This window comes from Manis pentadactyla, chromosome 9, assembly GCF_030020395.1.
Source record: "Manis pentadactyla isolate mManPen7 chromosome 9, mManPen7.hap1, whole genome shotgun sequence".
Classification (NCBI taxonomy): Eukaryota; Metazoa; Chordata; class Mammalia; order Pholidota; family Manidae; genus Manis; species Manis pentadactyla.
This window is the reverse complement of record NC_080027.1, coordinates 78,366,317-78,654,674: the sequence shown is the minus strand read 5'-3', so window position 1 is coordinate 78,654,674 and position 288,358 is coordinate 78,366,317.

The window sequence follows — 288,358 nt, the reverse complement described above, 5'->3', positions numbered from 1 at the left end:
ATGTTATTTTTTAACATTTTATTTTAAAATAATTGTAAGTTTACAGAAAGTTGCAAAGATCATACCAAGAAGTTCCAAGTATTCTTTACCTAGTTACCTTCAATGCTCACAACTTATATTTACAAATACAAACAATATAAAAATCAGAAAATTGACACTTGTAAATGGGTGTTTATAGTTCTATTTTATCACATGTGCAGATCTGTGTGACCACCATCACAATCAAATACACCATTATGTCATCACCAGTCATCTCCCCATGTTATCCCTTCTCATACACATCTACGCCATTCTCCTACCACATCCTCAGGCTGCTGCTATGAATCCTCTTTCAAACTTCCATTTTATTTTTATTAAGGTACCATTTGCAATAACACCAATGGAACTAGAGGGCATTATGCTTAGTGAAATAAGCCAGGTGGAGAAAGACAAATACCAAATGATTTCCCTTATTTGTGGAGTATAACAATGAAGCAAAACTGAAGGAACAAAATAGCAGTAAACTCACAGACTCCAAGAAGGGACTAGTGGTTAACAAAGGGGTGGGGTGGAGAAGGGAGGGTCAGGAGGGAAGGAGAAGAGGATTGAGAGGTATTACGTTTAGTACACATGTTGTGGGGGTTTCACGGTGAAAACAGTGTAGCACAGAGAAGGCAAATAGTGAATCTGTGGCATCTTACTACACTGATGGACAGTGACAGCAAAGGGGGTTAGGGGGGTACTGAACAATAAGGGTGAATGTAGTAACCACATTGTTTTTCTTGTGAAATCTTCATAAGACCTCTACCATTATTATCTCAGATGGATGCCTGAAGAGTAGATATGTATGAGAGGAAGAAAAATGAATCTCTCCAAAACTTTTCTGAGATTTTGAAATTATCCCATAAATTCATCTTATAACCATCTCTAAGCATCTGAAATTTCATTTGTATATTTATTTTATTCCATCTCTTATTAAACTATTTTATATAGGTTCTGAAATCAGCTGGTGGGGATCAAGCTACGTCCTCGCTATGAGATTTGGGGCAAATAACAAACTCTTATTCCATTATTTCTCTCATATAAAACCATGCACATGGTTACCAGTTACAATGTTTATGAAGATTTAGGGAGCGTATCTATGTTAAGCACTTAGAAATGTGTCTATCACATAGTAAGCATTCAGTATACCTAACTATTTTGGTTGATATTATTTTAGTTATTATTTCACATAGAATGACTAATATAAAGTTTTAATAATTTAAGTATTATACAAAATACTATGTTTATTACATATTATACCATTTAAGAGAAATTAATGTACCAAAATTGTCCAGGTACAAATGTGTAAATGATGTAATATGCACTGGAAATTCTGCAGTAATGCCAAAAATGCTTGGACATAACCAATTTAACTGCTTGAATTTTGATATCCTCCTATGCTTCCATATTGAGGGGAATAAATCCTTTAACTTTGAGACACTGGATCTCTTCGATTTATAAAGAAAACCAATACAGCTTTTCAAATATTGTGAAGATTCAGCTTTTCAAATATCGTGAAGATAATGCCATGGGTCATTTTCAAAATGAGGTTTTAAGATCTTGGGTTAGGACCTATGCTTCAGGCTGTACTTCTGAAGTAATTTCAAATCTTTGGACTTTCTGAAATGGAAATAAGGCTTCTGTCCACATACAAGTCTACCTTTAGGTTTACAATCTTACAGGTAGTTTGATTCTGTGCTCAGTAGAACTGTTTGTATTCTAAACCCCAGCAGCTACAGGATCAGAGCCAAATTGTCATTGTGGAGAGTTAATCTAAGTGGAAAAAAAACCCTACCCTTCACATTACACTAAGTGAAATAAAACTACTCAAGTTACCAGAAAATAAGTAAGGACACGGAGGCACTCAACAACACAGTAGAACAGATGGACCTAATAGACACTTATAGAATTCTACATCCAAAAGTAACAGGATATACATTCTTCTCAAGTGCACATGGAACATTCTCCAGAATAGACAAGATACTAGCTCACAAAAAAGAGCCTCAGTGAATTCCAAAATATTGAAATTCTACCAAAAAACTTTTCAGACCACAAAGGTATAAAACTAGAAATATATTCTACAAAGAAAACAAAAAGGCTCACAAACACATGGAGGCTTAACGACATGCTCCTAAATAATCAATGGATCAAGGAACAAATAAAAATAGAGATCAAGGAATATATGGAAACAAATGACAACAACAACACAAAGCCCCAACATCTGTGGGACGCAGCAAAAGCAGTCTTAAGAGGAAAGTATATAACGATCCAGGCACATTTGAAGAAGGAAGAAAAATCCCAAATGAATGGTCTAACATCACAATTATCAAAATTGGAAAAATAAGAACAAATGAGGCTTAAGTCAGCAGAAGGAGGGATATAATAAAGACCAGCGAAGAAATAAACAAAATTGAGAAGAATAAAACAATAGCAAAAATCAATGAAACCAAGAGCTGGTTCTTTGAGAAAATACAAAATAGATGAGCCTCTAGCCAAACTTATTAAGAGAAAAAGAGAATCAACACACATCAACACAATCAGAAATGAGAAAGGAAACAACATGACAGACTCCACAGAAATACAAAGAATTATTAAAGACTACTATGAAAACCTATATGCCAACATGCTGTAAAACCTAGAAGAAATGGGCAACTTCTTATAAAAATACAACCTTCCAAGGCTGACCAAGGAAAAAACACAAAAGTTAAGCAAACTAATTACGAGCAAAGAAATTGAAACGGTAATCAAAAAACTACCCAAGAACGAAACCCACGGGATGGATGGTTTTACATTGGACTTTCATCAAACAAACAGAGAAGACATAACACCCATTCTCCTTAAAGTTTTCCAAAAAATAGAAGAGGAGGGAATACTCACAAACTCATTTTATGAAGCAAACATCACCCTAATACCAAAAACAGGCAAAGACCCCACCAAAAACGAAAATTACAGACCAATATCCCTGATGAATGAAGATGCAAAAATACTCAATAAAATATTAGCAAACCGAATTCGAAAATATATCAAAAGGATCATATACTGTAACCAAGTGGGATTCATCCCAGGGATGCAAGGATGGTACAACATTTGAAAATTCATCAACATCATCCACCACATCAACAAAAAGAAAGACAAAAACCACATGATCATCTCCATAGATGATGAAAAAGCATTTGACAAAATTAAACATCCATTCACGATAAAAACTCTAAGCAAAATGGGAATAGATGGCAAGTACCTCAACATAATAAAGGCCATCTATGATAAACCCACAGCCAAAATTATACTGAACAGCGAGAAGCTGAAAGCTTTTCCTCTGAGATCAGGAACAAGACAGGGATGCCAACTCTCCCCACTGTTATTTAACATAGTACTGGAGGTTATAGCCACAGCAATCAGACAAAAAAAGAAACACGAGGAATCCAGACTGTTAAAGAAGAAGTCAAACTGTCACTATTTGCAGATGACATGATATTGTACGTAAAAAACCCTAAAGACCCCACTCCAAAATTACTAGAACTGATATCGGAATACAGCAAAGTTGCAGGATACAAAATTAACACACAGAAATCTGTGGCTTTCCTGTACACTAACAGTAAACCAATAGAAAGAGAAATCAGGAAAACAAGTCCATTCACAATTGCATCAAAAAGAATAAAATACTAGGAATAAACCTAACCGAAGAAGTGAAAGACCTATACCCTGAATAATACAAGTCACTCTTAAGAGAAATTAAACGGGACACTAACAAATGGAAACTCATCCCATGCTCGTGGCTAGGAAGAATTAATATTGTCAAAATGGCCAACCTGCCCAAAGCAATATACAGATTTGATGCACTCCCTATCAAATTACCAGCAACATTCTTCAACCAACTGAAAAAAATAGTTCAAAAATTCATATGGAAACACCAAGGACCCCAAATAGCCAAAGCAATCCTGAGAAAGAAGAATAAAGTAGGGGGGATCTCACTCCCCAACTTCAAGATCTACTACAAAGCCATAGTAAACAAGATAATTTGGTACTGGCACAAGAACAGAGCCACAGACCAGTGGAATAGATTAGAGACTACAGACATTAACCCAAACATATATGGTCAATTAATATTTGATAAAGGTGCCATGGACATACAATGGCAAAATGACATTCTCTTCAACAGATGGTGCTGGCAAAATTGGACAGCTACATGTAGGAGAATGAAACAGGACCATTGTCTAACCCCATACACAAAAGTAAGTTCAAAATGAATCAAAGACCTGAATGTAAGTCATGAAACCATAAAACTCTTAGGAAAAAACATAGGCAAATACCTCTTAGACATAAACATGAGTGACCTCTTCTTGAACATATCTCCCTAGGCAAGGAAAACAACAGCAAAAGTGAACAAGTGGGACTATATTAAGCTGAAAAGCTTCTGTACAGCAAAAGACAACATCAATAGAACAAAAAGGAACCCTACAGTATGGGAGAATATATTTGTAAATGACAGATCCGATAAAGGCTGGACGTCCAAAATATATAAGAGCTCACATGCCTCAACAAACAAAACACAAATAATCCAATTAAAAAATGGGCAGAGGAACTGAACAGTTCTCAAAAAAAAATACAGATGGCCAACAGACACATGAAAAGATGCTCCACATCACTAATTATCAGAGAAATGAAAATTAAAACCACAATAAGGTATCATCTCACACCAGTAAGGATGGCTGCCATCCAAAAGACAAAGAACAGCAAATGTTGGTGAGGTTGTGGAGAAAGGTGAACCCTCCTACACTGCTGGTGGGAATGTAAATTAGTTCAACCATTGTGGAAAGCAGTATGGAGATTCCTTAGAATGCTCAAAATAGACTTACCATTTGACCCAGGAATTCCACTCCTTGGAATTTATCCTAAGAATGCAGCATTTAAGTTTGAAAAAGACAGATGCACCCCTATGTTTATCGCAGTACTATTTACAATAGCCAGCAATTGGAAGCAACCTAAGTGTCCATTAGTAGATGAATGGATAAAGAAGAGGTGGTACATATACACAATGGAATATTATTCAGCCATAAGAAGAAAACAAATCCTAATATTTGCAACAACATGGATGGAGCTAGAGGGTATTATACTCAGTGAAATAATCCAAGCAGATAAAGAGAAGTAACAAATGATTTCACTCATCTGTGGAGTATAAGAACAAAGGAAAAACTAAAGGAACAAAACAGCAGCAGAATCACAGAACCCAAGAATGGACTAATAGGTACCAAAGGGAAAGGGACTGGGAAGGGTGGGTGGGTAGGGAGGGATAAGGGGGTAGAAGAAGAAAGGAGGTATTATGACCAGCATGCATAATGTGGGGGGGTGGGAGAAAGGGGAGGGCTGTACAACACAGAGAAGACAAGTAGTAATTCTACAACATTTTGCTATGCTGATGGACAGTGACTGTAAAGGGGTTTGTGGGGGGGACCTGGTATAAGGGAGAGCCTAGTAAACATTATATTATTCATGTAATTGTAGATTAATGATAACAACAAAAAAAGAATTACTCCCTGATAGGATAAAACTAACTGCAAATCACCAATTAATGCATGCTTTAAATATCCTTAATTTTGGTCATTTAAAGGGTGTCAGATTATCAGCTATGTAAGTACATTTTTCTGATAATATTCCTTTCTCTTTAAAAAAAAAATCAGTTCCTGTGTGGTGATCTCCAATAAGTTCTTCACAAAGGTATAAAGGGCATATCGAAGGGTCGGCAAAGGGTTTGTTTATGTTTATACAGAGGATCAAAACCTAATTTGGCTACCCAGAAAACGAATTAAGATACTATATGAAGAAGAACGTCCAACGTCAACATTCTCTAGAAGAGTCATTCCAGAAGATGATCATCAAAAAAGTTCAACAAAGATCCTGGCACTGTTGCAGTTGTAGCTGCATTCATCCCACCGGTTCCTGGACTTGCCATTGGAATGAAGAAGGATATATCTAAGCTAGTCTGTGCATACAGTAAAATAACAAATTTGACTGGATCTATACTGTTGGAACTCAACCAAGAATTAGGAGAAGTGCAAGTTGCAGCGCTCCAAAATCTTGAGACTACAGACTATCTACTGTTAATAGAACATATGGGTTGTGAACAGTTCCCAGGAATGTGTTGTTTTAATATGTCTGATTTTTCTCAAACTATTCAAATTCAGTTAGACAAGATCCATCATATCGATTGATAAGTTTTCACAAATGCCTAGGGTGCCTAACTGATTTTCTTGGTTTCACTGGATATGGCTGTAATTGTAGGTCTGCTTTGGTTATGTAGCTATATTCCTATTATGTTAATGTGTGTGCACAATTTAATTAGTAGTTTAAAACCTATACATGCTTATGTTACACTACAAGAAGATATGTCAAAGAAATAATCTTCTCATGTTTTCTTCCGTCTGCTACTTCTATAGCTTTCTTCTTCCTTCCTAATTACAACCCTTTAGTAGAATTCATGCCTCATATTGAGAATTACCTAGTATCATAATTCTTCCAAGTGGTAAAGATACCTCAGGACAAATGCCAGGCATAGAAGCCACAGGGCATAAATCTGCAAAGAAGTAGAAAGCTAACCTTTTCAAATAATATTGCTTCTCTCTCACTTACCAACTTTATATTTCCCTGTATGGCCCCGGAAGATGACTGGTTAGCCAGAGACGGGTAAGATTCCTCAAGGGAGGAATAACCTAAGACAGGCACAGTCGCAGAGGGGCCATCAGGTAAGAAATTGGGGATCAACAGAGGTGAAGCTTAGAACCTCACCCCCTCTGTTTTGAGATAAATCTTCTGCATCTGTGGATGTTTTGTTGCCCTTGTCTAGCTTGGATCAATACTTAGTCTATAGGCACACACCTGATCATCTACATTAGCCCTCTTACAGCACTAAACTATGTTTTCTACCTTTATCTTGCATCTACTTACCACTTCAACATTTTATTTAAAAATAATAATAATAACAATAATAATAATATGGGAGAAAAATGGGATTCACATATAAATCAAGTATAAAAATCAAATGAATAATCATATTTGACCTGATTGTTTATAGTTCATGATGTGTGATCAAAACCAAAAGTTTCTGTGATGACTGCCCTTGCACTGTTCACCATGTAAGAACTTATTCACTATGTAATAACTTGTTCATCATGTAAGAACTTATTCATTATGCTTCAGAAGAACGGAGACTGTTGAGAATTAGGCTTGGGTTGATTAATGATTGTGCATTGAGTCCCCTATACAGAATTTTATTGTTGTTAACAACCATATGATCAATAAATATGAGAGATGCCCTCTCAAAAAAAAAACGACAAAAAAAACTACCCAAGTTAACATGAAGAATACATTATTAGTATTTCTGATGGTTCTAGTTGTGTTCCACTCATGAAGGGCAATGTCTTGATCAATTTCATTTATTAAATTACATCTTTAATCTGCATAGTAATTATTTGTTTCTCTATGTTTCTTCTCATCAATTAAATGTCTAACTTTAGAATAGAACTTTTTCAAAGAGTGGGGTTGTTAAAGGGCTAAATCCCTACCAGAGAGGCACAACACCATGCATAAATTATCCAGGTCCCAGGAAAAAGGCAATGTTCATGTAGGTGTTAATTGATTTTGGTTAAAGATGATATGATTTTTGAGTACAACAAGCACTGACTGGGGAGAAAAGTGCCTTGCCATGGCTCAGGAAGCAGAATGGTCAGGAAAGCAAGGAGTTCTGGGAAAGGTACATGAATAATGCAAACCACCCATTTTTACTTTCCAGGAGAGATGTGAATCAGTTTTTCAATTTTAATCTCAGGTAGGCTTGAAAATTCCAAGAGTAAATGCTTAGAGGATTTTCTCGCAAAGCTGGGAAATACTTGACTAAGACCCAACAGCCAGGTGAGTCACAAGTGCAAGATAATTTCTTTCATTATCTGAGTCCTATACAGGTAGATATGTCCACATCCTACTATGTAATTGCACAAAGTTATTAGTCCCTCTACCAAACTTCATGTTATTTCAAATGGCATGTTAACAAAAGTGTCTCAGTACATCAAAGTGTTTGCATTGACAAAATTTTTGCTTTGCTTTCATCAAAATTTGCTACCAATGGAGAGAAAAGATGGCAGCATGAGAGGTGAAACAGAGGCCTCATCCCCAAACCACATTTAATACGAAAACATCATTAATACAACTAATCATAAAAGAGCAACAGGAAAGATGGCTGTGCCAGACTGCATACACGTGGAGGAAAGAACAGACCTCACAGAACAGGGTAATGTACCAAGGCATGACCTGGCAGGACCCAAGCCCTTCCTCCACCCCAACTAACTGATGGGAGAAAGAGAAATGCAGCAGGGAGAGAGTGGGTGCATGGGACTGCTGAACAACCAACCCTGGAGATGTGCTCTGGGAGCATGAATCTACATTGCATGGTGCTCTGGAGATTAGTGTGGTTGAAAAGCACAGGCAGAATACTTAAAGAGACTAAGATTCTAGGCGCTTATGGAGAACAGGAATCCACATCCAGCTGCTTTGGGACAAAAGAAATGTAGGTAGTCTGAAAGACTTCCTAACAGCGAGAGGGCTGCAAAAGATGATAGGACTGCAGAGAGCTTGCTGCTCAGGAGAAAGGACAGGTAGAAACAATAGTCCAGGTACACTCTTTCCAGCAGGTTGGGAACTATCAAGAGCTTAGACACTCCATCCCCTGACTGGCTACATATCTCCGAGGCCACCCACTGTGATAGGCAGCCTGCAGTGCCTTCCTCCCACCTGGCACAGGATTGCAAACTGGCAGCTCCTGCCATAGTGTTAGGCCATCCAAAGTGAGTACCCACCTATGGTAGCTACAAACTCAAAGCCTCTGTGCTCAGCCAACTGGTTTAGGCAATGGAAACAGGCACAGAAGCCAGAAAACAGGAAACAGTTCTTTCATCCCTCCAGACACCAGCACTGCTACCTTGTGACCTGGGACATCACCCCAGAGGCTGAGCAACTCCAGAGAGTAGAGCTTCTGGGCACTAGAGGGAGCCACACACAAACACAAAATGTCAAAGGAAGCTGGTTCTAACCAAAATCCCACAACTACCAGGAAAAGAGCCAAGTGAAACTGAACTCATCAATATTCCTGAAAGTGATTTCAAAAAAAATCATACACATGCTCATGGAGGTACAGAAAAATATTCAAAAACTCAGGGTAGAATTCAGAACAGATATTCAATCAGTAAGGAACACAGTATCTGAAATGAAACATACAATGGAGGGATTTAAAAGCAGATTAAATGTAGTAGGAGAGAAGGTAAATGGAATAGAAATTAGAGAAGAGAAATACAAAGAAGTTGAGGCAGAGAGAGAAAAAAGGATGTCTAAGAATGAAAGAATATTGAGAGAATTGTGTGACCTATCCAAATGGAACAATATTCACATTATAGGAATACCGAAAGAAGAAGAGAGAGAAAGAGAGACAGAAAGTGCCTTTGACGATGTAATTGCTGAAAAATTCCCAAATCTTGGGAAGGAGATAGTCTCTTAGGCCATGGAGGTACACAGATCTCCCAATACAAGGGAACCAAGGAAGACAACACCTAGATATATAATATTTAAAATGGCAAAGATCAGAGACAAGGACAGAATATTAAAGGCATCCAGAGAGAGAAGAAAGATTGCATACAAAGGAAAACCCATCAGGCTATCATCAGACTTCTCAAAAGAAACCTTACAGGCCAGAAGTGTGTGGGATAATATACTAAATGCATTGAAGCAGAAGGGTCACAAACCAAGAATACTATACCTGTCAAGATTATCATTTAAATTTGAAGGAGGGATTAAACAATTTTCTAATAAGCAAAAGTTGAGAAAATTACCTCCCACAAACCACCTCTACAGTACATTTTGAAAGGACTGCTACAGATGGAAGTGTTCCTAAGTCTAAATAGCTGTCACCAGGGGAAATAAAACCACAGTAAAGACAGTAGAACAATTAATTACTAAGCAGATGTAAAATCAAATCAACTACTCCCAAACTCAATCAAAGTATAGACAAAGAGTACAGAACATGATACCTAATATATAAAGAATGGATAAGGAAGAAAAAGGAGGAAAAAAAAAAGAAACTTTAGGTAGTGTTTGTAAAAGCAGATTGAGTGAGTTAAGTGAGTTAAATTAGATTGTTAAATAGTAAGGGAATTACCCTTGAACCTTTGGCAACCACAAATCTAAAGCCTGCAGTGAAAATAAGTGCATGCTTTTCAATAATCACCCTAAATGTAAATGGTCTGAATGCACCACTCAAAATACATAAAGTCCATGAATGGATAAAAAACAAGATCTGTCTATATGCTGCCTACAAGAGATTCACTTCAAACCCAAAGACATGCCCAAATTGAAAGTGAAGGGATGGAAAAAGATATTTCATGCAACTAATAGGGAGAGAAAAACAGGCATTGCGGTACTTGTATCACACAAAATAGACTTCACAACAAAGAAAGTAACAAGAGACAAAGAAGGATATTACATAATGAAAAAGGGGTGAGTCCAATAAGATGATATAACCATTATAAATATCTATGCATTCAACACAGAAGCACCTACATATGTGAAGCAAATACTAACAGAATTAAAGTCTGAAATAGAATGCAATGTATTCATTTTAGGAGACTTCAACACACCACTCACTCCATAGGACAGATAAACCAGACAGAAAATAAGTAAGGAGACAAGACACTGAACAATGCATTAGAAAAGATGGACCTAACAGACATCTACAGAAGACTGCACCCAAACGCAGAAGGATAAACTTTTTTCTCAAGTGCACATGGAACATTTTCAGGAATAGATCAAATATTAGGCCACAACAAGAGTCTCAGTAAATTAAAAAGATTGAAATTGTACCAACTAGCTTCTCAGACCACAAAGGTATGAAACTAAAAATAAATTACACAAAGTCCATAAACACATGGAGTCTTAACCACATACTCCTAAATAACCAATGGATCAATGACCAAATAAAAGCAGAGATCAAGCAGTATATGGAGACAAATGACAACAATAATTCAACACCACAAAATCTGTGGGATGCAGCAAAGGCCATGCTGATAACAAAGTATATTGCAATACAGGCCTACCTCAGGAAAGAATAACAATCCCATATGAAAAGTCTAAACTCACAATTAATGAAACTAGAAAAGGAAGGACAAATAAAGCCCAAAGTCAGTTGAAGGAGGGACATAATAAAGATTAGAGCACAAATAAATAAAATCGAGAAAAATAAAACAATAAAAGAATCAATGAAAGCAGGAGCTGGTTTTTCGAGAAAACAAACAAAATAGATAAATCCCTAGCCTGACTTATCAAGAAAAAAAGAGTCTACACACAAAAGAATCAGAAATGAGAAAGGAAGAATCACTATGGGCACAGTAGAAATACAAATAATTATTAGAGACTACTATAAAAAATTATATGCAAAAAAGCTGGATGACCTAGAAAAAATAGACAAATTTCGACAAAAATACAATCTTCCAAGACTGACTTAGGATGAAACAGCAAATCTGAACAGACCAATTACCATCAATGAAATTGAACTGGTAATCAAAAAACTACCTTAGAACAAAAGCCCTGGACCAAATGGCTTCACTGCTGAATTTTATCAAACATTTAGTGAAGACCTAATACCCACACACCTTAAAGATTTCCAAAAAGTAAAAGAATACTTCCAAGCCAGGATCACTCTAATCTCAAAACCAGGCAAAGATACTACAAAAAAATTGCAGACCAATATCCCTGCTGAACATAGATAGGAAAATATTCAACAAAATATTAGCAAAATGAATTCAAACATACATCAAAAAGATCATCCACCATGATCAAATAGGATTTATTCCTGGAATTCAAGGATGGTGCAATATTTAAAAATCCATCAACATCATATACCACATCACCAAAAGAAGGACAAAAACCACATGATCATCTTCATAGATGCTGAAAAAGCATTTGACAAAATTCATCATACACTCATGATAAAAACTCTCAACAAAATAGGTATAGAGGACAAGTACCTCGACATAATAAAGGCCACATATAACAAACCCACAGCCAACATTATACTTAAAAGTGAGAAACTGAAAGCTTTTCTGTTAAGGTTAAGAACAAGACAAGGATGCCCACTCTCCCCACTTTTATTCAACATAGTCTTGGAGGTCCTAGACATGGCAATCAGGCAACACAAAGAAATAAATGGCATCCTGATTGGTAAGAAAGAAGTTGAACTCTCACTGTGTGCATATTACATGATATTGTACATAAAAAATCTGAAGAATCCACTCCAAATCTACCAGACCTAATATCTGAATTCAATAAAGTTGCAGGATACAAATTAATAACAGAAATCTGTTGCATTCCTATACACTAATGATGAACTAGCAGAAGGAGATATCATAAAAACAATTCCATTCGCAATTGCATCAGAAAGAATAAAATACCTAGGAATAAATCTAACAAAGGAAGTGAAAGATCTATACCCTGAAAACTACAAGACACTCATGAGAGAAGTTAAAGAAAATACCAATAAATGGAAAAATATCCTGTGCTCATGGATAGGAAGAATTAATATTGTCAAAATGGCCATCCTGCCTAAACCAATCTACAGATTCAGTGCAATCCCTATCAAAATACCAACAGCATTCTTCAACAAGCTAGAACAAATAGTCCTACAATTCATATGGAACCACAAAAGACCCTGAATAGCCAAAGCAATCCTGAGAAGGAAGAATAAAGTGGAGGGTATTATGCTCACTGACTTCAAGCTGTACTACAAAGCCACAGTAATCAAGACAGTTTGGTACTGGCACAAGAACAGACCCATAGATGAATGGAACAGACTAGAGAGCCCAGATATAAACCCAATAAACATGGTCAATTAATATACGATAAAGGAGCCATGGGGAAATGACACAATGGGGAAATGACAGCCTCTTCAACAGCTGGTGTTGGCAAAACTGGACAGCTACATACAAGAGAATGAAACTGGATTATTTTCTAGCTCCATACACAAAAGTAAACTCAAAATGGATCAAAGACCTGAATGTAAGTCATGAAATATAAACTCTTAGAAGAAAACATAGATAAAATTTCTTGAATATAAACATGAGCAACTATTTCCTTTCTCCTTGGGCTAGGGAAACAAAATAAAAAATGAACAAGTGAGACTACATCAAGCTAAAATGCCTCTGTACAGCAAAGGACACCATCAATCAAACAAAAAGGCATCTTACAGTATGGGAGAATATATTTGTAAATGACTTATCTGACAAGGGGTTAACATCAAAAATACATAAAGAACTCACATGCCTCAATGCCCAAAAAGCAAATAACCCTATTAAAATATTGGCCAAAGATAAGAACAGACATGTCTCCAAAGAAGAAATTCAGATGTCCAACAGACACATGAAAAGATGTTACACATCGCTCATTGTCAGGGAAATGCAAATTAAAACCACAATGATATATCACCTCACACCAGTTAGGATGGTCACACCATTTAGGATGGCCACATTGAAAAGACTAGGAACAACCAATTCTAGCATGGGTGTAGAGAAAAGGGGACCCTTTTATACTTCTGGTGGGAATGTAATTTAGTTCAACCATTGTGGAAAGCAATATGGAGATTCCTGAAAAGACTAAAAATGGAAATACCATTTGACCTTTGCATTCCACTCCTAGGAATTTACTCAAAGAAAGCAAGATCTCAGATTCAAAAATATGTATGCACCCCTATGCTTATTGCAGCACTATTTACAATAGCAAGATATGGAAGCAACCTAATTGTCCATCTATAAATGAATAGATAAAGAAGAGGTGGTCCATATACACAATGGAATACTATTCAGTCATAGGAAAGAAACAAATCTTACTATTTGCAACAACATGCATGGAGCTAGAGGGTATTATATTCAGTGAAATAAGTCAGGCAGAGAAAGATGAATTCCAAATGATTTCCCTCATTTGTGGAGTATAACAATGAAGCAAAGCTGAAGGAACAAAATAACAGCAGACTCACTGACTCCAAGAAGGGACTAGCAGTTACCAAAGGGGAGGGACAGGGAAGGGAATGTGGGGAGGGAGGGAGAAGGGGATTGAGGGACATTATGATTAGCTCACTTGGTGTGTGTGTGTGGGCATAATGGGGAAGACAGTGTAGCATAGAGAAGATGAGTAGTGACTGTGTGGCATCTTACTACACTGATTGACAGTGACTGCAATGGGATTTGGGGGGGGAATTAAATAATATGGGTGAATGAGTAACCACATTGTTTTTCTTGTGAAACCTTCATAGGAATGTATATCTTAATAAAAAAAAATTTGCTGTCAATGTAAACCAGTATTCATTTTTATGGGCTCCCTAGCAACAATGAGTTTGTCAGTAATGTCTACTGAATTTGCCATTCAAAATGTTTGGGATTTAGGTAATGATGATCAGTTAAAAGGCTAAATTGCATACCATGAAAATCCGTTTATGACTAGTGTTCTCCTCTCTCAGCTTCTGGAGGAGTATTTGCTCAAACATAAGGCCCTCTTCAGGAATTTTCCTTAAAGGAAAGAAACTGTGTCACCCAATATTATGTGCCATCCCTGAGATCAACCCACATATAACAGTGGTTTTATGAAAGGATAAAAATCCTGCCCCCTCATCTTACTACACTGATGGACAGTGACTGCAATGGGATATAGGGGAGGTCTCAATAATAAGCGTGAATGTAGTAACCACACTGTTTTTCCTGTGAAACTTTCATAAGAGTGTACATCAGTGGAACCAAGATGGCAGCATGAGTAGGACAGTGGGAATCTCCTCCCAAAAGCATATATATTTTTGAAAATACAACAAGTACAACTAATCCTAAAAGGGAGACCAGAAGACACAGGAAAACAGCCAGACTACATCCACACCTGTGAGAACCCAGTGCCTGGTGAAAGGGGTAAGATACAAGCTGCAGCCCGGCAGGACCCGAGCGCCCCTACCCCCAGCTCCCAGTGGGAGGAGAGGAGTCAGAGCGGGGAGGGAGAGGGAGCCCAGGACTGCTAAACACCCAGCCCTAGCCATCCACACGAGAGTGCAGACACAGTGCATGTGTTGGGTGCCGGAAACTAGGGAAGGAGGACAGTAAGAACTGTGAGTGGGTCCCACAGACGGCACCCCTGGGACAAAGAAAAGCGAGTGCTTTCTGAAAATCTTAAAGGGACAGGGACCCCACAGGTGGACTGAAGCATCCCAGGTCACAGTCCAGCAGCTGGAAATTCCAGGGAACTCTGGGCACACTAACCCCCTGGGCAAGAGCTCTGAGACCTCTCACGGAGGTAAACAGCCAAACAGCCCCCCATCCATTTCCCCTCCATGGCCCCGCCATAGTAGAGCAGTGGCTGGAGGCTGGCCACGCCCTCAGCAAGGGAGCTTCCTCCATACCAGTCGGGCAAGATACAAAGACCCAGTCTACATGCAATTGCCCAGTACAAGCCACTAGGGTTCACAGTTGTCCCAGTAAAGAAAGGCCAGGAGCCAAGTGGAAAGAGGCTTGAATCTCCCAGCTGATAGATGCATCAATAGCGCTCCACTGCACCTATCAACATGAAAAGGCAAAAAAATTTGATCCAGACAAGACTAACTCAGACAGCTTTGACATCGTCTACATCTTCCCTTGAGAAGGAACCTGGGGAGATAGATTTAACCAGTCTTCCTGAAAAAGAATTCAAAACAAAAATCATAACCATGCTGATGGACTTGCAGAGAAATATGCCAGAACTAAGGAGGGAGAATACAGAAATAAAATAATCTCTGACAGGACTTCAAAACAGAATGGACGAGATGCAAGAGACCATTAATGGACTGGAAAACAGAGAACAGGAACTCAGAGAAGCTGATGCAGAGAGAGATAAAAGGATCTCCAGGAATGAAAGAATTTTAAGAGAACTGTGTGACCAATCAAAATGGAACAATATCCACATTATAGGAGTACCAGAAGAAGAAGAGAGATAAAAAGGGATAGAAAGTGCTTGGAAGAAATAATTGCTGAAAACTTCCCCAAACTAGGGAAGGAAATGGCCTCTCAGAACACAGAGTTACTCAGAACTCCCATGACAAGGGATCCAAGGAGGGCAACACCAAGACACATAATAATTGAAATGGCAAAGATCAAAGACAAGGTCAATGTATTGAAGGCAGCCAGAGAGAAAAAAAAGGACACCAACAAAGGAAAATCATCAGGCTATCATCAGACTTTTCAACAGAAACCCTACAAGCCAGAAGAAAATGGCACAATATACTTAATGCAATGAAACAGAAGGGCCTCGAACCAAGAATACTGTATCTAGCACAATTATCATTTAAATATGAAGGAGGGATTAAACAATTCACAAACAAGCAAAAATTGAGGGAATTTGCCTCCCACAAACCACCTCTACAGGGCATCTTACAGGGACTGCTCTAGATGGGAGCACTCCTAAAAAGAGCACAGAACAAAACAAACAACATATGAAGAAGGGAGGTGGAGGAATAAAGAAGGGAGAGAAATAAAGAATCATCAGACCGTGTTTATAATAGCTCAACAAGCGAGTTAAGTTAGACAGTAAGATAGTAAACAAGCTAATCTTGAACCTTTGGTAACCAAAAATTTAAAGCCTGCAATGGCAATAAGTACATATCTCTCAATAGTCACCCTAAATGTAAATGGACTGAATGCACCAATCAAAAGACACAGACTAATAGAATGGATAAAAAAGCAAGACACATCCATATGCTGCTTACAAGAGACTCACCTCAATCCCAAAGACATGCACAGACAAAAGAAAACGGATGGAAAAAGATATATCATGCAAACAAAAGAGAGAAAAAAGCAGGTGTTGCAATACTAGTATCAGACAAAATGACTTCAAAATAAAGTAACAAAAGATAAAAAAGGACATTATATAATGATAAAGGGCTCAGTCCAACAAGAGAATATAACCAATATAAATATATATGCATCCAATACAGGAGCACCAACATACCTGAAACAAATACTAACAATTAACGGAGGAAATAGAGTGCAATGCATTTATTCTGGGAGGATTCAACACACCGCTCACTCCAAAGGACAGATCCACCAGACAGAAAAGAAGTAAGAACACAGAGGCACTGAACAACACACTAGAACAGATGGACCTAATAGACATCTACGGAACTCTACATCCAAAAGCAACAGGATACATATTCTTCTCAAGTGCACATAGAATATTCTCCAGAATAGACCACATACTAGGCCACAAAACGAGCCTCAGTAAACTCCAAAAGATTGAAATCCTACCAACCAACTTTTCAGACCACAAAGGCATAAAACTAGAAATAAAATGTACAAAGAAAGCAAAAAGGCTCACAAACACATGGAGACTTAACAACACGCTACTAAATATCAATGGATCAATGACCAAATCAAAATGGAGATTCAGCAATATATGGAAACAAACAACAACAACAACAACACAAAGCCCCAACTACTGTGGGACGCAGCAAAAGCAGTCTTAAGAGGAAAGTATATAGCTATACAGGCATATTTAAGAAGGAAGAACAATCCCAAATAAATGGTCTGATGTCACAATTATCAAAATTAGAAAAAGAACAAATAAGGCCTAAGGTAAGCAGAAGGAGGGACATAATAAAGATCAGAGAAGAAATAAATAAAATTGAGAAGAATAAAACAATAGCCAAAATCAATGAAACCAAGAGCTGGTTCTTCGAGAAAAAAAACAAAATAGATAAGCCTCTTGCCAGACTTATTAAGAGGAAAAGAAATTCAAAACAAATCAACAGAATCAGAAACGAGAATGGAAAATTCACGACGGACCCCACAGAAATACAAAGAATTATTAGAGAGTACTATGAAAACCTATATGCTAACAAGCTGGGAAACCTAGGAGAAATGGACAACTTCCTAGAAAAATACAACCTTCCAAGACTGACCCAGAAAGAAACAGAAAATCGAAACAGACCAATTACCAGCAACAAAATTGAAGCGGTAATCAAAAAACTACCAAAGAACAAAACCCCCGGGCCAGATGGATTTACCTCAGAATTTTATCAGACATACAGGGAAGACATAATACCTATTCTCCTTAAAATTTTCCAAAAATTAGAAGAGAAGGGAATACTCCCAAACTCATTCTATGAAGCCAACATCACCCTAATACCCAAACTAGGCAAAGACCCCACCAAAAAAGAAAACTACAGACCAATATCCCTGATGAACATAGATGCAAAAATACTCAACAAAATATTAGCAAACCGAATTCAAATTACATAAAAAGGATCATACACCATGGCCAAGTCAAATTCATCCCAGGGATGCAAGGATGGTGCAAAATTCGAAAATCCATCAACATGACCCACCACATCAAAAAAAAGAAAGACAAAAACCACATTATCATCTCCATAGATGCAGAAAAAGCATTCGATATAATTCAACATCTACTGATGATTAAAACTCTCAACAAAATGGGTATAGAGGGCAAGTACCTCAACATAATAAAGGCCATATATGACAAACCCACATCCAACATCATACTGAACAGTGAGTAGCTGAAAGCTTTTCCTCTGCGATTGGGAACAAGACAGGAATGCCACTATCCCCACTGTTATTCAACATAGTACTGGAGGTCCTAGCCACGGAAATTAAACAAAACAAAGAAATACAAGGAATCCATACTGATAAAGAGGAAGTTAAACTGTCACTATTTGGAGATGACATGATATTGTACATAAAAAACCCTAAAGACTCCACTCTGAAACTACTAGAGCTAATATCGGAATTCAGCAAAGTTCCAGGATACAAAATTAAAACACAGAAATCTGTGGCTTTCCTATACACTAACAATAAACTAATAGAAAGGGAAATCAGGAAGACAATTCCATTCACAATAGCATGAAAAAAGAATAAAATACCTAGGAATAAACCTAACCAAGGTAGTGAAAGACCTATACCCTGAAAACTATAAGACAATCTTAAGAGAAATTAAAGAGGTCACTAACAAATGGAAACTCATCCCATGCTCGTGGCTAGGAAGAATTAATATCGTCTTAATGGCCATCCTGCCCAAAGCAATACACTGGTTCAATGCAATCCCTATCAAACTACCAACAGCATTCTTCAAAGAACTGGAATAAATAGTTCAAAAATTCATATGGAAACACCAAAGACCCCGAATATCCAAAGCAATCCTGAGAAGGAAGAATAAAGTGGGGGGATCTCACTCCCCAACTTCAAGCTCTACTACAAAGCCACAGTAATCAAAACAATTTGGTACTGGCACAAGAACAGAGCCACAGACCAATGGAACAGAATAGAGACTCCAAACATTAATCCATACATACATTTTCAACTGATATTCGATAAAGGGGCCATGGACATACAATAGGGAAATGACAGTCTCTTCAACAGGTGGTGCTGGCAATACTGGACAGCTACATGTAAGAGAATGAAACTGGATCCCTGTCTAACCCCATACACAAAAGTAAATTCAAAATGGATCAAAGACTTGAATGTAAGTCATGAAACCATAAAACTCTTAGAAAAGAAACAAAGGCAAAAATCTCTTAGACATAAACATGAGTGACTTCTTCTTGAACATATCTCCCTAGGCAAGGGAAACAAAAGCAAAAATGAACAAATGGGACTATAACAAGCTGAAAAGCTTCTGTAAAGCAAAGGACACCATCAATAGAACAAAAAGGTATCCTACAGTATGGGAGAACATATTCGTAAATGACAGATCCAATAAAGTGTTGACATCCAAAATATATAAAGAGCCCACACACCTCAACAAACAAAAAGCAAATAACCCAATTAAAAAATGGGCAGAGGAGGAGGCGGAGCCAACATGGCGGCGTGAGTAGGACAGTGGGAATCTCCTCCCAAAAACATATATACTTTTGAAAATACAACAAACACAACTAGCCCTAAAAGAGAGACCAGAAGACGCAGGACAGTGGCCAGACTGCAGCTACACCAGCGAGAACACAGCGACTGGTGAAAGGGGTAAGATACAAGCCCCGGCCCGGTGGGACCCGAGCGCCCCTCTCCCCAGCTCCCGGCGGGAGAAGAATAGGCAGAGTGGGAGGGAGACGGAGCACAGGACTGCTGAACACCCAGCCCCAGCCATCCAGGCCAGAGCGCAGACACAGTACGTGCCCAGGGGGCCCTGGATACTGGGGGAACAGGGAGTAAGACCTCTGAACGGGTGCCGAAGCTGATGCCCCTGTGACAAAGAAAAGCGGAGGCTTTTTGAAAGTCTTAAAGGGACAGGGACTTAACAACTTGACGGAAACAACCCAGGTCACAGTACAGCAGCTGGAAATTACAGGGAAAACCGGGTGCACTAACCTCCTGGGCAACAGCTCTGAGACCCCTCACGGAGGTAAACAGTCAAGCAGCCCCCCCCATCCATTACCCCAACGGGCGCTGTGAAAGCAGAGAAGCAGCTTGAGACAAATTCCGCCCACAGAAAGGGAAATTTCTCCCTTCTGGCGAGGCAAGACACAAAGACCCAGTCTACACGCAATTACCCAACACAAGCCACTAGGGGTCGCAATTGTCCCAGTAAAGAAAGGCAAGAAGCAAATGAAATATTGGCCCTCCCAGCTGACAGTCAATAGCACCTGTCAACATGAAAAGGCAAAAAAATATGATCCAGACAAGACTAACCCAGAGAGCTTCGGCATCTGCTACATCTTCCCGTGAGAAGGAATCTGGGGAGATAGATTTAGCCAGTCTTCCTGAAAACGAATTCAAAACAAAAGTCATAACCATGCTGATGGACTTGCAGAGAAATATGCAAGAACTAAGGAAGGAGAATTCAGAAATAAAAAAACGCTCTGGAAGGACTTCAAAACAGAATGGACGAGATGCAAGAGACCATTAATGGACTAGAAAACAGAGAACAGGAACACAGAGATGCTGATGCAGAGAAAGATAAAGGAACTCCAGGAATCAAAGAATTTTAAGAGAGCTGAGTGACCAATCGAAAAGGAACAATATAAGAATCATAGGTATTCCAGAAGAAGTAGAGAGAGAAAAGGGGATAGAAAATGTCTTTGAAGAAATAATTGCTGAAAATTTCCCCAAGCTAGGGGAAGAAATGGCCTCTCAGACCACAGAGGTACATAGAACTCCCATGACAAGGGATCCAAGGAGGGCAACACCAAGACACATAATAATTAAAATGGCAAAGATCAAAGACAAGGACAAAGTATTACAGGCAGCCAGAGAGAAAAAAAAAGGTTACCTACAAAGGAAAACCCATCAGGCTATCATCAGACTTCTCAACAGAAACCCTACAGGCCAGAAGAGAATGGCATGATATACTTAATGCAATGAAACAGAAGGGCCTCGAACCAAGACTACTGTATCCAGCACGAATATCATTTAAATATGAAGGAGGGATTAAACAATTCCCAGACAAGCAAAAGTTGAGGGAATTTGCCTCCCACAAACCACCTCTACAGGGCATCCTACAGGGACTGCTCTAGATGGGAGCACTCCTAAAAAGAGCACACAACAAAACACCCAACATGTGAAGAAGGGAGGAGGAGGAATAAGAAGGGAGAGAAATAAAGAATCATCAGACTGTGTTTATAATAGCTCAACAAGCGAGTTAAGTTAGACAGTAAGATAGTAAAGAAGCTAACCCTAAACCTTTGGTAACCACAAACTTAAAGCCTGCAATGGCAATAAATTCATACCTTTCAATATTCACCCTAAATGTAAATGGACTGAATGCACCAATCAAAAGACACAGAGTAATAGAGTGGATAAAAATGCAAGATCCATCCATATGCTGCTTACAAGAGATTCACCTCAAACCCAAAGACACGCACAGACTTAAAGTCAAGGGATGGAAAAAGATATTTCAAGCAAACAACAGAGAGAAGAAAGCAGGTGTTGCAATTCTGGTATCAGACAAAACAGACTTCAAAATAAAGAAAGTAACAAAAGACAAAGAAGGACATTACATAATGATAAAGGGCTCAGTCCATCAAGAGGATATAACCATTATAAATATATATGCACCCAATACAGGAGCACCAACATACCTGAAACAAATATTAATAGAACTAAAGGAGGAAATAGAATGCAATGCATTCATTCTAGGAGACTTCAACACACCACTCACTCCAAAGGACAGATCCACCAGACAGAAAAGAAGTAAGGACACAGAGGCACTGAACAACACATTAGAACAGATGGACCTAATAGACATCTACAGAACTCTACATCCAAAAGCAACAGGATACACATTCTTCTCAAGGGCACATGGAACATTCTCCAGAATAGACCACATACTAGGACACAAAAAGAGCCTCAGTAAATTCCAAAAGATTGAAACCCTACCAACCAACTTTTCAGACCACAAAGGCATTAAACTAGAAATAAACTGTTCAAAGAAAGCAAAAAGGCTCACAAACACATGGAGGCTAAACAACACGCTCCTAAATAATCATGGATCAATGACCAACTCAAAATGGAGATCCAGCAATATATGGAAACAAATGACAACAACAACACTAAGCCCCAACTTCTGTGGGACACAGCAAAAGCAGTCTTAAGAGGAAAGTATATAGCAATCCAAGCATATTTAAAAAAAGGAAGAGCAATCCCAAATGAACGGTCTAATGTCACAACTATCGAAATTGGAAAAAGAAGAACAAATGAGGCCTAAGGTCAGCAGAAGGAGGGACATAATAAAGATCAGAATAGAAATAAATAAAATTGAGAAGAATAAAACAATAGCAAAAATCAATGAAACCAAGAGCTGGTTCTTTGAGAAAATAAACAAAATAGATAAGCCTCTAGCCAGACTTATTAAGAGGAAAAGAGAGTCAACACAAATCAACAGTATCAGAAATGAGAAAGGAAAAATCACGATGGACCCCGCAGAAGTACAAAGAATTATTAGAGACTACTATGAAAACCTATATGCTAATAAGCTGGGAAACCTAGGAGAAATGGACAACTTCCTAGAAAAATACAACCTTCTAAGACTGACCCAAAAAGAAACAGAAAATCTAAACAGACCAATTACCAGCAATGAAATTGAAGCGGTAATCAAAAAACTACCCAAGAACAAAACCCCCGGGCCAGATGGATTTACCTCAGAATTTTATCAGACATACAGGGAAGACATAATACCCATTCTCCTTAAAGTTTTCCAAGAAATAGAAGAGGAGGGGATACTCCCAAACTCATTCTATGAAGCTAACATCACCCTAATACCAAAACCAGGCAAAGACACCACCAAAAAAGAAAACTACAGACCAATATCCCTGATGAACGTAGACGCAAAAATACTCAACAAAATTTTAGCAAACCGAATTCAAAAATACATCAAAACCATCGTACACCATGACCAAGTGGGATTCATCCCAGGGATGCAAGGATGGCACAACATTCGAAAGTCCATCAATATCATCCACCACATCAACAAAAACAAAGACAAAAACCACATGATCATCTCCATAGATGCTGAAAAAGCATTTGACAAAGTTTAACATCCATTCATGATAAAAACTCTCAGCAAAATGGGAATAGAGGGCAAGTACCTCAACATAATAAAGGCCATCTATGAAAAACCCACAGCCAACATTATATTGAAAAGCGAGAAGTTGAAAGCATTTCCGCTGAGATCGGGAACTAGACAGGGATGCCCACTCTCCCTACTGTTATTTAACATAGTACTGGAGGTCCTAGCCACGGCAATCAGACAAAACAAAGAAATACAAGGAATCCAGATTGGCAAAGAAGAAGTTAAACTGTCACTATTTGCAGATGACATGATACTGTACATAAAAACCCTAAAGACTCCACCCCAGAACTACTAGAATGGATATCGGAATACAGCAAAGTTGCAGGATACAAAATCAACACACAGAAATCTGTGGCTTTCCTATATACCAACAATGAACCAACAGAAAGAGAAATCAGGAAAACAACTCCATTCACAATTGCTTCAAAAAAAATAAAATACCTAGGAATAAACCTAACCAAAGATGTGAAAGACTTATATTCTGAAAACTACAAGTCACTCTTAAAAGAAATTAAAGGGGACACTAACAGATGGAAACGCATCCCATGCTCATGTCTAGGAAGAATTAATATCGTCAAAATGGCCATCCTGCCCTAAGCAATATACAGATTTGATGCAATCCCTATGAAACTACCAGCAACATTCTTCAATGAACTGGAACAAATAATTCAAAAATTCATATGGAACCATCAAAGACCCCGAATAGCCAAAGCAATCCTGAGAAAGAAGAATAAAGTAGGGGGGATCTCACTACCCAACTTCAAGCTCTATTATAAAGCCATAGTAATATAAGACAATTTGGTTATGGCACAAGAACAGAGCCACAGACCAATGGAACAGACTAGACAATCCAGACATTAACCCAGATATATACGGTCAATTAATATTTGATAAAGGAGCCATGGACATACAATGGCGAAATGACAGTCTCTTCAACAGATGGTGCTGACAAAACTGGACAGCTACATGTAGGAGAATGAAACTGGACCATTGTCTTACCCCATATACAAAAGTAAACTCAAAATGGATCAAAGATCTGAATGTAAGTCACGAAACCATTAAACTCTTGGAAGAAAACTTAGGCACAAACCTCTTAGACATAAACATGAGTGACCTCTTCTTGATCATATCTCCCCCGGCAAGGAAAACAACAGCAAAAATGAACAAGTGGGACTATATTAGGCTGAAAAGCTTCTGTACAGCAAAAGACACCATCAATAGAACAAAAAGGAACCTTACAGTATGAGAGAATATCTTTGAAAATGACACATCCGATTAAGGCTTGACGTCCAGAATATATAAAGAGCTCACACACCTCAACAAACAATAAACAAATAACCCAATTAAAAAATGGGCAAAGGAACTGAACAGACGGTTCTCCAAAAAAGAAATACAGATTGCCAACAGACACATGAAAAGATGCTCCACATCACTAATTATCTGAGAAATGCAAATTAAAACTACAATGAGGTATCACCTCACACCAGTAAGGATGGCTGCCATCCAAAAGACAAACAACAACAAATGATGGCGAGGCTGTGGAGAAAGGGGAACCCTCCTACACTGCTGGTGGGAATGTAAACTTGTTCAACCATTGTGGAAAGCAGTATGGAGGTACATCAAAACGCTCAAAACAGACATACCATTTGACCCAGGAATTGCACTCCTAGGAATTTACCCTAAGAATGCAGCAATCAAGTTTGAGAAAGACCAATGTACCCCTATGTTTATCGCAGCACTATTTACAATAGCCAAGAATTGGAAGCAACCTAAATGTCTATCGATAGATGAATGGATAAAGAAGGTGTGGTACATATACACAATGGAATACTACTCAGCCATAAGAAAAGGGCAAATCCAACCATTTGCAGCAACATGGATGGAGCTGGAGGGTATTATGCTCAGTGAAACAAGCCAAGCAGAGAAAGAGAAATACCAAATGATTTCACTCATCTGTGGAATATAAGAACAAAGGAAAAACTGAAGGAACAAAACAGCAACAGAATCACAGAACTCAAGAATGGACTAACAGGTACCAAAGGGAAAGGGACTGGGGAGGATGGGTGGGTAGGGAGGGATAAGGGGGTCAGAAAAAAAGGGGTATTAAGATTAGCATCCATAGTGGGGTGGGAGAAAGGGAGGGCTCTACAACACAGAGAAGACAAGTAGTGATTCTACAACAGTTTGCTACGATGATGGACAGTGACTGTAAAGGAGTGTATAGGGGGGACCTGGTATAGGGGAGAGCCTAGTAAACAAAGTAATTGTCATGTAAGTGTAGATTTATGATAAAAAAAAAAAGCTGTTCCTATGTGGTGACCTCTAATGAGTTCTACACAATGATATAAAGGGCATATAAAAGTGTAGGCAAAGAGTCTGTTTGTGTTTATACAGAGGATCAAAGCCTAATTTGGCTACCCCGAAAATGAACTACGATACGATATGAAAAAGAACTTCCAACATCAGCACTCTCGGGAAGACTCATGACAGAAGATGATAAGCAAAAAAAAAAAAAAAAAACTCCAACAAAGTTCCACGCACTGTCACAGGTGTAGATGCACTCATCCCACCAGTTCCTGGACTTGCCATGGGAATGATGAAGGAGATATCTAAGCTGGCCTGTGCATACAGTAAAACAAAAATTGGACTGGATCTATACTGTTGGAACTCAACCAAGAATTAGGAGAAGTGCAAATTGTAGCACTCCAAAATCTTACAACCACAGACTATTTATCGTTAAAAGAACATATTGGATATGAACAGTCCCCAGGAATGGGTTGTTCTAGTTCATCTGAATTCTCTCAGACTCTTTAAGTTCAGTCGGACAATATCCACCATATCATAGATAAGTTTTCACAAATGCCTAAGGTGCCTAACTGGTTTTCTTGGTTTCACTGGAGATGGCTGGTAATTACAGGTATGCTTTGGTTAGGTAACTATATTCCTATTATGTTAATGTGTGTGCACAATTTAATTAGTAGTTTAAAACCTATCCATGCTGAAGTTACTCTACAAGAAGATATGTCAAAGAAATAATCAATCTTCCCAGGTTTTCTTCCGCCTGCTACTTCTATAGCTTTTCTTCTTCCTACCTAATCACAACCTTTAAATAGAACTCGTGCCACATGTCGAATTTACCGAGTATCATAATTCTTCCAAGTGGTAAAGACACCTCAAGACAAATGCTGGGCCTAGAAGCCACAGGGCATAAATATGCAAAGAAGTAAAAAGCTAACGTTTTCAAACAATAAGGCTTCTCTCTCACTTACCAACTTAGCATTTCCCTGTATGGCCCCGGAAGATGACTGGTTAGCCAGAGACGGGTAAGATTCCTCAAGGGAGGAATAACCTAAGACAGGCACAGTCGCAGGGGGCCATCTGGTGAGAAAATGGGGAGCAGCAGAGGTGAGGCTTAGAACCTCCCCCCTCATGTTCTGAGAGAAATCTTCTGCATACATGGATGTTTATTGCCCTCGTCTAGCTCGGATTAACACATAGTCTACAGGCACACACCTGATCATCTACATTTGCTCTCTTATAACACTAAACTCTGTTTTCTACCTTTATCTCGTATCTACCTACCACTTCAGCATTTTACTAAAAATAATAATAATAGAGAAATGTGGTATCCACATATAAATCAATTTTAAAAATCAAATGAATATTCATATTTGAACTGACTGTGTATAGTTCATAATGCATGAACAAAACCGAAAGCTTCTGTGATGACTGCCCTTGCACTGTTCACCATGTAACTTATTCACTATGTAAGAATTTGTACTCCATGTCAGAATTTGTTCGTTATGCATCAGAAGATTGGAGACTGATGAAAATTAGGCTTGGGGTGGATTAATGATTGTTCATTGAGTATTGACCCCCCTATACAGAAATTTATTGTGGTTAACAACTATTTGATCAATAAATATGAGAGATGCCCTCACAAAATATATATATATATATATAAACACACTTCCAATTTTAAAATAAATAAGTAACCGGGATGTAATGTATAGCATAAGGAATATAGTCAAAATATTGGTATGGTGATACCTGGTACCTAGAATTATCATGTATATAAATGTTGAATCACTGTGTTGTACACCTGAAACTAATGTAATGCAATACTGTTGTCAACTACCCTTCAATAAAAAAAAAAAAAAAAAAAAATGGGCAGAGGAGCTGAATAGACAGTTCTCTAAAGAAGAAATTTAGATGGCCAACAGACACATGAAAAGATGCTCCACATCGCTTGTCATCAGAGAAATGAAAATTAAAACCACAATGAGATATCATTTCACACCAGTAAGGATAGTTACTATCCAAAAAACAAACAACAACAAATGTTGGCGAGGTTGTGGAGAAAGGGGAACCCTCCTACACTGCTGGTGGGAATGTAAATTAGTTCAGCCATTGTGGAAAGCAGTATGGAGGTTCCTCAAAATGCTCCAAATAGAAATACCATTTGACCCAGGAATTCCACTTCTAGGAATTTACCCCAAGAATGCAGCACTCCAGTTTGAAAAAGACAGATGCACCCGTATGTTTATCCCTGCATTATTTACAATAGCCAAGATATGGAAGCAACCTAAATGTCCGTCAGTAGATGAATGGATAAAGAAGATGTGGTACATATACACAATGGAATATTACTCAGCCATATGAAAAAAACAGATCCTACCATTTGCAGCAACATGGATGGAGCTAGAGGCTATTTGCTCAGTGAAATAAGCCAGGCAAAGAAAGGCAAGTACCAAATGATTTCACTCATATGTGGAGTATAAGAACAAAAGAAAACTGAAGGAACAAAACAGCAGCAGAAGCGTAGAACCCAAGAACGGACTAATAGTTACCAAACGGAAAGGGACGGGGGAGGACGGGTTGGAAGGGAGGGATGAGGGTGAAAAAAAAAAGAAAGGGATCATTATGATTAGCATGTATAGTGTGTGGGGGGCATGGGGAGGGCTGTGCAACACAGAGAAAACAAGTAGTGATTTTACAGCATCTTACTATGTTGAAGGACAGTGACTGTGAACGGGGATGTGGGGGGACTTGGTGAAGGGGGAAGCCTAGTAAACATAATGTCCTTCATGTAATTGTAGATTAATGATACCAAAATAAAATTTTAAAAGAATAAATAAATAAAAATAAATAACTACGTTTTTAATCTTAAAACCAGTAACCATAGGATGAATATATTGTTTTTACAGTTACTTCTATACCTTAATATGTTAAGGAATTGAGTGTTATCTTTAAATTGAAATTTGAAAAACAAAAAAAAAGAGTGTATATCGATGATACCTTAAGTAAAAAAAAAAGAAAAGAAACCCTACCCCCTTATGTCATTGAGGTATTCTGCTCCTGTGTTGCAACTGTACCTCAGATCAACCTATTTTTCTTCACTGCTCACAGATCTGTTTCTCAAATCAATCAGTAGTAAAAGTCTTGAATAAGATTCCAGAGGCTCAAAGTCCTTTTACTAGGGATCCTGCTCAATCACAGGTATTCCTAGGAGAAATCCTAGAAGACTGGTTCTAAACTGAGATTTCTGAGATGGATACCTAACTTCTAGATGGAAATGAAGACCTCATCACTTGTAGTAAGTGGATAATTGATGAGTTTTGGCATGTAATTTCAGGGCATTTGTTGAAAACTTTCACTGATGATAAATCAAGATGGGTACTGGTGGAAAAGAATGCACAGGTAGGTATGATATTGCAGGAGAAGTTTCAAGAGAAAATTGTAGTAACAATGAGGGCTATGCATTTGGATAGTTCTTTCTAAGGACTATTGATAAAGAGCAGAGAAAAAAATGAGACCTGAGGGTGATTAATATAAAGTATATTGGGAAAGCTCAAAGGCCTCTCAACAGCATATGAAGAATTAGGGGACAGAAAGAGAATAAGAATCTGGATTAGAACTTATTACAAAAGAAGGTATCTCTTTAAAAAGTTGTATTGTCAACCTTAGCAATTCTCCTGTACCAAGATAAGGAACCTGATTAAGAAAGGGTAGACACCTGAAGTGTAGAATGAAGCATTTGGACTGATGAGCATGAACATTTTAAAATCTGTTTCCCTTGAATCTTCAGGGACTGTAAAGATGCCCAGTCCTCTTACTTGAAGATAAAGTAAAAGTTTATGACTCACAGAACACATTTCATTCAGGATCTATCTCCATCTCCCCTCCAGGTCAATAGACAAAAAACTATAGAGTCAATTCATATTGTAACTCAGCAGAGGAAGTACTGGGCCTGCTAAGGAAAGAAAAACATTGTGTATCAAAATGCTGCAAGAACTAGCCAATAACATATTGACAGGACCTGGGATGTCTGGCAGTCCATAGAATACCACATTGAACATCTCTATCAATAACCTCATGTTATCAAAATGCATGAATAACAAGTAGAATATGTATCTATGGCCTTGGCGAAATGTATGTGCTCAGAAAGTGTACAACCTAAAAAGTTTACAAAGCTTTTTAGGCTTCAATGAAATTTCAGGTTTCCAGTGTTCTGAGGCATACTAAAATATTCCATGCAAAACAAAAGAAAAATTATTGTGTCCTCTATCTCATCAGTAAAAAGAAAGCACTGTATCTGGTAGGCCTCTCTTGGCTCTGGAAGTGGCATATGTCACAGTGGTAATGCTACTCTTTACAAGGAAGCCTGCCAGCTTTGATTTGGACCACATCAGGAAAATGTTCTTCAGCAGATCTGGCCTCACAGATTTAGATACTTCAGGCAATTAAATCCTTGCATTATCACATAATTAATAACGTCAGTGTTATTACATTCCTCTTACACATGAGAAATTGAGTGACACTGTCTAGTTACCAGTCTATGACACCTTCATATATATTAGAACTAGGATTTAAACCTGTGGCCTTTCTAATGGGAAACACAAGTGTCATATAAACTTTAAATTGTTGGTAGTGTGAGATATGATCCTACCAAGTTCATGGAAAAATAGAACTTTGGTTGGGACTTGAGTATATTGAATAATGAAGACAATGTCACAGAATATTCTAGAACACAGGCTGGAAAATTATGGTTCCTAGGCAAATTCAGAGGGCTGCTAATTTTTTATTTTTATTTTATTTTGGTATCATTAATCTACAATTACATGAAGGACATTATGTTTACTAGGCTCCCCCCTTCACCAAGTCCCCCCCACATCCCCGTTCACAGTCAGAGGGCTGCTTATTTTTGCAAAATAAATTTTATTAACACACAGCCACATTCATTCATTTACATGTCATATATATCTGTTTTCATTATACAGTGACAGAGTTGAGTAGTTGTGATCCATATTAATGGCCTACAAAGACAAATACATTTACTATCTGGCCCTTTACAGTAAGTTCACCAGCCTCTGTTCTAGATACAGTCACGGGATAATGATGAACCAGTTGAGTGCGAGGAAAATTCTGTATATTCTTAGCTCTGTTTGTTCACAGTTACTTTCACACACTTAGCACAATGCTTAGCACTTAGTACATATTACAAATACTTGTTGAAACAATGCTGGATAAAGATAATAGAACTCTGTAGAGTGTTTTGAATACAGTAATGGAATAATGAAAGAATTATTTAAGGACAATTATTCTAAAAATATTTCCTCACGTAAGTTGGAGGAGAATGATTTTGGAGATATGAAATGTTTGGAAAATCTTATAATAGTTCAGCTAAGAAGTAATACATTAGTTAGTTTGGCACCAACATGAAATTAAAAAAATGAATTAATAAAAACAACAGTCTGGAGGAAAAAAAGGCCACTTTCAATTGATTGGATGTGGATGTTTTTTTCTACCTTTACCACTAAACCTTTGTAATAAACACTGTGTTTTTTAGATGGTATGACCCTATGTTAGAATTTCATAGAAACCGTCTGTTAGTGAAGACTCCTATTGTCTTTCTTAACTGTGGGATAATGCCTTAGAAGTCATTCAGTTCACAGACCAATATTAGCATCAGTGCAAAATTGTTTTTCATTGGTGACATACAAATTGAATGTGTTTCTTGCTCGTTTAGTCAGAGACTCCATTGATTAAGTTGTCTTTTTGTTTAAAACCCCACAATACGCTGTTTCTTTCTGCCTTTTTTTTTCAATTTCAACTTCTATTATTTTTCTAAGATGATCCCCTGAACTTAGACTTGATTGAATTCCTGTGTCTGAAACCAGATCTTGCAGAGGATATATCACAGTTCATTCTTTTTAAAGACAAAGCAAAAATCACAGTCAAATAGCAGACAAAAATCTTAGTACTGAATGTGTGACTTGTTGTCTATCTTTGTGAATTACCTCACTGCAGGAAAGATAGAACACCATAAACAAAATAATAAAAAGACTTCAATTATTTTGAAGATTAGGCAGACTTTTTATGTTCCTTAATATAGATATGCTCTTCTGTAGATGGATTGCACATAGATATTTGCCATGACAAATACTTTTTATGATTATTGGAATGTTATTTTTAAGAGAAAAATACTGAGTCTTATTTTTCACATGATTGCTAAGATACTGAATTTCCAGCTGTGTGCACCATCTCAATGATTTTATTCAAAGTTTATCAATTATTTTGTTCATGAAATATTTATTGAGGGTAACTCCAGGCACATGTAATATGTGAAATGTAGCATGTGATCTAATTTTAAGTTTTAAATCCAAGAAGAAATATTCAGAAACAATAGAACAACTTGAAGGTTTGCTAAGTATATAAACTTTCCAAGAGCAAGGACCTCAATAAATTGCAAAGCATCATGGGAAAAGGTAGACAAGGATCATGAGGAACCAGGTGAGAGATAAAACATGTATGAAAGGTCTCAGTGAGGTTGGTAGTTGGAGAACTTGTACACAAGAACTAGAATGAGAGGAAAGGCATGTCTGAGTGTAAAAACACTTAATTGAAATATCAGAAGTGGTTTAATGATAATAAAATTGAGGTTGTGGCTGCAGAAGTCAGTGTCTGAGAGGAAGTCAATGGAGGGTTGGTCAGCAAGATGGTGGACTAGGAAACTCCAGGCCCTCATGGCCCCATGGAAAAATTAAGTGAACAACTACAGACTGACAAAAATAGCTTTATGAGAGCTCTGGAAGCCAGTCAAGAATCTGTAGCAATAAATGTCAAATCCGGGAAAAGCTACATTCGAAATGATAGAAAATTTCGTGGTGTTTTGCTCACTTTTGTCCCATTCTCTCTCTCTGGTGTGGTGCACTGAGGTCAGGAAAAAGAAACCCTATTCCCAATTCCCTCCCTTGGGAAAATAGTAGAACATGTTTGCAGTGTTCTGACCTGTCCTTGGGCTGCCCAGGGAATGGTTCCCAAACTGCCTGACTCAGAACTCCTACTGGGTTGGCGGTATGGTTTGAATCTAAGGCTAGAAGCTGCAGAATACATGGGCAGTTGCTTTACATGAACGCTCATGAAAATTTCAGACTCACAGATTCCTGGGCGTAGTCAGAGAAATACAATAGAATATCTAAGGGCTGAGATGAAACAATAGGGAGACATGTAGGAAAATTAAGATACTTAAATGTAGCCATGTATAAAGAAGAATTGGGCCACACTCACACACACACACACACACATACACACCCAGAAAAGTCCTGAGAGGGTCCTACACTTTTAAAATGGGCTGATTAGTGAAAGTTTTCTCCAGTAAAGAGTTAGTCTATGAAAACTGGGAAAAGTGGCTATTTTCAAATGCTCAGTTTTTCAAAAAAGTTCACAAAATAGACCAGGAACAGAGAACCATGGACCATTCAAAGGAATAAAATAAATATTTAGAAACTGGCCCTGAAGAAACACAGGCTTAATTTACTTCATATACAAAAATCAACTCAAAATTGATCAAAGACCTGAACAAGAGCTAAAATCAAAAAACTCTCAGAAGAAAATCAGGGACATGGATTTGGATATGGAAATAATTTCTTGGATATGATACCAAAAGCACTGGCAACAAAATAAAAAAGAGATATATTGGATAATATGAAAATTTAAAACATTTGTGCATCAAAGGACCCCACCAACAGAGTGAAAAGACAATACACAGAATGGGAGAAAGTATTTGCACGTCATGTATCTGATTAGGGGTCAATATCCAGAATATAAAGACTCTTACAACTCAGCAACAACAACAAAAAAACAATTTAAAAATTAGCAAAGGACTGGAATAGACATTTCTCTAAAGATGATGAAGGGATGCCCAATAAGCATATGAAAAGATGCTCAACTTCATTGATTATTAGGGAAACAAAAATCAAAACCACAATAAAATAGTACCTCATACTTAATGGTTACTATAAAAAAAAGAAAATAACATGTATTGGAGAATACATGGAGAAATTGGAACCCTTGTGAACTGTTGGTGGGAAATGTAAAATGCTGCAGATAATATGGGAAACATTATGGCAATTCCTAAAAAAGCTAAAAATAGATTTACCATATAATCTAGAATTATAGTTCTGGATATATATCCAAAATAATTGAAAGCAGTGACTGTTAGAGATATTTGTAAACCCATGTTTATAGCACATTATTCACAATAACCAAAAGCTGGAAGTAACACACAAGTGTCTGTAAACAAATGAATGGATGAACAAGATGTGATAATATTACATCTTGAAAACATGCTAAATGAAATACCAGTCATAAAAGGACAAATACTGTGTGATTCCACTTATATAAGGTACCTAGGATAGTCCAATTCATAGAGACATAAAGTAGTATGGCAGCTGCTAGGATTTGGACTGGGGGGAATAGGGAGTTGCTGCTTAAGAGAGACAGAGTTTCAGCTTAGAAATACAAAACAGTTCTGGAGATGGATGATGATAGTGGTTGCACAATAAAGTGAATATACTTAATTACACTGAACTCACCGGTATGGCAGATAGGAGAAAAGAAAAATGTAAGTGTGACAAATGGTCTTGAATAAAAAAGATACTGTGACCAGGAAGCTAATATATGTCTAGAAGAAGATGTGATTCTCAAATGGAGAAGAGTAACGATCTGGAATTGGCAATATAGCTGAAAGAGGGTACCAATCCAACTTCCTGAACTGAAGATATACAACATATAAAAGAAAAAGAAGTTGCTTTTGGGAGGACTATAGGGTATACCATCCAATAATAGGTGGGCTTATCTAATAATACATAAATTCCAAGTTGCAATGACACAAAAACAGAATCAGGCTGTTTTTCTCATTTGCCTTCACAAGAGTTGGATTTCATCTCCAGTGAGCCCACATATTAATGAAGAGGCACTGGAGCTACAGCCATTACATTCATATTTTTGGCAAAATGAAGAAAGAAAAGTAGAAAAACTCAAACATGCTTTCCAGATGAGTCACTACTCAAAAGTTTCAGTGAAGTCCAGCCAATAATCACTGCTAGTATCCATTCACTGGCAATTTCTAGATACAAGGGATGGTTGGAAATACAGTCTTTAGTTGAGCACATTGCTGGCCCAGATAATACTGGGCTTCTGTTAACAAAGAAGACAGAATAATGGACATTGGGTAAGCTAAAATTCTCTGTCACCTCTGAGAGATTGATACATCTGGGGGGCAATTCAGTTTCAGTTAAGGGAAGAAAATGATAAGTCCTAAAGGAAAGAACCAGATTTGGCTCATAAAGGAGAAGTTGATTAAGGAATGGGACATGCTTATAATCACTAATGACCATGCCATCCAGTCAAGTATTTCTATCAGCTTATAACTAATTGAAAATTCAAAACTGAATGCCTTGCTGAACAAACAATATTGTGCTTATCACATAGAATATACTTAGTGACACTGAACTCACTGGGATGGCAGATAGGAGAAAAGAATAATGTAAATACCACATATACAATACTGAACAAAATGAACATAGTATTATGGAAACACTACATATATAATACTGAACAAAATGAACGTGATCAAGGTCCTTATGGCACTTATGTTTTAGTGGTGACAAAGACATTAAACTATCATACAAATAAATATTAATTTAAGCAGCAGGCAAGTACCATGTATAGAAAATCCATGTTGCTGTAAAAAAGGGTTGAAATTTTTTTTTCTCTGAAAAGACAAGAAAGTAAATATTTTAGGCTTTGTGACCAAATTGTCTGTATTGCAACTATTTAACTCTACTGCTGCAGTGAATATAGCCTAGACAGTATATAAGAAATGGGTACAGTTGTGTGCCAATGAAAATTTTATTTACTAAAACAGGTGGTGGACTGGATGTGGCCCACAGTCTGTAGTGTGTTGATCCCTGCTATAAGATAAATGTTTTAAATTTATAATAATAAAAGAGGATTGGGTGAAAATAATTTAAACAGAATGAACCAACTAGTGTCTACTAAAATATGTAGTAATGTGCACAGTGAATTATAATTAATGTCCAACTACTGGTGATTTTAATGCTTATTATCAATCTTCTTCTCTGTGGCATTGTTAAAATGTTAGCCTTCAGTTAATGGCTAATGTGTTCATGCTCTTTTATTCTGAATTATTTTCTTTTCCTTTCTCAATTTTTAGCACTCTTTAAATTGTTGATTTTTAACAATCAACAAAAATTACATGTAAGATTGATCACTTCTTTTGGCCAGAGTTAATGAATTCATTTCAGAAAATTTATAACTTCAATCTGAAACCACTGCAGTATATAACATGGAAAATGAATGACTTGACTTCATCTTTAGATATTTCTTCCATTCTTTGGTCAAAGTCCCACCCTATGCCCCTCTCTGGGTATGCCAATTGGTAGTTGTATTACTTTGCTGAAGCTGCCATAGCATCATGTCACACTAGCTTAAATGACTGATAATTATTTTCTCTCAGTTCTGGAGGTTGGAAGTCCAAGAGCAAGGTGTCAGCAGGTCTGGCTGCTCCTGAGGTCTCTTTCCTGGCGTGCAGGCAGCCGCCCTCTTACTGGGCCCTCACATGGCCTTTTCTCTGTGTGCACACACTCCTGGGGTTGCTTCCTATCCATATAAGAACACTGTTCTTATTGGGTTAGGATCCTGCTCTTATGACATCATTTAACCATAAATACCTCTTTAAGGGACTTATTAGTGAAAACAGTCATCTTAGTGGCCAAGAATTCAACATACAAATTTTTGGGGAACACAGTTCATAACAATGGTTAAAGTAAGTCTTCATGGAATAAAATGAAACATTGCTGAATTTGACTACTTTGTTACTTCTTGTTCCATATATAAGGGTTATATCTACCATTTTCTACTTTTATTTTGAAGCCCCAGTGCTTCCTTTCCAGCTCTTGGCCCTTCCCTACAGGTTCTCTATCATACACAAAAGAAACTCCCCTTCAGAGAAAGGAAAGGTAAAAATATTAGCAGCCTTAGTAAAAAGGACTGAATTAATATTTGTTGCTTATGGAGTATTACACTATTTTATAGGAACAAGTAAATCATTAATTGCCACTATTGCAAAATGTATTTTTAACAAATACATTAATTTAAAAAACAAGGATGATCAAATTGTTAATAATGAAAATTATACAATGATGATGATTGTTTTGTTTTGTTTTTTGTATTTTACCATTAAAAATGTAAAAAAAAAGCCCTCTTAATAATATTCTGATATGAAAAAAATGTGAACGAATACTTTATAAATCTAAATAACCTGAAAAAAAAACAAGGAAGCTAATTTTATATCTTTCCTTATACAGAGATGGAAATTATTTGTTATTGAAAATTATTTTATTTATATTATGGTAAATTATTTCAGTACATTAAACTAAATCCCATTAAAAAGCACTCCTAATGTGGACAGTTTACTTATCTGTTAAAGTAGTTCAGAGTAAACAAAATGCCAGTATTACATATATTGAGTTTGTTCGGAAATTACCTTCAAAATGTCAGTATTACATTTATTGAGTTTGTTTGGAAATTAACTTCACTCCCTGCCCTGCAATTGGAAGCTAATTAATGTAATTTATATGATGAATAAAACACCTTAACTAAAAGAAACCTACTTTCTTTGGCCAAAAATGTCATTCTTGAAAGTTTTTTTTTAAAGAAACTGTTATGCTTTCAAGGAAGTAAAATGCTTAGTTCATTATCTGTTATGGGTGTTTTGACCATTTCTCCACCACCATATACTATAATCTTCATTTCTATTTTTCAGGAAATTTTTGCTTAGAGCAATGTTAAGTTAAGAAATCCAGTAAAGGAGCATATTTAGTACATCCAAAGCAACTATAAATGTGTAGAAGCTGTGAAAGAAATTGCTTCTATCTGAGAACGTAACCTTTGCCTTAAAATTACAAAAATATTACATATTAGGTATAAATTCAGAGGGTAACCTTCTCTTTGCCTTGCCCATACCCAGCCACTTCCCTTACTATTTATTTAGCAATCAAAGTTGATTTACTCAGTTATATTATTATCTTGGAGTAGAAACACAACAAAGGATGGTTCAGGAGATGAGATACATTTAATTGACTTTGCTACATTAGAGGAGAAGCCAAGATAGGTTGTAGAATACAAGAGGAGATGCCTATGTCCTGGTGATGAGTAAGAACTTTTAGGCTCAGAGAATTATTTAAATCACATGCTAGAAATGCAAATGTTTTGATTTTTCTTCAAACTAAACATCAGTAACCAGAATTAACCAGAATAGTAGATTGCTTAGAAAATTACTTCAGAGGCAGTAATTTTATACCTGCCATTACAAATTGCATCATCACTAAATTCTTTAAATTTTAAAACTGATGTTGGCATTTTTTTCCTTAACTGAGGCTTGCATTCATTCTGGATTTGATCACAATGCAAATATGGAATGGAATGTTTTGAACTACTGTGACACAAACACATCTTGTTCTCCAACAGATTTTTTTTGATGACTTCCTTCTGTGTTTTTCTTTTCAGTCAGATTAAATTGGTCTCAAAGCCACTATAAAGACAAAATGGAAAATGACATATAGTGGATACAACCACCACTCAGGAAACAATAGCATTCTTCCCTATTGGCAGACCTCTAAGGAGCTATAAATGTCACCTTGAGCAGAGACACTATTTAATACAATATAAAGTCAGAGCAAAGACTCCCCAAAAGAAGCTTTATTTTTTTCAATTGACACATGCAGCCGCCTCTTTTCTATGCACACAAAATTCTCTCAGTCCCTCCCCCGCAGCATTCTCCACAGAATCACAGCAGTGACTTCATAGACTCGCCACCGCTATTTCGAAAGTCAAAAATATTGTCAAGCTCTTTGAACTGAAACTGATCTATCTGAAAGTCATGTTGACATTTATACACCCTTGCCAGTTAAAGAGACACTCACACTTTTATTGTTTCAAAGTTACATTTATCTTTTATGCTCTCATGTTTCTATTTGATTCCTTTGCAGGCAAGGAGAATCCTCATTCACAGTAAAACAAAACCATTACATAATTATAAAGAGGATATATCTAATACTGTTTGTTTCATATATATTTGGAGAATAACTTCCAGAAATTTCAACTAATATGGCATTTCTATTTTATATAATTGTATAACCTAGTTCTTGCACAGTAATAAAATGTGAAATTATAGATAGATGTGTGTGTGTCTATATAAAAATAAATATCAAACCAAATTGGAAGATGAGCAGTGGATAGAAAGATTGATATTGGGTGAAAATATTTACTTTAAGATTGAGTATATGAAAGCTCCTGTAAAATATTGTATGCTAAAAATTCCAGAAATGCCTTTTAGTGGATATTATCCAAAGCTTTCACAAGATTGGTACAGGCTTTTGAAATAATTCCCATTTACAATGTTTTTGGCAGAACACTCTGGTTTATAGCCAATAGCATTTCCCCAAATCCTTCTCCTGTGCTCCCTTGCAGAATAAAAGCAAGAAAAAACAAAACTTGCTGTCTCATTTTTCCTAACACTTAAACTATTCATGGCATACTTAAGGCCAATGAGATGTAAAGTAAAACCTTCTGTGAAATACATTCATTCTTCCTGAAAAGACACGTGAAGAAATCATACTCCCTTTCCCCCTTTTTCTCTCTCTCTCTCCTTCCCCCTCTTCTCTGAGTTTCTCACTTCATGCCTTTGTATACAGTTACATAAGTATGGGTGGTTTCTATACTGCCTGTAGCCAACAGACAAATATTAGATCAAAGTTGAAATATTTATAGAGGATTGACCTAGTGATCTGATATTTCTGCTTTCTTGTTAGAGTTTAATTAGATTTGATAATGAATTGCCTGTCCTGATAAATAATTGTTCTTTAGATATTTTGTTAATTACAGCTGAATCTTCCCTAATCTGTACAGGATTAAGCTAACATTTTTGTTTTTTAATGAACAGTATCCTTCTACTTCAATATCTTTAGGATGAGATGTTACATTCAGAGATCCTAGAAAATTAGGAATTCACTGTATCCATATCTATATATATGTACCAAAGAAATGGCATTTGATTGAGAAGCTATTCTGTCCTATGAACTCAGCCTCTGTAAAAATAAGCAATCCTAAATAAAGTTCTCTCCAACTTAATTACTTTCAAGCAGGGACAGATTGTCATATTTTGCAGCTATTTCATATACTTCAAAAATTCCAGAGGAAAAAAAGTTTGAAAAACTATAGTAAATAGAAAGAAAACTTCACATTTTCATTATGCTCTTGCTAAAATATAAGCAATTATATGTATTATTAGAGTAGAAAACAGTAAAAAGTTCTAATGTATTGACTAAAGATATTAATCAAGTACGTATTTATTAATATTGATCTAAATCACTTAAAATCCTTCGATTTGTGACATTTGTAGGAGAATTTTTCTACAATCAAATTCCATCATCCTGCATTTTATTGTGTTATTCCAAAAGAATAACCTGAAAATTATTTATTTTGTGAAAGTTTGGATTTTTGAATTCTGATACTGGCTGACTATCAAAAGTTTATAAGAAGAAAAGAAACAGAAATTTTTTAAAAAAACATTTTTTTTCTCTTATCCCACTCAAATCTTAGTGCTGTTAATGGAATTTTGCTGTGGTCCTTAGAGCAGTATTAGCTGACATACTCAAATTACATGCAGGTAACTTCTGGTAAAAGTGCTTGGTTTAAGGGAGCTAATTCTTAGTATCTTAATGAATACATACCCACTATTCCACCCAAGGAAGCTTCCAGTACATAAGCCATTGACATCTATAAAATATCTCTCTCCTGAGGTTGTAAAGGAATACTACTTTGAAAACATAAAATGATAAAGAGATCCCATACGGATTTTTATTATTTGATCACAGATTTCATGCAAAAAGGATAATATAATATCAAGTGGATATGAAAAAGTCTGAGTGGAAAAAAAAAAAGCCTAGCTGTATATATGCAGACTCCAATTTCAACAGCCAGATGCTCATTTTGTAATGCAATTAGGTTTGAGCAAAGAAAGATATGAGAAGCCTCACATATTCTCCTTTCAGTGTACCATGTTTTTATATTAGAAAACAGAAAAATTTTATACTACGATATCCCCTAGGTTTCAGGAAACCAGAAACTTACTTAAGGCTTTATGTCTGTACTTGTCCTATTTATTTTATAGCTCCCACTTGTCTTGGGGAAACATGATCGAAACATAAATAGAATTCTGAAATGATTCCATTTCTTTGTATCTTGCAGGTCTAGGAAATGTTAGCTTAATGTTTTCAGTAAGTATACCAAACCAATATATTACTCAAAATCAGGATGCAAGCAGATTTTATAGATTCTCCACACATTTTATGTGAACAGTTCAATCACTAATTGACATAAATGCAATCAGTGAGCAAGGCTCTGTGGAAAATCCAAAGAAAAGAAGGTGATATGTTTTATAATCTATTTGGGGTGACACCATAACATAAAATAGAATAAAATCTTATCATTGGAAGTAGAAATGGACTCAAGAAATCTCAAGGACAGTTTTCTGTTCCAGGTTTCTCACAAACCATCTGTGTGAGATTATACAGGTAAATTGACCTCTTCAAACCTCATTTTCCTCTGTTGTTCTAATGAGACTGGAAAAGAGCCTTCTATCTCCAGGAATGAGTCAGTAACATAAACTGCAATGATAGGCTATGAAAAACAGCTTGTGGGAAATGTTAGGCATATCCCTAAACTATTCAGCAGGAGAGTAGTCTGGTGGACATTGAGGTGATCATCATAGTTTCAGGGAAAAGGGAGAACTGACCTGTTCCAAAAATAGTCTGTAGAGCAGAGTAAGGAATCAGGCTAAAACAATCAGGAGGTAGTGGTATCAGGTAAGTCTGGATATCAGAGACGGAGTGAGGAAGGAGCAGGCTATGTGAGGAAAGGATAAAGGTCCAAGTACAAAATACCTATTTATTGATCAATAAACAACATTTTAGAGGAAAAAAAGCTTTATCAGGGAAAGTGGGAGATGTAAGATGGACAGGTAGGTGGGAGGAGGTAGTTTTTAGGATACCTTAAAACCCATGATAAAGTCAGTATTTTGAGAAAATTTATTTCATGTTTTCTTGCTTCCAATTTGTAATAGAGATATATAATGCATCTTTGCAGGACAAGGTATTCTGAAGAATATTAAGTGTGTCTCTAAAAGCTGTTTAAAGCAATATGGTCCTTTATCCTTACAAGGAGGAACATCTGGGAGAAATACTGATTCTATGATGATTGTAGGGAAGGTCCCTTCCACCACCACTTTCCCTATTGTTTTATGAGGACATCTGTCCACTGCTTCACCTCAAATATCAAATAAGTCTGGCCTTGTTATGGAGCCAGATATGTCTGGCCTTAAGAAACTTGAAAACTCAGTGTATTGTACCCATGAGAAAGGAGCTAGATAAGGGCCTTGAAGGCCAGACACATGCACGTCTTCAATACTTGTGTAACCATGAATTAGCAGTATAGCAGTATAAGAAATACAGCTTTGTGCAGAATAAAGTAGCCTCTTCTGAGAACCCTCCACGACAACTCCCACTGTCTTCTTTGCTCTTCTCATTGTCCTAAAACCTCAACGGCAACCCCCAGACCCTGACACTTGATGCTATGAGCAGGACGAGGTAGGTGGTTGTGAGAGCAACAGTCCTTTGGCTTTCCTAGACATAGAGGGGTGAGTGGAGGAGATGTGGTCCCCAGCTTCTATTTGATACCTGGTGGCAATGTTCTTGACTGCTTGAATGGTGCCGGAGGATTGGGAGTCCGTACAGATGACCCCAGAGGCTATATGGATAGTGTTGGAGATGCTAGAGCCCCCAGTTTCTCTAGACCACCAGAATCAGCTGAGAAAGTGGCGTGGATGTTCCTGATGGTCGTCTGCTAGGCTGTTCATGAAACTGCAGAGTTGCAGCAGCAAATGCAGAGTCTCCATTGGAAGGAGGAAGACTTGGATCAATGGCTGGTGGCCATCGAACATATGTTATGGGGACTGGTGAGTAGTGCCCTGCCATCATGGGCCAAAAGCCCTGAGTGCAGCACAGCACTGTTGGTTTTGCATGCCTGTCCTGCCCTGTGGCAACACATGGAAGTACAAGAACCTATAGCCACAGGGGGAGCAGCTGGGTGGCCCCCTGTTGGCTACCCAGCAAACAACATACACGACAAATATGGCCATGGAATTGCGGAATTTGGCCAAACAGTATAAGCATCATTTGGGGGAATCTGTGCCAGCCTGGCTGTTGTGACTGTGAAATGAAAGCACTGATAATACAAAGCAGTGTCCACGTTAGCTTTCTTGGGAGATGTAGAAGTAGAGCGACCAAAGTGAGAACCGCCACAGTGACGCCGCACAAGGAAAAAAAAATAAAGCGGCCACGGCAAAAACAGCGCCAGAGACAGCCACAGTAGGGCCGCTGAAAGTGAGCCGCAGACAGCTTTGGGTTGACCTTTTGGCTTCTGGTTTGGCCTTGATGGACAGCCCTTAGAGGTCTTGAAGGGGCTATGGAAACAGTTGCCTCCAGACTAATGCTTTCGCCCACTGACCCCAAAGCAGGTGCAGGCGAGGGCTGTGATGGACCAGGAATTTGTGCCTTATGCTCCTGACTAGCAGTGGGGCCTAGGTACCTGGTAGACTGGGACATCGGAGCACTGGAGTCCCATTTGTTGGGACATTTGTTGAACTTGCCATTCACTGCCCCCCTCACAATGTACATAGGGTGTTGGTGCTGGTGGATACAGTCGCTGACTCCACCCTCCTTCATGGCAACGCGGATAGGTTTCCGGGCCCCTCTGCAGGCATAGAGGGGTATGGTGAGTGACTCTGACGTTGGGATTTGGACGCTTGCCTCAACATCAGTGTGTGGTTTATGTATCTCTGATAGCAGACTACATTCTAGGGGTGGATGTGCTGCACATCTAACAATGCAAATGACTCTGGGAGAGTTTTGGTTGCATGTGCGTGTTGTGGAAACAGTGCGGCAAGGTCATCCCCACCACATACCTTTGGTGTTGCCACAAGTCACCCACACAGTGAACATTAAACAATTCTGGCTGCCCGGTGGACAGGAGGAAATCAACCAAACTATTTTGTGGTTGGAGGAAGCACATGTCATCTCTCTGTCACCCAGCTCTTTTAACTCGCCCATGTGGCCTGTGAAGAAGTCAGAGGGAACCTGAAGAATGACAGTGGAATAACAGGAACTAAACAAAGTGACTCCCCTGCTGCATGCTGCCGTACCGAACATTACTGACCTGATGGATAAACTGACTGTGACTTTGGGACTTATCACTTTGTACTGGACTTGGCTAATGCCTTCTTTTCCATTGACATTACACCAGAAAGCCAGGATCAATTCACCTTCTCGTGGGAGGGCCACCAATGGACATTTGTGGTCCTCCCACAAGGATATTTGCACAGTCCTACTTCGTGTCACATCTTGGTGGCTAGTGACCTGGCTACTTGGTTCCATCCACCCTCGGTTCAAGCATTCCATTATATAAGTGATATGATGTTAACATCTGATTCTCTTCCAGATCTAGAAGCTGTGGCTCACAGTTTGCACCAGGCTCTCCAAGGGTGAGGATGGGCCATCAAAGACAAAGTGCAGGAACCTGGTTATTCTGTCAAGGTCTTGGGTGTTGTCTGGTCAGGTAAGACAAAAGTGTTATCTGAAGTGGTGATTGAACAGAGTGGTGAAAATACAACAGTACCCCTGCCCAGAAACCGTTAAGCAGTTACAAACATATGTGGGCTTGTTGGGGTGTTGGAGAACATTTATCCCTCACTTAGCCATACTATTTAAAGCTGCTGCATCACCTTATGAAGTGAGGGGAAGTGTGTGACTAGATGCCAGAGGTAGAAAAGGCTTTTACTGAGACAGAAAGAGCAGTGGCTCAGGCCCAGATGCTGCAAGCCACTGACCCCTCCATACTGTTCCTGTTAACTCTGTCTGCCAGCAGGATGGGCATGGGTGGGGATTATGGCAGAAGTATGGGGCCGGCAAAATCCCAATAGGATTTTGGTCTCAGTTGTGAAAGAGAGCTGCAATTTGCTATTCACTGTTGGAAAAACAGCTGGCAGCAGTGTATCCTGCCTTACTGACTACTGAAGGGATCATGGGAATGCAAACAGTGCAGGTCATTACTGTCCTCCTGAGGGGCGGATGTGAACCTGGGCTACAGCTCCCCAGACCGGGGTTGCCCAGATACCCACCCTGATCAAGTGGGAAGCCTATTTAGAACAACAAGCTAGATTCTCCAAAATCCCTCTCTCACAGGAATTGCAGCAAGTCCTGGGACCATTAACATTTGCAGTTGAACCCACACCCACCTTAACAAGTGTGGAAGTGCCAACGGTAAGCCCCTATGAGGAGGAGACAGGTAGGCCACCAGCAGAGTCCTGGTATACAGATGGATCCACAAAGGGCCATCCACCAACATGGGTGGCCATCACCATTCAGCCCTTACAGTAAGAGTTCTGGTATGAGCCTGGAGTAGGGCAAACCAGTCAATGGTCTGAAGTATAGACAGTATGGCTTGTTTTGACTAGGGCATCAGGTCAGATAACCATCTGTACTGAGAGTTGGGCTGTGTTTCATGGCCTCACTGTCTGGTTTGCCTCAGTGGGCAGTGCACAACTGGGAAATCAGCCATCGCCCACTGTGGGGACAACTGATGTGGACTCGTGGGTTAAAGGAAGGTGCCCTGATATATCACATCTCAGGACATCACCCAGCATTAAGCTCTGGGAATGACATGGCTGACACCTTGGCCAGGGCTCATATGCTCCAGGAACTGCCTCCTATGGACATGGGGGCCATGGTTGCATAAGAAATTAGGGCAGGTAGGCCCTAGAGCCATGCGTAAAGTTGCCCAGAGATGGCACATTCCACTGACGTTTGCTGGTGCCAAACAAGTGGTGCAAATGTTTTGCTCAATGTGCTCAGTACAGGTCATTACTGTCCTCCTGATTGAGGGGTGGATGTGAGCCTGGGCTACAGAGCTCAATGTGCTCACTTTTACCTGCATCATCATCAGGTACCCATGCAAGAGGGACAGCTTCCCCACCCACCAGAACCCTTACAGGTGTGGCACATAGATTACATAGGGCCCTTGTCCAGTAATCGGGGATGTAAATATGTGTTCACAACAGTGAACATGGCTACAGAATTGGGGTTTGCTCATCCCGTAGCCTAGACTACCCAACAAACTACTAAATGGAGCATTTATGTGCCAGTTATGGGCATCTGGTAATGGTCAACAGTGACTAAGGGAGACATTTTACAGGACAGGAGATACAAGAATGGGCCCAACAACAGGACACTGTATGGCAATCACATGTGCCATATCACCCCGCAAGCGGCTGGAATGATAGAAAGGTACAATGGGTGGGGATGGGTGTCTAGTATACATGTAACCTTGCAAACCATAGCTCTGGTGTGCATTGAACAGCAAGTTTCCATACCCAAGTGCATGGTTGGCTGGTTACCCAGAGAGCTGTGTGCCAATGTCAGTGTTAATTACACCTCTAAGCTCTGGTGGGATGGTCACATCCATATGGGCACTGTGCTGACCAACCCCTTGCTGGGAGAAAACATTTGGATATGTAGGGAATGGGGCTGGTCCTATCTCCCTGAAAATTGGACAGGCCATTGTACTTGGGGCCGCTCATACTTATCAGGGTAGATACTACAAACCTTGCTGTGGCCCACACATAATTGGGATGCTGTATATTCCCGTTGGCATTGTCCCAAATGGATAGCATGGTGGTTTTATCCCCTGGTTATCTTCCTTCCAGGAGCCAGCACTATAGATGTAGAATTACAAATAGAAGCCGTGGTAAAACATGTTGACTGTGCCTTGAATGTAACAAGGTCCTCACTAGCCCTACTGCTAAATAAAGTCACCCAAATGTGGAAGGTGACTTGACAAGACAGAATGACTCTGGATATACTCACAGCTGCACAAGGGGACACCTGTGCTTTACTGCACGTTGACTGCTGTGTTTATATCCCAGACCACCAGCAGCAAATACAAGCCAGGCTCCAGGAAATAGATGATGAAGTGTCTCAGATAAAAGCCTTATCCCAAGACCCCCTGTCTACTTGGTGGTCACAGCTTGGTCCCACTTGGCGGTGGTTCCTAACCAAAGTGGCCACTGGGGCATGTGGCCTCCTTGTCTGTTGTTGCTCTTTATATTGTTTCTGTGGGCTCTGAGCACAGAGATATGCTTTATGTGCAAGGAAGAAGCAGACAGCTGCTGGCCTATTAGAAAGGGGTGGGATGTAGAGAAGCCCCCACACACACTTTCCCTACTGTTCTATGAGGACAGCTGCATGCTGCTTCTCCCCAGATATGTCTGTCCTTGAGAAACCTGAAAACACAGTGTGTTGTACCCACTGGAAAGGAGCTAGATAAGGGCCTTGAAGACCAGGCACCTGGCCATGAAGGCCACACGTATGTACATCTTCAATACTTATGTAACTATATATTAGCACTGTAGTGGTATAAGAAGTACAGCTTTATGCAGAATCAAGTGGCCTCTTTGAGCACCCACCATGATGATTCCCGCTGCCTTCTTTGCTCTTCACATTGCTCCAAAACCTCAAAGGCAAACCCCGGCCCCAACAATGACCACAACCACAATTGAACTGGACATAGGATTATTTGTATTATTTAAATGACCCTCTGAAAAGAAATAGTCTAATATTTAAATGAATCTGTTCCAATAACAATATTTATCAATACCCATGTCTTTATTAGAACAATATCTCTAAGCCTCTCTGTTCAAGGAATTTGACCTCAGTGACATTATTAAAGTCAGAAAATGTGATGTGATAATAGATATCACAGATCTCAAATTAATTTTCTCTTATAGACTCCCAGGTCTAATTTTTCTAGATTACAAGTATGCAAACTATTTTTCAATCCTGTGGATGTTAAAAACCTCATTTTGGAATCTGGAAACAAAATAAAGGATAAACCATGAGATTTTAACCTCCTGCTATTTGTTAAAAAATTAGAAAAACTGGAAGTTAGCTGAAAGTTTAAGTGGTGTGGAAGTCAGGCTAGAATTCTCCTCAGCTCACTCTAGAAGTTTTAAGCCTATAGTGACAACAAGAATATTTGTTGTGGAAAGAAGCAGAAGAGATGGAGAAACACAGAGGCAACAAATAAGATGGATTACAAGGTGACATCTTACACGTGATGTTAATTTTATTTCTTTATTAGCACTTTAAATGATACAATTAGAATTTTTAGTGGTATAATAGGAAAGGATGCTGATATAAATATAATATTATATTTTATCTTTTTTTATAGATTATATATATATGATAACTTACAATTAATGCTAATGAATGAGAGTAAAGAAATAGGCTCTCAGCTGACATATGGATATTCCATTACTCAGTGATCAAAAGGCATAGGGGACAGGCAGTCCACGTTAGGGAGGTCTAAAATGACAGGTGGGACAGAGCTGTGAAAATCTAGATTGTGGAAGAATATTGAAAACAAGCCATGTAAAGATGTTAGGTTGAATTTGCCTATTTATTGTGGACCCTCAGGAAGCTAAAGAGTTTGGGTGAAACTGCAGGTGACATTTCAATAGAATGTGCATGATATGAGGATCCCAGGGTAAGATTAAATAAAATAGTAGGGTCTGGGCAGAATTTCCTCTTCCATAGTAGACAGTAGAACAGAGCGGGGAGACCTGGCTGGAGTCCAGTTTTTTACAAAATACCAGTTCAACAAGGAGATTGTAGAAACATCCTGAGATTTGGTGCACGTGTGAGAACAGGGACCTTGATCCTGGCATACTGGACACTAGGGGTTAAAAACAAGGCCAATGTAAGGACAAGGGATGTGTCCATACATTCTCAGACTATCTCTGAAATGGTGCAGAATCTTGAAACAGCTCAGTGTATCTCGGAAAGATACCAATGAATCCACATGAAAAGAATTAAGTGAAAATATCTCTCATACAACAAATTTTAGTAAGTTAAACATCCTTTATTCCATCAATTTAAAATATATTCCACATTAGTCATTATTACTTTTATTTCTTTTTAGGGTTCACAAACACATACAAAAAATACATGATATTTTTTACCATTTTATTTATGCTTTCTAGGGAAGACCTTCTAATTTTGCCTCCTGGCTCCCCCGTGGAAAGAAAATAGACTTAGAGACAAATTTAGGCTTTGATTTGTAGGCTTGGTACTCACTATGTGAGACCTTTAGGGAAGTTTAAAACATACCCAATGTTTATTGGAAACTAATACTCTGGTACTGTCTTGGGTAGTTTATATAAACTAAATTCACCCCAACAACATGAGAAGCTATTATCTCTGAGAAAACTTAGTCACAGAAAAACATTAAGTAAATTGCACAAAGTTGCATTATAGAAAGTGACAGAGCTGTGATGTAACCCAGGCTACCTAAATAGAGAGAATCCTTTGTTATCTTTCTACTTATTGCTTTAGTCTTAAATAATCTATGTCTCAGGTCCTTGTATATGAAATGAAGGCAATGATGATTACCTTGTCAAAATGTTATATGGACTAAATAAGATAATGTGCCTAGCAACTAGTTGTGTGTGAAAGACATTCAAAATAATTCCTTCCTTAAGTCTTTCTCCAATGATAAAATCTTTAGACATAAATGCAACATTCATTAAGCAATCTGTATTCAAAGGTACCCTTCAGTATCTTTAAGAAACATTCCTTTTGTGAAGAAGAATTTGCTAGTTTAGCATTTATAAGTTTGGAATATTGTATAATCTGAGAGTTGGGATAAAGTTACCATTCAAACCCTGAGGGTTTTCTTTTAAAAAAAGCTTTCAGAACAACATGGAATTTCACTGAAACTATCCATACTATCTGTGTCTTGTTGGAAATTACAGACTTGGGAACATTTTTTTATGTATCCTAGTTTCTACTCTAAGGAAATGTTATTTTTCATCTTCTCATTTGGCAAAGACTATTGAAATAATTATATCACTTATGCTGTAATTACAAAACTGCTCCTTTTATGTTTTTCTTAAAATTTGGTATTGTTATTGATAGAGGGTGCTCCACTGTGAATTTAAAATGCACTTGAAATATCATTTTATGAAGATATGTAATTATTTTACCTTTCTGCTTCTAGCTATCTGACAGCTTCTATTGCTTCTGATGATGGCAGGTTTCAAGGCATATCTTATATTTATTTTGCAACCTGTTACATTAATAGCTCTGTGCCTTTTGTCCCTAGTTGGAATGATTTCCTGTGTGCCCACTTTATATTGAATTTGAATGTTTTTGACATTGAAATTTATTTTGTTTACTTTTGACCATATCTCTAATCTCTCTGTAGGTCAGAAGATTCACCTTTCCTCCTGTCAAGTATACACATCTCTTCAAAGTCACTCTTAACCAGGAATAGTAATAAATATAACTTTTCCAACTTCTGAGCCCCAGTTTTTGAATCATTCATGAAATGCCATTTCTGAATCCTGGTCAATTTGATGCTTAGGTGCAAAAATTTGTAGGGAATCTACAAAACAATCCAGCAGAAGATTTTCCCATTTACAATTCAGCCTTCTGTGCCATAATTTCTAATTTTACAAAGTCTCAAGCATGTAGGCAATGAATTAAAATGTTTCAGTCTCCATGAGGCTTCCTGACATGATAAATTCCTTTAGATCATTATAAAATAAAATATTTAAGGCCCTCTGCTGTATAGACATTTTGTGGAAGTATAGTTTCCAGAAAGTGTTTCTATAGGAATGCATAACCTTCTCTAATGGCTTCAGACCATTTGTTTAGCTTCTCTTTGGTAAGTGACAGTCTCTTTTGTCCTTAGAACAAGTCGTCATCCATGTTCTTCTAACAGGTGCATTAGTGCTGGAAGATTGTCAGGTGGGTGATGAGAATTCAGTGACTTGAGAAGGCATGTCATATTTCTGAAAATGATGGAAAGTCATTTCCCACCTCTTTCCCAGGGTGGGTGTCTTATTTTCCTGCCAATCTCCTAGGATCACATTAGTCACACATTGCTTGATCTGGTCAGATTCACCAAATAAATGATTTTTATCAATTATGTGACAGTTTATATTGTCCAAACTTGTCATAAGCCCCACTGATTTTTCAGTGTCTTTCCACAGATACATCTAATGCCCTCAATCCACCACAGCAATTCAGTGAGAGGAGCAGGAGTTCTGATGGAGACACTGATGCCTAGAAAAACTTGCTCTCACTTTGTTCCATTAGAACACCTGCTGTTCATTCTTTAGACTTTAACAGAGGGATCAGTCTGCTAAAGCACTCTGTTCACACACCAATCATAGCACTTCACACAGTTTGAGAACTTGTCTGCCTCCCAAACTGAACTGCAAACTCAGGGAGAAGCTTTAATTCCACATGTAAAGAAGAAAATCATCAGAGGCTGAAAGGAGTGACAAAGTTCCAGTTTTATTTTATTAGAAAGGGGGCTTCTTCACATCCATACTTTTGGTTTCTGGGGGTGTCTGCATGCAGTGATACACCACAAAGTTACTTAATACATGGTCCAAGGAAGATGCTCATCAATAACTTAATATTTATCATTTAGTGTTTTTCTTTGTCTTCTGGTATAATTTACCTAATGTAAATTACTTCCATTCAGTGCTTCATATTTATCTTACATGAGCTCATTCATATCCTTTGATTATTTCTTTTAATATAACATTATGTTCTCACTTTGTATGTGCCATACCTTTTATTATATCTCTGAAATGAACCCAGAGACTAGAGCCAGAGAACTGAGTTTTGTGAGGAACAACGTGAATTAAATACAATAAATAGGAAGCAATCTATTCAATCATACAATCAACTATATTGGGATTTTTCCAGATTTATTGGAGAGTTTATGGATAAATTGCTGATGGGACCAAAAAAAAGCTAAGTATAACAAATAACAAAAGATAGATATTAAATAAATAGAGACTGATAAAGGAAGTGACATAATCATGCTATTAAATTCACTTATAAATCACTAATTAAGTAAATATTTAAAAATACTTAATAAATATTATAATTTAACAAATTTAAGAAAATACTGATATTCAGTTTACCAGAATATGTAAAATAATTGTATAGGAAGGACTGAGAGAAGAGACTGGAATATGGGAGTGGAAATAAAAGAGCTAAATTCTAAAACATTAGAGATGAAATCTAAAACTTAAAAAAAAATCAGTAAAGTAAATACACATAAGCACCATATTTAGAAATGAAATTGTTGGTACCAGAAAAAAAACACTTAAAATACTTAAAGTTTTTTTAAGTATTCAGAGAGGGTGCCTGGAGTGTGTGAGTCAGAGCACTGAATGCAATGAAAAGGGAAAGGAGGTTTGTCAAAGGCTTGTAAAATGTATGAGTATGAAAATGACTAATTTCTATTATTTTTATACAGTTGAATTGTAATTAAAATAGGCATCTATTGTTTATAACTTAAAAGATTTTAAGTTTTAGTTCAAAACATTTATTTTGTAGTATCAGAGCAACCTAAGATATTTGGGAGGCATATTAGACTTATAAATCTCATTTCTGAAAACAACTGTGTGTATATATGTATTATATGCCATGCAAACAAGAAACTAGAAGATAACAAATGAAACTTTCCTTCAGAGCTCCATGGACTCTCACATCTGTTAGGCGTGTGTGTGTGTATGGTGAATGTACTTTGTGTTAGTGGAAGAGAATAAGCATGTAAAGATCTAACCAAATTAAAAGTTGAAAGAAATGAATAATTCAGAGGACAACAATGTCATAAATCCACAGAAAAAAAAATATCCAAAAATATCCTGTAATGTGTCCATTATAGCAAAAATATTTTTATTATTCTTCTCTTGTGCTCAGTACTATTAAAACATGTTTTTCTGTTACCTTTTCTGTATATTTTGTAATAAGTCACATGTCTCCCCTTGAGACTTTATTTTTTCCCTGCACTCACTATGACTCTTCATGTGAAGCAGACAAGTAATTGAACCAACTTCTACCTTTGCATGATTTTTGCAAAGAAATCAATGTATTTTATGCCATTCAATTTTCTCTGTCATTTGTCTATGGCAAGTTGAAAAGTGTGGTATTTGCAGCTTCAGGAAGTGGTTCTTGTTCAAAGGCACTTCTTATAAGTAATGCACATATTTATTAGGAGGAGGAGAAGAAGAAGGAAGTGGAGAAAAAGGAGAAGAAAAGGAGGGGAAGAAATACAGGGAAAAAACAAAACAAAAACTAAGGCAACAGTTTAGATACAAATTATATTAAGAGAAAAAGTGCCTTAACTACACTGCATTCTCAAAAGTGAGGTTAATGCTGTATTTGAAAGTCATTGGTTGTTTGTTTACATATTTGTTTTGCTTTGGGGTATGTAAGCTTCCCCAATATCTCATCTCCCTTTGCTCTCTTTAGCTCTGCTCTCCATGCTCTGCGAGCTCCCCTTATTTCTTCTCTCATTGTCTTCCTTTATGTTTTCTTCTCCCAGTATTTTTCTCATTTTCTCCTTGTTTACCTCTCCCCTTCTCCTTCCTTTGCACCTCCCCCAACACTCCCACTGGACAATGATGCTTTTGAACATTGGGACACCAGACGTCTTTCCAGCCTGCTAAACTGCAACTCTGTGATAGAGTTTCTCCCCAGAGAGCTACTGGGAGACAAGGTTTCTAAATGTGACAAACACGCTCCTCAGACTAAGGGAAGATAATCCTTCATATGACAGCCTGGTGTTGAGTATTCCCAGGTCCGAGATGCAACCCCGACTCTGACTAACCTAATTAAGTCTGTTATACATGACTCTTCTTTTTCCTCTTCCTTTGATCAAGTTGTCACTATCTATTTGGATATTCATCATTTTTCCTGTTATCTACCAGCCAGAATGTGCCCCAGATAGGTAGAAACAACACAAGGCATCTACTTAGATGTTGCTGTAATCTCTTCCAGGGTGTGCCACTTGTTTTATTTACATGTCAAAAGCAACAGCATCGTTGACAAGTTTGAGATATGAGTATAATCATGATTTGCTAGTGTCTAAAAATCATCTGTGCAGAGCATGTGGAGATTCATGGTGTTCAAACAGCCAGGATTAAGAAGAGCATACTCTGCCTGATAAAATAGAAATATTCTTTATTCTCATGGGAAGTCCCTGCCACGCTGTGGTGGAATGCTTCATGAAAGAGGAAGCGCAAACTCCAAGTCTTGCAGCATTCGTGCTTTTTCAAAGATTAGTTACAGGACCTTAGTAACCAGACTCTTACTGATGTTCAACCCGCAGGTCATTTAAAGGTCACTTTAAATATTTCAATAATGAAGAGCAGAGAATATAATAGAAAGATTAGATTTTGACTTTTGCTTTCACAGGAGCCGAACCTTGGTATTCACCACAGGCTTGTTTTGTTTTTTGCTTTCTTGTGTTTTCAAAAAAGGATCATGTACATAGAATTCAATTAATTATCCAGGGATCATAACTCACTCTCTCATAATTAAATCACACACATACCTTTTAAAATGTATGTGTATATTTATTCAAACAGTTATGTTTACATATTTAAATATATGTATATATCACATAACTAACTTAAATAATGCAATGAATATTGGTGAAATTATTATGCCTAAAGCTAAAACATTATCAGTAACTTGTACCTAGATCTCTACACTCCCTTTTCTTACCTACATGCCGCCACCAAGTGGTAACATGTGTCCTGAGTTTGCTTAACATTTGCCTGCTTTTTAATGTATTTTTATCACACACATACATCTCTTGACTTTGCTTTCTTTAAAAAAATGTAGTTCTTAGGTGACTTGCTCTTTTTATATTGCATTATGACATTAAAATTCATTCGTGTTTTCATGGAACAGTAATTCAATAATATTCATTGTTGTGAAATATTCTATTGTAAATATATTGCAATTTGTTGATTATTTCTCCTGTCAATAGATATCTGTACTATTTCCATATTTATTGTTATTATGATTAATGGTGCTGTGGGTATTTTTATATACATTTCATAGTACACAAATACTGAAGTTTCTTTGGGTATATACTTAGAAGCAGAATAACAGGGTCAAAGCATATTTGAATATTATAAAAATATATACTTATATCTCTGTTTATATACAGCCAATTAATTATATATATCATAACTGTCTTCTCCATTTATGGTTCATCTTTACATTTTCTTTAAAATACATTTGATAAGCAGAAGTTTTAACTATTTTTTTAAATATATGAACACTTTCTTTTTGTGATTAGCTTTTTGCATATTAAGAAATTCTATTTATAGTAATAAATTCTTAAAAATTGTATTCTTAAAAAACCTATTACTTGGTTTTCATCAAGATTAATTAAACAATCCATTGGCGAAAGGTAGTCCTTTCAACCAACAGTGCTAAGACAATGTCATATAAAAAAAAAACTATCTTACATTATAGCATTGAATTATTTTGAGATACTTCATAGACTTAAACATAAAAGCTGAAGTTACATGGCTTCTTGAAGAAAAAAGGTTAATATCTCCACAATTTGGGGGTAAGTAAAAATCTTTTAGTGAGAACATAGAAAACACTAATTATAGAAAAATAACATTAATGATAATGACTAAAAAATGATAGCAAAAAAATTAAGTAAAGACACATAAAGAATGGTGTTTCTAATTTTGCAGTTTGTAGTTTTCCAAGTGGCAAACCAAACAACTAAGCAATTGGCAGTAGCCCAAGAGTCAGTAAAACTATAACAAGGTTCATAAGGGGAGTACTGGCCAGATATATGACCTTGAGTTCTGCCCACTGAGCAGAGCGACCATGTCCATTTTCAGTTCTGCATAGCTGGTGCTGAGTTTGAACAGGTGCAAGATCCCAGTGGATTGCATTGTGTTTCAGTTTAGATGAACCATTCAGTTTAGGTGAAACATCAGGCATTTAGGAGAACCTCTGTGAGTCTAGGGCCCCAGCAGATTTGCTTCAGGCAGTAAAAAGAAGGACAAGGTTTCCCCAGAAGGAATATCTGCTACTTTTTCATGTAAAGCCAGGATGCTGAAAGGTCCAGAACTATGCTCATGAACAGACCATTTCTCTTTTGCAAGTGAGTTTGGGTGGGCCTTTCACACTTTGACAGTCATTAAAGCTGGGTTCACTAAAATGAAACTATCAAGTCAAAGAGTCATGAGGCCTCCTGATTCAGTATTCATTTCAAAAGCACAGGAGCTATCTAATAGCTGTTTTCTAAAACATGTACCTTATAGAGCGGTGAGGTCAGTGAGTTGATGAGTTAAAAGCCCAAAGGATGTGCAGGGTGGAGGCTGATACCCTTTGTGAGAAGTTCCACTGGGAAAAGTCATTTGTCACAGAAACATATTGCTCAACGTGGTCATGACAGTTGTGAGGCTTCCAATGTAAACAGCTGACCACAGCCTGCTGAACAGATTCCAATGGAGCCTTAGTCTTGTCTCAACTCAAAGGATGCTGATTTGTGGTTAGCCAATGTAAGAGACCAAGTAGAATGCCCAAGGGAGATACACTCTCTCCAAAACCTAAAAGTCCAATGAAGTGTTGGGTTTCCTGTAGTTGGATTAATAGAAAACAATTTTGCCTGGATGCCAGAGGACCTGAGACTTGTGAACCCACCCACACAGTGTCAAGAAACTTTACTTGGTAAGTGGCCCCTGAATCTTGTCAGAGTTTATCAACCACTCCTGCTAATAAAAGTCTATGATAACACTGCAGCCAGAAGCTTTGGGAATGAGGGTTTTGACTTACCAACCAGTAGGGCATCATTTCTACAGTGAACTTTGCACTACAGAATGTAGGGCTGGTCACACCAAATCCTGACCCAGCTGCAGGTGGGAAATAGCAGGGGTTTAGGTATCCCTGGGGAGTATTGCAAATGTATATTAACAGGCCTTACCACATAAATGCAAATGAGTTCTTAAGTGCCTCTGGGAAATGGCAATGTCTAGGACAACATACCAAGTGCCATTAGTTCATGCAACAGATTCAGTAACAGTCATAATATCTTTACAGTCACAATATGTGCAACAACTGGGACTATGGGAACAAGAATGGAATTCATTGATTATCTTCCATAAGACTCCAGCTCCTGTTAGCTTTACAACTGACCATATATGGTTTGTATTGAAATGCTGTGTCTCTTACTACCTGTCATACATTAAGTTCTGATTTCCTGTTCTGTTCCTTGGATACTATATTGTTTCCACTGCACCATCTACATGAGGGCAAGAAGGCAGGTTGAGGAGTGACATATTTCTCACTGGCAGTCCTCTACATGCCATAGTCCATGAACAAACAAATCTCTTTTCAACTTTGTAAGCATTCATGGCACAAGCATGTAAAACATAAATAGAAAGAGTATATGAGCAGTGGAACCAAAATAACAATAAATTGGTCCATATGCCAACAAGTCATTTTTGCAGTGTGATTAAATCCAGTGTAGGACCATATAAGCGTTCATACTTGTCAATGCATCATTTACGGTTTCCCAAAATTTGTTTTGTTTGTTTTTCCTGCCTTAGAGAAATCTCTCAAGATGGTCAAAGCTTTGCTATAGCGGCCAGGATCCACATCAAAAACAAAGCAATAAAATCTCTGAGACTTTTCAGTTTCACATCTGAGTGGACCCACATTTGGCATGGTAGACTTTAGAAGACGCTCAGCTGTCATCATTCTTAACAAGCAGCACATGCCTCCATCCCCTCAGCTTCCAAGGAACCAGCCAAAGATTGAATAATTGGCTGGGGTTATGCCCATAGCAGTGTGACTAACCCTCCCTTCACTCTCAGTGTAGAGGTGAGTCTTTGTAAATGTGGCCTAACATGGGGGCGAAGCAGGTCACCTAACACATTTGACATCTAATACAAATGTGAGTACCAACTGTCCTAATGGCTGAACTTGAAAATGACTTCCAGATTATGGGGGGAGTCACCCTATCTGGAGGAGGGTGAGCAGCAATCTAGGCACTATTTAGGCAGCTGTCTTTAGCTGAATTTCTGGTACTTAGCCTGCAAACATCTCACCAATTTCTCATTGTAAATCCATTTGATAACCACACAATTTGATCAACACATTTGCTGCTGATTCCAACATATTTTCCTCAAGTCTCATAAAACACCCTTCATGTTTCCTTTGCTAGCAATCCATGTCTTGTCAACATCTAATCCTTTTAACCAAATTACCAATAATTGTGAAGTGTTTGAGATTTTACTCTACTTGCAAAATAACAATTAAGTCTGCTATGCAGTTTCATGGATGCTAGAAGAAAGTGCAAGACTCCTGAGTCAGAGATAAAGGGTAGTTGAATATTCACAGCCATGACAGGAGCCAGAGTCCAGCACTTGTGCCAGTTCTCTGAGCCCCAATTCCCATGGTGACGGAAAGAGTCGGGAGACTCTTGCACTTGCAGTGGGGTAAGTCAGAGGGAAAAATCCCTTAGCTTTGGGAATCTGAATTTTAAATAATGGACAGTAAGTTGTTTGCCCTGGAGGGACATGTTTTCTTTATTATTCTGAACAGTAAGCAAACCTTCCCATCGCTCCAAAGGTAGACACTATCTCTATTTTTCAAAGCTTTTCTCTATGCAACATTAACACAATAGGTAAGAATAAAGGCAGTCTGTACCTCTGCTCCCAAAACAACCCAAACGTGAGAGGTCTGTGGAAAACTGTCCCCTAATACTTGATAAAACTGTTTGGCCTTATTCAAAAAACTAAATAAACATCCCTAAAACCCAGCAATTCTACTACTAGGTATTTATCTGAAGGAAATGAAAATGAATGTCTAAAATGGCTTATTCCAAGATAGCTACAACAGCTTTATTCATTATCAACCAGAATATCTCAAGTAGACTTCTACAAGAGAATGAATAAACAGACTAGTATGTCCATCCAATGGAGCACTACTTCCAAATGGATTCACCTTAAAAATATTCTGCAGAGTCAAAGAAGCAAGAATGAGTACAGGTAATTCCATTTACATGTACTTCTAAAACATACAAAACTAATCTCTGGTAACAGAAGAAAAGTCTTTGGTTGCTAGGAGGTTGAGTCTGGGAAGAGGAATGAATGAACTTTCTGGGGTGATAGTGTTGGCCAAATTCATCTTACCAGACATTTAAGATCTGCACATTTACTGTGGGTAAATTATGCCAAATTAAATAAAACAAATTAGCTTATGACATTTAATTGCTTAATCTCTCTGAAACTGGTACTTTTGCATGACATATTGGGTAAGATGCATAAAAACCATGTTATATAGGCTTGTGTCAGACACTATTGTAATGTTTTATAAATACTAAATAATTTAACTTTCACAACAATATTATTATTGTTTTCCTCTTTAACAAGTGAGGAAGCTAAAGTAAGTGGCTACTTACTTGTAAGATCACACAGCTAGTAAGTGGCATAGTAGAGATTTTAACCACAAAGGCTAATCATTGCCCCACACTGATTTCCAACACTGTCTTATCTTTTCAGTTAGTGAAATTGTTGCAGCACACTTGAAGGGTTGATATACACAAATCAACACTCAGTCAATAATTATTTTTCCTAAGTTGCTGTTTGGGAAGATAATTTTATTATCCTGAATATGGTCTCATATCATCAAAACAAATTACTTAATTACTCAGACCTGTGCTGCCCAATAACCAATAACTACCAGCCTCACATGGCTATTTAAATTTAGATTAAAATAAATTAAATTAAAATTCAGTTTTTCAGTTACATTGGACACTTCTCAAAAGCTTAATAGTCATACACACAAGTGGCTATCATATTGGACAAATACAGAACAGTGCCATCATCACAGAGAGTGTGACTGGACAGCACTAAGCTAGAGTCTTCCTACTCAAAGTGTTTTCTGAGGCCAACAATTTGGCCATTACCTAGGTGGGTGTTTGCTAAACATGTAGACTCTAGATCTACTGAAAAAGAATCTGTGTGTTAACAAGACTCCTGAATTATTAAAATGCATATCAATACTTTTGATTTGATGTGAAATTTGGTGTAGCAATTACATGTGATATATGAGTGTAATGTCTGTCTGAGTTTGTATTCAACCCCTACTACTGAATTTTTGCTAGCTTTCCTAGTTCTTTCAATAAATTGCTTCCTATGCTCCAACACACTGAATAATCTGTTACATAATGATGGTGGTACATGTAACAAAACTAAATTTTCCAGTTTTATCACAAATAGATGATTTCCATTAAGAATTTATGAACTCTGTGCTATGTTTCTCTATCTAAGAGTAACTGTTGACTTCACATAACTGCCACTCCCTTGCTTCTATGAGGAGTAGGATTCAGGATAATGGAACCTAGACAAGAGTTTCATCTTACATGTGAGAAAACAAAGAAATCAGACATAGTTATAGAAGGAATAGAATCTGACCTCAGACTTCAGAATCCAAGTTCATAATCTTATTCTATATTCCCCAATAATAGCTGTATATGTGTCATTATTCACACTGTCAAAAGCTAGAACTTAACATCATCATGATCTTTCTTTAAAGTGTCATATTTATCTGTGATTGGTGATACAAAAGCAATAAGTAGGGAAATAGTTCTAATAACTTTGATTTGTTTAACATGATATTGAATTTAGACATTTTGTCTATGTTAACCATTTTATCATCTGGTATATTAGAAAGAGGCTTCACCTTTAACAATCTGAAAACTTTTTCTTATACTTTATGAAAAGTACTATATTGATAGAACTGCTATTTTATTTTATGGTCAAAGTTCTGCATGAGTTCTCCCAAAAAATAACCTAGAGTTCAATCTATTGCTAGTCACATTTAGAGACATTATATACAGTGTTGCATCATAAAAGCTGTGATTAATTGCCATCCATTATCTTGTTAAATCTTCTCAAGAATGATTTGAAGTTGGTACTATTATCCCTAATTTTCAAATAAAGTCAGAATACTCAAAAGAATAATATAAAATGCTAGGTAGGATTTTATCACAATTCTTTCATTGTAAGGCCATTCTCTTTTTTCCTGTATTTACTGTATTTCGTAATTTGTCCCAATCCCCATTTTTCCATGTAGTGGGAATATGAATATATGTTTCCTTTCTAGAGAACGAAAACATTTCAGAAACCTCACATAGTCACAGGGTATATCCCAGGCTAAATTAAACATGTCCACATCCATGATTGCATGTGCCTACAGGTTTGTCTTAAATGCTGAGGTCGTATCATGATTTGATTAAAATAACCATTGGCGTATAGAATAGACAAAGGGTTGCTACGTTTAAGACCGTGATTATTTACTGAACACTTACCATTTGTTCATTTGTTAAGTTTCTCTAACCTTAACCAATCTAATATGCATCAAAAACCTATTTAATATTGTATATTATGCACAGTAATCTAGACATTTTATCTCAGAATTTTCATGCCAATTTATATGAAGTGTATTTTATAATCTCATTCTATAGATGCTTTTTATGTGCTTCACAGAGTTTGAGTGATCTCCTCAAGTTTATATAGCTAGTAAGTCAAAGGCTATCAGGCAATGTAACCCACTTTACAACTAGCAACAAAGCACAGAGTACATTTTAGCAAGGTCACGGAAAGTGTGTTGCTTCCATGGGATCAGCAACTTTCTTTTAGCTGATTATCAGCAACTGACCTGAACTTTTATCTTACTTTTATGAACTAGAGTCCTGTTCATTCTAGCATCTGCTTCCTCTTAGGCATCTCACAGATATCAGCAATGCAGTGGCTGGACAACAGAATGGGAGAACCTGAGGAACAACTTACTGTTCTGCCACCTGTCAACTTTGTGAAGGAAAAATCAGTATAAGTAGGATACTTGACACAGTTTTGTAAATATCCTATCCTTAAGCATCTCTTTAACTGCTTAAGGAGTATATGTATTTGGATCTGATATTTTATTTACTGAGAATGATTGCTTAGTATATTAACAGATAAATAGTGACAGATGTTTCAGGAAGATAATGAGAAAAGGCATCTAGAATTGTAGCAATTTCATGTTAAGTCATAAAGTCATTTTCATATTCACTCTTAACTACTCTATAGAGATAGAAGTGAAAGCAAGATATATTTTTTATCCATATAAATACTTTCTTTATTTCTATATAATTACTCTCCTTAAAAATTACTGCCTGAAGGAAAAAAGAGAGACATTTTCCTAAAAATCACTAATAAAAGCTTTGCAGCGCTTTAAATAATTCCAAGTGAAAATTCCTCAAATGTCAGTTTCAGGACAATTTTGCAATAACTTTGAAAGTAATGCATTTTCATTATAGAACAATTGGAAAATGAATAAATACAAAAAGATGGATAAAAATAACTATAGTTCTATAACTATAAAACTATAACTACAGTCCTACAACTATTACCCAAGATCAATGTATATATGCTACTGTATTTACTGTTTCCTTTTTTTCTTAAGGCAGATAAGGGTTTTTCTTAAAAAATAAAAATGGTAATTACTCAATATGTAGAATTAATAACCTCTACATTTTATAAAAATCATAAATTCAATATACATTAAATTTGAATGCTTTAATATTTTTCAGTATTCTTATACAGCATGGCTCTGTTTTCAGATTTCATTATAATATTGAGATAAGTACATTTTTATCACTAAGAAATTTATTACTTACAAATGCATGTTTATTCTCAATGTCTACATTCTCAGACTATTTGCATATACATTCCAAATTACAGTATACTTGAATCAAGAGAGGAAAAAATACTTCTGATTTCTCCAAAAGTACTGGAGAGACAGATTCACTTACACTTGTTCCCTGAGATTCTAAAAAGGGGTAATACTAGTTTTAGTGTGAGCTGATGCCAAGGAAAGTAAGGCTAAAACAACTTCATCAAGTACCTGAAATTGGTCGGTAATGGGCTGTGTAATTTTTCCCTGTGCAGTGCTGCCAGCACAATCTGAAGCTGCCTACTGGCAATGTTCATTTCACTTAAGGGAAGTCCAGAGTGGCACACCAAGGTATTCCTGGTGCCAGAAGTCTGCTCTCATGGACAGCAGTGCTCTTCCCTGGCCCAGATTTGATCCCCAAAGTGAAATATATGACCTGAGTGTGAAATTGAGTTGTCTACAAAATTCTTTGGAATGAATGGGTTTAACAGCATTCCAGATGCAGTGCTTATAGATTCAGTCATCCATTCAACACGTATCTATTGAGCATCTCTATGAATATGCCTCTCAAGATGTACAGATGAACAAGAAAAACATACCCCATTGTTGCCATATTGAGACCGAATGAAATGGATATGATAGGATGCTGTGGGAGGAGGACATACCTCCTGGGATCCAATCTGTGTTGTTGTTTTAGTGGGGACCTTCAAACACGGGACACCTATCTGGCTCAGACACTGACAAGACTGACAGACTGATGGTTTTTTTTTTATTCCATGGGTGGTAGTGGATGACAATTCTTAGTGGAGGGCCACAGTTTTTCCTTCCCATCTCCCTAATGAGAGAGGTGCAAAAAAGCCCTTTCTTTAGAATCACCTCTGCAATTTTCATTAGAAGAGTAAATTGCTCTTGACTTTCCTTTGAAGTAGCCACTGGATTGGGTTTATCTGGAGGCAAAGAAGGTGTTTTCCCTTAGAAAGATGGTTAAGTAGCCCCATATTCCAGTAAAGGAAATGAAGTCAGACTCTTTGTATTTTGAGAGTTTAGGAAGAAATGCAGTCACTTTGGAGGATTCCTAGAGAAGGAGAGGTTTCCCTTGTTTTGGATCTGTGACAAAACCCCAACTAACTTTGCAGTTCAAAGGATGCTTCCAGGAGGAAGTAATGATGAAACTTCTAACAGGGTAATATTAAGCTCATTGTGAAAGCAGAAGTTTTTGTAAAGGCCTGGAATTTACAGAGAAAACAAGGCAGTTTCAAGTAACAAAATGTATTTTTTTGTGTCTTCAACCCTAAAATGTGACAAAGGCAGTGGTGACAGTTAAATGGCTAGAATCATGGAGGGCATTGTGAGCAATGTTAAAGGATTTGGAAAATATCCTGAGATGAGAGTCACTGGAGCAAGAAAGTATACAATCAGTTTTACAAAACTGCTAGCAAGGATACATCCATCACAATGGGCATTTAACTTGATGCTCGTTGGAAGAATGTCAATATATGTTCCTTTTATCCAAATTATTATAGTGATAATGAAGAAAACCTAGTAAAAAAAATAATCTGCACATTGTGAAGTCAACTATTTTTGTTTTTTTTAACCCTATTTCTTTCTATTTGTTATTTTGGCTGAAGCATTTAGTGGTCAGGTTTTTGTTTTGTTTGTTGGAATTTGCAGAGCAGATCTTCCTAGATACTTAGGTTGTTCCCAGTCCTTATTTTAGTAGCCTTATCAGCATGACTAGTTACTCACTACCTCTGTCTGATATTCTTTCTTGTCTCAGCAGGCAGGTCAGCATTCTTTAATTTTCCTCCTTCCTCCTGACTGTCTTACTGTCAGTATCCTTTGAGGGTTCCTCCATTTCTTTCTAATACATTAAATTATAACCCCAAATTTAGTGTCTGCTGTCTTGCCCATCTACTCATTCTTCTGTTGACATAATTCATTATCACATATTAAAATATCATCAGCGTGCTGAAAAATTCTTAAGTACATATCTCGGCATCCTCCTAAACTTCAAAGTCATATATCAAACTGTCCACTTGATTTTTCCACTGAGATACCTAACAGGCATTTCAAAATTAACTCACTTAAAATTTAATTCTTGATTTTTTTTTCCTTTTCAAAACTTGCTCTAACCTTACTCTTCACAATTTCTCCAATGGCAAATTCACTTTATATTTGTTCCCATCAAAAACCGTGGGATGGTCTTTCTCTTTCATCTCACATATAACATATGATAAACTCTTGTTGGTTCTTCCTTAAAAAAAAAATTTATTTTGACCTTTTATCACTAGCTTCTTAGCTAGTTTCACAGCTCTCACCATTACCACTCAAACTCTCACACACGCATCATGCAGAGTGACTTTTTAAAATTGTAAGTCAAGTCATCAATTCACTTGTCTCATCATTGCAATAGCTCCTCTTTCAAAGTTAAAATCAGAGGCAGAGCCAACATGGCGGCATGAGTAGGACAGTGGGAATCTCCTCCCAAAAACATATATACTTTTGAAAATACAACAAACACAACTAGCCCTAAAAGAGAGACCAGAAGACGCAGGACAGTGGCCAGACTGCAGCTACACCAGCGAGAACACAGCAACTGGTGAAAGGGGTAAGATACAAGCCCCGGCCCGGCGGGACCCGAGCGCCCCTCCCCCCAGCTCCCTGCGGGAGAACAATAGGCAGAGCGGGAGGGAGACGGAGCCCAGGACTGCTGAACACCCAGCCCCAGCCATCCAGGCCAGAGCGCAGACACAGTACGTGGGCGGGGGCCATGGATACTGGGGAAACAGGGCAACAAGACCTCTGAGCAGGTGCCGAAGCTGATGCCCCTGTGACAAAGAAAAGCGGGGGCTCTACTTGAAAGTCTTAAAGGGACAGGGACTTAACAGCTTGACGGAAACAGCACAGGTCATAGTCCAGCAGCTGGAAATTACAGGGAAAACCGGGTGCACTAACCCCCTGGGCAACAGCTCTGAGACCCCTCACGGAGGCAAACAGTCAAGCAGCCCCCCCATCCATTACCCCACCGGGCGCTGCGAAAGCAGAGAAGCAGCCTGAGACAAATTCCGCCCACAGAAAGGGAAATTTCTCCCTTCCGGCCAGGCAAGACACAAAGACCCAGTCTACACGCAATTACCCAACACAAGCCACTAGGGGTCGCAGTTGTCCCAGTAAAGAAAGGCCAGTAGTAAGTGAAAATTTTGGCCCTCCCAGCTGACAGTCAATAGCACCTGTCAACATGAAAAGGCAAAAAAATATGATCCAGACAAGACTAACCCAGACAGCTTCGGTATCTGCTACATCTTCCCCTGAGAAGGAACCTGGGGAGATAGATTTAGCCAGTTTTCCTGAAAAAGAATTCAAAACAAAAGTCATAACCATGCTGATGGACTTGCAGAGAAATATGCAAGAACTAAGGAAGGAGAATACAGAAATAAAACAAGATCTGGAAGGACTTCAAAACAGAATGGACGAGATGCAGAGACCATTAATGGACTAGAAAACAGAGAACAGGAATGCAGAGAGGCTGATGCAGAGAGAGATAAAAGGATCTCCAGGAATGAAAGAATTCTAAGAGAGCTGAGTGACCAATCGAAAAGGAACAATATAAGAATTATAGGTATACCAGAAGAAGTAGAGAGAGAAAAAGGGATAGAAAATGTCTTTGAAGAAATAATTGCCGAAAACTTCCCCAAACTAGGGGAAGAAATGGCCTCTCACACCACAGAGGTACACAGAACTCCCATGACAAGGGATCCAAGGAGGGCAACACCAAGATACATAATAATTAAAATGGCAAAGATCAAAGACAAGGACAAAGTATTACAGGCAGCCAGAGAGAAAAAAAAGGTTACCTACAAAGGAAAACCCATCAGGCTATCATCAGACTTCTCAACAGAAAAACAACAGGCCAGAAGAGAATGGCATGCTATACTTAATGCAATGAAACAGAAGGGCCTCGAACCAAGACTACTGTATCCAGCACGAATATCACTTAAATATTAAGGAGGGATTAAACAATTCCCAGACGAGCAAAAGTTGAGGGAATTTGCCTCCCACAAACCACCTCTACAGGGCATCCTACAGGGACTGCTCTAGATGGGAGCACTCCTTAAAAGAGCACACAACAAAACACCCAACATATGAAGAAGGGAGGAGGAGGAATAAGAAGGGAGAGAAATAAAGAATCATCAGACCGTGTCTATAATAGCTCAATAAGCAAGTTAAGTTAAACAGTAAGATAGTAAAGAAGCTGACACTAAACCTTTGGTAACCACAAACATAAAGCCTACAAAAGGCAATAAGTACATATCTTCCAATAATCACCCTAAATGTAAATGGACTGAATGCACCAATCAAAAGACACAGAGTAATAGAATGGATAAAAAAGCAAGATCCTTCCATATGCTGCTTACAAGAGACGCACCTCAAACCCAAAGACATACAAAGACTTAAAGTCAAGGGACAGAAAAAGATATTGCATGCAAACAACAGAGAGAAAAAAGCAGGTGTTGCAATACTAGTATCAGACAAAATAGACGTCAAAATAAAGAAGGTAACAAAAGATAAAGAAGGACATTTCATAATGATAAAGGGCTCAGTCCAACAAGAGGATATAACCATTATAAATATATATGCACCCAATACAGGAGCACCAACATACCTGAAAGAAATACTAACAGAACTAAAGGAGGAAATAGAATGCAATGCATTCATTCTAGGAGACTTCAACACACCACTCACTCCAAAGGACAGATCCACCAGACAGAAAATAAGTAAGGACACAGAGACACTGAACAACACACTAGAACAGATGGACCTAATAGACATCTACAGAACTCTACATCGAAAAGCAACAGGATACACATTCTTCTCAAGTGCACATGGAACATTCTCCAGAATAGACCACATACTAGGACACAAAAAGAGCCTCAGTAAATTCCAAAAGATTGAAATCCTACCAACCAACGTTCCAGACCACAAAGGCATTAAAATGGAAATAAACTGTTCAAAGAAAGCAAAAAGGCTCACAAACACATGGAGGCTAAACAACACGCTCCTAAATAATCAATGGATCAATGACCAAATCAAAATGGAGATCCAGCAATATATGGAAGCAAATGACAACAACAACACTAAGCCCCAACTTCTGTGGAACACAGCAAAAGCAGTCTTAAGAGGAAAGTATATAGCAATCCAAGCATATTTTAAAAAGGAAGAAAAAGCCCAAATGAAAGGTCTAATGTCACAATTATTGAAATTGGAAAAAGAAGAACAAATGAGGCCTAAGGTCAGAAAAAGGAGGGACATAATAAAGATCAGAGAAGAAATAAATAAAATTGACAAGAATAAAAAAATAGCAAAAATCAATGAAACCAAGAGCTGGTTCTTTGAGAAAATAAACAAAATAGATAAGCCTCTAGCCAGACTTATTAAGAGGAAAAGAGAGTCAACACAAATCAACAGTATCAGAAACGAGAAACAAAAAATCATGACGGACCCCGCAGAAATACAAAGAATTATTAGAGACTACTATGAAAACCTATATGCTAACAAGCTGGGAAACCTAGGAGAAATGGACAACTTCCTAGAAAAATACAGCCTTCCAAGACCCAAAAAGAAACAGAAAATATAAACAGACCAATTACCAGCAACGAAATTGAAGCGGTAATCAAAAAATTATCGAAGAACCAAAACCCCGGGCCAGACGGATTTACCTCAGAATTTTATCAGACATATAGTGAAGACATAACACCCATTCTCCTTAAAGTTTTCCAAAAAATAGAAGAGGAGTGGATACTCCCAAACTCATTCTATGAAGCTAACATCAACCTAATATCAAAACCAGGCAAAGACACCACCAAAAAAGAAAACTACAGACCAATATCCCTGATGAAGGTAGACGCAAAAATACTCAACAAAATTTTAGCAAACGGAATTCAAAAATACATCAAAAGGATCGTACACCATGACCAAGTGGGATTTATCCCAGGGATGCAAGGATGGCACAACATTCGAAAGTCCATCAACATCATCCACCACATCAACAAAAAGAAAGACAAAAACCACATGATCATCTCCATAGATGCTGAAAAAGCATTTGACAAAGTTCAACATCCATTCATGATAAAATCTCTCAGCAAAATGGGAATAGAGGGCAAGTACCTCAACATAATAAAGGCCATCTATGATAAACCCGCAGTCAACATTATATTGAACAGCGAGAAGCTGAAAGCATTTCCACTGAGATTGGGAACTAGACAGGGATGCCCACTCTCCCCACTGTTACTTAACATAGTACTGGATGTCCTAGCCACGGCAATCAGACAAAACAAAAAAATACAAGGAGTCCAGATTGGTAAAGAAGAAGTTAAACTGTCACTATTTGCAGATGACATGATACTATACCTAAAAAACCCTAAAGTCTCCACCCCAGAACTACTAGAACTGATATTGGAATACAGCAAAGTTGCAGGATACAAAATCAACACACAGAAATCTGTGGCTTTCCTATACACCAACAATGAACCAAAAGAAAGAATTCAGGAAAACAACTCCATTCACAATTGCATCAAAAAAATAAAATACCTAGGAATAAACCTAACCAAAGAAGTGAAAGACTTATACTCTGAAAACTACAAGTCACTCTTAAAAGAAATTAAAGGGGACACTAACAGATGGAAATGCATCCCATGCTCATGGCTAGGAAGAATTAACATCATCAAAATGGCCATCCTGCCCAAAGCAATATACAGATTTGATGCAATCCCTATGAAACAACCAGCAACATTCTTCAATGAACTGGAACAAATAATTCAAAAATTCATATGGAAACACCAAAGACCCCGAATAGCCAAAGCAATCCTGAGAAAGAAGAATAAAGTAGGGGGGATCTCACTCCCCAACTTCAAGCTCTTATTATAAAGCCATAGTGATCAAGACAATTTGGTACTGGCACAAGAACAGAGCCACAGACCAATGGAACAGACTAGACAAGCCAGACATTAACCCAGACATATATGGTCAATTAATATTTGATAAAGGAGCCATGGACATACAATGGCGAAATGACAGTCTCTTCAACAGATGGTGCTGGCAAAACTGGACAGCTACATGTAGGAGAATGAAACTGGACCATTGTCTAACCCCATATACAAAAGTAAACTCAAAATGTATCAAAGACCTGAATGTAAGTCACAAAACCATTAAACTCTTGGAAGAAAACATAGGCAAAAACCTCTTAGACATAAACATGAGTGACCTCTTCTTGAACATATCTCCCCGGGCAAGGAAAACAACAGCAAAAATGAACAAGTGGGACTATATTAAGCTGAAAAGCTTCTGTACAGCAAAAGACACCATCAGTAGAACAAAAAGGATCCCTACAGTATGGGAGAATATATTTGAAAATGACACATCCGATAAAGGCTTGACGTCCAGAATATATAAAGAGCTCACATGCCTCAACAAACAAAAAAAAATAACCCAATTAAAAAATGGGCAGAGGAACTGAACAGATGGTTCTCCAAAAAAGAAATACAGATGGCCAACAGACACAAGAAAAGATGCTCCACATCGCTAATTATCAGAGAAATGCAAATTAAAACTACAATGAGGTATCACCTCACACCAGTAAGGATGGCTGCCATTCAAAAGACAAACAACAACAAATGTTGGCAAGGCTGTGGAGAAAGGGAAACCCTCCTACACTGCAGGTGGGAATGTAAATTAGTTCAACCATTGTGGAAAGCAGTATGAAGGTACATCAAAATGCTCAAAACAGACATACCATTTGACCCAGGAATTGCACTCCTAGGAATTTACCCTAAGAATGCAGCAATCAAGTCTGAGAAAGACCAATGTACCCCTATGTTTATCGGAGCACTATTTAAAATAGCCAAGAATTGGAAGCAACCTAAATGTCCATCGGTAGATGAATGGATAAAAAACAGGTGGTACATATACACAATGGAATACTACTCAGCCATAAGAAAAGGGCAAATCCTACCATTTGCAGCAACATGGATGGAGCTGGAGGGTATTATTCTCAGTGAAACAAGCCAAGCAGAGAAAGAGAAATACCAAATGATTTCACTCATCTGTGGAGTATAAGAACAAAGGAAAAACTGAAGGAGCAAAACAGCAGCAGAATAACAGAACTCAAGAATGGACTAACAGGTACCAAAGGGAAAGGGACTGGGGAGGATGGGTGAGTAGGGAGGGATAAGGGGGGGGAGAAAAAGTGGGTTATTAAGATTAGCATACATAGGGGGGTGGGAGAAAGGGGAGGGCTGTACAACACAGCGAAGACAAGTAGTGATTCTACAACATTTTGCTATGCTGATAGACAGTGACTGTAAAGGAGTTTATAGGGGGGACCTGGTATAGGGGAGAGCCTAGTAAACAAAGTATTCGTCATTTAAGTTTAGATTAATGATTAAAAAAAAAAAAAGCAGTTCCTGTGTGGTGACCTCCAATGAGTTCTACACAATGATATAAAGGGCATATAAATTGTAGGCAAAGGATCTGTTTGTGTTTATACAGAGGATCAAAGCCTAATTTGGCTACCCCGAAAATGAACTAAGATACGATATGAAAAAGAGCTTCCAACATCAGCATTCTTGGGAAGACTCATGACAGAAGATGATCAGCAAAAAAAAAATCCCCAACAAAGATCCACGCACTGCCACAGGTGTAGATGCACTCATCCCACCAGTTCCTGGACTTGCCATGGGAATGATAAAGGAGATATCTAAGCTGGCCTGTGCATATAGTAAAACAACAAATTTGACTGGATCTATACTGTTGGAACTCAACCAAGAATTAGGAGAAGTGCAAATTGTAGCATTCCAAAATCTTACAACCACAGACTATTTACTGTTAAAAGAACATATGGGATGTGAACAGTCCCCAGGAATGGGTTGTTTTAATTTATCTGAATTCTCTCAGACTGTTCAAGTTCAATTGGACAATATCCACCATATCATAGATAAGTTTTCACAAATGCCTAAGGTGCCTAACTGGTTTTCTTGGTTTCACTGGAGATGGCTGGTAATTACAGGTATGCTTTGGTTACATAACTGTACTCCTATTATGTTAATGTGTGCACACAATTTAATTAGTAGTTTAAAACCTATCCATGCTGAAGTTACTCTACAAGAAGATATGTCAAAGAAATAATCTTCCCAGGTTTTCTTCCACCTGCTACTTCTATAGCTTTTCGTCTTCCTACCTAATTACAACCCTTAAATAGAATTCGTGCCACATGTCGAATTTACCGAGTATCATAATTCTTCCAAGTGGTAAAGACACCTCAAGACAAATGCTGGGCATAGAAGCCACAGGGCATAAATATGAAAAGAAGTAAAAAGCTAACCTTTTCAAACAATAAGGCTTCTCTCTCACTTACCAACTTAACATTTCCCTGTGTGGCCCCAGAAGATGACTGGTTAGCCAGAGACGGGTAAGATTCCTCAAGGGAGGAACAACCTAAGACAGGCACAGTCACAGGGGGCCACAGGTGAGAAAATGGGGATCAGCAGAGGTGAGGCTTAGAACCTCCCCCCTCATGTTCTGAGAGAAATCTTCTGCATACATGGATGTTTATTGCCCTCATCTAGCTCGGATTAACACATAGTCTACAGGCACACACCTGATCATCTACATTTGCTCTCTTACAACACTAAACTCTGTTTTCTACCTTTATCTCGTATCTACCTACCACTTCAGCATTTTATTGAAAACAATAATAATAGAGAAATGTGGTATCCACATATAAATCAAGTATAAAAATCAAATGAATATTCATATTTGAACTGACTTTTTATAGTTCATAATGCATGAACAAAACCAAAAACTTCTGTGATGACTGCCCTTGTAATGTTCACCATGTAACTTATTCACTATGTAAGAATTTGTACTCCATGTAAGAACTTGTTCGTTATGCATCAGAAGATTGGAGACTGAGGAAAATTAGGCTTGGGGTGGATTAATGATTGTGCATTGAGTATTGACCCCCCTATACAGAATTTTATTGTTGTTAACTACCATTTGATCAATAAATATGAGAGATGCCCTCACAAAAAAAAAAAATTTATATATATAAACACACTTCCAATTGTAAAATAAATAAGTAACCGGGATGTAATGTATAGCATAAGGAATATAGTCAAAATATTGTAACAACTTGGTATGGTGATAACTGGTAGCTAGAATTATCATGTATATAAATGTTGAATCACTATGTTGTACACCTGAAACTAATGTAATACTGTGTGTCAACTACCCTTCAATAAAAAATAATTATCGAGGAAAAAAAAAAAAAAACAAAGTTAAAATCAAAATTATCAAAGAACAAATGCAGGGAGTATGCAGAGACAGGGGAACCCTCCTACTGCTGGTGAGAATGTAAATTGATTTAATTATTGTGGAAAGCAATATGGAGGTTCCTGAAAAAAATAAAAATAGAAATACCATTTGACCCAGGAATTCCACTCCTAGGATTTACCTAAAGAAAACAAGATCTCTGATTCAAAAAGACAAATGCACCACTATGTTTATTGCAGCACTATTTACAATACCCAGGAAAGGAAAGTAAACCTAATTGTCCATCAGGAGTTGAATGGATAAAGAAGAGGTGGTACATATGCACAATGGAATATTATTCAGCCATAAAAAGAAAACAAATCTTAACAATTGCTGCAAAATGTTTGAAGCTAGGGGGTATTATGCTCAGTGAAATAAACCAGGCAGAGAAAGATAAGTACCAAATGACTTCACTCATTCGTGGAGTATAAAAACAGAACAAAAGAGCAGCAGACCCACAGACTCTGAGAAGGCACTAGTGGTTACCAAAGGGAAGGGGTTGAATAGGGTGGATGGGGAGGGAGGGAGGAGGGGATTAAGGAGCATTATAATTAGTACCCACAGTATAGGGAGGTCATGGGGAAGGCAGTACAGCATGGAGAAGACAAGTAATGACATTATAGCATCTTACTACACTGATGGACACAGACTGCAATGGGGCGGGGGTAAGGGGTGTGAGGACTTGATAATATGGGTGAATGTTGAAACCACAATGTTGTTCATGTGAAATCTTCATAAGATTGTATATCAATAATACTTTAATAAAGAAAAGAGCAGAGGAAAAGAATCAAAATTATTGTAATGGCCGGACAGCTCAGTATCATCTGCGTTGTACTGTTTTCTCTCCTCCTCTTCTGCTCTATTCTATTGCAACTTTTTTATCTTGAAATATCATAACCTCTTTTTTATCTTGAAGCTGAATACCAGCAACACTACCCACTTTGATGTTCCATGAATACAGTATGTCTTATTTGGGTATTTTGTGTAGGTTGTCCCTCTACCTGTAACAATTTCTATTTCCCAGTTAGTTTCATAGTACTCTCCCACATATTTCAAGTCTTTATTCAAATACTTCCTTGCAAATGAAGACTTACTTTCTAGCCCCCTATTCCCACCCACAAACCAATACAGATATACATACTCCTAATACTATTTTTCCAATGGTGGTTTTCCCCTACCAATATCTGATATAGTTTATTTATTACACTTATCTTCAGTCTCTGTATGCTCTGTAAGTTCTAGTATGATCACTGTTGCTTGTTTTGTTGTTAACATATGGTGGTGCCCTAGATCACTGGCATAGAGATGTTCAAAAACATCTGTTGCACAGATGAAAGTAGTATGTAATAGTTTTATGAGTTAGGGTCCAGAATCATAACAGATCACACTTTGATATTTTCTTTTCCTAAATATCAAAAGGCATTCATGAATATATACAGCACATTTTTGTTTGTGTTTGTATCTGGAAAGAAAGAAGGGTATATACTAAGGGAGAGTGATAAAAAAGGGTGGTATGTCTTTTATACTGGTTTAGGGTGGGAAAAAGTCATGGTATTGCCACTCATTACTTCCATAAAAATAATTTCTTTCTTTTGAAAGCTATGATTTTTTTCACATTCATTCCTACCCAAGCTTCTTGTGGGTCAGCCGTTGCCGTTGCCAGGGCTTATCAAAAGCATATCTTTGACTTTTATATTTAACAGTGAGGAAATTGGTGATGTGAATAGAAATTTGCTTTACAGAAAGTTAGGAGTACCATCCAGTTCTAGTTAATAAGGAATATCTTTACTTACAACATAGGTTGTTCCCCAACCATAGCTCTTTGTCAGAGCTCCAAAGAGTTTAACCTCGTACTGTTCTCTTTCTCTCAAATTGGAAAGGGATAATGATAATAAGTATGCTCTCCCACCCAGGGTGTTCTGAGGTGCCTTAAAATTACTCAGAATAGGCTAAGAGGAAAAATAAATTCACTACATAAAACCATCTGTGTTCTTAAGCAGCCTCTCTGTGCCTCAAGGGACATGGCTCAGCAAAGTCATGTGGTACATTGGTATGTTCAGGTCCACACCTAATGGCTTTGGGTTTCTGCTCTCACTTGGTATGTGCGTAATACACCCCAGTTTACCAACCGATGAGTGACTTAATAGAAAAAGGGAGAACAAGTGCCAACTTAACAAATTCAAGGAGCTACCCACAGAGAAAAGAAACACTTTTCTTTTTAAGCCTAATTTGGGTTCTATATAAAAAAATCAAGTGAGAGTCTTTTCTCACTGCTCTCAGTTCAAAAAGGAAATAAATGCCAAGTAGTAACAATTCTCCTTAATTTTTTCCTTTCTTTACATTGAATGGGTGAAAATTACCCAATTTGTACATCTATTACAAGTTGCTCTAGTGATTCCCAGAGAAGTAAGATATATTCCTCTTTTCCTACTCTGCTGAACAATATTTCAAGGCTGTACAGATGGACCAACTGAAGATCTTTGATGGAAGCAAAGATCCGAGAATTTATGGAGGTATAGGGCTGAGAGTTTATAGAGATAGCTTTAAGCTGCTTAGATGTTTCCGTATGAAAGGACCTTTAACACACTAATTAGAGCTGTTTGGCTAAATAAAAAGTAGTATTTCACATTATAGGGGGAAAAAAGTAACTTCTTTGTCCAACCCATAATTTTACAGAGAAGAAAACTTATCTATAGATAGCACAATATAAATGCAGTAAAGAGTATCAGAGCTTTGTAGATATACGTAAATAGCATATTTCTACCCCTTTCCTGACATCGAAGGAGACAGTGTAGCACAATAAAGGAACATGAACTTTAGGATCAGAATGAGAAAGATTTATGTTATTATTCTCCAACTTATTCTCAGTGAGGCATTGGTAAGTTCCAAATTAAAACATAAATTCCTATTTCTTATGATAGGGCACATAACTACAATAAAAATAATAACAATGATAATAACTAAAAAATTTCATAGTATAGGCATTTTAAGTGTTTTACATATATGAATGTCCCAACAACTCTATAACATAGTGCTATTACTATTCTCATTTTATAGAGGATAAGCTAATCATGGAATTAATCCTTGTAAAGCACTTCTGAAGTTCCTGATATATATTGTATAACAGTTTAAATTATCATTTTATTACCACCATCATTATCCTCATTTTCCTAATTATTATTCAAATTTTATTCATGTTATTTTAATTATTATATCCTAGATATTTTCTTCCATTTACACACTCTCATAACCATATCTAACCATGGGCCCTAGAGCAGAAACTTGGGGGTTTGGAGAGGAATTCTCCATTTACATCAAAGATTCTAGTGCAACATTTACAAAGCCAATTTGCTATTAAATAAATCTTGGTTTTAAGTTAGACAGTCCTGTGAAGGATGTTTTAACCTGTAGGATTTTTTCTATAAAATATTTCCTGATGCTTGATTTTAGACACACACATTTGCTTTCCATTTCAAATTAAAGTTGTTTCTTCTAAAGTAAGGATCATTAATGATGGTGCACAATCAGATGGCTCATGTAGATTTACTCCAATTCTCTTGGGTTACACATGTTCTCAATGAACATAGGGCTGTGCTGAATGCTATGTTTTAGGGGTTGTTTTCTAGGTCTCCTCTTCCCTGTCAACCTTCTATAATTGATCATATACTGCAGATCTGATGGTGGAGAAGAGGAAAAAGAAATTCTTTATCTAGCCATTTTCATTCATTAATTTGGTAGACCATAAAATAGAGTACATGAAAAATAGTCTTACTTTCATTCTTCATCTCCTTAGAATGAAAGACTTTTTATTAGGATTGATACTTTTCATTGTCTATTGAAATGGAAAGGGTGATCACGACAATATGGACTGATGACTTCTAAGTGACATATCTGTCTAAGCTGCGAATAAAGCTGTATTTCTCACTTGATTTTAAATTTGCTGTTGTTAACCTACATTTCAGTTATACCTCATTTTCCTAAAAGGATATATTTGGCTTATTAGTCCCAGACTCAGCTGTTGGAGACAGCATTTTAATTAAAACCTTTGTCTTAACACATTTTATAAGGCAAGAAGAGGGATTGTAGAGAGTAATCTACCCAATTCTCTTTAAGAAATGGGAAATTTAAGTAACTCTGGACACTGTTGGATCCTGTTAGAGACCCATGTTATTAGGCCAAAATAACCCTAGTTATTAGATTAAAAAAAAAGGAAAATATAAAGCAATAATACTACATTTTGACAACTTAAAGTGGAATAAAAGCTTAATTTTCCTAAAGAGAAAATTAAATTTGTCTCTAAAAAAAGAAGATATTAAAACTGAAAAGGGATTTAAGAGATTAAACCTACTCATATACAGGGGAGTAAATTGGAAAGTCTCTTTGTGTCTGTATGGGTGGGATCTTCTTGGTTCTATAGAAATGCTAAACTAAGAGAGAAAATAGGAGGTAGAGGAATTAGCCTACATTTTAGCTCTGACATTTCACAATTCTGTTAACTTAGGTTTTGTTCTAGATCTGTTCACTCATCTATTAATTGGAAAAGTAGCACACACTTTATATATATTTATGAAGCTTAAAATAATATATATGGTATATTTACTGGAGTCTCTCTCCAAAATAAACCACACATTGTTGCTGATGTGGTTATCACTTCTATTATCACAGTAACTATTATAATGATAATATTCTCCTAAACTGAATTTCTTTGTATGTTTCCTTTGTTACCAAACCAACAACACCATTTTTTTTTTCCTTCCCTGTCTAAGGATCTGGAATAGTATTATAGCTCTTTTCAAGTAGAAATGGAAAAAAGTAAAAGCATTTCAAATAATGTTTAAAATGTTATGGCTAATCACACCCCCCCACACACACACACATAAATCTTAAAAATTTTAGAGTCAAAATAATAGAAAGAGAAGTCCATAATCACCTGGGAAATATCTTTTGCTCATACATGTATTTAAACATACAAAGTGAAACCATAAAAACATTTTGAGTAAGAAACTCCATGTATAATATAGTACATTTATCATTTTATCTATGTAAATTTTTGAAACTAGCATATGGTCTTACATTTCAGGGAAATGATTGCCCTAAGTACTGTTTTAACTAGAAGGAAGCATGAGACAGGTTATGGGGTATGGAAAACACTGTTTTTCTTGCTATGTATAGTGCTCTATGTGAAAATTCAGAGAGTTGTATTGTTATAATACAGGCATTTTTCCAATTGACTTCAGCAAAAGAGTAACATACATTTATATGAGGGAAATCAATAAAAGTGAGGCCCAAGCAAGTTATCAAACAAATGACCTTCTTTGAAACAGTTACTAGAATATCAACTAAAGCAGAAAAAAACAGTTCAGGAGAGAGATGTGAGAAGTTAGAAGACGGTGAGGAAAACATATTGAAAATGTAATAGGAAGGAAATGTTTAGTCCATACTGAAAACTACTTTACAAGCAAAGGCTTTGTGTCTGCATTACAATGTGAGAGGACAGTTTTTAGTTTAATTTTTGAATTATGTAAAACATGATTCGACTTCGTCAAAGAAACTATGTGTTTAATGAAGTAGTGGATGCTAAAAATATATTATTTTTGCAATAGATCAGTGGCCGTTTAATTTAAGGGAACAGTAATCAATCATCTATCTGGCTCTTTGGAAAATTTCATATTTCTCTGGCTTTTGTGAGAGTCAAGTCCTTATTCCAATATAACATATAATGTTTATTGTCAGGAAGAGGAAATCCTGGCATAAAATAAACAGGTTATAACTTATTAGTCCTTTTCAGCGTTTTGTTGGTGTTTGTTGGGCCAATAGTGGGCTTGCAAATCACCCCAATGCATGTGACTGGGATATCCCTCAAAGCTTTTACTACAGCCTAGGTTTTGTTTACATTAATTTAATGCATTTGTCTTGAACTGAGAAGACATAAAAAGTTAAAGCCCACTGTCTTTCTTAAGCCACAAGATAACATTCAAGATCGTTTGATTCTGTGTGTTTTCTATATAATCTGTTCTTAAATTCCTATTTCCCTCAAGCTATCTGTAACAAAATTTGCCAGCTTTTTAATAGTAACTTGTACAGCTTTCTCTACTCATTTATTGGAATCCTGGTAGTAGAATTCTATAGACCCTATGAAATCCAAATTGCTGTTTTTGAGGCCTGGTAAGTCTTTCTTTGTGCTATAATGAAGTTCGTTAGGTAAATCTAAACAGGACAGATGAAGTCCTAAGAAAATCTTCAGTTCATTTCTTTAGCTAAATATCTTAAATCATCACCAATAAGATAAATGCATTGTTCTGTAACGGCATTTATATAACATTTTAAAATTTTTATTATTTTAAGATAATTATTTAGAATGATTAAATATTATTAGACCTCCATAAAAAAAGGAAAGGTATAATAATGCTTTGGGTTTATGCTTACATAAATAATTTACTGTTCATTAGCCTGTGGATGGCCTTGATTAGCCTGTGGATGGCCTTGATGATGGAAATGGATGAACTTCCAACATTAAGAAAACTGATAAACAACATATTCACCATAGAAGAAAAATAAAAATAGGAAGCTGCTGCAGAGATCAACACTCATAATTATTTCCCTACAGACAATTTTGGATTTCATGCTGCCGAATAGGTTAAAGAAAGAACTTAGGTGAAAGAATTTTGAAATATTATCCATCACAGTCTGCAGCTAAACATCTAGGCTGTGAATTCATGTTTGGATTCAACTAAACAAGACTAAAATACCTGAATGGAACCTTCAAAGTCCCTCCTCTTGCAATGGTGAGATTCCATGTTTTTCCTTTCTCTACTTCAGGCATCAACTACTATCTGAAAATTTGAATTTGGTCTGTTAAAGAAAATAAATACAGTGAAATAAAATTAAGAGTCCAGGCTTAATTATAGAAGTGTGTTTATGAAAACACAAAGCTTGTTGCCTTCAAAAGGAGCAATAGTAAGTAATTAAATATTGGGGCTTTCCTACAATACCTTTTTCAATTCTGATCTCAAAGCATATCCTTTTATTAGATATTCAATAAATTATTATTGTACCAAATAGCTAGCTTTTGATGTTTTCAGAAGTTTCAAATTTCAAATTTGATTTCTGGCAATTGGTTAAATCTTGAAATCTTTCAGGAGAGATATTAAATGGCAAAGCTTTTTATATCTTTATGACATTTATGATATAAATGTTTTAGCGATTTCAATATGATAAAATGGAATATCAAATTCTAAGCTTTTAAAATATGTGTGGGTACAATTGTAATATTTCTAGAATCTCTCAACTGGCCGTAGAGCACTCTGTATCAATAGGTGCTTACCAGGGGCAGGGGAAGGGGTAAGCAAGCTCTGGGACAACAGAGGTATTTGGTATTTCCCAGCCAGGTCAGGGAGAAACACAAGCGAGCGGGAGTAGGCGAACAGAGCCAGGATTCTTGTAAGTGATACATGGATTTCTCCCATTTTATTTTTCTCTTTGACTGATTTCAGCTTCAAAGGTTTATTTTTCCTGGGTTAAAAATGCATTTTCCTCCTGGAGTTACAATATTTTTTCCCCATAATTCATTTTATGAAGTATTACTATTTGATTTTATTTCCCATTTTTCAGTTGACTTTCTTATTTCCCATTTTCTCCATGATTATAAAACTAGATACAAAAATGTCCTATGTATTGGTGAAGCTAAAGAAAGTAGAAGATAAAAGAAGAGGGAGTTTATATTTCCCTTGCCACCATAGCTGAAGACCAAAATCAGTTGCATTTATTTTTACTTAATTATCATGATAGCTCATAATACATGAATTTTATTCTCATTTTTACATGTTAAACTGGGACGAATGACAGGGCAAGGGTAGTGAAGTAACTTGTTTATTATGAGAAAGCTATGAAGTACAGAACCATAGAATCAAGACTCAGTTTGATAGCAAAGTTCTTGCACATTTCATGACACCATACTCTGTATATTTTCTGAAATAAATTTTAATAGATGTTTGTTTACCATGAAACAAAAAAAAAATCAAGTGAAATATCCTGTTACATTTTTGAAAAATAAGTGTTATGTTTTCCTTTTGGTAATATAACAAAGAAGAATAAATTCCTGCTTAATTTTATTGTGGCCCATGGAAAGAAAGAATATTAGAGAGAATTTGACAAGAAGTTAATTATTTTAGGATTTATTGGGGTTAAAGGCAATGCAACCATATAATCTTTTGCATTTGAAGTTAAAAATCAAAGGGCTGCATGTCCATACTTAGAGTCACGAATGATGAAAGTATGAGGAACAAAGATCCAGCTATGTTGGAGAAGATGATTAGGAAACAGAAATAAACACTGTTAGAAGCTAGTTTAGGAAATTTCTGGTGGTATTTGTAATAGCTAAGATGCTGGGGGTGGTTTTGTCTATGACATACTATTCCAGGGAATCACTGAAGATTCTTCAAGTATCCAAGCACAGTGGTAGGATGCCAGAATTATAGAGGATGACTAAACTAATCAAATATTTACAGATTAAGTAGGGAAATTAAGAAATAATACGTGCCTAGGAAACACAAAGTAGATTTTAAACTGATGGTGCAATCACAAAGCTGCTGTCCTCAAAGTAAGATGCTATTTTTTTTTAATATTCAACAACACAAAAACAATTTGAAGAAAAAATAGTCAGGGAAGGATGGTGTTTTCAGAAGAGGTTTTGAGAAATACTTCTGGGCAAAGAGAAGTGAATAGGAGAGGAAAAGAGGCCATATATATCTGCAACTTGAATGCCTATATCACTGCCTGGAAAAAAAAAGTGATTTGCCATCATCCACATTGTCAACTTAGAACCTGAAATTAACTCTCGATGACCATTATAAAAATGTTATCACAAATCATATCACTTATGATATGTTAGAGATAACTAGCATCTCTAACAAAAATTATATGACATTGTCTTCTAAAAAGTCTACTACAATTGCCTACACATCAGTGCAGAAAAAAGAGTTAACATAGTAGACCTGAGATCTCTAGCCTTAGAAAGGACTCCTTTCAAGATTGGCTCTTTACTGGGAACATGAATGGTAAATTGTTCTCTACACTGACAGAAAGTTCACTAAATAGTAAGAGCGGCTCACTGTCCCCAGATTAGACAAACAATGTGGTCTGTGATGAACAATTTTCCTTCTGGAATCTGAAGACTGGTGCATGCTAGGCTGAGGGTGCCTATATGACAAGGCCCCCCACAAAATCTGTGCACTGAGTTTCTAATGAACTTCTATAATATAGTGAGTCATAAGAAATATGTATTTGGTCATATGAACGACCAAGTATATTTCCCAGATATATTGGTCTTCATCCACAGTTCCTAAAGGCACTGCAGTTTTAAAGGTGAAATGGCTTATTGTCATGTTAATGAAAGACTTTTGACCGCCACTCAAGGACAGGGGTTGGAGGCTGAATTAGCCAATAGCCAATAATTTAGTCAGTCATGACTATGCAATGAAGCCCTCAACAAAAACCCCTCAGAAGAGCTTGCTGCTCTCTGGGATCCTGCTTTCTGTGGGATAAAGTTTCTATGCTTGGAGAACCAGAATGTCTCTACATGTCACCTAACCAGGCCCCAAGCTCCACAAGGATAGGAACTCCTTTATTTGGGATGTTGCCCTACATATCTCATCTGGCTGTTAACTTGTATACTTTACAGTATCCTTTATTTAACTGGTAAACTTAAGTGTTTTCCTGAGTTCTGTGAGCTGCTCTAGCAAATTAGTGGAACCTAAGGGGAAGGTCATGGGAACCTCCAATGTGTAGCCTGTTGGTCTGAAGCACAGGTAACTGCCTGGGGCTTGCAACTGGGATTTGTAGTGGGAGATGGAGGGCAGTCTTATAGGATGCAGCCTGTGAGTAAAACTGTAACATTTCCAGAATATTTCACATGTATTTAGTATATCTGCATATCAATATGCATTCAGAGGTGGAAAGAAGTATGGCTTTAGTGCATTTGCATCATTCCTCAGGGGTGGAGAGAAGTTCATCTCCATATCAATGGGTAATTATCTGGGCAACCGAGGGCTTATTTGTACCTGAGAGGTGAGGGGTGGTGACGGTTTTGCTTCTGCCAGAGCAGGAAAGAGAGAAGGATCGGGACTGCAATTTGTAAGCAATAAATGAATTTTAAACTTTATTTTTCCCTTTGACTGATTGCAGTTTTTAGAGGTATTTTGCCCTGGGATTTCCTCTCCCTGGACTTACAAGCCCTTAACCTGGGGAATCTGGTGCTCTTGGGCAGATAGCATTAGAATTGAGTTGAGTTCTCGGACACCCTGCTAGTGTTTGAGAATTGCTTGGTGTTGTGTGTGTGGAAAGACATCCCTTCCCTGTCACACACATTGGAATCAGGTCCTGGAACCCAAAAGTCGTTAAGGACATCATTGCAGCTTCCCTGTTAGGCAACGTTTCACAAATATTTTCACGATTTGATGTCAGAAGAATTAAGTGTATTTGATGTGACTCTACAGGAGAAGACTCTTTGAAAATTTCACTTGGTTTATTCTGGAGTTTCTCTGCTTTTTCCCTTAGTTGATTTTGCTTGGCATCTTTTGCTCATATAAATCATAGCAAAGAATATAACAATGTGCTGAATCTTACAAGTATTCCTAATGAAGTGTCAAACATGAGGATAGTCTTAGAGACTCCCCACGCAATGCCAAGAAAAATAATAAAGAAAAAAATCAACAATTAAATATTTCAAGGTAAAAAAAATGATGGGAATGGGTCATAATCAAGGATTATGATTAGTTCAATTATTTGCAGCTAAGGAAACAAAAAAGTTGAAGAATAATATCACAGGAAATGATCTAGGGCTTATAAAATGATATAGGGTTTCCACATAATGTGTCTAGGCACATGATCATATTAGTAGTTTCCTACTTCCAGGCTGACTTATCCCTATTCCTAACAATGTAATGCCCCATCATCCTTCCCTATATATTAAAAAGAAAGATAATTAAAATTCTGGACACTTTAAGCATATGAATCCATAGTTATTGGTGAAATCTAGAGGTTGTAGAGAATGGATTTTGGAATCCATGTTATTGTAATCATTCTGCAGAGAAAAATGGAGACAAGTGACAAGAAAATCCTAACAGTGTTCAAGTTTCAGGTTGATTACTAGGAGGAGAAATAGGATAAGCAAGAAAAGGGGAAGTTTAGATGAGTAGATTGAGGAGATGCAGAATAATTAGGGTACAATTACAGGTTTCATCAGTTTACAACATTGAACAAGACAAACATACAATGAGAGAATAGTGCCTGAACAAATTAGTTGAAACTGGAATTCACTTTCAAAGGATGATTTTTTAGCAGAGAGTACAAAGTTACTTTAGGAATAGGAGTGTAATGGAGGGTGATGTTTGGAGAGGCTTTCCTCTATAATTTCTTATTTTCATATAGGAGTAGATAAATGACATTTACATTAAAAGTATGTCAAAATGGCATTTAGCCCTAGGATAAGAAAATAGTAATTTCTCCTCTGGCAAAGAAGCCAAAATTGACAAGAAATGGCATTTCACAGATACCAAGTGCAGCCTAGTGACAGGTTGGGCAGATTAAGTGAACAAAAATGGGACTTTTATAATAAAGTAGTATATTAGACACAGACAATTTCATTCAAATGGTTTAAATCCCTTGCCTATGCTTGAAACAGTGATAGATTAAACAAAAGAAAAAACAATTCTAAACTTTAATTCTTAAATATTTCACACATGACATCCCTGGAGAAACTCATTGCAAGGAGATCATACTGAGAGCAGGAGAGCTCACAGCCTCCCCTGCCCCCATTCTTAGACTGTTTCCCCTCAATAGTGTAAAATAATAGGGATATTTCAGCATGAAATGGATAAGAAGGCAGTAAATCTCTTTCTTCATATGTAATGATTATGTGTGTGTGTATTTTTCTTTGAAAAACCTTAATTTCAAGAGTAACGTGGGGATATTTGCATTCCATTCCATAGTTCTCTTAATAACCTGATGTAAACAAACATATGAAATAGATATATTTTTTTAATTTCTTGATTTCATTTATTTAAAAAAATACACCACTAGAAAATACTACAGATTGGAATCCATGCAAGCAGAATGACACTAATGTTGCTGCTGTAGATGTGAACCCTTTTCCACTCATTGCTCTTGGAACTTTCTTGTCTTCTAGGACACATGATGTGAGATACAGAATAATTTATTAATTACCAAAGCAGCGCTCTATTACCAATATGATTATGTTGGATTGAAAAATCAAAGTATTTTATACTGTCTTTAATGCAATTTGAAGTAGAATACAGTGGTTAATTTAAGATCTGGCCTGGGCTACTGTCTGACAGCTAGTGTAGTGAGAAGCAAAAGACAAAGCATCCTATCTGAGATTTGCCAATGTGGAGAAAGAAAAGAAAAATCTAGTTAATTTTTTTATCATGAATCTGGATTGAAAGACAATTTATTGTGGGGATAATAATCAATAGTAAAGCAGCATTCATTAAACTATATGATTTCTCAAGGGGCAAAGAAGAAGAAAGGTTAATAAAGGTTAAACGTGGGCATCTTTAGCTCGCCTATCCAGTAATTTTAATGATCCCTTGGGCAGTATATCAGTGATATTAACAATGATCCCTCTGCAAGAATAATTGAAACATTCAAAAGAGAAAAATGTTCTACCAATTTCTTGCTCTGGCATCTGAGATGGCCTCTTTCACATACTGCATATGTCATTGATAGTAAGAATCTCTCTATAGAGTTCTCTCCTGGATTCATTATAGCAGATTTGTCAAAATGTTGGCAGCCAGTGTTTGAAAATTCAAAAGATATGAACATATAAAGCTCCCTGTAAAAGAATTTTTAGAGCTCATTAGACTGGTGAGTTTGACTTCAATTGTAGGGAGAGATTACCAAAGCATTAATTTGAAAACCATTAGATAGGATACTAGAAATGCAAAGCTCATAAGGATTCATAAACACCCTAAGGTATACATTTTGTAAAATCAATCTTATTTTCTTCACTAAGAGACAAAACAATTTTGCAGGGAATGAGTAGCAAGTATTGTAACATTCTATGCAGGTGTCATTGTGCATAAAGCAAACAAAGTATGAGGGGAATTATGTCCAAGAACTATTAGAAAGTTAGGTACTGATTCATAATTATTATTATTAGCAGTTACTATTAACATAACCCTTCATATGCATCAAATACATTTTAAAATATAGTTTAGAAGGAATAAAATTCTTGTCTAAGTTCATATATCTAACAAGTGACAAAAAAAATGTATCAAAAAAAATTTTTTTTTAATTCCTACTAATTGACATCATCCTGAATTTCTGGGCATGGGATTCAAGTTCTTTCTAGTCTCTTCCTAGAATTCAATATAACTTAACAGAATATAGACAATATATACATAAAGTTCTATGAGATGTGGTATGCATTTGATAATAAAGATGTATAAAGAACAGAGACATTTTAGGGATTTACACTTTCAGTAAGACTGAGTTTAATAGATATAAATGTGAGAATGTTTGTTGCAAACTCTTAAAAATAAATTAATTTATTCCAGGTATGCAAGGTTTGTTCAATAATTGCCAAATTGATGAATGTTATCCAGCATATCAACAAGCTAAATAGAAAAATCATATGATTACATCAATTGATGTGGAAAATTCATTTGACAAAATACAACTCCAATGCAAGATAAAACAAAGTAGGAATAAGAGGAACTTGTTCAACTTGATAAAAATATCTATGAGAGACTAATAGCTAACATAATACTTAATGGTGAGAGATTATCTAAACTCCAAGGATATCTTCTCTTACGACTTTTATTCAACATTGTGTTGGAAGCCCTGTTAGGTCAATGATAACAATAAAAGAAAAGAAAAGAAAATATATGCATATGGTAATATGAGACAAATAATAAATGTTTTTCTTCATAGATGGCATAATTTTCTATGTAAAAATTTTATTTGTCCAAAAAGCAATTTATAATTATAATAACAAAAAATGAAGATATAAATCAAACAAAATATGTGTAAGATCTGTATACAAGTAACTATAGAACATGTATGTAAATCATTAAAGGTCTAAATAAAGGACAGATATCCTGTGTTCATAGATTGGAAGACTCAATATTGTTAAAATGCCAATGCTTCCCAACTTGTTCTACAGATTCAACACAATCCAAATGAAAATACTAGCAGCTATTTTGTTGATATTGATAAATTGATACCAAATTTTACATGGAAAGACAAAGAACCTAAAGTATCCAACTCAATAGTGAAGAAGGTTGGAGGACTCACATTACCAATTTTAACACTTATAAAGTATGATAACCAAGACAGTGTTATACTAAAAGAAGCATAAATCAAAGGAACAGAATTGAGAATCCAGAAATTGACTTGCACAATGTAATCAGCTAATTAATAACAGAGCTATTAATACCATAAAACAGGGAAAGAATAGTAATTTGGAAATGGTTCTAGAATTTGATTTTTTTTGGATGTTTTTTCTCAAAATTTTGTTTTTATTTATTTTGTTATCATTAATCTACAATTACATGAAGAACAATATGTTTACTAGACTCTGCCCCTCACCAAGTTCCCCCCACAAACCCCATTTCAGTCACTGTTCCAACAGCGTAGTAAGATGCTGTAGAATCACTACTGGTCTTCTGTGTGTTGCACAGCCCTCCCCGTGCCCCCACCCCCACATTATACATGCTAATTGTAAGGACCCTTTCTTTTTCCCTGCCCTTATCCCTCCCTTCCCACCCATCCTCACCAGTCCCTTTCCCTTTGGTAACTGTTAGTCCATTCTTGGGTTCTGTGATTCTGCTGCTATTTTGTTCCTTCAGTTTTTCTTTGTTCTTATACTCCACATATGAGTGAAATCATTTGGTACTTGTTTTTTCCGTGTGGCTTATTTCACTGAGGATAACACCCTCTAGCTCCATCCATGTTGTTGCAAATGGTAGGATTTGTTTTCTTCTTATGGCTGAATAATATTCCATTGTGTATATGTACCACATCTTCTTTATCTATTCATCTGCTGATAGACACTTAAGGTTGCTTCCATTTCTTAGCTATTGTAAATAGTGCTGAAATAAACATAGGGGTGCATTTGTCTTTTTCAAACTGGGCTGCTGCATTCTTAGGGTAAATTCCTAGAAGTGGAATTCCTTGGTCAAACGGTATTTCTATTTTGAGCTTTTTGAGGAACCTCCATATTGTTTTCCACAATAGTTGAACTAATTTACATTCCCATCAGCAGTGTAGGAGGGTTCCCCTTTCTCCACAACCTCACAAACACTTGTTGTGTGTCTTTTGGATGGTGTTCATCCTTACTGGTGTGATGTGATATCTCATTGTGGTTTTAATGTGCATTTCTCTGATGACAAATGATGTGGAGCATCTTTTCATGTGTCTGTTGGCCATCTGAACTTCTTTGGAGAACTGTCTCTTCAGCTCCTCTGCCCATTTTTTAATTGGATTATTGGCTTTATGTTTGTTGAGGTGCGTGAACTCTTTATATATTTTGGATGTCAACCCTTTATCGGATCTGTCATTTATGAATATATTCTCCCATACTGTAGGGTACCTTTTTGTTCTATTGATGGTGTCCTTTGCTATAAGGAAGCTTTTAAGCTTGATATAGTCCCACTTGTTCATTTTTACTTTTGTTTCCCTTGCCTAGGGAGATACATTAATGAAGAAGTCACTCATGTTTATGTCCAAGAGATTTCTGCCTATGTTTTTTTCTTAGAGTTTTATGGTTTCATGACTTACATTCAGGTCTTTGATCCATTTCGAATTTACTTTTGTGTATGGGGTTAGACAATGGTCCAGTTTCATTCTCTTACATGTAGCTATCCAGTTTTGCGAGCACCAACTGTTGAAGAGGCTGTCATTTCCCATTGTATGTCCATGACTCCTTTATCAAATATTAATTGACCATATATGTTTGGGTTACTGTCTGGAGTCTCTAATCTGTTCCACTGGTCTGTGGCTCTGTTCTTGTGCCAATACCAAACTGTCTTGATTACTTTGGCTTTGTAGTAGAGCTTGAAGTTGGAAAGCGAGATCCCCCCACTTTTTTCTTCCTTCTCAGGATTGCTTTGGCTATTCGGGGTCTTTGGTGTTTCCATATGAGTTTTTGAACTATTTGTTCCAGTTGGTTGAAGAATGTTGTTGGTAATTTGATAGGGATTACATCAAATCTGTATATTGCTTTGGACAGGATGGCCATTTTGACGATATTAATTCTTTCTCGCCAAGAGCATGGGATGAGTTCCCATTTGTTAGTGTCCACTTTAATTTCTCTTAAGAGTGTCTTATAGTTTTCAGGATATACATTTTCACTTCCTTGGTTAGGTTTATTCCTAAGTATTTTATTCTTTTTGATGCAATTGTGAATGGAATTATTTTCCTTATTTCTGTTTCTATTGGCTCATTGTTAGTGTATAGGAAAGCCACAGATTTCTGTGTGTTAATTTTGTATCCTGCAACTTTGCTCTATTCCGATATGAGTTCTAGTACTTTTGGAGTGGAATCTTTAGGGTTTTTATGTACGATATCATGTCATCTGCAAATAGTGACAGTTTAACTTCTTCTTTATCAATTTGGATTCCTTCTATTTCTTTTTTTTGTTTAATTGCCATGTCTAGGACCTCCAGTACTATGTTGAATAAAAGTGGGGAAAGTGGGCATCCCTGTCTAGTTCCTGATCTCAGAGGAGAAGCTTTGAGCTTCTCGCTGTTCAGTATGATGTTGGCTGTGGGTTTATCATATATGGCCTTTATTATGTTGAGGTACTTGCCCTCTATTCCCATTTTGCTGAGAGTTTTTATCATGAATGGATGTTGAACTTTGTCAAATGCTTTTTCAGCGTCTATGGAGATGATCATGTGGTTTTTGTTTTTCTTTTTGTTGATGTGGTGGATGATGTTGATGGACTTTCGAATGGTGTACCATCCTTGCATCCCTGGGATGAATCCCACTTGGTCATGGTGTATGATCCTTTTGATGTATTTTTGAATTCTCTTTGCTCATATTTTGTTGAGTATTTTTGCATCTACATTCATCAGGGACATTGGTCTGTAATTTTCATTTTTGGTGGTGTCTTTGCCTGGTTTTGGTATTAGGGTGATGTTGGCTTCATAGAATGAGTTTGGGAGTATTCCTTCCTCTTCTATTTTTTGGAAAACTTTAAGGAGAATGGGTATTATATCTTCTCTGTATGTTTGATAAAATTCCGAGGTAAATCCATCTGGCCTGTGGGTTTTGTTGTTGGGTAGTTTTTTGATTACCACTTAATTTCTTTGCTGGTAATTGGTTTGTTTAGAATTTGTGTTTCTTCCTTGGTCAGTCTTGGAAGGTTGTATTTTTCTAGGAAGTTGTCCATTTCTTCTAGGTTTTTCAGTTTGTTAGCATATAGATTTTCATAGTATTCTCTAAATAATTCTCTGCATTTCTGTGGGGTCTGTCGTGATATTTCCTTTCTCGTTTCTGATTCTGTTGATGTGTGTTGATTCTCTTTTTCTCTTAATTAGTCTGGCAGAGGCTTATCTATTTTGTTTATTTTGTTTATTTTCTCAAAGAACCAGTTCTTGGTTTCATTGATTTTTTTCTACTGTCTTCTTCTTCTCAATTGTATTTATTTCTTCTCTAATCTTTTTTATGTCCCTCCTTCTGCTGACTTTAGGCCTCATTTGTTCTTCTTTTTCCAGTTTTGATCATTGTGATGTTAGACTATTCATTTGGATTTGTTCTTTCTTCTTTAAATATGCCTGGATTGCTACATACTTTCCTCTTAAGACTGCTTTTGCTTCGTCCTAGAGAAGTTGTGGCTTTGTGTTGTTGTTTTCATTTGTTTTTGCTTTCTTTGTACAATTTAGTTCTTGTTTTATTCCTTTTTGTTCTCCAAAGTTGGTTGGTAGAATTTCAATCTTTTTGAATTTACTGTGGCTCTTTTTGTGGCTTAGTATGTTTTCTATTCTGGAGACTGCTTTATGTGCACTTGAGAAGAATGTGTATCCTGCTGCCTTTGGATATAGAGTTCTATAGATGTCTATTAGGTCCATCTGTTCTAGTGTGTTGTTCAGTGCCTCTGTGTCCTTACTTATTTTCTGTCTGGTGGATCTGTCCTTTGGAGTGAGCGCTGTGTTGAAGTCTCCTAAAATGAATGCATTGCATTCTATTTCCTACTTTAGTACTTTTAGTATTTGTTTCACATATGCTGGCACTCCTGTGTTGGGTGCATATATATTTATAATGGTTATATCCTCTTGTTTGAATGAGCCCTTTATCATTATATAATGTGCTTCTTTGTCTCTTGTTACTTTCTTTGTTTTGAAATCTATTTTATCTGATACTAGTACTGCAACACGTGCTTTTTTCTCCCTGTTGTTTGCGTGAAATATCTTTTTCCATCCCTTGACTTTTAGTCTGTGCATGTCTTTTGGTGTAAGGTGACTCTCTTGTAAGCAGCATATAGATGGGTCTTGTTTTTCTATCCATTCAGTGACTCTATGTCATTTTATTGGTGCTTTCAGTCCATTTACATTTAGGGTGATTATCGATAGTTATGTACTTATTGCCATTGCAGGCTTTAGATTCGTGGTTACCAAAGGTTCAAGGTTAATTTCCTTACTATCTAGGAGTCTAAGTTAACTCACTTAGTATGCTCTTACAAACACAATCTAAAGGTTCTTTTCTGTTTGTCCTCTTTTTTCTTCGTTCTCTATTCTTTATATATCAAGTATCATATTCCATACTTTTTGTCTATCCCTTGATTGACTTTGGGGATAGTTAATTTAATTTTGCATTTGCTTAGTAATTAGCTGTTCGACTTTCTTTACTGTGGTTTTATTTCCTCTGGCGACAGCTATTCAAGCTTAGGAACACTTCCATCTATAGCAGTCCCTCCAAAATAGACTGTAGAGATGGTTTGTGGGAGGTAAATTCTATCAGCTTTTGCTTATCTGGAAATTGTTTAATTCCTCCTTCAAATTTAAATGATAATCTTGCCAGATAAAGTAATCTTGGTTCCAGGCCCTTCTGCTTCATGGCATTAAATACATCATGCCACTCCCTTCTGGCCTGTAAGGTTTCTGCTGAGAAGTCTGATGTTAGCCTGATGGGCTTTCCTTTGTATGTGATCTTATTTCTGCCTCTGGCTGCTTTTAACAGTCTGTCCTTATCCTTGATCTTTCCCATTTTAATTACTATGTGTCTTGGTGTTGTCTTCCTTGGGTCCCTTGTGTAGGGGGATCTGTGGATCTCCATGGTCTGAGAGAGTATCTCCTTCCCCAGATTGGGGAAGTTTTCAGCAACTACCTCCTCAAAGACACTTTCTATCCCTTTCTCTCTCTCTCTTCTTTTTCTGCTATCCCTATAATTTGAATATTGTTCTGCTTGGATTGGTCACACTGTTCTCTCAATATTATTTCATTCTTAGAGATTCTTTTTTCTCTCTGTGCCTCAGCTTCTTTGTATTCCTCTTCTCTAGTTTTTATTTCATTTATCATCTCCTCCACCGTATCCAACCTGCTTTTAATACCCTCCATCGTGCTCTTCAATGATTGGAACTCTGACCTGAATTCATTCCTTAGTTCTTGGATGTCTTTCTGTACCTCCATTAGCATGTTGATGACTTTTATTTTGAACTCCCTTTCAGGAAGAGTTGCGAGGTCCATAACATTTAAATCTTTCTCAGGAGTTGTATTAACAATTTTACTCTGGACCAGGTTTCTTTGGCATTTCATATTTGTATATGGCGCCCTCTAGTGTCCAGAAGCTCTATTCTGGAGCTGCTCAGTCCCTGAAGCGATGTTGGGGGGCGGCAGGGGAGCGGTATTGGTGCCTGGAGGGAGGAAAGAGTCCTGCTTCCCGGCTGCTATGCCTGCCTCCACTGCCTGAACCAGTGGGCCAAGCACACAGATATAAGCTTTTTTCCCACAGCAGCTGGATATGGATCTTTGCTTTCCACAGGTGGCCGGAATCCCAGTCTCTCCAGGAACTCTGCCTTTCCCAGCTTTCCAACCCCTCTTCAGTGATGTTTGCTCTTTTCTCCTGGTGTGTGCAGTCTGGTGCCATCCTCTTTCCTGTAGCTCTCTCAGGATTAGTTGCGTCAACTGTATTTTCTTATTGTATCCAGTTTTAGGAGGAAGCCTCTGTCTTCTCACACCGCCATCTTTTAGAATTTGATATTGACGTGCAAAAAAACAACCTAGACACAGACACTACATATTTTTAAAAAATTAACTGAAAATGGACCATCACCTACATATAAAATGCAAAACTATATTTTCTTCAACAATGAGATATATACAAGTTTATTTAATTATCAGTAAAAAGACATACTCTGGCAGAGTGACACATACCTTCTCTCAGCAGAAAGTGAGCATTATATCTGAAAAGCCCTTACCTAAGATTTGGAACTGTGTAACATCTCAAACCCTTAAGAGCTGGGCTCTTGCTGTATAACAGTTCACCCTTCTTCTAGTGATACTCTCTGAGTGGCTGTGATCCCCACATACAGCAGCAGACAGAAAGCTGCACCTCATTTTATCTGGACAAGCTGCCCTTACAGATTGGCCCATTTTCTTTCCTATCCTTACAACTGTAGCATTCCTACAGGAGTTTTTGGGTCTTCTAGGCTACTGGAGAGTGTTTATCCTGCACTTGGCACAACTAACAAGATGTGGCCATTGCTCACAAGACTAAAACTAGAATTTCATATGACTTTACATTTCACAAAATATTCTTTGACTTCTCAACCACTGAAACAGGTAAAAACAGTATTCTAAACTCACAGGCTATACATAAACAGGAAGCAGGTCAGATTTGGCTGACAGGCTATAGTTTGCTAACCTCTGGCCTAAAGAAAATCCATCCTTAAGTGTTCCTCTCATCTACCAAGTTGTTTCCAAGTTTCTAGTCAGGGAACTAGACTAGACTTTAAAAAGGCAGCCAGTGCAGGAAAGGTGGGGTCTTTTCTCCACTTGATTTTAAGAAGGTCTAAGAAACTTCCAGGAAGGAAGGCCATGTGCAGATGAGACCAGTGGAAGGATGAGTGAAAATCACCAATACCAGGAAGATACTAAACATGGGGCCATTAGCCTATGCTTATACCTGGGAAGTACACTGTATCACAGATGACATGACTGTCTATGTAAAATTTTACTTAATTGTCCAGAAATACAATTTATAATAATAAAAAATGAAGTTATTGGGTATAAATAATGAAATATGTATAAGATTTGTATGCATATCATTATAAAATATGGATGTAAGTCATCAAAGATATAAATAATGGAGAGTTATTTGATGCTCCAGAATTCAGTAGGAGAGTCGTTGGCTTCTGGACCTGTACAGTGAGCCTATAACAACATGCCCTAGGAAATTAAGGTTAGAGGGATCTGCTCAAATATTCATTTAGTATATATATCACATAGATAGTAGTAATATAGGAGTTATTGTTAATGTATGTATGGAAGTATGCATTATATATATATATATAAACATGTATGCATTTTATATATGTATATATCTCAACATGTGTGTTATGTATATAATATCTATATATTATATAGAATGTTGATGTAAATGAGGCATCTGAAGATAGGCTCTACTATTGGGATGGGTGTAGGAGGACTGTAAAGACATTGTGCCATTTAAAATTTGAGGAGGGTTTCTATCTAGTTTGTTGAAAACAGTGGCACCATACTTAAAAGACATTTGTCCTGAGTGGAAAACAATAATGTCCCTATTGCAACATTCAATATATTCAATATGTTGAAATTGAGAAAAGCACCAAGGTTACCCATGAATAGGAAAAGTATAAGTAAGAGAAATGGAGATAAGAAATTCCATATTGTATTTATTCAAACATGAACCAAACACCTAATGGGCACTAGGTTTTGTTTTCATAGGCTTACTTAAGAATTACCTAATTACAACTTGAAATCAAAGGAAATGCCTTGCTTATAGATTCTATGGATACTTTCTTTGCAATACAACATATATCAATGATTTCTACCTAAGAAACTCAGGTCTGACTATGACTAAATTTAACATTTTTTCTAAATGTCTATAGTATTTTCCCATAGTATTTGAAATATCTTAAAGGATGTTTATTGTAATTCTTGAAAGCCAATTAAAAGCTCTCCTGTTGGTTCCCATAGAGACCTCCTATGTACCTCAAAAAAATTCATGGTTGAGGAACAGTTTAATGAGAAAAAAGCAGTGGGTTTCTAACTTGCTTAAAAGTGACAGGCACTGTGCAGGGAGGAAGGGTCATTTCTTGCAGGCATAAAGGAGAGAAGAGAATCTGTTTCATCTCTTGCATTTTAATATTTGTTTCATAGCACAGAATGGGGTTGAACAGATTGAGGAGAAAATAAAAACCACTTGAGTTTTTATAAAGCTACAAACTTAGAGTTTCAATCATTGGCACTATACCCTAGAGTTACATTAGTTATTTTAATCCATTTTATGATATCTCAAAATGTTAACCTGTAAACACTGTGTAATTTATTCTTTCTTGAAGACCCAAATTACATGTATATTATCACATTTGCAACTGTGAAGTCCTAGTCAAAGAAAGTTTATTTGCCTTTTTTAAACCAAATCCTCATACTTAAAACAAAAATAGCAACCCACTACACATTCTATAAAGGAAATTTATAGGGGCTTACATGATGATAAAAGGACAAGATCTGGTGACAGAATAGGAAGTGTTGACAGGAAGGTGGGTAGAGAGTGGAATCAAATAAGGTGTAAGAGATAGATTATGCAAGACTATTCTGATAACTGTCATTACATTTATCTTGAGGCAAAAGGCAAACGGAAGTTATTTAATATTTTTAAATGGAGGTAGGACTATCATACCAAATTGAACTATGAGAAGACTGTTCTGGCTAAAATACAGAAAACAGTTTAGGAGCTTGAGAGAAGACAGGGTGCCTAGTTAAGAAGGAAACCTTGGCATTGGCTGACGTGATTCAAAGTGAAAAAAGTGCAGAGAGAGAACATAGGAATGAGCATTGAAAATATAAATATGTAAAAATTAAAGAGAGAAGTATGAGAAAGTTAAAATGACTAAGAAAAGGTGGACATAATTGTAAAAAAATCAGGGGAGCATGGTTTCAATTAATCAAGTGGAAGAGAGTATTTTTATACTGTGAAGTTATTCTAAGGTAAAATAAGCTTTGGGGAAACGTTGACTTAATTATAGTCATAGCTCAAGACTTATTCCATATATGGAGCTCTTCCCAAAGCCCATTCCACACTTTGTCATTCATTTAGTATTCTTCTTTCCTATATTTTCAAGACTATATGATATATATTGAATCAATTCACAAATACTTGCTGGAAGCTAGGTAGCCATGTGACAAACACTATGCCAGGCAAACAATTGAGCTTCAGTCATGAGAGGAATGTATCTCCTAACTCCAAAGTGCCTACAGAGAACTGGGGGTTCAGACACATATTTAAATGTTTAGTTCTGCATTGATGCATTTAACCTTATTTTTTAGAGTAGTTTCACAACAAAATTGAGAAGACACAGAAATTTCACATATATCATCTGAACTCCCATGTATGTGCATGGCCTCCCCCATTATAAACCTTCCCCACCAGAGAGGTACATTTGTTACTACTGATGAAATCTACATAAAGTCACCATTATCACCCAATGTGCACAGTTTACATTAGGGTTCACTTTTGGTTTTGTACATTCTGGAGTTTGGAGAAATGGTATCAACCATTATTGTATCCTACAAAGTAGTTTCATGGCCCTAAAAATCTTCTGTGCCCTACCTATTGCTCCTACCCTCTACTTTAATCCCTGGTAACCACTGACTGCCTCCATACTTTTGACTTTTCTAGAATGTCAAATAGTTGGAATCACAGAGAATGTAGTCTTTAAGATTGGTTTCTATCACTTAATAATATACATTTAAGTTTCTTCCATGCCTTTTCATAGCTTGATAGCTCATTTATTTTTAATGCTGAATAATGTTTCATTGTCTGAATGACCTTGGTAATTTTACTTTGCTTAAAACTATAATCTTGCTCTAGCATATTAGTGGTTAACTTTAGTTAAACAAAAGATTGTTAAATTAAAGATTCTCTGGTTCGCTTCCAGAAACTCCTTTTCTTCACAGATCTTTTTTAGTATCTTGTCCCACAAATTTGAGAATACCAACTATCTCCTCTGTTCAATGATACCAATATTATCTGCTTAGGTTCCCTGGCACCCCAAGATATGGCCTAGAAAGTGTTTCAAGGTAGAATGTCAGAGTGATTATGGGGGCAGGATGCCCTTGCTTGTTTCCTTCCTTTCTGATATTATAGTCTTGCACATCTCGTTTATGTTTCTTGTTAGGGTATATCACACCTCCTTAAGGAAATTTAGCAATTTAGATGGAAGAAATCAGCTTTCTCACCTCTTCATTCTCAGAAAATTATTCCCACATAGCTCATTATGAATTATATAACATAACTGGAAATTCAATGTTGGTCATCTGGTCACAACTTTAGCACCATTACCTTACCTATGAAAAGGCAGTTGCTCTGGTTGATTCCTAAGAACAATTCCGTATTTACAATTCTACTATTCTGTGGGGAGCACACATCTGATTCTCTTTCAGACCTGGAAGGTGCAGCACCTAGACTGCTGCAATATCTACAGGAGAAATGATGGGCTGTGAACAATATCAAGGTACAGGGACCTGGTTTGTCTGTCAAATTCTTGGGGGTCGTCAGGTCAGATAAGACAAAAGTTATACCAGAAGCAGTTATAGATGAAGTCCAGGCCTTTCCTACCCTTACAACTGTAGCATTGCTACAGGAGTTTTTGGGTCTTCTAGGCTACTGGAGAGTGTTTATCCCGCACTTGGCACAAATTCTGAAGCCCTTATACCAGTTGGTATGAAAGGGCGTCATGTGGGACTGGGATGAGTCATGTGCATCTGCCTTTACTACAGCAAAACGGGCAGTCAAGGACATTCAGGCTCTGACTGTGGTAGACCCATCAAGGCCCTGTGAGCTGGATGTTCATGTGACTGAGGATGGTTATGGCTGGGGTCTCTGGCCAACCTGTTGGATTCTGGTCACAACTCTGGAAAGGAGCAGAGATACAATACACCTTGATAGAAAAACAACTGGTCACCATGTACCACACCTTGCTGGCTACAGAATCCATCATTGGAATGGCCCTGATAAAGGTAATAACCACCTCTCCCATTGGAAGATCGGTAAGAGACTGGACCCAAAAGCCAAGGAGTGGTGTGGCACAGACACCTACACTGGCCAAGTGGGGTGCTTACCTACAGCAGCGTAACACACTCTCTAGTAGCCCCATGAGTGAAGAACTCCACCAGTTATTGGAAAATTTACTTTAGAACCATTAGTAGCAGACAGTCCCTATTGAGAGGGAAGAGCACCTATACCTGAAGATGCATGGTACACAGATGGCTCCAGCCGTGGACAGCCCCGAAAATGGTAGGCCGTAGCTTTCCATCCTAAGACTAAGACAATATGGATGGAAGATGGTGGGGGGGAAGGCGGTCAATGGGCAGAGTTGTGGGCTGTGATCAGCCAGGAGCCCTTCCCTGTAGTTGTCTGCACTGACAGCTGGGCTGTCTATCAGGGCTTGACCCTGTGGCTACCGACATGGTACCATGTCAGCTTGCTGGCTTGTCACCAGCCCCTTTGGGGGCAAGAACTGAGACAAGACTTATGGGCCTGTGGTCAGATTAAAACAGTTAGAGTATATCATGTGACAGGTCATTTGCCACTGTCATCCCCAGGAACGATGAAGCAGATGAATTGGCCCAGGTATGTTGGATAGAAGGGAATTCTGCTTCTGATATGGCCCAAATGTTTATATCATCATTTGTTACATGTGGAGCAAAAGACAATATGAGCTATAGCCCGTTGATGGGGCTTGCCTTTGACCTTTGATATAGTCAGAGAGTCCAGCAGGAATGCACTGTATGCTGTAAAAGTGACTTATACCGAGTTCCACAGCAAAATGGGACAATAGCTAAGGGGCCTATACCACTCACCAGGTGGAAAATAGACTATAGTGGGCCTCTACCTGTGTCAGAAGGATATTGGTATGCCATGACTTGTGTGGACACAGCTACGGAACTTCTGGTTGCTTTTCCTACATGTTTTGCAGATGAGAAGATGACCAAAAGAGGCCTGAAAAGTCTCTTTGCTGCCTATGGCCAACCACAGGTAATTGAGAGTGATTAGGCCACCCATTTTACTGGACATGCACTGCAAGAATGGGTGCAATGGTTGGGAATCAAATGAAAGTTTCATGTGCCATATATCAGGGCAGGCATGATAGAGAGGCAGAATGATTTGTTAAAATATGAACTAAAGTCAGATAACAATAGTCTGCGGGGATGGTCAGTCCACTTATGGACCATGCTATGGCGTTTGAACGAGAGACCCCGAAAGGGACCCCTGAGCCCTGTAGACATGTTAACACATATGGCTGCCTTCCCTATACAACTGCAAGTACAAACCAAGGAAGAATCACTGAAGCCGAGGTTTGGCCACCAGAATAACATCTTGCTGCCAGCACCAACTGCACTGAACCCTGGAGACTCCTTTGAGTGGATGTGGCCTTAGATCTTTTGACACGTGGACCAATAATGGCTGGCTCTTCTGGCACCTTGGGGACAAGGCCTGGAAGCTGGTCTCCTGTGTATTCTTGGAATAATAGTAAAGTGGCCCCCAAAGATCACAGTAGTATATCCTGAACAGCCAGAAGGTAAGAGCATCTTAACAGGGAGTTTTGTTTTATCATTATGGCATGCACCGACAGTAGCACTATATATAGACCCTTCAATAACCCCCATGGTGAGAGGAGTAAAATTATGGTATACTAGACCTGGAAGGGGCCCCCTTCCTGCTACAGTCCTATCACAGGACCACTCTCTTGCATGCATCCTGCCTGATGGACAAGATTTGCCTATGTTGGTATCATTAAAACATGTGTCTTATCACACCTTAGTGGATTTTGAACACATTCTAGCAAAAAAACTGCTGCTTGTAGTTGTGCATAGAGCTCCCTATCAGTACCACAACTAAGTGTGAGTCATGAACTCATCTGAGTAGAACTGGTTTTGAAAATAGCTGAAAGAACCTCCTTGGGTTTAAGGATTACTATAATTTTTGTTACCTGTATAAAAATTTTGTTGTATCATAATTTTTGCTATTATCTCTATGTTGTTGTTATCCTCTGTTGCTCTTGTGGAATGTGGTTATGATGATTAACTTTCTCACACAGGGGCCAGAGCATGTACATTGTGAAGTAAAATCCTGGAGGGTTGGAGTGTGGGGAAAATTGAAGTTCCTATGGGCAGGATCCTCACCTGAACCTAAACTCTTTGATGATGTAACTGGTCTGCTGCTAGGCTACTGCTTCCATACCCATAGGCAATAAGCTATTATTGACTGAGTCACTATATAAAGGGCTCTACCCAGTGCTCTGGGTGGAGGCATAGCTGAAGGAGGATTACAGACCTGCAGACTGTTGCATGAAGTTGTAATTCTAGTGCTTGACCTATTGCTGGGAAAACAAGCTGGATAATAAACCCTTTTACCCCAAGAATGTTCTACTGTCATTTCTCATTCTCACTGTGTCCATAGTGAACTTGCCTGGGGCTGAAACCCATTGGAAAGATATGTTCTAAGCCCTTGACTCCATATATGATATTTAAGAGAAAACTGGAAATGACAGAATATGCTAGATTTCCTCATTCTAGCTTTGTTGAAATCAACTATCAGTATTATTCATCATTTTGTACTTCTTTTCATTCTCCCAACATATTTGGACACACAAATTATAGCAAAGTGATTAAGATCATGGATTTCTAAATTAGAATAAAATTAGATTAGGATAAAATTATATGTTTTATTAATTGTATGACCTTGAGAAATTATTTAACCTTTCTAAATAATAGTTTTCTCTGTATATTGATCATTAATCCTAACTCAGAATAATTGAGAAAATATAATTAGATTATGTATATATTATTTTTTGTTCATTTTCTCCTATGTAAAAACGTTTTAATAAATGATATCAAGACTCCCATCAAAAAAGATGGAGTAGGAAGGGAAGGTGAAAACCTCCCACATACACACCAAGGAAGCAACTACAGCAAAAACAACTAACCTTAAAAACAAACTGAAGACTGCAGAACACACCATCTACATCTGGTGAAGAAAAGAAGACCACACAGAGAAGGGTAAAGTGACAAAGCTATGATCTAGCTGGACCCAAGCCCTTCCCCTATCCCAGCCCACAAGTGGGAGAAAGAGGATCACAGTGGTGAAGGGATAAACGCTCAGTAGCTCTGCACATCTGGCCCTGGAGATCTGCTCTGGGGACATGAATACACATTGCACTGGGCTTTGGTGATTAACAGGGATGAACACCAGGAGGGTTGGGGCACTCTGGGAGGCTGAGATGCCTGCTGCTTGTGGAGGAAAGGCACACTACAGCAGTCCACTGAGACCGAACACAGAGGCACCAGTTTGAAAGACTTACCAGCAGTGGGAAGGGTACCAGAAGGGTGGGGTTGGACAGAATTCTCTCCACAGAAGAAAGGGCAGGTAGACAATGCCTCCCCAGCCCTCCTTAAGCACAAAAGGTTGGGTACCCAAGGAGGCAGCCAAAAATGCTCCATACCCTTTGCTGGTGGCTCAGGCCCAAGGCACATTACTCTGCATCCAGACTGTGCTGACAGGTAAGCAGAGGGAAGCTTTCCCAGCTTTCCTGGCCCTCTCTCAGCCCAACTAGGGAGAAAACTGTGAGAACCAGCTCCAAGCAGTCCTTCCTGCTCACTGTCTGCCTAACCAAGCACCATGCTCCCCTGCACACCCACTGTGCCTACCCCACTGTCCCAGCAGCACCACAATCACTACCAGGTAGACAAAAGATGTCTGTGTACACAATGATCCCAGAAGAAGCACCACTGCACAGCTCACAAAGGACCACCTGGGGTGAACCGCCAGCTGTGGTGGACTGAGATTGGCCACTGATGGACGAAGGGCAGAAAGGAGGCCCTGCCCACAGTGTTCCCAGTAAAAGTGCCCCTGCAAAAGGCCTTTGCTGATGGAGACTAACCACTGTCAGCAGACAGGATGAAAAGTGGACTTGCCCACAACCCACCAACAGAAACTACGGATCTGCTTCAAAGCACAGCTGGGCACAGGTGAACACAGAGCTTTGAGCTTCCGGACACTGCAAGACACTTTCTTCATAAAGCCATTACTCTTTAGACCAGGAGGCATTGCGGATTTGAGATGATAAACAAAATAGACAAACTACTAGCCAGAAAAAGAAAAAGGATACACATATAATCAGAAATGAAAAAATAATAGTTACAACAGAAATATGAAGAATTACTAAAGAATGCTATGGAAAATCATATGCCAATAAATTTGGACAACCCAGAAGAAATATATAAATTCCTAGAAAGGTATAACCTTCTAAGACTGACCTAGGAAGAAACAGAAAATCTTAACAGACTAATTACCACTAAAAAAATTGGTAATTAAAATCTCCCAACAAACAAAGTCCAGAACGAGATGGCTTCACATCTGAATTCTACCAAACATTTAAAGAAGAGCTAATACCCATCCTTATTAAAATTTTCCAAAAGTAGAAAAGGAGAGAACACTTCCAAATTCATTCTGTGAGGCCAATATCACTTTAATACCAGAAAAAGACAATACAAATAAGAAAATTATAGGCCAATATCCCTGGTGAACATAGACGCAAAAATCCTCAATAAAGTATTAGCAAGCTGAATTGAAAAATACATCAAAAGATCATCCACCATGATCAAGTGGGCCTTATTCCAGAGATGCAAGAATAGTACAATATTCATAAGTCAATCAATGTAATATACCATACCAGCAAAAAAAAAAGGATAAAAAAACATATGATCATCTTAATAGGTGCTGAAAAAGCATTTGACAGATTCAACATTCATTCATGATAAAAATCTCTCAACAAAATGGGTTCTTCCTTCTATGAAGGAATGTACCTCAAAATAAAGCACATAGGTGAAAAGGAAAAAATGGCAGAAAAATTCTCAATCATAATATTAGTTGATTACTGGGTGGTAGTACAGAATGGAGAATATTGCTAAGGATTCTATTACATCTTTCTATGTTGACAGATATAAACTGCAACTACAGATAGTTGAAGTGAGGATTTAACAATGTGGGTAACTAATGACCTGCTGTGTTGTATACTTGAAACTAATATAATACTTTATATCAACTGTACTTCAATAAAAAATAAATAATTAAATAATATCATTATGATTATTTATAGCCTTGAATTTAGCAGTTTATCTGAATTGAAATAATGGAGATAGGCTCCAATTCTTTATCAATATTTCAGCTTGTTTGAAAAAATGACAGTTAAAATGTCTTCATGTTATTAAATAGGATGTGAATAAACAAAATTATTTCAAAACCAGTCTTTTCCAGACATGGCAATGACTACTAGTGTGCACATACATAAAAAAAATTCCCTGTTCCTATATTTGCTAACAATTCAATAACTAGAGGTTGTTCGATAAAGCAAGCTTGTTATGCAGAGTAAAATATGGAGGTATTTGGGTAAAGGCCAGCTTGGTTCATTTGGTACTTTTGTATGAGCTGTCAAGTCATACAATAAGTCAGTAGGAAAACCAGACACCTAAAGAGGAATCAATAACTAATACCTCAAGTACTTGACTTCACTTATGTTATTGGAATATTTCCCATTGTAAAGACTATGAAACTGGAGATTTCATACAGTTTTCTTTTTGTAATCAAATATGATTTTCGGCTATTAACTGTCATTTCCACCATTCGGAGGAAGAGCAAACACGTATCAGACAGGAATTTGTATTCATGGAATTCTAGTGAATATGTTGTGAGGATGTTAGCGTAACATATTTGTTGGTATGAGCCTTCAAACCCTTTTCAATTAAGTGTTTTAAAATGAGATGCTGAAATTTGCCATGTTAAGTTTTTTTTAGCCCATCTCCCAATAATAATCCAATAAACATGGGAAAATCACTGGACACTGATAACACCACCTGTTGACCAGTTTAGGCTGCCTGTGCTAATGAGAGTTATTTTCAAACCTGCCTGACATCCTGCCAATTTGAAAGGGTGCTTCACTTTAAGCATACTGTACTGTTAAATTAATGGAAGTAGAAAAGTGAGGTACAGCTAATCATAACAGACTGCCAGAGTCCATCACCGCAAATATGAAAATGTTCTTCTGAGGAAGCACCCATTTCCAAATTAAAACCAAGAGAAACTTCATTTTCAAGGATTAGAGTTGTAGAGGACCATTTAACTTTACGTATATTTTTTATTTTTTAGCTGCAGTCAAAAATTTGAGAACTATATATGGGATCATATCTTTGGGGGAATCTTTATGAATATGTTTTATTTTTTAACTGCAATCAAAATTTGAGAACTTCATATGGAACTATATCCCTGGGAACATGTATTTTACATTAATTCTTGCTGATCTGAAAAGGTGTCATTTCTACTTTTCCAATGGGTTTAAGATTTGCTTCCAACCTCCTCTGTAGATAAAATTTGCACAAGTCAAATAGGATTAGATATACTTGAGTTATTCACTATCATTTGATGCACTCTAAAGATGTTAAATTGAATGTATTTTTCTGGTCCAGATGAAAACTGTAATTTTTAAGTGTATGCAGCTATATGAACTAGCTATGAAAATAAGCTTTATTATCGTTTTTGGAAAAATAGTAAACTTGGAAGTTTTATTTGCATTTATTTTAAAGCAAGTCTCTAAACAAATTGTACTGGGAAATTTATGTATTTTATTATTAAAATAATAAATGTAAACAAGAATTATTTTTAGTCAGATTACATCCATCAGTTTCAATGTTATTGCTCTGGCACAAAAAATTTGGAAAAATGTCTACTTTTGTTTGAAACACATTTTCAAGAACTTTGTTCATTTTCAAATAATACAAAACATTGGGGAAATAAGTTGTTTTAAACTGGTGTCCATTTATGACTAATGTTTGCAAAGGACTGAGTACTACTAAAATTATGACATGGTGTGGGTTTGGAGCAGAGGTTGCTTTATTGAATAGGTAAACTTGTAATAGCAATAAAATAAAATAATTTTAATAATTAACTTAAATTTAAACATAAATAAAATGATATAATATAAAATCAAACATGCAAAAACAGTACAACAGACTTTAGAAAGGATTCAAAATAAACCAAATTTCCTATTTTTTTCCTCTTTTCTAGTGTGTTATTTCCCCCCCACTGTATCCTTTTCCTCTTCATGAATTTTTTTAGGATTTCTCATGTAGCTTAAATTAGCTTCCTTAACTTTGAAGTGTAGGATAGTTTCTACAATTAAATGTCAACATTTTTTTATTGTCCCAGTTCTAATTCATGAAAAGAATCCATTTGGAACAATTTACCACTTGAGTTTTCTTCTAGATTAAGAAAACATAGTTTTATTACAGTCTATGGGTGAAATTATTTTCAATCAGATAAACTTATATTGGTATCATTCTGTACAGACTCAATGTATGGAGGTACACATTAAGAAAGACTACTAACTGAGGTAATTTCTCTAAGAAATAAATGTGGAGAATAAAGGGAATTCAATGTATATCTAGCACTATATTAAAATAAAAATAACAAAGGACAAAAAAACAAATTAATGGTTCAGTAATAAGAAATTGTTTAAAACAATTAATCTTTAAAATACCAATACACAATGAAAAATAGTATTTGTGTATTGGTATTTAAAGATCAATTAAAAATAATTCAAAAATTATTTATAAGTACTATGAAAGACAGAAAATTATTTGTGACTAGGATAATCTAATATCTCAGTCTGACTACAGTAGAGACCAAGAGGGCTTTAAAGTTTCTCTCAGCCTGACCAAATTTTAGACAGGCTTCCTTTTTCCTCTAGGTACCTGATTACCATTTCCTTAAAGCACTTGCTTTAGGAAACTTGTAATTACAAATTCTTTCTCTTTCATTTTGAGATGTAAATGTTTTAGAAAATCCTTTACCAGTTTTACAACCAGTACTGTCCTTCTCAAGGGCCTCAGAGCCATCCCTTTGAAATGTAATCATCAAAGAAGATAGCACCCCATTTCCCAATTCCTGTGGGAGCTGTGAACCTGATTTCAGTGGATACCCTGCTCCATGTTGCAGAACTACCTCCTTTTTGAAGAGATGATAAGAGGTTTATTTTTCCTTTAGGTAGAGAAAATGGCAAACAGCTTATGATTTCCCCACTCCCAACCTGGGCTCTTAAAACTAAAATTGTGATCTCTCTTTTTCTTTTTTTTAGTGTAATTGAGTTTAGAGTCAGTTCTGTTCTCTCACCCCTATTGCAATAGTTTTATAAGAAGTCTTCCTTATAAAGAATTCTCTAAATTTCTGTTTAATTCTAATCCAAAATCTGCTAATGCTCAAGCTCAAGTGTTCAAGAAACTTGAGTACAAAAAACTATAACTTTGAAGATTTAATTAAAGCAGATTCAAGTAGTACATCTTTAAAATTTATACTTACAAAGTTAAGTAGGAGGCAAAAACTTAAATTACAGAAATTCAAGTGATTGTGATTTTTATTTTGAAATTTTAAGTGTATCTATTTGTAGGGTATATTAGGATTCTCTAGAGACACAGAATTATATTATATATATGCATATTATATATGTATGCTATATTAGTTCTATATGTATCTCTGTATATATAACTATATAGACATATATACTATTAGATATATGGAAATAAATCCATATATATCTATGTATAAGAGATTTATTATCTCTTTTTATTTATATATTCTATTAGATATATATATACATATATACATACATATACATATATACATATTTATATATCCTATTAGATATATAGATATATATCCATATATAAGATTTATTATCTCTTATTATTTATATATCCTATTATACATATATATCCTATATATATCCATATATATAAGAGATTTATTACAGGATTTGGGTCACAAGGTTATGCAGCCTGAGAAATACTTCAATCTGTTTTTGTAAATTGGAGGGCCTGGGAAGCCAATGGTGTAACTTAATCTGAATTTTAATGGCCTGAGAACCAGAAGAGCCAATGGTATAAATTCCAGTCGGAGGCCAAAGGCCTGAGAGGTGGGGAGCTTTTGGTATTAGTCAATGAAAATATTTGGGCTAAATTATTTACACATTTCAACCTAAAAGAAAGTAAAATTGAATATACCTTCCATGAATATATCTTCCAGTTAGCAAAAGCTAATCTGTGTTTACAAAGTATCACACCAATAGCACAGACAATATTTTTCAATTTAGAATACTTTATGGCCTTAGTAATAATTTTTAGTAAGCCAAGAATACTGTGCCAAATAATTGGAAGAATAAAAAAAATTACAAAATGTTTATGTTTAAAGATATCAAAGATCTAAGGGATCAATGAGGATTAGATGAAATGAAATTCAGTTAAGGGAAATCATTTCAAGTTTGTATAATGATCTATAGGTTTTGCTTTTCCTTCAGCATATTTTGCAAATTACTGTGGCCTAAGAATTTAGTATTCTGGGGTAGAGAGCTTCTTCTAGGGAAAAATGAAATCAACATACTTTTTTTTGGAAAAGTTGAAAATCAGATAGGACTCAAACAAAATCCTGATGCCTCCAACTTTTGGTGAGTTCATTGGCTGATGGAGAAAATGGGGATAGGTTTAAAAACTTCTAAAAAACAGAGTTAAATCTCTCGTGGTTTCTCAATGCATGGAAAACAAGATAGAGCCAAAAAACAGATCCACATCAACCACACTATGGATATATATGAAAAATTTTTTCCAGATCTTTAAGCTATTTGTAATGATCTGTGTTGGAATCTCCTGAAGAGGCTTCTCACCATTTTTCAGGGCTGAGAAGTCTATGACTGACCTTACTCACAATCAAAATCCTAGAAGAATATCACTTCAGAACAAGGAAAAATTATGCATAGACTGACGTGTACTAAGCCTATGATTTAAAGGTGCTCCACTTCAATTTATGATCATATTAGGGTTTTTAAAACTCCTGATTTGTCTAAAGGAGAAGACATCAATTAGTGTTTTATAGTTCTTTTGTGCACAATGTCCAATTATACAATGAAAAACAATAGTCATGTAAAGAAGCAGAGAAACATGATTTGCAATCAACAGAGAAAGCTAAGAATGTATGTTTCAGATGTTGAGAAGAAAGACTTTAACACTGATGAACATGTTAAACACTATATAAGAACAGAGGAGAAAAGTCAATGAAAAGAGAATTTCACTAAAGATCTTAGTTTGTACAAATAATAAAATGAGCTTTCTGTAACTGAAAAAATGCAGTATTTGAAGTTAACATATTATAAGTGTTTAAGAACAGACTACATACAGAAAAACACTGAATTAATGAAACTAAACTCAAATTAATAGAAAATACATAAAATGAAACATGTATACATGACAGTAAGGATTAGAAATGTAATGAAAAGAATAGATCAGCATTTAAGAGACATGTGAGACACAGTTCTAGAAGAAAAGAGAAAATATCAATCCACAGATCCAATGAACATAGTCAACCATGAACAGGATAGATCTAAAGATAACATCTCTTGAACACATTATAGTATAAATGCTGAAAACCAAAAACAGGTGGAAAGAATCTAAATCTCTAGGAAAAACAAGACATACTGCTTTCAATAAAGCAAAAATAAGATTTGCAGCTGACATTTCAAAAGAAATGAAGACAGAAGGAAATGTAGTGACATTTTAAAATTGCTGAAAGAATATAACAGCCAACCTAAAATGGTATACCTAGAGAATATATCCTCCAAAAGGGAAGAAATAAAGATATATTTTTAGATAAACCAAGATTGAGGGAATTTGTTGCCAGTATCTCTGCAGTAAAAGATGGAAAATGATTTTAAATAGCAACAGGGCCATGTAAAGGGTAATAAAGAATATTATAAAAGGTAAATCTATTTATGTATATATAAAATACTGTCTGTATAGCACAATAATTATAATATCCTATGAAATTTAAATTATGTATATAAAATCAAAATGCATGGCAAAATGATGCAAAAGGTGGTGGTATATGAAATTTAAAGGCTCTAATATTTGAGCAGACTAGAAATGGTAAACTAAGTTATTTGTATCAGACAATAATAAATCCAGAATATATGTGCTAATCTGTAAGGTAACCATTTAAAGGGATAGTAAAAGGGATGTATAACAACCAATAAAAGGGAAGAAAAAGGGGAATCATAGAAATGTTTGATAATCTAAAAGAAGGCAAGAAAGCAAAACCGAAGAAATATAAAGCAGAGAATATATACAAAACAATAAAAATAATATGTTGTATACTATCCCAACTTGTCAGCAATTGCTGTAATTAAATTATAAGTAAATATGTAAATGGAACATGTGTATGTGGCTATAGATGTACATATAGATAGAATGAATTCATTTTTTGTTCACCCTCACTCCATCTTTTCTGGTTTAGAATAGTAATTTTACTTCATTTTATTTTGATCTTTCTTCATTTTTATGCTGCATCAAAGCATCCTCTCACATATTAATGGTTAGGGATTGGTGAGCATTTGATATTCACCCACTCCATTCCTTTGGTGATCATATTTCCTTTTAGTTTTCATCTGTAAAGACTTATAAATAATGAATTTTCTTTTTCAGTTTAATCTTGTAAAGTAAGTTTTGATTATTTCTTCAGTTGTTCACTGTATTTTCACCCCACTTAGACAAAAAGGAAAACACAGTCTTGTAACTTACAAACAGAACATACAGAAGTCTGGACACACATACACCATGTTTGTCAATAAAGAACATGTGCCATACAGCATTGGATGATTGCTTTTATCCACTGTGATACACATGACTCTTAGTTCCCTTTCATGAGTTATAACTAAAGTCAGAGGCTATTATTTTACAAATATAATTTAAAACCCTTCAAAGAAATTGAGGTTTGCATATCATACACTGAATTTTAGCTGCCATTCTTTTGTCTACTTTACCAGATAATGAGCTATTTTAGCCTTTTACCCTCTAACATCTCAGAATTTCACTATATTATTCTGAGGGTCCCAGGCATCTCATTAAGGAAAACAATCATTAGAAATATGATATATTAAGAAGAAAATACTATGTATGTACTACTGAAATTTTAAGGATAGTATACTATGTTGATTAATACATTGATTCAATTATAAATGCATGGATTATTAACCAAGATAACACATTTTCATGTGATTTCACCTTACCCATGTCATCTTAAAGAGGATAGCTTCATCCTATGCTTTTAAGTATGCAATGTTACATAACATTTAAGGTAGGATGATCCTAAATTTTATTAAATGGGAAAGAATATGAAGAAAATGCTATATGTTTATATGTTAATTAATTTATTCATTTAATACATATGTTGTTTTAGTCCAGCAACAACTCATGGTACATGGTAACATATATTCAATTACTTGTACTGGCCAACTGCTGATACAACATGAGCAAAAACTGTAGGTTGAACTGAGGGACCTGAAAGTAAAGAACTTCAGAAATCTCTGCCAGTGTGTGGCCTAGCATTGTAAACATGTCCTTAGTGTAGCATATGGCAGAGCTAATTAAAAATGGGTAGATAATATGTTTAGGCAGATGAGCTTGAAAATGGAGCTCATAGAAATCCTTATCCCAACAATGATCAGAAAGTAGTGGAATAATTTCTCATGTGTTGAATAAGTCTTGTGAAGCCCCATAAATAGCTTTACTGAGTTCCCAGTATGTAAATAAATCATTATTCGGTAACTCATACTCCTAAAAGAAAAGAGTTGATTATTTAAATACATTCTTTATCCTAAATGAGCAATTATTTATCACTGAAAATAAACACTGAAAGTCAGACTTCCTCTTCAATATTTTCTAGTTGTTAGACAAAATCTTAAGTGTACATTTAAAATGTTTGCCTTTTTTTCTTTGTAAGAATTTAATTATAGCATTTGTTTCTTTTAATTACTCTTTATTAAAGAATAAAACATAGATGCATGTTAAAAATATAGACATTTTTATAATATCATTGTGTGTTTGAGAAAAGAGCACACAAGATATGGGTCTAAAGGATTCTATTGACCAGCTAAGTGTCCTTAGATAGTTAACTAATCTCAGTCTACTTTTCTATTCACAAATGTTATTCAGTTCAGATGACATACACTGTCTTGATTAAGACAGCAGTCCCTGCCTCTGAAATTATTTAAAATCTGATTAATAGGATTAAGATTCCAATTAATTATGTGACCCTGCTTATGCCTCTTAGATAATGTGTACCTCGGTTTCCTCATTGAAAAATAGGAAAAATGATAGTACATATCAAATGCACATAGCATGTGTAGCCCTCTCATTAAATGGTGTTAATAAAATATTTATCCAAAAAGATGAACAAATTTGCCCAAGGTCACATAGCTTCTAACTAAATCCCAGAACCAGATTTCCAGTTGTTGACTTCCATTCCATTTCATTCCATGCCATTCCAGAGTGATTTACACAATGGTCTTTATGGTAATTTTTTTTGTCTCTAAAATTTGTTGGCATTTTTAAAATGAGTATTTTAAATGATGTAATAGACTTATCAGTGATCAAAAATCAAAAAAATGAACTAATCATTATAGATAGATTTGTTTTTCATTGCTTTTTAGGTAATTTAAAAATATCTGTTTAAATTCCTGATTAGCATTTATTTGGAAAGTATCTGGGACTCCTTGTTCCCAGATAGGATTTATTCTGATTCTTTTAGAATTGCCACATTTTAGAAGCTCAAGTCTTATCCACTCTGAGAAACAGAGAAGACTGACAAACCGATTCTTCAAATAGGTTCTCTAATACCTTTTGTTATAATCAATATAAAATGGGTTTATGACACAAAGTAAAACCAGAAATAAGCAATCATAAGCCAAATACCAAGTGGAAGAGAAATTCCCTGGGGGTATCACTATGGACACCAAAGAAGCTCAAGTTAGAAATACAAGAGGAAGGGCAAGTACTGAACAGAAACAGAGCCACATACAAATTAAACTAAACCCTGTGGTTGCAGATGAAGCAGTATTTATAATCCTTTACAAAGCATGCCTTTACTTCAAATTTCTTCTCCCAAGGTGGTGCTAGGCTCTGTAAACACCTCTGGTCAGAAAGACTAGGCATTCCAAATCAGAGTCACTACTTCATAACAAAACTTATTTCAAGCTACATTAGGCTTCCTGTACTGGGCTAAACATGACTGTAACATAATGTTTGTTTCTAAAAAATAAAAAAGGACCTTTCATTCAGTAGCCAGTGAGCTGAGACTACTGTCTCTTAAAATCTCCAGTGAACTTCATAGTTATAAATTAGGTTCTGGTCTTCAGAGTTATAAAGTAGACTCTCATTTTCCCTTTGCCCAAAGAGAATTCAGAAGAAAAGACTCCAATAATTTGAAGCAGTTTTAAAGAACACCCACACCTTGAGAAATGTTTTGAGAAAGAGTTAATATCCAAAGACACCATAAAGGGATAAATAATGATTTTGATTTTGATTGCTGGCCTTGAATATATGCAAGGTCATATTGGTTACATCTGTGCATCTTTGACAATATTTTCAGCAAAGTCTGTGTATTCTATATCCTAAAATCATGCATATTGAATGATTATTAGTCTCAAGCAGTAAGGAATGTTGGTACACATTGAATAGAAATAAATACTAAAGTAAACACAAAACTTTAGAATATGATAGCACACTCATATTTATTATTAGTCATAGCATACCCATATTTATTACTATTGATCAAGAATTACATCAGGACTATTTTTTGTCCCCCTACAAATATTTGCCTATAAAATTTCCATATTTCCTCCAAATTAGATTGGTTCTTTTTAGTTAATGTTTATCACTCATGTCTCTCATATTTGGTCTTTTATGAAATTAATACTTTCTACATGTGCTTCTGATATTACAGTATTAAACAACTTAGGACTTTCAAAAATGAGTCACTTGAGCTTCAGAAAGCTTTAGGTAATCAGAACATCAAGTTTTGCTTGCTAAGCACGTCATAAAGAACACTGCTCCCTAGAAAAACTTGGAGAGAAAATATCTTTGCTCCTCCTTGCCTGAAGAAAAGGGAGTGTCCTGTATCTATATAAATATTAACAGACTTCAACACACAGAAATAAAAGGCATCCAGATTGGCAAGGAAGAAGTTAAACTGTCCCGGTTTGCAGATGACATGATATTGTACATAAAAAACCCTAAAGACTCCACTCCAAAACTACCATATCTAATATCTCAAATCAGCAAAGTTGCAGGATACAAAATTAATACACAGAAATCTGTGGTATTCCTATACACTAATGATGAAGTAGCAGAAAGAGAAATCAGGAAAACAATTCCATTCACAATAGCATCAAAAAGAATAAAATACCCAGGAATAAACCTAACGAAGGAAGTGAAAGACCTGTACTCTGAAAACTACAAGACACTCATAAGAGAAACTAAAGAAGATACCAATAAATGGAAACACATCCCATGCTCATGGATAGGAATAATTCATATTGTCAAAATGGCCGTCCTTCCTAAATCAATCTACAGATTAAATGCAATCCGTATCAAAATACCAACAGCATTCTTCAATGAACTAGAGCAAATAGTTCTAAAATTCATATGGAACCACAAAAGACCCTGAATAGCCAAAAAAAATCCTTAGAAGGAAGATTAAAGCAGGGGGGATTATACTCCCTGACTTTAAACTCTACTACAAAGCCACAGTAATCAAGAAAATTTGCTAATTTGCTACTGGCACAGGAACAGATCCATAGACCAATGGAACAGACTAGAGAGCCCAGATATAAACCCAAACATATATGGTCAATTAATATATGATAAAGGAGCCACAGATATACAATAGGGAAATGACAGCCTCTTCAACAACTGGTGTTGATAAAACAGGACAGCTGCAAGCAAGAGAATGAAACTGGAGTATTGTTTAACCCAATACACAAAAGTAAACTCAAAATGGATCAAAGACTTGAAAGTTAGTCATGAAACCACAAAACTCTTAGAAGAAAATATAGGCAAAAAACTCTCAATATAAACATGAGCAACATTTTCCTGAACACATTTCCTCAGGCAAGGGAAATAAATTAAAAATGAACAAGTGGGACTACATCATGCTAAAAGCTTCTGTACAGGAAAGAACACTATCAGTAGAACAAAAAGGCATTCTACAGTATGGGAGAATATATTTGTAAATGACATATCCGACAAGGGATTAACATCCAAAATATATAAAGAACTCACATGCCTCAACACCCAAAAAGCAAATAACCTTATTAAAAAATGGGTGGAGGATCTGAAAAGACACTTCTCCAAAGAAGAATTTCAGATGTCCAACACGCACATGAGAAAATATTCCACATCGCTAATTATCAGGGAAATGCAAATTAAAACCACAATGAGGTATCACCTCCCATCAGTTAGCATGGCCAGAATAGAAAAGACTAGGAAAAACAAATGCTGGCAAGGATGGGGAGAAAGGGGAACCCTTCTACACTGCTGGTGGGAATGATAACTATTTCAACCATTGTGGAAAGCAATATGGAGGTTCCTCAAAAATCTCAAAATAGAAATACAATTTGACCCAGGAATTCCACTCCTAGGAATTTACCCTAAGAATGTAGGATCCCAATTTCAAAAGACATATGCCCCCCTATGTTTACCATATCATTATGTACAATAGCCAAGAAATGGAAGCAACCTAAGTGTCCATCAGTAGATGAATGGATAAAGAAGATGTGGTACATATGCACAACGGAATATTATTCAGCCATAAGAAGAAAACAAATCCTACCATTTGCAACAACATGAATGGAGCTAGAAGGTATTATGCTCTGTGAAATAAGCCAGGCAGAGAAAGACAAGTACCAAATGATTTCACTCCTCTGTGGAGCATAAGAACGAAGCAAAAACTGAAGGAACAAAACAGCAGCAGACTCACAGGACCCAAGAATGGATTAACAGTTGCCAAAGGGAAAGGGACTGGGGAGGGCGGGTGGGAAGGGAGGGAGAAGGGGAATAAAGAGCATTATGATTAGTACACATAATGTTGGGGGGCATGGGGAAGGCCGTATAGCACAGAGAAGACAAGTAGTGACTCTATAACATCTTATATGCTGATGGACAGTGACTGTAATGGGGTATATGGTGATGTGGTGGGGACTTGATAATGGGGAGATCTAGTAACCACAATGTTGCTCATGTGATTGTGTATTAATGATACAAAATAAAAATAATATGTATTAACAGGACTTTGCTTCTCAGGTTACCCTGGAATCTCTTAAGACCATAGATGATAGTCCGCTGTGCAGTATACTTGGTAAAGCCCTGAACGTGGATGGAGTAAGAATATCTGGGTTTTCAGCATTGTTTAGAAACTTAGAAGTTATGTGATATAAGGAACGATAGTATTGCTGTTTGGGGAAATCCCCTTCTTTTCTGTTTGTGCTGTGAACTGTCAAAGGATAAACTGAGGTGTATTAAAATTTTTTTAGTTTCTTTAAGCAAAATTCTGTTGGAATCAGGCAGCACTAAAATGGAAGTGGTTAGGTGCACCCTGCCTACACAAGGCAGGGGAAAGACTTAAACAGAGAAAGTGTGATGCAAAAAAAGGAAATTATTTTGTTGCTATAGCTTAAAGCCTAGTTAGCTGTTTTTTATTGGTTATCCTTCAGTGTTTTGATTTCATAACTTGAAGGCATTTAGATTTTGGTTTGGTTACACAAGCCACTATGGCATTAGAACTACCTCAGCCTAAAGGCCTCCTTGTTTAATTAACATTGCACTATATATTTATTGGAATTGGAAAATGAATATGATGGGGTTGCAGAGATTATTTATTCCAGGCATCTTATTATTCCACTGTAAAATGATTCTAAGATAAATGTGCAAGGTTTCTGAGTCATATTTTAGACTCCTCTCTGATAATATTGAGTTTCTGTAGCATCTTTTCTGGATGGACTACTGTTTTAGTACTTCGGGGAATTAAAAGGAAAACAAACAGTAACTTGGCAAAAACTGTAGGTGCAACACTTGCTGAAATTTATCCTTTGGTCTGTTTAAAGAGCCTTTATTACATTATAGATGTGCTATATCCAGATATGTATGGCTAGATAGCTATCATTTATGGAGGGATCATTTCTATGTGAAAAAATATGGGCAAAACAGGGACTTTTGTATGTAATGCTGAAGTACAATGTAATCTGGATGGTTGTGTATAAGTATGTAGCATATATAATGGCTGATTTTTTTTGTTTATTTTTTATCATTTTGCCTTAGAGATTACATACACAAAATATGTACTACACAATAGTATCAATTTCACAGAACATTCTCTGGGGCCTAACGTTGATATTTTAGCTCTCCACCTCAACCCCTTCACCTACCACCCATCTTGGGATCCTGGGCACAGTGAACTCCTTGTTCTGTTATAGACCACTCAGTCAGAACCCAATTTGAGAAAGTAATGAGATTTAAGAAATAATTCTGCATATGGGAACTTGTCAGGAGGAGGTATAGGTTGCAAGGTAAAATAAATAGTGTCACATTAAGGTAAGTATTATTGTTTACATTTTTCGCAGAACAGGAAATGTGTTCAAGAATTGTTCAGTACAGAGCTAATAAAGAATGGTGTGACAGTTTATGCCTACATATTCTGGTCCTAAGGACACTACCCTTTATTTTTTCAAAGAAAGAATCACTTAAATAATCTATTGCATAAGTCTCCTTGTACATTTTGAAACAGTACATAGCATTAAGATTGGATTTAAATCATGTCCTCAATTCCTAATTTTCTGTATATATGATTTTTCTCTATTGTTTCAGAATATTTCCTTCCACATGCAAACACATACCCACAAGTACATGAACATAGAAACACACATAAACAGCTGCACTGAAGAGAAAATTTGAAGCACTGATTTTAAGAGGTCACCTATTTTATTAAATTATGGCATAATATATATTTTTTCCTTAAACTGCTTTTTTAAAGAAAATGTTTATTTTAGAATACTTTTAGGTTTTCAGAAAAATTGCAAAGATATACAGAGCTTTCCATCTTTCTCTCTCCCAGTTTCCTTTATTAACCTCTTATACAACTGGGGTACATTTGTCATGGCTCACGACCCTCAAGAAATTCTCCGTTTCATCTAAGTTACAAAGGTGTGGCTATATATTTGTGGAAAAATTCCTTTATTATTGTTTTAATGTGTGTGAGATCATTAGTGATGCCCTGATTTCATTTCAGATAATCTGTGTTTGTCTCTCTCCCTCACTCTTCTGTGTTTCTGCTCTCTCCCTGTTTCTGCTCCTTTTCCCAACTGGTTAGCTTGAGTACAAATACATCAATTATACTGATCTTCTCCAAGAGCCAGTTTCAGATTTTGTTGATTTCCTCAATGACTGTCTTGTTTCCAATTTCACTGACTTCTCTAATTTTCACACTTAGTTTCTCCTACTTTCTGCTAAATTCTCCTTTTTGTTATCTAGTTTCCTATGATGGAAATATAGGTTACTGACTTACATATTTCTTGTTCATTTTCTTAAGTGTGCATTTAAAGGTATAGATTTCTTTCTAAGCAATGCTTTTGCTTCACTCCACAGATTTTGATAAGTTGTGTATTCATTTTTATTTAGTGCAAAATATTTTTAAAAATTTCTGTTGAGACATTGATCCTTGTGTTTCAGAAATGCATCAGTTAGTTTCCAGATACTTATGGATGTTCTGGCAATCTTTTATTTATTTCTACCTTAGTTCTGTTGTGGTCAGAGAACACACTTTGCATGATTTCTATTTCTATTTATTTTCAAGAGCCACCACAACAAAATGCCACACACTGAGTGGCTTAAAACAACAAAAATGTATTCACTCACAGCTTTAGAAGCTAGAAGTTCAAACTCAAGCCATGCTCCCTCTGAAGATTCAAAAGGAGGATTCTTCCTTGCTTCTTCCAACTTCTAGTAGCCCCAGGTTGTCCCTCGGCTTGTAACAGCCTAACTCTCAGCTCTGTCTGCATCGTATTGATTTAAGGCTCACCCTTGGCTGCAGCTGCAAATAAGGTCACTTTTTCCAATAAAGTCATTCACAGGCTCCAGTGGTTAGAGTTTCAACATATTTTTTCAACCCTTAACATTTTAAATTTGTTAAGGTGTGCTTTATGACACACTATGTGATTTATCTTGATGAATGCTCCCTATGAGTTTAAGAAGTATGTGTATTTTACCCTCATTGAAGGAAGTATTATATAAATGTCAATGAGATTGACTTAATTGATAATGCTGTTCAGGTCGTTCATATCTTTATTAGTTTTCTGACTACATGATATATGAATTACTAACATTGGTTTTAGTGTCTAACTATAATGGTAATTTATCTGTATTTCCCTTCAGGTCTGGCAGTTTTTGCCTTCTGTATTTTGATGCTTTCTTGTTAGGTACATACATATTGAAGATTATTGTGTTCTCCTGGAGAATTGACTACTTTAACATTATGCAATGCCACTTTTTATTGATATTCATTCTTGTTCTGAAGTCTGCTTTGTCAGAAACTAATAAGGGTGGTCCAAATTGTTTTTTGATAGCTATAGCGTGATATGTCTTTCTCCATCTCTTCACTTTTAACCTAGGTTAGTCTTTGTATTTAAAGAGGCTTTCTTGTAGACAAAATATAGTTAGGTGATGTTTTCTAAACCAATCTGATGGTTTCCTGTCTTTTAATTTGTGTATTTAGTGAGATCACATTTAAAGTGATTATTGATTTAGTTGTCATGTTTAAATGTTTTCTACTCATTGCTATCTTTTTTTACTTATTTTTTTCTGCCTTATCTGCTTGCAATTGAACATTTTATATGATTTCATTTTATCTGTCTGCTTAAAATATAAATTATGTTTCTTTTAAGAATAATTCTAATGATAATCCTATAGTATATATTACATATTTTTAACTACTTTAGGGCCACCTTCACATGCATTTCTTCAAATAGAGTGCAGGAACCTTATAATATTCCCCATTGTTCCTCCCCATCCTTTTTACAGTGCCATCATATATTACCCTCATGCAGATGCTATAATCACCCAGTACATTGTTACTATTAATATATCAAGCATAAAGTTATAGTTTGATCAATTAAGAATAAGAAAAATGGAAAATTTCATTTTACTCTCATTTATTCCTTCTCTGATTCTTCTTTCTTTAGATGGTTCCATTTTACTGACCTTTACTATTTTTCTACTGAGTAAAGAACTTCTTTTAACATTTCTTATAAGGCAAGAGTAGATGACATATAGCTGCAGGTTTTGTTTGCCTGAGTAAGTGTTTTTTCTCTTTCCTCTTGGAAGGGCAATTCCATGGACATGGAACTCTAGGCTGGCTTTTTCTCTCCACACATGTATCTCTCTCTGTCCTCCACTCCTTTCTATGACTGCAGCAGCATCAATCCTTTCTCTTGAAGTTCAAACGCCTGTTGAATATTCTTCCTTACCACATATGAGACAGGAAAACTAGTGCAGGAAAGTGTGGAAGAAATGCCATTTTCCAGCTAAGATAAGACCATGGTGAATTTCATAGTAAAGGTTTTGTTCCCCGAGCCTAAACTTTCCTTATGAAGAAGACTCTGGCATATTTCAGAATAACCAATTTTCCCTACACCTGTCAGAATGACATAGGGATCTTCCTTGGATCTTCAGTGTAAGAACATGGGGGGTTCCTAGAATTAAAGTTCATGAGAGTGTGGAATCCTTGGGAGTTTCTTAGTCTTCATGTTAATTCACACAGAACCTCTAGAAATTTATCAGAATTGACATTAAGTGTTCCTACCAGCAGATGCTACGTAAGAAGAGTTTGGTTGTGTCTTTTTGGATGAATCTGTGTTTCCAGATTTGAGGGTGGTAGTTTTTTCCCTACAACCTCAAATTTCTAATGGATCCATCAAAATGTGTTGTTTCCAGTGTATCCAGCTTTTTCTTGTTGTAAGGACAGGAGTGATGACTTCCAAGATTTTTGGAGCTGAACTGAGTCTCAGTATTATTTTTAAGCACAGCAATATACTTTGTAAATGTTTCTATGTTGACTGTGGTGATCACATAGTATAGATGTAAAAAAGTAATGTTTTTGCCATTTTATTAAATGGATGTTTAGGTGTTTCTCATTTATCTTTGTTGCTGTTGTGATTTATATTTCCTCTTGCAAAGAAAAATGTTGGAAAAACTATAGTGTACACGTTTTTAAGTTTTTTAAGGTATTTCCTAAGATATTTTTTCCTTCGCAATTCTCTATTTTCATCCTTGGTCAGACTCCAATTATACTTAGGTTACGCTGTTATGTCCCAAGTTCACTGACCCTCAATTTAATTATTTTCAGTCCTTTTTCTATATGTTCCATAGGCTGAATAATTTCCTTGTATTTGTCTTTCTTATCTACCGATCCTTTCTTAACTATTTTCCAATTAGATCTTAATCCCATTTTAGGAACTTTTCATTTCAGTTATTGTCCTTTTTCGTTCTCTAATTTTCATTTGATGCATTTTTCTATTTTATATAGTCATTATATCTTATTTCTTTGTGTTCTTGAATGTATTTATAATAACTAAATCTTTGCTAATTGCAACATCTGTGACATATTACATTTAATTTCCATTGAAAGCTTCTCTCCTTTCATTTTAAGTGTAAGTCTAATGTTTTCATTTGTTTCATATTGTTATTAAATGCTGGAGATTGTGGATGGCAAGTTAGAAGGATCCTAAAATATGTTATCTTCCCTAAGAAGTATTTAGTTTTGCTCTGGCAGACGTGTAATTTACTATATGGAGGTTTTTTCCCTTGACCTTGTCAAATTTAGCCTCACAGTGTGTTAGGTTAAATTTATTCTGATTTTGTCCTAACTCTAGGGTGAATCTTTACTTTGAAGTTATGATATTTCTGGATTATCAATTGAATACCCATGGATCACAGTGAGATCTTTAAACCTTTTTTTTCTCTTTTTTTTTAGGGTAAATAAGCAAAGTTCTCAAGCTTTAGTGATCTCTGAGATTTTGGAAAGTGCAAGTACGATGTATGTAAAAATTTCCTGTTACTATAGGATGTTTGGACATGAAAGAAGATTTTCTGAAAATTCCCCAACTGCACTTTTTGAAAATGTACAATTTGTCAGTTGTGAAAAATATGCCTCCAAGTAGTCTTTCTGGTGTTATTTCACTCCCTGTTATGCCTCCTCCTGCAATACAATAGATTCCTCTAAAGAAATTACACTCCTTTCTCATCTCCTTATACTTTTCTACTTTTATTCAGCCTTGAATATCACTCTCATCAACTTCTATAAAATTTTCACATCATTAAATCGTTTGTTTCAAATATGAACCTCAAAATTAAGTTCTCTCCAGTCTTTACTTCCCAAATCTTCCTTGACTTGGACTATCTCTGCCTTTATGTGCCCACTCAAAATTCTCAATTATTGAAAGTGACTTGATAGCAGGGAATCTGTCCTCTTTACCATCAATAACCATTCTAGCAATAAAACATACTCCTAAAATATTTTATACTAATTAACAAACTGTGGTATCTATGTTCTTTTTTACATATACTGAGGAATAGTTTATATACAATAACTTGTATCTTTTTAAAGTACATGATTCCATATGTTTTGACAGATTTACACACCCAAGTAATCACTGCTATATTTATGACACAGAACATTTCCAGAATATCAATTCTAATATTCTTGTACTCCTAAGGGCCCTCCCTATGCCCTTAATCTTTAAGTAACAGTGAATGTGTTTTATCTAATGATAGTTTAGTTTGAATTTTATATAAATGAAATTACTTATTTTTCTGATTGTATGTGTCTACTTTCTTCCATCACCTTGATGATTTTGAGTATCAAATATCATAGAGCATCTATCAACATTTTTTCCTTTTCATTGTCCAACACTATTTCATTATATGGATATATTATATTTTGTGTGAAACATCTACTGGTTAATAGGCATTCTCATTATTTCCAGTTTTTGGCTATCACAAATAAAACAGCTATGGACATACATATGAGTTCATATGTTTGTTAAATGGACAAACATTTTTGTAAAACGGTTGTTCTGTTTTTCATTCCCACCCATAGTCTGTGCAAGTTCCATTTGCCCCCCATCTTTCCCAACATTCTATGTGGCCAATCTCTTAATTGTAGCCATTGTAATGGGCATGCATTAGTATCTCATTTTGTTTTAAATTTACATTTCCTAATGACCAATGATGTGTAATTTTTTGTATATATTTTTATTTAAAATATTTGAATTTTTCTTAGTTACCTTACAGATACCTGGTTAAGTATCATACACGTTAAGCAATAAATCTAGGTTTTTCTCACACACACATATATATATATATAAATAAACATACATTATAAAACCATTACTGAAATTCTTTTTAAAAGCATATTATGTTAGATAGTCATAATCCTTTACTAACAACATGAAGTTAAGGACTATAGGTACCTATCTTAGTGAAGTTATTTTATCTTGCATGAATTTAATCAACTCAAATCCTAAATTAGTTATACAATACAGATCATAAGTCATGCAGTCTACTAAGAATATGTTACTAAACATAATGTTTTAGACAATGTTTATGTTCCCCACAAGTTCATATGTTGAAACTTAATCCTCAATGTAATGGTATTGGGGGTGAGGTCTTTGGGAGATAATTAGGTCTGAGGATGGAACCCTCATAAATGAGATTAGTGCCCTTATAAAAGCAACCACAAAGAGCTTCCTCTCCCTCTGCCATGTGAGGATTCAGTGAAAAAGACAGCTGTTTGGAACCAGGATGAAAGATCTTACTGGATACCAAATCTACTAACACCTTGATCATGTATTTCCCAGCCTCCACAACTGTGAGAAATAAATGTTTGTTGTTTACTATGGTGTTTATGGTGTTTTGTTATAGCAGCTCAAATTGACTAAGATGCATACGTAATTGATAATTCATCCTTCTGCTTAAGAATTTAAGGCAAATATCCAACTAAAGCCACTGAGAAAAGTTCAAGCTAAAACCCAGCCTTTCTGCATTTCCAATTTCATTTATTTTCCTGGTGGTGTAATCATATGACAAAAAAATATTATGATAGCATCAACCATTTCTACCCTTTCTTTGCTGTTATGCTGCTAATGAGTACTGTGTGGTCTTTAGGGTGACCCACTCAGATAGTGGAGACTCAAAGACCTCTCAAAACATCTGGCAAACTGTGGTTCATAAACTGAAAATGTTGTTTTATAGCAGAATGTATGGGCATAAAGGATAGACATATGCAAGGACAGCCCAAAGGACTGAGTAGCCAGTTAACTCAATGATTCTAGTGATGGGTGGGCAAACGACAGGATAATATGTGTAAAGAATGTGATTTAATCAGAGAACAACACAGACATAAATATAATAATGAATATATGGTCAGAAATGAATTGTCTGATTCCAGTTTCATTTAAACCCTAAATTTTGAGCATTCAGATTGAGTGGCTGAGATTATTTTAATGAGGTTGAATTTGATATAGGTTAGGTTTATGTCTACTGTTCTCTGACAATCCAGTTAAAATAATTTAAGTAGAGCTCTTTGGGCATACTAATAATATAGCTTAATAAAGGAAAGTTGTTTCATAAATCTTAGCAGCTTTGCCTTTGTTTTCATATTTTCTTACCCATTGTATGTCCCTTAATCTTGTCATTTTTAGGTTATGTTCAAAGGTTTCATCATTGAGCTACATATTGGGTTAAACTGCCTATCTGCTAGAAAAAGTAACTTGTTTAAAAAAATGTCCAGAAAAAAGGAAATAACATTCATTAAATTTTGTTGTTTAATTTTAAATTAATCTTATTCAGTGTTTAGCAGTGGTTCAAGTGGATTAAGATCTCAACATTAAAAGATAATGCATAAAAAAACCCTATAATATTTCAGCACGTTGATTATTTCATATGGAGGGGTTTCCACAATTGAGTATCATGTGTGATATTATAGTGAAACCAATAATTAATACTTAGTGAGTACTTCCTACATATTGGGAGATGACATGCATGGGTCACTTACATTTCTACATGTCTGTGATCAGAGGCACAGACAGACTTTTGTTCTGGACTATCTTTTGAAGTATGTTTGTATAGTAAACAGCCTTGGAAGATTAAGCAGTGTCTTTGTTTGGAATGTAGGTATACATTCTCCATCCAATGCAAACTTTGCCAGGTGGGCAGGTTTACGTGAAGCCCATTATAAAAGACTGTGGTTCCTAAACTTGGGTTTAGAAAGGCAGCCCATTTTGGAAACACTGGAATTCTTTGTTCCTTGAATGTTTATTAGTGCTCATTTGTTTAAGATTTATTATTTATGGATAATGCACACACATTAGGACAGTCATTTTTTCTGTAGGCAAATTGTATAGTTCCATTTCTTATGTGGACTGGTAAGCATAAATTATTTTATAGTATTGCTGTTTTATAAGCATTTTATACTTACAACCATTTTTATAAGGACTCAATAATAAGCAAAAATTATAAAAGAAGAAATTCCATTTACCTTTGAACTTACTTACTTCTGGTGAGATGTTAACATATTGTCATTTGGGGACTATCTATAGTTTCCACTTTAGCTTTAGTTAGTAAACAATTAATCTTTTTGAAATCACTTTGTCTTGCAAATATGTTAATCCCCGAGTTATGTAGCATTCAGTTAAAAGGATAATGACTTTATTTAGAATAAAATTGTATTGCCTCCAATATAATTCAGGGAACCCTAACAATCTCAATTACAAAAATGTAGAAAAGTAGCTGTGATTTATTATGTTAACTTTTTAACATTCAGCAACTGATTCTGTAGGGCAAATATGTTTAAGCAACTCACCCAATGGGCAACTGAAACTATTTCTCCAGCATCACAGGGGCAGTTACCAATTTCGTGGATCTAGCTATCTACTTTGCTGTTTTGCATGCAGAGCTAATCATCACTCCTCAAACTCACAAAATTAATCTGTGTGTCTATGTGTGTTTATATGTGATTTACATGCAGCTTCTATTTCTAAAGATATTACACACATATACTCTATCATTATTCTCCATTTACTTCAATATAATAATTATGTATTTGATAGTATATTCATACTGGAGAACTTTAAATATGTGATACAAATTATGTTCCTTTTTGAGGTACACACAGCAAATATGTGGAATATAATGCAACCTATGTTTTAGTTACAGTTATAATTTATATATTTTGTGTAATGTTGATAATACTGCCAAAGTTATTTTTCTAAAATACAAATTAGATTAGATATATTAAGAGAGTCATACTAGTAAAGGATGTTTGCATTCAATACAAATAACCATAGTTAACATATATTACTGAAAGTAAAAATGCAGTATGTCCAGAATCTCTTGCCTAGCCTTAGTACATCTCCATATCAATAGGTGCTTCTAAGGGATGAAGAGAAGTAGTCCACTTCCATATAAATAGGTAATTACAAGGGGGAGTGAAGGCATCTCTGGACCAGAGAGGTCAGGTGGGGTCCGGTTTTGCAGCTTGGTCGTGAGAGACACAGGGGAGCAGAAGTGGATTACTGCTTGCAAGCAATAAACAGGTTTTTCCCACTTTATTTCTCCCTTTGACTGATTTCGGTTTCAAAGGTAATTTGGCCCAGGTTGGCAGACAGATTTTCTCCCAGAGTTACAATTATGCTTTATGATTTACACTCTCTCTGCTTTTCCCTGGTCATCCCAGCTGTACCTGCTGAGAAAACCTCAAAACAATGATACTCTGGCAACAAAGAGCACAAACACCTAGATATTGGTTTCTAAATATCTTTCTCCCCCAAAGGAACAAAGGTTACACATGATAAAGGGTTTTAAATTAACAAGTATTAAATATTATCACTAATATTGGTATAAGAGTTCCAAAATGGCAAAAGTCGAGTGAAGCATGTGCAGATCAGTCTTAAGAACTCTAAAGATTTAAGGCTATGCATAACAGGATCAGTCACACACACACTCACACACACACACACACACACACACACACACACACACACATACACACACACCACACACAGACATTCTAAAAACTCCCAAAGGCCATTCTACAGCAGCCTGTCATAGTAATAAAGAGATACTTCTCTCAAGGAGAACTGTGAGGATGTATTTTCTCAAATATAGTAAATTATTATTTGATAAATAGAAATCCTATATATTAAGAGTCATACTAGCAAAGGACTATTAGCTTGGATAAAAAGAAACTTCTTAAATGTTAAAGATGCTGCTGGGTCCTTATATTTCTAGGAGTGCAAAGTAGACTGTTTGGGAAGACTGGGATGAACAATCATTTTACTTTTTCCATCTGTAATGTCCTGTCTCTGGCAATTATATCATTCTACCTAGAAATCACCTTACCAAGGTCCACAAGTATATTAAGTATATATCCTACCTTCAAAATTTCCTAAGGTAAGAATTTTAACAAATTTTTATACTGCCAATAGCCAATATTTTATCATTATTTCCCTACATGAAGAATGTCATTTTACTCTAGATGATTTCAAGATTTTATCATTTGTATAATCTTTGTATTTCAGTATTTTGACTATTATATATCTAGCTGTGGTTTTCTCTGTATTAATCCTATTGATGTTTGCAGAACATTTTGAATCTGTGGATTCAATGTTTTCATGAATGTACAAAATTATCAGAGCCATTATTTCTTTAATATAATTCACTGTCCTGGTCTTTCTTTGCTCTCCACCTAGTATTTCATTTAGACATATTTTAGGTGGCTTAGTATTGGCTTAGGATCATGAACAAGTTGTTGAATTTCTCAAAATTTACAATTTGTAATCTGTGAATCAATTTGGATACATTTTAAAGTTCTGCTCTTGAGTGTACAGACTTTTTATTCTTCATTTTTCAATCTCCTATTATGCCCATTCCACTGAAATTTTTGAGTATGCATTTTTCAGATTTAGAATTTTCATTTTATACATTTTTTTAGGTTTCCATTATTCTTCTGACATTTTCCTGCATGTGGAAACTCTGACCTCTCAGTCCTCAGCCCATTAAGTCTGCCCCTTTTTATTTGAGCTCTGTTCCTCATTAGCCTTCTGAACCGTGGAGTTCCTTCAAGGGAAAAATGAGATAAATGTAGATATAACACTGTAATTCCCTCTTGTCAAAAGTTGTTAACTTGTGGTTTCTGCCTGCTTTATTTGCTTTCCAGTACCTTCAAACAGTTGTTTATTTGTTTGATTATTTTCTGAAGTTTATATCTGTTATAGGCAGGACGGCCAATCTGTTGTAAAATACTTGGTGGAAATTAGAGACATATATTTAACCTTTCCCCAATTTTTGAATATTAATTTCTTGATTTTATTACTACAAATAAATCTAGGAAGGTGTTTGCCCAGTTATCTATATACAATCTTTTTTCATAGACTATAGTCCTAGAAGAAGAACTACAAGATTAAAGATATAAATACATAAAAGCTTATTGATGCATCTTGATACATTTTGCTAAATTGTTTTTTATAGAGTTCATGAATTTACATTCTCCAACAACAGCCTAATGACAGTCTCATCACATCTTCATTACATTCAATATTATATTTGTATTAATCTTTCTAAATATTACAAAAAAATTAAAATTGTTAATAAAAATTGGCTTCATAATAAATTCCAATTACTTTATTATTAATAAGATGAAGTTGCATTTGCCTTTTTTCTTCTGTGGATTTCCATTTGGCTAGTAGGTTTTCTAAGGTAGTAAGAACTGATTGACTAAATAAGATATTTCATTCACACATTCGCTTTGGGCAAGGCATGTTGCTTTTATCTTGTCAAAATTGAAAAATTTTCATAATTAACCCAGCTTACAGCCTGGTTTTCTAGGAAGGCATTTCATGGTAGGGAGCCATTCAGCAACTGTAACCTGACAGCTACCACTAGGTCAGATGATTGAAATAATAAAAGTGACAGAGTCAAAGAGCAAAGTCGAAGTTACTAAATAGCTATTCATATTTCCGCACCTGGTTATATACAGTAAAACACAAGCAATATTTTTGATAAGAGATGTGCAAAAAAAGAGGACACAATGTGACATTTTTTGCTATCATTAAGGTTGCCTCTTCAAAGGAAAATTATTTATCTCATGAATTATACTCCCTGTTTGGTAAACTACCAAACAGCCTGCTTTAAGCTGTATAACACAGGCCAGGGGTGTTGATCTAGACGAAAGAAGCTTAAATAATAGTAAAGCAACACTTTATCTTCACCAGCATTAAAATTAAATTATAGGCACACTAATTTAAGAGCCATATAGTGAACATTAACTATGTGTCAAGCTTTTTCGCTCCATGGGTTTCTGTATGATATCAGTTAATTATCACACTGAAGTGATTTTCAGGTTTTTACCAGTATTATTATTACCTAAATACAGGAAAGAAACTGAAATCCTAAATTGTTCAGTCACTAAAGTCACACAGATAATGTAATTTTAGGATTCCATCTTAGATTAGAAGCTTTTAAATTAGAACCTAATAGCAATTTTATTGTATGACACTTGAAAAAAGTATAAGTATATATAGAAATATAACTTTCCAGATATAGACTGAAGCTGTTCCTGTCCTTTATAAACAGTTGACCTTGAATTTTCCCACATGTATGTATATTAATTATATAATTGCACATGTATTAATTTTTAACTGAAATGCTTCTAGATCTACAAATCCAAAAATTTACACATATACAAATGAGATCACATTTGGAATCATATTTCAGTTTTGGATGACTTGGAGACCCTTATGTGTCTACTGCACAATTACAGGCCTCTCAAGGGGAAGTCTTTTTTGTCTTCAGAAATGACTGAGTCAGCCATGTGCTATTCTCCTGCCAACACCTATGAGCATCTTCAAACACCTGAGGGCACTTTACCATATCTGCTCTCTATGGTTCCTCTTTAGTATTACCTACCTCTTAAAGCTGACAATTCTTAAAGTAACATGCAATACTATATTTCTTCAATCCTTTCTATTTTACCAGAATTATTTAATTTTGCTCTTAATATAGAAAAATGTTCTCCTCTTTCTTTAGACAATTTACCATTAATACTTTCCCTACCATGTATCCAAATATAATTTCTTTCATGCTTTTTTCCTCCAAGTTCTCCCTCACTCAATTTTTCAAAATATTATTATTTAGCTTGGTACTATAAATAATGTATAAATATATTATTTATATTTGTACTTTTGTACCAGTTCAATATTCAAAATTTTTTCTAGGTTTTTTTTTTCATATTAAACTATCCTTTTATTTTCAATTATTAAAGATGGAACAGTTGGTAAGTTACTCTACTTCCCATCACCTCTCTCTCTACTCTGCTCATACCAATTTGTAAGCTATATCATTTCTCCATTGTAGACCATGTAACATTTGCATTCTATCCTGTCAAACTTATACTCACCTGTGTTAGTTTTTTGCCTAGATTTACATTTAAATATATACATTGTTTATTCTAGCACTTTTTAAAAAAGTGTCCCCTGTCATATTTAGTTTAGTTCAAACTGGTTCTCTAGTCATTTCTTTAACAATGACTCATGATAATGATACTCCCCAAGCTCTTCTATTTTAAAAATGATTTGTCAGTAGCCTTTTTACTTGGAGGTTAATTTTGTATGGTATAAAATCCATGGTTCACAGTCTTTTTTGTTCACCTTTCAGGTGTTTCAGTAGTGTTCAGGGAGTGTGATGCTAGGCTGATCTCTTATCTTAAAAAGTCAAGCAACACACATTCTGTTTTTATGCCTGGTATTCACCATAATTATTAATATTACTAAATTTTACTATAAAAATTTTCCAGTTAGATAATAAAAAATATCATCATGCTATTTATAAGTAATTAACTGATTTTGATAAAAGGATTTTTTTTTGCACCAGATAATATTTTTCTCAATTGTAGGGATAAATAATATTATAAGGTTATTTCTCACTGACTATTCTGCATCTTGTATAGTAAGGTTAGGCTAAATTATGCTACATTTTAAAGATTTACCCATGGAGCTTGTATGTTCATTACTCAACATAAGACATACAACAAAATTTTTTTATTGCAGATACTTTTTCCAATTCATTATATAACTGATTATATATTTTTTGTATAAACAAAAACATGTATTTTTTGTGTTATGTTTTTCTGCCTTACTGAATGTCTGTACTTTTTGTGTAACTAGTATCATTTATTCTCTTGAGCTTTGCAGATATACATACTTATGAGAAGCAAATAGAGGTGGTTTTATCAATTTTTCAATTATTACATCTCTTCCTCTTACATGATCATACTGGTTATACTATGCAATGAGATATTAAATTAAAGTGCCCTTAGAGGGATCCCTGCCTTGTTCATTTGCCCTAAAACAATAGAAAAAAAACATACTACATATCTGCTAGATACCTTTCAGTTGTAAATTAAAAGTTTTCAAACTCTATTTTAAAGCTAAGAAGTTTACTTTTGAGGCACATTTGATTTGGTATGGATTTCAAATGATATTTTAAATAAATGAGATGTTCAAAGGTGAAATCTATAGGTCAGTTGCAGGGTAGGCATCTATCCTGATGAGATCAGTTGGGGAACTTGTGTTTCCTAACATTTATATTTTACTTCTCTGTATTAAGTAAATTGATTCTCAATATGTAATGGTTGTTTCTTCAGCTGAAAAATAATTTGTGAACCATAATATAACTCCTTTTATTTTTAGCTAAATGATTCTATAAGAATTTTCTTATTAAAGACTGAAAGTGTTTCTCTATATTTACTGATGCTACAATATATTCTCCATTCTTTGAGAAAAAAAAAAGGCCTAAAAGATAGAGTGTGCATGTCCTAGAAGAATAACAATATCCTACTAAATAACATTTAAAGGTCTGTCAATTTTTTTTTTTTTGGTATCATTAATCTACAATTACATGAGCAACATTATGGTTACTAGACTCGTCCCATCATCAAGTCCCCACCACACCCCATTACAGTCACTGTCCATCAGTGTAGTAAGATGCTATAGAGTCACTACTTGTCTTCTCTGTGTTGTACAGCCCTCCCCGTGTCCCCCACTCCCTACATTATGTGTACTAATTGTGATGCCCCATTTTCCCCCTTAAGGTCTGTCAATCTTTTTATTCTTGGAAGTTTCTATATCATGACAAAATTGAGGTAAAAATATTTTTGTTTCTTAATCTACATGTTTGGTAATGAAACAACAGGGTTTAATGTGATGGGAGTGGTGTAGGAATCAAGTCGCCTGTATTCCAGTAGCCTTCTGTCTAGACCTTGTAGGTTGGTCTTGTGAATGTTGCCCAGACTCAGAAATTTTTTTCTTGTGTATAAAACTAAAAGTTACAAAAGTAACTAAAAGATGATATGGGATATTACTACATAGTTTTCAAATTGTTGTGTGTTGGTTCATGATTTCAAATTTTATTTATGGTATAAGTTGTTTTGGTTCACTTGTTTATGACTTAAAGTTAGGTTGTTTTGATCTAAGGGTGAATTTGTTTACATTGAGGAAGCTGTGTCAAAATGTTGCCTTCGCATCTGTTGTCAATGAGTACTCAGTAGCTAACCGCTTGAGAGGCAGCACTGAGGACTTATCCGTAAGAATTTACAGAAGGGTGGCTATGACATAACGGACATGTTCACTTTAAATGCTAAGAATTGATTAGGATGGGAGTGTTCGGTCTATGCAAGGTTACCCTTTGCTGGTCTAAAGAGCTCTCTGTAAACTGCGGGGCATTAGTTCCTGACACGGTGAGGTGACTCTGCTTGCAGTGGTGAAAACCTCACAGCACCCCCGTGAAGCAAATCATCTTGCCTGCCAACACTGGCGCCTTTGTTCCCCTGGCAACGTCCTCTAGCAACAAGGGATTTTTGCTTTCCACTGGCAGCTGGATGTTAGCCCTTGCTTGGCTAAACTGACTCTTCTGAGAACCAACCCATAGAAGGTACACAGTAACTAAATTTGGGCTTTATTTCTTTCATCTCCCCTTGCCTGAAAATAGTGTAATTGACCTATCATTGGTTTGGAATATGTTATTTCCTTGTTGGTTTTTTAAAAGACATTATCCTGTATGATGTTAGCTTGTGAAATATTTTTATAGTACATTATGATTACCACAGTGAACCTCTGTTGAATAAATCATTGGCAAAGACAATCTTCAGTCTTTGAGCATAATTTTCCTCAAATAAAACACGAATCCATGAAATTGGACTGCTCTCTGACTGCCTTTCTCACAGTTGAATCATTTAGTCTTCACTCAGGTTGGTTGGGGGCAGTTAATGTTTTCACACACAAGGAACCAAATGATTAGCAGTCCCAGGAGGACAGTCAACTGGGCCATTTGTCTCAGTAATTTCAGACTGATAAGAACTTCCACTGCAGATTAATCATGAAGAACTGGTGCTATATGCATTACCTTCTCTTTATAAAGGGATAGAATTAAGTGGAAATAATGCATTCGTCAGTGTGAAAAATCTGATACTGATTCATATGATGAGGTTGGAGAAGTCATACGATTTTTCTGAGTCATAATTTCCCATTCTGTGAAATCAGATGCTCAACAGGTAATTACCTGGGCGTGCCAGGGTTTACCTGGACCTGAGAGGTTGGGTGGAGCTTGCTGTTCTGCTGCAGCCTGGTCAAGAGAAAGACGGGATGACTGCTTGTAAGAAATAAACTGCTTGTAAGAAATAAACGGGTTTCTTAACTTTATTTCTCTCTTTGACTGATTTCGGTTTTAGAGTTATTTTGCCCCGGGTTTTTCCCCCCTGGAGTTACAATAAGTAAAAGAAAAAGATAGAAAAGTAAACATTTTAAAATGAAATGCTTATCTTGGGTTTCTTTTGACCCATTCTGGAATAGACAGCAATGAACCTACTAAAGCATGGAATGAGGGAAAGATAACTGCTCACCTTTCCTTTCTCCCAGTTTTTCACTACTTAGTAACATCTGCATAGTTTAAGCCAGGAATTAGTCTTTCCTGCTCTTCCTTTTGTTTGTTTTAATGTCAAGCAAAGTACGGATGAAATTGGATATTGGGAAAAAACAGGCCAAAATAATGTAATCTAATGTGAGTCAGACTTTAAACTTCCCCTTCCTGTGGAAGTTCAGCAATTTTCCTTTGCTTACATTTTTTGACTTGACAACTCTGGGAGGGGTAGGGAAGACAGTGATGTGACTGCAAAAGTGAAATCAAAAAAAGCATTTGTAGTTTCTGAAAGGCAATCTAAGAAATCTCTAACAATGACAGAATAAAAATGAATTTAGGAAATGCACATGGGCTTTCATGTTGAACTCACTTTCAAGAAAGCCATTAAATGTTGGCTTTGTCAAGGCAGAAAGATAACAAATATTTCATATCAGATACCTTCAATTCCCAAAGTCAAAGCCGTTATCACTTCATTGACTTATAACATAGACCAAGGAAAAGATAAGAGAAAGAGTCAGAAAAACTTTTTTGTTTTGTTTGTGTTTTTGTTGTTTTGACTTGGGTGTGCCTCTTTAATGGATCGTGTCTGAAAGCAAGAGCAATATTATAAATGTCCACCCGCTTGGCTCAGAAGCAAGAGAATGAAACTCATTTATTTCAGTTGCTTGATAAGCCGGAGATATTTTATGCAGAAGTTATAACTGATGGGATTTTTGTTTATCTGATGTGAATAATAAAAGGAAAATACTAGATGCCAGGTTTGCATACAGAAAGAAAAGTACATTCATCCATTGTTAAGATAGAGACTGGTGTGATGGTAGCTTTTTAAACAAAGATTTAAAGAAACATGACTCCTTTCTGTGAAATGAAATAAACACTGCTGTTGAAAGTAAATACTTTTTTAAGCCAGTGAGTTGATTTCTTTTTCATTGTGAGACAAGGGTAGATGAAATATTTAATTCAGGTGAGCTACAAGGATGTAGGTTTTGAATGGTTTGTTAGAGCTCAGAGAGAGAATATAAGATAATCTTATTGGTCCTTCAAATATCAAGTCCAATCATACCTCACTCCTGAGGTAACAATCTCCACTAAAGAGGATGTTCCTCTCAGGTGAGAAAGGACCATATTTGTTTAATGGTAAACAGATACTATCTTCTTTTAGAAACACTATGCCATTGATCTAGTTCTTTTTTTGTAAAAGAAGAGCCAGGGAAGTGACATTCTGCAAGATTTTCTATAAATAAATGGCACTGTGGTTAAATGATTTCAGAAAATATTGCATGCTATCCCTCCCATTTGGAGAATCACAAAGCTTATTGCTATATTGAATGCTCTAAGATGTCTTATAGAATATGTGTCTAATTAAGAGGTTGTGTAATAGTGTAATAAATCAGCCAAAAGAACATAGATTAAAAATGTTTTTCTTATGTTCTCTCCACAACACATTTTAAGCATAAGCCCCTCTTATCACGAAAAGTGTGATTAGATAGGACACAAAAGAATACCTAAATAAACCTTGAATGAATTTGAACATGAATGAAAAATCTTTATTTAAAGCTACAAGAGTGAGTCCAAAACTGACATGTGTATTATACCATGATAGAAGATAAGGAGATAAAATAAGGAACTGGGACAATGAAATAAATGTCTTACCAACACTTGGTATTTATCTTTCTTGTCATAAAGTCATGTTAGTGTTTTCTATTTCTTTAGGGGATCTTTTCATTATAGTAAAAAATGTGACTGTTTGGAATATAGTAATTTACCAGAAGGGTCATCCTTGTCTCTCTAAAGAGAGATCAGGATTAAATGTATAAGAAAAGTATTTCTAAAATGGAAGCAAAGAAAGAACAAAGCAAAAACTGAAGGAACAAAACAGCAGCAGACTCACAGAACCCAAGAGTGGACTAACAGTTGCCAAAGGGAAAGGGACTGGGGGCGTCGGGGTGGGCATGGGGGAGGGGAGAAGGAGGGGAGGGAGAAAGGGGAATAAGGGGCATTACGATTAGCACACATAATGGGGAGGGGGGCACGGGGAAGGCAGTATAGCACAGAGAAGACAAGTAGTGACTCTATAGCATCTTACTACTCTGATGGACAGTGACTGTAATGGGGTATGTGGTGGGGACTTGATAATAGGGTAATTCTAGTAACCACAATGCTGTTCATGTAATTGTATATTAATGATACCAAAATAAAAATTTTTTAAAAAAGGAAGTGAAATGGTTTTGTTGTGGGTTATAAAATGTGCTGGAGGGTTAAAGTGAATAAAATTTTTTATCTTTTAAGGGAATTAATTAAATTTACATTTATTTTGCAGTGTAAGGTTGCCAAACCTTTATAGTTGTAGAATAAGACATCAAAGAACAGAACAATCTTTTTAAAAATAGAGTTTACAGTTTTCGAAGAGGCACAGAAAATTTCAATAAGATAGATAAATAAAAAGTGTACAATGGATACATAACCACTCAGTGTGTTTTATGTTTGATTGATGATAGGTATTTGGAGCAAGAACTTTTGAAAGAAAATATTTCTTTAACAATTTAAGGTGCTTCCTAGTTGGAAATTATAGTCCATTAAACTTCAAGCTCTTTTTAAAATTGAACTTATTTTCTCATAAAGTTAACAGCATAGATTAAAATGCTAAAATTAAAAACTATATATGGCTTAGGATGAATTTTCATACTTATGCAGTATCCACAATTAGAAATTATTCTTGACTCTCTACATGAACTAAATTATCACAATAATATTTTATCTGATATATTGCAGATAGTATTTAAAATTTACAGCTAATGAATTTGAAATTAAAGAATTTATTAAGTTGATTAAATTTGCATAATATTATCAGTTAAATAGACTAAATTATGTTAAAGTAACTAACAGCCACAATGTGAGTGGCTTAAAACAACTGTGACAGTTTGAGATTGAGATTGTTCTTGGAGGTCCTTGTCCCCAACTCAACAAAGAGTTGAAAGGCAGAGACACAATAACAAAGCGGAGGGAAAATTCTATTTGAATACGCTTCAAGGGAGGAGCAGACCAGAGTCAAGGTAGACAAAGGCCTCCATCTGTTAGGCTGGAGGCTTATATATTGCATTCTGATTAGGAGATACCTTTTTGACTGACAAAGTAGGGTTATTTGATTTCTAGTCTTTCCATGCACTCCTCCCTCTCAGTGAGCATGTCCTTTCCCCACGCTGAGGTGCAATTTAGGTAGTTCTTGGTTCCGTTTGATTGTGATCTGGTTGAGGAGGAAGTTATCTCTCTGCAAACCCTTTTTTGTCTCCACATGGGATCCCTACCTGGGCAGAGTTTGGGTGACTTTTTCTTTGAACTTTATCTGAGTGGCTTCTTCTTTGACCCTTATCTTCCCCTTTTCCAGCTGCTCATGTCTATCTTTCTACCTAACATTCCTAACACAACTAAAGTTTTATTTCTTCTTTGAGTTATGAATTCACCTTGGCTTAGCTGTAGTACACTCCCTGTCATCTTTACTTGGGATCTCACCTGACAGAACAATTTCTATATTGAATGAGTTAGGGAATAAGGAGAAGGAAAAGGACATAACAAATATATGTTGTTCTTCAAGGTCCTATCCAGAGACAGCACATGGTACCTCGGCCTCCATTTCACTGGCCACATCAATCCCATGGCTGCCTTTGCCTCTCTAGGGTTCTTTATAACTTTCTCTCACACGGACACTTCAGAAAGGAACCAAAGTACATAATAAACAAAAATAAAATCTAGCCAATATTTAGTAGTAGAAATAGGGTGGAACCAAGGACATTTGACAATTAATTCAATTAATTCAGTGTTTTATTTCATTACACATCTATCTTAATATTTTAAGTATGTTATTGTATATTATTTGGTTTTAGTAGATATATTTGAGTGCCAAATTAATTAGTGTGCAAATAATTGCACAACAATTTCATCTTACTGATTGCTTGCATTTGAAATAAAATGGCGAGATTTCCATTTTCATCCATGAAAGGTTATCTGTAATCATTAAGTGCCTTTCTATTTTTACATACAGAAATATAAAACATCTGTTTTTAGACATTGGCTAACAGTTAGTGCAAGAAAACAATGCTTGAGGGAAAAGCAGCAAATGAGTAAACACTACAATTCCTCTCATTCACTGCCTAGAAGCATTTTCCAGCTTTATCACAGAATGGGTAAACCAACAGTGACCAACAGTTTCATTGAGATATGGGGACATGGCTAGGTCAGGAAGAACAAGACAAGTAGACTATTTCAGAGGAGAGTCTTTGATTAAAATCAATACACACATTTGTGTCAAAAAGTACAAACGCTCAATAAAAAAATAGTCAAGGAAATAGCAATTAATCAGACAAATAATTTCCAGAACTTATACAGGTCTGAGATCACTCAAATTTTCTCTAGCATTGTGAATTAGTAAATATGGACATTCAAATTATACTTATACAAACCTACTTTAAATATTCAAGGAAAATCTAAACACAATGAAGACCTAACTGGAATTGATTAAAACAGATGCAAACAGCATATCTAGAGGTGAAAATAAGTACTCAAAATAAATAATATGCCAACTGAGATTAACAACTGATTAGAAACAACACAAGGAAAGATTAAAGAACTTAAATAACTAGCAATAGAAATTATCTCAAATGAAATACAAAGGATGAAAAATTAAACTGAGTATCAGTGACCCATTGGCCAATATCAATGGGACTAAAATAAATGTAATTGGAGTCCCAGAAATGGGTAACAGAAAGAAAAGGAACTAATGAGAAAAACAAAACAAAACAAAACAAAACAAAAACTTTAGATAAAAGCAAATAAAGCATAAAACAAGTAAAAAGGAAGAAATAGAGTATATAGTATAAATATACTGGTTTAAAGTGGCAAACGTAGAAAGTTTGTTATGAAGTTTGATAACAAAGCACAATCTAAGTATATGCCATCTACAAGAAACATTAAATAAAAATACACATGCAGGATAAAACTAAAGTTAAGAAATACACCATGCAAACACTGATTGATAAACAAAGCTAGACTATATTAATATCGAAGTAGACTTCAGAATAAGGATCATTGCAAATGGTAAAGAAAAACACTTCCTAATGATAAAAAATGACATCAAATAACATCACAATTCTTAATGTATATGCATGTAATAATAGAGCTTCAAATACATGAAATAAAAATGATGAAACTGAAAGTAGAAGTGAGAAAATTCACTATAGTATTTTGCAATTTCAGACTCTGCTTTCATAATTGATACAACACACAAAGAATATGGAATGCTTGAATGCCACCAACCACTTAATGTCAAAATTTTAAAAATACATAAAATTTACACAAATTGGGAAAAAATAAATCTTTTTTATTTCTAGATTATGGAATTATTTATGCAGAAAATCTCAATAGAACCACAAAAATCAGAACTATCAGAACTAAAATATATACTTAACACTTAAGAATGTAAGGTCAATATCTTAAAAATCATTGTTACTTTTATATGCTAGCAATTGTTATGATGAAACATTATATATATATAAAAAAGATGATTTAATTTACAATAATATCAAATCAAATACCTCTTGCAATGGTATCAAAATCATAAAATATTCACCAGTAAGTTTAATGAAATACATGTAAGACTGTACACTGAAAACTGCATGTTATTTCTGGAAGATACTGTATAAAACCTAAATATGGAGGAATTAATGTATTACAACACCAAAATATTATAAGATGTCAATTCTATCAAAAGTGATCTGTGGATTCAACATATCTATTTATCAAAATCTATCTATCTATGAGAAAGTCAATTTATTTGTGACAGATATTTTAAGATAACTTAAAGGGAAACAATAATCTTTTCAAACAATGCTAAACAATATACTATCCATCTCACAGCAAATACAAAATTAACCTTACAAAGTTAAAACTTACAATCTCTAGAAGAAAACCTAATAGGACATCTTAGTAATTTAAAAAGCAACAAAAATTTAAACCAAAAAATGGGAAGGGGGTGAATTATCAGAACATAAATCTGATGAAGGACTGATCCTGAAATATATAGTGAATGCTTACATCTCAGTAAGAAGACAAACAACTAGATAAGAGCAGACAAAATGCTCGAATAGACACTACACCAAAGAAAGAGCAAATAAGTACGTGAAAGGATGTTCAACACCATTAATCATCAAATGAGTGCAAATTAAAGCCACAAAGCAATACCAGTAAGCACTCACTAGAAGAGCTAAAATTAAAAAGCATGATAAAACTGAGAGAGGATCTGGTACAATTGGTTCTTTTGCTTATTGCTTGTGGAAATAAAAAATGGTTCAATCATTTTTCAAAACAGTTTGACAGTTTCTTATAAAATTAGACATGCAATTATCAGCAATTTTATTCATAAGTACTTACCCAAGAGAAACAATAACATATGTCTACATGAAGACTTGTACACAAATGTTTACAGCAGTTTTATTCACGATAGCTAAGATCTAGAAACAAAGCTTTCAGTCATTAGCAAGAGAATGGATACAAAAATCATAATATAATCATACAAGAACATTCTATTCATGCAAAAAAATGGACTATGATATCTGCAACTACATGGATGGATCCCAATATTATTCTTTAGACTGAAAGAAGCCAGATACAAAATAGTAAAAACTGTACGCTTTCATTATTTGAAACTCCAAAAGTACAAATCAAATTCATAATGACCTAAAATAGTTCATCAGTATTTGTCCGGACAGGGTGCAATTTGGAGGGAAGGGGATGAACAGTGAGTGGGAAATTCAAAGATAAATTTAATGTAGAAGAAATGTTTTGTATCTTTGTGTGTAATGATTGCTACACAAATATATAAATTTGTCAACACAATCAAAATTTGATGTATTTTTTTTTCAAGTGTATCTGAATAAAGTTGAGTGAAATACTGATAACATGGAATCTAAAAAGAGAACATATCACTTAGGAATCCAACAGTTCATTTAAGGAATATTTTGGTTCTTTTTGCATGGGAGAATATACCTATGTTTTATAGCTTACATTATAGTATTTGCTTTTCTCTGCGGGTAATGCAATTTGATGTATTCCACCATTTAACTCATTAAGTCATGTTTAGTGAAGCCAAGTTTCTGCAGATGGAAAATTAAACCAGTCTTCCTTTCCCCCATCCCCATTATATTTGGCTAATAAAGATAATCAAGTAAGTTTAAATGAATTAAGTGTTCTTATTAATCTTTAAGAACAGGATTAACTTGTCCATTACAATAGTTCTTCAAGAACAATATAGTGCACCAGAACAGGATGGATAGAAATAAAAGCTAGATGATAAACTCACCTATTTGTGTTTCAGCTAAAATTATATCTCTTATAGTTATATATGTATACTTTATGTCTGTGAATTGTGTAGGGTATAGTCATCAAACTCTCACCTTATAATTTTGACTACCTTTCCCTTTAGCTTAAAACATACTGATTTTCCCTTTTAAATGTATCTATAGCCTCATGTTTAACTCATTTCTGGTATTTTATACTTCTAAGGTGTTCATATTCTTAAAACAGAAGGGTTGGAAAGTTGATCTATAGGCAAAAGGGGGAGGGAAAGTGCTGGGTAATGATTAAAATTTTAGTGGAAGAAATATAAAGAAAAACTGTATCATTATAGACTAATTCTTTTTTTTGTTTTTAATGGGCCTTTCCCAATGAAGAGGAAGCTGAGATTCCTTATTCCATGTAGGGTCTCCTTCTCTGTCTTCTCCATCTGCCTGAGGCCTTGATTGCTTTGAAAACAGGCATTATCACTACCCGTTACCAATCTTAAGTGTGAAGGTATCATACCGTCTGCAAGAGGTATGGGAGAGAACCCTGACTGTAGAGAACCAAGAACTGATCGTGAATCTGCTCTTTTACTGTCATCTTCTAGACATGTGGCCTTCCTTACACATCATTTATATGACATTCTCTTTATATCCCTCACTTATTGCACAGGGTTGACATAGAGTAGGTAGTCAATAAATGTGTTAAGAAAAAATATAAGTGAATACACTAAAACTACAAGTATTTGCTCAGTACTCCAAGGTTTGCATCATCCTTTTAAGGCTTGCAACAGTAAGAAGAGATGATATTCCCCTTACAGATGCAAGACTTCAGAGTTTAAAGAGAGAGATCAAGTGACTCACCCAAGGACGCTGTTATCATCGCTGCCTAATAAATTATGTTGTATCTAAAAACAGCAACCATTTTGTTTTGCCTGCAATTTTGTGGGTCTGAAATCTGTGAAGGGCTTGAACACGCAGTTCTTGCTTGGAGACTCTCACGTGATTACAGTCAACCACCAGGTGGGAGTCACCTGAAGGCTCAAGTGAGCTGGAGATCTAAAATGTCCCACTCACATGGCTGGCAGTCATTCTAGCAGCTGGCTAGGAACTCAGCTGTAGCTGTTGACTGATGTTTCTACTAGTGGCTTCTCCAACATGGTAATCTAAGCAGTCAGATTTCTTGGATGGTGACTGGCTTTTCTCCATGCAACCCTCCTAAGAGAACTAGGGGAAGTTGCATGCATGACCTTTGTGATGGAGCCTTGGAAGACACATAGCCTCATCTCTATCATTTTGTTTTGGTCAAAGTAGTAACAAGACCACCCAGATTCAAGGATAGGAAGCACCACCTCTCAAAGGGAGATGTGTCAGATAATTTGCAGGCTATGTTTGTAACCACATGTTATTATAGAATTAAAGAACTGAGAGTCAAATTCAGGTATCCTGATTCCAAATCCAAAAAATTTTTACTACTCTATGATGTGTGTGTATATGCTTATGTGTGTATATGTGTATATATTGAATTTTGAATACACAAAACAATTCAGAGCTACTGCAGTGTGTCTTTGAAGGCCTTAGTTCTCAATAAGCTAATGCTAATATCAATATTTTGATAGAGTTCACAACAAAACAGTGTCCATTTTAAGGCACATTCACTAATGGTCTATTGAAATAGGTGTGTCTACCCACTGTAAGTGTTTTACGCATGCATACTATTTTAATTTTTAACTTATATGTCTCCTTCCTCTGATGAAATCATTGATTGCTTTTGCTTTAGCTGACCCTGCATAAGCAGCTGATAAATAATATGACCTCAAAGAATATTTGCAGAATGAATGAATGAATGGACAACTAAACTTATTCACGTGAGAATCAGGGTACCTAACCAAGAATACAGGAATATATCTTCCAATTTAGAGGTGGTTTATGGAGGAAACATCAGATAAAACCTAATGCCCAACTTTCTGACTCTAGCTCTTTCCCATTTTGTACATTTAATTTATTTTTCAATCTGAGTGTCACGGAACACTAGCCTCTTGTGGGATCTTAGTGGGTGTTTTGTTAAGAAGCAATTATGATAAAATATAACTGGGATATTCAGATTAATAATAATAATAATAGTAATAAAAGTAATCAAGTTTCTTTGTAGGGCAAATTCTCCAACATTTTTTTAAGGTTATGCACATTGGAGATTTTTTCAAGTGGGAGATATACAGAGCAGTGTTTCTCAAACTTTAATTTGCATATGAATCAGTGGGCAAGTTTGCTAAAAATGTAGATTCTAACATTAACCTGTGGGAACTAGAATATATTGTCATCATTCCTGGTGGCCATGATATCTCTTGGAAGAAGGGAACATTCCTCAAGTCCCTGAGATGATAAAGATTAGATCATCAAATATTAAACCAGATATTGGATAGCTAAATTTAAACAAATGAGAAAGAAAACCATTCTGTCTCTCTTTCAATTATCTTTCTTGGTCTAGACTTTAAGGAAACTAAATATGTTTGTGAACACTCCAGCCTGCAATAAGAAATAGCATTTGATATATAGAGCAAGCCAGAAGCTAGGCAAAAAGCAAAGAATTTATATGCCCTGTATGTACCAACTCTGGGATTATTTCTCTATTTTTATCCCCAGCCCTCCAATTGATAAAATCTTTTGAAAGCATCCCATCAAGTTCTCAGATATATAATAAGGAATTAAATGATAAATTATTGTCCTTATTGAGATAATCCTATAAAGTATTTAGTAAGAGAATTGTAACTTCAGAAGGTGTTGGATTAGTAGTTAATGGAAGAGTTCCAATGGATGAGAAGTTTATGGGGCAGAAAGAAATTTGGTATATATAAGCCAGCTACCCTATCCCTAGTCTATATACTTAAAAAATTTTTTTTTTCTCTACTGAAAACACTGTAGATATGGGTGTGATTTATCAACATAGTAGTTTTCTGGAATATTCTAATCTTCTCTACCGATGGCCCCCAGTTTATGATGGTTTGACTTAGTATTTTTCAACTCTACGATGGTGTAAAAGCAATACATATTCAGTAGAAACTATACTTTGAATTTTGATCTTTTCCATGGCTAGCAATAAGAGGTACCATCCTTTCTCAAGATGCTTTTTAGTGGCATCAAGCTACAGCTCCCAGTCAGCCAGTGCAGCCATTCAATCATGAGGGTGAAACACAGAAATACACTATTCTATATTCATACTATTCTGTTTTTCATTTTCAGTACAGTATTCAATAAATTACATGAGGTATTCAACACTTCATTATAAATTAGGCTTTGGGTTGAATGATTTTGCTCAACTGTAGACTAGTGTAAGTGTTCTGAAATGGTTTAAGGTAGGCTAAGCCGTGAGCCATAGCGCCTTTATCATGTTTGGTAGGTTGGGTGTAATACATGCATTTTCAACTTACAGTGGGTTTATAAGTATGTAACTCCATTGTAAGTGGAAGAAGATAAGTATTCTGAATTTACATCCTCTTTTTTTCACCCTAGAGATTAAAACACTGTGGCAGACACACTGACAAACACACCGAATCTTTTACACTGGACACAGAGCTAGACCTAATTTTCTAGACTTCCTTGCAGTTATGAAGGTCCTAGTGACTGACCTTTTGTTACTGGAATGTGAATGGGGAGAGGAGTGTTCACCTCCAAACCAGGCATCTAAAATAATTCCTGATACCTTTTTTGTTTTCTATTTCCCACTGGCTGTCTGAATGCAGACTATCCAGCAGAGGACTCCAAACCCAAAGGGGATGATAGAGCTGGGAGGCAGGAACACACAGGATCTTGAATCACCACTTAAAAAGAGGTGCCCAAGAGGTCCAGTGGAATAGGCACATTATATTGTTTGATTGTATAAGTGAAAAAACACTTTCCCATTGTGTAAAAACACCAAAGTTTTGGTGCATCTGTTGCAGCTTTCTAGATAACTGATTAATAAAAACAACTTGAAGTTCAGCAATGTATTTTGCTCTGTTCTGGGTACACAGTGCCTTAGTGCTCTACATGGAACACTTTGTATGGATTGGCCTTCTTCGATGTTAAGGTGGATCCTTGTTTTGTTTTGTTTTGTTTTTTGTGACACTAGACAGTTAAACTGGCTTCTGCTCCTGATTGCATTTGCTTTATGATTTTTGGGGGAAACACTGCCTTCAGACTATTTTATAATTTTGCCTACCCATAAAGTAGCAACTTAATAGAAAACTGAGATCATATGCTACCATAACTTAGTTACCATAACCTGGGAAAAAACAAAGGATTTTTCTTTCTGAATAGTTCTACATGTTTATATTCACACATTTTCTAATAGACTGTTTGCTTAGGTGGTTTATATAGCCAAACTGCATGTCCAGTCACATTACAAGAAGAGAGATCAGAAAAAATATCTTTTCTTATTGATTAAATTTATTAACCCAACATATAATGCAATTTAACATAGACTAGAATTCATTATAAACAGATTCATTTCAAAAGCTTTCTATTTCCATGTAAGGTAACTATGGTTATTAGATCCAAATACAGCATTACAAGGCTCCAATGTAATTAGAAAATGAATCTGAGCTATATTTTGTATTTACATCTTGAGTGTAAACTATCAAGTGTCATGCTAGCCTATTAGTTTAAATTTAACTTTAAATTAAAGAAGTCATCACAAAATAACTATATTAAGTTAAAACAATATTGTAGAAACTGAAAATAAATTTATAAACATGATCTTGATTTTTTTTGGCCAAGAGGTTCCTTTTAAAAAAATTTTTGAAAGACTGATATGCTCTTGTTAATCATAATTTGATTCTTACACAGAATACAAATTTTCAGATACATGGTTGCAGCCATTTTTGCATTTAAAATTTTAATTATTTTCAATTTTTCTTTTGAACAAATATTTACTTGGTGTTTACTACCTATGGGTCATAGAAAATATTACATAGTTCAGATAAACTTAATAAACTGGAATCAAAGATCATACTCATATGCTAAATTATTAGTAATTGGTATCTCCTAGGGTCTTTGTCTTTTTTGCTTCTCTATTATTAGGTATAACATGGAGTATGATATGTATATCAGTATCTCTTACCCAATTTAAAGAATCGAATAATTTCATTGTTAGATATTCATATGTAATAAATATCCATTCTCATGTAAATCTCACATATAACAAGGAAAGAAGTCCTGTCTTTGAGTAATTCAAAGGAGGAATCTTTCCATACACTCTCCATAATTCATTGTTTATTAAAAATATTATTTAGTTTTAGAATTTTAGATTTGAAAATCTAAAACATTAGATTTTTCCTGAAATATGAACCTGCTCATCTTTCTCTAAATAGTCCCCATAGCAGAGGATGAAATAAATGTAATTTTTAAATTTTCAAATAATTTTAAGATATAATTTGAATAGTTCTTTTGAGTTAAATGCAAACATTCTTTTCATTTTTCTCATACTTAGAGGTCAGATAATTACTATTTAAGACTTAAAAGTTTTGTTTTATTTTGTTTTCTCTTTACATAGTTCTGAGAATTTATTCATTATTTGATCTACTAGCTAAAATAAATTACACTGATAAAATTTCATATTTTCAAATCTATTTTATTTCTTCATTACTACAATGATTCCATAAGTGTGCACCATTACTGGTTTATAGAATCAGCAAGTCAAGGTAAGGAAACTGCTTGATGACAAACGACTAGGTTGTCTAAGGGTCTACAGCAAACTGGCACTTTGCATCCAGCTTCTTAGATGAAAAGAACTGGGTGTCATATTATTATCATGAAGCTAAGGAAGAGCTTTCTTTAGCCTTAAAATACAAATATATACAGACAAAAATTCAGACCACCTCTGACTCTATGTATGCCTACGTCCTTGGTTCCAGCTGTTAAGTTCTCTTAATAGGGTTACTGCGGGGGTGTCCTCCCTGACCTCCCTGCTTCTCTTTGTGTCCCCCTTTGCTTTCTGCAAGACTTATCTACAGTGTAGACATCAAGATCACTTTAAAATGTAGATGAAAACATCTCACTCCTATGCTCAGAATCTTCTATTTTCTCTCATTTCACTCGAGGTGAAGTCAAATCCCTTACAGTGCCTCATCGAGCCCTGCCCATCATGTGCACCATCCAACACCTAACTTACTCCAGCTACTCAACTCGTTCTGTTTCTGCCACATTTTTTTCCTTGCTATTGGTGCAACATACCACCTATCCACCTGCCTCTGAGACATTCCACAGGTTTTTTTGTTTCTGGCTGGAAACCATATGCCCTATATATCTGCACTTTGATCACTTCCACTTAATCAAATATCTCCTCCTTAATGGGCCCCAACCTGAACACCTTGATGAAAATTAAGCCTGCACCTAGCCAACCCTCCAGATCACTGTTACCATATTACATTTCAATTTCTTTATTTTATAATTAACAAGTTTATTGAGATATAATTAAAAACCATAAAACTCATCTGCTTTAACTTTATAATTCAATGATTTTAGCATATTTAGAGATTTGTGCAACCATAGCCAAAAAATAAACTTAAAACATTTTTATAACCCCAAAAAGAAATCTTATATCCATTTACAGTCACTTCCTATTCCCAAACCCACTCCTAGGCAACTACAACCTCTTTCTATCTGTATAGATCTGTCTTTTTGGATATCTCATATAAGTGGAATTATAAAATACATGTTATTTTGTGGGAGGTTTCTTCTACATACATGATGTTTTTGTCTTTCTTCCACATTGTAGCATGTTACCAGTAATTATTTCCTTTTTTATTGCTGAGTAGCATTCCATTGAATGGATATACCAATTTTTTTTCCATTCACCAAATGATAGCATTTGGTTGTTTTCACTTATTGGCTATTTGAAAAATGATGTTATGAACATTCATGTGCAAATTTTTGTATGGAAATATATGTTCCTTTTTTCCCATACTCCAGTTTTGTAACATCCATTTCCTTCATATACAGCATAAATACAATATTTATTTTGTTAATTATTTGTTGACTTTCACCAATCACTAGAATATAAATTCAAGGATTTCTGTTGCTTTTGTTCAGAGTGTGTAGAACAGCTCTTGGTATACAGAAAGAACTTAAATGTTTATGGAGTGGTAAAGCAATACTTACAGGTTTTTAAAAAATATTTCAATATATTTCAATCACAGGTTTTTTTCAATGTATATTTCAAGTCTAGGTAAGACATATTTTTAAGCAGCATATTTCTTCATGCTTCTACTTCTCATCAACTATATATTTAACCTCTTCCATGCTGTGGGATATTAGGATTGTGTATAAAAATAGGTAGAATCAAACACTATGCTCAAAGAATTCACAACTGGATAATGGGCACACATATGGGTAAGGAAATAATCACCAATGAGAACAGGTAAATAATAAATGATATAAAGGAACGCTGGTAGGTAATATAGACCCCCAAAGATGTTCACACCCTAATCCCCAGAACTTGTGAATATGTTAAGTTACATGGTAAGGATGAATTAAGATTACAGAAGGAGTTAAGGTTGCTAATAAGGTGACCTTAAAATAAGGAGAGTATCTTGGATTATCCAGAAGACCTAATGTAATCACAGGCTTCCTGTATAAGGAGTGAGAAGAGTCTGAATGAGAGCAGGATATGGATGATGGAAACAGAGTATCAGAGTGACGGGATCTGAGAAAGACTCTATTTATCATTGATGGCTTTAAACATCAAAGAGTCAAGAAATATGAGCAACCTCTGCAAGGTGGTTAAGGAAAGAACATAGGTTCTCCCCTAGAGCCACCATGAAGGAATGCAGCCGTGCTGACACCTTCATCTTTGCCTAATGTGATCCAGACTTCTGGCCTCCAGAACTGTAAGATAACATATTTACATTGTACTAAGCCACTAAGTTTGTGACACAATAAAAGCAAAAAGCTAATAGAGGAATTGTATCTACCAGCTCTACAGGGGTAAGAAGAGGGGCCTGAATTTTCATTTTGTTTATCAAGTTCTTGTTCTTATGTGTACTATACTCAGCCGAAAATAAATTTTCAAAGAAGTAGGAGTCATGATCTTTGCTCTTGAGGAAAAAAAGTTTACAAACTAGTCAGATTTTCCAGTGGGAAAACAATAACATATGGCAGAGATGTTAGAAGCACCGAACTGTGCCAACAGGATAATCAACCATCGCTTATGCGGCCAGCCATCCTGGAGAACCGGCAACAAGGAGTATCACGGGAGCGGCTGGAGCCATGGCCCCAAATCCCATGACAGAGACCGAAAAAGAAACAAAACAAGCAAATAAAAACTCTATGAGATGTTGGACTTGCAAAACTGAGAGGCAGCATGGTGTAATCAAAGAGAGTATGGAACTACCTTAGACCAACTGTATACTGATTTCAGCTCTGCCCCACAACAGGCTTGTGACTTTGGGCAAATTATCTAATTATCACCTTTGCCCTTATCTCTAAAATGAAGTGAGATCCTTCCAGCTATTCTCTAGGAACTTGCTGAGATCACTTCCAAAATAAGACAAATATTCTTTCTTTATTCATTTTTTTAGATAAAAAAATATAATCAAGGATGATTTTAATATCAGGAAAAAAATGATGTGTATTACTTACTCAAAAATATTGAAAAAGTATTTATTGAATTTATGCAAGGCTGTTTTCTTTTTGTTTATTTTTTAATTTTATTTTGGTATCATTAATCTACAATTACATGAAGGACATTATGTTTACTAGGCTCCCCCTTCACCAAGTCCCCCCGACATTTCCGTTCACAGTCACTGTCCATCAACATAGTAAGATGCTGTAAAATCACTACTTGTCTTCTCTGTGTTGCACAGCCCTCCCAGTGCACCCCCACACACTATGCATGCTAATCATAATGCCCCCTTTCTTTTTTTCCCACCCTTATCCATCCCATCCCACCCATCCTCCCCAGTCCCTTTCCCTTTGGTATCTATTAGTCCATTCTTGGGTTCTGTGAGTCTGCTGCTGTTTTGTTCTTTCAGTTTTTGCTCTGTTCTTATACTCCACATATGAGGGAAATCATTTGGTACTTGTCTTTCTCCGCCTGGCTTATTTCACTGAGCGTAATACCCTCTAGCTCCATCCATGTTGTTGTGAATGGTAGGATCTGTTTTTTTCTTATGGCTGAGTAATATTCCATTGTGTATATGTACCACCTCTTCTTTATCCATTCATCTACTGATGGACATTTAGGTTGCGTCCATATCTAGGCTATTGTAAATACTGCAGCGATAAACATAGGGGTGCATCTGTCTTTTTCAAACTGGAGTGCAGCATTCTTGGGGTAAATTCCTAGAAGTGGAATTCCTGGGTCAAATGGTATTTCTATTTTGAACATTTTGAAGAACCTCCATACTGCTTTCCACAATGGTTGAACTAATTTACATTCCCACCAGCAGTGTAGGAGGGTTCCCCTTTCGTGACAACCTTGCCAACATTTGGTGTTGTTTGTCTTTTGGATGGTAGCCATCCTTACTGGTGTGAGATGAAATCTCATTTTAATTTGCATTTCTCTGATGACAAGCGATGTGGAGCATCTTTTCATGTGTCTGTTGGCCATCTAAATTTCTTCTTTAGAGAACTGTCTATTCAGCTCCTCTGCCCATTTTTTAATTGGATTATTTGTTTTTTGTTTGTTGAGGTGTGTGTGAGCTCTTTATATATTTTGGATATCAACCCTTTATTGGATCTGTCATTTATGAATATATTCTCCCATACTCTAGGATACCTTTTTCTTCTATTGATGGTGTCCTTTGCTGTACAGAAGCTTTTCAGCTTGATATAGTCCCATTTGTTCATTTTTGCATTTGTCTCCCTTGCCCGGGGAGATATGTTCAAGAAGAGTTCACTCATGTTTATGTCTAAGAGATTTTTGCCTATGTTTTTTTCCAAGAGTTTCATGGTTTCATGACTTATATTCAAGTCTTTGATCCATTTCGAATTTACTTTTGTGTATGGGGTAGGATAGTGATCCAGTTAAATTCGCTTACATGTAGCTGTCCAGTTTTACCAGCACCATCTGTTGAAGAGAATGTCATTTCCCCATTGTATGTCCATGGCCCCTTTATCGAATATTAGTTGACCATATATATTTGGGTTAATGTTTGGAGCCTCTATTCTGTTCCATTGGTCTGTGGCTCTCTTCTTGTGCAGTACCAAATTGTCTTGATTACTGTGGATTTGTAGTAGAGCTTGAAGTTCGGGAGTGAGATCCCTCCCACTTTATTCTTCCTTCTCAGGATGGCTTTAGCTATTCGGGTTCTTTGGTGTTTACATATAAATTTTTTAACTATTTGTTCCAGTTCTTTGAAGAATGCTGTTGGTAGTTTGATAGGGATTGCATCAAATCTGTATATTGCTTTGGGCAGGCTGGCCATTTTGACGATATTAATTCTTCCTAGCCAGGAGCATGGAATGAGTTTCCATTTGTTAGTGTTTGCTTTAATTTTTCTTAAGAGTGTCTTATAGATTTCAGGGTATAGGTTTTTCACTTACTTGGTTAGGTTTATTCCTAGGTATTTTATTCTTTTTGATGCAATTGTGAATGAAATTGTCTCCCTGATTTCTCTTTCTATTAGTTTATTGTTAGTGTATAGGAAAGCCACAGATTTCTGTGTGTTAATTTTGTATCCTGCAACTTTGCTGAATTGTGATATTATTTCTAGTAGTTTTGGAGTAGAGTCTTCAGGGTTTTTATGTAAAATATCATGTCATCTGCAAATAGTGACAGTTTAACTTCTTCTTTACCAATCTGGATTCCTTGTATTTCTTTGTTTTGTCTAATTGCCGTGGCTAGGACCTCCAGTACTATGATGAATAACAGTGGGGAGAGTGGGCATCCCTGTCTTGTTCCCGATCACAGAGGAAAAGCTTTCAGCTTCTTGCTGTTCAGTATGATATTGGCTGTGGGTTTATCATATATGGCCCTTATTATGTTGAGGTACTTGCCCTCTATACCCATTTTGCTGAGAGGTTTTATCATGAATGGATGTTGAATTTTGTCGAATGCTTTTACAACATCTATAAAGATGATCATGTGGTTTTTGCCTTTCTTTTTGTTGATGTGGTGGATGATGTTGATGGATTTTCGAATGTTGTACCATCCTTGCATCCCTGGGATGAATCCCACTTGGTCATGGTGTATGATCCTTTAATGTATTTTTTAGTTCGGTTTGCTAATATTTTGTTGAGTATTTTTGCATTTACGTTCATCAGGGATATTGGTCTGTAGTTTCTTTTTTGGTGGTGTCTTTGCCTGGTTTTGGTATTAGGGTGATGTTGGCTTCATAGAATGAGTTTGGGCATATTCCCTTCTCTACTATTTTTTGAAAACCTTTAAGGAGAATGGGTATTATGTCTTCTCTGTATGTCTGATAAAATTTTGATATAAATCCATCTGGCCCGGGGGTTTTGTTCTTTGGTAGTTTTTTGATTACCGCTTCAATTTTGTTGCTGGTAATTGGTCTGTTTAGATTTTCTGTTTCTTCCTGGGTCAGTCTTGGAAGGTTGTATTTTTCTAGGAAGTTGTCCATTTCTGCTAGGTTTCCAAGCTTGTTAGCATATAGGTTTTCATAGTACTCTCTAATAATTCTTTGTATTTCTGTGGGGTCCGTCGCGATTTTTCCTTTCTCGTTTCTGATTCTGTTGATGTGTGTTGACTCTCTTTTTCTCTTAATAAGTCTGGCTAGAGGCTTATCTATTTTGTTTATTTTCTCAAAGAACCAGCTCTTGGTTTCATTGATTTTGGCTATTGTTTTATTCTTCTCAATTTTATTTATTTCTTCTCTGATCTTTATTATGTCCCTCCTTCTGCTGACCTTAGGCCTCATTTGTTCTTCTTTTTCCATTTTCGATAATTGTGTCATTAGACCATTCATTTGGGATTTTTCTTCCTTCTTTAAATATGCCTGGATTGCTTTATACTTTCCTCTTAAGACTGCTTTTGCTGTATCCCACAGTGGTTGGGTCTTTGTGTTGTTGTTTTAGTTCGTTTCCATATATTGCTGGATCTCCATTTTGATTTGGTCATTGATCCACTGATTATTTAGGAGTGTGTTGTTAAGACTCCATGTGTTTGTGACTCTTTTTGCTTTCTTGGTACAATTTATTTCTAGTTTTATGCCTTTGTGGTCTGTAAAGTTGGTTGGTAGGATTTCAATCTTTTGGAATTTACTAAGGCTCTTTTTGTGGAATAGTATGTGGTCTATTCTGGAGAATGTTCCATGTGCACTTGAGAAGAATGTGTATCCTGTTGCTTTTGTATGTAGAGTTCTGTAGATGTCTATCAGGTCCATCTGTTCTAGTGTGTTTTTCAGTGCCTCTGTGTCCTTACTTATTTTCTGTCTGGTGGATCTGTCCTTTGGAGTGAGTGGTGTGTTGAAGTCTCCCAGAATGAATGCATTGCATTCTATCTCCTCTTTTAATTCTGTTAGTATTTGTTTCACATATATTGGTGCTCCTGTATTGGGTGCATATATATTTATAATGGTTATATCCTCTTGTTGGACTGAGCCCTTTATCATTATGTAATGTCCTTCTTTATCTTTTGTTACTTTATTTTGAAGTCTATTTTTTCTGATACTAGTATTGCAACCCCTGCTTTTTTCTCTCTGTTGTTTGCATGAAATATCTTTTTCCATTCCTTGACTTTAAGTCTGTCCATGTCTTTGGGTTTGTGGTGAGTCTCTTGTAAGCAGCATATGGATGGGTCTTGCTTTTTTATCCATTCTTTTACGCTGTGTCTTTTTATTGCTGCATTCAGTCCATTTACATTTAGGGTGATTTTTGAAAAGTGTGTGCTTATTGCCATTGCAGGCTTTAAGTTTGTGGTTACCAAAGGTTCAAGGTTAGCTTCTTTACTATCTTACTGTCTAACTTAACTTGCTTATTGAGCTATTATAATCACAGTCTGGTGATTCTTTATTTCTCTCCCTTCTTATTCCTCCTCCTCCCTTCTTCATATGTTGGGTGTTTTGTTCTGTGCTCTTTTTAGGAGTGCTCCCATCTAAAGCAGTCCCTCTAGGATGCCCTGTAGAGGTGGTTTGTGGGAGGAAAATTCCCTCTACTTTTGCTTTTCTGGTAATTGTTTAATCCCTCCTTCATATTTAAATGATAATCATGCTGGATACAGTATTCTTGATTCGAGGCCCTTATGTTTCATTGCATTAAGTATATCATGCCATTCTCTTCTGGCCTGTAGGGTTTCTGTTGAGAAGTCTGATGATAGCCTGATGGGTTTTCCTTTGTAGGTGACCTTTTTTTCCTCTCTGGCTGCCTTTAATACTTTATCCTTGTCTTTGATCTTTGCTATTTTAATTATTATGTGTCTTGGTGTTGCCCTCCTTGAATCCCTTTTCATGGGAGTTCTGTGTACCTCTGTCATCTGAGCGGCCATTTCCTCACCTAGTTTGGGGAAGTTTTCAGCAATTATTTCTTCAAAGACACTTTCTATCCCTTTTTCTCTCTCTTCTTCTTCTGGTTCCCCTATAATGCAGATATTGTTCCATTTCGAGTGGTCACGCAGTTCTCTTAAAATTCTTTCATTCCCAGAGATCTTTTATCTCTCTCTGCATCAGCTTCTCTGCGCTCCTGTTCTGTTTTCTAGTCCATTAATGGTCTCTTGCATCTTATCCATTCTGTTTTGAAGTCCTTCCAGAGCTTGTTTAATTTCTGTATTCTCCCTCCTTAGTTCTTGCATATTTCTGTGCAAGACCATCAGCATGGTTATGACTTTTGTTTGAATTCATTTTCAGGAAGACTGGTTAAATCTATCTCCCCAGGTTCCTTCTCAGGTGAAGATGTAGAAGCTGTCTGGGTTAGTTTTGTCTGGATCAATTTTTTTTTGCCTTTTCATGTTGTTAGGTGCTATGATGAACTATTGAGCCATCTGTCAGCTGGCAGAGCCAAGACTTTCCACTTGCTCCTGGCCTTTCTTTACTGGGACAACTGCGACCCCTAGTGGCTTGTTTTGGGTAATTGCATGTAGACTGGGTCTCTGTATCTTGCCCGGCCGGTATGGAGGAAGTTCCCTTTCTGTGGGCATGGCCAGCCTCAGGTGTGGATGGCTAGGGCTGGGTGTTTAGCAGTTCTGGGCTCCCTTTCCCTCCCCGCTCTAAGTCCTCTCCTCCCGCTAGGAGCTGGGGTGAGGGGCCTCGGGTCCCGCCGGGCTGCAGCTTGTATCTTACCCCTTTCACCAGGTGCTGGTTTCTCGTAGGTGTGGATGTAGTCTGGCTGTTGTCTTGTTTCTTCTGGTCTCTCTTTTAGGGATAGTAGTATTTGTTGTATTTTCAAAAATATATATGTTTTTGGGGGGAGATTCCCACTGTCCTACTCACTCCGCCATCTTGGCTCTGCCACTGCAAGGCTGTTTTATACCTTTAGAAATGCATTAATTAACACCTGCCTATATGTATATATATATGTATACACACACATATCTGGAGAATATATACACTGACATAGACAATATATATATCAAGAGAATATATTTAATAATGCACCATGAGAGTTTTATAAGTAAGCCAATGTAGTTTAGAGATTCTGAATACATAATTTGAAGAATAAAAGAAATTTTTGACAGGGCCATAGTATTAGGGTTCTCTGGAGAAACAGACTAATAAAAACAAAACTAAGGAATTATTTCAAGTAATTATGGAGGCTGAGATATCCCAAGATCTACAGTCAGGAAGCTGGACACCTAGGAAAGCCAATGGTGTATTTCCAGTCTGAGTCCAAAAGCCTGAGAACCAGGAGAGCCAATGGCATAAGTTCCAATCTGAAAACAGACAGTTTCAAGACCCAATAAGAGCTGATGTTTGTTTGAGTCCAAAGGCAGGAAAAGAACTGTGTCTCAGCTCAAGGAAGTCAGGCCGAAAAATTCTCTCTTACTTGAGAGTCCATTAGTGTCCCAAAGCTATTAATTTCACAGAACTCTCCAGTGGTCTCAGGAATACCCAGGAGAGAACTATTCATGCCATAACAATCCTCTTCCATTATTGACTCAAGCTCTGGTGGTCAATTATCCATAGTGCTGAAAAAAATTTTGCCTTGTCAGATAGACCAGAGAGTGGGATGGGAAAGAGCCAGCTAGGAGATATAGTACCTAAATAGTCCATGTCAAAATCACATGTAGCTTTAAAAATACCAAAGGATGTAAATTTTCTAAAGGAGAAAAAAGAAAATATTACCTAATGAACAACTGCAGGTCATCGAAAACTATAACAATATACATTTTGTAGAAAAGAAGCAACATTCTTTAAAATAAATAATAAGCATTTCTTGTAAGTTATCTTTAAAAATGGTATGCATAGAATGCACATCGTTAAGCAAAAAATGTGATTCCCTTATTTAAATATGAAAAAAGAAAAAGTATTATTCTAATGTGCAAAATCTGAAGAAAACCACAGTCAACAGAATATTAGAGTACAGAGAAACCAGGAGAATTTTTTAGTAGATTTAGAGTATTTTCAAGTACATGACAGGTTTCTCATTTAGGACATTTATCAAATGTCAATGAAATTTATGATTGAGAGCTTAAGATCCATTAAGGAGAAGAGCCCTGCAGGATACATCATATTGAGGGACCAAAAGAGCCTCTTTTCTGTGGTTTTATCTACCAATATTATCTGTATTTGAATTTTTTAATTAATAATTTATTTATTAAAATAATCAACTCATTTCTGTTTAATATAAATAACATTTATGAAAAATAGTTGTATTTTTCAGAACAAAAGTAGTGAGAAGAGATGCATTCATTTATTTCTTTTTTCTTTTTCACAAATCTCTTTAAGGACCTGTTTAATAGAAGACAGGTAGATTTTCTTATTTGCCTCTGCAATCTGTTGTCATGTGTTACTTTGGTTGAGGTATGTAATAAAAAGTCCAGCCTCAATTACTGTTATATATTTGGAAATGGGAGTACATGAAAATCATGTGAATATAATTTTGGTTCCCACTTTTCATGTCACAAGAAAACACATAAGAGATCATTTCTTAAAGTTAGTTTCATTGTGGAATCTGAGTCAATATCAATGAGCTTTTCCTACTAGATTGCATTCAATTCTATTGAATAGATCTTTTACTCTTGAAAGAATGCATCCAACATGAATTCATCAGTTGGAAAATTTTGGTTCACTGAATTATGTGGGACTTTAAAATGTTGAGCCAATTCATTAGATAAAAATTGGATTTATTTAAAATACTATGAAATCATCAGATATATCTTTAAAGTACTGAGAAGCTGTCAATCTTACATGGCAGACATAGATCTTTCAAATTTCTAATTCTCACTTGGAATACAAAATTGTACCACTGGTAACAAATTGTCTACTGTATTTCTTACAGTGATAAACTTACTCTTTTCCTTTTTGGGGAAAAGTCTACAAATGCCCCTCTTAATATGAATAATTCATCTGTCATACATTCTTTCAGGTCAAAATGGAGCTGCATGAAAAAAAGTTATTTTAGCACAACTCAAATGACCACATCAGCATTCTTCCTAGAGGCAACCATTTAGCATGGTTTGCAGCAGAAGAGCTACCCATTTGGTAACACAGAATACTAAATAAAAATGTATTAAAGGGTTGTGATTTAATGAAGTTAATATTCTCTATTTCATCAAGCACATTCTTTTGTATAACTGACATTGTTTTTATTGTGTATGGTTATGCAGAACACAGTGATTACCTAGTACATTCTGGTGTCACTGCCTTGATTCTTTCTATGGAAGTAACAGTTTTACTGTTTGCTTTTGTGACATCAATATAAATGTCAACTCAGTGAAAAAGAACATTAATATTTTAGTATTATTATAAAAGTAGGTTGACCTCATAGATACCCTGAAAGTATGTTAAACATGTCCAAAGCTTCACAGACCACACTTTGAGAATCACTGTAGTGAAGGGTAGTCACCATGTAAGTTCTCATAAATGCATAGTGTGTTATGAGCATGTTAGTTTCTTTTCTAGAAGAGTTCTTATTTTTCAACTAGTTGGTTTATTGGAATTTGATTAAAAAAGTCTCTGTTACATGAGAATACAGAAAAGCATATAATTTTCTTCTTAAGTGTGATTATTTCCAAATTTATTATTAATTCTTGCTAGCATTTATATAATATCATAAAGGCTATTATTGGCCCCACTTTATAGATTCTGAAATTGAGACTATATTAGGTGGAGACAATAGACTTTTGTTCATATGACTAGTCTTCTGCTTAAAAATGTTTTAGTCTCACAGGGGAATTGGAATCTAGGGAAACTGGTCTTAGGTATATTTTCACTAAGAAAGATAATATTTACATTTATAAGCTCATTATCTCTTCCTGATCAACACCAATGACAGTAAAATATCCAGGAGACCTCAGTTTAAACAAACAAGCAATTGTACTTAATTGAAGGAGGTCATTGTTAATCCTAGTCAAAGAAGGGGCCAATAGGTAATCCCTTGTTAAAGATACCAGTTCAAATTCAGTCTTTGAAATGGCATTTTCTCCTGAAAATCTTAAAGACCAAAGAAGAAACTGTTTCTGAAAACTATTTTCCTTTACTTTTAATCATAAAGTAACCAGTTCTGTTATTCAAAGTTTCTTTAATGCAGTTTCCTCCAGTACAATGCATTACTTCATTAATCTCATTGTTTGGTATTCTAAACCAATATTCTATTATTAGGTTTGTTTGTTTGCTCTGCTGCCTCCTCTAGGTAGAAAATTAGTTTTTGAACAAATTCAATATATATGGAAAAAAATTTAATGTCCTGAATTACCACTGAGATATTCTTGCAGAATTTTATTTTCTGCAGGTGAACTTTTTAATTGTCTATGTCTTGAACTTGTCAGGATGGCTGAATCACAGCCTCTTCATTTGGAAAGTGATAGTTCATAGAATTGTCAGCACTTCTTAATTAATTAGAATTTTGGCCTTTTGTTCTGTCTTATATTATATTCTGAGATACAAACATAGTATGGGAGTTTTAAAGTTTGGTTCTTAAAGAGAAAACATTTGCATTATGCTCATGATGTCTTAACTATTGCCCCGCAAAATCAGTCAAACAGACTATCCAAGTGTACTGTGAAAAAAACAGTCAGTCTGCTTATCTGAACTTCTCACTTCATGATTCTTGTCCTGGTGTAGCACAGAAAACAGAATTAAATCTCTGGGTTTAAAATTTAACACTCACATTAACTTGAAAATGAACTCAAGTGGCCCCTAAAACTTTGTACCCACTCACAGGCCACAGTTTCTCTTTGTTCTCCCCATTTTCTGAGTCTTAGAGTCAGAGACAATGCAGAAAGCTGATTTTGCAGAGCTTAAGCCATCCTGTCCCAGGGTCCTCAGGAGGAACCAATAAGAAAAATAAAAAGAAATTGAATCCGTGCAAGAATGTGTGTTTAGATCCTTGCAAGTTGCTACTTTATGTATCTATGAACACCACAACCTCTCTCCCAGTTTCCCCTTTCAAAGCCCTAACTACTTGGGCTTCAGAGGAACAATGGTTCTTAAGGCACAGACCTGCCATTCCTTCATTTGCTGGTAAATTAATAAAGTGTTCTTTATTTTCCTCAGAACCTCATCATTGTGTTTTGTGATGTGACTTTGATGACAAGGACTGGCTTTCAGTAACATTAGCAGTCACTGCAGTAACCCACATTTTTTATATGTGGAGTCACCCTTGAATCAAAGTGTAATCAGAACCCCAGCATTCATGTGAATATCAAGTTGTTCTAAATTCAAAATCTCCCCACAACTTTAGTTCAAACAAATTGTTCTGTAATGTACTAGTGTGGTATATCTTCAATTGTATAAATAACATTAGATGACTTAAAAAGTGCTTTCTGTTGATGATTCCCTTGAATGGCCATTGCCAACATCTTTCAAGTCCTGCCTAGGTTTTCCTTTTCTTCCCATTGCTTTCTACTTAACAGTAAGGTTTTTTTTTTTTTATTTTAATTGAAGTATTGTTGATATACAATGTGGGGTAAATGGTAGTTTTCACCCAGAAGTTCCAAAATTTCCCTCCTGGCCTTAGTCCATTTATGTATCAGTGGGTGTTTATGGCAGCAGAGCCTCCAGTCAATCTGGGGAAAGGGGTGCAGAGAAAATGGCCATTTTCTCCCCCCGACCCCTGCTCTGTTCCTGGTACCTAACTGGTGTGGTGTTTGCCAGTCACCACCCGTGGAGTTCCTACAGGAAGGGGTGGGCAGGGGGGAAGAGCACGTGCCGCAGCTGGCGGAGACGAGAGCAAGCTGTGAGAAATAAAACCCCTTAATCCAACCTGTCCTTCCCCTTGTCCTCCTTCAGTTTCACAGGATTCATAGGGAATCCACCCTGGGCTGGAAACACTTTGCCTCCCACCCCAGAACCCTCCACTACACAATTTTATACTGGAGCTACACAATTTTATATTGGTTTCAAATATACAACACAGTGGTTCAACAGTTACTCATATAATTAAATCCTCATCTCTTCTAGTGCAGTTACTATTTGTCAACATAGAAGGATGTTACAGAATCACTGTATTCTCCATGCTGTCCTACTGCCCCATGACTAACTTGTGTTGTGATTACAAATTATTGTGCCTCCTTATCCCTCTCCCCCTCTCCATGACCGGCCCCAACCCTTCCGCCTTGGTAGCCATTAGTCCCTTCTCAGTGTCTATGAATTACTGCTATTTTGTTCCTTCTGTTTTGCTTTGTTTTTATATTCCACAAATAAGTGAAATCATATGGCATTTGGCTTTCTCCACCTTTTTTTTTGTTTGTTTTTTAATATAATTTATTTCCCCCACTTTTTCTCTGCTTCTCTCTTTATGAACAACACAATTGTCTCCTTCACTGAAGCACTGGAAGCTGCACTACACTGCCTTAAAATCTCACCATGGACTCAGTGTAAATTCTGACCTATGAAGTGAGAGAGGCCATCACAAAGCAGCAGCCACTAATTACACCAGAGAAGTGGTGACTGGCCTGATTATGCATTGTGTGTTTTGTTAATGTGTGGCAACCACTGAGGATACATTGACCAGCCCCAAAGTAAAAATGATTTTATTGACAGAAGCTTGACTGCTATCAATTTCAGTACTTTTTATGTGCAATAACATCGCCATCAAAATTCAGTGGCAATGCTTAACATTTTAGTAGGAAATTAAATTGAAGACCAGGTGATTTGTTTGAAAAAATCAGAATGGTAACAGTGCTATCAATTTTTTGTCATTTTTCTTGCATTCATTCTGCTGTGTTATTTTGACTTTGTTCCTTTTAAAAATGGTTTCATTCACTTGTTTGTTACTTAAAAAATGTCTCAGATACTAAAATTTATGGATATAACAACTAATAAAATAAGACACCTGCTTTCAAAGAGTTTTAATCTAATCAAGTGATCCACAGACAGTGTAAGTGCTATATGAAAATGAAATTGTGCCAGTACCATATTTTTGATGATTTTTGTCAGATGTGACCCTTGGCACATTATGCCTACAAATTTACTTAATTAGGCTATGTAGGATGCAGAAAGTAAATGAAATTTTCTAAAGCATTATTGTCCATTATTTTCAATATATTCACAATAATGAATTAGCTCCTTTGAAGTGCTTTGGTTTTTAAAAACTTTCTGAAATGCACCCTTTAATAAGTCACTCAACCTCCCTAGCCCCATCTTTACCACCTGAAAAAATGTAAGCAACAAATTATCGAATAATCTCTTTGACAGTTCCGTGTATCTCTGTTGAATGGATGCTTCCAAGTCCCCATTGTTTGCCATCTCCACAGTCTCACTTAATGAAATGGCTAATTAGATTTCTGTAATCCTGTAGTCACTGTGTTTGAGGTGACATTTTGTCGACATTTCTCTTGTGGCTCCTTCGCTGTGATAGGGAACATTTTCCCTTAGCCAACTTGGCGTTTGTTATTTTGCTGGAATGGCAGTTCCCTCTGTTGGTGTAATGAAATCATTGCCCTTCCAAATACAGCTCTGCCATTCAGCATTTAAATAGAAGAGAATAGGAAAATGATCCTCTGATTAGTTAAACAGGCCCATGTTCAAAATCCATCCCCAAAATCAAATAATAGAACTGGATTGAGTTCACAGTGGAGGATGACTTAGGTTTTATTACATACTGTGGTACCTATTCATGGACCAGAAGAATGTGAAGGGATGCAAAGTTCTAAATTCTTAAAAAAATTAGGGACAGAGAAGTTATTTAAGGCACCTTTTTTAGTCTCTTAACAACTGTACTATAGCCAAGAAGTAAAAGATCAGGACCAAAGCCACAAGTACAAAAAGAAGATTATATAAAATACTGGAATGATAAGTGATATTACCATTTAGAATTTGATAATTAGAAATGTAAGAGTCATAGAGATTTTATGTACTTGAATTTTAATATGTTTATTTTCTAGAATTCTACTAATTTTTATTTTTGAGCCACCTTTCTATCAGAATGGCAGAAATTTGGTATTAACTGTTTTGAGTCATTCCCACATATTTCCAGGAGGCCGTGTCTAAATTGATAATTTTTAACTTGATTTGGATATAGCTCTCAAAGCCAGTGATCTACTCAAGCTTCCATTAATATATCTTCAGTCCATCCAGAACTCAGGCCTATGCCCACACAGGTCACACCTGAGATGCTCCTTCAGGTCCAAGCATGTTCTGTGCTACTTCTGTCTGTTCAGGTGCATAGAAGCCATTTACTTATCTTCAGACCAGACACAGGAAATATCTTTGATTCTAAAAAAAATACCTACCTAGATACTTAACAGAGAGCTTTCCCATCCCAGATGTTTCAATTCATCTAAATTGAAGATGGAACTGCTTTTTCATCTTAAACTCTTTTTTTTTTTTTTAAATAATTATTTTTTATTGAAGGGTAGTTGACACACAGTATTACATTACATGAGTTTCAAGTGTACAACACAGTGGTAGAACATTTATATACATAATTCTAGGTTCCAGCTATCACCCTACCAGGCTGTTACAATATCTTGACTATATTCCTTATGCTATACATTACATCCCGGTTACTAATTTATTTTACCATTGGAAGTCTGTCCTTTTTTTTTTTTTTTTTTGTGAGGGCATCTCTCATATTTATTGATCAAATGGTTGTTAATGACAATAAAATTCTGTATAGGGGAGTCAATGCTCAATGCACAATCATTAATCCACCCCAAGCCTAATTTTTGTCAGTCTCCAATCTTCTGAGGCATAACATGGATTAACACATAGTCTACAGGCACACACCTGATCATCTACATGTGCTCTCTTACAACACTAAACTATGTTTTCTACCTTTATCTTGTATCTACCTACCACTTCAGCATTTTATTAAAAATAATAATAATAAAGAGAGAAATGTGGTATCCACATATAAATCAAGTATAAAAACCAAATGAGTATTCATATTTGAACTGACTGTTTAGAGTTCATAATGCATGAGCAAAACCGAAAGTTTCTGTGATGACTGCCCTTGTACTGTTCACTATGTAACTTATTCACTATGTAAGAATTTGTTCTCCATGTAAAAACTTGTTTGTTAAACTCTTGTATTAGGTTAAGTTAGGCAAGCTCTTCAGGGCTCAACCCAACACTTTTTTTCCTGCAGTTAGCCTGCCTACACACTCATCACTTCCTCTTAGTTTTTATTTCCATCTCTACCCAAACAAATGATCTAATTCTATCCCAAAATTAGAGATAACGCACAGTAATAAAGCCTAGATCATACTCATGATACAGTCACTAATATTATTTGAGTCTTTTGTAATGTTTTTCATTCTCCACAGTCTAAGAATTTTAAAAGCCAGGAACAAAGTTTGTTCCTCTTACTTTCTGCTATGACGCATACATTCCTTGGTGCATTAAGTACAGAATAAAGGTCTGTGAAAAGGGGAAAATTAGAAAAAGGAAATAGATCAATGAGAAAAACAAAAGTCCCACTAATATATGAAAACACTGATTTTTCTTTTCCTCTGGTCACAGTGAACTTGTGTTATAACTTTGTGTTGGATCATCTTGCATAGATCAAATTTCTTTCCCCAGAATTCCCTTCCTAGTATGTTTCTAGGTAGAGTGAATTAGAAGAGATTGTCTCAGGAAAGTTGGAGGAAGGAAGGGAAGTTGATATTTTATATCATATGCACACCTTTCCCTCCTTATCCAATAAAACACTAATCTAGGTGTTGTTGTGAAGGGATTCTGGAGACATAGTTAAGATCCATAGTCAATTGACATTAAATTTGAGAGACTATCCTTGGTGGACATGACTTAATTAGTTAGAAGTTCTTAAAGAGGGGTCCCAAGCCTAAGTTTTATTTGTCTTTTCAATTCCTCACAGATTTATGTTTCTTTGTCTAGAATGTATAAAAGCTGCATTTCTTTGGGTCTCAGTTTTGTTATTGGGTCTCCATATGTTCATAATTAAACTTTTTTTCTCTCCTGTTAATCTGTCTCATGTAAATTTGATTATTAGACCAGACAGAAGAACCTTGAAAGGTAGGGGAAAATTCTTCCTCTCCAACACCAAGATGGCCACTTTGTTCATGAGCCCATTGAGCAATGACAGGAGTAGTTGAGAAAATAATGGTGTCCACAGAACAGGTCATCCTATCTACTTTATTATTAAAACTCTCCTCTGTTGAAGTTATCCTTTGGTGAGCATTGACATGGCATATAAATATCTTCATGTTTTTTGCCCATTTAGAGGGGTCTATCTACATATCTGTTCCCCAAATTTCATTATCACTGATTCTCCAATCAAATTCCTTCCAAGTCCCTGACCATCAGCCAAGCCATTGGCTAGAGTTTATGAATCAGTATATGATCACATTTATCTGGCGATGTCTCCTTCCAAGCAAAGTGAACCAGGTGTTGTTCCCACAGTTCTGTCTGCTGGAGAATTTGTTTTCATCACTGTTCTTTAAGGATGTCCAAGGGAGGGGCTGCTGAGCTGCAACTGCCCACTGCTGGCTGGCACCTGTATATCCTGCAGAATCATCTCTAAACTAAGCCTCTCTTCCTCTGTCATATGATCATAGGGAATTTCCCACAAGACCATGTGGCAGGTGCAGGCTGGGAGAGAAAAGTAGCAGTGGGGACAACGGGCATTTGGGTCCCTTCCTCATGTAACAAACTTGTGTCTTCAGAGTCTATGCATGCCCATTAATTGTGGAAGCCTACAATCTGCTATCTAGAAGGTAGAGAATCAGGAAAGCCAGTAGTGTAACTCATTCTGAGCCCAAAGTCCTGAGGACCAGGGGAGCCCACTGGTCCAGGGGAGGACCAGTGCAGTCCAGGTCCAAGGTAAAGGCCTAAGAACCAAGAGATCTGATGCCCTAGAGCAGGAAAAGACAGCTGTCCTAGCTCATGCAGAGAGCAAATATGCTCTTCTTCCACCTTTCTGTTCTAGTCAGTTTACCAATTCAAATGCAAATCTTCTCCAGGTACATGCTCACAGACATACCCAGAAACAAAGTTTTACCACCTATTGGGCATCACTAATTCTAGTCAAGTGGACATGTAAAATTAACCATAACAACACATAACCAGTTTATTTCAAAATCCCACCAGTTCTTATCACCTGCATTGGGTGGTCCAAGATAGCTCCATGTTGCCTGGATTAGATCCTACTTTAAGTCCATTATTGCCCACGAATATTCTATGTGTATATTTTACAACATTATTGATTCTTTAAATTTATCCATCTATTTTAAGACTTTAAAAAAATGTGTTGGAAAACAGTGTACATTTAATTAAGTGGATTCTCATAAAATGTTTGGTCATTATTGTTTCCTTATATAGCCACTCATATAAGTTTATTCTTGGATGAATTACATAGAAAATTGTAGAACCAAGGAATGAAGGAAATAATCCAAATGAAGGGAGGGACTTAGTAAAGGGCCTAAAACAAAGTAATTATCCAGTACATTATTATTATTATTATTATTATTATTGCTATTTTGCTTAATAAGAATGACTTTCATGAAGTATACTACTACACTCTGTACTATGACAGAGAAAATTCATTGAGATTTTTCCCCTTCACACTGACAAGATGGAAGTGGAAAAGAGAAGGAATAAGTGGGTTTTTTTCTTCTTTTTTTTAAAAAGCACCCACTTATTTTAAGAGGGTCATCAACTTGCTTTAAATTCCGAAGTGAATTTTCAACATTGGCAATGAAAGAAAACTATGCATTTACTTCAAAGGGGAGTAATCTAAGGTGGGAGACACTTGAGAAAATCACTTCAAGATACTGGCACACCATTTTACAATTACTTTTCAAAGTACAATTACACTTAAGGAGAATAAAATTTGAAGAAAGTAAAGGACTTCAATTAAGATTCATTAATATTCTATTCAAGTTAAGTAATCAACAATCACTTTTATTTTGATGTATTTAGCCCTTCATTCACTTGTATTTTTTCTGAATATGCTGAAATAAACCTGCAAACAGCACAAAAGAGAAGCTAATTTAGTATCTGCTGAAAGAAGAACATTTTTGAAAATGCCCAATTAAGTGATTACTAAATGTGTTAATTTTTCTACAATTATTATAGTCTCCAATTCACATAACATAGAGTGTGAATAATAAAGCCATTTCAACATTTGACATTCTTCTAACCATTAACACAATTTTTTCTGTTCAGATTACCCCCATCACATTGGGGAAAATGCTATTTGCAAATAAATAGCATGCCCTTTAAACCTCTATTGGTGTGCAATTTAGGATAATAAAATAAAGAACTTTATCTCAAAAAATATTAATGGGTCTCTACTAGATCTTATTTCAGATACATTCCCATAACTTGCAAAGAGTTTTCTGATTTATCACAGGATAGTTTTAAAAAAACATGATTATCTTCTTTTCTTAGTGACAGATTCATCTGTCAAGCAGTATCCCCAATGACAGCATGTACACTGAATACCTTAAAAATAAATCAGAAGTAAAAGCACATGCAATGCTTTTTTTAACTAACTTATGTTTCTCCTTTGATGCTATGCCTTTAAAGAGCTTTATAAAAGCAAATAATTGGCCTTGAACTTTTTTAGATTTAAGAGTATTAGTATCTTCTTTATTTAGGCTCATGCATAAGAATGGGGGTGGAGAACAATGCTGATGTGCAAATAAGTCAGGTTACTCACACAATTTTTTGCTTTAAATATGGAGCATTTATAGGTGTGGCCATTTTTGTGATTTAAATACTCAGTGTATGCATTAAAATTCTTAACCTTCTTTTGCATCAATCCAGACCTAGATAAAGAGTAAAAATATGAGAGCATAGAAGAGCACAAGAAAATAAGAGAGAAAGTGTTGGGGGGTTGAGTTTGTTCTCCTCAGTTCTTGACCCAGCCGCAACGAAGAATTGAAGGGCAGAGAAACAGTAGAAAGGCAGAGCAGAAGTTTTGTTTGAACATCCACGGGAGGAATGGGCCCGAGTCAAGGTAGACAAGCAGAGGAAGGGGAAGCTCATTGACGAGAACTTGCAAGCTCAAATAGAAGCTTTCAGTAGCCCCTCCCTACTTATCTGAAGTAGGACAGAGAGTGAAAAGTTGTGCTTAAGTCTGGAAAATAGAATGAAATAGCAAAATGACAAAGATACCACTAGAAGAGCACAGAGACAAACATAGTCAGTTGAACAGTGAAAAGGCTTCACACACCAAGAAAGAGGAGTGCAGACACTTCAGGGAGGAGGCACACTTACAGGCTTAGTATTCCATCTTTTAAAGCTTTTAAGAATGGGGCAAGAGGCAGGGGTGGGGTTATTGGGCAAGGCTTGACTTATGGTTTCATGATGTCACTCTCTAGTGAGAGACATTATATCATTATTCAGTCAGTCCTCTAGATAATTCTGCAAATTAAATTTAACAAGGAATTTATTCCTCTCCAAGATAGTGGTTTCCCTCAAGCACTGGGAACATGTCAGTTAAAACTGCTTGCCCTGCCTTAAGATAGGGTGGGGGCTATTGTCTGATTACCAAAGAATATGTTAGAAATCTAATTTCCCAACTCTCTTTTAAAATGGAATCTTAGCCTTAAAGTAAGTCTTTCTTGTTCTTACTATGCTATTCATATCTTGGCATTTTTCATCATAAACAGGAAAAGTTAGTCATGATGCTTGTCCCATGTCTCTGCCCCCGTCTCACCTGCATCACCTAGAGCAAATCTGAAGGTCAGACCAGACTCAGAGCATGTGGAATGAACTCACATTGCAAAGGGTGTTAACTCTGTGAGTCTTTTCTGGCTCTCTGGCTTTATCTGATTAACTTTCTGAGTTATTGGTGGGCCCACCCTCTCTTGTTCATATCTGCCGTTCTGTCTAACAAAAGGAAGGACCACTGCACTTGCTATTAAGCAATGTTGAACTCATCCTTGCCCCCTCCTTCCTTTGTGTACTCTACCCAAACTCTTTTGTGTGTGATATTTGGGTCAGTGGAAGGAGCAGAAGCTATGGAAAAACAGGGAGCTGAATTTCACATGGTTTGGCTAGATACTGAGCAGAATAATTATCTTTTAGAAACCTAAGTTGTCTCACCTACAAAATGAGTATAATAATGGCTGTCTTATATATTTGTATTAGCATTGCATGAAATAAGCATAAAATTCCTGGAAAAAGATTAATGGAACAGAACAAAGAGCTCAGGAATAGACTCACATAATATAGACAACTGATTGTTAACACATGAGTAAAAGCAACACAATGAAGAAAATGTTAGGAAAAAAGATAGACATGAGCAATTGGGGAAAGGGAAGATAAGGCTCAAGGAAAAACAAAACTGCCCAGATTCTGCCCAGATAGGGAGTCCCACCTGAAGACAGCAAAGCCTTTGAAGGGAGATAACTTATCGCCTATTGGGAGCAGGCAGACTGGCCCCAGCCAGGTTCCAATGCACATACAGTCTAACAAAACTAAGAACTACCCAAACCATACCTCATCATAATCTCATTAAAATAAAATTTACATTGCTGCTTTGCTTCCTCCCCACCTCCCACCATGGACTTTTCTGTGTACATTTTGGGAATAGACATGGAACGGGTGTAGAACTAGAGCAGTCAATCAGATGACCTAATTCTGTCATCAAAGAGGTGCCTCCCAGCTAAGACATGGTAAATAGACATCCTCAAAAAAATTTCAGGGCCTTTGTCTATTTTGATTCTGGCCTGCTCTTTCCTTGGAGTGTATTCAAGTAAAACTTCTATTCTGCTTCGCTGTTGTGTCTCTGCCTTTTAAGTCTTTGTTTCAGAGGGAACAAGAATCAAGGAGAACAAACTCAACCCATAACAAAAAGGCGGTCTTTTCGACAAATGGAAACAACTGGACATCCAGTTGTTTGGACATCTGGGTATATGGAATAACTGATAATAACTGTTTGGATATCTAGATATCATGGGACAACATCCACATGATAAAAAAAACATAGAAAGAAAAAAGAAAAGAATCTGGACATGGACTTTATACTTTTCAAAATGGATAAGAGACCTAAATGTAAAATATGAAACTATAAAATCCTAGAAGATAACACAGGCAAAAATACAGATGACCTCGGGTTTGGCAATGAATTTTTATATATCACACCAAAAGCACAGTTCGTGAAGTAAACAATGGATAAGCTGGGTTTCATTAAAATTATCAACTTCTAGTCTGCAAAAAGACACTCTTAAGAAAATGAGACGACAAGCCACAGACTCAGAGAAAATATTTGTAAGAGACATACCTATAAAAGACTGCTGTCCAAAATATGCAAATAACTCCTAAAAACAAGAAAACAACTCAATTTAAAAAATGAGCAAAATGTCTGAATAGATATTTCACCAAAGAAGTTAATACTGGTGAGAGATAGGAAAAGGTACTCCTATATAAAATGTTATTAAGGATTTTAAAATTTAAACAACATGATACAACTACACACCTCTTGTCAAGGCCAAAATGCAAAACAGTGACAACACCAAATACTAATGAGAATGTGAAGCAACGAGAACACTTATTCACTGCATTTGGAATACAAAATAGTATAGCCATTTTAGAAGATAGTTTGGTTACCAAATGACCCAGCAATCAGTCTCCTTGGTATTTAAACAAATGAACTGAAAACTTATGTACACACAGAAGCCTACACACAACAGTTTACAGCACCTTTATTCAGAATTATTTAAACTCAAAATCCACTAAGATGTCTTTTAGTGGTTGAATGGTTAAACTGCGGTACATTCAACCAATGGAATATTATTCAGTGGTAAAAAGCAATGATCTGTCAAGGGACGAAAAGACATGAGGAACTTTAAAGGCATATCACTAAGTGAAAAAGGGCAATCTGAAAAGGCTAGATACTGTTTGATTGCAACAACATGACATTCTAGAAGAGGCGAAACTATGAAGAAAGTAAAACGATCAGTGGTTGCCAGGAGCTGGTGGGGAGGGAGGGATGAATAGCCAGAGCACAGAGGATTTTTAGGGCAGCTATTCCGTGTGACATTACAAAGGTGAACACATGTTATTATACATTTGTCAAAACCCACAGAATGTACAACACCAAAAGTGAACTTTAATGTAAGCTATGGACTTGAGTGATAATGCAGGTTCATCAATTGCAATGAACTGATACAGGAAGGATATAGATAGTGGGGAAGTGGGTGTGGGGTGAAAGGGAGTATATAGAAACTCTCTGTATTCAACTTTACTCTGAACTTAAAACTGCTCTAAAAAGTAGTCTTTTTTTTTAAGATTTTGTATAAAAAGAACAACAAAACAAACAAACAAAAAACCCTCTAGTTGTAGCTAACTTGGTGAGATAAGAATGTTAAACTTTTAGAAAAAAATCATTCGATTCTTATTTGCTATATTAGGAAATTTCATTTGACTCACTTATTGGTAGGTAGGAAGAGATTTTGATTTTCTCTGAGAAAGACCATAGACATGGATCTTTTTTCTGACTTTAGGAAGCCTCTACAATGTCTGATCTCACAAAGGGGTTCTTTGCAGGAGGCAGACTCACACAGAATTTTCTGTTGATTAGTATTTGTAGTCTGTTTTTAATTGGCAATTGGCCTTTTGCTGATATGCTTCTACATGTTATGGTGATAAAAAATGTAAAAGAGTACAATAAATCTTTGGTATGAGAAATAATGTGGGTTAGAGGCCAGAGGAGAAAGATAGTTGGAGGGAACTAAAAGCAATGGTTTCTGAGCAAAAGGATTGCCCAAGCAGAAGATCTTTGCTTTGGTGGGGCTGAATAAAACTGCTGAAGTATTCCCACTATGATAATACTTAATAATCCCAAGAGGTAATAAAATCAAAGTTCTCACTAGCTCCCTGTCCAATATGTATACTGGGGGAATCCCACTGTACCCAGATCTCTCACCCAATTATCAGTTTACCAGGGAGTGAGCCTCATGTCACACAGATTTTACAACTGTTGCCAACTCCTGAGTGACAGTCTTCCTCAGCGTCCTCCTGGCAAATGTAAGACAAGGGAATCCATGAATGGTAAGTGTCAGGGCCCGTACCTTTTGGAGGGAGCTTATCTGAAAATACTCTACCACTTCCTACTATCAGTTATCAGTGTGAATACAGACAGATACCAGGCAAAGAAACAGCACGGGACCTAGATGAATGGTCACCAAACATAACCAACCTTGACTGGGGTAGAAACTTATGTAAAAACTGGTGATATAAATATGGGTAAGAAGCTGTGCTCTTTGGTAAAGGAGTTCTGTACATGGATTGGAATTCCAGCTCCAAAGGTTATTAATTGATGTCTCCATTTACTCACCCATTCAGAAAAGTATGTTCAATGTTCCAGCCATGGATATATAACTTTGGGCTAATATTAATAATCTTTCTAATCAATCCTCACTTTCATCATTTATAAGCAGGTGCTAATAATAATTGCCTGCTTAAATCAGTGTAGTTGAAAAAATTAAGTGATATAACATGATGTCACTGTTTGAAAAATACACACTATGAACTTAGTGGTTATTATTAAGTAATAATATCCAGCTCTTCTTTTATCATAATAAAAACACAATTCACATTGAATCTTTGTCCTTCTTAACTTGTGTAATACACATACAAGCCACATGGTTTCCTAGTCATGGAAACTCACACTCTTTTCTAAAATTACCTGGAGTTGAAAGTATCTTACTATGTTTTGATACTCAGAGTTTTGCAAAGGTTTTTTTAATTTTATGTGCTAGTGAGGTGATGTCAGGTGTTTATCTATGTCCAAGACCGCCAAATTCCATATTACAAATGCCACAGCTGGAAACAGAAAATCTCAAATCTAGACTATTCAGAAACACAAAAGGAAGTGAAATTAAGGATTAAGGGCTTCCTGCTACTCAACTGCAGAACTCTCCTTGTACTAGATGAGATGAAATGATTCAATTCATTTCCACTGCAGAATGACGTGAAAATGAAACCGATGGGACAGCAAATGGAAACAGCTGTGTTTTAGTGCAACACAGACAGTCTACACATTTTGCTGCTTATTTATAATGAAAACGGAAATTGTAAGTGACAGGCTGAGGGTAGTTTATAAAGCAAACATTTTGAAACCTTAAAGGTGCTATTCCTTTATGAACAGCAACCAGATAACACACCTTTTCCATTATGCATGGTCACTGAATTCTCTTGAAATGTTGCAGTCACAATGTATTTATATCAAAAGGAAAATTCATGGGTCTACAGTAAAACAAAGTTTCATAGAGCCCAAAATGTGTGCGAAGATTTTTCTGAATTCTAATCCAAAATAAGTTACTGATCAAAAGATATCTGGTTAGAGGCTTTGGGAACCAGACTCTTGGACAAAAAAAGTCTTCTGCCTACATCACTAGTCTAAAAATAGGCAGAGGAATGTTGATGCTGTGGTTTCGTGGTCTGGATAGTGACCTAGGATCTTTCTGTGTTTCCTTCATCCCATGTGGATATTCTCACACTCCTCCATTTGCTGCTGCCCTTCAAGCGTGTGTCCTATTAACAATCCTTAGATGAAGATGACTAGGGAGAAAGAGTTGGAGTTCTGTTGAGTGAGCAACCCCATGGAACCTAACTTGCTTTCCCTAAAAGTAAAAATCTCTTCTTCATCTCAGAGGTATTATCTATATGCTCACATAATGTTAGCATGTAAACATATTTGGGTATGATTGTGTGTCTTTATTTCAGGCTGGTAGCGGTATTTTTCGTTACCATAGTCCTCTTATTCCAAGAGTAGAGAGGCAATTGGCTTGGAGGTTGGTCAACTACAACCTTCCACTGCAGGTGCTAACCATTTCTCCAAACAGGCTTGTAGCTGAGTCTGGAGGTGTTCTTTTGACTTCTACTATTGGTCATGGCCCTTTGTTTTAAAGAACTTACAGCATAATCATGGCAGAAGCAGAGGGACACATAAAAAATGATTGCATAGCTTCCAAAGAGATAGCCCTATATTTTTAAAATATCCATATTTATCCTTTACTCAAAGATTTATTTTGTTTTGTTTTGTTTTTACCTCTCAAACATAAGCAACTGTGTGCATCTGCCATATTGCGGTCATTTTTCTTCCAACATATGGTATACTATTTAACAATTATCAGAATCATGAGGTAGAAGAATGCTTATGAGATTCTAGAATTTGTATCAGTTGCCACAATAGTGGGAAGTCTCTATATAACTAGTCTACTATTATGAAATCTATCTCAAATGTTAAACCATGTATCATACAGACAAATCGTTTCCACCATGTCTAGCAACACAAAACACACAGGAGTGAAAAGAAAGTGTAGGGGAGTTTAAGGTTTATAGTGTTTGTGGCAGAGAAGGGAGTATATTTCCAAACCAATTAAATGTGCATGGGTGAGTTAATCACTCTCAGAAACTAATTCTATAGTAAAATACAGAGCAATAACTATTTGAACAACAGGGGCTCAAGCTTTAAAACATTAAGAATATAAACCAGAAGTTCTCATTGGAGAGGTAATATAAAAATTACCTAGGCAATATTCATATTTTTAAAAATCATATGTCTTCATTTAACTCTGCTTAGAATTGTGATAAACCATGTTGGATTAGTTTATCATGAAGCTATCCCTATTTTGGATCTATGTCATTTTTATGTCTCTGTATCCAAACAGACAATTAACTGATAAAGCAATATAAAATTTTCATAATTATTATGTTTTACTTAAAGTATAGATTTTTGGATTTTTTTGTTGTTTTGCAGAGTGACTGAACTTTCTTTTATACTTACTTGGATTTATTATGACTTGTCTTTGCAATTCTGATACATTTTTCTTAGTGGAATGCTGTTAAAAAAATGACATTAAATATGTTATCAGGATCTGCTGAGGGAGTGGCTATTTTAGCACTGCAGTGAAAAGAAAAGAAGGAAAAAGTAAAGAAAGGAAAAGATAAATGAGATACACAATAGTAAGATATGTAGTAATTAGAAGGTCAAGTTTTGAAGTAGGATATGTGTAAGTTCTAAATCCCACTCCATCACTTATTACTACTATGGTTGAACTAGTTACTCAAACACTCTAAATTTTAATTTCCTCATCTACAAATGGAGATGATTCTATTATCCCATAAAATGTTTTGGGAAAGTTTAAATGATACACTGTGTATATTATTAATGAAGTTCATGTCCTCACAAGAGTGGTTATTGTAAATTGCCCTCCAATAAAGCAACCCCAGACTAATGGGAATTTGGATGTAATACAAATGGCATTTGGCTTTCATCCTCTGCAGTTACTCAACATGATCATTTCATCAACCTTGACAATGCACGGTGTGTGACTGAAGGTTGATACCTGAGCCACAGCATGTTGGCAGGGTTTCACTCCATGCCACGTCCATTACATATATGAAAAGAGCCTGCATAGTAGTTGAGAAAGCTAAATTCACTTAGCTCTATCCTAAGCAATGTATTTTTGGACAAAATATCTAAATTCTGATATCATTTCTTAATCTTCAAAAATGGGAATGATCACAATAAACCTAGATGGGCTATACAACAATAGATACAATTATTTTCCACCAATAACTCCACTTTAGAGCAAATGGACTGTGACTTTTCAGTATCACTTTTCACTGTGAAAAGACTTTCTGGGGTTCTTGCATTTACAACCTAACTAATTAGTCATTTTACACAGAGGAAGAGCTAACAGGTTCGAAGGACAGTGTCTGCACTGTACATCACTGAGCAGCTGGTATCCTGCTGTTCTACAAATATGTATATGTTTTAGCTTTGCCAGACTCTCCAGAGACTTTTTTAGACTCAGTTTGATTTAATTTTTGCTGAAGTTTCCTCTTCAAACAAGGAAAAGACAACTCATTCAAAGTATCTATTAAGGATAGCATTCCCAATTTCTGAAGCCGTCACATCAAAAATAACATAGGTAACATAAGGCTGAAACGACTTAATGGCAAAAAGCAACTGATTAGGAAGTTATTCAGTCTTTGAATAATATATATCTTTCTGTAACTTAAGGCTACACATATGCTTTGAGAACTTTTTAGCAGTGTACTATATATTCTTTGCATATTCCTTAAGTAATTAACATCTGCTATTATTTTTCCTTCCTGATCTAGGGTACTGATACCTTCCCCACCGTGGATATTCAGATTGATGAGAGCAGCCAGGGCAAACCACTGTCTATATCTTTCTCATTTTAAATTTACTGGTTCCACCAACTGCATTGTGTGATTTAGAAAAGAAAAATGCCCTATGATGGGTATAAGAGTGCTTAACAAACATCATTGCAATTCTGAAAATGCTTTACTGTTTTATATCAGTCTCTGCCAAGAATACCTCCAATGCAGGTTTAATACATTACAGTATTATCTTATACATTTACTGTATCTTGACACAGTGAGAGAGTCACGACAGCTTAATACTGAATGAAGCAATATTGGATTCTTTGTGTGTATTATGATGCACTTTTCCACTGACACATGCCTCATAAGTTTTGTTTCATTTTTGGCCTTTAACAAAAAAGGGGTTTTGATTGTTTTCCCCTGCAGAGGCAGATGCATTTTTACCTCTACTTTTCTAGCAAGTGATTCAAAATATTCCTCAAAGAAAGAAATGAAAAATTCAGGGAGAGGGTAATAATAACTGAGGTGAGGCACGTACACATACACACACAAAAAAAAACTTACATTTTTTTCTATTAACAACCCTACTTTTCAACAGCAGTAGGTATTGAATTTTCTACAGATGCATTCGTGGATTTAGAATCTTCACTGTTTATGCAAATTATGCTATTAAGAGTGCAATATTACTAGGACACAATATGAACATTACTGGTGGATTATATTATCATTGCATTTTCCTAAATTTCACCAAGACATATCTCTTCATTGTTTTACTTGTTTGTTTATTTAACATTTTAAAAATGTCTACCATGTGCTAGGTGCTATACAAGACCTGGACATAGGTAATAAGGAGTAATGGAAATATTCTTATTCTCCTGGGGTTTTATTCTTGTGTAAGATACACAAATATTAAATTAATAATCACAGCCATATGCATGGAAAATGCTATGAAGAAAGAATAGTCGGTTTCACAGGAGCATTTAACAAATGCTCAGGGCCTGAGAAAGTTTACCAAAGGAAAAGGAATGATATCAAAGGGTAGAAGTGGATGCCAGTCAAAGGGACAAGAAGAGTAATTCAATGCACTGAAGTCCTGTAGTTTTATATTTGTAAATGCTCTGTAGAAGGGTATTGTAGATTGGAAAGAATTAGAGATGGCTAGCATGAGGCTTGAGAAAGAGGCAGACTATGCATAATGTAATTTGAGAAGGTGGCATGAAGCCGGTCATGTAGGAACTTGCAGGCCATGGTAAGATGTTGTGTTTATCCTATAAGCAATGAGAAGATATCAGAAGGCTTGAATCAGAGGGTCCAGCTGAGATGATTTATATGTATGGATGTATATTTGTGAGTGTCTATAGTATTTGCTTTTGTAAAGAACATTTCTGTTTCAGTAGGAGGATGTAATTCTTCCTTTAAAATTCATGAATCATGCCTTTTTTGTTTATATTCAGATTTTCCTAAAAAAACACAGCAAGTTACTTTGAGGACATTAACAAACTGATTCTAAAATACATATGTAAAAGCAAAAGACTTAACCTAGCCAACACAATAATTAAGGATAAGAACAAGTTAGAGGACTGACATTAGTTGATTTCAAGACCTTCTAGAAAGCTACACTGATCAAGACAGTGCATTCGCTGAAAGAATAGACCAGTCAGTGGCATGGAACAGAGTCCATAAAAGGATCCCTACAAATACAAGTCCACTGATCTCTGACAAAGGAGAAAAAGAAGTTCAACACAGCAAGGATGTCTTCTCAATAAATGATGCTGAAGCAACTGGACATTCACATATCTAACAATGAATCTAGACACTGACCTCATGCTCTTCACAAAATTAACTCCAAAGGATCATAAATCAAAGGTAAAATGAAAAACTATAAAATTTCTAACTATAACAGGAGAAATTAAGGTGGCCTTGGGTTTAGCAATTGATTTTTAGGTGAAATACCAAAAGCTTGATCCATGAAAGAAAAAAAAGATAACTTGGACTTCACTGTAATTTGAAACTCCTACTTTGTGAAAATCACTGTTAAGAGAATGAAAAGACAAGCTACAGACTGGGAGAAAATATTTGTAAACATATATCTGATAAAAATGATATTTAAAACATATAAAATACTCTTAAAATTCAAAAATAAGACAAATAACCCAAAATTAAACAAAATATCTGAACAGACACCTCACCAATGAAGATATACAGATGGCAAATGAGCATATGAAAAGATGTTCAACATCATATGTCATTAGGGAATTGCAAATAAAAACAATAATGAGATAGCTTTACATGCCTACTACAATGGCTAAAATCCAAAATACTGACAACACTTATCCAATTGCTACTGGGAATGGAAAGTTGAACAGCCACTTTGGAAGACTGGCAGTTCCTTACAAAATGTTCTGGCTATTCACTCAAATGAATTGAAACCTGTCCATGAACACTGATAGCAAGTTTATTCATAATTATCCAATATTGGAAGCAACCAAGATTTCCTTCAATAAGTAACTGAAAAAGGAAAATTGCCATTATTCTTCCCCTAAAGAGCAAAGAGAAAAAACATCACTTGGATTTTGAAAGAGGAGCAGTATAAAAAAGTAATTAATGTTCAAATGATTTCTTGGAATATCAAAATCCAAACTTGAAATTAAATTGTTTATAGAGAATACCAATTTGTTTAAAACATAAAATCAATGTAATTTGTCAGATAAGCTTAAAGATTTTTCATTATATAAATATATAATGTCCTTTACATACTTCAATTTCTTGAGGAGACAATATACATACTTCCTAGAGTAACCTTAATGAGTAAATTGTATCAAAACAGTACTTGATAAGTCTTGATTCCTTTCACTGCTCCTATGTATATTCAACACACGTTCAGACACACGCATACCCAAATACAAGCCTGCGTCTCTTACAAGTAATTGGACTACAGCCTTACTGATCTTTCTTTAGTTTTTGAAGCACCCTAGGTTCTTTCGTGGCTCAGCAATTGATTATCTGATGTTACCTCTGCTTGGAAGGTTATTTTGTCCCCCCATTTGTCTGTTTTGCTCTTTCTTCTGTTCCAGCTTAAATGTTACCTTTAACAGACTGTAAGTGAGAACAGTCTCACTTCAGAACCCTGGTTTTAGTGAAAAAAGCACGGCCCTTTTCTGAAGTAGGGATCAGTTAAATATGAATGTACTGGTAGTTAGACTGAAAGCCCTCAGTTCTTGAATAAGCAGAAGGTTGTAAACCAGATACGCCTGAAATGTAAAACACCTCACAGTTCCATAGGAGGTACGAGCTTGGTGAAATTGGCTCCTGACATTCTTCTGTTCACCAAGGCTTTAAAGAACTGGAGGGTGAGTGCTGAAGATGACTGAAAGAAAGAGGCAGGGGTCTATTCACGGAGTGGTCACTTTCATTTCCCAGGAACAGTATAGAAGACTTTGCAATCTAGATAAGCCTCTTTTCATAGATTGAATCCTTTCCAAAGGGCATGTGAACTGTTGATAGCCATCAACTCCTCAAGCCAGTTTATTTTCTAAATCCTAGTGCCTTGTATGTCTAATGTCCACTTTCATTTTCTCCTCTTAGTGCAAATAATGTTGATATTGTTCTGCTGTCAGTAAAATTGTATAAATGGAAACTTATGAGGAAATTTGTTCTGATACTACAAACAGTAAACAACTTTAGTCTATTTACAATGATGAGGAAACTGATATGACTTCTTTGTCATTTCACTCTCCCTGCTGCTATTACTAGCATCTAATTTTGAAAGCACAGCTTGTGAAAAATGATAGTAGCTGCTGTTATGATCTATTAGAGGTCAGTCTTCCACATTACACATGGACACTAGGTTTGCAGACAGCTTGATGGTATTTCAAGGCACCATCTACCCTTCTGTCTTCTAGGATGTTAAATAACAGCCCTCTCACTTATAAATGCAATTATTTTATGTCACACTTCACCTGCTGCAGATCACTTTCTCACTGTCCCCTAGCCCCACATATTCAGGCAAAAATATTGCAGGAATTTCACTTTAGGATGGTTACTCTATATCCTTTGTGAGATCCACTAATTTACTCAACACTCAAAAAAAAATTTTTTTTTGCAACTACTACCAAATAGGCAATGGGTTTATCATAGAAGCTACTACAATGAATAAGATAGTTATAATCTCACCATATAAAGTTCCAGAGGCAAAAATAGATGATAAATGAGCAGATTACTGATGCAGTGATCATATATTTTATAAATGTCCTAAAGAAGACAACAAAGTGCTAGAGTAGACAATAATGGCATAGATTGGGCAAGATTTAATTCAAGTATGGGCTCACTTACAGTCTGTTAAAGGTAACATTTAAGCTGGAACAGAAGAAAGAGCAAAACAGACAAATGGGGGGACAAAATAACCTTCCAAGCAGAGGTAACATCAGATAATCAATTGCTGAGCCACGAAAGAACCTAGGGTGCTTCAAAAACTAAAGAAAGATCAGTAAGGCTGTAGTCCATGGATTAGGATGGAAATTACTTAGCATGAGGGTTATAAAAGAGTAGATCAGTGAGGAAGAGCCAGTCAACTTGAAGATTTGCGAATGAAGTTTCATGCTTATTTCTATTGCACGGGTCAACCATGGAACTGTTTAAACAGGAAGTAACAGGCTTACATTTAGATTTTTAAAAAGTAGTTATTGCTACCAAGTGATAAATGGAATAGAGTAAGATTTGCATAAGAATAGCTCAAGTGTGAGGAGATGTTGCTGTGGATTATAGTGGAGGTGCAGAGAGGAGGGCCTGTTCAAGACCTGCTTTCAAAGTTGAATTCATAAGATTTGCTGATGGATTGGATGTAAAAATGAGAAAAGTAACTGAAATTGAAAAATTTGAAAAAAATTCCAATATAGCACAATTTAAACACCAAATCAACAAACTGTATTTAGTATGAGTTTATTGTGCAAATAACAGTTTGTGAAGTGGGAATTTACCAATTTAAAACTGGTATGCAGCTCAGGGGCATGACATTAGAGGATAGCTTATTAAATGGAAATGAGGAGATTCAAGATGGCGGTGTGAGAGATGAGATGGAGAATTCCTCCCAAAACCACAAATATTGTGAAAATATAGTTAATTGCTACAACTAACCCTAAAACAGCAACAAGAAAGAAGGCTGAAACAGACTGCATACAGACCTCATGAACAGAGCAGACCTCACGAACACAGGGTAACTATGAAATCCTTAATCTGGTGGGACCCAAGCCCTTCCCCCACCCCAGCTCAATGGCGGGAGGAAGAGAAATGGAGCAGGGGAGTGGGTGGAAGCCTGGGACTGCTGAACACCAAGCCCTGGAGGTTTGCTTTGGGAGCAGAAACCTACACTGTGTGGTGCTCTGGACATTGGGGAGCTCAGAGAGATGGAGTGCTTGGGAGTCAGATTGCGGGCATTTGTGGAGGAGAGGATCCACACCCAGCCGCTCTGGGACAAAGGAAAGGCAGGCAGTTTGAGAGGCTTCCTAGCAGCAAGAGGTCTACTGAAGGAGTGGGGTTTTCATGGAGTTTCCTGCGCGGGGGAGGGGAGAGCTGGACAAGGTTGTCTGGGCACGCTCTGCCCAGCTGGTTGGGACTTTTGAGGAGCTTCAGGCACCCCATCCCCCTGGCTGCCTACTCAGCTCTGAGGCCCCCCACTGTGACATGCAGCCTGCAGCACCGGTACACAAACCGGCAATCACTGCACTGGCATCAGGCCATCGAGAAGGAGGCTCAGCCTGCAGCAGCTATAGATACAAAGCACAGAGGCTTACACCTGTGTGCTTGGCCCACTGGCTCTGACACTTGAGACAGGCACCGCAGACGGGAATGAGGAAACAGATCTTTCCTCCCCTAGGCAACAGCTCCATTCCCCTATTACCCCAAGCCTCACTTTAAGGGCTGAGCAACTCCAGGGACTGGAGCTTCTGGCCACTGGTGGGCACCACACAGAATTATGAAACATCAAAAGAACATGGTTCACACCAAAATCTTACAAACCCCAGAAAAAGGGCCTAATGAAACTGAACTGGCCAATCTGCTTGAAAGAGAGTTCAAAATAAAAATCATAAACATGCTGATGGAGGTACAGAAAAATATTCAAGAATTCAGGTACACATTTAAGTCAGAGATTCAATCATTAAGAAATTCCATATCTGAAATTAAACATACAATGGAGTGATTTAAAAGCATATTAGATGTAGTAGAAGGGACAGTAAATGGAATAGAAATTAGAGAAGAAGAATACAAAGAAGCTGAGGCACAAAGAGAAAAAAGAATCTCTAAGAATGAAAGAGGGATCACAGGAAGATGGAGACATGAGTAGTTCAGAGGAAATCTCCTCCCCAAAACATATGTATTTATGAAAATAGAATAAATACAACTATTCCTAAAAGAGACACCAGTGGATGCAGTACAACAGCCAGGATACATCTACATCTGCGAGAACTCAGTATCACACGAAGGGCGTAAGAAACAAGCCATGGCCAGGAGGGACCCGAACGCTCCCCCACCCCAAAACCCAGTGGGAAGAAAGGAGACAGAACAGGGAGGGACTGAAAGCCCAGGACTGCTAAACAACCAGCTCTAGAAATCCACACCTGGAACACAGACACAAGGTGCACTGGGTGCTGGATATTAGAGAAACGGAAAAGCAAAACCTGTGGGCAGGTCCCCGCAACCGGCACCCCTGAGAGAAAAGAAAAGCGAGTGCTTTCTGCAAGACTTAAAGAGACAGAGACCCCATAGCTGGACAAAGTTATCCTGGCAGCTGGGAATACCGGGGAAACTTAGGCGCCCTAAACCCTGTGGAGGCAGTGCATCTCTGAAACCCCTCATGGCACTAAGCAGACTGCCAGTCATTCCTCCAACTGGCACGGACCCTGAAACACTGGCCCAGTAGTGGGAGAGGGGCAGCACATGATGCAGACAGCAGCACTGGAAGGGACCAGGAGCAGATCCGTGCACTGCAGGAGGGGCTTATGTTAGTCCGTAGTGGCGTGATCAAACAGCCCGGGCATGGCTCGAGCGCACCAGCGGCAGTGAAGCCAGAGCCCAGTAGAAGCCTGCACGGAAGAGCCCTGCATGCACCTGCAGCAGAGCCAGAGGGAGCAGGAGTGATCCCAGAAGCCGACCGGAATCCCAGCCCAACTCAAAGCCACCCAGGCCAGACCCAAAGGCCGCTTCTGCCACACAGCTGCCAGCAGGGTCACCGCTAGCACGGAGGAGCACACCTGGCATGCCTGTCACTCCCCGCAGGGCTCTGCGCTGCTCTGACCGACACCCCAGCCACAGCAGCTTAGGGGACAAACTCAGTGGCTGCTCCAGGAGTGCAGGTAACCATCACAGGCAGCGGAGAAGAGCAGGGCATCCAGCAAGCAGGAAAGGACTTTCTTCCCCCAGCTGACACACCTGCAACCTGACTACAGCCACTGCTATCACCATGAAAAGATTTAAAAATCTGGTCCAGTCCAAGATAATTAAACCTGAGAAAGGATCTGCAGAGGCAGACCTAACCAGTCTCCCTGAAAAAAGAATTTAAAATAAAAATCATAAACATGCTGACAGAGCTGCGGAGAAATATGCAAGAGCAAAGGGATGAAGTCTGGAGAAAGATTACAGACATCCAGAGGGAGATTTCAGATGTCCGGAGGGAGATTACAGAAGTGAAACAAACTCTGGAAGGATTTATAAGCAGAATGGATAAGATGCAAGAGGCCTTTGATGGAATAGAAACCAGGGAACAGGAACACATAGAAGCTAATGCAGAGAGAGATAAAAGGATCTCCAGGAATGAAACAATATTAAGAGAACTGTGTGACCAATCCAAAAGGAACAATATCCGCATTAGAGGGGTACCAGCGGAAGAAGAGAGAGAAAAAGGGATAGAAAGTGTCTTTGAAGAAATAATTGCTGAGAAGTTCCCCAAACTGGATGAGGAAATAGTAGCTCAGACTACAGAGGCACACAGAACTCCCAAGAAACGGGATCCAAAGAGGACAACACCAAGACACATAATAATTAAAATGGCAAAGATCAAGGACAAGGACAGAGTATTAAAGGCAGCCAGAGAGAGTAAAAAGGTCAACTACAAAGGAAAATCCATCAGGATATCATCAGACTTCTCAAGAGAAACCTTACAGGCCAGAAGAGAATGGCATGCTATATTTAATGCAATGAAACAGAAGGGCCTTGAACCAAGGATACTGTATCCATCATGATTATCATTTAAATATGAAGGAGGGATTAAACAATTCCCAGAGAAGCAAATGTTGAGGGAATTTGCCTCCCACAAACCACCTCTACAGGTTATCTTAGAGGGACTGATCTAGATGGGAGCACTCCTAAAAAAAGCACAGAACAAAACACACAACATATGAAAAATGGAGGAGGAGGAAAAAGAAGGGAAAGAAATAATAATCAGACTGTGCTTATAACAGCTCAATAAGCAAGTGAGGTCAGACGGTTAGGTAGTAAACAAGCTAACGTAGAACTTATGGTAACCACAAATCTAAAGCCTGCAATGGCAATAAGTACATATCTTTCAATAATCACCCTAAATGTAAATGGACTGAATGCATCAATCAAAAGACACAGATGAATAGAATGGATAAAAAATCAAGAACCATCTATATGCTGCTTACAAGAGACTGACCTCAAACCCAAAGACATGCACAGATTAAAAGTCAAGGGATAGAGAAAGATATTTCATGCAAACAACAGAGAGAAAAATGCTGGTGTTGCAATACTAGTATCAGACAAAACAGACTTCAAAACAAAGAAAGTAACAAGAGATAAAGAAGGACATTACGTAATGATAAAGGGCTCAGTCCAACAAGAGGATATAACCATTATAAATATATATGCACCCAATACAGGAGTACCAATATATGTGAAACCAATACTAACAGAACTAAAGGAGGAAATAGAATGCAATGCATTCATTTTGGGAGACTTTAACACACCACTCACTCCAAAGGAGAGATCCACCAGACAGAAAATAAGAAAGGACACAGAAGCACTGAACAACACACTAGAACAGATGGACCTAATAGACATCTATACAACTCTACATCCAAAAGGAATAGGATACACATTCTTCTCAAGTGCATATGGAACAGTCTCCAGAATAGACCACATACTAGGCCACAAAAAGATCCTCAGTAAATTCAAAAAGATTGAAATCCTACCAGACAACTTTTCAGACCACAAAGGTATGAAACTAGAAATAAACTGTACAAACAAAGCAAAAAGGCTCACAAACACATGGAGGCTTAACAACATGCTCCTAAATAATCAATGGATCAATGACCAAATTAAAATGGAGGTCCAGCAATATATGGAAACAATGACAATAACAATACAAAGCCCCAACTACTGTTGGATGCAGCAGCAGTCTTAAGAGGAAAGTATAGAGCAATCCAGGCATATTTAAAGAAGGAAGACAAATCCTAAATGAACAGTCTAATGTCACAATTATCAAAATTGGAAAAAGAAGACCAAAGGAGGCCTAAGGTCAGCAGACGGAGGAACATAATAAAGATCAGAGAAGAAATAAATAAAATTGAGAAGAATTAAACAATAGAAAAAATCAATGAAACCAAGAGCTGCTTCTTCAAGAAAATAAACAAAATAGATAAGCCTCTAGCCAGACTTATTAAGAGAAAAAGAGCGTCAACACACATAAACAGAATCAGAAATGAGAAAGGAAAAATTATGACGGACCCCACAGAAATATAAAGAATTATTACAGAATACTATGAAAATCTATATGCTAACAAGCTGGAAAACCTAGGAGAAATGGACAACTTCCTAGAAAAATACAACCTTCCAGGTCTGAACCAGAAAGAAATAGAAAATCTAAACAGACCATTTACCATCAATGAAATTGAATCGGTTATCAAGAAACTACCAGAGAACAAAACCCCCAAGCCAGATGGATTTACCTCGGAATTTTATCAGATATACAGAGAGGACAGAATATCCACTTTCCTTAAAGTTTTCCAAAAAATAGAAGAGGAGGGAATACTCCCAAACTCATTCTATGAAACCAACATCACCATAATACCAAAACCAGGCAAAGACCCCACCAAAAAAGAAAACTACAGACCAATATCCCTGATGAATGTAGATGCAAAAATACTCAACAAAATATTAGCAAACCGAATTCAAAAATATATCAAAGGGATCATAAACCATGCTCAAGTGGGATTCATCCCAGGGATGCAAGGATGGTACAACATTCTAAAATCCATCAACATCATCCACCACATCAACAAAAAGAAAGACAAAAACCACATGATCATCTCCATAGATGCTGAAAATGCATTTGATAAAATTCAACATCCATTCATGATAAAAACTCTCAACAAAATGGGCATAGAGTGCAAGTACCTCAACATAATAAAGGCGATATATGATCAACCCACAGCTAACATCATACTGAACAGCGAGAGGCTGAAAGCTTTTCCTCTGCGATCGGGAACAAGACAGGGATGCCCACTCTCCCCACTGTTATTCAATGTGGTACTGGATGTTCTAGCCACAGCAATCAGACAAAACAAAGAAATACAAGGAATCCAGATTGGGAAAGAAGAAGTCAAACTGTCACTATTTGCCAATGACATGATATTGTACATAAAAAACCCTAAAGACTCCACTGCAAAACTACTAGAACTAATATCACAATTCAGCAAAGTTGCAGGATACAAAATTAACTCACAGAAATCTGTGGCTTTCCTATACACTAACAATGAACTAATAGAATGGGAAATCAGGAAAATAATTCCATTCACAATAGCATCCAAAAGAATAAAATACCTAAGAATAAACCTAACCAAGGAAGCGAAAGACCTATACCCTGAAAACTACAAGACACTCTTATGAGAAATTAAAGAGGTCACTAACGAATGGAAACTCATCCCATGCTCCTGGCTAGGAAGAATTAATATCGTCAAAATGGCCATCCTGCCCAAAGCAATATACAGATTTGATGCAATCCATATCAAATTACCAACAGCTTTCTTCAATGAACTGGAACAAACAGTTCAAAAATTCATATGGAACCGTCAAAGACCCAGAATAGTCAACACAATCCTGAGAAGGAAGAATAAAGTGGGGGGGGATCTCGCTCCCCAACTTCAAGCTCTACTACAAAGCCACAGTAATCAGGACAATTTGGTACTGGCACAAGAACAGAACCACCCACCAGTGGAACAGAATAGAGACTCCAGACATTAACCCAAACATATATGGCCAATTAATATACGATAAAGTAGCCATGGACAAACAATGGGGAAATGACAGTCTGTTCAACAGATGGTGCTGGCAAAAGTGGACAGCTACATGTAAGAGAATGAAACTGGATCACTGTCTAACCCCATACACAAAAGTAAACACCAAATAGATCAAAGACCTGAATGTAAGTCATGAAACCATAAAACTCTTAGAAAAAATCATAGGCAAAAATCTCATGGACATAAACATGAGTGACTTCTTCATGATCATACCTCCCTGGTCAAGGGAAACAAAGGCAAAAATGAACAAGTGGGAGTATATCAAGCTAAAAAGCTTCTGTACAGGAAAAGACACCATCAATAGAACAAAAACGTATCCTAGAGTATGGGAGAACATATTCATAAATGACAGATCTGATAAAGGATTGACATCCAAAATATATGAAGAGCTCACATGCCTCAACAAACAAAAAGCAAATAATCCTATTAAAAAATGGGCAGAGGAACTAAATAGACAGTTCTCTAAAGAAGAAATCCAGATGGCCAACAGGCACATGAAAAGATGCTACACATCGCTAATCATCAGAGAAATGCAAATTAAAACCACAATGAGATATCACCTCACACCAGTAAGGATCGCCATCATCGAAAAGACAAACAACAAAAAATGTTGGCAATGTTGTGGAGAAAGGGGAACCCTCCTACACTGCTGGTGGGAATGTAAACTAGTTCAACCATTGTGGAAAGCAGTATGGAGGTTCCTCAGAATGCTCAAAATAGAAATACCCTTTGACCCAGGAATTCCACTTCTAGGAATTACCCTAAGAATGCAGCACACCAGTTTGAAAAAGACAGATGCACCCCTATGTTTATCGCTGCACTGTTTACAATAGCCAAGATATGGAAGCAACCTAAATGTCTATCAGTAGATGAATGGATAAAGAAGGGGTGGTACATATACACAATGGAATATTATGCAGCCATAGGAAAAAACAGATCCTACCATTTGCAACAACATGGATGGAGCTAGAGGGTGTTATGCTTAGTGAAATAAGCCAGACAAAGAATGACAAGTACCAAATGATTTCACTCATATGTGGAGTATACAAAGGAAAACTGAAGGAACGAAACAGCAGCAGAATCAGAGAACCCAGGAATGGACTTATAGTTACCAAAGGGAAAAGGACTGGGGACGATGGTTGGGAAGTGAGGGATAAGGGCAGGGTAAAAGAAGGAGGGCATTACGATTAGCATGTATAGTGCGTGGGGGGCACGGGGAGGGCTGTGCAACACAGAGAAGACAAGTAGTGATTTTACAGCATCTTACTATGCAGATGGGCAGTGACTGTGAAGGGGTATGTGGGGGGGACTTAGTGAAGGGGGGAACCTAGTAAACATAATGTGCTTTCTGTAATTGTAGATTAGTGATACCAAAATAAAAATATTTTTTTAAAAAGAATGAAAGAATATTGGGAGAACTGTGTGATAAATCCAAACAGAACATTATTCCTATTATAAGGGTACTAAAAAACGAAGAGAGAGAAAAAGGGTAAAAAGTGCATTGAGGAGGTAATTGCTGAAAAATTCTCCAATGTGGGGAAGGAGTCTCTCAAGCCATGGAGGTGCACAGATCTCCCAACACAGGGGACCCAAGGAAGACAACAATAAGGCATATAATAATTCAAATGGCAAAGATCAAGAATAAGGATAAGACTTTTAAAAGCAGCTAGAGAGAGAAGAAAGATCACATACAAAGGAAAAACCATCAGACTATCATCAGAGTTTTCAACAGAAACCATACAGTCCAGAAATGAGTTTCATGATATAATTAATGCAATGAAGCAGAAGGGCCTTGAACCAAGAATACTATACCCGGCAAGGTTATCATTTAAATTTGAAGGAGTGATTAAACAATTTTCAGATAAGAAAAAGTTGAGAGAATTTACCTCCCACAAACCACATCTACAGTGCATTTTGGAGGGATTGCTGTACATGGAAGTATTCCTAAGGCTAAACAGATGTCACCCAAGAGATAGAAAAAGAGCACAAAATATGATTCATAACAAACAAAGAATGGAGCAGGAAGAAAAAGGACGAAAAAAATAAGAACCTTTAGGTTGTGTTTGTAATAGCACATGAAGTGAGTTAAATTAGACTGTTAGATAGTAAGGGAATTACCCTTGAAACTTTGGTAATTACGAATCTAAAGCCTGCAATGACAATAAGTACATGCCTGTCGATAACCACCCTAAAAGTAAATGATCTGAATGTACCAATCAAAAGACATAAAGTCACTGAATGCATTAAAGGACAAGACCTGTCTATATGCTGCCTACAATAGGATCACTTCAAACCCAAAGATATACACAGACTGAAAGTAAAGGGATGGAAAAAGGTATTTCATGCAACTAACAGGGAGAAAAAAGCAGGAATTGCAGTATTTGTATGAGACAAAATAGACTTCAAAACAAAGAAAATGGCAAGAGACAAAGAAGAACATTACATAATGATAAAGGGGTCAGTCCAACAAGAGGAGACAACTATTATAAATATCTATGCACCCAACACAGGATCACCTGTATATGTGAAACAAATACTAACAGAATTAAAAGGGGAAATGGAATGTATTCTATTCATTTTAGGAAACTTCAACACACCACTCATTCCAAAGGACAGATTAACCAGACAGAAAATAAGTAAAGAGACAGAGGCACTGAAAAATGTATTAGAAGAGATGGACCTAACGGATATCCACAGAACACTCCATCCAAAAGCAAGAGGATACACATTCTTCTCAAGTGCACATGGAACATTTTCAAGAATAGATCATATACTAGGCCACAAAAAGAGACACAGTAAATTCAAAAAGATTCACATCGTACCAACCAGCTTCTCAGATCACAAAAGTATGAAACTAGAAATAAATTACACAAAGAAAATGAAAAAGCCCACAAACACATGGAGGCTTAATAACATGCTCCTAAATAATCAATGGATCAATGATCAAGTAAAAGCTGAGATCAAGCAATATATGGAGACAAATTACAAAAATAATTCAACAACACAAAATCTCTGGGATGCAGCAAAGGCCATGCTAACAGGGAAATATATTCACTACAGGCATACCTCAGAAAAGAATAACAATCCCAAATGAACAGTCTAAACTCACAATTAATGAAACTAGAAAAGGAAGAAGAAATGACGCACAAGGTCAGTAGAAGGAGGGACATAATAACGCTTAAAGCAGAAATAAATAAAATTGAGAGAAATAAAACAAAAGCAAGAATCAATGAAATCAGGAGGTGGTTCTTTGAGAAAATAAGCAAAACAGATTAACCCCTAGCCAGACTAATCAAGAAAAAAAGATAGTCTACACACATAAACAGAATCAGAAATGAGAAAGGAAAAATCACTACGGACACCACAGAAATACAAAGAATTATGAAAGAATACTATGAAAAATTACATGGTAACAAACTGGATAACCTAGAAGAAATGGACAACTTTCTAGAAAAATACAACCTTCCAAAGCTGACCCAGGAAGAAAGAGAAAATTTGAATAGACCAATTACCAGCAAAGAAATTGGATTGGTAATCAAAAAAATACCCAAGAACAAAACCACTGGACCAGATAGTTTCACTGCTGAATTTTATCCAACATTTCATGGAGACATAATACCCATCCTCCTTAAAGTTTTGCATAAAGTAGAAGAGGAGGGATTATTCCCAAACTCATTCTGTGAGGCCAACATCACTCTAATGCCAAAACCAGGCAGAGACACCATAAAAAAAGAAAATTACAGAAGAATATCCCTGATGAACATAGATGCAAAAATATTCAACAAAATATTATCAAACCAAACTCAAAAATACATCAAAAAGATCGTCCATTATGATCAAGTGGAATTCATCCCAGGGATGCAAGGAAGGTACAACATCTGAAAATCCATCAATACCATCCACTACATCAACAAAAAGAAGGACAAAAACCACATGATCATCCCCATAGATGCTGAAAAAGCATTTGACAAAATTCAACATCCATCCATGATAAAAACTCTCAACAAATGGGTATAGAGGGCAAGTACCTCAACATAATAAAGGCCGTATATGACAAACCCACACTCAACATTATACTTAACAGTGAGAAGTTGAAAACTTTTCCTTTAAGATCTGGAACAAGACAATGATGCCCACTCTCCCCACTTTTATTCAACATAATTCTGGAGGTCCTAGCCACGGCTATCAGAAAACACAAAGAAATAAACGGCATCCAGATTGGGAAGGAAGAACTCAAACTGTCCCTGTTTGCAGCTGACATGATATTGTACATAAAAAACCCTAAAGAATCCACTCCAAAACTACTAGATCTAATATCTGAATTCAGCAAAGTTGCAGGATACAAATTTAATACACAGAAATCTATTGCATCTTTATACACTAACAATGAACTAGCAGAAAGAGAAATCAGGAAAACAATTCCATTCACAATTGCATCAAAAAGAATAAAATACCTAGGAATAAACCTAACCAAGGAAGTAAAAGACCTGTACCCTGAAAACTACAGGACACTCTTAAAAGAAATTAAAGAGGACACCAATAAATGAAAGTTCATCCCATGCTCTTGCCTAGGAAGAATTAATATTGTCAAAATGGCCATCCTGCCTAAACCAATCTACAGATTCAGTGCAATCCCTATCAAAATACTGACAGCAGTCCTCAATGAACTAGAGTAAATAGTCCTAAAATTCATATGGAACCACAAAAGACCCTGAATAGCCAAAGCAATCCTGAGAAGGAAGAATAAAGCAGGGGGAATTATGCTCCCTGACTTCAAGCTCTACTACAAAGCCACAGAAATCACGACAGTTTGGTACTAGCACAAGAACAGACCCATAGACCAGTGGAACAGACTAGAGGGTCCAGATATAAATCCAAGCATATATCATCAATTAATAAATGATAAGGGAGCCTTGGATATACAATGGGGAAATGACAGCCTCTTCAAGAGCTGGTGTTGGCAAAACTGGACAGCTACATGTAAGAAAATGAAACTGCATTATTGTCTAACCCCATACACAAAAGTAAACTCAAAATGTATCAAAGACTCAAAGACTTGAAAGTAAGTCATGAAACCATAAAACTCTTAGAAGAAAACATAGACAAAAATCTCTTGGACATAAACATGAGCAACTTCTTTATGAACGTATCTCCTTGGGCAAGGGAAACAAAAGTAAAAATGAACAAATGGGGCTGTATCAAACTAAAAAGCTTCTGTACAGCAAAGAATACCATCAGTAGAACAGAAAGACATTCTACAGTATGGGAGAATATATTCATAAATGACAGATCCAATAAAGGGTTGACATCCAAAATATATAAAGAGCTCATGCACCTCAACAAACAAAAAGCAAATAATCCAATAAAAAAATAGGCACAGTATCTGAACGGACACTTCTCCAAAGAAGAAATTCAGATGGCCAACAGACACATGAAAAGATGCTCCACATCGCTAATCATCAGGGAAATGCAAATTAAAACCACAATGAGATATTACCTCACACCAGTTAGGATCGCCACCATCCAAAAGACAAAGAACAACAAATGTTGGCAAGGATGTGGAGAAACAGGAACCCTCCTACACTGCTGGTGGGAATGTAAATTAGTTCAACCATTGTGGAAAGCAGTATGGAGTTTCCTCAAAAAACTAAAAATAGAAATACTGTTTGACCCAGGAATTCCACTCTTAGGAATTTACCCTAAGAATGCAGCAGCCCAGTTTGAAAAAGACATATGCACCCTTATGTTTATCACAGCAATATTTACAATAGCCAAGAAATGGACGCAACCTAAGTATCCATCAGTAGATGAATAGATAAAGAAGATGTGATACATTCATCCATAAGAAGAAAACAAATCCTACCATTTGCAACAACATGGATGGAGCTAGAAGGTATTATGCTCAGTGAAATAAGCCAGGCAGAGAAAGACAAGTAGCAAATGATTTCACTCATCTGTGGAGTCTAAGAAGAAAGTGAACACTGAAGGAACTAAACAGCAACAGACTCACAGAACCCAAGAATGGACTAACAGTTACCAAAGGGAAAGGGCCTGGGGAGGGTGGATGGGAAGGGAGGGATAAGGGGGAAAATGGGGCATTATGATAAGCACACATAATATACGGGGGTGGGGAAATGGGAAGGCAGTATATACAGAGATGACAAGTAATGATTCTATAGCATCGTACTACGCTGATGGACAGTGACTATAATGGGGTATGTGGGGGGGATACTTGACAATAGGGGGAGTCTAGTAACCATAATGTTGTTCAAGTAATTGTACATTAATGATATCAAAATAAAAAAAATGAAAATGAGGAAGATGTTTAACCTTTACTGTGACTGATTGTTGCAATGGGGGTTTCCTGATGGCAGGAAATTGGTTACAAATGATCATCTTATACCATTTTCAGGAGGGTGTCTTAAGTTTCTTTAATGATTATCAGAGGCATTTACAAGAAATAACCTAAGTTAAATTTCACTTATGCTCATGAAATAAGCTAGAGTTAGTTTTGATATATATCTTAAGTGGTTTTGTCTGCTCAGGGAATTCTCAAGTCCACTCTCCATTTTGCATTTAACTATAAAAATGTCTAGATTTCTGGCATGAGTAGTTGGGATATGGTGGTGCCATTTCCTAAGGTAGGAATGATTAAAGCAGAGGCAATAGGAATCAAAGTCGCCTTATAGTCAATTTAAGTTTGAAGTGTCTCAGAAACATCAATGAGAATAACCAGTAGAGTTGCATATCTTTGTGGCTCAGATATAAATTCAGTAACATAAACTAAATAAATTATTTATTCAGGAGTGTATGAGATACCTTTAAGAGGGAGCAGAAAAAGAGAGCACATGATGACACTCTAAGCAAATCAATGTTCAATGTTTAAAAATAGTTTAAATTCCATGCCTTCCTGATTCATCAAATTACATATGATAAGAGAATGCTTTGAATTTGTGTTTTTGATAAAGCATGCTTTAATTCAGCTTATATTTGCCTTTTATTGCTGTTGAAATGTGATAGATAGATACCTTTCTAAGTTTAAACCCATATTTCTTTAAGAAAACAAAAAAAACCCATGTATGAAATCATAGCACCATCCAGATTTTCCTATTTGACACTTGCATTGCTGCTGAATAATTGCACAACATTTAGTTTCCTTTGGCTAAATTTTCAAAATTTAAAATTTAAAAGCTAGGATACGAGGAAGAGAGGTGCTCTTTCTCCAGAAAAATATGCACAAACCTAATTTTGTTTTGCAGTTTCTATTTGCCTCTGCCAATGGCACATTCCTCAGGATTTATACTGTATATAAATCCCTTTGTAATGCTAGTGCTTGGTAAGGATGTTCTAGTCAGATAAATAGCATAAGTCACCCTTGTTAGGAGGTCAATGTGTTATAGCAGACTTCTGACTGAATATGATAGCTGTGTTTGGGGGAAAAAATAGCATCTGGGTTTTTTTTTTAAGATTAAATGAACTTTACAGTCCATCTAATTTCAATTTTATAGAAGAAGAAATTGAAGTTCCTAAAGGCTAAGCAGTTTTCTCAAGGTCATACAGCTATAGAGGCAGGTGTGGAACTTGAACTCAAGTCTCTAGACTGGAGCCCCGATAGTGTACAACCTGTTAGGATCCAGCATGCATATGTGTCTGATGAAGCTACCATTTTATAAATGAGCTGCTACTGAGCCTGCCTAACTTTTGGTGACACAGTTGCTTAAGTGGAGTTACACTATATTGTACTATATACAAGTACAAAGAGATATTTTGCTATACACAAAATATCTCTTAGGAGCTAAAAGAGGTCTCTTCAGAGTTGAAGAAATAGGATCATCTTTGGGGAAGGGGCAGATCTAAAAACACTTTTATTTTCTTCCACTTCACTAGTTGCCATTCCTTCCAGGTTTTGAGCAACTGCCTCTTTGACATTCCAACACTGAGCTCAAGAATATGAGGGGTTTTAGAAAGCACAAAAAATCAATCATCTCCACCTCACACATTGCTCATGATTCTCTCTTGTTACAAAGAGCTTTATAGAATTTGATTTTGTTCTTTCCATAAAAAAAAAACTAGAAATCTTAATTTCCTGAGCATGTAATTCCATCATTCATTCACTTCTTTCATTCAACAATACTGTTAAGCATCAACACCGTGACCAACAATATAAGAATACAGAGAATACATGAATATACAGGGGAATACACCAGGCCCCTGTGTTTATAGAACACAAAAGAGAAGTGTGCAATTATAAGTTCAAATTCACAAATTGTGACAGCTGGTGAGTAAGACCTAAGTGCTGTGAAGGGGAATTACCTTGGAAACTATATTTGGCTGGTAGAGTAGGGACAATCAGTGGACAAATGGGGTTTGGAACCAATGTAGCATGTATTCAAAAAATTGATTAAACAAAATATCTTGAAGAAAAAAAGGAACATTCATTATTAAAGGGAATCATATTGTATAATGTCATGAATAAATGTGGGTTTTATAATTTAGATAATTAAAATTTATTTTATAAACATACAAATCATGAATTACAAACTTCCTACACACTCATGTATACTGTTAATCTTTGTGATTTGCATGTTTAGCTAAAACATTAGAGAGTTGTCAGTTCCATAGTATAACACTGTTCACTGTTACAAGTAGTTATATATTCACTTAATTGCAGTTGTTAAAATTGGGAGGGTGTTTCCTGGAAAAGATTTTTTTCATTCACTCTTCATATTCTCTGCTTCTTGAGTCATGAATCCTAACTTTCTTAGATACATGGGCTGTTTAAGTAAAGAGAAACAAGTACAAAGCCTGCTTTAACTTTGAGTACTTATGGGATCTTTGCAGGATATTTAACCATTTTTTAGCCTAACCATCCTTACATTTAAATGGAAAAATCTGCATCCATTTTATAAGGCTGTTCATAAGATGATATAATGCACAAAACAAAGAACATGGAGACTAGCACATCATTAGTGCAAAATATATGTAGCTAATATCACATCACTTCTATTAATGAACTTATCACATTGCACTGTAATTGCTTACTTATTTTTCTCCTCATCTGGTCTAAGAACGACTTGAGGGTGGGAGCAACTTTTATAGTAGTTTGCTTTTGAATTAAATACCATAAATTTTAAAATTTTAACCAAAGTTGCTAAAATATATTAAGCATTTTCCTACTTTCTTATGTAAAGTATATTGAACTTAGTGAATCTCCATCACAATTTTTCCAGCCTTTTGTGAAAGTCTGTATTTTTTTTTTTAACATGTTGAATATCTCCATACTCGCTGGACTCTTTGATTCTTTTTGCCTGCTTTTTGTTTTACCCCATCTTTTCTCTCACTATATGCCCTTACTTCTCTCTGTTGTACTGAGATATCTGCATGTTTCAGTCTTTTCTCTTCATGACTGTTTATTTCTAATAAGCTCTCCATATACAAAGAAAATTATCAATCTTGAAAACATTGCCTATAATATATTATATAAATTATGAATTTAAATATGTGCTGTTTATATACGAAGAGCATGAGGTTTATAGAATAATCTTTTTCTTAATTTTGGTATCATTAATCTATAATTGCATGAGCAACATTATGGTTACTAGACTCCCCCCATCATCAAGTCCCCACCACATACCCCATTCCCTTGGTGTTGCTTTCTTTACTGTTGTCAGCTGACACAGACATTATCACTTAGTTTGGGAGGTTGGTACATTAAAGGTGAGATATTTATTACTTATGCCATAAGTATAATCAAATGGACATAGTTTTTACCCAAGCTATGGCATGTATTGACACTTGAAGATACCCCAAATATCATCTCATTTAACTTCCACATTTTAGACATGAAGTAATAGATAAGTTAATTGACTTGTTCAAAGTTACATAACTAGTTATGAACAAATACAAAAATTGAACTAATAGTTCTAACTAGTTCTGGGTTGATATTTGTGTTTCTGGAACGTTTTCCATCTTCTATTTGGTAATATTTTCTAGTGCCAGAAACTTTATTTATTAAATCTGTAATTGTAATATGATGGTGATTAAGTATATTCTTAAAATCCAAAGGGAAGAGAATTTGGCAGTAGTATATAACATTGATCTGCATATCTATCACAATAAATTTTAATGATAAGTTCTTCAAGCTTATTAATTTATTTATTTTGGATAATTTTAGTCAGGCCATTCATATTTTTCTGCAGCAAATTGGTCTTATTTCAAAGTCTATATAACATTCCAATGCCATGGTTGTTCCTGTGCAAAAAATCTACAGGAACTGGAAAATAAAGGGCACCAAAAGAATGCCCATTACATTTTGATCCATGGGGTTAGCTCTTCAGAGCCACAGTTCGTTAAGAACACTTAAACTATACCCTCTGTGGTGTGGCAGTTTTGACTTACAGAGTTTTCAGGTGGCTTCACTGTGCCTCCTATTTTCCCCAGATGTCTATAGATCATAATAAAGTCAGGATATGGAGATTCATTTCTTGATCCATTTTCTTCATAGTATCAAGCTGGGCTATTTCATTCTGTGGCATTTTTATATGATTTATAACGAGTAATGTGTAAAATTTTGACTTAACATTTATCAATAGACTACCTCCATGTAAGTTTTGACAGGTGGGGATATGAACTAGGCATGCAAACCTGCATTTGCAAACCAAATCATGGACTAACAAACCAAGTTTTCTATAAAGACAGCTAATCACTTCATTGGCAGAGGAGAGAATTTTTTGGAAGGCAAAGTGTGGCACATCATTATGAACCTTTCATAGGCGTTTGATTCAATGTTGGGTTTTAAAAATAATGGAAAAAGGTACTCAATATTCTGGGTCACTACCTTAAAGAAATTTTACAGAAACCAAAGATAACTAGAATCATTTGCAAATTATAGGGAATGTATTAGCATATATACAATAATTACTATCAAAAAGAAACCAAAGATAAGCACATATTATGAGTTGGTACCACATTATTCTGAGACAGAAAAACCTCAAAAATTAAATAGCATAGAATTAATGATTATGTTCAAGGAAAGGACAATCTGGACATCAATCACATAAGTAGCATGAAGGAACTTAGCAAGAGGTAGAAGTGTAATGACTTCCAGAAATGGCTGTCATCCATTAACATTTGCATAACTTCTAAAATTCTGTAGAGCATAGCTAGAATTTATAGCAGTTCTTACTTTCCAAATAAAAATCTACATTATCACATTTGACCCACACTGTGATGTTGTATTATCCATTGACAGCTTGGCAACCTCTTATCATCACCATTTCCAGATAAAGAATACCTATCTAGAGCAAGTTGATGACTGAGTTCAAAATTTTCCAAATAAAAGTACATTAGGTTAAAGGTAATTGTACTAAGATTTTTTTTTATTTTGGTATCATTAATATAAAATAACATGAACAACATTGTGGTTACTAGATTACCCCCATTATCAAGTCCCCACTACATACCCCATTACAGTCACTGCCCATCAACATAGTAAGATGCTATAGAGTCACTACTTGTCTTCTCTGTGCTATACTGCCTTCCCCGTGCCCCCTTCCCACGGTATGTGTGCTAATCGTAATGCCCCTTATTCCCCTTATCCCTCCCCAGTCCCTTTCCCTTTGTTAACTGTTAGTCCATTCTTGGGTTCTGTGAGTCTGCTGCTGTTTTGTTCCTTCAGTTTTCCTTTGTTATTATACTCCACATATGAGTGAAATCATTTGGTACTTGTCTTTCTCCGCCTGGCTTATTTCACTGAGCATAATACCCTCTAGCTCCATCCATGTTGTTGCGAATGGTAGGATTTGTTTTTTTCTTATGGCTGAGTAATATTCCATTGTGTATATGTACCACATCTTCTTTATCCATTCATCTACTGATGGACATTTAGGTTGCTTCCATATCTTGGCTATTGTAAATAGTGCAGCGATAAACATAGGGGTGTATCTGTCTTTTTCAAACTGGAGTGCTGCATTCTTAGGGTAAATTTCTAGGAGTGGAAGACCTGAGTCAAATGGTATTTCTATTTCTAGTTTTTTGAGGAACCTCCATACTGCTTTCCACAATGGTTCAACTTGCTTATATTCCCACCAGCAGGGTAGGAGGGTTTCCCTTTCTCCGCATCCTCTCCAGCATTTGTTGTTCCTAGTCTTTTCTATGTTGGTCGTCCTAATTGGTGTGAAGTGATATCTCATTGTGGTTTTAATTTGCATTTCCCTAATAATTAGTAAAGTGAAGCATCTTTTCATATGCCTGTTGGCCATCTGAATTTCTTCTTTGGAGAAGTGTTTGTTCATATATTCTGCCCATTTTTTAATAGGGTTACTTGCGTTTTTGGGTGTTGAGGCACGTGAGTCTTTATATATTTTGGATGTCAACCCCTTGACAGATATGTCATTTACAAATATATTCTCCCATACTTATGGTGTCTTTTGCTGTACTGAAGCTTTTTAACATGATGTAATCCCATTTGTTCATTTTTTATTTTTTTCCCTTGCCTGAGGAGATTCATTCAGGAAAAAGTTGCTCATGTTTATATCCCTGATTTCATTGGTTCTTTGTATTGTTTTATTCTCTTGATTTTATTTATTATGCTCTAATCTTTATTATGTCCCTCCTTCTACTGACTTTGGGCCTCATTTCTTCTTCTTTTTATAGTTTCATTAATTGTGAGTTTAGACTGCTCATTTGGATTGTTTTTCTTTCCTGAGGTAGGCTTGTATTGCAATATACTTCCCTTTTAGCATGGCCTTTGCTGCACCCCACAGATTTTGTGCTGTTGAATCATTGTTGTCACTTGTGTCCACATATTGCTTGATCTCTATTTTTATTTGGTCATTGATCCATTGATTTAGGAGCATGTTACTAGGTCTCCATGTGTTTGTGGGCTTTTTCATTTTCTTTGTGTAATTTATTTCTAGTTTCATACCTTTGTTGTCTAAGAAGTTGGTTGGTACAATTTGAATCTTTTTGAACTCACTGAGGCTCTTTTTGTGGCCTAGTATATGATCTATTCTTGAAAGTGTTCCATGTGCACTTGAGAAGAATGTGCATCCTGGTTGCTTTAGGATGAAGTGTTCTGTAGATGTCCAGTAGGTCTACCTGTTCTAATATGTTGTTTAGTTCCTCAGTCTCTTAATTTATTTTCTGTCTGGTTATCTGTCCTTTTGAGTGAGTGGTGTATTGAAGTGTCCTAAAATGAATGCACTGCATTCTATTTCCCCCTTTTATTTCTGTTATTATTTGTATCACATATGTAGGTGATCCTGTGTTGGCTGTGTAGATATAATAGTTATATCCTCTTGTTGGACTGACTCTTTATCATTATGTAATGTCCGTCTTTGTCTCTTGTTACTTTCTTTGTTTTGGAGTCTATTCTGTCCTATACAAATATTGCTTTTTTCTCCCTATTACTTGCATGAAATATTTTTTCCATCACTTTACTTTCAGTTTCTGTATGTTGTTGGGTTTTAAGTGAGTCTCTTGTAGGCAGCATATAGACAGGACTTGTTTTTTAATCCATTCAGTGACTCTGTGTCTTTTGATTTGTGCATTCAGACCATTTACATTTAGGGTGATTATCGAGAGGTATGTACTTATTGCCATTGCAGGCTTTAGATTTGTGGTTACCAAAGGTTCAAAGGTAATTCCCTTACTATATAACAGTCTAATTTAACTCACTAAGCATGCTATTACAAACACAACCTAAAGGTTTTTTATTCCCTTCTTTTTCTCCCTACTCCATTCTTTATATACTAGGTATCATATTCTGTAATGTTTGTTTATTTGGGGGTGGTTGACTTGTATTTTCATCTGCTTAGTAATTAATTGTTTTACTTTGCTGTGGTTTTATTTCCCCTGCTGACAGCTATTTAGCCTTAGGAATACTTCCGTGTACAGCAGTCTCTCCAAAATACACTGTAGAGATGGTTTGTGGGACATAAATTATGTCAGCTTTTGCTTATCTGAAAGTTGTTTTATCTCTCTTTCAGGTTTAAATGGTAACCTTGCTGGGTAGAGTATTCTTGGTTTGAGGCCCTTCTGGTTCATTGCATTAAATATATCATGCCACTCCCTTCTGGCCTGTAAGGTTTCTGTTGAGGAGTCTGATGATAGCCTGATGGATTTTCCTTTGTATGTGATCTTTTTTCTCTATCTAGCTGCTTTTAAAAGTCTGTCCTTATCCTTGATCTTTGCCATTTTAATTATTATATGTCTTGGTTTTGTCTTCTTTGGGTCCCTTGTGTTGGGAGATCTGTGTACCTCTATGGCCTGAGAGACTCCTTCCCCAGATTGGGAAATTTTTCAGCAATTACCTCCTCAAAGACACTTTTTATCCCTTTGCCTCTCTATTCTTCTGGTACCTCTATAATGTGAACATTTTTCCTTCTGGATTGGTTACACTCTTCTCTCAATATTCTTTCATTCTTAGAGAATCTTTTTTCTCTTTGTGCCTCAGCTTCTTTGTATTCCTATTCTCTAATTTCTACTCCATTTACCATCTCTTCTACTACATCTAATCTGCTTTTAAATCCCTCTATTGTATGTCTCATTTCAGATATGGAATTTCTTTTTTTTTTGTTTGTTGTTGTTGTCGCCTTTTATTTTCTTTTATTTTGTTTTTGTTTTTGTTTTTTTGTTTTTGAGAGGGCATCTCTCATATTTATTAATCAAATGGTTGTTAACAACAATAAAATTCTGTATAGGGGACTCAATGCACAATCATTAATCCACCCCAAGCCTAATTCTCATCTGTCTCTGATCTTCTGAAGCATAACGAATGAGTTCTTACATGTTGAACAAATTCTTACATAGTGAATAAATTCTTACATGGTGAACACTGCAAGGGCAGTCATCACAGAAACTTTCGGTTTTGATCACGCATTATGAACTATAAACAATCAGGTCAACTATGAATATTCGTTTGATTTTTATACTTGATTTTTATGTGAATTCCACATTTCTCCCTTATTATTATTATTATTATTATTTTTAATAAAATGCTGAAGTGGTAGGTAGATGCAAGATAAAGGTGGAAAACATAGTTTAGTGCTGTAAGAGGGCAAATGTAGATGATCAGGTGTGTGCCTATAGGCTAAGTATTAATCCAAGCTAGTCAAGGGCAACAAAACATCCACGGATGCAGAAGATTTCTCTCAAAACAGGGGGGGTGAGGTTCTAAGCCTCACCTCTGATGATCCCCAATTTCTCACCTGATGTCCCCCCTGCGACTGTTCCTGTCTCAGGTTGTTCCTCCCTTGAGGAACCTTTTTTTTTTGTAGATAATTATTTTTTATTGAAGGGTAGTTGACACACAGTATTACATTAGTTTCAGGTGTACAACACAGTGATTCAACATTTATATACATGATAATTCTAGGTACCAGCTATCACCATACCAAGTTGTTACAATATTTTGACTATATTCCTTATGCTATACATTACATCCCGGTTCCCAGTTACTTATTTATTTTACAATTGGAAGTGTGTACTTTTTTGTGTGTGTGTGTGAGGGCATTTCTCATATTTATTGATCAAATGGTTGTTAACAACAATAAAATTCTACATAGGGGAGTCAATGCTGAATGCACAATCGTTAATCCACCCCAAGCCTAATTTTCGTCAGTCTCCAATCTTCTGAAGCATAACGAACAAGTTCTTACATGGAGAACAAATTCTTACATAGTGAATAGGTTACATGGTGAACAGTACAAGGGCAGTCACCACAGAAAATTTTGGTCTTGCTCATGCATTATGAACTATAAACAGTCAGTTCAAATATGAATACACATTTGATTTTTATACTTGATTTATATGTGGATACCACATTTCTCTCTTTATTATTATAATTTTTAATAAAATGCTGAAGTGGTAGGTAGATACAAGATAAAGGTAGAAAACATAGTTTAGTGTTGTAAGAGAGCAAATGTAGATGATCAGGTGTGTGCCTGTAGACTATGTGTTAATCCAAGCTAGACAAGGGCAATAAAACATCCATGGATGCAGAAGATTTCTCTCAGAACAGGGGGGGTGAGGTTCTAAGCCTCACCTCTGTTGATCCCCAATTTCTCACCTGATGGCCTCCCTGCGACTGTGCCTGTCTTAGGTTGTTCCTCCCTTGAAGAATCTTACCCGTCTCTGGCTAACCAGTCATCTTCCGGGGCCATACAGGGAAATGTAAAGTTGGTAAGTGAGAGAGAAGCCTTATTGTTTGAAAAGGTTAGCTTTTTACTTCTTTTCATATTATGCCCTGTGGCTTCTATGCCCAGCCTTTGTCTTGAGGTATCTTTACCACTTGGAAGAATTATGATACTCAGTCAATTCAATATGAGGCACAAATTCTATTTAAGGGTTGCAATTAGGAAGGAAGAAGAAAAGCTACAGAAGTAGCAGGCAGAAGAAAACATGGGAAGATTGATTATTTCTTTGACATATCTTCTTGTAGAGTAACTTCAGCATGTATAGGTTTTAAACTACTAATTAAATTACGCACACACATTAACATAATAGGAGTACAGTTACATAACCAAAGCATACCTGTAATTACCATCCATCTCCAGTGAAACCAAGAAAACCAGTTAGGCACCTTAGGCATTTGTGAAAACTTATCTATGATATGGTGGATATTGTCCAACTGAACCTGAACAGTCTGAGAGAAATCAGACAAATTAAAACAACCCATTCCTGGGGAATGTTCACATCCCATATGTTCTTTTAACAGTAAATAGTCTGTAGTTGTAAGTTTTTGGAGTGCTACAATTTTCACTTCTCCTAATTCTTGGTTGTGTTCCAAAGTATAGATCCAGTCAAATTTGTTGTTTTATTGTATGCACAGGCCAGCTTAGATATCTCCTTGTTTATTCCCATGGCAAATCCAGGAACTGGTGGGATGAGTGCATCTATACCTGTAGCAGTGCGTGGATCTTTGTTGGGGTTTTTTGATGATCATCTTCTGGCATGAGTCTTCCAGAGAGTGCTGATGTTGGAAGTTCTTTTTCATATCGTATCAGATATGGAATTTCTTAATGATTGAATCTCCATCCTAAAATTATCTCTAAGTTCTTGAATATTTTTCTGTGCCTCCATAAGCATGTTTATGGCTCTAGTCTCTGGAGCTGCTCAGCCCCTTGAGTGATGTCTAGGTTTGCATGGGAGTGGCACTGGTACCTGGAGTTAGGAAAGAGCTGTTTCCTGTTTCCCTGCTGCAGTGCCTTTCTCCACTCTCAACCAGCAGGCTGAGCACAAAGGTATAAGCCTTTGTGCTTTGAGTTTGTAGCTGCCACAGGTGGGGACTCCCTCTGGATAATCTGATGCTAGGGCAGGGCTGCGGGTTTATGAGATCATTCCAGCTAGGAGACAGGGACAGCAGGCTGCCTGTCACAATGGTTGGCCTCAGAGCTGTGTAGCCAGCCAGGGGATGGAGCGCCTGAAGCTCCTGAAAGTTCTCAACCTGCTGGGCACTGTGTACCTGGACAATTTTGTCCACCTGTCCTTTCTCCTCAGCAACAAGCTCTGTGCAATCCTAGGCCCTTCTGCAGCCCTCTCACTGCTAGGAAGCCTCTCAGACTGCCCACCTTTCCTTTGTCCCAAAGCAGATCGATGTGGATCTCTGTCATCCAAAAATGGCTGGAATCTCAGTCTCTCCAAGTATTCTGCCTGTCTTAACTTTCCAACCACACTAATCTCCAGAGCACCCTGCAATGTAGTTTTGTGCTCTCAAAGCAATTCTCCAGGGCTCGGTGTTCAGCAGTCTTAGGCTTCCACCTGCTCCCCACTCCATTTTTCCCCCTCCCACCGGTGAGCTGGGGTGGGGGAAGGGCTTTGGTCCCGTTGGATCAAGGCTGTGGTAGTTACCCTGTTTTATGAGCTCTGCTCTGTTCTCCAGGTATATGCAGACTGGTGCAGCCTTCTTTCCTGTTGCTCTTTTAGGATTAGTTGTATTAACTATATTTTCATATTATATGTGCTTTTGGGAGGAGTTCTGTATCTCATTTCTTACACTGCCATCTTGAATCTCTCTCCTCTGTACTAAGATATTTTAAACTTTCTTTCCTTAAATTAAATTTAGGACCTGCAATTTTCTTTCATGAGAAGCAGCAAAGCACAACTACAGTGTCACTTGTGGTCACTAGTTTGTAATACTGGGCAAAAACATGTAACTTTGTTAGATTAAACTTGAAAAATTATAGCAAAGAAAAGAACATTGACTTCATTACAGAAAACTGAAGCAGAAGGCACTTTATCACTAACTATAAAATCTGGCCTGCATTCTTCCCCTTTCTAAGCCTGATGTTTTCCCACCATACACAGAGAACATAACAATTACCTTTCAGTATTGTTTTTCATATTCAGTCATAATTCTCTGTATGTAATTTATACAGGGCAAACACTATAAAAATGAAATATTAGACATATCCTAATAAATAATAATGGCAAAAATAATACTTTTCAAAAACAAAATTCTATAAATAAAAATATTTTTTTCCCATTTCAAGGAGCAGCAGAGTTCCTATTTTTTAGTAACTCTGTTTTAGAGAAAAATATGTACAAAGCAACTTTCTTAGGGAGATTTTTTCAAGTCTCAAAGTAATTATCAAGTAATACTCTTCAGATTAACATCCTTTTAATTTGGCATTTTACATGTTGGACAAGATTAAAGGCAAGGCATGTCTCAGAGTTATTTAACTAAATGTGTAATTGTGAATTTTATCAGACATTTCAGAAATGATGGTTGCTTCTCTAAAACATAGAAATAACTCTCAAAAGCAGAATACAATTTAAACTGTAACTTCCATTCTTCCTTCCCAACCCCTCAGTACTCATGAAGAGATATAATTGGATTTATGTGATGAGGTTGCTGCTGATGAAGGAGGGGAGGGAGCTTACCCCATCAGTACCAACTCTGATGTGCCAAACTCAGGGGAAAAAGCACAACTCATTTCTGTCGGTAAAGTCAGCAGATATGACTTGAAGATAAACAGGGAGCAGATGTGACCAGTTAGATAGTTTGCTTTTACATAGACAAATGCAGAATCTGCTCAGTCTCATACAGGCCAAGCTGACGTTTCTTACCCTCTTGGTGTTGGAAGAAGCCTGGGGAACACACCAAAACCCTCTCTGAGCTCATATCTGGGGATGGTAATGTAAGAAAACTTAATTTTTAAAAATGATTTAAAAGGCATGTGTTGCTTTTTACACAGATTATAATGAAATGTACTCTGTGGGAGTTTTTCTTGTGAAAAGAAAAAGAACAAGAAAAAAAGAAACAAGTTCAGAAGTTCAGTAGAACTAGCATGGAAACCGATTAGGGATTCAACAGTTGTTTTGATGGGGCTAAGAGATAAGGAACATTGAAAAAAACAAGCAAGCAAAATCTACCACCAGACTTCGCAGGCCTTTTCTGAAGGTGGTATGTTTCCTTGGAAAAGCTCAGTATGTTCAGTTATCAAGCATCTGACCCTTCCTTCTAAACACTGAAGGAAGCTGCTGATCAACTGTGCTTCTGCTCTTGTCTGATTGCATCCTTTTAAGGAGGAGAAAAGGGAGGATCTACTTTCCCTGCATTTAGAGGAATCTTTTACCTCAAATCACAGAATCAAGGAAAAATTGGTATCAGTTCTGAAACCCAGGTCTGCTGTTCACTCTCACTCCACTGATTTATTTCGCCTGAGTGATGTGTTAAGCAAGCAATAGTGAATAGCATTGCGATGAATTGTTTGTCACCTCTTCTTTGCCTTTTCATTAAAGCATATACCATATAAACCTAAACAATAATGAAAACTTGAAGCGTTATTTTCCATATTCAGCCAATTTATTATTATTATTATTATTATTATTGGTGTGAGGAGTGAGATTCCTGCTGTTTGATAATCCAAATTATCCTAGCATTCCATTTTACTTTCATATGCCGCATAATAAAGGAATTCCTTCCAGTCTTTTATCTTACTATTACCTTGAATTTACACTGTCACACTCAGGGTGAGTATGCTGCAACTAGAATGCTGTCCAGAGATCTAACTGGAAATGACAGTAGTATTTTCTAATGCAAGTGACATTTCCATGCAAAAAGGATGTGGTAGAACAATCTCCTGATACATGATTATGTTTAATATTTGTGAATGATGCTAAAATTTAAATGAATCATGACATCCTTTAGTCCATAAAAGGTAGCAACGATGACACTCTCAATCTTAAATTGTGATTTTCCTGTTATTAGTTTGTGGGTCTCTGTTTTTCCAAATATAAATGAAGATTGTAGTATCTGACTTTTCAGGAGTTGAAGAAGGTAGGATCACACCATATTTGTGTTAAGCATCTAATCCTCAGAAGTGATGGGTGCACAGTACTGCATACATGGAGTCCGATGGCCTGATTCTGACCCTTACTAATTGTGTAATTAGAGAAGCTTCTTAGTCAGTTCAGCTTCAGTTTCTTCATCCATGGGATAATAACTACATTTTATAATGGCTGGAAATTAAGTAAGATAATAGTCAATAAAGGGGTTAGAACTGTGCTTAGCACATTCTTACCACATTGTTAAAGGCTTAATAAATATTAGTTGTTAATCTCAACTCTCTCTTTCTTTAATTGCAAAGGCTCAATAAATATCAGCTCTGTCTTTCTCAACTCTTTCATCTCTATTAGCCTCTTCTAGAATTTACAGGGAGTGACAATGCACATGTAATTGGTCCATGATACTCTGAGATCTTACATCTATTTCTAGATTCCCAAATCTGGGGCTGCCCCTGAGTGTTGCATCTATGAATTTTGTTCTAATGCATTGACACCATGTTTCATGAACTCTTTCTGCTCAATTCCACTCCACAAGGCAGGCACATGCATTCAAAGTCCTTGTCTGAGGCTCCTGTCTTTGAGAGCCCTGTTTGTTCTGAACTAGAGTGATTGTACTTTTTTAAATAAAGGTATCATTGATATACAATCTTATCAAGGTTTCACATGAACAACACGTGGTTTCAACATTCACCCCAATTATCAAGTCCTCATGGCTCCCATTGCAGTCACTGTCCATCATTGTAGTAAATGCTATAGAGTTATTGTCTTCTCCATGCTGTACTGCCTTCTCTGTGACCTACCTATATTGTGACTGCTAATTAAGTCCCCTAAATCCCCTTCTCCCTCTCTCACCAGCCACCCACCCCAACCCCTTCATTTTGGTAAACGCTGGTCCCTTCTTGGAGTCTGTGAGTGTGCTGCTGTTTTGTTCCTTCAGTTTTTCTTTGTTGTTGTACTCCACAAATAAGGGAAATCATTTGGTACTTGTCTTTCTCCACCTGGTTTATTTCCCTGAGCATAATATGTTCTATCTTCATCCAGGTGATTGCAAATGGCAGGATTTGTTTTCTTTTTATGGATGAACAATATTCCATTGTGTATATGTACCACATCTTTTTCCATTAATCTACTAATGGACACTTAAGTTGCTTCCATATGTTGACTATTGCAAATAGTGCTGTGATAAACATAGGGGTGCATACGTCTTTTAGAATCAGGGATCTTGTTTTCTTTAGGTAAATTTCTAGGAGTGGAATTACTGCGTCAAATGGGATTTCTATTTTTAGTTTTTTGAGGCACTTTCTTACTGCTTTCCACAATGGTTGAACTAATTTACATTCCCACCAACAGTGTAGGAAGGGTCCCCTTTCTCCACATCCTTGACAGCATTTGTTCTTTCTTGTCTTTTGGATGTTGACCATCCTAACTGGTGTGAGGTGATATCTCATTGTGGTTTTAATTTGCATTTCCCTGATGATTAGTAATGTGGAGCATCTTACCGTGTGCCTGTTGGCCACATGAATTTCTTCTTCAGAGGAGTGTCTGTTCAGATCCTCTGCCCTTTTTAAATCAGGTTATTTGCTTTTTGGGTGTGAAGGTATATGAAGTCTTTACGTATTTTGGATGTTAACCCCTTATTGGATAAGTTGTTTAAGAATATATTCTCCCATACTGTAGGATGACTGTTATGCTAATGGATTCCTTTGCTGTACAAAAGTTATTAAGTTTGATATAGTCCCACTTGTTCATTTTTGCTTTTATTTCCCTTGCCTGAGGAGATGTGTTCAGGAAAAAGTTGCTCATGTTTGTATTCAAGATATTTTTGCCTATGTTTTCTTCTATAAGTTTTATGATTTCAGGACATACATTCAGGTCTTTGATCCATTTTGAGTTTACTTTTATGTATGGAGTTAGACAATAATCCAGCTTCATTCTCTTGCATGTAGCTGTCCAGTTTTGCCAACACCAGTTGTTAAAGATGCTGTCATTTCCCCATTGTATATCCATGGCTCCTTTATTGTATAATAATTTGCCACATATGTGTGGATTTATACTGGGGCTCTCTATCCTGTTCCATTGATCTATAGGTCAGTTCTTGTGCATACCAAATAGTTTTTATTACTGTGACTTTGTAGTAGAGCTTAAAGTTAGGGAGCATAATCCCACATTTTGTTCTTCCTTCTCAGGACTGCTTTGGCTATTTTAGGTCTTTTGGGGTTCCACATGAATTTTAGAACTATTTGTTCTAGTTTTGTTAAAGAATGCTGTTGGTATTTTGATAGGGATTACATTTAATCTGTAGATTGCTTTAGGCAGGATGGCCATTTTGACAATATTAATTCTTCATATCCATGAGCACGGGATGTATTTCCATTTGTTGGTGTCTTCTTTGATTTCTCTAATAAGTGTCTTTTAGTTTTCAGGGTATAGGTCTTTCACCTACTGGTTAGGTTTATTCCTAGGCATTTAATTCTTTTTGATGCAATTGTAAATGGAATTGTTTTCCTTATTTCTCTTTCTGCTAGTTCTTTGTTAGTATAAAGGAATGCAGCAGATTTTTGTGTATTAATTTTGTATCCTGCAACTTTGCTGAATTCAGCTATTATTTCTAGAAGTTTTGGGTGGATTCTTTAGGGGTTTTTATGTACAATATCATATCATCTGCAAACAGTGACAGTTTAACTTCTTCCTTACCAATCCGATGCTTTTTATTTCTTTGTGTTGTCTGATTGCCATGGATAGAAACTCCAGTACTATGCTGAATAAAAGTGATGAGAGTGGGCATCCTTGTCTTGTTCCTGATCTTAGCAGAAAACCTTTCAACTTTTTACTGTTAAGTCTGATGTTGGCTATGGGTTTGTCGTATGTGAACCACTTTGTTTAGAGTTTTTATCATGAATGTATGTTGAATATATTCTTTTTCAACATCTGTTGAAATGCTCATGTGATTTTTGATCTTCTTTTAGTTGATGTGGTATGTGATGTTAATGGATTTTCAAATACTGTACCATCTGTGTATCTCTAGAACAAATCCCACTTGATAATGATGGATGATCTTTTTGATGTATTTTTGAATTCAGTTTGCTAATATTTTGTTGAGGATTTTTGCATCTATGTTCCTCAGGGATATTGGTCTGAAATTTTCTTTTTTTGTGCTGTCTTTGCCTGCCTTTGGTATTAAAATAATGCTGGTCTCATAGAATGAGTTTGGGAGCATTCCCTCCTCTTCTACTTTTTGGAAAACTTTAAGGAGGATGGGTATTAGGTCTCCATGAAATGTTGGATAAAATTCAGCAGAGAAGGTGTCTGGTCCAGGAGTTTTGTTAGGTAGATTTTGATTACCAATTCAATTTCTTTGCTGGTAATTGGTCTGTTCATATTTCCTTTTTCATCCTGGGTCAGTCTTGAAAGTTTGTATTTTTCTAGAAAGTTCCCCATTTCTTCTAGGTTATCTAATTTGCTGACATATAATTTTTCAAAGTATGCTCTAATAATTCTTTGTATTTCTACAGTGTCCATAGTGATTTTGCCTTTCTCATTTTTGATTCTGTTTATTTGTGTAGACTTTTTTATATAAGTCTGGCTAGGGGTCTATCTATCATGTTGATTTTCGCAAAGAACCAGCTTCTGGTTTCATTGATTCATTCTATTATTTTATTCTTCTCAATTTTATTTATTTATCCTCTGATCTTTAACATGTCCTTCCTTCTTCTGCCTTTGGGACTCATTTTTCCTTCTTTTTCTAGCTTCACTAAGTATGAGTTTAGACAGTTCATTGGGGATTGTTCTTTCTTGGGGTAAGCCTGTTTTACAATATACTTTCCTCTTAGAATGACCTTTGCTGTGTTCCACAGATTTTAGGGTGTTGAGTTTTGTTTTCATTTGTTTCCATATATTGCTTGATCTCTGTTTTTATTTAGACATTGATCCATTGATTATTAAGGGCATGTTTTTAAGCCTCCATGTGTTTGTGGGCTTTTCTGTTTTCTTTGCAGATTTATTTATAGTTTCATACATTTTGGTCTGAGAATCTGGTTAGCACAATTTCAATCTTTTTAAATTTACTTAGCTTCTTTTTGTAGCCTAGTAATTGATCTATTCTAGAAAACACTCCTTGTGCACTTGAGATGAATGTGTATACTTCTGCTTTTGGGTGGAGTGTTCTGTAGATGTCTGTGAGGTCCATCTGTTCTAATGCATTGTTCTTTGCCTCTGTCTCCTTACTAATTTTCTGTCTGGTGGATCTGTCCTTTGGAGTGAGTGGTGTGTTGAAGTGTCCTAAAATGAATGCACTGCATTCTATTTCTCCCTTTAATTCTGTTAGTGTTTGTTTCACATAATTAGGTACTCCTTTATTGGATGCATAGTTATTTATAATGGTTATATCCTCTTGTTGGACTTACTCCTTTATCATTATGTAATGTTCTTCTTTTTCTTTCTTTTTTGTTTTGAATTCTATTTTGTCTGGTTCAAGTACTGCAACTCCTGTTTTATTCTCCCTATTATTTGCATATAATATCTTTTTCCATCCCTTCACTTTTAGTGTTTGTATGTCTATGGGTTTGAAGTGAGTCTCTTGTAGGCAACATATAGATGGGTCTTGTTTTTTCATCCATTCTGTAAATCTATATGTTTTGATTGGTTCATTCAGTCATTTACCTTTAGGGTGATCACCAATAGATATGTACTTATTTTCATTTCAGGCTTTAGATTTGTGGTTACCAAAAGTTCAAGGGCAGGTTCTTTACTATGTAACAGTATAACTTAACTCACTTATTATGCTATTCTAAAGACAATCAAAAGGTTCTTTTTTTTCCATCCATTTTTTTTCTTCATCCTCCTCTACTCTTTATATGTTAGGTATCATATTCTATACTCTTTTGTATCCCTTGAGTAATTTTGTGAGTAGTTGATTTAACTGTGCATTTTCTTAGTAATCAGTTGGTCTACTTTCTTTACCAAGGCTTTATTTTCTCTGGTTATAGCTATTAACCTTGGGGGCACTTCCATCTGTAGCCTTCCCTTTAAAATATACTGTAGTGATAGTTTGTGGGTGGTAAATTCCTTCATCTGTTGCTTATCTGGAAATTGTTTAATCCCTGCTTCAAGTGTAAATGATAATCCTGCTGGATAGAGTATTCTTGGTTGGAGGCCCTTCTGCTTCATTGCAGTAAATATACCTTGCCACTCCCTTTTGGCCTGTGAAGTGTCTGCTGATAGCCTCATGGGCTTTCCTTTGTAAGTGATCTTTTTTATCTCTCTGGCTGCTTTCAATACTCTCTCCGTGTCCTTGATCTTTTCCACTTAATTATTACATGTCTTGGTGTTATCTTCTTGAGGTTCTTGTGTTGTGAGATCTCTGCACTTCCATGACTTGAGAGACTATTTTATTTCCCAGATTGGGGAAGGTTTCATCAATTATTTCCTTAAAGAGACTTTCTATCCTCTTTCTTTCTCTTCTTGTTTTGGTAACCCTATAATGTGAATATTATTTTCTTGTGTAATCTTTGCCTCTTTAGTGCCCATCTTGCTGTTGGGAAGTCTTTCAAAGAACCCACCTTTCTTTTTTCCCAGGGAGCTGGTTCTCCACAAGTGGCTGGAATCCCAGTCTATCCCAGGATTCTGCCCATCTTTGCTTTCCAATCCCACTAATCTCCAGTGCACCATGTAGTGTGGGTTTATGCTTCCAGAGCATATCTCCAGGGCTAAGTGTTTAGCAGTCCTAGGCTCCTACTCCCTCCCTGCTTTGTTTCTCTTCCTCCTGTTTGTGAGCTGGGTAAGGGAAGTGCTTGGATCCCACTGGATTGTGGCTTTGCTACTTTACCATTTTCTGTGAGGTCATCTCTTTTACCCAATTATAGGCCGTCTGTTCTGCAGTCTTTGGGTTCCTCTTTCAGAATTAGTTTTATTTGCTGTATTTCTGTGTTTTATTTGGTTTGGCAAGGAGGTTTCTGCCTCACTTCTCATGCCACCATCTTTTTTCTTTTTGAGAGATTCCATTTTAATATAGGAAGCCCTGACTAATCAGTCAACAATTAAAATGCCTGTCTTTATAAAGTTAACTTTGAATTCATCACCATATGGGGGAAGAGCACAAAGAGTCAGGGAGGAGAATATGCTATATTTGCTCTCAAACTCCACCCAACACCTTGAGTCATTCTGTGTACAAATCAATAGTCCCTTATAATTTACATATATAATTAACTTTTTAAATATACAAAGAACTTTTCAGAAAAAAAATAGGTCTAAGTATAAAATGAGACTGGCATTCTAAACTTCCTGGAGATATATATATATATGATAGTAGAAATTAGAAAAGGAGAGCTTTCGGCCTGGGTTACCAAGTTATAGGACTAAGTTACTCAGAGTAAGTTAAATATCTCCTTTGAACCTCATCTTCTTGTCTGTAAATTAGAGATGCTAATACTTTCTCTAACATCTTACAGTGCCCTTCTCTGAATGTAGCAGTGCTTATTCAATTTTCTCTCCACTCTAAGTACTCCCATCCTCCTCAGTGACTTCATCTTCTAATCTAGACCTCAAACTGTTCTTGCTCCTCATTCCCACATCAACAGAAATTGCTCCTTTTGTCACTACAGATCAGACATATTCTATTTTGTCTTCATCCTGGACCTTGTTATCAACTTCTAATCTCCATAATCAGTGATTAGTTATTTAACATTCAGAATATAACTATGTTTCTACCACACTATTTTGACTATTTATCCATATCTTTAGGACTCATAGTCTTTGAAGTCTATTCTTCCTTGTATTCTGTGAGTCCTTACTTTTCTTTACTTCCTTATTTTATCAGCTAAGATCCCATGGCCTATCATTTAATTAAGAGTTTTGCCAATACTTAGAAATCATATTGATATTTGTCTTATTTTTACTCCCTTCTAGTAAAGCACCAAACCAATTTTCAACTGTTCTATACTCTTCCATTATGAATATGCTTATATAGCAAGAACTTCTGAAAAAGTCACAAATTTAGTGTTTCTCTGAATTCATCATAATGATCAACCTCAAATATGCCCTCAGATTACTGCAAATACTACTTCATTCTACAGAAGAAACCAGTCATGGAAATGAACATTACTAATATTTGCTGGTAGTCACCCTCCATAGGTACATAATATAGATAAGTATGTAGATGATAAATAGGTGAATGCTTACATAAACTTATACCATGGAAACAATTTTTTAAAAGTACAGTCATACTAAAATAAACACTCGATTTTAGAAGATACTAGTAAACTTACATAAATATACATGAGTTAACCAAAGATGAAGAAAATTTAATGAATTTGAATGATATTTGAGATTTTCAGAAATTTCCCTAAAGGATATTAAACTGTAGTTTTAAACTTCAGTTACAAATTATCTTCCCCTTCTTCACTAACCACCCATTTCAGTTCAGTGACATTACTCTGTTCTGTTTGAATACATTTTTAAAACAATAATTCCCTGGTTGTTTACTTTCAGTTTTACATTTATATGTATAAAATACCCAACAGCTGTGTTTTTACTTTGATGACTTTATTACTGAATTCTTTATCATTCATATACTTTTGCCTTGTTGTCCAGAGTAGTTTTTTGTGTAGTTTGGTTTGGGTTTTGCTTTGTTTATATATTTATATATTTAAAATGTGTTAATGAGTGCTATAATATGTACATTCTTGTATTTTCAAAAATTTCTTTCATTGATCTTCATACACTGTTTGCGTCTCACATACAATAAAACTTTCAAAGGAGCAGGGACTCATCTGGTTCACTGCTCAGTTTCTAAGGCCCATAACAACACTTGAACATATTAGGAGTCCCATAAATATTTGTTGAATGAATGAATGAATGTATACAATAATCTCAGGACTGGGAACTGTATCAGAGGCATTTCCCAAAATGTTGAGAATAACTAAAGGAATAGGGAATTGGTTATTTCATTAGGATATTAAATGACAAAAGCCTCAGTAGTTTTTGTTTAAAGTTTAAATGGTTCATGGTTAAGAGAAAGGATGAAATTTTAAGCAGCTGTTGCATTAGAAATGGTTCCTGTTTAGAGACAACTGCTGAGAATAAAGTTACCAGAGGATTTACAGAAATATCAAGAGTATTTCAAAAGTAACAGGCAGACACATGAAGGGGATCTTACACACACAAGGTGATTAAAGCAATCCCATGCCTAACAACATGATGTTTTCTCTGATTTTACACCAGTTAATAGAGGTAACTTCAGACACATCTCAGATGGTATTTTTCCATGCAATTAAGAAAAACTATCATGACAGCTTGTAGGAGTTATGGTCACTTGCTCTAAAAAGGAAAGCACTTAGAGATAGGTCTACTATATTCTCCATAAACCCATGAAATAAGGGAGAATATCCCTGGCATTTGCTCCATAATAATAGCACTTACATCTTTGTAGAATTTCTTTTATGAATTAAAGCACTTATACAGACATTGTCTTTATGAAAATCATGTCAAGTAGAATAGTCTCTGATATTTCACAGTTGAAGAAAATGTGCCAAATAAGTATGAGTGGTGGATTTTACACTCAAGTCTTCTAACTGTAGGTCAGTTCTTATATTCTGTGAACTTTCTCTCCTGGTTTATAAGTAACTGATGCCAGTGTCATATATTTATGATCATTTGTGGTCTACAAGTCAAGTCTGTCCTTGAATGCATACCCCAGATGCTCCTAGTAAATATCAAGGACACTGAGGCAACCCTAAAATAAAATAAATGGTAGCTAACATTAGACAAATAGTGGGATTTAGTCACAGTCTTTGTAAGATAACTAGGAAATATTCCACAGTTAATACATACTTGAAATGATATTCTATTGTGATTTTCTACATGGTACATGTTATTGATATTAGCATTTTATTATATAATGTATGTGTGAAATACATATTTGAAAACAACAAACAAATTACTATTTTGGAACGTTTGCCTTGCTCCCCTCATCCATCAGTGCCCACACCAAGAGATCTATCCACCCACCAAATATGGAAATCTATCTGCTGGCAGATACTCTAATTGTAGGCACATATAGCTAAAAGAACATTTCACACCCAAGAGCTGTTATTCAAAGGGGAATTCCAATAACATTCTGGCAAAGTTCAGTTAGTGTGTGTGTGTGTGTGTGTGTGTGAGTGTGTGTGTGTGTTTGTGTGTGTGTGTAAACATGTAATGTATTTGAAAATAAATTACTTCCTATATGGCCACATTTAATTATATACTGGGCAAAGCAACCATGGTTATCTCTAAATTGAAATGAACACCCAAGTACACTTATTTAGAGGATTAACTTAATATGTTGCAATGGGAAAAGATAAACTAAACTTACCTAACTGAGAAAGGAAGCACATTATAAGAGTCAATAAATTTTTTGAGATTATTAACATATCAATAATTGCTAGGGTTATCATTTAAATTCATTGTTTTACAGTAGATCCACATCCTTAATCTTCTGCTCATAAATGCAAGAAGATTAGCTAACGGTTTAAGTAGCCCACCCTCCCATGATAAATCAAGGCTGTAACAACTTAGTCTGAGATTCTTGTTACTGTTTTCATTTTTTCTCTTAACAACACTATTTTGTTAAGAGTATCAGTAAAGCCTGGAACTGAAGCTTTCATTTTACTGGAGTCAGCAGCAGGTGGAATGACTGGAACAGAGAAGGAAAAGAGACATCCATGTCAATGACTTCATCAAGGTTGATTTTTCATTCTTTCCACAGTTGTGCTGCTGAAATACGGTCTGCCTGCTTTGCCGTGTCATGGGGTAAAGCGACAGCAGAATGTGATTCAAAGCAAACAGTTTCACAGTCTCATTGTGGTTTGCTGTTCTGAATAGCAATCAGTAGCTCACACTTGCAGGTAAACCTATCTGCACAATACATGTTATATAAAACATCACATATGTGTACCTTGTTAGTATTTATTGAAAAAAGAATTGGATAAAATAAGACAAATTTAGTCTCTAAGAAGTTTTTTAACTCAGTCTGGACTTTCCTTTCCTTTATATTAAAATGGGAGTGTAATGCCTAAGATTCCTCCAGTTCTAATATGCTAAGGCTCTATACAGCATTTCTTTTACTTAAATACCAAATCATAATGGTTGAATACATCAGAATTTAAGTTATTCTTATTTCTATACCATTATTATCTCAAGTTAAGTAATATCAAAATACACTTCTAAAATTATTAGAAATTTTTAAAATTGTGGTAAAATACACATAACATCAAATTTACAATCTTGACCATTTTTAAATTTATAATTCTGAAATGTTATCTATATTCACGTTATTGTTCAACCAATCACCAAAAATCTTACATACTACAAAACAAACTATATCCATTAAACAACTCCCCATATCCGTCTCCCCCAGTCCCTGACAGCTACCATCTATTTTTGTTCCTACTATTACCATTATTATTATTGTAAGAACACTTAATCTGAGATTTACTCTCCTAACAAATTTTTAAGTACACATAGTATTTTTAACTATAGGCACAGCGTTTTACAGCAAATCTCTAGAATTCATTTATCCTGTATAACTGAAAATTTATATCCCTAGAACAAACTTCCCATTTCCCTCTCCCCCCAGCCCCTGGAAACCACTATTCTACTCCCTGTTTCTCTTAGACTATTTTAGATACCTCAGGTAAGGGGAATCATGCAGTATCTGTCCTTTGTAACTGGCTTATTTCACTGTCCCCAAGGTTCATCCATTTTGTACCATATAGCATGCTTTTCTTTTTTTTTTTTTAAATTTTATTTTGGTATCATTAATCTACAATTATATGAAGGACATTATGTTCACTAGGCTCCCCCCTCACCAAGTCCCCCCCACATACCCATTCACAGTCACTGTCCATCAACATAGTAAGATGCTGTAAAATCACTACTTGTCTTCTCTGTGTTGCACAGCCCTCCCCATGCCCCCCCCACTATACATGCTAATCGTAATGCCCCCTTCTTTTTTCCCACCCTTATCCCTCCCTTCCCACCCATCCTCCCCAGTCCTTTTCCCTTTGGTAACTGTTAGTCCATTCTTGGGTTCTGTGCTTCTGCTGCTGTTTTGTTCATTCAGTTTTCTTTTGTTCTTATACTCCACATATGAGTGAAATTATTTGGTACTTGTCTTTCTCCGCCTGGCTTATTTCACTGAGCATAATACCCTCTAGCTCCATCCATGTTGTTGCAAATGGTAGGATCTGTTTTTTTCTTATAGCTGAGTAATATTTCATTGTGTATATGTACCACATCTTCTTTATCCATTCATCTACTGATGGACATTTAGGTTGCTTCCATATCTTGGCTATTGTAAATAGTGCAGCGATAAACATAGGGGTGCATCTGTCTTTTTCAAACTGAAGTGCTACATTCTTAGGGTAAATTCCTAGAGGTGGAATTCCTGGGTCAAATGGTATTTCTATTTTGAGCATTTTGAGGAACCTCCATAATGCTTTCCACAATGGTTGAACTAATTTACATTCCCACCAGCAGTGTAAGAGGGTTCCCCTTTCTCCACAACCTCACCAACATTTGTTGTTGTTTGTCTTTTGGATGGTAGCCATCCTTACTGGTGTGAGGTGATGCCTCATTGCGGTTTTAATTTGCATTTCTCTGATGACCAGCGATGTGGAGCATCTTTTCATGTGTCTGTTGGCCATCTGAATTTCTTCTTTAGAGAACTGTCTATTCAGCTCCTCTGCCCATTTTTTAATTGGATTATTTGCTTTTTGTTTGTTGAGGTGTGTGAACTCTTTATATATTTTGGATGTCAACCCTTTGTCGGATCTGTCATTTATGAATATATTCTCCCATACTGTAGGATACCTTTTTGTTCTATTGATGGTGTCCTTTGCTGTACAGAAGCTTTTCAGCTTGATATAGTACCATTTCTTCATTTTTGCTTTTGTTTCCTTGCCTAGGGAGATATGTTCAAGAAGAGGTCACTCATGTTTATGTCTAAGAGAATTTTGCCTATGTTTTTTTTCTAAGAGTTTTATGGTTTCATGACTTACATTCAAGTCTTTGATCCATTTCCAATTTACTTTTGTGTATGGGGCTATACAGTGATCCAGTTTCATTCTCTTACATGTAGCTGTCCAGTTTTGCCAGCACCATCTGTTGAAGAGACTGTCATTTCCCCATTGTATGTCCATGGCTCCTTTATCGAATATTAGTTGACCATATATGTTTGGATTAATGTTTGGAGTCTCTATTCTGTTCCATTGGTCTGTGGCTTTGTTCTTGTGCCAGTACCAAATTGTCTTGATTACTGTGGCTTTGTAGTAGAGCTTAAAGTTGGGGAGTGAGATACCCCCCACTTTATTCTTCTTTCTCAGGATGGCTTTAGCTATTCGAGGTCTTTGGTGTTTCCGTATAAATTTTTGAACTATTTGTTCCAGTTCAATGAAGAATGCTGTTGGTAATTTGATAGGGATTGCATCGAATCTGTATATTGCTTTGGGCAGGATGAGTTTCCATTTGTTAGTGTCTTCTTTAATTTCTCTTAAGAGTGTCTTTTAGTTTTCAGAGTATAGGTCTTTCACTTCCTTGGTTAGGTTTATTCCTAGGTATTTTATTCTTTTTGATGCTACTGTGAATGGAATTGTCTTCCTGATTTCTCTTTCTATTAGTTTATTGTTAATGTATAGGAAAGCCACAGATTTCTGTGTATTAATTTTGTGTCCTGCAATTTTGCTGAATTCCGATATTAGCTCTAGTAGTTTTGGAGTGGAGTCTTTAGGGTTTTTTATGTACAATATAATGTCACCTGCAAATACTGACAGTTTAACTTCTTCTTTACCAATCTGGATTCCTTGTACACGCTTTCCTTTTTTAAGAATAATTCCAGGCATATAAGTGAAATCACTTGTCTTTTGGGGACTGTTTTATTTCACTTAGCATTTGATATTCACCCTGAATTTTGTATCTATTATACAGTCGCCAGGTTTTCACAAGTTAAAACCAAAACAACACCCTGAACTTGGTAAAATGCAACAACAATAGCTTTTTTATTATTTTATCATGGTTTGAGGATGACTAGACCAAGTTATTCATATTCTGCTTGGGGCTTTTTCATGTCATTACAGCCAGACTGTAATTGGAGTGAGAGAGTCTCAAAGATTTCCTCCCTTACATAAGGTTTCTGATACTGGCTCTCAGGTGGGGCTTCTGCTGGGTCTGTTGGCCAAAACATCTATATGCAGACTTTACAGCTAAATATATAAGCTTTGTCATAACACAGGAGCTGGGTCCTGAGGACAAGCAGCCCAAAAGAGTCAGGTGGAAGCAGTATGACCATGAGTTATTTTACCCTGGAAATCACAGAGCATCACTTCAAAAGTGCTCTGGTCATTGGACAGTAGGTGTTAAGGTGCTAAGAGGAGAGGAATTAGATTCTAGTTCTCAAAGGGAAGCATGGCAAAGGATGAAGAAATGTTTTAAACCATGATAAACAGTGTCAAATGATGGACATGTGTTCATTTTATTGCCTTTATCTACATTTCTGTTTCTCTTCTGTTGCTAGATCTGTAAAAATTATGATTATTTGTCTGACCTTTTGATAATGGTCATTGAAGAACATCAAAGTAGAAAAATGTCATATAGAACCCTTCTAGGTGGCAAAATCTTAAAACAACAGGAATAAAGTACAAAGATAACTGCGATCTTCAGAAATATATGTCTCTGATTTGGGACAAGAGGCTCCTTCATTGACTGACCCTTCCATGATCACCCCAGATTACTGAAGTGGCTGCACAGCAGGGTACACTCTAATGGTCCAGGGTATGTGAGAATAAGGTGGCAGGTACCTGTGACTTAACCACTGTTCTTAGGTACTGACATCAAACAAATATCTTAAGATCATGTGGCTCTCATTGGATTTTGACCCACTTTATACCTCTAAAGTGCAAAAGTATTGAATGGCTTCTAGATATGGTAAATTTGTTAGCATTCATTAATATTATCATTTTTTCCAGAAGAGTAAAAACCTACATTAGTGAAACACTTTAGTATAGAATATGAAGTGCAGATATATCTCATTGATTATGATATAAAATGATTCCAAGCAAGACAAGGGCCTGCTTAATAGGGGACTTAGAAAACTGTTATTTGAATAGATAATTTATTCTTCTTTAATAATTTACTTTTTCCTTAATACTTGAAAATAATTAAAACAGCATATTTTCTTTGCAAATAGATAATTCCTTCATTATTAGACTTATACAAGTTAGTTAAGAGTTGTTTTTATTCATAAATAATAAACATAAAAATTAGTTCTCATTTCTACAATTGATTGAATTTTTTGAGTAAAAATTCATTTATGTATTTATTGGTGTGTGTATTCATGTACATGAATATATATATATATTCAGTGTATAACTTAGAAAAATGAGATTTTTCATAGATTAATTCATTATTTACATTTTTATGTCTAATTCATAAAACAATCTAAGTGATAAACATTATTTAAGAAATTATTTATATCTAAGTAAGTTCTACAGTATTAAGTAAGCTTTACATAGCTATAAAATTATAATTGCTGAGATTCCTTTTTTTCAATGAAATACATTATTTTGGAGAGTGTGAACTTGGTACTCTGAACTTAAAGGCAATGAAATGCGAATCAGATTTTGAAGTCACAATTATGGCATCTAACTGAAAGAAATCAATGTATTAAAAAAGTTCAATCAAGTGGCTAGTAACATGTACTGGGCATTTACATGGTACTTGGAACAAATATATAGGACCTACATTTTTCAGCTGGGAAAGCTAGATTTAGGCCTTCGAAAGGTTAAGTCATTCCTTCTGTGACTCACAACTCAAATGTCTAAAACTGGTATTCACTAAATTTATCTCCCCAGAAAAAATTTGTAAAGCCTAATTTTTTGTTAAAGGAAATTGCACATGAAATCTTCATTTTGCTTTTTATTTTAGGGCTGAAGCCATATTCTCGTGACTATCCTAAGAGACTCTGATAACCATTGGATTGATATGCCAATTTATTCACCCTCCAGTATCAGTATTTATATTATTAATTTACACTAACATTAACCAAACCTGCTGCTCCCTGCCACAACTCCTCTCTCCATCTTGGCCAAATTTAAGGTTGCTTCTGTCACCTTGAGAAGTTGTTTGGAATTATTTGGTGTAATTATTTAATAGAGAGGCAGAGTGACAGAGAGGCAATATGGAAAAAAACAACTTGAGCAGTGCCAGTCACATCACATCACTTAGCCAATGGAAACCCATAATATTATCAACATTATACTTGCACCCTATTCAGCTTCAAGAAACTTCAAGAAATGGTAGGGTAGTTTACAGAAGTAATCTTTTTATCTCTTGCAAGTATGTTATTTTTTTTTTAACGGGGAGAATATTACCATGAAATTTCCAATACAGAAAGCCTGAGATTATTGGGCAGAGTCAAAAGTGAAGAGGAATTTTAGGTGACAAGTATTCCAATACTCTATGCAAACTTCCCTCCTCCTGTCCTTCCCTCCTCCGTCTCTCCCTTCCTTCCTGCCTGCTTTTCTTCCTTCCTTCCTTCCTTCCTTCCTTCCTTCCTTCCTTCCTTCCTTCCTTCCTTCCTTCCTTCCTTCCTTCCTTCCTTCCTTCCTTCCTTCCTTCCTTCCTTCCTTCCTTTCTTCCTTCCTTCCTTCCTTCCTTTTTTTTAAAATCTTTCTCCCTCTCTTTTACTCCTTCTCCTCTACTCTTCATTCCTTTTTCTATATTTTTGGTTTACATTGTAAAGGGAAATTTAAGATACTGTGAATTCAAAACTATTCCAGATTAACAACCAAAAATACACACACTTGCCTGAGTAACAGAACAAAATTTATATTAGCAGCAGTACAATATCTCCATAGAATACTGAAACATTACTCTCTGTAATTTACAATTTTATTGTTTTACAAAGTTGCTCTATGTAAATATTTTCACCCAATAATTCGCATTTTTCCCAAGGCAATTTACTATATTCAATCCAATAAGGCTTTGACAGTGTCAATACAAATAAGTTCAGGTTGAATGCTCTAGTTTTCTGTGTTTGGTTAATCACATTTTATATTTAACAATGTAATTGTGTGGATAGCTTATTCTAGTGTAAATAATATTTTATTCTTCTTTTATTGCTCTCAATTTCACCATCATATTTCTTTCTCTTTATTTAGATATAATACTAGATGTGTAATTCTCAAAATATATCATCCATTTCTGTTATTTCAATATGTATTCATTCTTGTATATTATGTTCAAACCCATCTCCCTTTTTCTGTGAAGCTTCCTGCATTGGTTCATTGACCAATTTACTTCATTTCTGGTCTTGATCTTAGTTCACATTATTTTGATTCAGTTACAATACTACAACATCATTTTATATTATCTTTCACTTTATTTTGGTCATTATGGGTTACATTCCATCATCTCAAACTCAATTAATATTACTTTGAAGCACGCACTTGTCATTGTGTGTCCAATTATAATTGTTTTCTTTTACTTCCTGTTATCTTGAATTTGATTACCCTTGTTATTCATTTCTCATCTATTTATGTTATTTTAAATTTGATTTTCTAAGGCTCTGGTTCTGTTAATATTACTTTACAATATAGTGTTTTCCTGATTTCATATACTTGATTGATCAGAACAATATTTTTAGGGTTTTACTTATAAATTTGCCAATGTTTAACAGTGGTTTGAATGAATTATCTTTACTAAATTCATCTACTGTTATTTTAGTCATAAATTTGTTTATTACAGGGTTTGTACAAATATGCTTTTGTTTATTCATATCTTCAAGTTGATTTTACTCTATTCCATGTTCTGTTTAAACTAATACATTTGGCTAAATTTCACACTAGTTGATTTTTGGTGGAAATATTATTCTTTTTAAAACTTAATTCTAAATTTTCCTTTCATAATATTAAAGAAAAGTCTAATGGTGATCTTAGATTACATTTGCAGTCTCTCAGTTTGAATCAGTTGAGTAAAATGGTAGCCTTTCACTATATCATTTACAGTGGAAATTTTAATCATACGTGATTCCTAAAGCTCTTTACTCAATGTTATTATGTGCCTCAAAAAATAAGAGCCAAGTATTAGATTTGTGTAATTATTAAAATAATAAGGACAACTGTTTAAATTCTGATGCAAGAAAAATTAATCAAAAATAAATAACACAGAATCTTATCTTTGCTCATGTTTTTTGTGGGCTTCTTGAAATTTCCTAAAGAAGGTGCTAGAGATACATACATTACTTAAAATAATTTTGTCATGTGGCTATAACATATTATGCTCTATTTGTTGGAATTTGTTAAGAAGACATTAATTTTATCCACATTCTCTCCCCTTTTCAACTGGAACTTCTGATACTATATTTTCCAGATATGGGTCTGAGTTCCTAATGTAAATTATAAAACTCTTAGTTGCATTATAGATCCATCTTGTTTGTCTGAAGCAGTGGTGCTCAACACAATGGAAACATTCTCTAGACTGTCCACAAGTGTAGCCACCAGTGACTTGAGCCCTTGGGATGTGTCTAGTAAGACTGAGGCTTCATCTATAATGTTATTTAAATTTAAGTAATTAAAAATTTAAATATACACATATGGCTAGTGGCTTCTATGATAGATACAATGTACTAATGAAGCATGCTTTTATATCATTTGGAATCTTAAAAAAAAATCAATTTTCCATATGTATTACTGTCAGGACATCCAAAAGGATCAAATTACATGAAATCAAATGAAAATATCATAATGTGAATTTTCAATAAAAACGGCAAAAACAAACCCCACAAAACTCTCAAAATGTGTTTCAGAGACTTTAGAGTTGGTTGCTTTTTTTTCCCTGGAAATTCCATAGCTAAGAATATTAATTGATTCAACTACAGGGTAGGGCATTTTCTCTGAAACTATAAGATGGAATGAAATGAGGACAAGAACAAATTGTAGTTCAAAAGGCATGACACATTAAACCAAAGTTTTATTGCTGGACTGAATGGACAGGAGACTATGAAAACAGGAAGAAGTCAGACAAGGGGCATTCCAGAAAATATCCATAGTAGTTCAGCTTCTCTTCATTAATGTTACCTTCATTAGTAAGGGAGTAGAAGAAATTATGTGTGATAGGCTATAACTGAATCATGGAAATTAACTGGATGCTACTTTTAAATTATTCTTTAACTTCTCAGTTCTATTACATATGTGTGGCATGGAAAGGTCTATTTATAAATAAAAATGTCAAAAAATATATACAGGCATAATAGGCACTTCCAAATGAAAACTAATACATTTTGTAATTTCACAATTAATATGAAGCTAATTTTACTTCAAGGTTTCAGTATGCCAGTATGATCCTTGGAAATGCAAGGCGAACTCTAACACATGGCAGGTATATCATAAATTTATATCCAATATCCTAGAGAAAATTTGTTGTCTCCAACAGGGAACAATAACAAACACTGTCAGATAATAATTAGGCCAAATGTTTCATCTAAGGAAGATCTTTTATTGGTTGCAAATGGCCGCTTAAAACAGAAATATTTAGCACTTCCAAAGTTTACAGACACAGTTCTGGTTTCAGCTACACCCTATAAAGAACACAGAAGTCATCCTTCCATCTTTACAAGAAAAATGAACTGAAAACCAATGACTTTTCCTGGATTCATCAGAGAATTAAGGCTGTAAAGCAAACTATTAGGAGAGCCTCACCTTTGCATGGACTTTACCTTCAAGGAAACTTACCAGGTTCTCAAGATGAAGATCAGGGAAAGATCCCCTCATAACTGGCAGAAAGAAGGAAAGAGTAATCTTTCAGAAATATGCCCAAAGCCTTCTGCATAACAGAGCATGATCTCTGGGGTGAACGTCTCTGTGAGAGCATTATTCCAGCTGAAGAGAGAGCATTGTTCTCAGCTCAGCCTTTCTGTCTCTCCAGAGTGGAGAAGAAAAGCCGTACCACTGAAGAAACACTTTTGCTTACACAACCCTGAGATAAGGGTCACTAAAATCAATGATACAGTCGTAGTATTATATACAGAATGCTTTCTCCCCTCAATATCTGAACACCACTCAAATAGTGCTTTAATCTAATGAAAGTGAGTTATGAATAAAAGAGCTGCAAGACACAGACTCTCCCTGGAGAAGTACGCAGGAACATCCTGGTCAAGATTAGAAACAAAAACAAGGACACGAGAGGAGCTCCAAGCCTCTGGAATCTACAGCTACAAGAAACATCTAAACACGGCTCAGTCTGAAGTCGGATGAACATACATTCTCACACTAAAAGCGTATTTACCCCGTACCCATTATCTGATACAGTATGTCCAACTACCAACAAAAAAACAAACATACCAAATTGTAAGAGAAAACACTGAAAAGACAAAGAAAAACTTAGAGCCAAACTCAGAGATATGACACAGATGCTGCAATTATTTGATAGAGAATTAAAATTGACTATGATTGATATGTTAAAAGGGCCCAATGGAAATAGTAGACAACATGAAGCAACATTGGACAACGTTAGCAGAAATGGGAAAACTCAAAAGGTTAGTGAAGTGTAATATCTTGTTTATATAACTTTTTATCTCTTTATTGGTTGAGAAAGTTTACATAATGATGCTTTAGGATGGAATGAGATGTGCAGAAAATGATGTTGCCTATCATTTTAATAGTGTTTTTGAGTTTACAATAAGTTGTTGGTTGTTTTATTTTGTTAAGCCCCAGCCACAGATCTGGGAAGTACAACATCAGGCATTGTTATTGCCCTTGCACGGTACAAGGCTTAGAGGCTGTATTAATTTGCATAGAGCAAATTATGCTGTGATAACAAACAGCATCCTAACCTAAGTGGAATACATCAGCACAGGTTTATTTTTTACTTAGGTTCCATGTTAATCAGGTGTGTGTGGCTTTGACTCCTTAGACTAAGAAACTGGCTGCAAGAACATCCAAGATGTTGCTTTTGTCCTGGCAGAGGGGAAAAAAGAACAACAACGGCAGAAATTTGTGATGTTTCTTAAGACTCTTTAGAAGAAGTAGTATATCCCAATTCCTTTCAAAAAGCAAATCATATGACCAAAGCTATAAGGACTTTTAATCCACCCACAGGGCAGGATTCAATAGGGCAGAACCAAGAGTCAGGGGCAGCAATTATTTAGACATAATATAATCCACCACAGATATTATGGCTTATTCAAGATTGTATGGTGACACTATTTGATAATAAGCTCTGATTCTAAATCTAATTGTTGTTATTGTTATAATTCATTGTTTAGAAAATAAAACAAATAAAAGAACCTTAGAACATAAAATTAAATAATTGTAATTTTAGTATCATTAATTCAGTATGCAAATGTCTCCATTTGTATATCAATTGGAAGTAGTATAATCTACATATTTTTTCACTGAGTAAATGGGAGTTTCATTTTCCTACACAGCAAGAATTTCTAGGTGGATAGTTCAATGTCTGACACAGTAGCTCTATGATGCCAGCAAAGATACAGGCTTGAGTAAGCTTTTCTTAAAATATAACTTTGTCTTTATTTCTGTCTCCTCATGGTCTCTCATACCTGTCCCATAATCATGTCTAGATTCAGGTGGAAGAAAGGATTAATTCAATAGACTGATGTTTAATAATATATGAAAATTTATTGTCTGTGACTATATTTTAATAAACATTATATTTCTCAAAAAATGCAAAATTATTATTTCTACTATTAGGCATTTAATTTTGCAAGAACTATTGATTTTTAATAGAAGAAAAATGTAATAAAAAATACATAATATTTTTAAGTGAAGGACAGAAAGGAGATAAAAGAAATACAAACGGTGAGCCAAATGGCATAAAGTAAGATGACAGATTTATAACCCAAATGCAGTAACTAATTATATTGGATATACTTGGACAAGTGATCTTATAAAAGTATTATCAAGACAGGTTTAAAAGAAAGGAAAAGAGAGTAAATAAAATATGATTTTACACTGTTTACAAGTGACTCAAAAACATAAGTCCATGCAAAGGGTAAAAGTAAAAAGAATAAAAACAATAATACTAGGCAAATTCTAACTAAAAATAAAAAATGTAACTGTAGTTCTAACAGACAAAATAGGCATTCTTATAAAATTTATACTTAAAAGTATGATAAGGGTCACTTAAACATGGTTAATTAAACCAGAATATCTTATAATAATTTTAGGTTTGTATGCACCTAATAATTAGCTCCAGAATACGTACAGTAAAAATTAGTAGAACTACTGGAAGAAATAGAGAAAACAAAATGATAGTGATAGATTTTTATATAACTTTCTCAGTAATTGATAGAAAAGCCTATGAAATAAGCAATAAACACAGAAAATCTGAACACATTGGCTAATGAACTATTACAAATACAGAACATTAGAAACAACAATTTCAGAATATATGCTATTCACATATGGAAAATTCATACCAATGGACTCACAAAAATTTAGAACCCATGATAACTCTTAACAGACTTCAAAGGGTGAAATACTACAGTTCATAATCTGAACCCAATACAAAAAACTAGAAGAAAATAATGAAGTATAAGTAGAAAACCCCCATAGAAATTCATTTGAATTTTGGGGGAACACAAACATTCAGTCCATAGCAAGAGCCTGGAGAAAATCTGCCAACTAATTTAAAAAATCAAAAGATATGGACAATTTCCTAGAAAATTATAACTTACTAGAATTTACTCAAGGAGAAATAAAAATCATGGTCATAAAAGTATTAAAAATATTGTCAGTGGGAAAAATCTTTCATAAAAATACCTACATGCCCAGAGATCTTCACCAGTAAGTTTTACTAAACAATTCAAGAGTATGTAATTCTAATACTTCACAATTATCTCAGAGAATAGAAAAAGGAGAAAACATACTCTCTAAATTAATTTACAGGACTCACACAACATTGGCAATAAACCTGAAAATAATTTTAGGTGCCACCAAACTCTTACTTCATCAATTGCTTCTAAATTTAGTATGTTAAATGAAAGAAAAGAATAGTAAGACAATCTGCAAGAAAAAGTGCAAAGTGGGAAAACTTGCTTTCCAGCTGTTACATTATTATAATCTCTGTCATGAAGACATTTGGCAAATCAGACAGATATTCAAATGTACAGAACAGAGAAGTCAGAAAATTACCATCCAAATATGGGAATAATATATGATTGGGGGAGAATTGTAGATCAGTGTGAGAAGTTGAAGTTTTCAGTCACTAGTTCTGGGAAAATTGCTTATTCGTGTGGGAAAAAAATGACAGTCTACATGGAAAACTGGATTTCTTCTTTACACCTTACAATTTCAGTTGGCTTCAAGACCTAAATGTACATGAAAAAGCCTTAAAATATTTGAAAAATATAACACAGCAATATCTTCATGTTCTCTGGTAACAAATGAATTCTTAACCTGAATACTTTAAGAAAAACACCACTAAAAAGGAAATGATTGACAAATGTAACCACATTAAAATTAAGAAATTCTGATTAGCTAAATGCTACACAAACATTTTAGTAAAGATAAGTCATGGGGTGGGGGAGAATATTTGTAAAACACATAGGTAATCGGTACTAAAATATCCAAGCTACTATAGATCATTAAGAAAAAAACAAATAATAGGGAAAAAAAGAGTAAAATGCTCAAATAAGCTCTTCACCAAATAGGAAAACTAAGTGGTCTGTCAAGATATTAGAGGTGCCAATATATCAGAAATCAGTTATACACAATATAAAATCACCACAAGTTACTATTGTACCATTTAGCCAACATAAATTTGAAAACAATAAAATAACATGTACTAGGATCAAAAAGAAACTTCCTTGACAGATGTCAGGGGTGTAAATTTAATAAACCAGCATGGAAAATACTAAGACAACATCTAATGAATTTAAATATGCATGTATCCTACCACCCAGAATTTCATTCCTAAATGTGCACACTTAGCAATATCTTGCATATTTGTGTCACAAGAAATGGACAAAGCATCCATAGTAATTTAAATGTCAATCAGTGGTAGAATGGTGGTTACATTGTTAACATAGAATTGCATAAAACATGGATTAATTCTACAAGTATAATAATAAAGAAATAAGCAGGCATTATTTTATATGTATGAAATTCAAAACAAGTAATAGTAAATAAGGTAATTTTAGAAATAGTATTTTCACAAAAGTCAGGATGGCAGTTACCTTATTTTGGATGTGGAACATGAACATGTAATGTGAAAAAGGCAGGTAGAGGGCTTCTAAGGTGTTGGAGTATTCTACTACAAACCAGGTAATTTTTATCTGAGTTTTTAACTATATAATAGTTCCATCAACTGTACCCTTGGGTTTTATACACTTTTAAATATTTGTGATAAATTTTTATAATAAACATAAAGTTAAAAATTATACGGAAAGGTCATTATCTATTCTATGTTCAGTATGAGAGAGATTAGGAAAAAAATACAGATGTAGAGTTAGATCAAATGGGCTTCTAATCATTTTTCTTTTACCGTGTAGGTTTGGATCTCCGGGGCATTAGACTCCTCATCCATAAAAGAGCCATGGCACCATGGTCAGGATTAAGTGAGATAACCTAAAATGTTTATGTGTTGTTATCTTTCCAAACATATCTATTTTTATTCTTAATACTTGTTATTGGCACTGTTTAGGAGTTTCCGGACCCAATTCCAATGCTGGGGGATTTCCCTCACACACAACACCAAGCAATTCTCAGACGCTAGCAGGGTGTCCAAGGATATAACTCAGTTCTGACACTGCTACCCAGAGACAGCATTAGATTCCACAGGTTAAGGTTCAGTCCTGTAAGACTGTCTCCAAGCCCACTCCAGACTCCAGCTGCAAACCTCAGGCTTTTTTACCTGTGCTTCTGACCAACCCTCTACAGACTGGAGGTTCTGACAACCTCCTCTTGATGTTCAATTAATTTACCATAGCAGCTCACAAAGTTCAAGGAAATACTTACTCATGTTTACCAGCTTATCAAAAGATATTATAAAGGCTGCAAATCAACAGAGATACTCACGGCAAGGTCCTGAAAAACTATTGAGGCTACCATAGTCTAGTGAAGGGTAAATACTTTCTTATTTTATAATATCCTGAAATCTTACAAATATTCATTTCTTCTCTATGTTTCCCTGCAGAATATTGAAATATGAATACTTGAAACCCACTTTGCTCTCCCATGGTTTGGTTACATACGCTCTGTCTCCATAGTCCTTTCCTACTGGTAAACACTGTTTCGAAAATTAGTTCTGAGTGATTTCATCTTCTATACGATGACTTCTTTGATTGCCTCAGGTAATGTTAGCCATACTCACTTCTATATTCTTTAGAGGTTTCTGTCAGTAAGTCCATTTTATTATGTTTTCCTATTGGTTTGGCTAGAATATCACAAGCTTTTAAAAACTGAAACTGGCAAACTCATCCCTATATTCCCATAAACTACATAAAGAGCCAGAACATCTAAGGTTTTCAGTGTAGAAGACATGCAATGCAGCAGAAAGGCTAAAATTGCTCTGAATTAATCAAATGATATATGTAATTTTATACATGAATAGGGCAAAACTGTATGCTGAATAATTTTGATGATTAAAGTTTAATTCCCTTATTAATCTAGACTCTTGACTTCTAAACCCTTATTTTCAAGCCCTGTACATTTTCTATCCCTCTCTTTTGAGGTTGGCACAGTCTACTCTGTTTCCTACACATTCTGGTACATCTGGGAAGCTCAATAAATATTTGAATAATAATCATATAGGAGTGAAACTTTCTCCCTCCCATTTTTCTTTCTCTCTCTAGAACAACTTTATAAGTAGGAACTTCAAGGGACATAATTTCATTATAAATAAGTTGAGTTCACACCTTATAAAATTTTTCTCTTTTCCCTTTCTGTGGAATTTATGATATACCAAATGTGTTCAGGAAAGTAATTTGAAGTAATATTCTGGCCTTAAGATGGTAACTATAAAATCTCTAATTGTTTTTCAGATAGTAGATCAATCTTACATTCAATAATAGGAAGCTGAAAATTAGGAGGCATATACCTAGTGCTAATATTCAAATATGTATGCATTCCCAAAATTATCTTTATTTCAAATGCCTGTGTATTGCTACTTCATGTGAAGCCTTAATTCTGACTCTACCAAATTCATACTCTTACAACCTAAGTACAGCAGCTAAAAAGGTTACATTATCAGACCTGGAAACCCTGTGTGCTATGGATTACCTTTACCAACAAGCAAAGACCTGTGAATAAAGCCCATTTGTCAACCACTGATGAAATTTCAGTGTTAAACAGATTGGAGAAAATCACCATTTCTTTTCTGCCTCTCACATTTTCTTTTAAGTACTTATAAATTAACTGGGAGCAGAGCAGCATTTTAAAACTATGTATTTTCTATATCAGAATGATTCTCTTTCATTTTTCAACAGGAAAATCATACCATTATCCACTCTACTGCAAGTGGATTTTCCTCTGACTTTTAGTATGTTCTTTTTGTCTTAAGTTCTACTTAGAAAATCCAAATAGCTTTCTATTGATATACCACCATAGTACAGCCACCTAGTGCTACTATATTTCAACAGCGTATTTGGTCAGAAAGGACAACCTGTCTTTCCATCATTCACCTTTGAAGATTACCTGTACTGATACATTAAGAAAAAAAAAAAAATAATGTAACCTATTTTGCATTCACTGTATACCTGAGATATGCTTATTTTCTCTATGAATGAAGTAGGACTCATTTCACCTTGATGATTATGAACTTTATATACAGCCAGATTTTCTACTGATTATAATTTGGTGAAGAAAATGTCAGAAAAATTAAATTGAATCAAATGGAATTCCTCAGGAAAAATATACATATACATACATAAAGCTGTCTCCTCCCACCCACGTTCTGTATCTGTTAGGTTGCTAAATCAAGGTTTCTGATATAGAATAATGTTACTGAGACCACGGCTTATGGATGTAGAGAAGATCACCTACTCTTTGTGTCTTTGCAAAGCCTTGCAAAGGCATTTGTCACTGTCAAATCTATGAATATGCATGGTTTGGTTGTGAATGAGCTATATAGCACAGCAATTCACCGTAGTTATAAATCAGCTGCTCCTTGGAATATCATTTCTTGTTGCAACATAGAAGGTTAGCAGAAAGGGGAAGTGTTCTCCTTACCATTTCTTGCTTCTCATGGAAATCTGTTCCCTCAGGAGACATTTATGAAAGAGACTTCAGTTCTGTTAATGTTTGTGAAAAGTACTAACTGGCAGCATATCTGTACTCTATTGCTCCATCTGTTTCTTTTAATTCAATTTGTCTTTAATGGCCCAATCCTCTAATTATCACCTGTGCCATCTAAAATTTAATAAGTGAAACCATGGGTTATGCTTTTGATCTTTCTTTGGGGTCTTTATTAAGCATAGAGGTAAAAATCTAAATAATTTGAATAGTTTTTTCTTGATTTCCTCAGTGAATGAAATCCCAGAAAAGGCACATATGGACTCTCTTGTCTATAACAGTACAATTTCATGAATTCTGTCTAATTTCTGGTTCTGAAATATGTATGTGGCAAATAAAAGACACATTACATTCAAAAGAAATATTTGTGGAGAAGCAGGTTTAGACTAGTGGCATCATTCTAAGAAAATAAATGTGCTTACCAAATTCAGCATTTTGGTATGTAGGAGAGCAACATTTAACACCCCAAAGTGTGTCTCTTTGGAAAGTTGATTATTTGAGGCTGATCATTTTTAAGAAATAGAAGACTCAAGAACCTTTTCTGTTTTGTCCCCCTCCCCCACCCCCAAATGCCTAGAAGAATTTAGATACAGGACCTGTTCCAGGAGGGGAGTTATGTCCATAAATGACTATAGCATCATATGAACAAGGAATGATAGAAGGAGAGAAATCTATCAAAGTCTGTTTGTTAAGATTCCTCTCTATTCCTATTGTTTCTGTATAGCCCAAAAAACATCTGTTTACCAAACATTTACTCTTTTTCACCTTCCTGTGAATTTTTTTCTTCCCTCTAAAGTCTTACAGCCCTACCCTGTTCTCCTTATCTCTGGATAGCATATAGACTTCAATAATACAAGCATACAGCCTGACTGCCTTTAGGCCTCATATTATCAAGGAACACCCTCCCCATCCTGGATTTATGTAATTACATTTTAATCTCTCCTGTTAATCTGTCTCATGTCAATTTAATTCCCAAAACCAACCAAAATAACCTTGAAAGGTAAAAGAACATTTTTGCTCCCAACAGGCACTCACATTACAAAAATGGAAGTTAAGAAGCTCTGCATTTAAATCCCATATGATAATAATACTTGAAGCATACATTATAAATGCATGTAACTCTTTTTTCTATTATTTAGGTATGTACATTTGAAATTAGATTACCTTATTTAGTAAAATAAGAGCATATAAAACACAAACTTCTATCTCAGTTCACAGTATATGCTGAGGAATGTATGGTAAATGATTGTATTTGAACATTATTTAAATCTGGGATGTCTTCTGATTCTGTTCTGTAAGGAATGCTGCTTAAACTGTATGGACAACATTTTGCAAACATTTCAGAGGCATTACATTAGCTGCTTTAGGTCTCTTTTCTATTAGCACTAAGGTTTGTTCTAACTTGCCCACACTTCCTTTCTTAACAAACAAAAAAGGGATAAAACTTAAGGTAGAATTGATTATACATTTCTAAATGATTCCTTGAATACAAACACATGTAATACTTCTGCAGATGAATGATATCATGGAAATATGGGGTTCTGACTTCTTTTGTAAGGCTATATCTTGTACATATATCATTGTGGTGTTATTTTGTGCTATACTGCAATAAATTTTGTAACCAAGGGTCTATACATTCCCTCATCTATGGAGATTCACCTTTTCTACTACAATACTTTAATTTGCATGAATTCAAGTGCTCAACAGTGCAGCAACTGGAGTTAACAATGTACCTTTGTCATCAGATGCAGCCTCCTGGTGTTTTACTATCCAACTGCTTTAAGGTCCATGCAGTTAGGAAATACTTTTAGGTACTTTACTACACTTATTATGTATACTGCTATGTGTGTGTGCATTTATATGATAGGAACCTTATTAGCTGTGAGGAAATTTTCAAATCATTTTTCCCCTAAATTTCAAGAGGGCATCCTACTTTGTACATCGAGACATTCACTTCCTAGTTCCTCCAGAGCACTTCTCTCTACCACATACACTCGATTTATTCCTTTTTTTCCCAATCACTCCTCTGAGCTAAACCTTGAGTTTCTTTTGCAATGCAGAACAAATGCCGCTGCCTCCGTTAGGATGTTCCTGACTGACTTCAATTCAAAGGTAATTTTTTTTTTTATGTACCTATAGGGTGTGCTGCCTTCCCATCTAGAATTATACTATGTAAAAATTATTTTTATATTACCTTTTTAATATTCACAGTTCCCAGTGGAGTACAAATAAACAAATGTTAGTTGACATGTTAGGCATACAACAAACTGTAAAAATAATCTTTTTAAAATAGTACCAATTATTTCTCATTTACATTATAGAAAGGAATGTGTTAAATTTAGAGAGACTAAAAGTTTTACTCACATAGAAACACCAAATGAAATTTTTTCCTTACATCTGTAGTCACTGTTTTTGCAGAATATACTGATGACCTTGAAATAGAGCTTTCTAGTTTAATAAGACATAGAATTAAGTCAACTTCAAACGTGGCTTTGCACTATCAGACAAAATGTCAGATTTAAGAGAAAAATCCTTAGCTGCATATTAAGCATGTTTATTTTTAACCAATTAGCCAAAACATGACTTCTATTTGTTTAATATTTTAGCAATTTAATATTTAAATTGTAAGCAATCACCTTTCAGTTGGAGGAGAATATATATCGAAGTGAGTTATCTGCTTCTTCACTAATGAGATACTTATTCTGGATTCGACAAAGTGCAAAGACTTGATCTCTGTAAAAGCAAAGTACAGATGAAGGATGGAGAGAGCTCGTTTTCTAATTAGCAAGAACATTCTCCTAACTGATATCTTTAGTTTGATCTGAATCTTCTCCTCCAACTTCTTAGCTCCCTCCCTAATTCATATCCTAAATGTAATGAGCAAAATGCTTTCTTATTTGGTAACCATCTTCTTATACCTGTCACCCTTTCTATTTCCTTTCAAAGAAGACCACCCAAAGGCCAAAAATTATTTGCATTTTTAAGGTTCAATGAAATTCTTTATCATTAGAAATGATGTATGTGCTTTTTTGTTCCAAAATACTGAAGCTCCTGTACCAAACATTTATGCCCACATCTCTTCATCACAGCGGGCCTCTCTCCCTGTATCTCAGTCTCCCTTTCTCTGGCACCCCCCTTCCCTCCTTTCTCTTTCCTCTCCTCCTTGCTTTGATTCTTCTCCTCTCTCCTCCCTTCTTATCTTTCTCTTCCAAATGAGAAAGAAAATATTAGCAATACACTTTCAGTGGAATTTTGTTCAAAAGTAAACTGATATTTAATGGTGGAGAAAACAATTTATTTTCATATGTAAAAGGGAAAACAATTAATTTATGATAATAGTTGTGTAGAAAATACACTTCAATGTAAAAGCCTAAAAAAATTTCCTACCCTTAACAATTTTTGACCCAAAATTCAAATGAGAGATAAACGTACAATGGAATTAACATGTTAATTTTAGTGAGCTAGAATAACATCTACTTAAATATGTGCTATTTATCTATTAAAATAGGTTTCCTTAAATTAATTTTATGTTAATTTTCATATAATTTTATTTCTAATTTGATTGAACAGCTTTCAACAATGAATATAGCACTCTCTTACCACAGTAGCGAAAACTAATAATCTGTCACAAGAGATCATTCATTTGGGAGTGACATATCTCTTTACACTGAAGAGTTAAACTTTATGAATAATTCACTTTGCCTTTTCATTAGTTATTTCTGATTCCGTATTTCATTAACTTTTCTGGATACATTTTTGTACTTCATAGAGAATGTGACCTACAAATGATCCACTAACATAAGAAATCTGACTCTTAGAGGTTAAAGGAACATTAGAGATCCAGTTTCAATTTTGAATTTTGCAGACAAAAATGAATCTTAGAGAGTTAATAGTTTCCCCCAGGGTCATGACAAAAGGAAAAGGTTAAGTAAGGATGAAATTTAGGGAAAAAAATAGAAATGTGGGAAAGGGTGCTACAAAACCTAAGCCATGTTTTAAAATCATTTTAATGCTGTCTATAGTCTTGGTAGGTAGAAAGACAGACATGAGCAGCTGGGAAGGGGAAATTAAGGCTCAGGGAAAAATCCTCCCAGTTAGGGGGTCCCACATGAAGACAACAAAGCCTTTGCAGGGAGATACCCTTCTTAGGTATAGGGACTAGGCCAAACCAGTCCCAAACAGATCACAATGCAGGCACAATTGAACAAAGCTAGGAACCACCCAAACCACATCTCATCATAATCTCATTAAAATAAACATGTGGTTTTTGCATCTTCTTGTCGTGGGCTTTTTTGTGTGCATTTTGGGAAAAGACATGCACGTCAAGAGGAATGGATGTATAACTAGAATTGTCAATCAAATGACCTCACCCTGTCAATCATAGAGGCACCACCCAGCTAGAACATGATAGACCTTCCCTGAAAGATCAGGGCTTTTGTCTACCTTGACTTTGGCCCACTCCTCCCCTGCAGTGCATTCTAATAAAACTTTCACTCTGCTTCTCTATTGTGTCTCTGCTTTTCAATTCTTTGTTTTGGTGGGGACAAGAACTGAGAACAAACTCAACCTGTAACAGTCAGAATACAAGATAATCTATATTGCAAAAGGAAGGTTTGAAGAAATACTTAAGAATAAAGTGGAGTGTGGTAGTGATTTCACAATGTACACATATATTGAATCATCAAATCATACACCTTAAATATATACTTTTTGTCAATCATATCTCAATAAAGCTGGAAAAAGAGAGTAAAGCAGATGTGATTTGCATTATAGCATATACAAAGGTGGGAATAACAAAATGTATAAATTAAGTGATAAAATAAGATAATTCCAGTTTGAAATAACAGAGGAATCCATGAGACAAGTTTAATAAGATATAGAAGCAACACATTACATAACACTAGAGGTCAAGAGTATACACAGAAAAATGGAAGAAACGAATCACCTTTCAGAAACCTACTAAGAATAGAATGATTATTTGGTGGTATTTTCATTTATTTCTTAGATAATTTCAACACCAAATTTCTTTATTGCCTCAATTTAATTTTGTATCTCTTAGATTTAATTCTGAGTCATATGATTTTGTTTGCTTGATTGCTATTTCTTCTTTTCCTTATTCTTGCTTTATTACTCCTTCTGGGGAACTTCTTCAACTTGATCTTAAAAGTCCTTAATGCATTTTTGAAGTTGGGAATAAGATATATAATTTTTAAGAAATTTATTCTTTTTTTTGGTTAAACTTTCCAATTTTTATACATACTAATATAGGGGATGAAAAATAATTTTCCCTTTATCCTTCTAGGTTCTTGACTAAGACTCCTCCATCCCATCCTATAATAAAAGACAAATTAACAGGAGTTTAAGAACATGTATATTCCTGTAAAAATGGGAGAGACCAGAAAAATTTAGTAATTCCCAGAAATGGTCCAAGCCACCATCTTAAATATCATCTCAAGTTAAAGACAAAAAAGTATGTTGGGGCATATTTATGGGAGGCTATCAGGAAGAGCACAGTAAACAATGATAAGGTTATGTAGATCTGGGTCATTGCCTTCTCCAGTGATAGAGTTTCTAGATATATAGTCATCCTTTTCTTTCTAGTAGAGATGAGACACCCTTACAAATGGAGATTTCCCTTATAAATTCAAATTTGTCTTACAAAAAGGTAACTTCTAGTCAGTTTTCAGAGCTTTTCCTATGTCTGCAATTCCTTTAAAATAATCCTTATGCCAAAGGCACATATTTTGGGGTGGCAAATTCTTTCCTTCACTGACTTTAATAACATCTCATTTATGTATATATAATATCTTCTCTTTTGCTCTGTGAATATGAGTACCATTTTAAAGACTTTTATTTTCCTTGCTTTGTTTTAACATCTAATTTCTTCCTTTTTTTCCCCTCTTGCCAGATTATTACTTTGCTTTCTGTCATATTTCATCTTATACCAGTTACTAGGTTTTTTTTTTCCTAGCCCCAAAATCTTCTTTAGACTCTGCTCTGACTAGGCTCTCATTTTTCCCTGACCTACCACAATGGGGCACTAGAGGGAGACAGGACCTGAGGAGGAAAGAAGACATTGTTGGTCATGTGCTGCTTCTTGCAGCATGGTCTGACAATATCTCCTCACCCCAACAGCAGCAGTTGGTCTAGATTTCCTGTTTTGTTTGGTTTCTTCCACACGCTAGAACCATCCTCATTCGCTCCTTCCTAGAAACCATCAGCAGGCAGAAAGCACTTCCACCTTAGAGATCTGAGTCCCAGTTCCATGTAGCTCTTGAATTAACACCTGATAGAGACAGCCACTCTTCAAATTTCCAGAGTCTGTCCTGCAAAATTCTCAGTTTCCTGTTTCCTGACATGAACCTAACTGATGCTAGATTTTTCTTTGTGGGTCTTTATTTTGGTTAGCCATTAACCTTTTAAAATTAGGAATTAGAACTACATTATCTACTTAGAGCTATGTCAACTGATGGACTACATTATTATTTAAGAGCCTGTTAGGGAGCCAACCATTTTACTGAGGCTCTCAATATCATCATAAGGAGGTATTTTCTCTAGTCCGTTTGGACTTTCTGGATGATCCTTCTCATCCTCTGCTTGATGGATAACCACCCAGCTATAAGATAGGCAAAACTGTAAAAGAAAATGATGGAGCCACTTTTTATACACAATAAACTCTCAATTAACACCATTTCCTGATTTTTATCTCAATTTTCCCCTTTCAGTATCTGAAGCTTTTAAGTCCCATACCTCCTGACATTGAGAAGATGACTGGACCCTTTGCTCAATTTATCTACTCAAATTGAGCTTTTGACTATAGGTTTCTTCACTAAGGTAATGACTCTTCCACATATAATCTGCTCTCTGATAAAATTGTTGTATTGTACTTGCTGTATTGCTGGGGAGGAAAATTTTTCCTCTACCTGAGGGGAAAATAGCAGTTCCTATGGCCAGAATCCTCACCTGACCCTGAACTAATTGATGATGTAATTGGCCTACTGCTAAGCTAATGCTATCTATAGGCAATAAGCTATTATTGACTGAGTCACTATTTAAAGAGCTCCACCTAGTGCTCTGGGTGGAGGCAGAGATGGAGGTGGATTTCAGACCTGCAGACTGTTGGATGCAGATGTGATTCTAGTGCTCAAAATACCGCTGTGAGAAAAAAGCCAGGTATAAACCCTTTTACCCCAAGAATGTTCCATTGTCATTTCTTGGTCTCACCGAATCCATACTGAACTTTCCCAGGGCTGCAACCCTCAGGCCACACAAGTGGCATAGTCAGCAGTATTTGCTATAGACCAAAGAATGGAACAAGCAGCCCTCATGGGATGGATACTTCTGTGGGCTGCCCCTATGAATGGGGAGACATTTGAGAGTCCCTCAGTAGGCATGTGGTCTGAGGTAACTTGCTTCCTAGAGGACTGGACCCCTCCCCAGCACCGCCAGGAGATGGAGGTGACACCAGAGGCAGTATTAGTGGCCTGCAGCATAATAAGGAGGTCCTTTAAGAAACAGAGTGCCCATGTGGCAGTGGGAACTGTGGGTTGGCTCTTTCTCATAGTATTAAAAATGATACATACAATAAAAACATGCTCCCATAAGACACACCAGAAATGGTAGCATGAGAACACAAGCTGCAAAGTGCTGTTGATTTGTTGAAGAATGAAATGACATTGATACAAGAAGAGGCAGCACAAGAATGTGAGCTGTGAGGTGCTATGGAGGAAGTAAAAGATCTGTTTACAATTGAAATGGCATTGCTGTGAGGCACTGTGGAAGAGGTAAAAACGACGGAGAAGGATATACCCCAGTAAAGCTCAAAAAGAGGCAGCACAAGAATACAAGCTGCAAGGTTCTGTGGGAAAGGTAAAAGATTGTTTGTAGAATGAGGAATCAGTGTGGCACGGTGCTGTTGAGGAGACAAGGGCCATGAAGGAGAAGGATGTACTTCTGAGGGAAGCACAGGAAGAGGAAGCAGGTGAAGAAGCCAGCTACAAGGTACTGAGGTGAAGGTAAGACAGTTGTTGAGGATGGAGCTCATGTTGCTGCAAGACACTGTGGAAAGGTAAAGGGTGTAGCAGAGGACACACTCAGTGGAGTGGCAAGAAAGTTACCATCATCCCTGGAAATGGAGGAGGAGGCAGGGAAGGATAAAGGGGAGGTGCTGGAGGCACCAACCCCACTTCTCTTGAAAGTCCACACAGTGTGGTCAAGAAAATAAAGATGCAGCAACCACAGCCTCCTCTGGAAGAGGTGCAGCTCTCTCCCCAGGTCTGAGAGCACTCTAGGCTCCAACACTATACTCAAGCTGAGCTGTGGGATTTGGGCTCTCAGTTCTAGCAGAAGCCCTCAGAGTTAATATCAGCTTGGTTCCTGAGTCTTTGGGATTTGGGGGGATGGAATTGTTCTGTATGGATCAGAGATGGGAAAGCTGGCTTTCCTGACAGTTCATCCTGCCTTGAAGCAACAATTAGAAAATGTACATCAGACCCCAGAAAAGTCACTTCCACCTCAATTGACTTATGGCCTTACTTCATGTTGTATGGTTTAATTGAGGAAAATTTAATTTCCACTCCCACCAAATGGCAGACATATGTCAAGCTCCAATAGGGTATGGGAGTCAGGCATGAAAAATGCCATTTATAGTCCAGAGAATTATGTTCTAGATGAGCTGTATACTGTGTGGATGAGAAATGTGGTGCCTCAAATGGCTCCCACATGCCCCTTTAGGCCCTTAGTGGCCATTCTCACTCCTCACTTAGTGTAACCCATAAGTAAGTTTACCTGGATGGTAGCAGACTTAGGAGAGGCTGAAGCAAAGAGAGCATGGAAGAACGTACAGTCCTCTACTCAGAGGAAGAATTTAATGGGCCTGTGAAGGTCATGAGGAACCACATGTTGGTTTTTTCAATGGGGGCATGAGCAGACAGAGGGAAACTGGGTGGGAAGAGAAATAGAATCTTACTGGAACAACAATTGAAATGGGAACAGCAGTTTGGCCACTGAAGACCAGGAAGCAGAGGTTGGAAACAGAGACACAAGTCTGGCCTGTGTGTTAGCAAGACGTCTTGCTAGAGAGTAAGCCAACCTTGCCTGAACTGGCACAGGAAGATGATTGGGGGATACAGTTTGACTGAGGAGAGTGTCAAGGTACAAATACTGAAGGACCAGAGGCCACATGTTGAAATATAAGTGCATTAGTCCCAAGCGAGCTACAGTGTGTCCTGGCTCTGGTGGACACAGAAGCTGAGTGCTCAATGATTTGTGGCAACCCTGAGTGGCTTCCTGGGACCCCCACTGTTATAGATGGATATGGGGTAAAGCTATCAGAGTGAAACAAGCCCAAATCCTATTGGAAATAGGGTGTCTATGTCCCAAAGGAGTATACTGTGTATATCTCTACTACCCCCAAACTTATTTTGGGAATAAATATCCTGCAGGGCCTATGGTTGCAGACTGCTGTAGGTAAGTTCATACTGAGGAAGTGTGTGGTGAAGGCAGTGCTGAGGGGACATGCTAAGCACCCTCCTGTAGCTTTGCCTATGCCTCAGCAGGTGACTAATACCAAACAATACAAATTTTCTGGAGGGTGTAAAGAAATTGGAGCAACCCTCCAACAACTAGAAAAGGTGGGCACCCATAGTCATTTCAATTCCCCAGTATGGCCAGAAAAACTGGATGGCTCCTGGCATATGACTGTGGATTACAGAGAACTGAATAAAGTCATGCCTCCTCTGCATGCTGCTGTCCCTCTATTGCAGACCTGATGGATACACTCAGTCATGAACTAGGAATATACCATTATGCTGTGGATCTTGTTAATGACTTCTTTCCCATTGACATAGAACAGGAAAGTCAGGAACAATTTTCCTTCACATGGGAAGGATGGCAATGGACTTTCACTGTCCTTCCCCAGGGATACCTCCATAGCCCCACCATCTGTCATGGACTTATAGCCCAGGACTTGGCTACATGGGAGAAACCACCAATGGTGTGGCTGTACCATTATATTGATGATGTCATGCTCACGTCCGATTCTCTTTCAGATCCTGAAGGTACAGCACCTAGACTGCTTCAACATCTACAGGAGAAAGGATGAGATGTGAATAGCACCAACGTTCAGGGACCCGGTTTGTCTGTCAAATTATTAGGAGTTGCCTGGTCAGGTAAGACTAAAGTTATACCAGAAACAGTTATCGACAAAGTCCAGGCCTTTCCTACCTCTACAACTGTGGCATTATTACAGGAGTTTTGGGGTCTTCTAGCCTACTGGAGAGTGTTTATCCTGTACTTGGCACAAATTCTGAAGCCCTTATACCAATTGGTACGAAAGGGCATCAGATGGGACTGGGATGAGACATGTGCATCTGCCTTAATTACAGAAAAACAGGCAGTCAAGGCCATGCAGGACCTTACTCAGCTTCTGTGTCCACCAGAGCCAGGACACACTGTAGCTCACTTGGGAGCAATGCACTTATATTTCAACATGTGGCCTCCGGTCCCTCAATATTTGTACCTTGACACTCTCCTCAATCAAACCATATCCCCCTATCATCTTCCTGTGCCAGTTCAGGCAAGGTTGGCTTACTCTCCAGCAGCATGTCTTGCTAGTGATAGACCCATCAAGGCCCTGTGAGCTGGATGTTCATGTGACTGAAGAAAGTTGTGTTTGGGGTCTCTGACAGCAGCTTGAACAAACTCTCCAGCCTATTGGATTCTGGTCACAATTCTGGAAAGGGGCAGAGGTCCAGGACACCTTAACAGAAAAAAAGCTGGCTGCCATCTACCATGCTTTTCTGGCTACAGAACCCACCACTGGAACACCCCTAATAAAGATAATAACACTTATCATGAGGTGGGTATGAGACTGGACCCAAAAGTTGCAGAGTGGCACAGACACCTACACTGACTAAGTGGGTTGCATATTTACAGCAGTATAGCATCCTTTCTACTAGCCCCTTGAATGTGCTTACTGGAGCCAGTGGTATATACTAGTGAAAAGCAGGAAGAATTTGCTTTATAGCCATAGTAGTAGAGAGTCCTTATCAGGAGGGAAGAGCCCCTGTACCTGAAGATTCATGGTACACAGATGGCTCCAGCCATGGGCAGTCCCCAAAATGGAGGGCTGTAGCTTTCCACCCTAAGACTGATACAATATGGATGGAAGATGGTGAGGGGAAGAGCAGTCAATGGACAGAGCTGCAGGCATTGTGACTTGTCATCAGCCAGGAGCCCTCCACAATAGTTGTCTGCACTGATAGTGCGGCCGTCTATCAAGACTTGACTCTGTGGCTACCAAAATGGTATTATGCTAACTGAAATGATTGGTCACTGCCTCCTTTGAGGGCAAGAGTTGTGGTGATACTTGTGGGCCTGAGATCAGACTAGAACAGTTAGAGTATATCATCTGACTGGCCATTTGTTGCTGGCATCCCAAGGAAATGATGAAGCAGATGAACTGGCCCAGGTATGTTGGCTAGGAGGAAAGTCTGCCTCTGATGTGGCCCAATGGTTACATTAATGTTGCATGCAGAGCAGAAGACAATGTGAACTGTAGCCTGTCAGTGAGGCATGTCTTTGACCTTTGAAGAAGTCAGCAGAGCCCAGCAGAGTGCATCATATGCTCTAAAAGGGATTTATACTGAGTCCAGCAACATGGGGCAACAGCTAAGGGGCTAATACTCTTCATCAGGTGGCAGATGTTGGGCCTCTGCCCATGTCAGAAGGGTACCAATATGCCATGACTTGTGTGGACACAACTACTGGATTTCTGGTTGCTTTTCCTACATGTTGTACAGACAAGTAGATGAACAAAAGGAGCCCAGAGCATCTCTTTGTAACCTGTGGCCAAACACAGGTAATTAAGAGTGATCAAGGCACCCACTTTACTAGACATGCATTACAAGAATGGGTGCAATAATTAGGGATTAAATGGAAGTTTCATGTACTATATAATCCTATCAGGGCAGGTATGATAAAGAGGTATAACTATTTGTTAATATCTGGCCTGAAGTTAGACACCACTAACCTATGGGGACGGTCAGTCTGCTCATGGACATGCTATGGTGAGAAGCCCTGGAAGGGAGCACTGAGCCCCATACACCTGCTAATGCATATTGCTGCCTCCCCTATACAAGTGCAAGTACAAACCAGGGAGGAATCACTGAAGACGAGGTTTGGCCACCAGAATAACATCTTGCTTCCAGTAGCAACTGTACTAAACCCTGCAGACTCCACTGAGTGGACATGCCTTGCACATTTCAACACATGGTCCAGAGATGACTGGACCTACTGACACCTTGGGCACAAGGCCTGGAAGCTGACATCCTGTGTATTCTCAGAGTAACAGCAGTGTGTCCCCCAAAGATCATGGTAGTATATCCTAAATGACTAGAAGGTAGGAGCATCTTACTGGAAGTTTTATCATTATGGCCAGTGCATGCACCTCCAGTAGCACTATATATAAACCCCTCAGTAACTTCCACAGGGAGAAGGGTAAAGGTCTCTTGCAAACATCCCATCTGATGGATAAGATTTGCTTATGTTAGCATCGTTAAAATATGTGTCCTATTGCCCTTAATGAAAATCTCTTCTAACATCTTTGTGGATTGGGCACACACCCAAGCAAAAACTGCTACACACTGGGTGTGTATGGAGCTCCCTCTCAGTACTGCTACTGGCCTCCCTCAGAAAGTCAGAATCGTGAACTGGCACTGGTTTGATTATAGCTGGGATGACCACTTGGTGGCAATACATCTCCCTGGGCTTGAAGGTGACTATAATTATAATTTTTGTTGTTACAAAGTTCCAGATTTCTCACACAGGGAATATTGCAGAAAATTGATTTCTCCCATAGAAAGTGCAAGTCATGAACTCATCTGAGTAGAACTAGTTTGAATTCAGCTGGAATGATCAATTGGTAGTAATTGATCTCATCAGGCTTGAGGATTGTTATAATTTGCGTTACCTGTATCATAATTTTTATCTTTCTTGTTGTTATCTTTATGTTATACTCTGTTGCTATTGTGGAATCTGGTTATATAGTGCTCCAGCTTTTTCACACAGGGACCATCGCAGAAAATTGATGGCATGTAGATTGTGACGCAAGAATCCTGGAGTGATGGAGTGTCAGGAAAATGGAAGTTTCTATGGCAGAATACTCACCTGACCCTAAACTACTTGATGATGAATTGACCTACTGTTAGGCTAATGTTTCCACATGCATAGTCAATAAGCTATTATAGACTGACTCACTATATGAAGAGCTCCACACAGTGCTCTGGGCAGAGGCAGAGATGGAGGTGAATTATGGCCCTGCAGACTGCTGGATACAGACATGATTCTAGTGCTCGATCTACTGCTGGGAGAATAAAGCCAGGTATAAACACTCTTATCCAAGAATGTTCCATTGCCATTTCTCAGTCTCACTGAATCCATATGAACTTCCTGAGGCTGAAGCCCTCAGACAAGAACACTACCCTTCAAGGTGTTTCTAGCTGTTCTGAGAATCAGGCTGACCTGAGACAGATTGACAGGACAAAAGCAAAGTTTAATTATGCACATATGGGGAATTCACAAAGACACAGATCCCAAAGACAGTCAGGAAAATGAGGTATATGTGTCATCCTAAACTAAAAAGAAGGCAGTTAGGAGTTTTGGACTCAAAGGGAATGAAATCAATTCACAGGAATAGGAAAACCTAAATGTTTGGTAAACCAGTATTTGCTGAGCCACACAGAAACAATGGAACATAGAATTTTAACAAAGTATTTACTAGGTTCCTCCCTTTCTACCACACTAAGTCATATTATAATGCAATTGGCGATAACTTTTCTCCTGGAATAGGTCTTCTATCTAAATTCTTTTTATGCAGTTAGAAGGAAGGTCAAATTTCCTTTTAAGCCTTTTGGGCCTTGATTGTTTTCAGCTCAACATAATTTGCATGCCACAGTAGCATCTTGGGACAGCCTCTCCTTGACCCCTATGGTATCATTCTTATTGACGTCCTATTTTTTCTACCTTTGTGGATTTACACGTTTTAATTAGTTTGCTATTATTTAAAATTGTTCCTCTCATTTTTAGGATCCAAAGAGCTTCCCCCTTTTTTTAGTAGTATTAGATGTTAGATAGTACATGAACATAAAGGCATGTCTATCTTATAATAGTGTAAGTAGGACAGTAAAATGCACAATATATTGAAGAGAAATCTAGCAATATAAATCACCCCCCTCAAAAAAAATCCATTTAAATATAATTTTCTACTTTAACATAAGTAAAAACTAGAAATACACAAACATTCATACAAGGATTTGCTCACTCTTATATTCCTCAAAATCATAAATTTCTTAAAAACAACTTAAGAAACCGACACTGGTGAATAGATTATATTTAAACCATTTGATGAAAATAGAAGCAAACATTTCTGAAAACTTAAAAAATAAATTCTGTCAAAACTTATATATAGCAAGATTACTATGTAAAGGAGTGCAGAGAGCATCAAGAGTCAGGAAAAAGAACTAATAAAACTTAACTTGACCCTAGAGCAAGAGCCACCTAGTTTTCGTAAAAACTACCCGAGGCTAAGTTAAGAAATGCGCCTGCCCTAAATTAGATAACAAGAAGTGGGCAACAGCCTGGGGACATGATCCGTGATAAGTCACGTAGACATGCTTGTGTAAGCAAGAGATAACATTTGAAGCGGTCAGGCAACTGGCGCGTTCCATAAGACGTTAAATTGTTTCAAATCCATTGGTTAAAATATAGAATGTGTTTTAAAATTATTGGTTGTAGAAATGCGCGGGCTTCGGTGCAACGGCTGTGAAAACCCTATATAATCCCTACCTAAAGTTGCCTGGGGGTCAGCTGCTCTGACCCCGCCTGTGTGTCAGGGGAGGTGCTGTCGGCCCCAGCTAGCTGGCTGAATAAAGACTTTGCTTGGACTTACATCTCCGTGCCTGCGTGTTTTGTTCTCTCGGGAAACCCCCCGGATATCTGGACCCTAACAACTATATATCCCAATTTAAAAAATATGTATATATGCATGGAAAATAGACTGAACTGAAATGAAATATTTTTAAAAGTGCTGGGAATGCATTGCCAATTTCATTTAAAATATTAATTTTCTGTATTTCAAAAATAAAATATATATTCATTTTTTATAATTAAAACAAAAATTCTGAAAAACATATATAGTTTATTTAATTATGTGAAACCTACCTCTCACTGTACATATGGAAGGAGGACTCTTTACTCTGGAAAAAAGATAGGTTAAATAATTATTTTGTCCATTGGTTTTCAACCTAATTTTTGGTTTCATCCTCTTGAAATAAAATGTTTATTTAATAATAATAATGACAAAATAGTACCCTAGTACAAAAATAAAGGGTCATGGCAGAAATTAAGGGATTGCTGTTAACAACTACTTAAGATTGAGAAGATTGTGTTTCTTTTAGCCTTAAAACTGTACTTAAAATGTACATAAGCACATTGCTTCCATTGCCTTAATTCTTACAACATTTATAGGAAAGAAGTACTATTTTTGTGTCCGTTTGTTCATTCAGAAAATTAAAACTGCACAAGAAATGATGTCCTTGTTCAGACCCATGTATGTGGCAGAACTCAGATTGGGATTTAACTAGCTTCTCATGCGGCCCGGTGATCTCATCACAATAGCAGGTAATGAGATGAATTCAGGTGTATCAGCAGTCTTGAGAACAAATCCTCTCCTCATTGCACTGCACATGGTGTACAATGCCCAGGGATTGAGAACTGCTGATCTGTACTAATCTTAACTGATAATAGAATTAGTTATTTCAGTGACAGGGCTGCAGGAAACTAAACAAACAGAAAAACAGACCTTGAAAGTATTACCTTTAATGATAACATTCCATTTTGGGAACATTTGCTACTCATTGTTAGATAATAAAATAACATTTTTAAAAGTTTTAATATAGAGGATAAAACATAAGAAGAATTTACTGTCTGTCAGTGAGACCTGCTCTAGGACCAGTTATAAAGTTACTCGAATATTGACATTTAAAATGATCTTTAAAGGTTACAAGACAACCATTAAGAGTGGTATTTCTAGACTAGATTATAACATTAAATATGTTTAGAGCTATAGTTTCAAAAGTAAATATCTCTGAAAGTGGAAGCATATTCATCCTTTCTCACATAATGTCTGATACCAGGTATTTGGTAGAAAGAAGCTGAAGGTTAGGAACTTTATTTCAACAATGCCTATAATATATTATATACCAAGTCTTTTGAGTTCACAATTGAATAGGAAACTATACATATTCTACCAAGGTAACTGTCTAGATAGGCAGACTTACAATGATATTATTGCATTATACTGTGAAAGTGTTATTAGTAGACCAATGTAAAACTGCAGTGGACAAGTCATGAGTGTAGGGCTGAAACTCTAGTACTAATTGACAAAAGAGTCAACCTTCATGTTGGGACATGAAAAAGTGATTAGAAACAAGCCTGAAACATGAGATTTGAAGAAGAGTATTCCCAGCACAGAAAGATACAAACGTTCTAGGTATGTTCTGCTTCTATGGTCTTGAAATGAAATGATGAATGGTCAGACTGGGAGTTCTGCTGAGTTCATAGTTAATGACAAATTTAATGGGAGTGTGGATCACTGAGCACCTAAAAGTAGACACCTTGCATGACAACAAAGAAAAGAGACCAAATATAGGACAACAGTGAATTCTTTATTGAGTTTTAAGGATAATCATGAGACTTGAAGGTTTTGCAATGTGACTTTGACAAATATGTTATACACTTTTAATTGCTATAGCAAAATATGTTTTAGAGGCATATTGAAAGGAACTTAGTTTTTCCTCAGGATTTAATTTTCCTTTTAGACCCTCCCTTAGCATAAGTGCTGCCATTTTAAAATCTCTTCAGGCATCTTAAGCTGCTGTAAAACACAAAATATACCCTCCAGACTCTTACCTAACCTCACCCCACCCAAGATACAGCCAATCGGGACCTGGATCCTCCCCCAACCAATCAGGACCAAGATCCTCCCCCAGCCAATCGGGACCCAGATTCTCCCCTCACCAGTCAGCAAAAAGCCCGCCAACTCGTCAACCAATCAGCCAAAGCTGCACCAATAACCCCACCAACTGCCCCTAGACCCTCTATAAAACCTTTGTGGTTTTGAAACTCGCTCTCTCAGGCATCTTGCCTCTGCGTGGGTGCAGATAGGAGATTGAGCTGGAGCTAGCTGGAATAAAGGCTCTTTGCTTTTGCATAGGTGTTGCCTCCTCGGTGGTCTTCTGGGATCTGCGACTTTGGGCATAACAATATGATAGAACACTGATTTTTAGGTACAGTAAGTAATCGCAGCTAGGAGAATGGTTTTAAGGCTAAAAAAGAAACATAATCTTATCAAATGCTATTTACTATATACCTTCTACAGCAGAAACAGCATGTTAGAAGACAAATCTCTAAATATATAATGTATAAATAAGTATGGAATGAGCTTGAAAGCATACGTACTAAGAAATTTAGAATGTTCATCTATTCAAAACAGAAAAAAAAGAATTTAAATTGCAAAGCTTTTGCATTAAAAAAAGATAGTGAATAACAGTTTAAAATTGTAGTAATGAGTTTTCTCCTGAATGTCATCGATATCAAAATAAAGCCTCTCAAGAACACCAGGGAGAAAGAAAGGAAACAGTAAAGCAATTAATTTGACTTTCTTCTCATTAAATTCTCATAATTACATTTTCAGGATTAAGTGCATTTATGTGAGGGTGTTGCCATTTTCTTTGGATAGTAAAAGTGACTTTGTTCCATCCGGAGAAAGAGTGGATTCTTCATACTAAACTTTAAATTCAAAAGCTTCCATGAAAATGATTAAGGAAAATATAGATTGCGAACCTGCAAATTTTAATCAATCATGAACATTTTATATTATCAAATATGCTAAACATCAAGTACATTTACAAAACAAAAAGAAGTAAGTCTGTGACTTTTTCTTCTGTTGGGATTGTGGGATTGGGGAGAGTCAGTGATACAAGTAGATTTTCAGTCATGTGATTAAAGGAACTATTTGATGTTTTTTGTGTGCTTGTGAAGGAAAGTAAAATCAATTAATTATTTGAGTATTTAACATCCAACAAGACTGTGAATTTAGTTTCATTGGAAAGTATTGTTTGTGTGGTGGTGATGAAAGTATAGCATCTGAGTTTTGAAATAAGTACAATATAATATGAATGGGCAGGATTAAAAGCCTAGACAAAAAATGCCATCATCATTTCTACTGAAACTGGTATTTGAGAATTTGCATTAAATCTGGGGAAAATGTGCTTTCTAGCACAAAAGTACAGAATATGACCTCCTTGCTTACATAACTGGCCCTTTACATTCATAGCAGGGAGCAGAACAAAACCTGTAAGGCAGGAAATGGGCCAGAAGCCTTACATGTGTCTGTTTCCCATAGAGGGCAGGAAATAGCAGGTGTGGGGAGAAAAGAGCCTTGCAAACATTATGCCACTAAAATTAGGACCTTTGAAAAGAGTTCAAAATATCACTAAAGTTGGTAGCAAATAAATGGTGTTTACCTTTCGGTTGGTGTGTTAACATAATTTGCAAAACCGGGAACTCCATGCAAGAAGATTTTTGGAATTGTTCTATAATGAATGTTAAAACAGTATTTTTATTGCTGTTGCCACCTCCAGTTTTATAAGTTCCATAACCCATCACCAATAACAGTGAGAGTTACAGTTCTAAAATATCCTGTCCCCATTTCAGTTAAATAGTCATCATCTTCATCAAGATAAAATCCAAATTCTCCTACATAAAATATAAGCCTCCATAATTTGGTGGTTCTGTCATTGCTATTCACTCCTTCTTAGACTTGTTTCTACACACTTGTAGATCTAGCCACATTGAAGCTCTTTCAGTTTTAAAAATGTGTCATGCCCTTTATAATTTACAAAGTCTTTGGGTATGTTATCCCTTGGGGGTAGAATGGTACTTTGTGATTTCTTTACTGGGCTAAAACTTATGTATTCTTCCTTCCCTGTTTAGACATGAATTTTGTTTTGAAACAAATAAGGTATTAAAGGGAAGAAAGAAAAAGAAATGTCTTCCCTCTCCCAGTTTTGTCTATTTTGCCCTCATCTGTACTTTTCTGACAATTTATATGCCCATCTCTAGCTTACATGCCCTTCTGTTACTGTAATGCATATTTACTTGAATATTCCACTAAGGTTTATGACAGCAGGAGTATGTCTGTTTTCTTTGACACTTACAGTATTAAATGAAGTTTCTGAAATGTAGTAGGATCTAAATAATAAGTTTGGAATGAGTGAGAGACTAAAGAAATGCTTACATACATAAGTGAGGAAGGAAATACAAATCATTGCAGCAGAAAGTTGTTTTCATAATTTAAATAGAACAGCATTTCCAAAACCACTTAATTTTGTATATGTTGCATTTCAGGACTTGGGCATCCATGAGATCTGATGGATTGGTAATCTGGCATCGGACCTGGCTAGAGAAATGTGGCAATTTCATGGGAAGCATAGTCACCTTTGAGTTTTCCAATGAACAGCTACATAGCTGGTAAAAATGACTAGGTAATGAATTTTTTGCTTAGATGCATCAGTTGATTGTAATGAAGTGTGTTGTGGCCTTTGCAAACAGTTTTTACATAAAACTTAACATGGAGAAAACATTAGCTGATTAGCAAGTTCTATTGGAATTTTTAACAGGCATATAGGAAATTTTGGACAGCAGGTTCCAGGATTCCAACCACGTGGGACACAACTGCAGATTATTTACCCATATATGAACTTAAGTAGGAAGCAGATTATAAGGACAAAGCCATTCAGAGATGATAAAGGAGAAATTGCAATTAGCAGCACCAGGATACATGGTGGAGCTGGGGTCTCATCATCTAGGAAGAAGCTATTTAACTGAGTGAACATGGGCACAAGAAATATGCAATGAAATAGGAGAAGAAAAATTAGCCCTCAAAAGGGATCTTGAATGCATGTACAAACATATACCTTAAAATCTCATGTACAGAATAAATGGTCTTATATTGAAAATAATTTGAGAAGAAAAGAGAATAGTTGGTACTTGAGAACAGTGTTTAGTAGTAACATTTGTAAATCCAAGTCAACTGAATTACTGAGTTTATCATGAAAATCTCAGAATCCAAAAACCGAAAAGAGTTTAAGTCAGAGTTGGTCCCTCCCCAATCCTCTCCCCCACTTTACACACATCCTTATTAGTCTATCAAAATAGTGAGTCTCTATCCAGAGGAAATAGCTAATAATTTCACTAGATAAGAGGTTTTGCCATATTATGGCATTATCAGAAAAAAAACGGAGAACAAAGCACAGTGATAATAAAGCAATAAAATATAAGGGAACAGCATAAATAAGTATAATAAAAAGAAGATTACATTCATCTGTGAGGATCAAAAATCATCTGCCTGGTGCTGATGTTTGCATTATGCCAGCTGGAATTTCCAGACAAATTGCTGCATCTTTCACAGATTAAACTAATGCTCCTGACAGAATTAATGCAGTTTACTGCCAGGGCATATGATGTAGAAATACTGGATATCAGACAGATGGCTTGCCAATTAATCCATAAGCAGCATGCCATCAGGTTATCAATGACAGTGATGAAAAGGAATAGGAAATGTAAAGGTGAAAAAGATCATGAAGATGGAATGGGGAAGCCACTGTTTAATTTTTAGCATAAAGCCACTTTGTACATCTATTGTAAATGTACTTTATTTTTTTCTAAGTAGCTAAAAGAGAAGAATTTTACTATTCATAAACAAGTGAAAACTGATATATATATGAACTTTGCGACAATAGAATATTTCCATTGCTTCAAGCACCTAAGTAGAGTTTGAAACAAAGGGTCATTTCATTCTAGGGGTCACATATAAATTGTTATTCCCATTCTAAGTATAATAGTAATTTTATATGGGACTTTGTATAGTTGTAAATTGTCACTTATAATCCATGGCTATCGTTTCTCCCCCAGAATTCAAAGAGTTTTACTATTTGTGTAATTAACAAATCTTACTTAAAAAATAAAACATTGAAAAACACATAAATAATAACACATGAATAGAATCACTATTAACTTTTTCTAAAGGTCTTATCTCTGCCAATAAATGTGATCATGAAATACAAACTATCGAACCTGAGGTTCTCCACTAATGATATGTGAAAAAGATAAAAAGTACAAAGGCCTTCTTAATTAAGTATACTGAAATAAGTTCGTGAGATACTTCCTATTTTATTAGTGAAATTTATGAAGTCAGTCCATTTTCTGGATAAAAGAAGAAAAGTCTTAGCTTTGGAGATTAAGAGGAAACTTACATGAAGAATCAAAAGACTCTTAGCTTTCAAAGGAAGGAAGCCTTGAATAAGGCAAAACCTAACATCTATGAATTATTTTCCGATGCCATGTGCATATTGCATAATGTCTGAAACATCATAGGCAATTGCCCAGTAAGAGCATTGTATAAGCTTTCAATGCAAGTCAGCAACCCAAAATTTAGTGACTTAAGATAACAAACATTTATAATTGTTCACTAGGCTGAAAATTCTTTTTCTCTAGGCCAGATAGGCTGGGCCTGAATGTTTCAGATTAGCCTCCTGCAATGTCTGGTGATTGGCTCAAAGTCAACTAAGTAAAAAGATGACTTGGCCACGTATGTCCTACTATCCTTTTCTGGCTTGGTTGTGTAGATTCTTTACAGTAGCCAGATAACAGGCCCCAATGTGCAAGGACTGTTTGTGCCTTGGCTTGCATCATGTCTGCTAAAGGCCTATGCCAACTCAGATCCAAAGTTCAAGGGATGTTTAAAGCAAATTATGTAAAAATAGATATTTTACCCTGAATTATGTCTAAACTACTTACACTGAAGAGTCTATCTTACTATACACTAGTGTTTGCTTAAGTTGAGCACCATACATATCTGAGTTTAAAAAAAAAAAAAAATAGAAAACTAGACCTAAAACACTTAGTATGGAAAAGCACTTCCCTGAAATTTATTTCTGATCTACATCATTTTCAATGTACCCATTTATTGAGTATTTATAGGGAAACATGATCAGAAACTGCCAGTTTTCATTTCTAAGTAGTATAGGTAAAGAATGTTTCAGAAAGATCAGAATCGATAGATGCTTTATCTTGATTAACTTCATTTTGTGAGAGTATCATGTGTTCAACTGATGTAGGAAAATGTGACATCTATGACATAGTTTGATCTTACACTTCTTTGCAATGATGTGCATAGATTTCACTTGATCCTATTAAGTAGTAGAATTGGAAAGTTTCAGTAGTGTAAGCCAAAATAAAATTTTAAATAACAAGCCATTTCTTTGTCTCAATTGACATTGCTTTTGTGCATGATACATGTAATATCCATGAAATATTTATCACAGCTACAAAAAAAAATTTATCTATTTTAGAAGTCATTATAGTAGGTGGAAATATGTAATGTAAATCACAGTAACAAAATATTACTGATGGAGTAAATGACATAAAATTTCAAGCTGCAACTTGGAAAAATTGGCATATTTAAAAACATAAAATTTAAATTTTCTGAATGAAAGAATAACACTGACAAATACAAAATCTAAAGACAGAGCAGGAGGAAACCTGAAATAAAAATAAGTAAACAATATAGAAAAGTGTTAACATGTGGAAAGAAAACTCCTGTACTGATATTAAAAAGTAAAAATTACTTACCTAATTAATTAAAACAAACCCCAAACAAAAGAAACAAATCAATGAACAAATGTAGCAGAATTTGGGGCAAATAGCACAAGCTTTCAAAGACATGGAAATTAAAAAGACAGAGAAAGAAAACAAGAAAAGAGGAAGATAGTGAGGGAAGAAGAAAAGAAGTAAGGGAGGAAGAGAGGAAAGGGTAAAAAGGAAGGAATTAAAAATGAAAATTAAAAGATAAGTATTAAAAGATGTTCAACTTCACTTGCAGGCATGAAAAGACAAAACAATTTCAAGACAATTTTCTGTTCTTTTGTTTGGTAGAAAATACTTTAATAGTATCTAATGCTGACTATGTTGAAAGAAAATGGGTACCTTCATGTAATCCTGGTATAACATAAATACACACTCTACCTGGGGAAAATATGCTAAAGTATTAATAAAAAATTGAAGATGGATATAAAGCTTGGCTTTTTCCTGGAGTAGCTTGAAGTAGGCAAACACTTCCACCAAAAAAGAAAATCTGAAAATCTTTATCAAAACAAGCAACAACAAAAATCTGTATAAAGTCATCACAGAGCTGCTGAAGCAATGTTACACAGATCAAGATTCCAGAAAGGGATGACCTTGGGGAATGAGCTAACTTTCGAGAACTGCATCTTGCCTTGAGACTTTTTCTGATTCTGGATATCACACAAGAGGTTGAGAATCTGGGTCTGTTTCCAGAAGAGAGCTACTTCAGGGGCCTAGGAAAACTGGCTGAAACTGTGGTGATCTATTCAAAATGGAGAAAAATAATCAAAAACGTCACTGAGTCTAACACATGGCTGATTCTGCCCTCAAGCACTGACCAAAGTCTGTAGCTGTCTAGGAAAAAAGATAAAACGCTAAGGTGGAAGCACAGGAGAAATCGGAGTAGAGCTTTTGATAGTCTCACCGTACTAGGAAGCTAAGAGACGAATGTTCAGGTCTTGCCAGAGAGAGGCCATGAAGACTAAACCAGATTCTTGGTGTGGAAGCCCTGCAGAGTTATGCTTTAAGAAGAGGGCAAAAACAGAATTAGACTGAGCCTTATCAAATCTGTTACCCATTCTCAACTGGGTTCTGTCCCTTTTAGATTTTAAGTGATCAGTTCCCCACCCATCTCTACAGCAAAGGGTGAGCTCTTCTGTGGGAGGATTGCCATACCATCTGGAACATTTTACAATTTTCCTCCAAACAATAAGTAAGTATTAGGCATACCAAGAGACAGAGCATATGACAATCACTAAAAAAAAGTAGACTGTAGAGTATGCATATATAGTGGGGAAAAAAAGCCTTTAAAATAATTTGATCTATGATTTCCCAGGACTCCCTCTCTTATATGGATCCAGTTTCATGTTTGCCAATGAGAGGAACTCAGATGAGTTTCAAAAGGCAGTTGAGAAACAGAGGCCACTGACCTTTTTGGAAAGTCATGGAAATCATGGTGGCAGTAGACTTAGTGGCTACTGCAGACATGGCAGCATCCATTGACATGGCAACTTCCCAAAGGGTGGCAACTTCTACCAACATGACATCTTCCATTGTCATGGCAGTGTCCATACAGGTAACTGCTTCCAGTTATATAGAAATCTATGTCCAGACCTTTACTCCCTAGCCCTCCAGCATTTAGGTTACCCTAACCACATATCAAAGCATTTATTCCCATAATGTTTGTAGGGAATTTCTGCCTAAATACCAACTGATACAGTTTTTGGTAAGAGAAACAGTTGAAGGGATGGAGTATTAAAGATAATAATGACTCTTTTTCTTGTGCAAAACAGTTACTTTAATTCACACTTGGAATCCCCCAGAGTCAAATGCCTTGAAGATAAGTGGGGTATAAATGTAGCTGCTGCAATAGACTAATAGTGGCAGAAAAGTATCTATGGAGGATGAAGTTGACTGGTTCCAACTATGCTGAGGAATTGGAAAACAAAAATGATGATCTCAGGATCTGAATTATGAACCAGAAAAATCTATCACTGCCTTGAAATGAACAATGATCTCCTATAGTCACAAGGTTGATATTTCTGAAAAACCTCAAACTATCTTTCAGGTGGCTGAATAATAAAGAAAACTGAAATCAGACTCATAGGTATAATACATTAAATTGTAGTCATTGCTTGCAAAAGTAATGGTCTGAACTCATATGCCTCAACACCAAAAAACAAATAACCCAATTAAAAAACGAGCAGATGTCCTGAGCAGCCACTTCTCCAAAGAAATACAAATGGCCAACAGGCACATGAAAAGATGTTCCTCATTGCTAATCATCAAGGAAATGCAAATTAAAACCACAGTGGCATATTACCTCTGACTAGTTAGGATGGTCACTATCCAAAATATAAGATATAACAAATGCTGGTGAGGATGTGGGGAAAGGGGAACCCTCCTACACTGTTGGAGGGAATGTAAATTGATACAACCACTGTGGAAAGCAATATGAAGTTTCCTCAGAAAACTAAAACTAAAAATACCATTTGACTCAGTAATTCCACTCCTAGGAATTTACCCAAAGAAAACGAAATCCCTGATTCAAAAAGACATATGCACCCCTATGTTTATTGAAGCACTATTTACAATAGCCAAGATATGGAAAGAACCTAAGTGTCCATCAGTAGATGAATGGATAAAGAAAATGTGGTACATATACACAATGGAATATTATTTAGCCATAAGAAGAAAAGAAATCCTACCATTTGCAACAACATTGATGAAGCTAGATGGTATTAGGCTCAGTGAAATAAGCCAGGCAGAGAAAGACAACAACCAAATGATTTCACTTATTTGTAGAGTATAAAAACAAAGCAAAATAGAAAGAACAAAAAAGCAGTAGACTTATAGACACTGAGAGAGACTAGTGTTTACCAATGGACTAGGGAAGAGGATGGGGTGATCCAGGGGAAGGTGAAGGAGAGAGAGGGGCACAGTAATTCACAATCACAATAGAACTTGATCACAGGGACAGTAGTACAGCATGGAGAATATAGTCAATGATTCTGTAACATTATGTTGGTAGATACTAACTGCATTAGAGGATTTAACAATATGGGTAACTGCTGAACCACTGTGTTATATATTTGAAACCAACATAAGTTGCTTATATCAATGACACTTTTATATAAAAAAAGTAATAGTCTGAAAAGTGGGATAGATAAATATTGGCAGATTCTGATGAAGTTGTGGACCTTGAACTCAATTCCAGCAAATCCCTCTTAGAAGTGGAAGCAGGGTAGAAGTTTCTCCCTTGTCTAAGGATAGCCCCTCCTTGTCTTAGCACCCTCTAGGTCTATAACTGGATTCAAGTATGATCCAGGAAAAGAGATCAAAAACATCAAAAGATTTGCAAACATTTGCCAAATAATAAAAGCAGAAATTAAAGAGAATATATATTAAAATAGACCTAAAAGATAGTGTACCATTTTTAAAGGAATATAATTTTGGATGGAGTTGAATTTATTACTAAGATTATGATAACAAGACAGTCTATATTTAGTGTGTTACTTTAAGCAGACAGAAGTGACTCCAACAGTTTACTCCTTTGATTCATTGACTGGACACCAATGAAAGAATACATTGAATAAAGTTGAAATGTCAATACAGACTGCCTTTGTATTTTGAAGAAAATAAAATAATTAAAAGATTTTGGAAGATAGAAATCCCAGGGTGGATTTATCATGGTTTTGCTGCCAACCTACCTCCTCATTATGTACTACAAGAAAACCCAGAGAATACCCCTTTCACAGAGGTTTCTAGAAATGCATTGCAGAGGAAGTTACAGCATCCTAGAAATGCTCTTGTTGCACTTGTAATCTTTAGCCCAGGAATCACAGTGGGAAATGCTGCCATCAAAATAGTTTTCCTGACATTAATAAGGATGATGAGAACCCAGAATGGCAGGGGCCAAACATTAGCATCTAACTATCAGAAAAAAGATACACTTAAGTAACATAATGGGACGTTATCAAAACTGTTTGAACATTAGAAAATTTTTGAATATGAGTATCAGGTCATTTCTAAGTCTGAAATAAATGGGCAGTACACTAAAGTCTTACTTGATTTATATAAGTGAAAAGAGAAAATCTTCAGGCTGGGTGAACTTGAATCACTACAGCAGATGATCATGATCCTTCACTAAATTCCCAGATTTAACAAGTTCAAAGACCCAGGGTCCTGTGAATGCAAGAGAGAATAGATTATCTTGATGAAGAACCTTATTACACCATTGCCCATTCTGTGGTTAGTTTCCAAGTTCCATAATGTGCTGTGAGAATCAACATATTTAACAACCTGACAGTCCCATGTTGGTTTACTGACCAATGAAATGAGAGCTACCATGGTAGAAAAGGCCTAGTCGAGGTCATTTAAACTATCTCTACCTGGTAATATGGCATCCTGAAAGCAATACGACATTCTGGAGGAACTTTAGAGTTTAATGCTTTTCAAACAAAGGTTGCAAAAGTAGTGATCTTTATTATGTTCCTATTTAACTCTGCTAAATGGTTTGTGCGAACGATGGATGAATTTTGAAGATGATGGTGGATTCATGAACTTAATCATATAGTGATCCCATTGCATCTGCCATTCCAGAAGTGACTCCTTTACCAACCTCCTCTAATAATCCACTACTGATCTTATGAGTGGCTCATTTTCTTCCTCATAGTAAAGACTGCGAGATTTGGTTTTCTTTTACCTATGCATGACAATACTTCTTTATGGCCTTATCATAGGGCTATATCAACTTCCAGCCTTTGGTCATAATCTAGTCTATAGGAACACTGACCATCTTTCATTCCATAAGGAAAAGCACTGGTCTTTTATGTTGATGATACCATATGATTTGACACTGGTGAAACCCATGTGTCAAAGCATGGGAAGAAAATCCTACATGGTTAAGGGACCTGCCATTTTAGTGAAATGCCAAGGGTCTAGTTGTCTGGAACAAAGTGACCTTTTCAAATTAAAGAACAAATACCTATCTCTACCTGGTAATATGGGATCCTACCACTAACAAAAGAAGGACAGTTAATACTAGGAATCTTTGGATTTGGGGAGCAACATGTATTTCATTGCTGCATGCTCCTTAAGCCTATTTATTGAATTACCCAAAAGGGACCAAGAGCCAAAGAAGGCTTTTCAGTGGATTCTGGCTACTGTGAAAAGTGCTTTACCACTTTAGCATACATATATATGACTCAATCAATTGCAGGTGCACAAGTGTCTGTGACAGTGGAGATGTTGAAATGCAGTGTTTGAAGGCCCCAGTAGGGCCTAGTAAAACATTTAAGCCTTTCAAAAGTGGATGGGTACAGCACTCTGGCCCTGTTTGGGGGGAGCTGTGAAAGACAGTAGTGAAGAGAATAACCTTTCAGAGGGAAGAACTCTGAGCAGAATACATGGCTGGTCATGTCACCTGAAAAGGAGGCGGCTGGAGATGCTGATTCATACTGCCTAACGGGCAGTGTCTGGTGGCTGCTCTGATGATCAGAAATTGAAAAGAACAAAATTGAAAAGCATCAAAGAGATGTGGGGAAGATGTGTGTTGGATGAATCTCCCTGAATGGGCATAAAGTCTGAGGATATTTGTATCTACTGTAAATCCTCAGGAAGGAAACTGTCCAAAATTATGTGGACAAAATAACAGATTCTGTTGATGTCAGCGAGCCTCTTTCCTCAACCACCCTTGCCTTTAATCGATGGACTAATTTGGCAAGTATGAAAGTTATCATGAATTAAGCTACATGGCATATTACTTTTTATAGTTGATCTGACCACAGTCTTCAGTGACAATTTATCAACAATAAAGAGTAACACTGAGATCCTGAGATAGCATCATTTCTCAGTAGACCAGGTAGCCCACTGGTTGAAGGGAAACCATTTGTACTTTCTGGAATAGGAACACACTCTAGATACAAACTCATCTTCAGTATCACTAATGCTTCTGCCCAAACTCATTTGGAGAGTTACAGAATGCCCTAATTTTCACCATGATATTCCAAACACCAATGCTTGCTTATCTCCAGGAAATTCATTTTACAGAAATTAAAAAAAAAAATTCACATGCTCAAAATATTCACAGATCTAACAATTTTGCCCATAGCTCTGAGGCAGCTGTCTTGATAGAAAGATGCAATGGCCTTTTAGAAAAGTGTATGGCACTGCTGAAGGACAACATTTTGTGGAATTGACAGATATGGTATATGCTCTGAATCAGTGACTGATATTTAGGATATTTTATGCCTTAACTATAATACAATAGGTACAGAAAACGAAACAAGAAAATTGTATGCTTTACTTATTACCTTTATAATCTAAGGAAGAAATACTTTACATAAGTAAAACTAATAATCCATTTACCTGGAGGCAAACACAACACAGAGAAAAGGATCAGTGCATTGACTGTGATGATGGATCCTACCTCTAATGGGAAAATTAGGTCATTACTATACAAGGAAAGGAATAAACCTGGAATATAACTTGAACTGTAAAATATTCTGTGAATCATCTAAGTACCCCATGTCTATGGCTATAGTTAATTGAAAACTACAGAAATCAAATATAAGAGGAACAGCTAATACTGTAGACACTTTGAGAAATACATATGAGTTGTCCTAATCTGTGAGATACATTGACTAGATTATAGATATAAAATGGATATTGAAAGAAGAAACTTGTAATTACTATTTGCTACCCCTTTATTAATTACTATGCTCTTTATGCATTTTCTTCACTTTTATACTATTTGTAGATAATAATCAATTCTTTTTCTCTTCCTCTAACTCTAATGTGTATTATTAGAAGTTAAACCTCAAGCTTAGTGTTTAAATTATAGGATATCAAAAGGACAGTGTGACTTCACTGCAAAAAAGAAAGAATATTACATGGAGATTCTATGAGTCTCTGAATCTCCCCTTTTGGGGAAAGAACTGGTATGTCTAGCTTTATGTGAGAGAATTGCATTTAGTTAAACTGAAGAATTATTTTATTAGGGTCTTTATTTAGAAATTAAATATGTTTAATAAGGGACATGTCTAAATGCTGTACTGACAAAAGGATGAACTATGATAAATTATTTGCCTAAATCAGCATCACTTTTGCCAATTATTTTCCAGAATTCCTTTCCCTCTGTGGATCTTCGAGTTTGCTTAGGAGAGGTACTTGCCTGAAGTTTGAAGGCAGTCATGAAGTTGAGGTTATTATTATTCTAAACTGTTGCTGTCAGATGTCATGGTCAGAAATGGTGATAGACACGTTGACTTCCAAAGATACAGAAACTTCCACAAACATTGGCAGCTATTCAGACCAAGCCAGTAGCTCCCTTTGTGCTTCTTGTAGTGGAGTCTCAGATTTGCCACATGATTTTCTGTTTCTTTTTCTTCTTCTGTGCTTAAGATTAATATCATAGTTATGCTCTTTTTGATCTTTGGGCCACGGCCATCCAGACATTCTCTCATTCTCTCACCTAACTCCCACACACTTGTGTAACCTCAGTCCCTACATGCAATCCTTATTTCCAAAATATTTGCAGTTGCTCTTATATTTTTACTGAATATAAACAGATAATCATCTAGCCAAATAAAGAGAGCAGATCATATGTGAGCCAACAAAATGAGTATGTGAACCAATGATTATGATTACTCAATGGGGACTTGACTGAGATTCAGAAAAGAAAAAATTAAATCAGCTAGCTAGGATTATAAGTCAACTTCAGATGATTTCCTTAATTGAAGTATTAGTTTTACACAAAGCCTATAGACAGTAAAATCTCAAAGGAGGCACATTAGATGCCATCTTTTTTATATTTTTAAAATGAAGAGCAAGACAAGGATAACCACTGTCATCATTTGTATCACCACTGTACTGAAGACCTTGTCAGTACAGCACAACAAGATCAGAAGTAATGTAGAAAAATCATACTGGCATAAATTCTTGTGAGTTGTTAGGTTTAGGTTATGGGAGATGAGGAGGTATCTTTGAATTATTTATCAAAAGCATAAGATACTAATGTGCAAACTGATTTAGAATGGATTAGGGATGTTATAGTTTTGTGCAGAGAGAAGGTTTGGGAAATTTCTCCAGGAGAATGGGAAAGTGAGTAAACTAGCAAATGGCAGTTGGGCGGCAGAGAGGACTGAGAGAACACCTGAGATCTGTGATGCTGAATGAAGAGATGCCAATCATTGGGCTTCCCATTTTTTCCTTCAGCTATATTCAACAGCCTGGATGTACATATAGAGATATACATGGCTTTAATAGGTGTCTGGTTAGGCAGTGGAACAAGAGTAGGGCAAGGGATTTGAAGAAGTAGAGTGATGAACACTGGATTCAAAATTAGGTGAGGAGAGAAGTGCGGCCATAAGGGAAGGCACATCATGTGAGAGAAAAAAGGAGAGGAGTGAAAATACAAGGTTGGTGTATCTGAGGAAGTAAACTGGAAAGGTAGTAGTCAGAGAATAAGATAATAAACAATTGGAAGTGTGGACACGGCACGGTTGTTAGTAATGGCAAAACTTGAAGAATACTATTGTGGGAGTATTTACTAGAGAAAAACTGAAAACCACATTATTGAAGGTGAAAACATTAATAAAAATAGAAAGTAGGCAGATTATATGGATAATGAACTCTGTGTGAATGAGGACAAAGGCTGTGATTGAGGTAGAGACAGTGAAAGATGTATAAAATATTCAATGAATGAAAAAGAATGACTGGGAAGTCAGTCGACTGGATAATTTTATGTCATGGGATTCAAATAAATCATTATTTATTTATTTGAGGAATGAGGGTGTGAAGCTAGCAATAATTTAGAAATGAAAATGAGGATCAAACAGGACATATAACCTATCCCAGCTCCTATAGTATCTGAGGTGTGGAAGGAGAAAAGCTTGCCAAAAATAATATATTTTATGACATATAAAATGTAACTATAATCAAATTTATAATAAATTTTGAGTGTTTTACATTCAATATGAAAAGCTTTTCAATATTAGATATATTTGGAGAGTATGTATTTCAATTCCTTGTCAAAATATTTAACAAATTTTTATACTGTCTTTTTAATATGTCAATGTTTAGTGATATCTAAAAGTTGTATTGCTCAAATTTTAATCTTTCTATCTGACAGATATAACTCAGAATTTTTTAAATGCAAATCTCTTTATCTTGGATATGTTATAAAGATAATTAATTTGTATTATCATAAGAAATTTTGATCATAAATGATTCTTTTATATTAGAGAATTATTTTTAAACACTGTTTTCTTTAAAAGTTGCTTAATATTATTCTTCATTTTGACTTACAGTGTACCTCCAAAAATCTAAAATGAAATAAGTACAATGTCTATAAAGATAAGTGTTCTAGAAGAGAATTACAGGCCCTTGAACAATTTCCCATTTGTGACTTAAGAACAAATAAAGATTAAAACTGCCAGTTTACATAATTCAGGAAAGCAGAGCTAGCAAATACTTGATGTTTTTCTTATTTTCAGCTCATTTTCTTTAACATGATAGAAGTATGATCTCTATGTGTATCAAAAAAAATGGAGGATATCATGAGGCTAATAAAATACAAAAGCAAACAAAAAAATAAAACCCTCTTTTCTTGAGTTTCCTTGAGAATTATGATATTTAGTTGGGAGCATTCTGTGGAAAGGGTAAGGAAGGAACCAAGAAGTGTGAACAACACAATCTGTTTTCCCCACTAGAGTCAAAACTTAGTAGTATATGGCATATATATGTGGTCTTATTAGAATAATTAACAATTTTTTTTAGCAGTAAATATATGAAAGCTTTGTTTAATTTTGTGACTGTCAAAATGTATGTATATGACTTTATTTTGGATGTATTTTCTTTGTTAGGATTTTCTAAATGCTGTTGAAAAGCTACACCAAATACACAGAAAAAAAACTAATGAAGGCAATGTTGATAAATCAGACCCTTGGGTTGAAAGAAATTAGACATTGTTTACATCATTGCTGAAAAAAAGACACACTTGTAAAGCTATTCTTTTTAAATGTTAGTTTCATAGCAATGTTTACCTCATAAAACAAATGTTTAGTGTCTTCTGATAAGTAACTCACTCATAAACACATCCATTTTGCTTGCATAATTGTCACATAGCTATCTGTCCCCCTTGTAAAATGATATGAATGAAAATTCAACACTTAATGAAAGTTTCACTTCCTGATGTTAACTAAATTAGCTTTAACCTTGACTTTCTAAAGTCTGTGCAACTTTATGGCAAGGATATCCTTGACAGATAAAAAGATGCTATTCCCTGTCTTTCATCATACTTCAAACAACTTAACATCTTAAAGATGGCCTTGAGGTTCTTATATAAATGGAAGAAGAAATACACAGGTACACCTATAATTACTTTCCTATATCACAAATTGTCTTTTAAAATCTAATATGATAAAACCCTTAAAGTTTTGGAAAATCTGCTGAGTCGTGTTTTAAGAGTCAAAAGATTTTGGATTTGATTATTGTTTTTCTAATTTTGTTCATGAAAATGCATATGTAGCCTTAGGAAATAAACTGTATAGTATAAAAATGATAATATGAGCTGAAGAAGAAAAGAAAGAAGGCTGGGAATTCAAAATCAATGTCAGAATAACATCTTCAAATTCTGCAAGTAACAATGCATAGAAAAAGAAAAAGGCATGTTGGTATTTGTAGGGAAAATGGAAGTTCTATGGCCAGGATTTTTATTTAATCTTAATCTACGCACACACTGTGTACATGCAATGATACAATACTTAGCCTACTGCTCAAGTGCATGCTTGCACATGCATTGGCAATAAGCTATTATTGCCTGTATTGTTATATAAAGAGCTCTGCCCAGTGCTTGGCACAGAGCCTAGAGTGAAGGCAGAGCCTGGGGAGGCTGAGAGGCCCAGAGGCAGAGACAGTGATGAATTGCAGACTTGACAGAGGTGGATGTGATTCTAGCACTGGACCTGCTACCACAAGAATAAAGCTTGGTGTAAGACATTTTACTCTCAGACATTCCATTGTCATTTATTGGTCTAAAATGAACTTGCCAGGAGGTGAGAACCCCCTCTGGCCTACAGCTATAGTATTTCAGGGAAAAAACTATCTTTCGAGTATTTTTAAACTATTAGGTATTTTTAAAATAATTGTGTCCAAGTATTGCTAAGAATAGTCTAGTTGGTTATCTCTTTTTGGGTTTGAGGATGAGCAGAGAGAATATAAATTCAAAATTTTATCATTTGAAACTCCTAACCATATTAACACTAGCTCTAAAGCCCTAGATTTTGTTACATGTGCTTTCTGTTCAAAGATGCAACCTTTGAGGTGACTCAGTGAATAAGTAGGGAATGGATGGTGAAGCATATGGCTAGATGGAGTAGTTGTGTGTGGAGGTGGTGGTTATCTTACTGGCATTTGACTATCTAATCAAGGCACAAATAACTTAAAGGAATCTCCTCCAGGATGGTACAATGCCATAGATAACTTCAATCCCAGAGTTCTTTATACACTCTTCAATAAATTTTTACCTTGCCTGATTTTCCTGACTATTCTAACATACTTTCTGTGTTTCTGCCAAGCATCAGGAAAGACTGCTTGCTATTTTAAATAATTCATTTATCCAAATATCAAGTTTTATAAGATTCAGAAAAATGGTCAGCAAAATGAAACTTCCTAAATTTTAGAAAACTACAGTGGTTGTCCATTTGTTTAGCATATATATACATGGTTATTAAAGCATCTATTTTTTGTTACAAACAAACAATAAGTATTTTATTGAAATTAAGAATATTATTCTAGGTTACAGCAATTCCTCATAGTAGTAATTAATTCTGTTCAATATTGTCTTTAATAAGAAATGAAATTCTTTTATAGGAATCACTTTGTAATCATCAGATCAATCACAAACTGCAGAAATTAAGTTAACCAATATATTCTGGTCTTTAGTGATTTTACCACCACAAGAATAATTCATAAATAAGCAGTAAGAATGATTCTCCCATTAATTTTGTGTTATGTGGGACACAGTCCTAAACACAAACTTATTAATGGGTTTTGCTCCTGAGTTTTTCACTGTCTTGGATATCTTAGAGGATGGTAGGACCCAGCAGGCAAGAGGAATGGAACCTTGGGTTGGGAGAGTGTGTGAATTTATTTGATGTGTTAGAATACTGTGTGGAAAATATTGTTATCCCTCTTTTCTAGTCGCCACCACTTTATACACATGCATGCATACTTATACATTCAGAAATATTCACATACATACAAACACCCTCCTACACATCCTTTCACTTTTTGCTGGTAGTCTTGATCTCACTCCCATGGGGGAAGTTTTTAAGTCCTATGCACTGACTGATGGAAGAGTTGCTCTAACAGAAATGCAGCAGAAAGGCTTTGAGTTTGAGTCCAGGAGTAGACTAAATTTCAGAGAAAAACATAAAAAGTCTGTAAAATACTACCCAGAATAATAAATAAATAAATAAGTCATAGAGAAGATGGGGAAGAAGTAAAAAGAAATATGGAGTGAATAAACATTAACAGGTTACTGAAAAGAGACTCAGTTCTACAAATTACACCTACTCTCTCCATTCTCTGCTCCATCCTGACTCAAGCTTGGAGGAAGGTAATGGTAGAAACCACAGTGTTTTTGAAATCCAAGAAGGGACTTTGGTTCTCTCTCTCAGGTAAAGCCCAGGAAGGAGGCAAGACCCCACAGGGGGAATGGCTGCATGATCCTGGTTTTATCTCACTAAGGTTCCTTCCTCTATGGCTCTAGTAAGATGTGGAGAGAGTAGAATATTTTCTATATATCCCAAATTAGCATGAAAATGGTGAAAGAGCATTATAATACCAGGTGATGAGGTACCATAGAATGTATTCAAACTACCTATGAGACCCCAAGAAATACTGAAGACTCAGCTGCATCCTAGTCACCTCAGTCACACGCAAAGCTTGACTTATTTATAACAGGAATGAAATATCTCTGCAGGTATCACTGGACAAAGAATTGTGTCATCTAATTGCCACAAAAACACTGGCACAATTTATAGATAGCAGAACTAAAATTCAAACTTAGAACTCTCTAATTTCTTATGATGATGTCTTAATAATTCTGCCATTTGAACAGTTCTATATTTGTTGATTGAATGAATGAGTACAATTGAACAAATTTTTCTATAGAGTAAATTAAAGATACTAGATAATTGCAACTCAGTATGTAAGTAATTTAATGGAACTTTGATTTTGAATGTAGTGCAATAGGCTAGTTCTTATTCAAATTCCTATCAGGTAGATGATTCTGGCTGTTTAAGGAGGCATGCACTTTCTCTGACCCAGTGTAAGGATATGTGTCAAGGAAATTATGGCCACCTTCTGGTACCTATTGCTCCATCAAAATTTCCATTTTATGTTAAAATTGGTAATACATATCTCCAATTAGGTTGATTATCCATATAGAACTACTACTAAACTAAAAGCTTTCTATAAAATAACCAAGTTCAACTTTAAAGCTGCAAGTCAATTTAATCAGGGTTATATGTTTGTAATTTTGTTAAAGAAAAAGTTTCTTATGTTTTAGAATTACAGAGACAGATAGCACAGGATTATTTGTAATAAAACCAGAAGCAACTGTCTTCATGGAATGAAAAGAGTATATATTTTTATCTGAAAGAGGCAAGCTGTTTTTCCTCTGAGGAAGCATCTATAATCATGCAGTAAACACAAAGCTGCTTGGCTAATGGTTTAAGTGTATTTGAAAATAAGTTACTCTTAGATAGCTTTTTATATTCTTAATATTATTACTTTTAAGATATTACTTTAAAAAGTTTACATTTAAATGAAAATTCTTATTTAAAATTTCATTATAGGTCTATTTCTAATACATTCTTGCTCTTTCCTCCCTGACATCCACTTCTTTCTAAAGCAATATTTAATAATCAAAACATTATTCTGAGTATATGGAAGATGAAATTGAGCCTTTACAGTCTTACTTTCTGAAAATAAATTTTACTGATTGACAATATGTTGTCTTATACATTTTAAAAAGTGTTCTCATTGTATTTCAAACTGATAATTATAAATATGTTAGTTTTAAAACAAAACCATATTCTAATTAAGCTAATTTCACATTCCCAAAGAAAAGTCCATAAAACTAAAATTGAAACCTGATCCATACAATGAATTGTTCTAATCTTAGAAAATAGATTGGTTTTACAAGTAGTTTCTCTTATATTTTACTGAATGTGTCTAGGACTATCAGAAATTTTAGTTTTAACTTCATCCTTCATATTTTAATCATGTATGCTCATGGCCAAGAAGATGCAGGAACAAGTAATTTCCTATTAAAGAGTTTACATTCCCACCTATATTGCATAAAGGTTCCTGCCGGAGTCCAGATCCAGCCGAGGTGTGGGTTAAAAGGAAAGGACAGTGTTGGCGAGTGAGGAGATGAATGAGGAGACAAAACACCCGATCCAGGTTGAAACATCTCCTGATATCAAGCAGCAGGGTCTTTATTTTTATATCTTTTAAGGTTTATATAATGTTAAACATTTTTCTTTAATCATGAATAATACAATCCTTTTCCTGTCAGTTTCTGCATAATTCCTGCTTATTGCTCTTAAGAAAATAACATCATTTCTTCTAATAGTAGCTATTTAACATTTAATTTTTAACTTTCCCCTAGTCTATTTTTATTAGTGATTCATTTGAGCTATGTGCTAGGTGCTAGACAGAAAATGGCATGAGACAGCGTGTGGGCTATGATTTTCACTTTTAAGCATGTAAGGTTATATAGAGTTTCAGATATGTGTCTAAGGCTATATAAAGTTTAAACAGGTTATATATAATTCAAACTATATGTCTTTTGGCTATTGAGTGTAATGTTATATTATTAATTAAATCTTATCCCACACATGTGGGTTTAGGCTTACATCTAAAGTCTAGGGATGGTGCTCCTATAACCCATAAGTTTTGATATTCTTCGTCTTTCCTACGAATACAATAGGAACACCTTATTCTTTCATAATATTCATTCCACAATTTCAGATGTTTACATATTTCCTCCTGTGTCCACAGGCACCAGGGCCTTGCAGTCCTCTTTAATCTTTCATATAATAATGCTAAATCTGCTCTTACCCCTTACCATTAATACAGTAATACTTTGTCATAGATTCATCATAAACTTCTATATATGGGATATTTGTAAGTGTAAATCTTCCTATTTTGCTCATAAATTCTTTCCTCAAGGGGGATACCAGAGGCATCCTCTAACATTATAAGCAACATAAGGGGGGCCCTGGGCAGTGGGGACTATTAATCTCTTTCTATTACTTTACTGTTTCATATAAGTTTCTTGGGAGAATGGGTTTTTCCATAGCCCAGGTTCCCATAACTCCTTCTCTGCCAATATTCTAAAGAAATCCTGGTTAGTCATGTTTAAATTGTTACAAAAGGGAGGGCAAATTGCATTTAGTTTTAAGAGAGGCCTGGGTTGTTCTGCTGCACTTATTTGTGGCAATATGCCTGGAACCATTGGTCCCATAACACTGCTTTCGTTTCTGGAATTGCTGCTTTGATCAAAATTTTGGGTTATATTATTTACTAAAGATGAATCAATCTTAGATACATAACATTTCCCATATATGAGCCCAATCACCAGCATCATAACTGCAAAAATAATTGTGGGAATTAGCAGGGGCCAGCTATGAGGTTTCCTGGCTTTCAGGATTCCTCCTCATGCCTGGACCTTGTCAAATACCATGAGCAGCGTGGCCAGCGCCATCTACCCCTTTTTTATTTTTTGCAGCTAACTGAAGCGTCTTCAGTTCCAAATGGGTTGTTCATATTCCTTTGCTCAGCAGTCGGATGAAGACCGGGAAAAGGAGAAGGGAGAGTATAATTAATGCTGAAATTCCGAGATTTATGAAAGAGGGAAATGAAGCAGTATGGTAGTGTAATGTCACAGGGTAGCCAGGAAAGAATTAGCAACTTCAGGAGACATGGCTGAGGTTACATGAGCTTCACTAATAGCCCTTATTTTTTCTTGTAAATTGGCCATATCTAAAGAGGTATTAGAATTATCCCAAATACCTAATAAATGATTTTTCAGACTGTCCCAAGAAGTTTCAGTGAAATTATATAAGTAGGGAGTCACACAAATCCATTTATACTGACTGTGACATTTGGTGGTCAAGCGAGTTTTCAAATTTTGGACTTGGTTTCCTACATACAGAAGGGTTTCTTCTAGAACATTAAGTCATGCCTCAATCTTTTTATCAATCTGCTCTTGTAAATATAAAGCTACTGAAATATTTCTGCTTAAAATGTGTACATGGTTGGCTGTGTGGATTTCTTGTACTAAAGCAGTAGTGGATAATGCAAATGATCTAATGAGTGTAATGCACTGATTCCTAATATTAAGGCATCTACAAATTGCTTTGGGTGGCTTAAAGCATGATCAATCAACTGGAGAACTTGTATTCCTGGGTCATCATACCAGGGCTCTTTCAAAACTACAGGAATAATAACAAGAAGGCTGAGGTACAAGCATAAAAACAGTAGGACCACAAGTAGGGTCTCTTCCAGGGCATTAACTTTAGACTCTAATTTTTGATCAATAATCTCTTGAGTGGCTAAAACCAATGATACATTCTTAGACAACTGATCAGTAAGGGGCACTATGGGTCTCTTGTACTAGGGCTACAGCTGAAAGAGAAAGGGAAGTTGCTATGGTAATGAGTGCAGCAATACCAAGAATGAGAGCTGCCACAAAACACTTTCCCCAAAGTAAGAGAGTGCTGTTATCACAAAGTGCTTGTAGCCCATAATCATTAAACCACACAGAATTTAAAGTAACAGAAATCATCAAATATGGGGGATGGTGCACAATAAAAATGACTTTTGCATTATTTTTTACAGAAATACAGGTAGAAAGAGTACAATTATTACAATTTATAATGAATTTATAGTTTTGCTAATATTCATAGATACATAATTCTGACATAGCAAAAAGGCATATGAAGTTTGCAAACAGGCTTTTAGTTGATAAACAGCATTTCCTGTGGGTCTATGCAGTGTTACTGGGTCCGACAGAAGCTACAACTCACCATAATTCAGACTGTAGGAAAGATTTTTCATTTAGGGATATGGTTAATATGGGTGGGACTCAAGCATAGCAATAAACAGAGTTTTACTAGTAATAGGGAAAACCTGAAGGCGATCTACAGCTTCGGCTCCTCCGTCAGCTTTTCTATCTGGTCTCAGGTCGGAGGGTTGCTTTCTGGAGTTAATCTTGCTAATCGCCGCCACGGGGGGAAGACTTGGTTGAGCCGGGCGAGCTTCTCGGGAATCTTGGGAGAGCCAGGTTCTGTAAATGCTGTACTAGAAGTTCTTCAAGGATTTTTCTTAGGCAGGGACTTTCACTTCATCTCGGGAAGTTGTGTGGGGGAGGAGGTGGTGGTTGAGACCTGTCTGATAAGTCTGTTTGGTACTTACATGGGTGTGTCTGATTCCTGTTTAAAACTACAAGCATATCCTCTCCCACAGGTTATTAAAACATCAGGTCCTTTCTATTGCCTTGTAAGCAAGTCTTTCCATTTTATTAAAGGTTTGGAATTAGTTGAAGACAAAAAGCCACAAAATCATTTTCTTTAGTTTACTTAATCTTATGTAACCAATACCTGTTCTGCTGAAATCTAGTTCTTTACTAATTTAGAAGTAATCAATGACTACAAAATGACAACAAACTTATAAATGACAATGTTTTAAGATTTGATGAGTTTACTGTAAGAAAGGTGATAAAAAGAAATTTGGATATTTCTGTAACATAAAACATTCAGTAACAAAGTTTAGCATCATCCTCTTTGACAGTGCTTTCCAGGTAAATATATATTAGATAAATAAGCCAAATTAGCCAAATATTTTCTCAATATAAAAAAAAAATTCCTCTGACATGTTCCAGGGGCCCTCTGGAAAACATCAGAGTTAACAAGTGGTAAAAGCACCTTTTTAAATTTGATTTGGGGAAGCTGTCAGAAAATTTTTAAGGCACTTGCCTAAACAGCCTAAATAGAATTATAAGTCACTATACTTATCTATTTAACCAGAATGGCAATACTTATCTATTTAACCAGAATGGCAATAAAAGATTTTAAAGGCAAATACAGAAGGCTACACAGTTGTCAGCAAAATTTAGCTTTTAGTCCTTTTAATATTAAGATCTCATTATTTTAAATACTCAGATAACTCACTGAGATTTTAAGTATGAAAAACTACTTCGATAAAACAATTAGAAAACTTCTTGCAACTTCTCAACATTAAGAGCAGACTAATAGTTTAAGAAAACTTTGTCCTTTTAACTGAGAACAAAATTTTAATTTTGCTGTGTACCTGATATCAAGACTCATTTGTTTTAATTTTATATAGCATGAACATATTAATTCTTCCACAAAGTTTCTCACACTGTTTGCAGGTATACACACTGTAACACACAATTATTAAGATGTTTACCTGCTACACTTAGTTTACTCATTCTTAATAACTATGCTAGATTATTCACAAAACTTTTACCAAACACTAGACAAAGTCAAACCTCTTTTTAAGCATTTTTTCTTGAAAGATTTAACAGATAACATCAACTTAAATGACTTTAGGTAAACCTAGGCAGCTGATAACCATAAGGACATGTCCATTTCAGTTTAATTTAAATTAGCATTAATGCTTAATATCTTTTATTGAAATTTTCTGGAAGTTTTAGAGTGCCCAATTTTTACAAGCACTTGTCTTTAAATCAATTTTTCCAGAGGTAAAAAAATATTTTTCATTCACATACTTAGACACACAAATATACAGACTGAGATGCAATGACTACAGTTAGCAACACTTTTCACAAAAGAACGTATACACAGACAAACTGACACAAAGATTTGAGTTATTAATATTCAATTGCCTTCTTTCTTTTTAGCTTACTTGATTACAGATACCTTGGAATCTGGAGGCTTTTTAACTAATTGAGCAGCACCTATTCTAAAAACAATTATATTGGGCTGCAGTTTCTCGTAAGTTCCTTTCTTTTTCTGGAGTTACTCTTTCTTCATAAAGGGTGGCAGAGGCCATCATCACTCGAGGTTTTGCTACAGAGAGTAACGGTGTCATCCATCTACCAGATAAAGCTTCTACTAATGTCAAAGTGTAAGGTGCCAAGGGATCATAGTCTTTGCAGGCAACGTTTAATTCTTTTAATAATTTATATGGGATGGGCTCCCAGGAGACGCTTTAATCATCAAATTCTCCTCCAAAAATAATTAGATAACACACAAATTCTATGTCTCCTTGTTTTCTTGCTTTAAGGCAGCCCTTAACTCCATTCGGAGTCTTCTGATCAAATCTAGGGGGAGGAGGCTGGAACGGTGATGGTCTCTGAGCTTTACTAATAGGAGTAGACTCAGAAGATCTTACAAAGGGATTCTTGGAGGAAGGATATTTTTCTTCAAGCAGGGGCAACTAATTTAAGTGGAGAATTCTCATTATTATATTTGGCAGCTTCCTCTTCCAAATTTGCCTGATATGCAGGGACAACGATGTCAGAGAAGCTTATGCCAGCATGACTTTAGGTGTTGTTTGTTTCTCCTTTTTGGTAACTAGAGTACCTTCATCAGCTACCCTAAGGGAATTTTGCTTTTTGTCTCTTTCTTTATTAGTGCCACACCTTCTCCTATTCCCTTTTGTTTTCTGCCTATTGCTTTCCTCTTGAGACCCGGAGTTGGATGACCTTTGCGGGAGGGTCTCTATGTGCTGTTTAAGTTCTAAAACCTCCTTGATTAAATTCCGCAATGCAAAGGCATCTGTAGGGACCTTCTCAGGTGCGTGGCTGGCATAATGTTCCTTTATTTCTTCTCCAACCTTCTGCCAGGTTGCGAGACTCACCGGGCCTTGGTCAGGAAACCAAGGACAACATTCCAGGATAAAATGTAAGAATTTTGCTAATTGTCCATTGGTGACTTTTATACCCCTACCTCCAAGCATATGCATTAAAACTTTAATAAAGAGTCCTCTTTCTTTAGACTCAGTATGGCCCATGGCTTTAAAGTTTTGTTCTATCTGCCCTTTCTCACCCTGTATTCCTTTGCAGAGGGGTCTCGAGCACCCTAAGAGAATCCTATCTGTCCCTGAAAATGCTGTAGTATAAAGAGCTTACCTTCAAGCCCCATGTTGGGCGCTGGTTCCCTTTTTCCACATTCTCAACAATACTTGTCATTTCTTGTCTTTTGGAGAATAGCCATTCTAACGTGTGAAGTAATAACTCATTATTTTTTGATTTGTATTTCCCTGATAACTAGTGATGTTGAGCTTCCATTCACTATGGAGGTTCTTCAAAAATTTAAAAGTAGAATTAGAGGCAGGGGCGGAAGATGGCGGCGTGAGTAGAGCAGCGGAAATCTCGTCCCAAAACAACATATATCTATGAAAATATAACAAAGACAACCCTTCCTAGAATAAAGACCAGAGGACACAGGACAATATCCAGACCACATCCGCACCTGAGAGAACCCAGCGTCTCGCGAAGGGGGTAAGATACAAGCCCCGGCCCCGCGGGAGCTGAGCGCCCCTCCCCCCAGCTCCCGGCGGGAGAAGAGCAGGCAGAGCGGGAGGGAGATGGAGCATAGGGCTGGCGAACACCCAGCCCCAGCCATCCGGGCCAGAGTGCAGGGCGCTCGATACTAGGAAAACAGGGCAGCAAGAACAGTGAGCAGGCACTGGAGGCTGGGCCACAGAGGCAAGCCACTAGAGGTCGCTGTTCTCCCAGGAGAGGAGGGCCACAAACCAACAAGAAAGGAAGCCCTTCCAGCTGTCACTCGTCCCAGTTCTGCAGTCTATTCCTATCATCATGAAAAGGCAAAGCTACAGGCAGACAAAGATCACAGAGACAACACCAGAGAAGGAGACAGACCTAACCAGTCTTCCTGAAAAAGAATTCAAAATAAGAATCATAAACATGCTGACAGAGATGCAGAGAAATACGCAAGAGAAATGGGATGAAGTCCGGAAGGAGATCACAGATGCCAGAAAGGAGATCGCAGAAATGAAACAAACTCTGGAAGGGTTTATAAGCAGAATGGATAGAATGCAAGAGGCCATTGATGGAATTGAAATCAGAGAACAGGAACGCATAGAAGCTGACATAGAGAGAGACAAAAGGATCTCCAGGAATGAAACAATATTAACAGAACTGTGTGACCAATCCAAAAGGAACAATATCCGTATTATAGGGGTCCCAGAAGAAGAAGAGAGAGGAAAAGAGATGGAAAGTATCTTAGAAGAAATAATTGCTGAAAACTTCCCCACACTGGGGGAGGAAGTAATCGAACAGACCACGGAAATACACAGAACCCCCAACAGAAAGGATCCAAGAAGGGCAACACCAAGACACATAATAATTAAAATGGCAAAGATCAAGGACAAGGACAGAGTGTTAAAGGCAGCTAGAGAGAAAAAGGTCACCTATAAAGGGAAACCCATCAGGCTAACGTCAGATTTCTCAACAGAAACCCTACAGGCCAGAAGAGAATGGCATGATATATTTAATACAATGAAACAGAAGGGCCTTGAACCAAGGATACTGTATCCAGCACGACTATCATTCAAATATGACGGTGGGATTAAACAATTCCCAGACAAACAAAAACTGAGGGAATTTGCTTTCCACAAACCACCTCTACAGAACATCTTACAGGGACTGCTCTAGATGGGAGCACTCCTAGAAAGAGCACAGCACAAAACACCCAACATATGAAGAATCGAGGAGGAGGAACAAGAAGGGAGAGAAGAAAAGAATCTCCAGATAGTGTATATAACAGCTCAATAAACGAGCTAAGTTAGGCAGTAAGATACTAAAGAGGCTAACCTTGAACCTTTGGTAACAACGAATTTAAAGCCTGCAATGGCAATAAGTACATATCTTTCAATAGTCACCCTAAATGTTAATGGGTTGAATGCACCAATCAAAAGACACAGAGTAACAGAATGGATAAAAAAGCAAGACCCATCTATATGCTGCTTACAAGAAACTCACCTCAAACCCAAAGACATGTACAGACTAAAAGTCAAGGGATGGAAAAACATATTTCAAGCAAACAACAGTGAGAAGAAAGCAGGGGTTGCAGTACTAATATCAGACAAAATAGACTTCAAAACAAAGAAAGTAACAAGAGATAAAGAAGGACACTACATAATGATAAAGGGCTCAGTCAAACAAGAGGATATAACCATTCTAAATATATATGCACCCAACACAGGAGCACCAGCATATGTGAAACAAATACTAACAGAACTAAAGGGGGATATAGAATGCAATGCATTCATTCTAGGAGACTTCAACACACCACTCACCCCAAAGGATAGATCCACTGGGCAGAAAATAAGTAAGGACACGGAAGCACTGAACAACACAGTAGAGCACATGGACCTAATAGACATCTATAGAACTCTACATCCAAAAGCAGCGGGATATACATTCTTCTCAAGTGCACTTGGAACATTCTCCAGAATAGACCACATACTAGGCCACAAAAAGAGCCTCAGAAAATTGCAAAAGATTGAAATCCTACCAACCAACTTTTCAGACCACAAAGGCATAAAACTAGAAATAAACTGTACAAAGAAAGCAAAGAGGCTCACAAACACATGGAGGCTTAACAATACGCTCCTAAATAATCAATGGATCAATGACCAAATCAAAATGGAGATCCAGCAATATATGGAAACAAATGACAACAACAACACTAAGCCCCAACTTCTATGGGACACAGCAAAAGCAGTCTTAAGAGGAAAGTATATAGCAATCCAAGCGTATTTAAAAAAGGAAGAGCAATCCCAAATGAATGGTCTAATGTCACAATTATCGAAATTGGAAAAAGAAGAACAGATGAGGCCTAAGGTCAGCAGAAGGAGGGACATAATAAAGATCAGAGAAGAAATAAATAAAATTGAGAAGAATAAAACAATAGCAAAAATCAATGAAACCAAGAGCTGGTTGTTCGAGAAAATAAACAAAATACATAAGCCTCTAGCCAGACTTATTAAGAAGAAAAGAGAGTCAACACAAATCAACAGTATCAGAAATGAGAAAGGAAAAATCACGACGGACCCCACGGAAATGCAAAGAATTATTGGAGAATACCTTGAAAACCTATATGCTAACAAGCTGGGAAACGTAGGAGAAATGGACAACTTCCTAGAAAAATATAACCTTCCAAGATTGACCCAGGAAGAAACAGAAAATCTAAACAGATCAATTACCAGCAACGAAATTGAAGCGGTAATCAAAAAACTACCAAAGAACAAAACCCCCGGGCCAGATGGATTTACCTCGGAATTTTATCAGACATACAGGGAACACATAATACCCATTCTCCTTAAAGTTTTCCAAAAAATAGAGGAGGAGGGGATACTCCCAAACTCATTCTATGAAGCTAACATCACCCTAATACCAAAACCAGGCAAAGACCCCACCAAAAAAGAAAACTACAGACCAATATCCCTGATGAACGTAGATGCAAAAATTCTCAATAAAATATTATCAAACCGAATTCAAAAATACATCAAAAGGATCATACACCATGACCAAGTGGGATTCATCCCAGGGATGCAAGGATGGTACAACATTCGAAAGTCCATCAACATCATCCACCACATCAACAAAAAGAAAGACAAAAACCACATGATCATCTCCATAGATGCTGAAAAAGCATTTGACAAAGTTCAACATCCATTCATGTTAAAAACTCTCAGCAAAATGGGAATAGAGGGCAAGTACCTCAACATAATAAAGGCCATCCTTGAAGAACCCACAGCCAACATTATATTGAACAGCGAGAAGCTGAAAGCATTTCCGCTGAGATCGGGAACTAGACAGGGATGCCCACTCTCTCCACTGTTATTTAACATAGTACTGGAGGTCCTAGCCACGGCAATCAGACAAAATAAAGAAATACAAGGAATCCAGATTGGTAAAGAAGAAGTTAAACTGTCACTATTTGCAGATGACATGATACTGTACATAAAAAACCCTAAAGACTCCACCCCAAAACTACTAGAACTGATATCGGAATACAGCAAAGTTGCAGGATACAAAATCAACACACAGAAATCTGTGGCTTTCCTATATACTAACAATGAACCAACAGAAAGAGAAATCAGGAAAACAACTCCATTCACAATTGCAACAAAAAAAATTAAATACCTAGGAATAAACCTAACCAAAGAAGTGAAAGACTTATACTCTGAAAACTACAAGTCACTCTTAAGAGAAATTAAAGGGGACACTAACAGATGGAAACTCATCCCATGCTCGTGGCTAGGAAGAATTAATATCGTTAAAATGGCCATCCTGCCCAAAGTAATATACAGATTTGATGCAATCCCTATGAAACTACCAGCAACATTCTTCAATGAACTGGAACAAATAATTCAAATATTCATATGGAAACACCAAAGACCCCGAATAGCCAAAGCAATCCTGAGAAAGAAGAATAAAGTAGGGGGGATCTCACTCCCCAACTTCAAGCTCTACTATAAAGCCATAGTAATCAAGACAATTTGGTATTGGCACAAGAACAGAGCCACAGACCAATGGAACAGACTAGAGAATCCAGACATTAACCCAGACATACATGGTCAATTAATATTTGATAAAGGAGCCATGGACATACAATGGCGAAATGACAGTCTCTTCAACAGGTGGTGCTGGCAAAACTGGACAGCTACATGTAGGAGAATGAAACTGGACCATTGTCTAACCCCATATACAAAAGTAAACTCAAAATGGATCAAAGACCTGAATGTAAGCCATGAAACCATTAAACTCTTGGAAGGAAACATAGGCGAAAACCTCTTAGACATAAACATGAGTGACCTCTTCTTGAACATATCTCCCCGGGCAAGGAAAACAACAGCAAAAATGAGTAAGTGGGACTATATTAAGCTGAAAACCTTCTGTACAGCAAAAGACACCATCAATAGAACAAGAAGGATCCCTACAGTATGGGAGAATATATTTGAAAATGACATATCCGATAAAGGCTTGACGTCCAGAATATATAAGGAGCTCACACGCCTCAACAAACAAAAAACAAATAACCCAATTAAAAAATGGGCAGAGGAACTGAACACACAGTTCTCCAAAAAAGAAATACAGATGGCCAACAGACACATGAAAAGATGCTCCACATCGCTAATTATCAGAGAAATGCAAATTAAAACTACAATGAGGTATCACCTCACACCAGTAAGGATGGCTGCAATCCAAGAGACAAACAACAACAAATGTTGGCGAGGCTGTGGAGAAAGGGGAACCCTCCTACACTGCTGGTGGGAATGTAAGTTAGTTCAACCATTGTGGAAAGCAGTATGGAGGTATATCAAAATGCTCAAAACAGACTTACCGTTTGACCCAGGAATTCCACTCCTAGGAATTTACCCTAAGAACGCAGCAATCAAGTTTGAGAAAGACAGATGCACCCCTATGTTTAATGCAGCACTATTTACAATAGCCAAGAATTGGAACAACCTAAATGTCCATCAATAGATGAATGGATAAAGAAGATGTGGTACATATACACAATGGAATACTACTCAGCCATAAGAAAAGGGCAAATCCAATCATTTGCAGCAACATGGATGGAGCTGGAGGGTATTATGCTCAGTGAAACAAGCCAAGCGGAGAAAGAGAAATACCAAATGATTTCACTTATCTGTGGAATATAAGAACAAAGGAAAAACTGAAGGAACAAAACAGCAGCAGAATCACAGAACTCAACAATAGACTAATAGGTACCAAAGGGAAAGGGACTGGGGAGGATGGGTGGGTAGGGAGGGATAAGGGGGGGAGAAGTAGGGGGGTATTAAGATTAACATACATGGGGTGGTAGGAGAAAAGGGAGGGCTGTACAACACAGAGAAGGCAAGTAGTGATTCTACAACATTTTGCTATGCTGATGGACAGTGACTGTAAAGGGGTTTATATGGGGGACCTGGTATAGGGGAGAGCCTAGTAAACATAATATTCGTCATGTAAGTGTAGATTAGTGATACCAAAAACAAAGCAAAAAAAAAAAAAAAAGGGCAGTTCCTGTGTGGTAACCTCCAACGAGTTCTACACAAGGGTATAAAGGGCATATAAAAGTGTAGGCAAAGGGTCTGTTTGTGTTTATACAGAGGATCAAAGCCTAATTGGGCTACCCCGAAAATGAACTAAGATACGATATGAAAAAGAACTTCCAACATCTGCACTCTCTGGAAGACTCATGCCAGAAGATGATCATCAAAAAACCCCAACAAAGATCCACACACTGCTACAGCTGTAGATGCACTCATCCAACCAGTTCCTGGACTTGCCATGGGAATGAGGAAGGAGATATCTAAGCTGGCCTGTGCATACAGTAAAACAACAAATTTGACTGGATCTATACTGTTGGAACTCAACCAAAAATTTGGAGAAGTGCAAATTGTAGCGCTCCAAACTCTTACAACTACAGACTATTTACTGTTAAAAGAACATATGGCATGTGAACAGTCCCCAGGAATGGGTTGTTTTAATTTGTCTGATTTCTCTCAGACTGTTCAAGTTCAGTTGGACAATATCCACCATATCATAGATAAGTTTTCACAAATGCCTAAGGTGCCTAACTGGTTTTCTTGGTTTCACTGGAGATGGCTGGTAATTACAGATATGCTTTGGTTATGTAACTATACTCCTATTATGTTAATGTGTGCGCGCAATTTAAGTAGTAGCTTAAAACCTATATATGCTGAAGTTACTCTACAAGAAGATTTGTCAAAGAAATAATCAATCTTCCCATGTTTTCTTCCGCCTGCTACTTCTATAGCTTTTCTTCTTCCTTCCTAATTACAACCCTTAAATAGAATTCGTGCCTCATATCAAATTTACCGAGTATCATAACTCCTCCAAGTGGTAAAGATACCTCAAGACAAATGCTGGGCATAGAAGCCATAGGGCATAAATATGCAAAGAAGTAAAAAGCTAACCTTTTCAAACAATAAGGCTTCCCTCTCACTTACCAACTTCACATTTCCCTGTATGGCCCCGGAAGATGACTGGTTAGCCAGAGACGGGTAAGATTCCTCAAGGGAGGGACAACCTAAGACAGGCACAGTCGCAGGGGGGCCATCAGGTGAGAAATTGGGGATCAACAGAGGTGAGGCTTAGAACCTCACCCCCCCTGTTCTGAGAGAAATCTTCTGCATACGTGGATGTTTTATTGCCCTGGTCTAGCTTGGATTAACACATAGTCTACAGGCACACACCTGATCATCTACATGTGCTCTCTTACAACACTAAACTATGTTTTCTACCTTTATCTTGTATCTACCTACCACTTCAACATTTTATTAAAAATAATAATAATAAAGAGAGAAATGTGGTATCCACATATAAATCAAGTATAAAAACCAAATGAGTATTCATATTTGAACTGACTGTTTAGAGTTCATAATGCATGAGCAAAACCGAAAGTTTCTGTGATGACTGCCCTTGTACTGTTCACTATGTAACTTATTCATTATGTAAGAATTTGTTCTACATTTAAGAACTTGTTTGTTATGCCTCAGAAGATTGGAGACTGACGAAAATTAGGCTTGGGGTGGATTAATGATTGTGCATTGAGCACTGACTCCCATATACAGAATTTTATTGTCGTTAACAACCATTTGATCAATAAATATGAGAGATGCCCTCACAAAAAAAAAAAAAAAAAAAAAAGGACAGACTTCCAATGGTAAAATAAATAAGTAACCGGGATGTAATGTATAGCATAAGGAATATAGTCAAGATATTGTAACAGCTTGGTAGAGTGATAGCTGGAACCTAGAATTATGTATATAAATGTTCTACCACTGTGTTGTACACTTGAAACTAATGTAATGTAATACTGTGCGTCAACTACCCTTCAATAAAAAATAATTATTAAAAAAATAAATAAATAAATAAATAAATAAAAGTAGAATTACCATATGATCCAGCAATTCCACTACTGTATTTATTCTGCTCCCCCTAAAAAAACCAAAAACACTAATTTGAAAGATGTACACATTTCTATGTTTTCTTTGGCATTACTTACAGTAGCCAAGATATGGAAGAAACCTAAATGTCCATCAATAGGTAAATGGATAAAGAAGGTGTGGTACATATGCACAATGGAATACCACTCAGCCATTAAAAATAGTGAAATCTTATCATTTGAAACAACATAGATGGACTTACAGGGTACTATGCTAAGTAAAATAAGTCAAACAAGACAAATGCCATATGATTTCACTTACATTTGGAATCTAAAAAACAAAACAAAATGAAGAAACAAACAAAACCCAGAAACAGACTCATAAATACAGAGAACAAATTGGTACTTGACAGAGGGGATGGGGCAGGGAGTATAGGCCAAATAGGTGTAGGAAATCAAAAGGTACAAATGTCCAATTATAAAATAAATAAGTACAACACAGAGAATGTAGTTAATAATACTGTAATAACTTGTTTTGGTGACAGATGGTAGCTACATTAATCATGGTAAGCACTTCATAATGTATAAATGTTGAATCACTATGTTGTACACTTGAAACTAATATATATCAAGTATCCTTCAATAAAAAGATGAAAAGAAACAACTCCCCAAACTCAGGACATGAACTGACAAAACATGAAATGTAATAGTGATAAAGATGAAGAGTTTTGACATAAATGACAGCCCATTTCTCACTTCCTCTAATGCTTCAGGCTTCAAATCTGAAGAAAGTTATCACTGCATGGGAAATCAGCAGGAGTTACAAATCCAGCATGGCTATCATCCAACAGAAGTGATGGAACAGAATAAAATAAACCAAAGATTAAGGTATTGATACTTAATACCAGCTGATTAAAGACAGAAATACTATGCGCATTTGGCTTCCTATTCTATTAAATAACTTAAGTGATTTGTTATTTAATAGTTATATTTTAATTCTTGCTGAATGCATGTAACAATATTCTTACATTTGACCTCGCAACAATATTAATACATTGGAAATAAATATGAATTCTGTGTACACGAGGCAAAGAAGAAATTTTCCTTTGTAATTAATTTCTGTTAAGAAGATGCATGTGACCAATAGGCCCTTATCATTCTCCTCAGCTTGACTAAACTTTACACAGTCTCTTTGCTCACTATATGCCCCTAAGTTCCCTTTCCTTAAAGCATATACTTTAAAAAACTTACCATTGTAAATCCTTTCTCTGTCTCTTTGAAATATATGCAGATCTTTTAAAAATGATCTTGCCAGTTTTATGACCCAGGAATATCTTTCCCAAGGACCTAAGAGAAATTTCTTTGAAATATAATCATCAAGGAAAATCCATCTTCCAGTATCTGTTAAGAAATCAGGAGCCTAATTTCAATGCGCACCAATTAGCAAACCCAGAAGGCATAATCAGCGAGGAAAGCATTTGCAAACTCAGGAAGAACTCAATTGTTGGATACATGCCATTCCTCAGCCTCCCACTAACCTTTCCACTAGCCAATCCCAGTGCTTATAAAGAGAGAGAAAAAATAAATTAAAAAAGGAAAAGAAAAGCTCATCTTCCGTTTCAGTGGAGCTGAGCTCACAATGAGTTCTGGACTCTCTCTCCTATTGCAAAATCCTTGAGTAAAGACTTCCTTGACAATTTAACTTTGTTCAGTGCAATGTTTGCTTTGACACATGAATCCCCATTTTGTATCTTCATAAGAAAACAGAGTCATCATTCATTCATCAGTCCTTGATTCAAGACACTAATTTATTCATTTATCCCATAAATGTTTTAGAATCTTTGGAATGTATTAGAATAAAAAGAAGTTTTCTTGCTTCTTATATTTTAATGACCAAAAATTTCAGAATTCTATTTGTAAAGTACAGGTGAGAAGTAAGACTCTTTTGGGAGAGAAATATTTTAGCCAATCTAGAGACTCATGATCCACCTAGGAGGTTTTGTTTATTTTCGTTCCTTTATTTGTCTTATTGCTTGCTTGTTTTTGGTATCTTGAAAAGGACCCAAAGCTTCAAACAGAAATTGAAGAAGGTTGGGTTTTTAACAATGATTTTGGCACCAGGAGAAGAGAAGAGCTTTTGTTCACTTCTTTTTGTAGTCATTTCATCATTGGCTTCATTTATATTCCTTTCAGATACGAGTATGTAAATATGCAAAACTGAATAGGTGCTTTGGCCTTCTCCTCATCACTTCTTAGAGAAGGAAGTCTAATTAAAGTTGTACATGTAGGTTGCTGATGGACCAACAGTGCACTACGCCAAAATGAGTCAGCTACGTGACCCTAGAGCCATTCAGATTGTTTTAGGAAGAGGTGAAGTGCCTGATATTGTTAATTTGATACAACTATAAAATTAGATACTGTATGTTAGAGACTAAACCTCACCTCCTGTGCAAAGTAAGACTATATAGAATTTCTGGCTCTAGCCAAGAGAATACCAAGCATACACGAAAAATCATTAAATAAAAAATTGCTGAGACATAGAATTTTAACTTGTGGATTTTCAGGTCTTTTTTTTTTTCTTTACATGTAACAATAGAAGCACACTAAGAGTAGAAAAGACTTAAAATTATTTTTAATAGCTAAAAGTTCTAACTTACCTAAATGTTCAATAATAGGAAATTGATGTTATAAATAATGGATTAGTTATAATAAGAGTATTAAGCAGATATTCAAAATCATGTTTAAAAACATAATGACATGGAAATATTCATCAGTGTAATTTTAGGGAACAAAAGCAGTAGGCAAGATGCAATTTATGTTATTAGCATGTTTATATAATATGCGTATGTACAGATACAGAAATATTAAAATTTGTACTAAAATAAAAATATTACCCTTCAGTGGGTGTAGAAATTATCAATTTTTTCTTTTTACATGTCTCCTCCACTTTTCAAACTCTTTGTACTCAGAAAATACTGTCTTCATAATTAGAAAAAAATCTTAGAAAATAACTACAAAGTATTAAGACTAAGGTTTTACTCAACTGGTAAGCTAATCTCTTACCCTGCCACAGCTTCATAGATGCTGTTAAAAGACACATGATTCTGGGTCAGAGGCAAAGAATTTATTTCTCATGCAGGCAGTATGAGCTTCACATTCACATGATTGCTGTTATCTGTACATATACATAATATTGTGAGTTCTTCATAGGATAATATTAGGACTTGCTTTACCAGCCTACTAAGAATCTGTAGTCTTGATTCCCCCTTGTGACACTGCATTTGACTGTTAAGCAAACACTGGCATGTCCTTTGGTTCCCATGGGTAGCTTCTATTCCCACAAAGGATCTCTTATTCCCTTATAAGAGTATCTTACTCTACGTCTCTTACTCTCCTAAGGAAGAGGATAGATTTGATGCATTACAGAAAACATACTATGAGAGGAAGTCTTTCCGTCCACTGTGAGATGTGATGACTTCACTTTGGGTAAACATTTCAGTGATTCAGAATCCAAAGGTGCAAAATACATTTCCAGCACCACTAAAATATATTTTGAAAGGACTGCTCATGTTCACAAATAAGAGCCTATCAGACAAATTTAAATGATCTGATGCTGGCTCACACGGGTACAGCAGTGCCTTCTCCTACAAATGAAAATCCCCTATTGGTCAAAAAGAATCCATCTCATATCTGATTCTGTCACTAAATCTCAGTTCTCTCTGACATTCAGGAAGTTGGATTGTACTTGCATTCTTGGATCTGTGCTTTTTTATGACTCCTTATTTTCAGATAGAGATCGTATTTAAGGCACCAAGAGTAACAGGCAAATGCCACACAATCTACCATAACTAACTTTGTAGACCCACTTGGCATGGTGGCTTTTTCTTTCTTTTTTTCTTTTTTTATTTTTAGCTCTAACTTCACCGGTATTCTATTTGCAAAGAGATCACATATAAAAAAAAAGGTGAATAGGCAAAGGATGTGTTAATTCACTGGGGGGAATACTTTCACAATGTGTACATATATCAAATTACATTGTACACTTTAAGTGCATCTTATAATTTTATTTGTCAACTATACCTCAATCAAGCTGAAAACAAAAAGCATAGAGAAAGGAAGTTCTCTCTACAGTTCCTAGAAAAATCCATAAATAGAATTAAAATTCTAAAATCACATAGCTTTTCTAAAATCTTCATTGAACCTAGTGACTTAGTGGGAAAACAAAAACTTACCATTATGGTAACTTTTGGGACTTACAAACATCAGTTTATGAGTAAAACAAAGAGAATTAACATACTCTATGCTGATTTTGAACTAGGTTTTTCGTGTTTTTTTTTCATGTCACTGCTTATATCTGTTAAATAAGTGGTTTGCTTCAAATCCAATTAATGAAATAGGTGAAATAGGTGAACGGGATTAAGGGGCAAAAAACCTCAATCATAATATAAATCAATCATGAGAATGAAAGTACAGCACAGACAATATAATCAATAGTTGTATAACATCTGTCTATGTTGACAGATAGTAACCTCACTAGTTGGTGTGAGCATTTAATTTTTAAGAAAAAAATCCAATTAATGATTTTATTGGTACACAAAGCTTTCCTT